At 49.5% G+C, this 288,358-nt stretch overlaps 1 protein-coding gene and 1 long non-coding RNA gene across 8 annotated transcripts; one reads left to right on the top strand and one right to left on the bottom strand.

Annotated features, from left to right (window-relative positions):
* Nucleotides 1-101,687: 101,687 nt before the first annotated feature.
* On the bottom strand, nucleotides 101,688-234,435 carry PAX2 (paired box 2). Of its 5 annotated transcripts, none has more exons than XM_084635215.1 (10): nucleotides 221,395-222,058; nucleotides 217,815-217,983; nucleotides 216,479-216,676; nucleotides 181,524-181,609; nucleotides 179,431-179,550; nucleotides 154,120-154,295; nucleotides 152,250-152,376; nucleotides 132,343-132,444; nucleotides 125,801-125,887; nucleotides 101,688-101,821 (listed from the first exon to the last, which is right to left on the bottom strand). In XM_084635215.1, the coding sequence occupies exons 1-10, from the start codon at nucleotides 221,435-221,437 to the stop codon at nucleotides 101,703-101,705; spliced, it is 1,227 nt and encodes a 408-aa protein (XP_084491341.1). In that variant the 5' UTR covers nucleotides 221,438-222,058; the 3' UTR covers nucleotides 101,688-101,702. The 5 variants fall into 5 exon arrangements, with proteins under 5 accessions (XP_084491341.1, XP_084491342.1, XP_084491343.1 ...); XM_084635216.1 differs by lacking the exons at nucleotides 101,688-101,821; nucleotides 221,395-222,058 and adding exons at nucleotides 120,602-124,286; nucleotides 234,249-234,435; XM_084635217.1 differs by lacking the exon at nucleotides 101,688-101,821 and adding an exon at nucleotides 120,602-124,305.
* LOC311524271 lies at nucleotides 228,914-250,756 on the top strand. Of its 3 annotated transcripts, XR_014712512.1 has the most exons (5): nucleotides 228,914-229,029; nucleotides 229,601-229,891; nucleotides 231,363-231,440; nucleotides 250,135-250,196; nucleotides 250,656-250,756. It is a non-coding gene; the product is annotated as an uncharacterized lncRNA (long non-coding RNA). The 3 variants fall into 3 exon arrangements; XR_014712513.1 differs by lacking the exons at nucleotides 250,135-250,196; nucleotides 250,656-250,756 and adding an exon at nucleotides 245,966-246,080; XR_014712514.1 differs by lacking the exons at nucleotides 250,135-250,196; nucleotides 250,656-250,756 and adding an exon at nucleotides 231,856-232,027.
* The last annotated feature ends 37,602 nt before the right edge of the window (nucleotides 250,757-288,358 follow it).

The following is a 288,358-nucleotide window of genomic DNA, read 5'->3' as shown; positions in this document are numbered from 1 at the left end:
ACACAGGACACCCTTGGCAAAGGCGCCTGCCCGTCGCTTTTGTGGCCGAGGGAGGAAGCCGGGCGTCTCTCGTCTCCTCTTTCAGGCTGCCTCCAGCAGGCTTGGAAGAAGCTTTTTTAAGTCCCCTTCTCCTATTGTCGGCTGGGAGACAAAAGAGGAAGGAGCTGGATTTAAGGCTAATGACGCGAGTTCCTCCATGCAGAAAAAGCCCAGCTGAGGGAACCCTCCGCTCCCCACACACAAAAAAGGGAAGAAAAGGGAGGAAAATCTTTGAAAATAACTAATTAAAGCTGTTTTAGCTTCTCTCTCTCCCCTTGGAGGGCGCCTAATCTCACGGGGGGGAGAGGGGGGGAAGGCATCAGGAACAATGAGCCCCAGCTCCCAGCCCCCCATCTCTGCACCCCACCCCTGCCTGCTGAGGTTTTAAAACAAGAGGCCACTTTAAGTTAATGAGCTATCAGCTGACAGGGAGAAGTCTCTAATGAAGCCTGATGTTCACACATTCTCTCCAGGGCTGAATAGGCCTCTGCCAAGCCCATAACTGTCAGAAAGTTTCATTCATAAAATCCACATGCTGGGGGCGGCGGGGGGAGAAGGAGCTGGGTGAGGGGCTGGGGGCGGAGGGCTCTGTTTGGAACAGTCAGACCAAGAGGCCAAACAGGAACATGCATGGGCAGCACTGGCAGGCTTGAAGATTGGAGAGCCCCGACTCCGCTCCCTATTGTCTGGCTGGTAATTAGGAAGATCCCCCGAACAGTTCTGGAGGACATTGATGTCTGCAGGGATAATTAGTGAGGATTTGGGGGATGTTCCAGCTGTTATGTCACCAGCTCTGTTAGCCCAAGGCGGTGGGGGGAGAGGAGGGGAGGGACAGGATGAGGCCTGGATGGGAACCGTTCTGGGTCTTTGCTCCAGGGGCTCCATGCTTTGCTGAGCCTCTGGCCCACTGGCAGGGGCTGGGGCAGTGTCGAAGGAGATGGGGAAAAAGGCAGACAGGGGGTGAAGATGGGGCGGGAGGGAGCAGAGGGGAGATCCTGGAGGGGAGAGGGGCAGCACAAGTAGGGGGAAGGAGAAATCACTATTGGTTTGGGGTCAGGGTGACTTTATGCTGTTGAAAAGTGAGGGCCTGATATTATTTGCTGGATCTAAGCACAATCACTGTGGGACCACTGGACAGTGGCAGAGGGTCCCCGGGCAAGATACAGAGCAATGCTTCTTCCCAGCTCAACTGTTTGCATCCCTGGACTGTGGCTGGGGGTTGCAGGGGCAGCATTGTCTGGTAGCTCTGTTTGTCCGGATCATGGTAGCCAAGGACCTGAGTTTTCATGGACAGAGTGAATTGGGACCTTTGGCACGTCATGGAAGCTCCAGGCCCTTTCCAGACCTCTGGGCAACAATGCTAGGTTGGGGCTGCTCACAAGAGAGCACTCGACTCTAGTGGGCTGAGCACAGGAGTGGGAGCCAGGAGGGCCTGGCTTCTGTCCCTCGCTCCGACACCCACTTCTCTGGAGTGTCTTGCTCCCCATCTACCAACAGAGAGATAAGAGTCTGGCGGAGGCTGTGCAGCAGTCAGTGACTAGATGCTCTGGAGGTGGATCCAATCTCCCTTAGGAGATCAGGATTTTGCAAATCAGGATTTTGCTCACTGTATACAATGGACTGTCACCTCTCTGCGAAGCCATTGTGTGCAAGAGAAAGCAGGATCAGGCCCTGAATGTTATGATTCTCATTTGTATCAGCAGCCCCTAGAGGCGGCAACCAAGCTTGAGGCCCTGTTGTGTTGGGTGCTGTACACACACAGATCAAGGGACAGGCCTTGCCCTAAGAGCTTAGGTCTAGATTCACAAAGTACAGAGGCGCCTAGATCCCACTAGATTTGCAACACCCCTGGTGAACCCAGAGGCGCCTAATATCACTTGGAGCCTAAAGTGGTGGAGTAAAACGTACCCCTGGAGCCTGCGTTTCTGCCCCTGGGCCTGTGCTGCTGCCTCTCTCTAGGCGCCTGGACACCCATCTCCCACCTGAACCCCAGTGCGCGTCACAAACAGGGGAGATGGGCACTGGGCCGCCTAAGCCATGTGCAGGGCCTGGTCTGGCAGGCATGCTCAGAGGCCGCCTATTGGGCTGGGCCTCGCCCGTGAGTTCACACAAAATGGGGGTGGGGTGGGAACTCCCCTGGGGGACCCCCAGTTCAAGTCCGCACACACTCTCCTGTTGAAGCTGTCCCACTCTGGAGTGGGGGCCTGGCCCCATGGTCTCCCACATTCTGGGTGAGGGTGCTAATCTCCAGGCTCTGGAGTCATTCTTCAACAGTCACTGCGTTTAAGGCCAGAAGGGATCACCAGATCATCTAGCCTGACCTTCTGTATCACACAGACCATCACCCCTACCCGCTCACTACACCCAACAGCCCAAATGAGACCACAGTATTACAGTGCACAGGAGATTAGACTGTTACATGCCACAGGCAGAGAACAGGAGGGACCGAAATGCTCGAGGCCCCTGCAGTGACAGGGAAATAATCTACGCCGATAATCCTGGCAAATATCCTGCACCTGCCGCTGCAGAGAAAGGTGAAACCCCTCCAAGGGTGTTGCCATTCTGACCTGGGGGAAAATTCCTTCCTGACCCCACATATGATGATCACGTAGACCTTGCGCATGTGAGTGAGAACCAGCTAGCCAAGCACCTGAGAAGGAGAATGCTCGGTGCCACCTCACAGCCTTGCCTCCCTGCCCAATGTTCCATCTCCAGCCGTGGCCATCCCTGATGCTTCAGAGGAAGAAGATAAAACAAACAAACCCAGAATGCATGGCAGGTGAGGGTGGAAGGAATCCCCTCCTGACCCTTGCAGGTGGCCCGCTGAAACCTTGCAGGAACGTAAGACAAACTGGAAGTGAGCTCCAGGGCTACTGAGCCCTGCCCCCCACAATCACAAACCGTCCTGTCACAATCGCACTCACAAATGTGTCTCTCTTAAAAATAAATTAAGTTTGTCCCCAACTCCTAGTGGGAGGCTGGTTCCAGAATGTCATCCCTCTGATGGTTAGAAATCTCCGTCGAATTTCCAGCCTGAATATGTTCATGGCCAGTTTATACCCATTTGTTCTGGGGCCAACATCATCTGATAGCTTTAGTAGTTCTCCACCCTCCCTGGTTACTATTCGCGTCCCCCCCTCCCCTCCGATGTAGTCTCATGTGTGCTCTCGCTCTCTCTCTCTTTGGCCCAAACTTCCACTGTTTATCCAGGGTTCAACAGCTTCAACAGGAGAGAGTGAAGTAGCCCCAAACTGGAGTAGCCCATTGCCCAATGGTCAGGGCAGAGCCCTTTTCAAATCTCTTCTCCTCATCAGGTGGCGGAAGGGGGGGACTTAAGATGGGGGGGGAATCCCACACCCCAGGTGTGTACCCTAACCACTCTTCCTCTTCCAAGCTTCTTGCAAAACATGCCTTGGATGCCTAACTCCACAGAGGGGCCTCAGCAGAGAATTGCTGGCAGAGACAGGTGCCTATCTCTGGGAGAGGGGCAGGGCTGGGCCCACACCCTGTGGGCTGTACCTTCAAGTGCCTACCTTAGCTGGTGCTGGCTTACGTGGATTTCACGGGAAGGTGCCTGTCACTCCCCGTTCATGGTATAGGGAGCCTGGGGCCTCACTCAGGCTCTGTGGAAGGCAGTGTGCTCCTGTGATTGTCTAGGAGCCTAACTGTTAGGCCTTGTGACGCTGAGCAGGCCTGATCTGTAATTCACTGAAGCGCATGGAAAGACTCCCATTGACATAATGGGCTTCGGATCAAGTCCCAAGGCCCACATCCTCCAAGGTTGTGGTACCTAACTCCCACCGAAGTTACTGGGAGTTTGGCACCGAAACCGAAATGCCTTTGCCCATCCGGGCCTAAGGGACTTGGCCCAGGGCAAACAGAGTCAGACCGTCCATCTCCCAAGCCCCCATCCAGCATTCTCACCACAAGACCAATCATGCTCAATTGCCTCAGAAGTATTATTAAGAGAGAGAGAGGCCTACTGCAGCCAGGAAAAAGTGCTCTAACTGTACGGAGAAGTGGCAGAATGAGAATCAGGAGCCCAAACAATCCATTGCCATGCTAAGTGGGGCAGCCTGCCTGCTCTGTGACATACCAGCAATGGTTCTGTGGGGGCTGACCTCTCTTGAGCACATGCATGGGGACACCTGCCACAGGCAGAGGTTTGTACTCAATTATATGTTCAAATAAGTTCAGGAGTCAGTCCTGAAACATCTCAACCAATAAAACCCCTGGCTAGGAAGGGCCTTCCCATTTACTTTGGGCTGTCATGGACATTTTGCAAGGGGTGAGTCTTTGGGCCTTAGGGTGAACTGTAGCTATTACCCGTGCCTGCTGGGGGCACGCAGCGTGTCTGGCAGCTGGCATTGTTACTGGGATGCAGCAACTAGCAGGGGCTTCGGGTAAGGGGACACATCTCTCTCTGTCCTCCTTTATGTTTGTTTTAACCATCCTTTCTCTAAGCTGGTGGTTTAGGTACTTAGCTGGCTCTCATGGTATCTGAGTGCCCCACAATCTCTAATGTATTTATTCTCACACCACTCCCCCATAGGTAGGTTGGTGCTATTATCCCCACATTACAGCAGCGGAACTGAGGCCCAGAGAGACTAAGTGACTTGCTCAAGGTCACACAGGGCATCTGTGGAGGAGCGAAGATTTGAACTCAGGTCCCAGGCTAGTGCCTTAACCACTGGGCCATTTCCTGGCTGGCGGGTTGTTGGGTTTGATGCTGGCTGGATTTGTGGCTCTGGGTTTTTTTTAGCTTTGGCACGTTCTGTCTTTGCAGGTACTGGTTGCCAGATTTGGCACTGTCTGTATCAGCACTACTGATTCTTTGCTGATGGTGGCACTCTGCCTCTTTGGTGTTGCCCTGCCCTCAGCGATACTGGCTCTCCCCTCTGACGGGGAGAGGTTTTGCTGACTAATTCCCACTGGTTACTACAATTGGTGGCGAGCTGGCCCCCGGGGCCCAGCACACTGTTTGTTTAGCAACTGGAGAACAGCTGGGCTCTCTCCGGGGTGAAGGGCCCTTTTTAATGCATCTTGCTCGGATGCTCTCAGTCTGAGCTAAGGGCTCTCCAACACCGGAGCCACCCCCATACCTCTTGGAAAGTTTGAGACGTCTGCCAAAGGGCTTGGTCCAATCAGAGTGGAGATTTGCTCACCTACCGGCACGGGAAGAGGGGAGCACCATGTGAATGGGTACAGGGAGTGAGAAGGGGTGAGATGGCCTCAAAGCCCTGTCCTGTGTCAGAACCTGTGTTTCTTCTGTCCAGGGGCCAGTTAGTTTAGCAGCCCCTCTTGTGGGAGGGCTGGACGGACACAAGAGGGTCTGCTCCTTTCCCCTTGTGGGACTCTGCAGGTGAGAGCTCTCCAGGGCTCCGAGGAAACAAAGCAGTGTTTGCTTAACTGGAGAGCAGAGTGTGCTCTGAGCAGACCACGGCCAGGGCCTGGGCGTGCTTCAGAAGTCAAGTGCCTCTGAAATGGACTGTGGTTTATCTAACCCCATGGAGGATCCATGCAAGGCAAGACTGTGCTGTCTCTCTGCTGATGGAGTGGCCCATTGATTTGATTACTGCTCCCCTTGCTTCCAGGCAGTTTCAGGAGGAACGAGACAGCGTGAGGGGCACTGGGCACTCCCCAGGAAGAGGAGTTGCCTTGCTGGCACAGATGGCATTGCAGCCTGCAGACAGAGAAGGCAGGAGGCTCCTACTCATGGGGGGGGGGGGTCTCACTCATGTGCAGGTAGGGAAGATAAAGGAAAGAACGGCCTCAATGGAACATAGGGAGCTGCCCGTTTTCTAGCCAGCCCCATTTGCTGCTGCTCTGGGCAATGCAAACATAGCAACCCAAGAGCAGGAGGGACAGGAAAAGGTCCATGATTTCCTCCTACCCACTGCAGCTCAGGCCCAGCCCAGATTCAAAGGCCTGGGGGGAGTGAGGCTGCCTTGGCCAAAGGCCCTGATGGGGATTAGATGGGGCACAGGAGTGGCTGTGCTTGCATAGCCCACTGGTGAGTATGTTATAGGTCCCCTTGGCTCTGATCCACAGAGATCTGGAGTCTCTGGGGAGCTTTAGTCAAGCTGTAGCGGTTCTGGTTGTCCCCAATTCAATCCCCAATGTGTCAGCCAAGATGGCGGCTGTCCCACTTGGCACATGGCTCCTGCCTCTGGAGGGCACTAAAGTGCGTCAGAACTCAACATCTTCAGTTTAATGGGGTCAGAGGACATCCCCGCCTTCCCGATGGGGATCTCCTAGGGCACTTGTCTTTGTGGCTAAGCCAGCGTGTTTGCTACATACAGACTCTGACGTGCCTCCTCAGGGTCAGGCAGAACTTTTCCCCATCAAGACGGCGTGTTGCCTGCTTTCTGGCTCTCCAGGTCTCTTTCTCCATAGCTCAGAGTATTTCACATGCACACCACAGACACACACCGAGTTCTCTGGCCCTAGGCTGCCATTTGTCCTCGAAGCCTGTAAAATTCCATCTCAGCGCCAGAGGCAGGAGAATGGGGTGAAGCCATTCTCTGCACACACCAACCTTCACCCATGAGGCCCAGCGCACGGCAGCCAGACACTGCAGCAGAAGCCAGCCCTACTGCACTGGAAAACAAGTTATCGCACCTCAGTGTTAAATCAATCGTCGGATGTCTCCAGCAATTCCATCAGCTGGGTGGAGGATGTCATAAAGGTGCAGGCTGGAAAAAAACCAACAACCTGTTTTTTATCCAGACCTCTTTTCTGTGCCTTTCTAGAGCTGGAGCGGATTGTCTAGGGCTCATTACACAAGTTTTTATTATGTTCTGCACCAGTGCTCTGGTGAAAAATAAAATAAACATGTGATGGGTTGGAAAGTGTCAAGTATAGAACATTTCAGCTTAGGAAAAGCAAAACAAAATCCTTGGCTCTAACAACAAAATAGCATGTGTGGCAAATGATTGCAAATTACAGTAAATCCTCAGGTGAACAGCCCACTTGACATATATGTACACATCTGACATGTAATCACATACAAAGGATGGGTTATGGGACAATGTGGCTGGTGTTCTGCATCTGATCACATCCAGCTCTCTGCAACTGGGTATTGGGCTGATGTTCTACACTTCACCTGCCTGCTTGCAGTTGCTCTTCCAAACGGCTGCTGGTTCGCTGCCCTGTAGGTGGTTACATTTCAGTGCTTGTTATCCGGATCGGATTAACCCATTACTGGGCCCTAGGCAAACACACCCTGCTGGGCCCCCATCTTCTACACAGGGTCACAGTGTCACTCGGGTTTGGCTTGGCTGGCCCTGTGTCATGATAAGGGGGTGGGGTGGCTGGGCCAAATTGGAGTGAGTGGCGTTACAACCTGGTGCACAGGGTTGCAGTGCCACTCAGGCTGCCCTCCTCCACCAGTCTGGGCCCTTGGCACATGCCTCGTTTGCCTGTGCCCTGCTTGTTATTATTACAGCAGCACACAGAGACACATCCGGGATTGAGTCCTGCACGAACACCCAGTAAAGAACAGCCCCTGCCCCCTAGAACTTCCAATCTAAACAGAAAAGGCAGACGAAGCAGGTGGGAGGAAGGGAGGATTTTTATCCCCATTTTACAAATGGGCACCGAGGTCCATAGAGATCAAGTGATCTGATCAAGGTCACACAGGAAGCCTGTGGCAAAGCCAGGAATCGAATCTGTATCTGTGGAGTCCCAGGCCAGAGCCCACTAGCCCCGCCTTCCTCCCAGATTAGCGGCTGATCCTGCTTCAGGATCATGTTGTTTAAACCGTGGCAAATGACTACTGACTAGTGGGGGGCAGCAGTTTGAGGAAGTTGCAGAGAGGCTGAGTTTTGTAGCGGTTCAGGCCTTACCATGCAGGGAAAGCACGCAGTGCTATGGCCGTGTCGTGGAGTTTAAAGCCAGAAGGGGCCACCTCATTAGAGCCCCGTAACCCAGCCTGAACCGGACAAGTGTCGGGTTTGGGTTGGGTTAGGAAACAAACTAATCCTCTGGGGCTTAGGTTAACTTCCCCCTCCTGCCCCAAGGGCTGGCATGGTCGTGTGCTCTGGTCCTGCCACCTGCTGCCACCTCACTGTGCTGGGGAGTGGATGCGCCAAGGGGTCACAGCACCTGTTGCTGCCCAGCACACGTGGCGCAGCAGGGGGCAGCAGCTGGCGAGAGTGGGGCACACAGCTGCTGCCTCGCTGACCCCATGGGCAGGCGGTGGTAGTGGGGGCACTGATTCAGGGTTGGGGGGGAAGGGTCAGGTTGGAAAACGACTCAACCCTCTCAGGCTCAGGTCAGGTGGGCATGGGTCTGGGGTAGGCTTAAAAATTAGCCCTCTACACCAAATCCTCTCTTCTGACCTGTATACCACAGGGCACCCTGCCACCTCCACCCCATGCCCAACAGCTGGCATTAGGCCAACCTATTACAGCCCTCAGCAGATTAAGTGATTGGGTGCCACAGACAGAGAACAGGAGGGAGTGAGGAGCCCTGGTGACTGAGGCCCCAGGCTGGCAGTCAAGAGACCTGGGTCTTGTTCTTGTCCTGTCCAGACTTACTGACAGGGAGTCACCTTTGGCCTCAGTTTTTCCAAAATGTCCCCTAAGGTGCCTTCATTTTGGGGTGCTTCACTTGAGACTCCAGGACCTGGTTTTGCAGAGGTGTTGAGCTCCCATGGACTCCAGCTGGCCCTGGGGGGTGCCGCCCCTCCGCTAACCAGGCCTCTCTTCTCCAAAGCTGGGCACCCACAAACGGTTAGGCCTTCACCTCCCCTGTGCCCCCATCTGTGCCCTGGGGATATTGCTAGGGCTGTTCACCTTTCGCACAAGGGGGCATGAGCACTGGGTTGGAGAGTTTCCTCCGCTGCTTGTGGACAGTTTAGAAAAGGAAAGGCAGAGTTCACCTGACACTCTGTTCTTATTCCTGTGGTACATCCCCTCAACTTCTCTCCTCGCCCGGCAACGAGAACTAGCTCCCATCTTCATCTGCAAGCTCCTCCTATCTAAACCCGACTAGGGCCGTGTCTACACTGCCACGGCCCAGCTGGCAGTCGCGCTGGCAGTGTAGCATAGGCACTTCCGACAGCTAGGCCAATGGAAGACTTCTTTCATCAACCTCGCCGCACTTACACCAGGGGTTAGGTCAACCTAACTAGGTAGGCCAGGGCACAGATTTTTTCACAGCTCTGAGTGACGTAGCTCGGTCAATCTAATTTCCAGGTGTAGCCCAGGGCTAGGTAATTGCTATCCTGCTGGTGCTGCCAAGTGGTGTACTTCCCATTGATTTAAATGGGGCTAGTCAGCGGATGCGCTCGGCCTGCTGGGAACTATGACAAGATCAAGCCCTGTTCTGGTGTCAGCTTCCTAAGGGGAAACAATCCACACACGCTGCACGCAGTGTCCCAGGAGGGGACGCACCATCACGCCCTCACAGTCTTTGGAAATGATGCCTAGCTGGGTTCTTCCAATGGGTGCTGCCCCCTAAAGAGCCCACAGTGACTCCTGGAGCCTAACCCACAGCAGGGCGGACGAGATGCCAAGAGGGGTTCACCAGCATGCACTGATTTACGCTCCTCCAAGGGAAAGCTCCCTTGCCAATTTAGGCCCAATCCCAAATAAACTTTCACCCGACTCAGCTTAACAACAATGACCGAACCTCATTGGCTCCCCTCCGCTCTGCCTGCAGGGGGCATCCTAGGAGCTGGTGGACCTGCCTGGAAGCCACAGACACCAGGATCTGCTGCTCACTCACTCTGTCACATAGGCAAGTAGGTTGTTCTGTGCCTCAGTTTCCCTATCTGCAAACGATGGGTTATAACACTGCCCTGTCTCCTGGGAAAAGGTTAGGGGGATAAATTAGTTCCTGGCTGGGGAGGAGTCCTGCAGAGGTGCTTGGATGGGGAGGGGATGAGCACTTTCTTTATTACAAATATGAGTTATCAGCTGAGGTTTCTCACAACCCTCCTGAGCTTTCACTGACAGCAGCAGCCTAGCGTTATCCCCAGACATCACCAACGTGCAGCCCCTTCCTCCTCCCAATCATATACAGACACAGCGACCAGCAACAGTCCCTGCACCCACTCCGGGGCCCTCTCTCCTTCCCCTCCCCTGTTTATTACAACGCGGGCTCAGGGTGAAAGTCTGGCCCTGTGGAAGTCCAGGGCAAAATGGCTATGGACCTCAATGAAGCTAGGAACTCCTCAGTTAGGTGTCCCACACCTGGGCTGGGGCTTGCTCTGGGGTTATATCCTCAACCCCTGCCTAGGGGGCCCCCCCTTCTCAAAAAACCTGAGAGGATCCTGGAGGCAGCTGGATAAGGAAGGCAGTCCCAGGACAATTTGCCTCTTCCCGAGAGGGTTAAGCATTAAGCTTAGTGGGTCATTCAACGAAGGGGGGAGGAGGGGTGGTTAACAAGAAGAGGTGGGGGGTGGGGGAGAGCTGACTTCCAGCCCCGCATCACTAAACCGTTCATTAGCAAAAACACACACAATGGAAACCGGCAGAGGGGCTCAAGTGTCCAATTTCTCTCTTGAACTCTCTGAACAGGAGGCTCCAGTCAGGGAGATCCTTGCCTCCCCCTTTCTCTGGCAGTTTCTTTATTAATTAATGGAGTTGGCTGGGGACGGAAAGAGAGGACAATAATCGGCATAGATGGGCCCACAGACCTATTTTTAATAACGTGCTTTGCATCTGTCCTAATTGGTAGGGAAACAGTGACCTGATTGGAGTAGCCGGAGCCTCTTGGGGCCTTCCTTTCTTCCTTTCTCTCCCGCAGCTTGCTTTTTCCTTTGGGTGAAGTTTGACTTGGTGTGAGTGGAGGGGCTGAAACATAAAACCTACCCTTAGGGAGCGCTGGCAGCCGGGGAGCCGAGAGAGGGGGACACAGCGGGGAGGGCCTGGCGTGAATGCCTGCGGTGGCTGCCTGGGGGAGCAGTCACTGGAGGTGGAGCAGGAGAGAAGGGACAGCAGCCCAGCCAGTTGGGGTTTAGTTACTGCTGTTTGTGGGCACAAGAGGCAAGGGCTTGCCTACGAGAGCCCCAGGTCAGCGTCGCTGTCACCTACTCAGCCCATTTGGCGGAGCTATTAGAGGAGAACCCACAGGCCTCAACTGAACCTGGGCCCTGCTGTGGTGGGCGCTGTACAAACACAGCGAGAGATGGTCCCTGCCCCAATGCACTTATAAGCTAAACCAAGAAGAGGGTGAGAGTGTCAGACCCGCAGCCTCCCCCCTGGGCCATGGGCAGGGCTCCACCAGTCTGTAGAGAGCACGGCCTCAGCAGTGCCTGTGAACACTGAGACATACAGGCGGTAGGCTCCTCTGGGCAGTGGCAGGCAGACTTTGGGGCATAGTCCCATTCTCACTTGTCCACCTGCACATGCGGAGATATGGCCCTCCATGGTGGTGGTGTGTGTACACACGTTCACTTCTGGTGGGGATCACTCCGTGGATGTATAAAGGACTAGGGATCACATGTGGCAATGCATCCATGGGCACTCAATATGTGAAGGCCGTTTGCTCCCTTTGATGCACAAAGGAAGTGCTTGAAGCACAGATTTCTTCTCTTGCCCCGTTTAAGCAGCTAGCACTAGGCTCTTGTAAACCTGGGGCTATTGCCCAAGTAGGATCCCCACCACTTCTCCTCCACATTTCTTTGGGAAAGCCATCTATGGGATTATCCCTTTGGTACCTGAGAGATCACCTCTCTCTGTACAGCCACAGCCTCCCACAACAGCTACGTTCTAGTGGAACCATTAAACTTGACCAGGATGGGGCGTCTGAGAGTGTGGGAGATGGAATTTTCCCAGGAACTGAGCCTAGACTGTGGAATTCACTGCCACAAGAAATGAAGATGGATCTTAGTGAATTCAGATCTAAAAACCAATCTCATTGTTCTGGCTTAGCATTCTCTCAATAGGTTATGCATACACAGCCACACCCAGCCACTGATCAGTTGAAAAAGTAAATCTGTAACCTTCCTCTCCCCCAAACCTATAAAGGAATGCAGGTATTTTCTCTTCAGGCTGGGATGAAAAATGGGCTAGAAGGATGGCCAGATGGATTGAAATTGCTCCTGGTCACAGAAATTCCATAGGAGACCCAGTAGTGCCAACTCTGGCAATTTATCATGAGACTCTGGATATTTCTTTTTTTTGTAAAGCCCCATCTCCTGGAATCATGGGGTTACCTAAAACTCTCAGCCTTCATTTTACAAAAAGAGTTTCTAGCTGCGATGGTAGCAGAGAAAAGCTTGAAAAGGTGACCTCAGGGCACCCGAAAGGCTCAAAAACCAGCAGGCAAAGAAAGAACCCTACATGTATTTTTTTTTAATCTCATTCTTTTTAAGCCAATTTTGTTTTTTTGGTAGACCTGATTCATGATTTTTGGATATTTGGGGTTGGCTATACCAGACACTCTGCCACTGCTCACTCAGGTCCTGTCTGTCTGAGATTGCAAGCCGTGTTCTTGGTGGTATGCTTTACACATTGTTGCTTGGAAAGGAAAGCAGGCTGATTGGAAAGGCAGGGAGAGCAGGCATTAAGGCACTGCCTCTCTGGTCTGTGGGAAGTTGGCAGGGCCCCATGTAAATCAAGGACAGAGTTGACTAATTTCCTGGGTCGGTCATGGTGAAAATATCACATTTCATGGTTTGTTGCCGATTCATAGAAAAATCCTATTAAAACTGGGCAGATTACTTATACAATTTAAACAAATGATGATCAAAGATTATAACGTGTTCCGTGAAGAATGAAAAGGAATAGAAATGAATGTGCATCTGGCCAAGCGTTGGCAGGGTGGGGTCTGTATCCTAATCCCCAACCCCCACGCTGAGGGCAGCGGGTGGGGAGGAGGAGGAGTGGCCTGGTCCTGTCAAAGGAGGTGAAACTGCCCAACAGGGCAATGGCCCCAGGAGAAATGGGGAATCTAAGGAAATTGAGGCCACTGAGCTACAGATCAGGGAGGGTCTGGAACAAAGAGAAACAGATTTCTTAGTGGATGGTGGGAGTGAATGAGATGAAATTCGAGGTGGCTTTAGAACATCTGCCTTTCTCATGCCCAGCAAAGCTTTGCCAGAGATGCCCAGACGAAGGAAGTGACTGCTTTCAGGGGAGCGAGGCGCAGGCATCCACCTGCTCTGAAGCCACCCAGGGAGGTGGCGTGACCCTCCCCATGACCAGAGATGGCCAGGCACTTGGAAAGGCACACCAACTGGGTTTGAACAGGGTAACTCTGTGCAGCAGGGGGCGCCATAGCCCTTGTTTTGCCAAGCTGGGCTCTGTGCTCAGTCAGGAAAGGCAGGTACTGCAAATGGGTGTGCATGAAATGCTCTGCTCCTGGGCTGGCTGGCGAGTTGAACTACCGCATGGGAAGAAGCCTCACGATGAACACAGTCCCCCTCCCCCATACCACAGCTGTGACGGAATAAGTCCCGTGGGAGGGAAGTCTGGGGCCCAACTTAAGTACTCCACCGTGCCATTGAAGGCACCACCCCAACGGGTGCACTGTGCAGCTACAGATCTGCCAGCCCTCTGCTCACTGCAGTGCTTCCCGGAGGGTAGAATCAGGGCAAGTCTCCATCCACATCAAGGCACTCTGCTTCTGGAACTGCCTCAGCCAAAGCAGCACACGCTATCTCCACTGCGCAGCACTAGTAGGCCAGAACCTCCAACAAAACCATCATCCCTTCTCAGGTAACATCAACCCCTCGGGGCCGTGCCATACCAACCTGCAGGGAAAGAAACAGCCTCGTCCCAAACCAATCAATGCTCAGCACGCCAGGCCAAAACCCAAACCACTAATAGGTATGTCGCTAGGAAGAAAAGATCTAGCCCAGCAACCCGCCGGACTGTCCTGGCTCCCTGCAGAGAACACTGGTAGCTGCCTCACCACAGTGGAACGTACAACATGCAGGCAGAGCGACGCCAAACCCCAAAGGCAGTGACCAAAACCTAGAGAAGGGAGCTAGCAGGTGGCAGAGCATAGTGCAAACTGCAAGAGGGGTGATGGCGTAACTCCCGTGCCAGAGCAGAGATGGGCGCATGGGAATACTTTCTACTCCAGCATCCAGAGTGTGAGCAAGAAACTGCCTCAGAACGATTAAAATGATTGGTCTTTCCAGGGAAGAAGCAGCAGCCGAGCTGCATGACCCTGGGAGTGAGGAAGGAGGCACAGACCTGGCACAGGGCTAGGAAGGGTGGGCTAGCTAGTGGCCTCAACAGATGTGGGTTCAATGCTTGGTTCAGACGCAGGCTTCCTGAGGAGCCTCAGGCAAGTTCCTTCCACTGCTCCCTAAAGTGGAGAGGATACTTACCTTTCCAGGACACTCAGAGGATAAAATTCATGCAGGACTGTAAGGTACTCAGGTGACCAAAGCTATAGAGGTGCCTAGATAGAGCACATCAAGCTATATAGCAACCAAATCAGGAAGGAACAATAATGACAAATCTCCCTGGGGAGGAGATAATATTTTGGAGGAAAATAATAAGCAGACATTTCAGAACTCCAGTTCGACCCCTCATAGGACCCAGAGTGAGGCCAGGTCTACACTACAGGCAGGGGGTGTGTGAAGACATGTGATCCTTGACCAACACAGCTGTGCTGGCAGAAGCCTTTAGTGCAGGGGTTCTCAACTTTCTTCTTTCTGAGGCCCCCACAACATGCTATAAAAACTCCACAGCCCGCCTATTACGCAACAACTGTTCTTCTGCATAGAAAAGCCTGGGCCGGCATTAGGGGATAGCAAGCAGGGCAATTGCCTGGGGCCCCATGCCACAGAGGGCCCCGCAAAGCTAAGTTGCTCAGGCTTCAGCCCCTGGTGGTGGGAGCTCAGGACCTTAGACTTCAGCCCCATGCAGTGGGGCTTCAGCTTTCTGCACCGGGGCCCCAGCAAGTCCAATGCCGGCCCTGCTTTGGCGGTCCCCTTGAAACCTGCTCACGGCTCCCCAGAGGGCCCCAGAGCCCTGGTTGAGAACCACTCCTTAGTGCATACCTATACTTTTACTGGTATAGCTTGATCACTCTGCTGGGTGGTTTTACTATCCCCATTCGGAGCACAGCTATATGGGTATGAGCTGCGTCCACACTAGGAGCACTTTGCTGGGACAGTATACAGTGTAGACATGACCTGATTCTATTATGTTAGGGGTCAAAAGGAAGGAGAAGGATCACTGATAACACAACTACTACGAGCAGCCCGACGTGTGCTAGCTCATTTTCAGGAAAGGACGGCTTTTCTTACATTAGTAGCATGGAGAAATCAAGTATGGGACATCCTTCCATTGGGATCCTTCTGTCAGGCTCAAGTTGATCTTTTAATGGATGGTTGGCAATAAATGCACAGAGACTGCTAAGGGGGGCTGGCCCAACCCAAATGGGGCTTTTAAAGGAGATAAATAAGGCTTGTTCAGACTTGTTAGTTGATCATTAACATAACATGAACTTCCCGTAGAAGTTCACCCCAAGCAGCAAAACGGAGCCCTATGCTGGGTACGTGCTTGGTGTATTTTGTCTCCTGTTGGCAAGCACCCGAGGTCTTGATCTCTTTCCTGTGCTGGCATCGCTTGTGCAGCTGGTCATGCCAACAACGTATTATTGCATTGGACTGCATTGATTTGGGTGAGCCGCCTATCTAATCTGAGTCGGGAGCGGCTGTTATGCATTTGGCTACAGATGTACTCAAGAATGTAAGTGCTCTTGTATAGGGTAGATCCTCAGCTGGTGGGAACTGACGGAACTCCAGGGACTTCAGTTGGAACGATGTGATTAATGCCAGGCGGAGGATCTGGCCCCATATGCCTAGATCTGTGTCAGCAAGGCTGTGTGTGTCATTACGTATCTGTGAACTCGCTATCAGGGACCTATGTGTGTGAGGAGCTATAGGGCAGGGTGTGTATATCTGTGTTCATATGCCTGTGCGGGTCTTGAGGGATATGTATCTCTGCCTGTGGGATGTAGGTGTGTAACACTGTGTGTGAGAGGGATGTAGGGGTGCACCATGTTGTAGGTGTGTAAGGCTCAAGGTCTCTGCTGGCGCTCTCCATTAGCTGCACCAATCCCAGGTGCTGTGGCTGTACCTGGCTCCAAGCCAGAGCCCCCTTTCCTGGGAGCTAGGGGAGGAAGAGAGGGAGGCCTGGGACCTACTCTCCCTGCTCTGTAACTGAGGAGAAACTATAGCTAATTAACAGAGGGTGACACTAACCCCGAGGCAGTCACATGACTGATCTGCATCTTCTGAACTCTTACCCCTTTTGGCTCTGTGATGCATACCCAGCTCTCTGGGCCTGCAGCTAGGCTGGCTTCAACCCTGGTGTGCTGAGAACATCCGGGTCTCCTTCCGCCCAATCAGAAATAGTAACCACCCCCAAATGAATCCTTTGGCATTTTATATTTTTCACCCCCCCCAAAAATGTTCCTGTCCCCATTAGAACTCTTCATTGAGCTGGATCCCCTCGTGCCCTCCAATTATTTGCTCCAGTGCCAAGTGGGGGTAAACTGTTACCAAATGTTTTACCCTCACTTTGTACTGGGCCAAATCACAGCGCTGGCGCATCAAGCCATTTGTATTCACTGCTTGGCAACATTTATCCCTTAGAGTTAATGGATGATGCATCTTGGCGTGATGGGCAGCTTCAACGGGAACGGTTGCCTGCGGTCCATTTTACACGTTCGGAGAGCTACAATTCACAGCCGTGACGCTGTTAGGGACCTGCAGTGTAGCAGGGAGCTTGTGACACAGTCGTTAAGTCAGGGAAGTAGATTTTATACAGGACTCCTAGTCTCAATTTTGGCAATAAAAAAACTGTCTTTCCAGGCTGAAATATCATGATGTGAGTGATCTGTTTTTAAACACTTTGCTCAGCTACCCCTGAGGTATCCACCTGCTGAACCAAGACCCTGAGTTGGACGCTTATGTATTTAGGCACTCAGCAAAAGCCTCTATTGGTTTTCAAATGTGGGACTTGGCTCTAATATGCATCCTGATTGGGGGCTACCATGTGTTTGGTATAGGGCCACCTAGTGGCCATTTGGTGTTATTGCAAAGCAAGCTGAAGGAAAATTCAGGGCAAAGTTGGAGAGCGAGCAAGTGAGAGCAGTTCATGGGCAGTTCAATCGTCCCATATCCAATGAATCCTTTCCTTCCACTAGCTCAGCTAATGGTGCTGTGGTTTAACAAAGCAGCCTGCAAAGACTACAGCGTACACAGTACATAAACAACTCTCTGAGGACCCATCACTTGATTTAGCCAAGTCACCATGGTGGCCATTTTGCTCTACCATGTCGCACACACTCTTTGAAGCATGTTCATTTCACGTTAATGGGCAAAAGGGCTGATTAGCTGCTGTTTTAACTGCAGGTAACTTGTTGTTATTGGCAGGAAACATGTTTCATCTGCATAACAGTCTCACGTGAGCAGCGGGGAACATTTTTCATTAGCATTTGTTGATGTGAAACGTATTTCTTGGCGGCATTATGTTCAGGCATGGGACACAATCTTGACTCTTTGATGTGGGGCACTTCTCTCCTTCCCCAGATGGGAAGGCTGAAGCTTCGTGAGCACTGCTCAGCACCTGTCCAGCCAGGATATTTTCACGATTGTTTATATTATAGCAGCATCGGGCGGCATGACACTTTCTTCCTCACAGTCACTGGAGATTTGAGCTGCGAGACTGCTAACATGGGGATGGACAGGGTCCCATGCCATTGTCTGGCCCTGGCTGTGGGGTTTTTCACAGATCACTCTGCATTGAGAGCTTGATCCTGTGGTGGGCTGGGCACCCTCAATTCTTTCAGATTTCAAGGGGAGTTGAGGGGGGCACGTCCCAGGATTGAGCCCAGAGTGGGGTATATAGTTATATTTTACATGGTGTCCTCCCCATAGCCTTCAATGGGGGTGGAGAGAGCACAGCATCTCAGGGGATTGGATCTGAGCATGGTGAGTTGCTGGATCTGACTGGCTTCCTATCCCCATTTCAGCTGGCACCAGTATCCTTTAGTCCCACGAAGCAGAGGGGCAAATGTGGCCTGTTTTACTGATGCCAGCAGCCCCTCAGTTCACCCTCCTCTGAGGGCACCAGTTATCTCCTGCTCTCAGCCCCACTCCGCATTTCGCTGCCCCCTCAGGGGGTCTCTGGGGATCCCATACCTGTTTCACCTTCTGCCTTCATGTTAGGGTATTGCTAAGGGGATCTAAAGGCTTCAGCTGGGAGAGATTCCTGCTCATCCTCTGTTGGGTTTTCACTAATAGTGAGACACACCCCCAGCAGGTGAGCAGGGCCTGGAAAGCAGCAGACTGGCTCCACCACACCGGCGTAGGGGACAGAGATGGGTCGAAGGAAGGGACGGATCAGTCATAGACGACGGGGCAAAGACTGATCATGAGGCCCTGGGCAGAGAGGCCGTGCAGGCAGGGCTTTCTATCCCCTCTGAACAGATGAGGGGGGCTCCCTGGCAACATCTAGCATAGCAATAGGTAGTGGGGTTTGATGGCAGGGAGTGGGGGACCCTGTTGTTACCAGGGGGTTCTTTCCCCCCCTTTCCCTGCCCTCCCTCTGAGACCCAGGGGGCTATGGATGTCCCATCAGCAAGGCTCACTGAAACAAGGAAACACTTGATTTAGAAACACTGACACAGGCTTTGCTTTCAGTTTCAGGTGAGGACGCCCTGTAGGATGGCACGAGCATGGCTGGAAGCAGAATCTGGGTCCATCTCTGCTGGAATAAACGCTGACAACATATTAACATTACACAGAACCCTTCATCCTGAAGGTACCCCCACCACTCACTCAACCTGGATCACAAGGGCATGTGCACGTCTACCACTGTATCCATAATAAACAATCCCTATGCAAATCACCACTCATGTGCAGCCTGCTCTGGGGTGGAAGGTGGAAGCGCTTTAAGAGTGCACAGTAACACTAAAGAGAGTTTAGGATAGGAAGTGGAGAAGTATTCGGTAAGTAGTAGATATTGGAGGAGGAATTTCAGAATACAGTACGTTAATCTGGGCTGGAATTTAGCTGCTCTTCTTAAAAGTGCAACAGCATCTTTGATCACCACAAAGACCTTGGGTTTACGTCTCACCTGACAGAAAACACAATGCTCCTCGGGCATTACCTCAGTACTAGCTTAGAGGAAAGAGAACCACCTCCTGCCTCACTAAAACCACCTCCTTCTAATCACCCTTGGAATTTCTTCCTATGCCTCCCCTCCAAGTACGGGCCAGGCCTGACCCTGCTGAGCTTATGGAATACAACAAGAGCATAACCTCCGCTGGTAAAACTACAGAATTGTGCCCACGGACTTTGCTTAAGCAAAAAATATCTGTTTTCCTGCATTCATCTGCTCCTGATACTTGAGGACACAGGGCCTGCCACTCCGCCTGCTTATTATGATTTAATTGTCCTAGAGTAGCACCCAGGTGCTAGGTGCTGTACAAAGAGGTTGACCCTATCTGGAAGAACATGCAGTCTACCTTAGATATAAATTATCTGTGTCTGCTTTCGTTGGTTGAATTCAGGAGTAACTCTGCTGAATTCCCAGCTGCAAGTTATACTTGTTAGCACCCACTATTTGTTTGCAGTAGCACTAAGCAGCCCAAGTCAAGGTGCCCCGAAGAGCTGACAATATAAGTAAAAAGACAAGAGATAGACTGACTTCACGTGCATCAGTGTGACTTCAGTGGTGTCATTTAAGAGGTTATTGCTGATTTACACCAGCAAAACCAGAATCCAGGCTCAACACTCCTTGCATGAGATGTCACAATTGACTGGCGAGGTGGTGTCCAGGAGGGGGTGGAGATATGTAGTGGGATCAAATGCAGAACTCCAAGATCCTGGTCTATTCACATGGGCCTAAAAATATTCTTTAAAAGAGGGGAAAAAGCTGCCGCCAGAGGCAGAATTGTTTCTCAGAGTATGGCGACACTGCAAGGGAAGCAAACCTGTGCTAGCTTGTACTCTAGGAAGCACAACTGACACCAGTACCATAGACATGGTGGCATGGGCTAGCCACCAGTGTACAACCTGCCAGAGAACTTTGGTACATTCTCAGGTTGCTAGCTCATGCTGCTTCAGCTACACTACTCTTCTTACTCGTGCTAGCAACATTCAGGCTAGTGTGGCTGTGCCTACCCATGCTAAAACACCAAGAGCAAGACCACACCTTCCCTTCAGTGGAGACAGGCCCTCGGTGGTTTTCCAGGAGGCATCAGTGACTTTTTCCTGCATTAACGCAGTGTTTGGAAATGAACATTTGCTCAGTCAGATATAGCTCTCCCATGGCAGTGCGGTGAAATATAGCTCTTTTTTTGCTTGTTGGCAGCGGATTTCTGGCTATATCAATTTTTATTAGTGCAGGTTTTACTATATACATATAGCTATTTATCAGCAAGTGGTGCCAGCAGCAAGAAGAAGAGAAAGATCTTAGGGTACACTGGACGAGCCAAGGCTCTAGGCACAAATGGCTGCTGGATGGGGCTGTGCGCCCAGGAGAGTGGGAATTTTATTAGATTCTGCCAGTGACTTTAACGTCCCAGCATTCTCCCACCTCTGCAAGCCCGGTTTAAAAACACTGCCAGTGTAATGCCCTACTCCTGGGTGGGCCATCAGCAGCGGGGATCACAGCTGGGATCTTTGTATCTTAACGCACACATCTTTGCTGCGCGAGCTCAGAAAAGCCACCTCTCTTTACCAAGGTTGCTGTGTGTGGCCCCATCACCACCAGAGGGGGACAGAGTGCCACTCCACTGGGGTGTGGGTTTCATGGGTGCTCAGGTTCCACAGAGGAGGTCTAAGAACTCCAGTAGAGGCCCTCAGGTGATCAGCTTTTTGACAGAGGAGTAAAACTTCAGGGAAAGATTTGGGCCTGGGCCAATACTGGCAGTGCTCCCTTTTGTGAATGGGGGTTTCGCCTGTAAGAGCTGCTCTCTAATTCACAGCACTTTACATTTAGGGCCCTGGCTCTCTGAGCTAGGTGCACAGCATTACCCCTGTTTTACAGACAGGGAAACTGAGGCAGGGAGGAGACATGACTTGCCTATAGCAGCAAAGTCAGGAACAGAATGTAAGCCTCCCTATTACCAAGCCAATGCCCTGCCCACTAGAGAGCACTGCCTCTCCCCAGGGCTAAGGCACTAGGAGACAGACTGGAAGAAAAGGTTCTCCTTTCCCTTCCCCAAAAAGCTGACACTCAAAGGGCTAGATTGTTGCAAGGATGCAGGCCATCAGAAGGGGCAGCTCACAGCTGCTCTCACCCCGGAAGCCACAGACCCCTCTTCCCCCCCGCACTCAGAGCCAAGGGAATCATTGCAGGGGTTGGAAGCCTTTGCCTCAGGTTCTACATGAAGCTAGCCCCCTTGGAGCCCCATGTTCCTGGGACCGGCTCCTAGGCCCCAAGCCTGAAACACTCATGTGTGGGAGTTCAGGGGAACAACTTACGTGGGTAGAGTGAAGCACATGCACCGAGCTTCGCAGGCCTGGTGCTCCGCTAGCGAGAGCTCTTGAGGGGCCACTGGCTCCCTCCATTTTGGAAGCTATAAATCTGGGGTGTTCTGGGGGCAAATGTTGTAAAAACTGATTGGATTTTTGCTCTAGTGGGGGTCTCAACTTAAAGCCAGAAAGCATAATAGGCACGCTCTTCAGTGGCCCTTTCCAGCCAGATCCAAAGCACTAGTCAGCTCTCTCACTCCCCTCCCCCGCACTGAAATGCAGCTTCCTCTGGGGTGGGATGCAACAGCTATTTAATAACACAGAGCATGGTGTTTCAGGGGTTGAGTGCTCACTGCCTACATGGCAGATCTGGGTTTGATTCCTGGCCAATGCAGAGCGGAGTTTGCAGGATGTCTGACTGGACGATCGTTGTGGTCCTGTTTGGCCTCAGAATCTATGAACACTCCACAAGTTTAGAGGCAGGAAAGTTAAAAATACTGCAGCTAATACAACTGCAGGAGTAGTCTAGGTAGCAGGCTAATAGGATCGGACTTGGAACGTTGGCCATACACTGAGGCTAATACCCCAGTTCTGACGCTGAATGGCAGGAGGGCTGCACAGCCGACAATCGGCCATAGTGGCTATTGCAGAACAGATCATTATTGGGCTTTGTGGGATGGGGTCTTGCGTAGGATGAAGGTTGGGCTTGTGCATAAGACACCGGCTTGCGCCTCTGGTGGGCTAGCTCTAATTGCCAGCTCTGCCCCAGATTCTCTCTGTGAGCTTGGGCAAATAATTGCCTCTGTTGTCCAACCAACGTGGAGACTATGATGCTGACCTACCTTGCGGGGCCCCCATTCAGGAAAGGAGCGGCTTGAATCCCATTGAAATCAGCGTCCTGTTCAAGTTAAGCCTGGGTTCGACCCCTTTTCTGAATAGGGACCACATTGAACAGGGGGTGAAGAGCTTTTCTGAGCAAGGGCCACACGGGAGGCTTATTGCATGGCTGTCTCTTCAGAGATAGAGTGTGATCCTTCTGCAAAGTCAGGGGAAAGATTCCCATTGACTCAGACGGGATCAGAGCAGGCCCTGCCTCTGGATCCCTGCCATGATTATCCCTGCAAGCTCATTTCCAAGTGGATCCTCAGATCTTGATGGGGTTTCAGGCAAGATACTCCCTTGGCCTCCTCTTCTGTTCCTGGCCCAGCTTCCTCCACCTGCCCTTTGCTTTGCTCTATTCCCAGCAGGTATGCAGGGCCCTGCTCTCCCATTTCCTTGTTGCACCTGCAGATGGCTGGCCCAGAAGGAGCTCCTAAATTGCAGCCCAGCAGTGCTGGTGCCAGGGCTTTTGGTTCCCAGGTCTGGGGTGGAGTATACATGGCGAACCATTGCCAGAAAAAAAAGAAAAGAACACGGTGCACTGCAAGGTCATTTCAGCCCTGCATGAGACTGGGGATTGTGATCTCAGCTACACCAGTGCCAATCCACTGAAGTTAGAGGAATTGCTCTGAATTCACACAGATCAGAATCTGGCTCAGACTCTAAGATCAGCCTGAGACACGGTCCGGGTCCCTGCAGTCACGCTATGACTTCACCCAGAACTAGGCACGAGTTTTCCCAAGGCAGCCATTGGGAGCGTGTGCGCGCAAAGGCGAGGCCGGGCAAGTGCGCGGGGGAAGCGATTAGGAGAACAGGTGTGTGGGTGAGTATGAGCGCGAGCACGACCATGATAAGGTGGACGCGTGAATGGGCGCGTGTGATCTCGGAGGAGAGCCCCTTTGCCAGACCTGGCCGCCTCGCTCTGTCACAGGTCTGCCTTGCTCCGTGGATTATCTTGAAGGATTCCAAGCGCCCCTGCTCGTCTTTAGCCTGGGCATCACCCCTGAGTGCACATTGGCTATGCCAGCTCAGTGTGTTTGTGTGCTCTTGTGAGAGAGCTGGTAATTGTGAGCGCTCCCTCGGAGAAGCTGTGGGGCCAGGGGATACAATAGGCAAGGTTCTAGGGTCTGAAACTGTAGACTTTAATAAAGCCACTGACAGCAAATAAGAGGCTGACATGTGAGTCACATTACCGACAACAAGGGCTGCTTTGTGTCCCCGATGGGGTCCCGTACAGTAACTGAAAGGACAGAACAAACTGCTGCTGCCTTCAATAAATACCACAGTGCCACAAAGGCAGCCAAACAGACCAACTCTGTGTGGCTTTGCTGCAGCTGAGCTGCCCTCCCACCTCCCTTCCCCACGGCTTCCCCACACCCCTCCGCCTCAGCGGGAATAACTGACAGTACCCAGACACGGCAGCTCCAGGCCGTCGGACTGGACCCCGGGGTCCCGCTCGCTGACACCTGTTCAAACCACGTCTGTTAGCAGCCGCCCTGGGACGTCTCGCACCCCAGCGCTCCCACCCGTCATGCCCCCAGGCTATGGGAGCCCTCCACTGATGGCAGGGGTGCCCACCTCCTAGCTGGGAGAGCCCCAAGATCTGTGGGACTTTGGTTTTCCCCCTCAGCGTTGGAGCCCTGGGTCTCCCCCCAGAGCTGCATAGACCATCTGTGCCTAGACGCCTGTTTGGGTTGTGTTGGTGGGAGCGCGTGGCACAGGGGCAGGTCTCTGAAGCCCATCCAGATGCAGGGCAGCAGGTCCCTCCAGCCTGAGGTACAGGGTGCTGGGAGCGTTCCCTCTTTATCCAGATGTCACCTGGAGTAGCCGAAAGGGTTTCCCCCAAGCTGTCCTCAGGGCCTCCTGCTCTTCCCTTCCTCTGGGCCTCTCCTCTGCGGCTTGGAGACTTTCCCAGAGAGGCACTTTCACATGGGAAAAAGAGCTCTCAGATCCATCCCACTTCAATGGGAATTCATGCCACTGTTGCCTCTTTCTCAGAGCTTTTGTGGCCACTCTTTTCTAGCTTGCCCCTGCAGCCCCAGGGAGAGTGACCTGCTGGAACCCGTGAGCATGGGTGCAGCACCAGGGAAAGCACCCTGCATCATACATCAGCACATAAAACCTACGTGCATCCAAGGGCTGCATTATTCATCAGGACCCACAGCCAGTGCCCAGTGATGCGCACGCATCATCCCTCTGACCTGCAGTGTTCCCACGTGCCCAGCAAAGGCACCTCGGTGGAGAGAGGGAGCGTGTGGAATACGGAGCAATGTGGCGGCTGCCCAGCGGACATATACTGCACATCGGGACCCACAGCACAAACCCTGCTTCCTTCTATGGGCATTTAGTGCCCGCGGGGACATTCACGGGACATCAGGGTCTGTCCCCTACGTCCAGTGCGTCTGCAGCCTGCCCAGGGATCCGGAGCATGACCTGTGGCAGTGCAGTGCACATCTGACCAAGGAAGGCTCTGCTTAGGTTCAGTTCTTAGGGCACATGGGGAAGGGATCAGTCCCAGCTATGCCGAAGGCTGAATTTTCATGTAGGATCTGCCATGGCTGCTGCATTGCTCTGGGGCGATACAGAGTGCAAAGGTCAGGCCAAAATACGCCAAGGACTGGGGACGTAGAATTCTCAGCCCAGGGCATCAGGCCTCCGGAGACTGGGTGAGCTCAGAGTCTGATCTTCTCTAGGAAATGCCACCAATCCCCCTTTGACAAGGCCTGTTTCCCACAAGATCATAAGATGCCCCCTTGTACCCAAACACCCCCTCCCCCCCAGCTGCCATGTTCCATAAGAGCAAAATACCACGCGACGCTTTGGAGGAGAGCCAGAGACACCACAAAGCCCACTGGGGACCCTGCGAGTGCTGTTGCTGTTACCGGGCAGGAGCTGCGGTGTCAGCCAGCGGCAAGCCCTCAGAGTGATCGGTTCCAGGGTGGGCACATTGGCAAAGAGATTCTGTTACACTGACACGGTTTGCATTCCTGGCATGGATCCCACATGGGAGGCTCCCCCCCACTCCACTCCTAGAGAGGGGAGTTGGAGGGGTGGTGTACCGCTGTCAGGAGATCCCCAGGAGCAGCATCCGACCCACACGGCTCCACCAACAAATGTCAGACACATCTTGCCTGGAAACATTCGGTTCAGGGTTACAGAGTATTTGGCACAGCTAGGAACCACACCCAGATCTCCCAGTCCCAGTGCAGCGTCTTTACCACTCAGCCACCCTTTCTCTCCCCAGGGGAGTAACATGGGCAGAGGGGATACAAGGTTTCCCTGTGCTGCTCCTCCAATGGGCAGTAGCCTTCATCTAGAGACACACTCAGGCAAGAGGGAGTTCATTCTGCTGGGCCCTAGTGGGGCCATCCCCTGACCTTTCAGCCCAGAGACGGGGGCTCAGGAAATAGCAGACACAGAGGCCAGGCTGGGGGACCTGATCCCCAGCCTGAGACAGACAGCCACCCGCAGTGCTGTTAGCAGCCCTTACCCCAGGTGCTGTTAATGCAGAGCTATGAGTGACAGGCTTGTTCCCAGCCTGGATTCTGGGGGTCCTCAAGCTTCTATCAGTTTAATGGTCAGCCCCTTCCTAGTCTAGGGGCCCACAGAGCCTTCTGCTGCAGCCAGCCCACTCCTGGTCCCTGGCTCCCCCTGGCTGTTGCAGCCCTCCTTTATATCCTCTACCTGCATCGCCTCAGACCCATCATGGCTGCTGCCCAGGTGGGGCGGATGGTTCCCAGCACCTGCCTGCTGGGCCCCTCTCCAGACCAGGACTGGCTGCTGCCCAGCCCCTGGCCCTTAAAGGGGCAGGCCACCCTGCTACACAGTCTCCCGAAGGTCAACAAGCCAGTGCTCCCTTCTGAGCGCGTGACTGTGTTGCAGCAACATCATGTGTGTGTGTTTCTAATGCAGCCTTCCCTAAATCAGAGCGAGTGGCTGCCACTCCCCAGCTCCTACGGCTGAGCCAAACTGGAGCCATTGGCCTTGCAGCCAATAATCACTGCCGTTCAGAGAGTGTGTTCCCCCCCACTTCATAGTGCTGGCCCCAGCACATGAGCCCTCGAACCCTAGAGTGGCAAACAGCGCCCCATTGCAGAGTCTAGTGCAGGGAGCCATCTGTGCTGTCCCCAGGGCATGTCCATCTCTGACACCGAGAGGTATGGTACCTCGTGGGTGCCATGCCCACTGGCTGCTGTAGCCCAAAATGCAGGGGCAAGGCAGAGAAGGTGAGTGCAGGCAAAGCCCCAGGAAAGGAAACACTACTGAGAGGGGGTGGGATGGCTATTCCACTCTCCACTGTGCTGCATGAGCCCAGGCATGCCCCAGGAGGTGGCAGAGAGAGATCCCTTCAGCACCACTAGAGACCCCATGCACCCCCCCGCGCCACCTCTTTGTGCCATTGGCATCAGAGATGGAAGGGGCTAGTCAGGCCACCTCGTCCCTGGCCTGGGATTGACCCGCGAAACCCAAGGGTTTGGTCCACTCTGACTTGAAATGACTCAAGCCCCCTGCGACAGATCAGTGCTGTGGGGGGTTCACTCTGGACCCAGAGGCCCTAGAGCCAACAGTGCCTGGGCGTGTTTCGTGGCTCGAGCTGGAGGTGAGTCTGCAGGGGCTGGTACTTGAGGACAGGCTCAGCGGGAAGGGCTCCTGGGTAGGCGAATGAGACCCTTCTTTGACCCAGGCATCTCCCAGCCCCTGCTCCTGTGACATGGGGAGAGCAGCCTTTGCAGCCAGATGATTGTGTAAGAGGAGAAGCTGGGAACTGGGACCCATGGTGGAAGGGAGGGGAATGTGGGGAAGGGTTATTGATCCAGACTGTGAGGAGGTGGAGAGGGCTGTTAAGGGCGTAGGGATGAGCTTGTGGGACAGTCAACCCCATGTTATTGACCAGGGAGATGGACCCATTGCTCTCACTAGCCTTTCATTTCTGGGGCACAGCCTGATTCCTCTCTGTCCAACATAGACCTGGGCTCATCCCTCCCTGCAAGTTATTGACGTCAGAAGTAGCGAGGCCAGGATTTAAAAGTGGCCCTCGCAGAGTTAGATGCCCAGTCCCCATTGACTTCACCCCCTTAGGCATCTTTGAAAGGCCCAGCTTCACGGCTCTAGAGTACACCTTCAAGCCAAGATCTTCATCTCGTTCCCAGCTGCCACCTCCTCTGCTGTCCTTGTTCTGGGGTCTCCCCCCACCACTGCTTTGTTCCTTCAAAGGCCTGTGATCTCCGGCCAAGGAAGGTGAAGGCCTGGGGTGAGCGGGGTCCAGAGAACCTCAGCTCCTTGGTGGCCATGACCCCTTAGACTGAGGTTCCGATCCCTGCAGAGGGTGACAGGGCATGGGAGTCGGGGTCACCGGCAGGGAGTGGGGTTGAGATCACTGGGGAGAGGGCTGGGCCCTGAATGAAAGGCAGTTAGCATCCATCAGGCACTAAGCGCAGGAGGCTTTTTGCCTGCCTGAGAGGAGAAGCTGCCCCTGACAAAGCCAATCGAAAGCAATTTCCCTGCTGAAAGGTGGCCTACCTGAGCCGGCGCAGCCAGCCCCAGCTGCGCGCCATTGCTGTCAGACTTGGCCGGGTCTGTCAATTAAGGGAACACAGAGCAATCTGTGAGCGCTGAAAGGGATCCCTTCAGCGTGCTCGGCGGCTGAGAGACAGGCCCATTGTCTGCATGCATGGCTCACATAGTTTGGGCCCTGATAAGCAGGCACACCATGAAAACCCGCATTATATGTGAGCCCGGGAATACCTCGGCCGGGGGTCGGGGCGACGGGGGGAGGAGGTAACAGTGCACCTTGGCGTGGTGGGAGGTGGGGCAATGAAAGACGCCAATTTTGGTGGTCCACCCAAAAGCCCTCCTCTCTCACAAACTCTTGTTGAAAGATGGGGTCCCGCACCTCACCCCTTGTCTTTTCTTTCTGGATGCTTTCTAAAAGATCTGCTGTAGGAATGAGTGTGGGGACGTTCTCTGGTCCGTGTTATACCGGAGGTCAGATTAGGTGATCCCAATGGTCCCTTAGAACCTATGAGTTCAGAAATCAGCTGGGAGATTATTGCAGCATTAAGGAGAGAGCCGGATTAACCACCTTCCACATGTGGCAATCCCAGAAAACCAGGACCACCAGGGATTTACGGGTCGATAGTCCTTGGGAAGTGGGGAGGACAGGGACCGGGGGAGGGGAGGAGAAGGAGAGAGGGACTGGCAGACCAGTGGGGTCAGGGAATGAGCTGAGAGAGACAGGCACTAAGAACTAGCCAAAGGCAAACCTCTAAAGGGTCCGAGTTCATCCAAGCACTAGAAAGGCTGGTGCTCTGGGATCTGCAAAACTGGGCTTGAAAGCCTCATATCACAGGAGTGAGGTATTGTCTGAGATTCCCTGTGCTCCTGGCTTCCCCTCAGATTGAGAATATGGTGGAACAGATTGAAATGGGAACATGTTATAGTGAATGGAACCAAACTGGGTGTCCTTTTTAGGTTTGCTCCTGTAATTATTTTGCACAGAAATGGAAGATCTAACAAAAGTATATAAAAAATGAATGAAGTGTCTAGAGTTGACCAATCATGTGCTCTGATTTAGTCTGTTCCATGAAACCAGAGGGAAGGGAACGCTCAACGGAACTAAAGAGACAGCCAGTGCAGAACAGTTCAAAGGCAGCATTTTTTAAAATTGTACCATATCGGTAATCTGTGGGACTCTCTGCTGCAGGATAGAGGTATGTAGTTTAGCAGTTTCAGATAGGATGTAGTACATCAAACGACACCTGCAGCTACACTAGCTAGGGGAGCAGTAATGGTGGTCAGTCCTCATGCTTTAAATCTCTGAGCTATGTTCCCCCAACCCTGATTTCTGGGGGTGGGAAAAGAAGCTGTCCATTGTGGACTGGGAAGCAATGGAGTGTGTATATAGAAGCAAGGCATCATTATTAACATGAATCCTCATTTCCTCTTCCCCCTGTGAGTCAGAACCTGAATGGAGCTAGACAGGTTACTGATGAGGTCGCATATGGGTGGGTTGGCATGGGACCACAAGAGACCCATGCCAGCATCCTGCCAGTGAAAGAGAAGGGTCCACCACTGAGGTTTCCTAACACTTATCCATTCTCATTCTGATGTGACCTCTGGATACTTTCTGTAGCCACTGCAAGCTGGTATATCCACACATGTGGCCACAAAGCCCCTGCAAGGCACTACAGAGCCAGAGACCACTGGAGTCAAGGGGAGTCCTTCCATGCATTTGCTGGATCCGGCCCAGCGACACTTGAAGACTTTGCTGCCAGATTTGGTACCAGTGCCCTAGTGATGCAGCTTTTTATAGGGCACCAGCCATCACTATGTGTAGGTGCTTTCCCTGGCCAGCCTATAGGAGGTGACCTCAAGGGGCCAATTCTTTTACTTCTTGCCCTTCGCAGAGCAGTGCGAGGAGCTAGGAGGCAACATTGGATGCATCAGGGGGTGCCAAGATGGTGCAATGGTTCCTGCGCTGTGTGTATCAGGCAGAACCGACAATCCAGCTCCTGCAGAACCTGGATTCTAGGGTGACACCAGACCTGCCTAAATTACTTAGCTTGTAAGTTTTGGGACAGAGCCCGTCTCTGTGCTGTGTGTGTGGCACCTGGCACAGTGGGGTCCCGAGCCACGACAGGGGCTCCTGTGTCACTCATGGGGCTGTACTGTTGGTGCCAACACTGGTATTATCACCGTAGCATGGGCTGTGTCACCTGATGGCCTGATCCAGCAGCCCCGATCCGAACGCCACTGAACACTGGGGAAGTTGACATCCCTGCTTTGCAGCCCCTCCTCTCCCCCTCTGGCTTCTACAATGGGCCAGCCTGAGGTCCTGGGTCCAGCCTCGGGCTGTGAGAGCTGCTGGCGGCTCAGGCCTATCTCTGGGCTGGTCGTACTGCTGCTCGCGACTCTCCAGACAACCCACTCATCCGCCATTGGGTGCGCCCAACGTGCTCCCATGCCTCTCTGATGAGATGATTCTTTATAGCCTGGTGGGCTGGAGTCTTTATTTGCACTTGCAGCTGGGGTGGACAAGAGCAGATGCAGCTTGTGCTCTGACTGCGATTCTGTCTGATTCAGTGGGGTAGAAAGGCGAGTGCTGGGAGTCATGTGAGCAAGCTGGCATTATCACTGCCCTTAAAGGAGGGGTGGAGAGCCGTAAACACCGCAGCATGGCTGCCTCCATGGGGCAGTCCTGAGAAACAGGGCCCTTCAATCTGGGCAGGGGAAGAGCGGTTTCTATTGTGTGGATTCAAAAGGGTTGGGGCTTGGGGTTGGGGCATGGGCTTACTTCGGGTGTCTCCTGGTCAGCAGTGCAGTGAGGCTAAGGCAGGCTCCCTGCCAGTTCTGGCTCTGTGCTGCGCTCTGAAAGCAGCCAACAGCAGGTCCGGCTCCCCGGCGGTGGGACCAGGAGGCTCGGTGCACTGCTCTTGCCCGCAGGCACAGTCCTCCACTAGCCCCCGTTGCCCGCAGATCCTGGCCAATGGGAGTGTGGAGTCGGTGCTCAGGGCGAGGGCAGTGCGCGGAGCCTCCTGGCCCTGCCACCTAGGAGCCAGACTGTTGGCCTCTTCTGGAGTGCAGCACAGTGCCAGGACAGAAAGGGACTAGCCTGCCTTAGCTCTGCAGCATCGCTGACTGGACCTTTAACAGCCCGGTCGGTGGTGCTGATCGGAGCCGCCAGAGTCCCTTTTCTACAGGGTGTTTCGGTCAAAAACCGAACATCTGGCAATCCTACTGGGCCTGGCAGTTCATAGCCCCGGCACCTCCAGGCCTGGCAGTTCAGAGCCCCAGCACCCCTGGGCGTGGCAGTTCAGAGCCCCGGCACCTCCAGGCCTGGCAATTCAGAGCCCCGGCACCTCTGGGCCTGGCAGTTCGTAGCCCCGGCTCCTCTGGGCCTGGCAGTTCAGAGCCCCGGCACCTCTGGGCCTGGCAGTTCAGGGCCTCAGCACCTTTGGGCCTGGCAATTCAGAGCCCTGGCACCTCTGGGCTTGCTGCATCAGTTATGGATGCAAAAAAATTGCTTGAGCCTCAGCACCTCTTTAAGTACTACCTCAGACCCCACATACTGTTCAGATCTCCCTTAGTAGCCCCGGCCAACGCTTGTTTCCCCCATCTCTAGGAGAGGAGACAAGGCCTCTTAAAGGGGCCACAAAACCCTTCAGCTGGTGAAGACCAGCCGTCCTGTCTCCTCAAGGACTAATCGGCCTTTCCTGGCTCCTGCCCCATTAAGATGCCTCCTGCTTGGGTTTATGAAGCTCTTGGAAACCCTTGCATGGAAGGTGCTCCATCAATCCATCAGTCCCAAGTATACTGTGCCTCCTCCCATACTCACCCATGCCCTTTGCTGTGCCAGCCCAGGTCTCCTCCACCCTCTCCTCTCTGCTCAGTGGGAGGGCAATCCATTGCCACAGCACCAGCTATCTGGGCTGGGCTGCCACCCTCCCTCTGACTCATTGAATCCCCACCCCTCTTCAACGGAGGTCAAATGGAGGGGGAAAGAGATCACTGATCCTCTTACAAGGTCTGCCCACAAAATAAGCCTCCCCTGCCTGCCATGTCAGAGTGAGATGCTGCACTCTGTAGATGGTTCAGAATACGGTCATGCTGCTCTCTGGGCTCCACTGGGGCACCTGGGGCTTGGCTCCCCCTTGGTGGGACCCTGATACCCAAGGCCTGCCTTAAGGGTGAGTGACATGGGCGACTGCCCAGGGTGCTGTAATTGGCGGGGGCGGGGGGAGAGGGAGGTGTTCAAGAGGTAAGAAGTGGGGCAGACTTGGGGTGTGAGGTCGTGGAAGGGAGCTCGGCACAATGGGGGAGGCAGCAGGGCCTGGAGGTGATGGAGGTGTGGGGGGCCAGGGGAGGCAGCAGGGCCAGGGGTGCCAAAATACAAGTTCACCCAGGGTGCCATTTTCCCCAAGGCCAGCCCTGTTGATACCCTGCTAGGCTCACTAGACTTGACTGGAGGCCCAAAAATCTGCGGTGGAGTCTCCCAATCCCACCCACGCTCTCACACCACAGTGAGCTGTTCCTTGGAGCACTCGGCGCAGGGGTTCATCTTGCGGTCCTCTCCCTCCGGTCTTATTTGCTTCGGTGAGCAGTGAAATAGTCATCAGTGTTGGCATTTATTGTATTGCCATTGGCATCGGAGTTAACAGCCTCCTGGGAGGAGTGGGGCAAGTCACCCCACTCCAGGCTATTGTTTCAGGCTCTCTGCAGACCCAGGCAGACATTGCTGCATCAGTTACACTTAGGATGTGTTTTGGGAGTTTTCTTCGCAGCCGTGAGGGCTAGAGACTTGTTTTTAAAAAACAAATGCAACCTGGGATTGTGGAGCACAGCAGGACAGCTGGGGGGAGAGACTAGTGTGGATCGCCCTGCTTTTCCCGATGCACAAAGAAGAAGCTCGCGTCTTTTCTGCTGCCTCCAATGCATCCCCTAGGAGCCAGCGCCTCACGTAGACGTCGCACCTCTGCTGGCCTCTTCTCCTCTCGTGCCACCCAGCTGGAATGGTGCCCTGCCTGGTGGGCCCGGCCATGACGAGGCGGGTGTGTGGCTGACCTATGCAGGGCTGCGTGGCAGGGAAGAGGCGCCCTCTCCCAGAGGCGGCACAGTCCAGCACGTTCGTGCCATGTGGACTGAGAAGCCGCTTCTCTCCCTGGGGACTCTCTGTGGTTTGGAATGAGGAGGCCTGTGGTCTGCGGTTTGTTGGGGGGAGTCAAACGATGTTGTGGTTTGTGAACAGCCGCCGGCGCCCCGCTCCTTTCGCAGTGCAGGGATGATACGGAGCTGTGGTAACCAGGGCATTGCGGGTGATGGGGGAGCAGGCTGGATGTGTGGTTTGCTCTGCAGGTTGTAAACAGCTTGTCTCAAAGTTTATATTTGGGGAGCCGTGGTGGGCTCGGGGTGGGGGCAGAGTGGGCAGCATGGCCCTAGCAGGAGCTCTGGGTGGCACAAACGGCTACATCAACCCTATAGACCGTCGGAATGTGCTCCCCCATCTCTGAGCCAGCTCCACTGGCTGGTCTGGGGAGGGGGGTCTGACCTTCTCCCCACCCCTTTGGGTGGCTAATGGTGCTGGCAGGTCGAGCCCTAGGGCTCAGAGCTGTGAAGCACAGTAATTGTGCCTGGCTCCTGTGCAGCCCGGTCCTTGAGCTGCCCCAGAGCCAGACACGAGCGAGGCGTGCGTCTGGGGTTGTGCCGGAGAGGGAGCCTGCCCAGCAGCATGGCAGTGGGGATAGGTGGGGCAGGAGCTGTGGAGAGGGGGCAGGTGAAGAGGGAGGTGAGGGCTGGGATGTTTTGCAGGGCGTGGGCCCAGCGACCCGCTCCGTCACGCCTGGCTAATGCCACAGACTTGGCCATCGCTGCTCCTGCAGGCAGCGGTGTGTGTGCTTGGCGAGCGTGATTGTTGGAATGGAGAGAGCGGAGGGTTCCCTGGCGAGGTGGGAGTGGGCGGAGGGGAGGCATGTGGACAGCTTGCGTAAAGCAGTGCTGGGCCTGTACTTGCTTGGGGCCTGGCTAGCTGGGGGTGGGGTGAAGGTATGGGCCACTCCGCCACTGCGGAGTCATCAGCATTAGGTATGCCCTGGCCACAGACCCTCCCACCCCAGGCCTGCTCCAAGCATGCCCCTACGCTGGATCCCAGCCTCCCATTCACGTCAATGGGCATTGGATCAGGCCTCATGCAGGCGTGCATGTCGCCCTCCAGTGGCCACTCTCTGCAACATGAATAGGCTGCAACATACAAGAGGCTTGGTGTTGTGGGGGGTAGGTTTGATCCCTGCTAATGAGCATCTGTCTGCATGTGGCCACGGTCTGTCACCTGACCTAATGCTGCTTCTACTGAAGTCAATGGCAAACCTCCAAAGCAGAGTTAGGCCGACAGAGTTTGCCATGGAAAATACCTCCCAGGGCTTGTGGGATTCGGGGTTGGAGGGATCAAGCTGCCCAGTTCCTGCAGGTCTTTTTGTGGGCGCCTGTCAAACATGTAGGTAGCTCCTAGACAGCACCGTTCTGTTACATTCCCAAGGAACTCCAACAGGTCAGGGAGCCACCGCACAGAAACCCAGCTACTTCGGCTTTCCACTCACCTCACCTGGTGCTTCATAATTGTCTTTAATGATTTTCTCAGCTATTTTTCCTGGTACCTGCGCAACGCTCATGGAGTCTATCATTCCTGTGTTTGCCCTCAGCACTGCTTTTCAAAGAAGCATACAGCATTGGCACCCCTCCAGCCCTGGGGGCAGGGAGCTGGTTTTAATGATCAATTACATACTTTTGTTAGTAGCTCCTTTATAAATCAGTTTCTTCAGAGCATTTGCATAAAGGCCATCTGGTCGTGAGGAGCTGCTACAATTTCACTTTTGTAAGTTGTGCCATCATTTTGTTTTCCTTTTTGACGGCTCTATATCTGGCAAGGCCGCGTTAGCTGGCTTGCTGGCTTTGTGTATACTCCTCCTTATTGATTACGATTCATATCCTGATTGTACCTAGAAGGCCTGATCCGAGACTGGGGCCCCCTTGTGCTAAGCATTGTACATACACATATAACGGAAAGATGGTCCCTGCCCCAAATAATTTATGCATGGGATTTCCAGAAGTGCTCAGTGTTGGCCTAGCTCTGCTCCCACTGGAGTTACTGGTAAAAGTTCCATGCTCAAAGGGGAAACTCAAATTGACTTCAATGGGAGCAGAGTTGGGCACAGTGAGTGCTTTGGAAAATCTCTCTCTCTTTATCTAGCCATTCCCATATTGCCAGTAATCCATCCATCCATCCATCCATCCATTCATCCATCCATCCATTAGCCAGTAATCTAATCTAAACTCATATTATCCAATAATCTATTTATCCATCCCTATACTACCCAGTAATCTCTTAATCTCATCTAACATGTCTATCCCCATATTACCCAGCAGTCTAATCTCTCAATATAGAAAGAGTGCAACAGCATTGTCTAATGGAAGACAAGAGTGAGGAATTGGGAATCAGGAAGCTGGGTTCGATTGCTGTTTCTGCCACTCTCACATTGTGTGGCCTGGGACTAGTCACGTGGGATTAGACCTCTCTGTGCCTTCTTTTCTCCATTTGTAAAAGGAGTTTACAAGCTGCTTACCCATCTTTGCAAAGGGCTTTGGTGTATCATCAGCTGGAAGGTGCTGACATATAAACAATAATTAAATGAGGAGTACTTGTGGCACCTTAGAGATTTGGGCAAAGTTTATTTGGACATAAGCTTTCGTGGGCTAAAACCCACTTATCCCAAAATACATTTGTTAGTCTCTAAGGTGCCACAAGGACTCCTCGTTTTTTTTTTGCTGATACAGACTAACATGGCTACCACTCTGAAACAATAATTAGTAGTTGCTGAAGGAGCATGAGTTATGTCTCTAGAACGGCCACCTCATCATGGATTGAACCGGGGACCTCCAGATCTGACTGGTTGAGCTAAAAAGCCACCTTCTGGAGCACACTCATCCTCCCTGGGTCAGGCACAGGGTGGGACACATAACACCCAGTGGATCACTACTTCCTGTGGACAGAGGCTGATCTCCGTGAGCACCAGAGGCCACGGCCAGAGGATCCTCCACTTCTGTGATAGCTGAGCCACCTTGGACCTGGAGCCCTCCAGAGGGAAATATCCGAGTCTGTACAGGCAGGCTCTGTAGCTGCTGCAGTTACAAACTCACACCCTTTGTGGACTGGATACAACTAGGGACTCATCTGGGTAGGGTGACCAGGTATTCGCTTTTCCACTGGAACACCTGAAAAGTGACTTGGCGGCTCCAGTCAGCACCACTTAAAAGTCTGGTTGGCGGTGCTGAGGCGCTAAGTCACACCCTGGAAGCGGCCAGCAGGTCCGGCTCCTAGGCAGGGGGGCCATGGGGCTCCGCGTGCTGCCGCCCCCACCCTGAGCACCGGCTCTGCACTCCCATTGGCCGGGAGGTGCCTGTGGGCAAGAGAAGCACATGGAGCCTCATGGCTCCCCCACCTAGGAGCTGGACCTGCTGCTGGCCTGCCTTAGCCCCCCCACTGCGCTGCTGACTGGGAGCCACCTGAGGTAAGCCCATGCCCCAACCCCCTGCCCCAGCCCAGAGCTCCCTCCCACACCCTGAACCCCTCATTCCTGGCCCACCCCAGAACCTGCACCCCTAGCCCAGAGCCCTCACCCCCTCCTGCACCCCAACCCCCTGCCTCAACCCGCAGCCTCCTCCCGCACTCCGAATCCTTGTCCCCATCCCCCAGCCTGGAGCTCCTTCCTGCAACTCAAACCCCTCATCCCCAGCCCCACCCAGAACCCGCACCCACAGCTGAAGCCCTCACCCCGGCCTGCACCCCAACCCCCTGCCCCAGCCCAATGAAAGTGAGTGAGGGTGGGGGAGAGTGAGCCACCGAGGGAGGGGGAATGTAGTGAGTGGGGGCTGGGGCCTCGGGGAAGGGGCGGGGCAGGGGCAGGGACTTGGGGAAGGGGCGGGGCTAGGGTGTTCAGTTTTGTGAGACTAGAAAGTTGGCAACCCTACATCTGGGTCTGTGCATACACCTCTGGGCCTGAGAACACACACCCCTGGGCCTCTGCATCTGGGGCTGTAGGCGCAATCCTGAGTCTTTGCACACGCTTCTGAGACTGCTCCTGCAGACCTGGGCTGCTGCACGAATGTACGGGGCTGCCCACATGCGGCTGGATGGCTGTGTGTCTCTGCCTCTGGGCTTGCAGTTTGTGCCGGCACACGCCAGTGCAGAGTGGGGCTGAAGCCTGCACAGATTTGTCTAGTGGCAGCCCGAGGGAATCTTTGCCAGCGGTTTGAGTGCGGTGCCCAGGGACGGGGGCACTTCGAGGCAGTAGATTCCCTTTTCTCTTCCCACCAGAGCAGAGGTTTTCTGCACTCCCTAGTGGTTGGGAGGGAGATGGTGAACGCCTTCTGCACAGCCGGGGGAGAGGCTGGAGTCACGGAGGCTGCAACAGATCATCCATCCAATTCCCCCCCGGTACTGAGCGCTTCCTGCAGGGCTGGGCAAGGAGGCAACAAGCTGAATCTCCCCCATATTGTGCTTGGCATGGGGGTGTTTGTGTCAGGAGGTGCTGGGTCTAATGGCATCTTACACGGAGTCACGGGAGGACAATGGGCATATCGCTTGGGATGCAGTGACATCAACAATTCTTCCCCACACCTGGGGTTCCCATTTCATAACACCATCCCCCTCTGAGATGGCTCTCTTCAGCTGGCGAGCTCAACGTGCTTTATAAAGGAGGTCAGTAGCATTATCCCCATTGCCCAGGTGGGGAAACTGAGGCAGAGGACTGGTCTTCTGAGTCCTGCTCCAGTGCGCTTTCCACGCCTTGGGCAGCCTTTTCTGCAACATGAAGAGCCCCAGAGCCGAAAGCGAGTGCTCCCAGTGCCCTCTGGAGACTGGCACGCCCCACGCTTGTGACCAGGCCCTGTGCACTGCAACACCTCGGCAGTGTGCTCCCCACAGCGCTGGGGTTGGGTGCTCACGCTGCTGCTCACATTGGTACCAACCCACTGCCAGTGTGTCGGACGAAACCCCGCACTCTTTCCCCCTGCTCAGCCCCGGCCTCCCAGCCTCACCTCGTCCCTGCTGCTTCCTGCCGTCAGCATCTTTCTGAATGGAGTTTGTAAGAGAGAATGAACCGGCTCGCCCCTCCCCACTCCCAGCAGGCAAGCAATATGGCACAGCGCGGTCTCCAGCGGCCCTTTAGTCACTTTGCCGCCGTCGGTGTCATAGGGCTAGTGTTTAAGCATTTTCACGCTGGATTTGAAATGAGATTATAGACTGGTCCACTCAATTGACTTAATGGATTTTAAGAGACTGGATCCTATTAATGCAGTCGGTGCCCCAGGGTGCCTCTCCTACTGCAGACAAGATAATCTGCCATGCAAATTAAATCCTGCCTCAAGATGCAGGGCCTGCTTAATGTGATCCATTACACAGTTTACTTGTTTATATCTAATATTGGAACAGGAATAGGCTTACGAGCAGCAGGACTCAACTGAATAGAAGAGTAAATTACCGGGAAAATGAGGTTTTAGAACCTCTCTCCCTTTCTCACAATTTCTCCTCTTCTCTTCTCTCTTTCTCCCTGCCTCTGTTTCTTTCTCTCTTTTGAGTGAAATCAGGCTCCTTGCATACAAGTAGGCACCCAGGAGAAATAACACAGCCCCCGCATGGCTGGATTCTGTTCTCCAGGACAGAGCTGTGAAGAGGGAGTAATTCCATCCACTCACACGGAGCTCAGCCCAAAGAGACGGGGAGGGCAGAATCAGGGCTGAGGACTTCCCGGAGCAGTGATTCTTTCTTCACCCTCTTCTTCAGCGGGTACAGGCTTTGGGGGTGCGATTCTCTGATCCCCCCTCCCCTCGGACACACAACGCCCTAGATTGCGTTTTCTTCTCCTTTCTATGAACTTCTGGAGGGAGGAGAGGCTGCTCTGCTCTCATAACTGGTGAGAGGCTGCTGGTGACAACAGAGGTGGATCTGGTGAGGAGTTTCTGTCCGGCTGTAAGTGAGGCCTCGACCCAGATCTTAGTGTTTCATTCAGAGGGTTTGATGAGGCCTGGGCTGCAACCTGGCAGCGGCATTGGCAGCTTTCCTGGGAAAGGGGAGGCAGCGGCAAAGGCAGGTGGACTGTCCCTGGCACTTGGGGAGTGAGCCCTGAGCACAGTCACTGCGGGTCTGGCTACACTGCACACTAAGCCGGGCTCTGACTCAGGTTTAAGCCCAAGCCCCACTCCCGTCCACACACAAATCAGTCTGACTTGGGTCAGCAAGCACTCAGGCCGGGGACCCTAGGACTCAGCACCGGAGGATATGGCTACACTGCAATGAAAGACCCAGGGCACAGCTAATGTTGGAGCTCGGGTTTGGAGACCCTGCAAGGGGGGAGGGTCTTGGAACCTGGGCGTCAGCCTAAGCCCAAATGTCTATGCTGCAATTTTTAGCCTTGCAGTGTGAGCCCAAGTCAGCCAACCTGAGCTCTGAAACTTGGTGCTGTGCTATCACATTGTAGACATTCCTTCGGTCCCACTGGGACTCAGGGCCAAGCCCTGTCGTTGTGCAGTGTGGACGCAGCTCAAGCGTCCAGTTCTGACTCAGACCTGAGTCAGAAGGCGGGTGTAGAGCAGTGTGGACATGTTAACATGACGGGAGATCTGGGTCCTCCACATGTAAGCCCAGATTTACAAGGCAGTGGGGATGCTCCCGTGCGGGCTGGGAAACACCACGTCCACAAGCAGCGCAGACATACCCACAGGGACTTGTTCCTTTAGGGGGCTCAGGTTGCTCACGGAACAGGAAGAAGGGTCTCTGTGCTGGAGCTGGCTCACGCTGGGCTGGGCAGCCTACTTCATTGTCACAGGGTTTCACTGTAACCACTCAGTCTGCGAGTGGGGAGGGATGGCTTGTGTCGGTGGCACTGGGCTAGGCCTCAGGAGAGCTGGCTATGATTCCTGGCGCTAGCCCAGCTTGCCTGTGTTACCTCAGCATGCCTCAGTTTCCACTCTGCACACTGGAGATGCTGCATTTGGACTGTGAGCTCTTTGGAGCAGAGAGTGCATCTTCATTTGTACAGCACCTAGCACCATGGGGCCTGATCCCCAGTGAGGCTGGTGGCTGCTGGTATAACAATAATGGCCAGCTAATTCCACTGCACATAGGAGTGTGTCACCGGCCAAGATGCTAGTTCATATGGAGGAGAAAGACAGACGAATCCCCCCTCTATCAAACCAGCTGGAGCTGAGAGCAACAGTACAGACTTATCCCAACTCTCTCACAACCTCTTGATGCCCATCTCAGGCAGGGAGAGAAGTGGGGGAGGAGGGGAGAGAAGGGGACTGTTTTTTTAACTTAATTTGAAGCTTTTTACGAGATTTCCACAGCTGTGATTGTATCAGGGTTTGGCTATAGAAATTAAAGCTGTAATTATATTTTCCCCTTCCTGGAATGTAAAATAAAGTCTAGTGTAAAATGCATTAAGAACTGAAATGTAAGAGTGTAATTAATGTGGAGCAAAAAGTACATTGCGTCATTAACTTTTTTATTAATATTCTCACGCAGGGCAATTTCAAAGCTCGGTGCCACTCCATTTCCTCAAGTGAAATATCTCCCACTCTTTCATCACCACTACCTTTCACCTCCTCTTTAATGGGATGACAGCAGCTTCCCCCTGGAATGACATCTCTGCTTATCCATCTGTCCTGCTGGATCCTTGCTCCTTCCATGGAAGAGTCCTGCAGAGCTTGGCTGCTGCTCTGTTCTCCCCGCAGAGGGAGAAGGGGTGCTAATGTCCGTTTGTCCAGCTGTGGTGGAGTGGCTTCCTCATCTGGATTCTGTCTTCCACCAGGATGGGAAACAGCTCTTCATCTGTGGGAGGCGGTTTGCACCCTGAGGTGTCTAGCTGTCATTCTGGCTGTCCATCTATGCAAGCAACACTTGTTCTGGGATCACTTTAGTCTTGCCCCACCCTGGAACATCCTGAATTCAATGTTTGTATGTCTCTGTCTCTGCATGCTGGACTTATCCTTCCAGTTGCTGCTGTGCAAACAAAGGGCCCTTGCTTCCTAAGAGATGGGAAGCTAGTCAATTTCCATGCCAAATCCCAGCAATATATTGTCCTTACCAACACGGTTCATCTTCCCAGTGTCATCCACTACCCCCGAAGAGGGAGGAGAGGGATAGATCGTGCTGCTGTTGAAGTCAATGTGAGTTTTCTTATTGACTTCATGGGACAGCATCAGGCCAGTAAAAAGGAGCTGGGTGACGGGTGACTGCTGGGGAGATCAGCACTCTGCAATCCCGGGCTGAGTGATGCTATGGATTATCATATGATGAAGGTTTAAGGTTGAAGGCAGAAGACTGGGGAGCTCTGTTTAATCTTTCCATTTGTTTTTATTCCCAAGGGTTTAAAGGTTTCCCTTGGTTCTCTGTCTCACTCCCTGTACAGCCCTAGACTGAGAAGGCCCCAATCGAGCCCCTACTAGAGAATAACAATGTGCACCCAAACTTTGGCTTCCAAGATCTTATGTGCATGAGGGTGGGGCAGTGCTGTGAGAGCCCATGATCCAGTACCCAGTGGCTCAGGCCCAGAGCCTCAAAGGTATTTAGTACTTCTGATGATTTTAGCAGACCCAGGATTGGGTGGCTACAATGGGGGGGTCCCCTTCAATCAGCCCAATATCTGAGATACTCTGAGCTGCATTTTATGTGGGTTGAGTTGCAGCTGAACGTACTTGCACCGAGTCCAGCTAAGCATTTATGATTCTCTCAGGAGCCACTGACATTTCTTCTTTCCCTAGCAGATCTACCCTAATGTCAGCTCCAGTGAGTCCTTCTGTCCCCTTGTAGAGCCCGCTGGAATCTGTCGTGAGCGGATGTTCTCCTGAACGGCGCTCAGGTGCATTGCCAGTTTGGGAAAAGCATCTGGAAAGGGGTGGGATCTCCTAGATGCTGTCGGGGGGTTTGCAGCCTGTGAATATGGCTGCTCTTCCCAGCACACCCTGTTCTCCATGGGATGCTCAGGATCTAAGTCAACGAGCAAAATATTTCTTGGGTTCTGTGTCGTTTCACCTTCGTGGACATCAGTGCTGTGCTAGGTGCTGGGAAACCATTTGAGCCCCAGTTTGGGTTCAGTTGGAGCAGCACTTCTCCACTGTCTCCAGCAGCGTGCCATGGGCAGAGGAAATCTCACCATTAAATAGACTTTCAGAGCCGGCCCTGCCCGTCTGAGTGACAGACACACAGCACTGTGGCCAGAATTCCAGAGTGGGAGACTAGAACAGTGGAGGGGGAAGGCAGCAGGGGATGGGGGAGGAGGGAGTTTGGGGGGGGTGGTAGGAAGAAAGGGTCCCCTCTTCCCCCTCCCACATTCCAGGTCTAGGGCTGAGTGGGAGAAGACAGTATTTATCTCCCAGGGTCCCCCTTTACACTGTGTCCTCCCAGTCATGGCCCAGCACCTGCCCTCCTCTATCCCCAGCTACCCTCATCCCCGACCCTCACTCATGCTCCCCACCTCTTCACCCACACTCAGCAATTCCCTCCCTCACCCTGATCCTTCCATGCACCCTCTGCTACCACACTGACTTGCTTCCCCGCCATTCGCACACTCACCCATCCCACCCCGCTCTGCATGCTGCTCCTCTGAGTGCTTCTGGTGTCCCCAGGGAGGAGGGGTAGTATTGCCTCTATGTTTAGCTAGATGAAGGGGGTTGCCCTTCCCTGCCCCCCAGTACTCTAATCCCTGGATGGAAGATGCTTGGGTGCTCAGAGTAGTGGTGCTGGTGACCTCCATGGGGCTGTACAGGGGTGCTTGGGGGCTCTGTCCTATGGCTGAAGCCCTCCCCAGCTCCTGGGCTTTGAGAGCCCTGCCTCGGCCGGCAGCAGCCAGGGGTAGTCCCTTAGGCAGGCCATGAAAGACAACCCTTCAGACCCCTTGGGAGCAGATGGGAAACTGGTGCAGGCCCCTGGGCCTTCTCCGGTCTGCGCTGGCTCAGGCCCCTGAGGGATCTTTCTGGGTTGCGTTTGGACAGCACACCATCTCTCTGCCAGTGAAAGGAGGCACAGTCATCCACACAAACGCTGCAAGGCTTTATCAGCCACTCAGCAGGCAGCCCTTCAGCACAGGCTGGATCAGAGAAGTCTGAGGTGTGACCTGCATGGGAGGTGGGCTCAGAGGGCCTGATCCTGGTGGAGGCTGAGTGCCCCCTGGATAATGCTGCACATCCCTGAGGATGAAGGGAGACAGGCAAACGCGACAGGAGGTGCTCTGCTCCTCCTGCACAGCCTAACCATTTGTTCACTGCACAGTGTTTGGGGTCAGAGCCAAACCCACTGAAATCAATTGAAAAATTCCCATTGGCTCCCCTGGGCGCTGCCTTGCACTCAGCACAGTGAGTGAGATGTGGACAACCATGCTGAGGAGAAAAGGGTGCTGCTACCTGCTGGCCAATCGCTTGTAGCTACTGTTGCTCTCTGGGGACCTGGGGGCAGCAGGGCTCCAAAAGAACCCCTAGATCAGTGGTTTTAACTTCCCCCAGAAGGCCCCTTGTAGCCTCCCATTCAGCAACATGGGAAATGCAGGACGGTCGAGATCCTTGACCGCTTTTTGTGAATCCCTGTGGAGGGGTCCCTACCCTCCAGTGGAGAGCCCCTGCTCTAGACTGAGTAGTGACTGCTCTGACAGAAGTCGGGCACAAGCACTCCCCAGAGGGAGTTGATACAGCCCTCTGCGATCGCTTTCTCAAGATACTTTACTCTGCCCACAGGAGCTATCTCTACTATGACCAGGGAAATGAGCGTAGATCCTGGGTGTGAGTATTGCTATGGCAGAGTATGGTACAGTCGGCTGCTGTTACAATCAGAAAACACTTGCAATTCTAAGCCACAAGCTTGATTAACCAGAACATTCAGGGAGGGTGTGGGGTTTGAGCTTTTCCATGTCTCGGCTCTGCCTGAAGGTGAATTTTGTGTGTAAATGTTTGAGCAAAATCCCCTCTTTCAGCACTCAAAAGTTGCTGTGGAGGGTGGAGGTGGCGAAAGATACCTTAGCCCCATGGTAAAAGAACCACCACACTTGGTTTTAAAAGGGCTACAGCTAAAAGGCCTGAAGTTTGAATGTAACCCTCAGCCAGGACCCTGCTTGCAATGAGGGTTCTCACAGATTCTCTTGGAGGGGAGAGAGAAATTAAAATTGTACTGTTGCTCCCTATTGAAAAGTCGTTTCTGCTCTTGCTCAGTGGGCATCGGCTAGAACTTCAGCGGCCTACTGAAGCCCTACCCTTTTCGTGACAAGAGAAACAAGCACCCCCAAGAGAAGAAAGGTGGGTTTGCAGCTAAGGCACCGGGCTGGCTTCCTGGAGATCTAGGCTTTAATTCTTAGCTCTACCACAGCTTTTCCATGTCACCTTCAGCGAGTCACCTAGACCTTGACCCTCACACGCCCACTTAACATTAGACATGTGACTAGTTCTGCTGAAGCTAATGGCACTATTAACGCATGGAAAACTAAGCGTGTGTGTTTGGGGCACTGGTAATTAGCTTTGAGGGGTAGTTCACCCACCTTTAAAATAGGGATAATAATTACAGCCATGATAAATTCAGAATTTCCATCCTAGTAACTGGTTTGTCCTGAATCAGGCCATAAAATCCAAGTCTCGGAATTTTTCTCAAGTCGAAATACTCCAAAAATATTTTATCTCAACCCTTCTCCAAACATTTCCTTCCAATAGGGTGGAAACATTTCATTTTGACTTTATCATTTTTACTTTTATATTATATTTTATTGATATAGCAGAACATTCAAAATGTAATATTTGACCTTATCAAGTCAAAATGTTTTGATAAAATCAAAATATTTCAATAATTTCCAGTGAAAATGCTGACAAAATCCATACATTCCCGCAAAATATTTCCAATTCATGGAACCAGCGTTTGGTTCAAGGGAAAACTGTTCCACTGGACAATTTCTGACCCACTCTAATAATAGTACTTACTTTCCCCGTCTATTTAGATGGCAAACTCCTCAAGGCCAGCTCTGTCTCTATGTTTGCCTAGCACCATGGAGCCCCAATATCAGAAGGGGTTTGTAATCAAGTGATCAATCAATGGCCTGAACCTTTTTTGCAACAGTGAATATTTGATAGATGATAGGTGGACTCACTGCTCATGTGCCCCCTTGTGGCGGGGCATGGTGCAGCAAGCTCGCCTCATCTAGCGCCCCCTGCTGAGAGCCACTCTGGCCCTTCAGCAGGTTGCTTCTTCTCATGACTCAGTCCTCCAGCCAGCTGTTTTATAGTCCCCCTGCCTTCCAGTGGGACAGAGAGTCCAACGAACCAAAGCCCAATGGCCTCACGTCCAGTCTCTGAGCCAAGCCTGGACTCACTATTCCCTGCACCCCTGGGCTCCAGGGTCTTTGCACCACCTTTTTTGGTGGACCGGTAGGGGAACCAGGTCCTTCCTTTCCTCTGGGTTCCAGCCTAGGGACACAGTAGCGAGCAGGCAATAGCTGTCACTTCAGACCTGGCCCCTGCTTGCTCCTTGGGTTTCTTTCTACCTCATCCTGTGTATAGGCCTTCCCCACAGCTCCTTCCTGGTCCCACAGCATCCCTGTGTTCTTCCCAGGCTCCACACCCTCTCTGTCTTCCCAGGCCCCATGGCCTCTCTAGGTTCACCCTCCTTCCAGGGGAGGAGCTCAGAGGCCTCCACCAGGAACCTCCCAACTTGAACCTTCATCCCTCTTATGTTTCCCCAGCTCCATTCCTCAGCTGAACACCTCCCATCTTCCAAAGCTCCCCACTGGAGCCTGCTCCACCCCACTGCTTCCGTATCTCTCTCCTGGGCTCTTGCTAGAGTTCTCCACTCTGGAGAGGAGACCAGGGTCAGCTCTCCCTCTGGGCTACCTCTTGAATCCTGCAGGGCTTCTCCCCGCTCTACTGCCAAGAGATGGACTGCATCTCCCTCCCAACAGCCCTCCTTCTGCTCTGGGCTTCCTCTCTTTATAGTAACCACCCTGTAGCTCCTTCAGCTGCAACTCATCTTTCATTAGGCCTGGCCCACCCTCCAGGTTCAACTAACTGAGCTCGCCAGCTCCAATGAACTCTTTTAGAGCCAATGTGGGGTATACATGCCACCACAGAAGAAGGGATTGGAACACACAGGTCTTGTGGTATCGCTTCTGTTCGCTGATTGGATGAGCCTCACTCTTCAACCCATCTGTTCCAGTAGGCATGTTTGTATTAAGAAATTCAGAATTTGCTTCCTGCAAATACAGGGCCTTCCTTGCTTAAAAGGCACCGTTTTCTTGAATGTTCCGGCTGGTGCAGCAGCTTGTTAGAACATTTGCAGAAATTAAACACAGTCAACAGTGAATTTGCTGTGAATTAATATTGGAAGATAATAGTCTGGAGCACTTGCCCTGATCAAAAATAATCTATTGGAGGAACCAGTTCTGTGAAGCTGCAACTGCAGGAGTATCTGATAATCAGACAGCGGATTAGACAGGAGAGATAGTCCACTGGTTGGGACACTAGGCCAGGACTTGAGAAACCTGAGATGGATTCCTTCTTTACCACAGACTTCCTGTGTGACCTGGCAAATTACTTACTCTTTCCGTACCTCAGTTTCCCCATTTCTAAAATGGGGATAATAGTTTTTCAGCACAGGAAACCAGTTAACAAAAGACATAGGGTAACGCAGGAGAAGGTGTAAGTAGGGGAACAGCCATCTTTGTTGCCAAACTGGTATAGACGTAGATAGAAGAGAGCATCAGCACTCTAAGTATAGTGAGTTTATTCTGGGAATGTCTAACAGACAACCAGGACTGCACACAGACCAGACCTGGTAATATAGCAACACATGATATGCTTTAGCACTAGCTATGTATTTCCATCCACATCCCAGGGCTAACACCAGGATCAAGAAAGTTAGAGGATGCCCTATAGAGCTAGGCTTGCCATGTCACAACTGCTTCTCACTCACCAGATGTGAAGGTTCAAGGGCAGGTAGTACATGGGAAAACTGCTGAGGTCAAGTAATGGCTTCCTGAGCAAAGCTACCCACAAGTCACTTGAGAGAGGCTGGGATCTTGCTCTCCATCAGTAAGTGAAACATAACCCCGCATGTCCCCGACTTTCACTTACCTACGGGGCATGTGTTCATGTCCCAGCTCTTAGCCTACAAACCCCCATCACCTTCAAAACTCCTCCTAAGCCTGGCTGGTGGGAACGGTTGCGTCCTCTTCCAACACTGCTCCCATAGGAGCATTCAACCCGGCCAGGGTCCTGTGAGGCAGATGGTGAAATCCACGGTCAGTTCTATTTACGAGCCTCAATTCACTAGGTTGCTCTCCACCTGCAAACAGGCTGCTCTGGTACCGACTTTGTGGATGTTGTGATAGGAGAAAGGAGAACTCAGGGCATCCTCACCAATCAGGCTCACAGCAGTATAACCGCTGCTGGCATGCTGGTCTTCTCCCAGAATGCTCGATCTGTCATGGGTCCTGGCTACACTAGGGCTACCTGTGAGGGGAGCATGCAGGGAGGAGACAGCTAGGAAACACTCCATTAATGCTCAAGGACAAAAGACCATCATAATGTCCTACTAGGCCATCAGCCAAGGTGGGGCAGGTATGTGGTTGGACAGTATTTTCCCCTCATAGGATGCTGAGGCCCTACTGGTCCCAAGGGTACGCCCTGACCTCAGCCCAGCAGCAATGATCTGCCCATGGTTCAAGGGTGGTTAATACCCCACAATCTCCAGCCCCAGTTCCTGTATGTGCCAAGCCAAAACCCATGCGGCCTAGTCCTATGGCTGTCTTGGAGGCCCAATGTATCACCAGCAGGGATGCTGACATCAGCCAAGCTGAGGGGCCTGGGTGAGGGGGTTTGACTGCAGCTGCGATGTGAAGTGGGGAGGAACGAGCCCTCTCCTGCCAGGGCCGAGCAGAAATCACAGCACTACATCTCCTCCTGGTGAACAAAGCAATACTGGAGGCTGGATGGCTGATGAGCTCTGCCCCCTCCACGAGCAAGGCCCAATCTCTGGCTGTGCAACAGCTTTTTGGGTCCCCACAGCACTCCCTAAAGCCAGCCCTATAGCTGAGAAACTGATCCAGTCCATAGGCCAGAGAGACTGTGCCAGCCCCCTCTTTGCTCACACCTCCCGACCCTGGCTAGAGAATGGGACCTTAACTGAAGCCCTGAAATGATCCATTAAAGCAGGACAGGAGGAGACCCAAGGAACCACCAGGCCAATGCAAGGTAAGGTTTTAAACAAGCCTTCATGTGGTCCCTTAGCATCTCGCTCCCTTCGTGTCCCGGCCTTTAACGAGCACTTGACCCACTTGGGAGATGAAGTGAAAGTGAGATGAAATAAGGGAGGAAGGTCAACAGAGCAAAGAATGAGCCCAGCCTCCCTCCAACCCTGTCCGGCTCAGCAACAGCCAAGGCCAAAGCCCCTCTGCAGATGCTCTCCTGACCAGCTCTCCCAGCCCCCGCTCCTCTGACACACCTGTCTCCCTGCTAGGGAAATGAACCCCAACAGAGGTTGCAGGCAAGCGAACACCCCCTGTTCTTCTGGGGAACATTGACTATTATGGGATGGTTCCCTTTAAATCCGTACTGGTGTGGAGCGGAGGATCTAGCCATGGCCCGACTCCAAGCCTGACTCCCTGGTGGATGCGGCCAGAGAGAACGGGAGGCCAGACTGAGCGAGAGAGGCGCTGTGACCCTTGTGCCGAGAGCCCTGTGAGCATGGCAGAGGCGTCTGTGTGTTTGTGTGGAATGGGGGCTGTTTAGCTAAACAGATGGCAACAAATGGCGTAAAATTATATACCCATAATGTCAGTTCATAACATTTTGTTCGACATACTTGATTTAATCGCTTAGCTGACGATTTTGCTTTTGGGCCCATATGGTGGCAAATGGCAAATGAACCCTCTTTACACAGCAACTCCAATCTGGCACTTTTATCACTGCGACTCAGGGAAGAATCCGGGAGGAGAGATGCAGATGGAAAATGAATGAGCAAGCAGGGTGGGGTGCATGTGTACAGAAGGGTGGGGGGGAGGGAGATCAGGGGGTGCTGGGAGAGACAGAGACGGAGAGGAGGAGGGCTCCTGGGAGAGAGGTGTGAAGAGTGGATTTGGGGGGTGGATGAAATGGGGAAGGGAGGGGTGGTACACGCAGAACAGGGGAAGCTGCTCCTTTGGGAAGAGGCTGAGAGGGGAATCAGGGCAAGTCTCAGCAGTGGGAGGCTGCACAGGAAATCGGGGGAGCAGCTTTGGGGGGAAGGGGTGAGAGGAGAAAAGGGGTGCAGCTTGTGGATGGGGAGGAGTGAGGGATGAGGAGCTGGGAAACATGGGAACAAAGGAGACAGTTAGAAAGAAACCAGAGAGGACATTTGGCCAGCTGGGAAAGGCCCAGGAACAGAACAGTAGGGGGACCCTGCAGGTGAAATGCGAGGGGCTAGTGTGCTACTGCTGGTGTGGCCCCACCTGAGGAACGGGTATGCTGGCGATGGTGACATGCAACTCCTGGTGCCAGACTGCTTTACCTTCGCTAATGGTCCCCGGTCCAGGGTCATCCCTGCAGCTGCTGATGCCTGGGAACAGCATCTGGTAGGCAGCTCAGTCAGTGAGGTGGTCCCACCCTCCGTCTCCACTCAGATCTGCATGATGAGCCAAGGGATTGGCCCTTTGGCTTGGACCTGTTCAGATAACCCATCACTTAGGGCCCGATCCTGCACCTGCTACTCTCAGAGCCGTCAACGGGAGGGGCAGTTCCTTCGTGCAATGGGGCTAGAGGCTGGGCAGTGTCCATGCTAAGGATTGTACATTACCTTTTCAAAGGCAGTGCCATGCAGAAGGTCTCCTGAGCGATGTCAGCTCGGTGCCGGAGCCAGCCTCACCAGTGGTGGAATGGAGCAGTGGGACTGCAGTGCCATTCTGTAGGGTGTGTGTCTTAGATGGTAGCTGGGCTGAGGAAGGCAGGGAGTTTAGGTGAGATGGAATGAGAGGATTTCTAGTAGGGCTGCCCTGCTAATGGGACATCAAACCCAGCCCAAGATATGACATTAGACTGGACAAAAACTCTGAGGAAAATCATATAGGGAGCATCCCCGGGGGATGGGGACTTGTCATGGTTTGGAGATCTTTGGGGCCAGTACAGCATCATTACGACTTAACACATAGTGCTGCTAAGCAAAAGTCACAGCATCATGAAAGAACTGGTGGCCAAGCTCTGGGTAAGCCATGCTTTCTCCCACATCTCTAAACTTGTCCCCTTTCAGGCCTTGTTCTTCAGGATCCTTTCCACCTTCTTCTCTAGCCATTGAGGACCCTGCTCTCCCTGATCACCCTCAGGCTCTGGTCACCCCAGTGGTTAGTGTGAACCCCATTAGCACCAGACCCATGGGCCTGAAGACTGGCATGCAGGAGAGATAGACTTTCAGGGCTCTCCTTGCTCATAAGCTGATGGTTGTTTGATGGGAAATGCTACATCTTCAAATGGAACCTCCCCAGCGACCGGAATTTCCACCCCGTAGTCTGAACCAGGTGCTAGATCTGGCTGGGATCCCTGCTGGGCAGCACTGAGCCTTCTGCCTTTCCACTTGATGCAGCCAGGGATATGACTCAACCACCTCTCTAGCAGCTGGCTTGGCCTTGCTTCTGATGTCCCTGGCTGAAGATCACTGATTGGGTGGGGTATGCTGGGATAAATTAAGGCTGAAAAAGGCCCAAATCCACCAAAATATTTGGATCCCTCTAAAATCTCTCTGGTCCCCACAGACAGATCCCTCAGGATGGAATCCCTCCCATCCCCTTGGACTTGCCTTCCCAGATTCCCCAACGCATCCTCCTGCCACTGCCCAGTTCTTGATCTTCCTCCCAAATGATTCCTAGTTTCCAAGGCCAGAAGGGACCAACATGACCCAGTCTAGTGTGACCTCCTGGCTAGCCCGGGCCAGAGACTGGCCCCACAATAACTCCTAGAGCAGAGCTTTTAGGGAAATGTGCCGTAGCCCGGCCCTCCCAGTGCAGGTAGTCAGCTGCGGCCTGAGCTGCTCCTCCACCTTAGTGTTTGGGTCCCATAGATCTTGCCTGTATCCACTCTGGAGGGTTGGTTCACACCCCCACCCCCCACCCCATAGCTTTTATGAGTTCAATTTCAAAGTCTCTGCTCTGAGAAGCTGGTTTAACACAGCTCCCTCCTCCCCTGTTCACACCCCCCCGGGCTCTTTACAAGGAAACAGTTTGTCCTTTTCCCGCCATTTGGGAGGATCTGGGACCATAAGTGCTCCCATAACTCATGTCTGTGCTCTCATTTACCCCCCGCTGGCACGGGAATGCTGCTCGCCAGCCTCGCGGAATGCCAAATGAATCGTGGCTGGCACGCAGCCCCCAGGCCCACCCAGGCCAGCGAGGGGGACCCCGAGTCTCACCTACTGCTGCTCAGAGGACGAAGCTGAGCCTCTCACTCCAGTCCTGGAGAGGGGAGAAGCTGGGAGGCTTTCGGAGCTGGTTAAGCCCAGGGTTTGCAGCTCCCAGAGTAACTGGGCCCCCGGCTCTGAGTACTGAAGGTGGGGTGTCTTGGATCCCTGGCAGCTTGGCCGTTGTGAAGGAGAGTTTGGGGCCTTGGGCAACGAGTGGCACAAGCCTGGGAGACTTGAGTTCAAATCTCAAGTCTGTCTTTGACTTGGCTCATTCACCTAGCTTCTGCGTGCCTCAGTTTCTCACCCCGACACAGGCGCTAACAGCGACTGTCCCTCTCCTTGGGGAGGCTGTGCGGAGTTCCTTGGGGGGCTTGCAATGTGCTTTGAGTTGCTGGGATGGCACTAGGCGCCTGCAAAGTGTGATGAGATGAAGCTGAATCTGACCCTATTCCCCATGGCTTTGGGCACCCTTGGGAGTGGGGCATGGGCCCCTCTCAGTGAGGGTCTGGAAAGCTCCAACCAGCCACTGGCACAATAACTTTGGGGAAGCTCCAGTCAGGCCTGGATTTGCCCATCTCTGGCTATTCGTGGGAGGGAGCTGGGCTGCTTCTCTCTGTGTCCACTCTCTTCTCTTGCTCTGTGTGCATGTTGCTCCCTCACTCCGGGCTCTTACCCTTCCCCCGCCTCTGCCCTCTGTCTCCGCAGTGGGGCTGTCCCCCTTACTCAGACAACAGATATTCTCCACGTGCTCCAGTCAACCCCAAAGTGCTCTGCAAACATGGATGGAGCCGGTTCCCCAGCCCTCCCTCCCCATCATGAGAGGGCAGTGTGGTGTTGCCCCACGTACAGAAGGGGAAACTGGGGTTCAAAGTGACTTTCCCAGGGTCCTGGATCAATCAGCGCTGGAAACAGGGATGAGGTTTCTTCTTCCCAACGCTAACTGCTGCATAGCTCTCCCTCTGCAGCAGAACTGGGGCCTCCTTGTGGAACAGATGGGAGAGGTCACCAGGCATCCTGCACCCTGGGTCCCAGACTCTCCTCTGCCTCCTTGCTCAGTTCTGCTAAGCCAGATACCACGCCCTGAGCAGGGGAGGAGGAGGATGCTGTAGGTACTAACCATAGGAGCATCTTGTTGGTCTAGCTTTCTTGTTCCCATACAGTGTAAGGGCTGCTGATCTCCACCCTCCTTTGCTGAATCAGAGCAAGCAGCCAGCTGGCTGCAGCCCTGGAACTGCTGACTCAGCCACTCTTGGGTCCACCGTAGCAGGCAAGGAGGGCAGCAATGTTTAGCCAGCAAATGAGTGGCTCAAAGAAACCTGGCTTAGCAAAGAGCAGCTCAGAGCCCACCCCCAAAGACCCTCACTCCCACTTCTTCTCTGCCCTCCTCCACTATCTACCAGCCCCATGGCTGGGGATCATTGATAGGGCGACTAAGAGGAATTACCACAAAGGGGCATCAGCCGGTGTTCTGGCTGGGAGCTCCAGGCTGCAACCCCTGGGCCCTGTGTGACTGTGGGCAGCCCGCCTCCCTCCCCCTCTCGTTCCCCATCTCTCTCCCCACGCCCCTGGCAGGCAGCGGGAAGTGCTGAGGCTGAGAGCGGCTCCCTGGTGCCTCCTTTAACTGCCATTTCAGTTAAATGAGAACGAAGACCTGCAAATAAAGCGCCCCCACTCCCCGTGCCTCCCCCCCCCCAGCCCCACTGCCAGAAGCTCTGCATTTCACTCAAGTGCCCACTGGGGAATTTGCCCATTTACTCTTGTTATTTGCATGATAAAGGCTGTTCTGCTGCCTTCTCTGCCGCCTGCCTGCAAAAGGCAGGGAAGTTCGAGCAGCCAGGCACGCGAGAGAGCCGAGGGCGCGGGGGCACCCAACAAACAGCCCTCCCCACCCCTCAGCAAGCTGACAAAGCTGCTGCAGCCAAAGGTGCTGGCATCTCTGCGCCAGTCTCTGATCACAGCGGAAGTCTCTTCCCGAGGTTTCGCTCTCCAGTTTTGTTCTTATTAGCAGCTCTGTGCATTCCCTTCGCGCCGCACAAAGAGGCGTATTCTGTCATGGAAATGTGCCCCCCCACCCGGGATTTCCAGAGAGAGAGCGAGGGATGGGGAGAGATGCGAGAGAAAGATGGGCCCTGATCCTGGGTTGCGTCCAGGCAACGTTCAGTGCTGCTTGGGAGTGGGGGCGAAAAGGTAGCTTTACGCCACCTTTTTTGCTCTACCCACCTCAATCCTGGATCTGCCCTGGGACTGGATCAATCCCAGTGTAATCTAGAGCAGCCTCAGGGTTGCTCCAGCCAATGCTTGGCGGGCTATGGCTAGAACTGGGCGCAGCTGTTTAGAGAAAATGAAATTTCTTCAGACTTGTTTCAAGGAGACGTGCTGGTTTCAGCCAAGTTTTCGGTGGGAAGGTGTCTTAGGCTCATGGCTCGCTGTTCAGAGAGAGAGAGACCAGAGAGAGAGACCAGAACCGAGCACAACCCTGAATCTTTCTATGCAGAAAATGGACGTTCGGACACAGTTCCGTTTTGGAAAAACAGCTGAAAGGTTTTTGGTTGTGTTCCAACGTGGAATGAAAACAAATCTCAAAACCTCAGGAGTTGTCCTGAATCGGGACTGTTGTGCTCTGCCTACAGCCCCCAGAGGTTATTGTGTCACCCAGGGATAGCCAGCCCTGAGTCATGCCCTGGCCACATTCTCCTTCCTCTGGCCAACCACAGCAGTGATTGGTCTTTTAAACACTGTGTTGTCTACAGCTGCTTGTGATAGGGCCAGGCAAACCCCACCGTGAAAAGGGGTGGGAGCCTTGCCGTAGGAGGATCTGAAACTTTGGGAAGAATAGTGGGAAATTTTAGAGGAGAAAGGCGAGTATAGACGCAGCCGGAGAGAGGAAGGGAGAGAGGTGGAAAGGCCTGGGGAAGACTCCCCACCTAGCCTGGACCACTAGCTATGTCACGCAGCCATCTTCAAAACAGCGTCTAACACCCGCTGCCTCAGAGCTAGCGGGACAGAGCAAAGCGCTGGGGGAAACAACAGGAGGGGAAGGTGACAGCGTCTGTCAGAGCCGAGGTGCCACGCTGGCGTGCCGAGTGGGCGTGGCGATTGCTGTCTCTCGCTCTAGCCCCACAGAGTGCCAGCAGCACCGGCTCAGGAGCAGCCCTTCCAGCATTTCTCTTCTCCCCAGCTGGAGGTGTGGGCCTGGTCTGCATGCCATATGATGGGAGAAAGAGGATGCAGGCAGCGGGTATAGGGCCAGGAGGACTGGGATTTGGGATCAGTGGGGTGGGGGTGGGGGGGAGGCAACTCCATGTTTGGGGCTGGAGGGATGGGCATAGCAGGATCCCCACAAAGGAACTGAGTGGGAAACCTTTCTTTCTTATAATCAGCATGACCCACACCCCCAACCGCAGTGCACATATCAGAGTGAAATTAACCACCCCAGAGTGACAGGCCACTGGCCCCTGAGGAGTTCAGATCTGTGCACAAACTCTTTTTTAATAGACTTACACCTCATTTGGCCTCTAAAGCCTATTGAAGAGGCCCCCAAGGACTGACCGGCCCAGTCTGTCCCAGGCCACTGCTGTCTGCTGCTCTCTTTCCACAGCAGCTGGGCTGAGCAGGAGTTGATTAGAGCCTGCCCAGGAAAGCCGATGGGATTTAAAGAGGCAGATGCAGATAACTATGTGGTGAGCAGGGGGCCTCGCCTCTGGACCTCAGCTGGCCGAAGGAACAATCTCTGGGCTTTGCAACTTCGTTTTAATGATAAATAACATATAAATAAATGGCAGTGAGGAGGAGTCCTTAAAGACTAACAGATTTATTTGGGCATAAGCTTTTGTGGGTAAAAAACCCCACTTTGTGGGTAAAAAACCCAAATAAATGACAGTGTGGCTGTGCATTGCAACCTCATGGTGATTCTTGGGAGTGTCTGGGAAAGGGTTCCAGAACTGGAATCCTGCCAAGCTATGGGGTCATGGCTAGAGCCCAGAGGGAACGAAGGGAACCGAATTTCACAAGCTCCCAGAAGTTCTGGTGTGGATTTCAGATCCAGAATTCTGTGAGTCCCTGGCTGTTCCTGGCTAGTGTGCCCAACGAGTCCCAGAAATGAGTCTGTGAGTCCATGGCGGGCTCTGGAGCAGGATTCTGTGAGCCCAAAGGGGTTTTGGATTAGGGTTCTACAGATGTGTAGCAGACTGGGCTCTGACCACTGCCCAGACTGGGTTCTAGAAGCAGGATTCCATCAGCTTGTGGCCGCTCCCAAACACGGGATGGATAATCTCCTGGACACCCTGCACCTGTGGTTCGGTGAATCTGCACCAGTTGCTGGCTAGTGCCCAGAATGAGTTCCTGAAACAAAACTCGACAAGCTTGCAACAAATTAGGGCAGCAGGTTTCTGTGAGCATGTGGCAGGTTGTCTGGCCAGGATTCTGGCATCCCAGCGTGGGGTTTGGAGCCAGCATTCTGGGAGCCCGTGGCAGCTCCCACCTACTGCTTGGGCCTGGAGCCAGCATTCTGGCAGACTGTGGCATCCCCTTTTCCAAAGACTTTGGTGACAAGAGCAGACCGCCCAGTTCCAATCCCAGAATCCTCTCTGCTCTCCTGTCATTGCAGCCCTTTCTTTTAAACCATTCGTATTAGTGATTACACCCATGCCCACAGGGCACTGCCCATCATGAAGGAGTTGAATGCAAGAAGCATCTGTATTTTCTGCTCTGTTGCTTCCCCAGTACCGAGCTGTGAAGAAAGTGGATTCCTCTAAGTTTGTTGCTCTCATCTGGGTCTAGTTTGCTGATTTTTGTTGGGGTTTGTAATTTGCTGTTTGACGGGACTCCCCTCAAAGTCTTGGCTAGTGGGCAGACACCAGCACTGGGGAGCTGTCCGGGGAGGAGGGGCTGTGCCTTTGTGCCTCCATTGTGCTAGTAGAAAGCATTCCTTCTTCCAAGCCTCTCCTGCCCTTGGTTCCCAGCTAACCCTTGGGGCTAGCTGGAGATGTACTCGGTGTGTCGCATTGAGGATAGAGAAGGCAGGATGCACATAGGCAGAGTGTAGAACTCATGGCCCCTGGAGGGAACTGTGCCAAAGGCTGAAGATGTGGATGGTGGGCTGGTTCTGAGTTCCCTCAGGCTGGCTCAGGTGTCCGGGTTCCAGCACCCAGCTTGGGCGACAAGGAGACAGATTTTCAAAAATACTCCACGCCCGGCAGCTCCTGTTGGGACACTTGCGGGCCAGCAGAGGCAGGATGGCTCAGTGGTTAGGGCACTAGCCTCAGGCATGGGAGAACAGGGCTCAGTTTCCCTGCTCAGCCACAGACAGCTTGTGTGGCCCTGGGAAAGTTCGCCGGATCTCTCCACGCCTCAGTTCTCCACTTGTAGAATGGGGCTGATAACACGGCCCTGCCTCCCAGGGTTGTTGGGATGGTGAATGCAGTGAAGACCCTGCTTCGATGCTCCAGTAATGGAGATCACCTAAGAGCCATAGCTTTTCCAAAGTAGCTGTGCACCCAGGGGGCTGAGTTCTTCCAAAAATCCAGCCCTAAAACCCAAACGGGGGTTTTCAGATTTAGGCAGAAATCTCTATTTTCCTAATAGGTTTCACCCATCTTTTCACCAACCCAAGCCTGATGCAAGCCAGCAGCACCTCTCTGAATGGAGCAGGGTCCATGCCTAGCAGAGGAGAGAGGAGACTTTCCATCACCTCTGGGCAAAATTGGAGCTCCTGGAGATGTGGGGCTGGATCCTGCATTCTTCACACAGCTAGTTCTCCCCCAAAATCAATGGGAGTTTTTGACCCACAGTTATTACAGACCTGGGCCTCTGCTTTCCTCCCTGTGGAGAGAGATGAAAAGGGGAGCAAAATGGAATGAAAGGGGAAAAAACCCCATTGCCAAGGGTCTGTCCCTCACCCACTACATTCAGAGGTCGTAGGTCAGGCAGGAGAAGTTACACTGAGGAGACCCCACGGAGTGCTGGGTTTTATTATTGAGTTGAATTAAGATTGATTTCCCTAGGATTCTCGGCCTCTTCCCTAGCTAGGAGCAGGCTCCAAAGACCCCGCGGCAGAAAGTGAAGAGGGAGGTGCTAATTAAAAGCATCGTTTATCGCTCTTTGAAAATAGCCCCCCAGGAGTATGTGGGGTTTGGCGCTCCTGAAAATGAGCTGTACTCCTGGTTGGGGCTGCTGGCTTTCAGTGCTGCTAAGTTGTCTCCCCCAGAGAGCTCCAGCTCACCCATAGAGCCCTGCAAAATATTCAGCACTGGCTTAGCTGCAGCTCAGCCTCAGTTTGGGGCCTGGAGCAGGCATGACCCTCTTCCCCTGGTGGGAACACTCAGCCAAGCTGGACGCAGGGTGTGTGTGTAACCTGCTGGTGTGTGTGTGTTACGGGTCCTCATCTAGGCCTGATCCACAGAAGCTAAGAGGCTGTTAGAACGCTAGAGCAGCTCTCGCTTTTAGCTGTGGTGGTCCCCAGTTCAGTCCCTGGTGCGTCGGCCAAGATGGCAGCCATCACTCTTGTAAACCCTAGGATGATTGAGAACCTCCTCTGTTCTCCCTGTCACTCACTCCCTTTCCCCCACCAACAAACCCTGGAGCATCTAAGGTCAGGAGGGGGCCTTGGAGCATGAGGGTGCGCCAGCCAAGGGTCGGAGGCGGGGAGATTCCCCTGGAATTTCAAGTCAGTTGAATGCAAACCAAGTGAAATTGCAAGAACTGGTCCACTTCCACCCTCAACCAAACTGCTGGGTGTGCCAGCAGCTGGGGTGGAGCTGCAGCCACTGCATAAGCCACGGGAGAGCCAGTGCATTGCCCCATGGCTGTAGTGGCTCTGCAGTGCTAGCGGGAGTGAGAGCTTGCTTTGCAGCCAGCAGACTAAGCGGCTGTGAGTGGGAGGTGCATGGGGAGCTGATATAGGCAGGGGCGAGATCAGGTGCCACTGACCATAGGTAGCGGTGGGTTAACAGGACCAGGAAAAATAAGGCCCATTTCTAGAAACTAAAGCTGGGACTTTCAAAGCAGCTTAAGGGAGTAGGTCTCTAATTCCCTTAGGCTCCTTAGCCAGCCTCAGCCCAACTTCTGGGAAGGTTGGGGATTGTTTGGATAAGACCTTCAATTGCTCAGCAATACCCCAGGCTGAAACCACCAGTGCAGAAATTCCAGATGTGAGGCTGCCCTGTGGGGTCAAATTCACCCCGCTGTAGTACACCTAGGATTGATTTGGCCCATGCTTGTGGCCAGGGGGTGGAGGGAGAAATCTCACAATGAAGCCTGGGCAGGTCAGCTTCCCAGACCGACTGAGAGAATCCAGGAAAACAGCTGTCCTTTGGGGAGTAACCAGCCATCCTGCATCTCCAGGCCTGCAGGGGTTCGTTCATGGCTCACTGTGGGACCCCTGGAACTCATGGGGGAGATGGAGCCTTCAACCCCTAGGTCACCAGACGGACTGCAAACATCCTCCCCTCTCTGATGGCTGTGCAGGGGCCTCCGCTCGGTTCCTACAAAATCAGCACCTCTGTTGGCACCCTGGACAGGGAGGCTAGGGCCTGGGTGGCCCACGGAGACACAGGTCACGTGGGAGTTCCTGGACAGACGGTGCTCTCCATTCCCAAGCTGGGGGGTGTTTCAGTGAACACACAGCTCTCTGCGGCTGGGAGGGGCTGGTTTCTCTGCATTCCCGCCAGCCTGGGAAATCAAAGCCATAGAGACGCTGGCATGGGTTTGGTTTTCCTGGCATGGCGTGGTGCTTTCTCCTCCGGCCTTTGCTCTGAAAACTTGGGCAGGAAGTGACACAACCCCCCAGGTGCCAGTGTCATGTGATTAGTGACAACAGCTTCTTCCATACAATCACATGCTACATGTGAAAATGAGACCCTGCCACTGATCACCGATCTACAGTCACCACTCTGCCACATCAACGCCTTTATCTCCCGGGGCCTAGCTGGCAGTGCCCCAGTGCTACCTCCACGACTGCTCAACGGACATACGTTTGCAAAGGGAGGAAGCAGTTAGGTATCCAGCAGTTAGGACCAGGCTAGGCCTGGCTCTGCTGCTGACCCCCAGTCAGATCTCGGGTTGGTCACGTGGCTTCATGTGCCTCAGTTTCCCCAGCTGTAAAACAGGGCTTGTCCTATCCCCTTTGTTCTCTGCTGGGGGAAGTGCTTTCTAGGTGCTTGCTATTGTTAATCCAGCTCTGGGAGAGACAGGCAGGAAATGAAGCAAACACCCTCCCCTGGTCATCGACAACTCAAATGACATACGGCCCCGGCCAGGAGACCCACTGGCACGTTCCACCTTGGGGGCACAAGTGGCACCGCAGTACCTCCTGCTGCTGCATTAACCATCTCGTGGCAGGTTGGCATAGGGCGAGCCAGGCTGGCACTGGGCTGGGATAAGACACCCACTGCGTGGCTGATCCTGTCATACATCATCTTGGGCTGCTGGGAGAAAGATGAGGCAGCTCCAAGCAGCCAGCCAGGAGGTGTCGGTGGCAGGAGGGGGTGGGCACACGTGAGGTGTGTGCCCGGGGGGCAGCCAGGCGCTTCTCATTAGGATGCATTTGTTCCAGGATATTACAGCCGGCTGGTTCATCTCTCTCAGGCTCTCTGTCTATGCAAGGCTGTTGCTTACAGAAGGTAGAGGCAGGGACTTGGGCTGGCTCCAAACTCTGGCGCAGCTCTGCCTCTCCTCGCCTCGGTCTCTTGCTGTGCGCAGAGCCGAGCCCCCCGCTGTGCCCTCGCCAGCTTTTACAGCCGCCCTGCCTGTCAGAACAAATGGTACAGCACAGAAAATAAACTCATCTCATTTGTATGACAACACGGCCCCTCTGGTTACAATGCTGCACCATTGCTTTTAACAAGGCTTAAAGCTCTTCAGTTCAGAGTGTGTAAGAGGTCCTGGGTTATTGAAACACACTCCTTCCCCCTGCCCCAGCCGCTTAGCCTCATTCCCTGATCCCAAACCACCCAGAGGTGCCCTGGATAAGACAGTCTTAGCTGTAGGATGCCCTGCTACAGTCAGTCTTCTTCCTCCTTCACATCATCAGCAAGAGTCCAGTGTCTAACGCTGCTCCTGATAACGGAGGAAGAGAGAATGGCCTTTAGTCCTGAACTGTGTGTGTGTATGAGGCTGATGAGAGAGATTGAAGTGGTGGGGGGGATTGTAGCAGGACCCTGAGCTCAGGGGTGTCCCAAACCGTCTGTACCAGCTGTGTAAATAAAGTGAAACGGGAGGGAGTGGGGCCTCAGCAAACATGATGCCCCTAACCCCATAGTGCTCTCAAGGTGTGTCCGAGTGCCTGTACGGGTCTGTATGCACACGTGTGTGTCTCTGTGCTCCCAGTTCAGAGTGTGAATATATGTGGTTTTGTTTCTGAGCACGTGTCTCCGATTGTGTTGTGTGCATGCGTGTGTCCACATGTGCCTGTGTCTCCAGCTGTGGGGGGGGGTGTGTGTGCACAGAGGCAGATTCAGGTTTCCTGGGGCCCTGGACCAGAGCAAGTGGGGGGGCCTCTCCAACCCCCTTTTTGCCAGCAGCCCCGCTCACAGCCCCACCCCTTTCTGCCCCTTCCCCAAGGCCTTCTGCCCCTGTTTTACCCAGGATCCCACCCCCCCATTCCACCCCCACTGCAGCCCCACCACCCTTTTTGCTCCTTTATGACCCTCCCTCGCAGCCACAAGACTGGAGAAGCTCGGTCCCCGCGACACGGCCCCGGGGCGCAGCAGAGAGTTAGAGTTCCTCCAGTCCCAGGGCTGCAGCGGGGGTCCAGGTGCTGGGGCTTCCCCCCACCCGCCCGCTGCTTCTGCTGAAGAGTGGGGTCGGGTGCAGGAGCTTCCCCTGCCATCTCACGGCTTCTACCAGGGACAGGTTCAGGGGCTGCTGGGGTGGCTTCCCCTGTCCCACAGCTTCTGACGGGGTTGGGGACCACCGGGGGGCTCCCCCTCCTTGCCCGCCTGGAGGCTGGGACTCTGGGCTTCTGCTGCCTGGCGGTGGATTTTTTTCAGGGCGCCCCCCTGCCCCCCACAGTTGGCCGGGGCTAATCCACCACTGCATATGCATGAGTCTCTGATTGTGTGCCTATGTGCATATGCATAAGGCTCCCATTCTGTTCAGGACCATGTATGTTTCTGTTGTGTATGAATCCATGTGTCTCCAGCTTTGTGTGTTTCTGTGTCTCTTACTGCATGTGTGTGCATTGATATGCCTGTCTGTGTGTGCGTGTAAATCTGTGCGTCTCCAATGGGTGTGTGTATTTGTATAGCTCTGTTTCTGTGTTCGTGTGTGGGTCTATGTATCCGCCAAAGGATGTATGCAAGCATGTATCTCTGCCTGTGTCTCTTTCAACGGGCGTGTGTGAGCATTTGTGTATCTCTGGTTGTGAGTCTGTGAGTGCATGTGCATGGTGTGTGTGTCTCCCAGTGACTGCAAGTGAATGTCTGTGTGTCTCTACTTGTGTCTGTATTCATGTGTCTGCACAGGTGTCCATGCATGCTAGTCTCATTGTGCTGGGTATTTCCCCCTCTTTATGATGGGACCTTACAAATCAACAACTGAGGCCTGCCTTTGTTCATTTCGCCTGCACTGCCCAGAACAGAGGGGCACAGGAAGGAACCAGGGGGCTTTTGGGTGAAGATCAAGAATGACTCAGAAGGAATTAAGGGGGAAAAAAATACAGGGGAAGGTAACGTAGAAGTGCAACCCTCCAAAACACAACACACACTGGTTTAGTATGACATATGGAGGTCCTGCCCCTTCGCTATCAAAGCCAGTGGAAGCTTTCCCATTGAGTTCAATAGGAGAAGGAACAGGCAGTACTGGTGAGTCTGATTGATTGTACAGCAGGCCCAGATGCTGCAAGTGGGGTGCACTTAGACGGCTCTAGCTGTTCTCCATCCTCAATGACCTCTGCCTTGGCTACATATGTAAAACTCTTGTCCCCTGTCAGTGTGTGGCTTATCTTATGGGCTGGTCTTAAATGGGGATTCAGTTCATCTTCTCGGTAGAGCAGGGGATGGGGAAATGTTCCGTAGGTTAACAAAAGTGTCACCGGGGTGATGTTTGGACTAGACCCAAAGGGTCTGTTCTTGCGGGAGGGCAATAGGACAGCTGCTGCTGGTTTGCTTGGTGATTTGGGTTCTAATCCTCTAAGAAGTCCCATCTCCTCCCCATTTACAGATGAGGTAGGGGTCAGTGTCCTAGCTCCCCTGCCTGCCCACCCTTGGGGCCAGGAGTTCGTTCGGCAGGTCCCCTAATGCATGGGAGCAGGGGTCTTCCCAATAAAGAGAGTGCAAGCATTAATGAGTGCTCAGCCATTTGTTAGGTCAGGGTTTGCGGAGCCATGTACGTCCCTGCTGACGAGTGCACAGATAGAAGGGTAAACAATGGCAGCCAGATTTCCTGCTACAGCGAAAATATACCATTTGTCATAGAGAGGAGGAAGAAGGGATGCAAACAACTTGAGGTTGGGCCAACCTGGGTGGTGATCTGCTTAGATCTCATGAGCTGGGCAAGGTGTGACTCAGTCAGGACTTGGCTAGCCAGGACTTGATGAGGAATCCTACGTCTAGAGCTGGAGGAAGCAGTGCTAGTGACTTGGTAGGGGGAGGTCTGCCCTCTGGGACAGGACTGACCCAATGTCTTTCCCTGGTGCTGGTGGAGCCTGGCAGGGATCAAACTGGAATAATGGTACTTGCCCAAGTGTTGGCCACAAAAACTCCACCCACAAAAGGCGGCGCCGCCCACTTGCAGTGCCAAGACAAGACACAGAATACATGGTGCAGATATCCAAAATACGATTGTGGGGGCTTTGCTGGGCATGCTGCCCTATTTAAAGGGAGCTGTTCTTTGGATAAATATAAGAGCACAGGTCGGATAATTTGTGGTAATTAAAGATCTCCTGGCAAGTTTAATCAGTCAGGAGACCCGCTCAGTTAATTATTTTTAGCTGACTTAAAATTCCCCCTTCAGTTCCAACCAGATTGAATATACGTTTGCCTTTCCAGAGGCACTACAGAGGGAGAAAAAGAACGCTGATGGCTCCCTCCTCCCAGCGGCCACATGGTAATTGCCATTAGAATTAAGGGGGTTCATCCCCATTCCATGTAGGGGACAAATTCCAATGGACGGTAAAGGACAGAATACACAAAATACAAGTTTACGTGAAGTAACAAAGAGAGACTTACCCTGGAAAACTACAGCTGATCCTGATGCACAGGGGGAATATTCATAGATTCCAAGGCCAGAAGGGACCATTGTGAACATCTAATCTGACCTCCTGTACAGCACAGGCCAGAGACCTGCCCCCGAATAATTCCTAGAGCAGAGCTTTTAGACAAATATCCAATTTTGATCTGAAAATTGTCATTGAATGACAGGGTTAGAAGGGACCGCAATGGTCATCTAGTCTAACTGCCAGTCCGTGAAGGAGAATCCACCACAATCCTTGGTAAATTGTTGTGATGGTTAACTGGTCTCTCTGTACACCTTATTTCCAGTCTGCACTTGTCTAGCTTCAACATCCAGCCATTGGATCGTGCTGTGCCTTTCTCTGCTAGACTGAAGAGTCCATTATTAAATAGTTCTTCCCCATGTAGGTACTTCTAGACTGTAATCAAGTAACCCCTTACTGCCTCTTTGTTAAGCTACACAGATTGAGCTTCTTGAGTTTCTCACTATAAGGCATGCTTTCTAATCCTTTAATTTATGGCTCTTCTCTGACCCCTCTTCAATGTATCAACATTCTTCCTGAAAGCATAAATATTCATTGAGAGGAATAAGCCTGGAAAGCAATAATGCTGAAAGAGAGCTAGTTGTGAGAGTGAGCAGTAACTTAGACATGAGTTTACCCTGGGATATGCCAGGAACTATAAAGCCGTGGGACGGGTTCTCCCTTCCCCAACACTTTTTAAGCCATTTACACCTGTGCAAAGCAAGAGTGAAGTGGATCTGCTTTAGCAGCATTGTACACCTGCACTGCACGGGTGTTTTTAACTGCTGAGGTGCAAGGCAATAGCGAATCAGTCCCAGTGTGAGTTTAGGAGAGGCACCTCACCATGGAACAGAGACATGGCTGTCCCTCTGCATACAGCTCTAGTGAGACCCCCTTGGAGTACTGCATTTGCTTTGGACCCGTCTTAGGGTGACCAGACAGCAAGTGTGAAAAATCAGGACAGGGGATGGGGGGTAATAGGGGCTTATATAAGACAAAGCCACGAATATTGGGACTGTCTCTATAAAGTCGGAACATCTGGTCACCCTAACCCCTCTGTCTGAGGCATCACATCATGGAACAGGAAGGGGATGGGTTCGCTCTTTACATGACTCCGGTGTGCTTGCACCTAGAATATCGTGTTCCGTTCTGGGTATCTCACTGCCAGAGATTCCTTGACGAAGTGGAGGGAGTTCAGAGAACAGCAAAGAGCAGGATGGGTGCAGAGGGAGTGACTCAGGAGGAATGATTAAGAGACCTGGAAGGCATCTCCTCACCCAAGGGGGAAGCACCTCACTCCCACTGAACGTTAAGTAGAGGAGAATAAACGTCTAAGCAAGTCCAGCTTGACCTAGCAATGATCAAGATATATCCTACAAGATATTGAGGTGTTGGCCATCATCTTGCCTACCCCACTGGGGATTGAACCAGGGACCTCCAGAGCTAAAAGTACAAGCTTCTACAGCTTGGGATAAAGCACCACAGCTATAGCTAGCACCAAGTCCAACCTTTGGTGGATTGGATACAGCTTGGGACCTGTAGCCTACACTCACCAGAAGGTAACACTGAACACTCTCAACTCCTGTTAGCTTTGGCAGGAGTTGAGGACACCCGTCCCCCACCAGAATGCATTCAGCACCTCCCAGGACTGGGCCCCAAAAGTGGATATGATCATCTGCAAATACCTACGGGTGCAGGCACCATGGAGCAAGGGGTGTGATTTAGCATCTATCACATTGACACTACTGATTCAGAGACGGGTCGCAGAGCTGTGGCATGTGAAAGGGGATGCCACTGCAGCTGCCCTCAGAGGTGAGGCTGTTGGAGGTTGCTGGTCTCTACATGTGGTGCTCCTCATCTTGATCCAAGAGGTCTTCTGATTGGAGCAAGATGGAGCTGTGTGTGCTGGGACAGGTAGTCTCTGTGGACAATCTTTCTGCATTAAAGATGGGGAAAGGGCTGCACTTCATTCTGTTTGATACAAACAAGTTGGATTACTTTGATTTTCTAATGTGGACCTTGGATGGGTACAATTTGGGGGTGCCCTTACTGTAGCCTGTTATGAGGGCTGCGGGTTGCCAGAGAGGGACAAGAATTGGCATCCTTCGAGTGTGTGGTTCCCAGGTTGGTGGGATGCAGGAGTTCTTCCAGGCATATTCATTGGCACACCAGGATGGGGGATGTAATGCTATCGGTGAATCAGACACCTCCATGTGTCCCATCCCCTCCTGTGTTGAAGGAAGCCATGTTAACCATTACGGCGAACCCTCACTCCTCAGGCAACCCAACACCTCTACCAAAAACCAGGAGGAAAGAAAGCCTAAAAGGATGGAGAAGGATTTTCATTATGAAGTTAATTAGCTTCTGCGCCAAGCTGCACCTTTTCAAGAGGAGGAATTAGAGGGATTTAATTGCTTTATCAGCCTTCTCTTTGATTCTCAGCAATCAGGCTGATTCCATTTAATTTAACTGCCACAGATGAGAAGAGAATTGATGCACTCACCTGCCTCGGAGCAGAAAGAGAGAGGGAGCAAGAAAAGTCGGAGAAATTGGCAAATATAGTGTCTGCAGATTAATGAAAACCAACAGCATTTGCTCACAATTGGAAATGATATGCCTGCCCCGAGGTGTTTGGAGCGGTGCGTGTGCTGCTGTGCACCGCAACGTGAGACCCACCTCAATGGGAGGGAAGGGGGGAAAGGGGGTGGACCTGCCCTGGGGAAACAAGGAAATGTATTTCCGAGATGATCGGGGATCAATTAATGGGTGGCTATGAAGGGGGGGCTGGGGAAAGAACAGCAATGTCGCAGGCTGGCCTATCAGCAGGTCACTGTGCCAGTGAGATTGGTATAATATTTGTTATGACTTCTGCCATTGGACTGCGGTCTCCCTTTGCGGGATGAAGGGCTTGGTAACATCATGGGTGACGCTGATGAGCTGTGTGTTCTTTTGTGGGGGTGCAGAAAACTGCAGTTGTGTGAATCCTTACCCTCTTATTTCCACCCCACATCGGAACAGGGCTCCCCCTTCCCTTTCCTTGAACATAGTCGATGGAGGGCGGGACAAGAGACAGAAACAACAGGAGGAAGAGAAGAGGAGAAATGGAAGGGAGAGAAGGAGGAAGGACAACCAAGTGTTAAGGAAGGTAGAGGGGAAGTTGAGGGGGGCAGAACCGGGGATCTATCAAGGCAGGGGTGTGTTGGAAAGCATGTCTCAGGCAGATCCAAATAGGATTCCAGCATCACACTTCTCTCTTAGTGCTTCCGAATGGTAACGCCTTCAGCATTGCTGGCTCCCAGTGGGGTGCTGAAAGGAGGTTACTCCCTCACTTTACAGTTAAAGGCCTTTGTTTTGCTAAACGTAGAAGTTCTGCTTTGTTCTTAGTCTCAGCAAAGGTGAGATTCCAGCCCAGATCTTCAGGGAGGGACCCTGCCCCAGGGAAGCTGATGAGACTTGGTTGGGTAGGACCAGCCGTTCAGTGAGTAAGCACATTCTCTTTCCTGGTGGGACATTAGACTAAAAGAATCAATGGAGCTGGTGGACAGTTTTTGGATGGAATGCTTTCCCCTCAGAAAACGTTGTTTCGTCAAATCTGAAACTTCCCAAGGGAACATGTCAATTTTGATGAAATTTTGTTTCTGAATTCCTTGCCCCCCTTGGCTCCCACTGAAAAAAAGCCTTTCCATGAGGTGGAAACATTCTCTTTTGACATTTTCGGAATGGAATGTTGTGATTTTCCTTTTCAAAACAGGTTTTCGTTCAGCAATGGTTTTTATTTTACCATATGAAATTTACAAACAAATTGGAACATCTGTGTCCAAACTAAACATTTTGATTTTATCAGAATGATTTTTTCTTCAATTTACCCCCTGACAAAACATCTTCTGAAATGTCGTTTCATGGGAAATTTTGAAGTGTGTGGTTTCCAATCCAATTTGGAATTAAACAAATTTAGAAATCACAAGGATTTCCCATGAAATGGAAATTCTGGCTCCTGCACAGCTCCGATATTCAGGGCTCTTGAATGAACCCCTGAGAGCATCAGGGCATAATCCCATCACTGGTTTATAGGGCTGGTGCCATTGAAAGTAGTTGATAGTCCAAGTTTTAGATGTTTAACTCTCACATGTCTCTCATTTGTACTGGGCTTTTGCTTGTCATTTACACTGGATCAGTCTTTTGGGTAGAATCTGAAGTTGAGGAGGATTATTAGTTATTCCACAAAAAGCCAGGCTGAGATGAGGTTAAATCAGCTCCCTGTTCATCGGCCCTGGTACAAGCACACAAAAAGAAAAACAGTCCTTGACCCCAAAGGGCTGACAATCTAAATAGACAGAGCATGGAAGGGGAATCTAAGGCATAGAAGGGTGAAGTGTCCCAGAGCAGCAAGGGACTCTCAGTAACCAGCAAGCGTGCAGGTCACGTAGTAGGATCATCTGGGCACATCTCAATCAATCGCCTGCTATCACAAGAGCATCAGTGGCAGCTCAAGCCCTCCTGTTCTCTGCCTGTGGTACACCAGAGTGTAGCCTCCTGAGGACTGTAATACTTCAGTCTCATTCCAGTCATTGGGTTTAGCATGCAGGCAGGGGCCTGTGACATATGGGAGTCAGACTAGTGGATCTGGAAGTCCCTTCTGGCCTTAAACTAAGGCACAGGCTGAGCTGTGCAGCTGGTTGGTAGCAGAGCCTGGAACAGAACTCAGGTCTCCTGACTCCTACTCTACTGAGCTAAGCACTAGACCACATTGTCTCTCTAACAGCACCTCCCTCAGCTGGAAGGCAGAGATCAGTGTAGATAAGAAACTGGGGTGGTTAGAAGCTTAGCTAGAACCCAGAATTCAGTCTTAGAAGACAGAGCTAGCTCATGGCTAGAGCCCAACACCCTTGGGTGGAGATTTAGAAAGCAGCAGCCTGGTGGTCTATAATTAAAGTCCCGGGAGGGAAATCTTGCCTGGCAATCCAGCTCGGCTCAGCCCTGGTGGTTAGATGAAGGGGTTAATAAGGTATTATTTCCCAGCAAAAGCCCTGACGCTGCATTTCCTTGCGCCTGGCTTGGCCTAGCTCTGTGGATCAGAGGCTGGTTATCACTAATATTGAGCTGTTGTAACCTCTGTCCCCTTTGATTAAAGCGGCGCTGCTGTGAATTTCTCACTTAATCACGCCTTGGCTGGCGGGGTCAGCCTGCAACTCGGCAAGTTCAGAAAACTACAGTAGAGGAGATAAAGGTAAAATGTATTATGCAAATGTGATTATGATTGAGTCAGACTCCACATGGCCCAGACCTCCTGCCACGGGCAAAGCTGAAGAGATATTAATAAAGAATCCGTCCTTCGAAGAGCTGATCTGTCCAGACGGGAAGTGGATAAGAAAAGCAACTCTCACTCCCCGCAACCTGCTATATTGTTGGGGGGTGCAGGGTCGACAATGTTCCTGGAGCGTGCGGTGTGGTCAGGATGCTGGGGGCAGAGAGCCTGACCTCCCAGGGGTTTTCCTTTACAGCTGTTCCGCGGAGCACCTAGAAACGAGATCCTGGCCAAAAGGCCCCGAAGCAACAGCACTTCTTTCTGCTCCTGTCCTTGGTGTGAGGGGGTCAGTGGGAGGTGGCAGGTGACCGAGCAACTTTTGGCTGATTCCAGGTTCCCGAGGAGAGTCAAAGCAGCTCGTTGGTCTCAGTGGGACTAGGGGCCTGGGTACAAATCCTCAGGGAAAAACAAGGGTGCTGGTAAATTTCTCAGACTGGGTGATCATAGCGGTCCCTTTGGGTCTTAAAGTTTCTGAGAATGCACAAGCAGGAGGCAGGCACAGAACCAGGAATCAAGAGATCTGGGTTCTGGCACAGGCTTGCTGTGGGCATCACCTTTCCTGGTGCCTCGTTTTCCCTGCCTGTACAATGCTACTACTGTGCAGAGGGGGTGTGAACATTGGCAACGTGCTTTGAGGTGCTTTGGAAGGGCACACTATTGCCGTAATACCTGGAAGGCACGGCCCAGACACACAGTGTGGGAAAGGCCCAGCCTACCTCCAACAGTTTATAAACTAAGCAGAGAAGACAGGCAAACAGTGGGAGGAGAGCGAGAGGCAAAGGGTCTTGCCCAAGGTCACCCAGTAGCAGAGTCAGGAATAGACTCCAGAGTCCGGAGCCAATAGTGTTCCCTCTGGATCACACTACAGATCTGTCTCTTTCCTGCCCCCACCAGGAGTCGGCTTTCTGTCTTGCTGGGGATTGCTTTGTTAAGCTGAGCCTGGGACACTGCTGGGGAGATGGGGATGTGGGGGTGGTGCTGGGATGAGACCAGGTGAGGGGAGAGGGGAGAGACCAAGCAGGAGAACTCCTGACATGGAGCAAAGTAGGGCTGACCTGGGGAGTAGGGCCCAGGGAATGGCTAGGGAAACAGGCCCACTTCTGTGGTTCTGCAGTGCTGGTCTGAGCCAGGGAGCACAGCACAGGGGGTGGGAGTGGGGGGGGCGCTGGAAGAGGAGTGAGCACGGTGGGGCATTTCTGATCAGACCCGCTAATTAACTGCTCGCTCTTGTTTTATTTCCTCCAATCTTTCCATTTTTGCATCATTTGTTTCCCCGTTCGAGCGAAACAGCGAGAAACTTTTTAAAATTTAAATTCCGGAGTGCTGGAGCTGGGCTCCCGCTGGGGAGAAAGTCCTGGAGCTCTGCTCCTGATGGCTTTGGGAACGGATGGCGATGTTTCATTGATTCCCGCTCCCTTCCAAAGGCAGGTACCATTCTGCTCGCTCGGATCACATGCTCCTCATTATGTGCTCAAACCTCAGAAGCAGGGGCCTGGAACCGCAATGCCTGCTGCTATCTGAAAGGCCCCTAAGCTTGAATTTTCGTAGGTAACACAGGCAGATATCGTCCCATCATGGGTTCTTCCTCTATTTATGCCTGCCTTTCCCTTGGCTGCTGCTCGCTGCGCTGCTATAGACACCACAGATATTTATTCTGTATTTATTAGAGGTGTCAAATGCTCCTGCACATGTGGCTCAGGGAACATGGACTAGTGCGTGATCTAATTAAAATCACATGCAATCCCCTCTTTAACAAGGGAACACTAATGCTTAGCACTCTTTGTCCAAGTGCTCTAGGAAAGTAACAGCATTATGGGCCCCGTTGTGCAGATGGAAGCACTGAGGGACCGAGAGGAAAGTGACTCATCCAAGGGCACGTAGTGAGGCAGTGGCAGGACTGGGAATAGACCCCAAGGCTCCTGATAGGCCAGTAACCTATCCCCTGCACTACACTGCCATCCTAGAAAAATGGATTGTCTCCTCATCTAGCTGTTCCCACACCCACTGCAGACCTCTGAGCGAAGAGATTGGCCATGCACCATGCGCTAAAGGTAATAAACTAAGCTTCTGGCTGGGGAAGCAGATGCCACAGTCAAAGATTCTCCACTGAGAGCTCCTAGCAGTCAGCCCCATGATGTTTCAATCCAAGGACTGTTAACTTGAGCAGCCAGCTGGTCTCCATCAGCAGAGCAAAGGCAGATAGCACTGAACAGGGCTCTGTAAACCAGAATCAGTGCCTTGCACTGCCCCAGTGAATTGTAAACCAGTGTGGTGACTGAAGAATGGGTATGATGGGCCAAGGCCTCAGCTAGGGTGGATCTGGCCCGTGGCGCAGGATGTTCCCAGTGGCAGCGGCATGCTGCACAAACTGGACTTCCAAAGTGCCCTTCAACTATAGTGTCGTTTCCAGTAGCAACTCTAGATCAGTATTTTGGACGGGCCACTCCAACTTCGGACTGTGCCTCCCCACCCTGGGCTGGGGTTGATAATTTGTTCATGGAAGTGGAGACATCTGCCTTATTCCTCCCCTGGGGCAGTCCTGCTGTTACAGCACTCCTGACCGGCATGGGCGTGGCACACCACGCCTGCATTCCCCCTATAGAAACTGGACATGTCACAACAAGCAGCCAGGGGTGGTGCATGGAGACAGGGATGAGGCTGGGTTAGGGCAAGAGTTTGAGCCAACTCTGCCCTCACATGGAGATCAACAGGCTCTTCAGCCTTTACCCTAGGCCAGTGCTGGGTGCGCCTGACGATCCTGCCCACAGTTTGCGCCCTGTCATAGTCATAGCTCAGGCATGTCAAATGCAAAAGCGCCCCCCACAGGCCTAGAACACCAGCATTTCTTCAGCCCGGGCGGAGGGGTGGGGAGGGGAGGTATTTGGGTTCAGGAAGTAGAACAGCTGATAGGTGAGGACAAGGCTGACGATTTTCTGTCACCACACAGGACTAGTCACCCCTGCATCCCCCCACCCAGTGCTGGAGAGGTTTGCTCCTCCTGGGAAGAGGGGGTGAACTCTGTCTGCATGTTCATCCAATCCTAAGCCTCCTCCCCCACCCCCAGTGGACCCCAAGTGCCCACCCAACCCAGGCCTAGACCCCACCATCATATTTATTCATGGGGGCTGGGATTCCCAAAGGAGCGGAATGAAGTTGGCACCCAATTCCTACTGACAGCCAATGGGAGTTGGGCACCTCCCTCCCATGCTTAAGGTGCTTGGGAGCGCTCTGCTGTATTCTGGGTCCAGCTGTGCACAACAAGAGACTCACAGCGCCCTGCCTCCATACTCTGGGAAGCCCTGACACATTACCTCCCTTAGGCTGCTTTGGAAATCCAGCCTCCGGGGTTTTCCCATCCTCACTGCTCTCCTGGAACCACAGAATCAAAGAACGATAGGGTCAGAAGGGACCACAGAGGTCATCTAGTCTAACCCCCTGCCAAGATGCAGGAGTTGTTGGGTCTAAACCATCCAAGACAGATGGCTACCCAATCTCCAGTGAAGGAGCTTCCACAACCACCCTAGGCATCTGTTCCACTATCCTACTGGTCTTACAGTTAGGAAGCTTTTCCTGAGATTCAACCTAAATCTGATCTGTTGTAGTTTGAACCCATTGCCTCTTGTCCTGCCATCTGTGGCAAGACAGAACAATTTTTCTCCATGTTTTTTATGGCAGCCTTTCAAGTATTTGAAGACCATTATATATCCCCCCTGTTAATCTCCTCTTTTCCAAACTAACCATACCCAGTTCCTTCAGCCTTTGCTCACGTGGCTTGCTCTCCATCCCTTTGATCATCCTTGTCACTTGCCTCTGGATCCTTTCCAGTTTCTCTACATCCTTTCTATATGGTGGTAACCAAAAATTGGACACAGTACTCCAGCGGAGGCCTAGCCAGTGCCAAGCAGAGCGGTGCTGTCACCTCCTGTGACTTGCGTGCTCTGCCTCTGTTAATGCAACCCAAAGCTGCATTTGCTTTTTTTCACACCAGCATTGTATTGCTGGCTCATGTTGAGGCTGTGATCCTAATGGACTGTGGGGGGGATTTTCTAAAGTGCCTAAGTGCCTAAGGAGCACATGCCCCAATAGGACTGGAGCGCCTCAATTACCTAGGCACCCTGAAGTCCAGCCTTGCTCTCCAGTGATCATGCAATTGGCCAGACTGACCTGCACGGTCACGCTGGAGAAGGGGAGCCAGGCTGGTCATTGCCAAGCCTGGCAACATACACTAGCAAGGCCTTGGGGAAGCTGTCTGTGGGAGTCATTGATCCCCATCTGCAAAGCACTACGCTAGGTTACCTGAAGGCATGGGAGGGGCTACCCCACCCTACCTGAGCCTCACTTGTCAGGGAGAGTCCTTTGGATCAGCTGTCTGCGGTGCTCTTCTCTCCTCATCACCCAGCCTCCTGCAGGCGATTCCATTGTGGAGCCTTGGGGCCAATCCCAGTCCTCCCCTCCAGCCGTTCTATGCTGCCCCGGCAGGATATTTGGGAGCCAGGGGAGTCACAGCAGTCCTATACTGACTGCCATGGTACAAAGCCCAGCACAGGCAGGGTGGCAGGAGCAGGACCAGAGGTGGGAGGCCATGGTGGGATGGGTCTGTTACTCACACTGCTACAGAGATTGAGCTGCTGTGGACTGTAGATAATCTTTAAGGGGCTGCCATGAATTAGAGCATTCCTGGGGCTGCTCTGATTTACACTGGGGACCCATTTCATCCCTGGCATAGCCCAGCATCCCAAGGGTGCCAAAAATGGCTTAAAGCTACCTCCTTCTGTTTGGAGGTGCAACGTAGAACCTCAGCCTTATTTTTGTCACAGCTGAAGCTTTTAGAGTGTGCCCATCACCCTAATATCCTGCCTTCCCCCCTCCTCTTCTTCCTCCACTCTTCCTTTCCCTTCTCTCTTCCCCCTCTGCCTTCCACTCCCCTGCCTGAATTTGCTGCTTCTTGATTAAAATGTTGACTTTAACTTGGAATTAACCTGATTAAAGTAATTGAAAGTAAAAGTCCACTACTCAGCACTTTGGATGATGAGTGGAGATGGATTGAGAAAGAAAGCTTTCAGATTGAATACACTTCTCTCCTCTGGCTGTTAATTGCACCGTTTACTGGTACCTGACTCACTGACCGTCAGTGTTTAGGCCAGTTAATGATGATACACAGTCCATACTTTCCAGAGATAATTAAAAAAAACATTTCAGCAGCCTCTGTGCTGCAGGGAGCTTTCCTGCCTGTCGCAGTCAGCAGGCCCCAGGGCTTGCAGCGTTTGAAGATGGAAACGACTGCTCCTTGGGTGCACCAAGTTGAGCTGGCCTTTGTTCTGCTGTTGGGGAGGGAGGAGCAATGGTAGCAGTTCTAAACTCCTGCTCTAATGTCCTGGACTCCAGAGTGTAAGATAGTCAGTGCCCAGTTAGCTCACTGGGGCAGGAAACTTGTCACCATGCTTCCTACAAGGAAGGTTGGTCTTGTGGGTAAGGCCCAGGGCTGAGACTTAGCAGCCCTGGGTTTGATTCCTTACTCAAGGCCAGATTCTTAAGTATTTAGGAACCTAAGTAGGCAGATAAGCACCTAGCTGCCTAACTCTCATTGAATCCCACCGACTGAGGTGTTGATGTGCATTTAGAAGTCCCCTTATCTACAGCTTTAAACATCTAAAGGCTTGTTAAAATCTTACCCTCTGTGCTTCAATTCATGATCATGAAACATTCGCTGAGAGAAGGGGCAGATGGGGAGTTTCAAAGTCCGTATGGAAGCAGGAAGGCAATGGAGGCAGGGAACCCAAGCATGATATGGTTAATGGCCCAGTGGCTCAAGAAGCTATTCAGATCAAATCTGGTCACAGCCACACCATGAGAAAGGAACATCAATTATACTGGGAGAAACATAAGATGCAGGTTGCGGTGATGAAGAACTTTGTCTCGCAAAATAACCAACCACATTCAACAAATAGCCAGACATCCTTTACATAGCCCAGAAACATAACACCTGGCAAAGAATCAGCAGGAGCTATGAGAGGGATCAGAACCTTGCAGAGAAACTAAAACCATCTCGCTGTGGCAATCTTCACCGCAGATGATGTTGTGGAGATCCCTTCCCTGAACCTAGTCTGTTCGGGCAAGAAAGGTGAGGCACTGTCAGAGACTGAGGTGTTAGAAAAGTATATTAGAACAAGCCCCCAGGTGTAGATGGTTTCACACAAGAGTTCTGAAGGAGCTTTAGAATGAAGTGGCTGAGCTCTTGATACAAAAATGGACTCTCTCATTGAAATCAGCTACTATATCAGAGGGGGGCAAATGTTACACGTTTAAATAGCGCTAGAGGTGATGTGGAGAAGTCCTGAAAACCTTTACTTCAGTACTAGGTAAATTGGTTGAAACAAGAATTAAAGGCAAATGCGATTGAAATATCAACAGTATCTAATGGAAGGAGGTGAGACCACATGGTTTAACAATCCCACCAGCTTTAATGTGGCCAGGGCCCTCACACAGCAGCGCCTGCATCCCCACTCACCAGAGATCTATCTAATGGAGGAAGTGGAAGCCCAGGACAGCAAGATAAAGAGAAACCAGGCTGGTGTCTGTGAAAGAAAATCCTTCCTCTCCAGTCTACTAAAACTCTGAGAGTATCAAGAAAATCAGAGATAAAGGAGAATTGATTGAGATCATTTTACTTGGGCTATGTCTACATTACGAAATTAGGTTGAATTTATAGAAGTTGATTTTTTAGAAATTGATTTTATACAGTTGATTGTGTGTGTCCCCACTTAAGACCATTAAGACCATTACGTCGGCGGAGTGCGTCCTCAGTACCAAGGCTAGCGTCGACTTCCGGAGTGCTGCACTGTGGGTAGCTATCCCACAGTTCCCGCAGTCTCTGCCATCCATTGGAATTCTGGGTTGAGATCCCAATGCCTGATGGGGCAAAAAACATTGTCGTGGGTGGTTCTGGGTACATGTCGTCAGGCCCCCATCTCCCTCTGTGAAAGCAATGGCAGACAATCGTTTTGCGCCTTTTTTCCTGGGTTAGCCGTGCAGACACCATACCACGGCAAGCATGGAGCCCGCTCAGCTCTCCATCACCGTACGTCTCCTGGGTGCTGGCAGATGTGGGACTGCACTGCTACACAGCAGCAGCAACCCATTGCCTTGTGGCAGCAGATGGTGCATTACGACTGGTAGCCATCCTTGTCGTCTCCTGGGTGCTCTTGGCTGGCCTCAGTGAGGTCGGTCGGGGTGCCTGGGCAGACATGGGTGCTCCTGGCAGATCCAGGTGAGGTCTGTCAGGGGCGCATGGACATAAATGGGAGTGACTCAGGTCATTCTCTTCTTTAAGTTTTGTCTAATGGAGATTCAGTCCTGCCTGGAATATTGGCAGAGGGATAGCTCAGTGGTTTGAGCAGTGGCCTGCTAAACCTAGGGTTGTGAGTTCAGTCCTTGAGGGGGCCATTCTGCCTCCCCAGAGGGGGGGCCCCCACGTTCTTGGATGTCTGGGTGAGGAGGCTATGGAACTTGCGGAGGAGGGCGGTTGGTTACACAGGGGCTGTAGCGGCGGTCTGTGCTCATGCTGCTTTTCCTGCACCTCCACCAAATGCCGGAGCATATCAGTTTGATCCTCCAGTAGCCTCAGCATTGAGTCCTGCCTTCTGTCAGCAAGCTGATGCCACCTATCATCTTCAACCCGCCACTTATTATCTTCAACCCGCCACCTGTCCTCGCGTTCATATTGTGCTTTCCTGGACTCTAACATTGTCTGCCTCCATACATTCTGCTGGGCTCTTTCAGTGTGGGAGGACTGCATGAGCTCAGAGAACATTTCATCGCGAGTGCATTTTTTCGCCTTCTAATCTTCGCTAGCCTCTGGGATGGAGATGATAGTGTGAGCGTTGAAACATTTGCAGCTGCGGGAGGGGAAAAAAAGGGAGAGTAGTAGTTAAAAGACACATTTTAGAGAACAATGGGTAGACTCTTTCAGGGTGAACCTTGCTGTTAACATTACATAGCACATGTGCATTCGGTACAAGGTCGCATTTTGCCTCTTATATTGAGGGTCTGCCAGTTTGGTGTGAGAGATCACACATGCAGGGCCGGGCAACAGAATTTGGCTTTCAGGCAGCCATGGTAAGCCACAGTCTTTTAGCTTCTTTAACCTTCATAACATGTGGGAATGGTTTCAAACAGCAGTGCCCTCATTTCCCATACCAAACAGCCATTGGGTTGGCCATTTCAAATGGGTTGGCAATTTAAAAGGAGGGGCTGCGGTTTTTGGATTAACGTGCAGCACAAACCCAACTAACGCCCCCCCCCCCCACAATTTTCTGGGATGATCACTTCACCCCTCCCCCCACTGCATGGCTAACAGCAGGGAAGATTTCTGTTCAGCCACAGGCAAACAGCCCAGCAGGAACGGCTACCTCTGAATGTCCCCTTAATAAAATTATCCTATTTCAACCAGGTGACCATGAATGATATCACTCTCCTGAGGATAACACAGAGAGATAAAGAACGGATGTTGCTTGAATGCCAGCAAACACCAGGACCATACGCTGCCATGCCTTGTTATGCAGTGACTCCAAACTCCGTGCTACTGGCCTGGTGTGGTAAAGTGTTCAACCATGGAGGATGGAATAAGGCTGCCCTCCCCAGAAACCTTTTGCAAAGGCTTTGGGAGTACATCCAGGAGAGCTTTATGGAGATGTCCCGCTCCATCCCCAGACACGTTAACAGATTTTTCCAGTAGCTGTACTGGCCATAAATTAATCATTAAACATGCTTGCTTTTAAACCATGTATTATATTTACAACGGTACACTATACAGAGGTCCCTTCTCCACCTGGCGGGTCCGGGAGCCCGCCTTGGGTGGGTTCAGCAGGTCCTGGCTCCAGGTCCAGGGTGAGAAACAGTTCCTGGCTCTCAGTTTCTCCACTTGCTTGCTGTGCACTATCTTCAACCTTCTCCTCCTCCTCCTCATCTTCCTCATCCCCAAAATGCACATCCCTGTTGTATGATAATCCATTGATGGAGTCAAAGCACAGGGGTGGGGTAGTGGTGGCTACACCCCCTAGAATGGCATGCAGCTCATCATAGAAGCGGCATGGTTGGGGCTCTGACCCCGAGTGGCCATTTGCCTCTGTTTTTTTGGTAGGCTTGCCTGAGCTCCTTAAGTTTCATGCTGCAGGTCCCTGTTATAGCCTCTGTCCTTCATGCCTTTGGAGATTTTTTCAAATGTTTGGGCATTTCGTCTTTTGGAATGGAGTTCTGATAGCACGGATTCGTCTCCCCATACAGCGATCAGATCGCATACCTCCCGTTCGGTCCATGCTGGAGCTCTTTTGCGATTCTGAGACTCCATCATGGTCACCTCTGCTGATGAGATCTGCACTCACCTGCAGCTTGCCACACTTGCCAAACAGAAAATAAGATTCAAAAGTTCGCAGGCCTTTTCCTGTCTACCTGGGCAGTGCATCTGAGTTGAGATTGCTGTCCAGAGCGGTCACAATGGAGCACTTTGGGATAGCTCCCGGAGGCCAATACCATCGAATTGCAACCACACTACCCCAAATTCGACCAGGCAAGGTCGATTGCAGCGCTAATCCCCTCGTCGGGGGAGGAGTACAGAAATAGAGTTTAAGAGCCCTTTAAGTCGAAGTAAATGGCTTCGTCATGTGGCCATTTACCCTTCGTCGTACACAGGGTTAAATTGATCTAACGCTGCTAAATTCAACCTAAACTCGTAGTGTAGACCAGGGCTTGAACTTGTAAAAAGCCTTTGACAAAGTCCCCTACAGGAGATGTTAAGGAAAGAAAGTAGCCATGCGGTGAGAGGCAAAGTACTGTCCTGGATCAGAAATGGGCTAAGGAGTCGAAACCCAAGAGTAACTAGTCAATGTTCAATGTGGTGAAAGAGTAGCACGGGTGATCCATGGCTTTGTAATAGTGCCCAAGTTGTTTAGCACAGAATCATAGAAATGTCAGGCTGGCAGTGTCCTCAGAAAGGTCATCTACTCCACCCCCCACACTGAGGGAGGCTTACATAACCCTAGATAATCCCTGGCAGGTGCCTGTGTAACCTATTCTCCAGTGATGGGGATTCCACAACCTCCCTTGGTAACCTGTTCCAGTGCTCAGCTAACCTTAGAGTTAGAAAGTTTTTCCTAATATCCAACCTAAATCTTCCATGTTGTAAACTGAGCTGATTCCTTCTTGCCCTGCCCTCTGTGGACACAAAGAAAAAATGATCACCATTCTCTTTATAAGAACATTTGACATATTTGAAGACTGTTATTAGGTCCCCCCTCAGCCTTCTCTTCTTGAGACTAAACATGCCCAGTTCTTTCAACCTTTCCTCACAGGTTGTGTTTTCTAAATCTGGTTATAATTTTTGTTGCTGTCCTCCGGACTTTCTCCAATTTGTCCACATCGTTTTTAAAGTGTGGCACCCAGAACTGGACATAATACTGCAACTGATGCTTCAGCAATACTGAGTAGAGTGGGACAATTACCTCAGGTTTCTTACATATGACACTCCTGTTAACATACCCCAGAATGATATGAGCCTTTTCTGTAACTGAATCACACCGTTGGCTCATATTCAGTTTGTGATCCACTATAATCCACAGATCCTTTTTGGCAGCAGTACCACCTACCCAGTTATTCCACATTCTGTAGTTGTGCATTTGATTTTTCCTTTCTAAGTAGAAACCTTTGCACCTCTCTTTTTTGAATTTCATCTTGTTGATTTCAGACCAATTCTCCAAGATCATTTCGAATTCTAATCCTGTCCTCCAAAGTGCTTGCAACCCCTCCCAGCTTGGTATGATCTGCAAATGTTGTAAGTGTACTCTCCAGTCCATCAAAGTTGTTAGTGAAAATAATGACTAGTACCAGACCCAGGACAGGCCCCTGTGGGACCTTGATATGTCCTCCCAGTTTGACAGCTGAGTATGGTTTTGCAACCTGTTGTGCACCCACCTTATAATGATTTCATCTGGACCCCATTTCCCTAGTTTGCTCATGAGAATGTCATGTAGAACTGTGTCAAAAGCCTTGTTTGAATTAATTCACTAACAACCCATGTGAAGAGCAATCTGGCCCAGAGACTCAGCAGCCACGTTTAGATCCCAAACAAACAAAACTAGCCCAGAGTTCGACCATCCTTCGCAGCAAGTTTCCAAGCACTGAGGTTGCCCTGCACGCCCCATTCTCCCCCACCAGCACAATGTTTCCAGAGAAGTTCAGTGTTTCAGTTTAAAGGGCCACAGTATGGAATTAAGACTAATGCACCGACCGTCCCACTGAACAGTGGTGATAGCTTCACCTGTCGCATTCCTCCAGCGGAAGCTAATTCAGTGCCATTTGAAGTAAAATACATGCACGGGAAACTCATTGTGGACACAACCGTTAATTCGGGCATGAGTAGAAGGCGCATTTTCACTTGTTTCTCAGGAAAGTGCCAAGTAAGTGGCTGGGTGGGTGCCAGTGAGCAGGGAAACCGGGGTCAGGGAGGACACTGGCAGGGACAGGAACTGTGGAGTGTCTCCAGTTATTGTCCCTTTGCTCAGGCCTGGGAGGAGTTGTGTGCAGTGCAGGAACTGCATGGCATTTAATGAGGAGCGGCTCAGGGCGATCTGCTTCTGGGAGTGAAAAGAATGGGAAGACTTGTTAGGGATAGTCCAGGGCTTGAACTAGGAGAGGGGGATTCAACAGGGTTGGGGATCCAGTTGCCACTGGGAGCTGGCACCTAACTGCTTTCGGTGTCTTTGAAAGTCTCCCCCCAGGACAATGGGGAGATCTGGCTGGCCATCAGGGGAAGGTTTCCTGGCTGTGGGCTAGATCCTGCCCATGACTCTGGTGGGGTGGCACAGAGGGAATGGAGCACCCAATATGGTCTCCCACAGGAAGCAGTGGGACCCTGAGTGCTGGAGTTACAGAGAACTGGGCCCTTCCAGGGATGGAGTAGGGGCTCTAATAGGTCTCTAGTAGAGTTGGTTCCCTGAGCCCTGTGTGAGGGGGTGGCACTGCCCAGACCCCTTAGGGGCAGGAGGCCCCGCTATGGAGGAAGAAGAGCAGCAGAAGGGGTTGCTGTGGAAGCATGGAGGCCAGCCAGGCTCTCCTTTGCTATTCCACACACACACAGCCCCCTGCACTAAGTGACATCAAGCCTCATTATTTTCATCACAGGCCACATTTGTAACCTGTTACCAAGTAAATTGTGATAAAATAGACTGCAGCAGCCCAGGCTCTGACTTTCTTCGCTGAGAGCCTATGGGGAGCCTAGCAGCCAGGCAGAGAGCCTGGCACAGCTAATTTCTTAAAGGGGCAGGGCACCTTTCCGTACAACAGCAGGGCTTAAAGCATGGCAACATACACCATTAACAACATTCCCCTCGCACTTTCCATGCAGGAATCACAAACATGAATTGGTTCATCCTCATGTCAGCCCCAGGAGCTAGGTCAGTATCATTATCGTCATCTTACATCTGGGGAAACTGAGGCACAGGGCGATTCAACTTGCCCAATGTCACCCTGCGTCTGGGCTGGGAACAGACTCGCAGCCTCCTGACTCCCAGTCCTGTCCCTGAAGCACAAGACGGGCTCCTCACGGTCTAGGATTAAAGTAGCAGCGTGAGCAACTGTGAAACATTTCTCTGCCTCCTCCACGCCAGGTGAGTCCTACTGAGCCTGGACAGTGCTGGGGGTCAGCTGCCTGCTGGGTTCTCTCTCTTTGGAGAGTCTGAAGGCAGCTCAGGGATTCCCAGTTACTAAAAGGGATCTGCTTGTAGAAACAAGTTCTATCTTAGCTCCTTTGTAGCCCATTACCACGGCATCTGAGCACCTCACATGGATGAATGTATTTACCCATGTCACGGTGCTGGCAGGTAGGGCAGTGCTATCATCACCCACTTTACAGAGGGGAAACTGAGGCACAGAGCAACTAAGGCTCAGATCCTCAAAGGTATTTAGATTCCTATATGCCATTAAATCAATGTAAGTTAGAAACATAAGTACCTTTGTGGACCTGGGCCTAAGTGACTTGCCCAAGATCACATGGGAAATCTGTGGCAGAGCAGGGAATTGAATCTAGGTCTCAAGCCAGTGCCCCAACTCCATGGCCATCCTTATGCCATACTCTGGTACACAGAGAAGTGGCCATCACAGTCACTGTATTCACAGCAAGGAATTATGGTCATTCTTTGTATTCTGGTGGCACCTGGGTTCTCAGCTGAGATCAGAGCCCCCTGGGTGCTAGGTACTGTGCATGCACACAGTTAAAGACCATCCCGGGATACACTTCATAAGATGATACCCTCTATACATGGTTTATAGAGGGTTAATACAGGATTACTAGCTGTTATAGGCATGTTACAGGCATGAGGAGCATGTGTTTTCGATGGCCACAAGCACAGCAGTAAAAGGTGTTTGGGATGGTCAGAAGCAACCACTGTTGGACTCTAACAACCGGTAACAGCAGATTGGCCATTTATTAAGACGTCTGTTCATCAGGCGTTATCCGGGTTTACTCATACCTTAAGAGAACGTGTGACCCATTTTCTGTCTGCGTCTTGTCCAGCAGGCAAAAGGAGCACTGGGCTCTGCCAGGTGACACAAGGAGTCTACGGCAAAGACAGATCTCCAGAGTCCCTCCTTCCACTCACACCATGACCGGGGTGAACATAATTTTAAGCCAGTCTGGTTTATTGCTAAACCTACGCCACTGCAATAGGTGGCTGTGCTGGCTGGGGCAGAACTCCATTGCCACCCGCCTCTACTGTCCAGGGCACCTGCTCTTCTGGTGCTCATTAATGTCGTTTCATTAGTGATATTCTTCTCCCTCTCTTTCCTTCCTTTCTTCCCTGCCTCTCCCCTTACCTTCCCCAGATGTGTTCTGGTCCAGCCCTGCAATCCTCACTCGGACAGCACTCCAGTGGAAGTGCTGCCCATGCAAGGGCTGAATAAGGCCTCCAGCGTTTGGGCCTCTGTTTATTCCTCTGGGGTTAAAAGACTTGCCCAGTCACAGAGCTAGGAATAGAACCAACGTCTCCTGGCTCCCAGTCCAAGTTCCAAGCTTGTTTTGTATATTCCAATCTAACCTTGCCCTCTCTCATTGTGTTCACTCTTTAGACTGTACCTTTCTACTAACGGATTTCCACACTTCTATTTTCCCCATGTGCTGTTAGCACTCATTCAGATTTCTCATAGAATCATAGAATATCAGGGTTGGAAGGGACCCCAGAAGGTCATCTAGTCCAACCCCCTGCTCAAAGCAGGACCAATCCCCAATTAAATCATCCCAGCCAGGGCTTTGTCAAGCCTGACCTTAAAAACTTCTAAGGAAGGAGATTCTACCACCTCCCTAGGTAACGCATTCCAGTGTTTCACCACCCTCTTAGTGAAAAAGTTTTTCCTAATATCCAATCTAAACCTCCCCCACTGCAACTTGAGACCATTACTCCTCGTTCTGTCATCTGCTACCATTGAGAACAGTCTAGAGCCATCCTCTTTGGAACCCCCTTTCAGGTAGTTGAAAGCAGCTATCAAATCCCCTCTCATTCTTCTCTTCTGCAGACTAAACAATCCCAGCTCCCTCAGCCTCTCCTCATAAGTCATGTGTTCCAGACCCCTAATAATTTTTGTTGCCCTTCGCTGGACTCTCTCCAATTTATCCACATCCTTCTTGTAGTGTGGGGCCCAAAAGTGGACACAGTACTCCAGATGAGGCCTCACCAATGTCGAATAGAGGGGAACGATCACGTCCCTCGATCTGCTCGCTATGCCCCTACTTATACATCCCAAAATGCCATTGGCCTTCTTGGCAACAAGGGCACACTGCTGACTCATATCCAGCTTCTCATCCACTGTCACCCCTAGGTCCTTTTCCGCAGAACTGCTGCCTAGCCATTCGGTCCCTAGTCTGTAGCGGTGCATTGGATTCTTCCGTCCTAAGTGCAGGACCCTGCACTTATCCTTATTGAACCTCATCAGATTTCTTTTGGCCCAATCCTCCAATTTGTCTAGGTCCTTCTGTATCCTATCCCTCCCCTCCAGCGTATCTACCACTCCTCCCAGTTTAGTATCATCCGCAAATTTGCTGAGAGTGCAATCCACACCATCCTCCAGATCATTTATGAAGATATTGAACAAAACCGGCCCCAGGACCGACCCCTGGGGCACTCCACTTGACACCGGCTGCCAACTAGACATGGAGCCATTGATCACTACCCGTTGAGCCCGACTATCTAGCCAGCTTTCTACCCACCTTATAGTGCATTCATCCAGCCCATACTTCCTTAACTTGCTGACAAGAATACTGTGGGAGACGGTGTCAAAAGCTTTGCTAAAGTCAAGAAACAATACATCCACTGCTTTCCCTTCATCCACAGAACCAGTAATCTCATCATAAAAGGCGATTAGATTAGTCAGGCATGACCTTCCCTTGGTGAATCCATGCTGGCTGTTCCTGATCACTTTCCTCTCATGCAAGTGCTTCAGGATTGATTCTTTGAGGACCTGCTCCATGATTTTTCCAGGGACTGAGGTGAGGCTGACTGTCTCCTGTCTTGTTGTAAAGAAACACACCTCTTGTTATGGGTTGGCACCTCCACGATTTAGACTTAGATTCCATGAATAAGACATTTCCAGACAAATCAACACTGACCCCAGCACCCAAGGTGAAGTTCCTTCCACCCCACATAGGCTACCAGCCCTGGGTCATCAACAAATACAAGAGCCCCCTGTATGATGGGAAGTTCCATCATTCCAGCAGATGGGTTCGTGGAGAGGACAGCGTTGCAGCCCTAGACGCAGCACTGCAGGCAGCCCCCTGGGTGGTGGTGGTTTCCCGAAGGGTCAGGACTGCGAGTTCTGCTGTACGTGAAATTCTCTATTCTTTCATGAATTAAGGGTTGTCTGGTATGGAGAAAGTGACTGGAATAGCTCCCTATTTGGACACTGTTCTGGAATGAAAGTGACTTGATTCCAGAACAATGTTGTGGAAGTGCATTAATATTCCGGAATAAAGAATTATTAATCTAGAATTATTCTGGAATGGCGTGTCCATGTGGAGACATGTTCTGGTCAATTTCCACACGTAGACCAGATATATCCATACACACTTCTACTTTGGCCAGGTGGCAGCTTCGTCCTCACAGCCTAGCAGTCTGGGGCACACTTGGCAGGCTGGCTTCTCTGGGAAGGGACAGCCCTGTGCTTATGGCAGCCACTGCTTCCCTTCGGAGAGCATTCCATAGTTGACTAGATCTCACTGGAGGACGGACCCTCGGGCTGAACAGCAAACACAAACTACTCCTCTGAATAGCCTCATTGACTCAGATGGGCCTACACATGGGAGCAATGTTAGTTACATGCATAAGTGTTTGTAGCATCAGGCACTGAATTTCTCCTCCTTTAATTCCACCCCATTACTCCTCTTTATACCCCCGACTCACTGCCAGTAATTCCTCTCCTGCCTTGGAGACAGACCCTAAATCATGCTGAGTAGCACCTGACTCCGTGATTGGTCCATTGACTTCAGTGGCATAAGATGCTCTTCAAGGTGCTAGTTGCCCAGACACAAAGATGTGGGTGTGGTACAAGCACCCAATTATTGATCTGTATTACCGTAGCACCTAAGACCCCTAGTCATGGACCAGGAGCCCATTGTGCTAGGTGCTAACCAAACACAGACCAAGCAGACAGTGATTGCCCCACAAAGCTGCCTTAGGTCACCATTTATAAAGTCACAGGATATGGTCTGCTTTTACAGTGGGATGCAGAATACAGACACTGAGCATGCCCTTAGCCCAGGTATAAATAGCAATGTACACAGTGAGGCACTTCCTAGGCGAGTGGAGGGCAGACAGGCCTGAACCCACAGGCTGTATACCCTACACAGCTCTCTACATGCCCAAGTAGTGCCTTGCCCATCTACGCTGCTAGGCTATGCTTCTGTGCTGCCGAAGCCTTTCACTGCTGCCTGTAGCTACACATTCCCTACATTGCAAGGGTAGACCAGGCCTAAGAAGACAGGCGTTACCCAGGATGGGCCAGATTCTGCTCTCAGCTGCACTGGTGTAAGTCATGGATGATCCCACTGACATCAGTGGGGTTCCTCTGCATTTTCACCAGCATAAGGATGGGGGACTCTAGCTGTAGACATTCCTAGATAGTAGGGTTGCCAACCCTCCGGGATTGGCCGGGAGTCTCCCAGAACCAGCCTCAATCTCCCGGTGACTATTAACGGCAACCCGGGAGATTTTAATAGGCCAAAGTCCAGTGGGCGGCGCAGTGTGGCTCCCGGAAGCAGCCAGCATGTTCAGCTCCTAAGTGCAGGGGTGGCCAGGGGGTCTCTACGTGCTGCCCCTGCCTCGAGAGCTGACTCCACAGCTCCCATTGGCTGGGAATCACAGCCAATGGGAGCTGGGGGGGCAGTGCCTGCAGGCAGGGACAGCTCACAGAGCCATCTGGCTGCCCTGAGCCTCGGAGTCAGACATGCCGGCCGCTTCCGGGAGCCGCCCGAGGCAAGTGCCGCCCAGCTGGAGCCTGTACCCTGCAACCCCTCCCGCACCCCAACCCCCAGCCATGAGCCCCTTCCCACACCCAGACTCCCTCCTGGAGCCCACACCTGGCACCCCAACCCCCAGCCCTGAGCCACCTCCTGCACCCAAACTCCCTCCTGGAGCCCACACCCCAAACTCCCTTCCACACCCCAACCTTGGCCTTCAGAGATCGCCCTCACTGGGGGGGTCAAAGGCGAATCAAGTCTCCATGTGCATTAAGTGCTGGGGTTTCCACATCCCAACTGGCATGGAGAGGTGGCCTGTGGAATGGTCCAAGGCCTCCACCAGGTCTCTCTAGTGCTGAGTAATTCAGGTGGCTCAGAAAGCTGGGCGCCAGCAGCTATTCAGGGCTCTATGGAGAGCCAGGGATCATGTCACTGAGCTGCTTACAATGGGAGCCAAGAGAGCCACCAGCCTGGGATCGGGTGTCAGGAGGTGCCAAGGCACAGTGCCGGGAAGCGGCTTCCCAGCTGCCTTGGGCACCAGCTCCTGCTTGCAGCCACCTGCACCTCGATCAAAGGCATCTTGGATTATTCAGGTGCCCCTGAAAAGCTCTCCTACGGCGGCAAGGAAAAGCTGTTTGGCTAGGAACGAAGTGCTCATCGTAGGTGGCAGGGCAAAGTCTCACTCCTCCTTTGCACACACAACAGCAGTGGCAGGAGAGCTCTCCCCCTTCATCACACCAGGCCTCATAATTAGGCTAGGGCCCTGTGACGTGCAGTGCTCCTTCCACTTTCATTAGCTTCCAAGGGAGAACAGCATAAAATCAGGCCCATTTCACAGCCCATCCCTGCTTTGCAGATCCAGAGACAACTTGGGGCCTGCTGAGAGGGTGGGAGGGGGGCAGAGTGCGGGTAGCCGGCTTCACCAGCCTTACTGAGCATGCTCAGTACAAGCGAAGCAGCAAGTCTTGGGGTGGGGCACCTGACCCCGCATGCCCCCATCTACCTGTCACCTCTGATATGTTTCCCAGCATCCTTTGTGCTGCCTCCATAGTGCTTCAGTCCTGTGGAAATCGGCGCCTTTTGTTTAAGGGAGCTTCTGGCACACCCCCTTTCATGGCATTCTGTTTCTCCGGTCATTTTGGTCCGGAGGGCTTTTATTTTACATTGAAGGTGAGCAAACAAGATGGCACCAAAGTGCAGCCTACATGAGAGCGAGTGCTCTGTGCTCTCTCCACCAGCACCACGCTGCATTTGCCCTGCTCCATGCCCGGGCAGCTGCCTCCGGTGACAGCAGCCTCCCAGGCATAGAAAATGAAATCCTAACAGTTGCACCACTTAGGCACCACAGATTAAAAGCCTAGAAAAAGGAACTGGAGTGGGGTCAGGTCTCTCCCCACCCATGAACAACTGCTGGCGATTCCCGTTTGTGAGGTGTGAGGACAGCAACCCACAGGCTACGCTCAAGCAGAGACATCTCAATGTTGGCAGATGCAGCTGTCCTGCAAGGAGGGACCACGTTCTGTCCCCACAACACATGTACCCTGTGTTTGAGCCTTGTGTGTGCAGCCAAGCCTGGAACTGTCCACATAAAATGGAAACACCACAAAATGAAGAAAAAGGAAGCAAAATTTCATGACATCTACTTCCTGAGCAAATGCAAGAAACAAAACATTGCCAGAGGTCTCACCATCTATAACCTTCTGACCGCTACACACAACTCCAAATGTGCTGAACAGCTCTGCAGACGGACTTCAGAAAAACTGAGGAACCACTTACTGCATCTCACATACTTCAGAAGGGGCCACCTCAAACAAGAAATCACCACATGCTCCCACACATTGCAAGTGGGGGGGGGGGGGAGGGGATCAGGAAATTTACCTGGAAATCATGTGAGAAGTCCAAAACAGCTACCAAAAAACCTGATGACAGCCATCCAACACAAAAAGAAAGTGGAACCAACTACAACTACTTCACAAGCCACAGAACACCATATCTGGGAGAAGCCATGGCACCCGTATCTACCCCATGGACACTACACAACACCTGAACATCAGTTTATCAAGACTACCCCGAACTGGAGCTGAATTAGCTGTACTCTAAGGGAAATGAACTTCTGCCTCACTACAAAACCTTTTACTGTACTAACGTGGAGAATTCTTCTGCCGACTCCACCTAAAAAATTCTTTCACAACTATTTCACAGTTACCATGTCCCCACAAACAATCATAAGAAATAAGAATCTTCTGACTGGACAGAGTGCATGAAGTCACACACTTGATCATTACATTGATTGTCTCAGAAAAAATACTGACTGTGAAATCCTTAACAAACATCACATCCACCACAGTCTCTCCGCTGCCAAGAGGACAGTTATGCAGTCCCTGAAATCTAACCACCAGACAGATAAAGGTTGTAGTCCTCAACCGCAATGACTATATTAATGAGGCCAATCGTTGACTCTCCGACACCACCTACCAAAAAGTACTCAAAGAAGTACTCCACACCACAGTTTACCCAGGAATTTAAGTTTATCATCAAATCTTTTCCCAAACAACTTCAAGAGAAACTTTACAAGCTCATCTGCCAAGAAGCCACCCCCCAGGGACCTTCTGCATGCTTCCCAAGATACACAAGCAAGGGAACCCAGACAGACCATATCTGGCCACAGCGATCTTACTGAAAGAATGTCAGGACTCACAGAAACAATCCTCAAGGCCACTCACCACAAAAAGAGCCAGCTTCTTCCAGGACACTACTGGCTTCCTCCATAAACACCACAACATTAACAACCTCCCTCAGAACACTATCTTTGCCACCATGGTTGTCATCTCCCTATACACCAACATCTCTCACAAGGACAACATTGCTGACTGCCTAGCACATATAATAAAATTGCGACGATACAGAGAAGATTTGCATTGCCCCTGCGCAAGGATGACATGCAAATTCAAATATTTACAAGACAATGGACAAGTCTCATCTCTCCACCCCAAAAACACATCGTCAAACTCACCCCTTTCATCCTCACCCATAACAATTTTATATTCAACAAACACTTTTTCCAAACCCTGGCAACAGCCCTGGGTACTAGGATGGCTCCCCAGTATACCAACCTCTTCCTGGGTCACTTTGAAGAAGAATTTCTGGACAAATGTGCCACAGAACCAATGATATATCTGTGATATATGATGATATTTTCATCCTCTGGACAGACAGCAAACTCCTTCAGATTTCCATCACAACTTCAATAAACTCTTTCTGGAACACTCTCACACTAGCATCAACTTTTTGCACACCAGGATCAGTTTCAACAATGGACCCCTACAGACAACTACATACAAGAAACCCACAGATCACCACACCTACCTTCACAGATCTAGTAAACGGCCCCAAACACAACAAGAAATTGGTCTTCTACAGCCAGGTACTCAGATACCACAAAATATGCTCCAAAGAGAAAGTCTGGGATATACACCTTAACACATTCAAAACCGCCTTCACCAGATAAGGACACTCCACCAGAAAATTATATTGCATCATGGAATGGGTCACCCAAATAACCCAAGAGAACCTGCTTCAATTAAGAAATAAAACCCGCTACGATTGCACACCCTTAGCTGTCACCTACCACTCCACACTGGAACCCATAAAGGGTATCAAACTACTACAACCCGTACTCAGGGGGGACCCCATCCTGAAAGAAATATTTCCTAAACTTCCTCGTCTGGCCTTCAAACAACCCCACAACCTCTCCAAACTCATCATCACAAGCAAGCTCCCCACAGCCCAGGGCACTCCAACTCAAAGCAGCACCAGACCCTGCCAGAACAACAGATGCAAAACCTGAAGACACATCTCCACTGCTACAATGATCAACATCCCCCATAACACACCTTTCAAGATCCATGGGTCCTACACATGCCTATCACAGCATGTGGTGTACCTCATCCAGTGCACTAAATGCCCCAATAGCAACTATATGGGTGAAAGCAGACAATCACTATGCTCTCAGACGAACTCACACAGCAAAGCTGAGACAAAAACACCACACCACCTGGGGGTGCAGACTTTTCACAAAGCAATCACTCTGTATCTGAGCTCTCAGTCCTCATCCTCAAAGGAAACCTGCGCAATACCTTCAAAAGATGAGCCTGGGAGCTTAAATTCATAACTTTGCTAGATACTAAAAATCATGGTCTTAATAAAGACACTGGATTTATGGCTTATTACGACAATCTGTAACCCACTTAACCCCTCTTTTTGTCCTGTGACTATAGGGCTCTTAACAGGTCACTTCACCTTGAATGGTTCCTTAGAATATGTGCTAACTACTAACGCTAAATTATCTGTTCGATCTTGTATTTAGCTGTGAAACTCTCAGTATCTTTCCCAGACCTCTCTGTGTAAGAAGAGTGCTGTGTAAGTTTGAAAGCTTGTCTCTCTCACCAACAGAATAGGTCCAATGAAAGATATCACCTCACCCACCTTGTCTGACAATCTCAGGCATTTATGCTGCTAACTCTCCCGATGTTATCACTCGTCTCACAACAGTTGGTGTTTTTCTTAAAGGCCCAGCTCCCAGAGTCAGGTGATTGCATGAGCACCTCAGCTTTTGTTTCTTTAAGACAGATACATTTCTAGCTCTGGTTGCTGAGGGAAAGGCTTGCAAATGTGTCCTAAGGGTTCAGAAATCAGAAGGCAAAGAACCTCCCTGCACAACATTTATTGAAAATGTCATGATGCTAAAATAATCTTATAAATGTGGATGATGCTTGTGTGTGAAAACATGGATTTCTACAATACTCACTGGTCAAATGTCTCATCACCATGGTCTGCTGCCGCAGCTGAGCAGCTTATGCTATCAGCCTATAGATGTGAGCGACTGGTCTTCCTGGGGGGATCTGGGCTATAGAAGTCACTTTCCCCACTGGTCTGCTAGAATGAGAAGATGTACTGCAGCATTCTGCCCTGCTGCGTATCAGGGTCATCTGCATCCCAGTGCACTGTGTCCCTGGGTTGTAATCTGTGCTGCCTGACAGCTTGTCAGCACCACTTGCATCCCAGTGCAGTATCCTTGCAATATACTGCTGCAAATCAATATCATCTGCATCCACTGCAAACCCCAAAGGACGCTGCAGCGTTACTGCAAATAACTATAAACTACACTACAAAGTAACTCTCCAGTGGCTGTTAAAGTGACTTGATGCAGTACCATGAAGCATCTCACATGGACTGGGAACCAATTGATCACCTACACACCAACCCAGGGAAGGAGGCTGCCATGCACTGCAAGGGGACAGTGCTCTGAGAAACACACCACAAGAAGACAGTGCTGGTATGCTGTGATGGCCCCTGTATAAGTTCACAGCAGCAGTGCAGGGCTATTCGGACTGACAAGGAGAGACCAAACACTGCACGGGATTGGGAGATGGAACCACTGTCTTTCCCATAGAGGCAGTTTTCCTAGAAATGGGCTAAGGTGCATTAGTAGGCCAATGCAGGGAACTTTACATTGACATTACTGCTGTTGGGTCAGTTGTGTTGAGGAATAGATAACTCACGTCTCCAGTACTATCAATCTTACATCTCTGACATATAATATGGCAAACCCCAAGCATTCAAAAATTGAGAGTCAGGCTCCCCAAAATCGTGACCTAATTTATGTTGGCATACAGCAGCTGCAGTAACTACATTGCTTGTGTGTGTCTACACTTTGCTCCTGGTGTTGGTGGTGCGTGTATCTATTGCACTGTCAGTGTGGGGCATTGTGGGACGGCTCCTGAAAGCCAGTAACTCAGCAACGTAGTGTCTACACTCTCACTGCGCTGACCTAACTACATCGACCTTGACTCTATGCTGCTCATGGAGGTGGAGTTAAGTTGGCATAGCCAGACAGTTACATTGGCAGGAGCGAAATATAAGTGTAGACACTACCCGACTCCATGTAACTGGTTTCTAATTCAGTGGGGAGCCAACCTGCAAGACCCTGCTTCTGATACCGTTTGCTGGTGGGGCGAGGCTGGTGCCCAAAGCAATAGACTAGATGAGATTTTTCCCAGTACACTCCAAGGGTGCTGCAGAGAAGTGTCTTGAATGAATTTGGTCCCTGAAAAAGTGCAGCTCTGGTGTGCTATAGAGAGGGGAGGAGCCCAAGTTCTTGGATGGGCTGAAGACTTGTTTACCCTGTTTCTCCATGTCGGTACTTGCACAATAGCATCACCATGACACCTCTCTTTCCACAGCCAGACACTTTTTAATAACAAACAGGTCACTTTTTTTTTTAAATTTTAGATCTAATTATTTGTCATGAGGAAAAATGGCTTCTTTCCCTGGCCCAAAGGCTCTCTGAAGTGACCCAACAAGGAGAGGTGAGGTGATGCCCTTTCCTTCTGTACTCTAAGCCTTGCACCACAGGTAAGTGCTGATGAGGCTATGCACTCACCCGTGCTGCCTGGCTTCAAGTACCAGTACTAGGGATGACTCCCTGCAGCCAGCCACAGATCGTCTCTATCCGGTGGAGCTGGCTGGAAAATGTGGCCTTTTTCCTGGAAGTTTTTGATGAAGAAAAATCTTTTCCCTCTAAATCAGGGGTCAGCAACCTTTCAGAAGTGGTGCGCCGAGTCTTCATTTGTTCACTCTAATTTGAGGTTTCGCGTTCCAGTAATACATTTTAACGTTTTTAGAAGGTCTCTTTCTCTAAGTCCATAATCTATAACTAAACTATTGTTGTATGTAAAGTAAACAAGGTTTTTAAAATGTTTCAGAAGCTTCATTTAAAATTAAATTAAAATGCAGAGCCCCCCGGACCGGTGGCCAGGACCCGGGCAGCGTGAGTGCCACTGAAAATCAGCTCGTGGGCTGCCTTTGGCACGCGGGCCACAGGTTGCCGACCCCTGCTCTAAATCTTCCACAGAAAATTGATTTTTTTTTTCAAATGAAAATTTAAATAGTGAAAAGTTTCAGCCAAACCCTGAAATACTTCAGTCCAGAAATTGTGCCATGGAGCTGTAGGTTGGGGTGCCTCATGAGCTTCTTGGTTAATTACACCTCTCTTGATGCACCGCACTTTCCCCTCTTGGAGAAGGGCGGCAGTGCATCAGAGAACTCCCTGGCCATGGTGCACCATGGGAGATGTAGGCTACAGCTGGGAAGCTTAGACCAAACTTCCTCTCCTATGAAGCACTATGACAGCATTTCCAAATCGAAATATTTCAGGTTTCTGGTGTTCGGGGGTTTTTTTGGAAGGGAGGGTGTCAAAATTTCCTGTGGAAGGCAAACTTCTCACAAAAATATTTGTTTAATTAAAAACCACCATTTTCTGTTGAAAAACATGGTCATTAGAAAATTTTCAACCAGATCAACTCCTCACACACTAACAGAGGCCATGCCACGTTGGGCAGCGCTCAGGTCACAGCTGAAGTGCTAAGCGGCGTTGCATTTGGCAAGCACTTGGGTGGATAACTTTCAAGGAAAATTTGGGTTCTGGAGGAAGAGAGATTTGGATTGTTTGCCTGAGAAAGGGGATGAATAAAATGGGATAAGATAAAAGTATATAAACTAATGAATGGTCTAGTGAAGGTGGACAGGTAGAACATAGGCCCCCCAGTCTTGTAATACAAGAACAAGGGGATAGCCAAGGAAAATGAAAGGCAGCAAACTCACAACTGAAAGGACACCTTGTAGTTTTTCACTCAGCTGTGGAACTCACTGTCACAGGAAGTCATTGAGGCAAAGAATTTAGCACGATTCAAAAAGAGATTGGACATTTATATGGATAAGAATAGCCAGAATTATCATCAAAATTAATTATAAACATACTGGAAGGGATATTAAACCTCCTGCTTGAGGACTTAAGCCAGTCTCTGACTATTAGGGCTAGTCTACACTCCTGTGCTACATCAGCACAGCTGCATTGCTGTTGCACAAAGGTGAAGATGTGCTACGCTGATGGGAGAGTGCTTTCCCGTTGGCAGTGATCCCTCTAATTTGTCTCACCCATGTGCAGAATGAATTTTGTTATGTGCGCCAATATGGAGGGGATGTGTGACACATCCCCTTCATATTGAGGCACATAAAATTCATGTGTTGGGGTGGGGCTGGGGGGTTTGGAGTGTGGGAGGGGGCTCAGGGCAGAGGGTTGGGGTTCTGGAGGGGTGAGAGCTCTGGCTGGGGGTGCAGGCTCTGGGGTGGGGCCGGGGATGAGGGGTTTGGAGTGCAGTGGGGCTCTCTGGGGCTACAGTGGGGAGAGGACTCCCTCCCAGCTTTCTGTCCCTGCAGCAGCACCTGGGCTGTGGGGGGAAGGCACCTCTTCCCGCTGTGGCAGGTCCAGGCCGGGCAGGGCAGGGGGAAGGGTGCCTGTCCCTCAGCCGCAGCAGGTCGGGGGCCAGGCTGGTTTCGGGCTGAGGGAGGGGCGCCTGTCCCCCAGCCGCAGCAGCTCCAGGCCAGGCTGGGCCAGGGAGGGGTGCCTGTCCCCCGGCCACAGCAGGTTCCGCATTGGGCTGGGTCGGGGCTTGGGGAGAAGCATCTCTCCCTGCCTCAGCCCTGAGCGCCTGTGTGGCACTTAATAGGCAGCTGCGCAGCTGCACAGCTTAGAGGGAACTTAGCCCATCGGCATAATTACTCCACTTCAAATGAGAGGCAGAACCTATGTCAGTGATGGAGCATCTCCCGCTGACATAAAGTGGTGTCCACATCGGCGCTAAATTAATGTAAATTACATGGCTCCAGGGGATGGCTTTTTCATAGCAGTAGTGTAGACAAGCCTTTAGAGACCAGGGTGAGACCTAATGGGGGACAGATTATTTCATGTGTGCTTCTGTTGGTTCTTACACCTTCCTCTGAAGCAGCTGGTGCTGATTAGTGTTAGTGATACTGGACTACATGGGCATCAGGTCTGATCCGGTCTGGCAATACCTATGTTCCTAGAAGTGTTAGCCTTACTATCCTGATCAGTCTGAGCAATTACATCCTGGCTCCCTCAAGTCCACCTATTGTTTCAGCTCCACGGGCTTTTGTCCTTCCCTGTCTGCTGTGTAGTACTGCTAAACAGCTGCCACTTTTCACTCAGAGGTGGCTGCAGCTCAGTGGTGGTTGAGGCACTCTCCATATATGGTTATAAGGCTGGGGGTTCCGCCGAAAGGCAAGGTGCTTTATAAAGGACAGCTACTATGTCAGAATTGAGGATTACTCCAAACCATGCGCTGAGTGGGGATCAATTCTGACTGCAGGCCTCAAGGCTTTAAACAGGGCTGGGGATGTCATGGAGTGGTGTGATAGAGACCTGGCTCTGTCTAGAGCTCACTTACACAACAGGTGGGTGTACATCTGACAGCGAAGGGGAAGTGGTGCAGAGGGGCATGTGAAGGGAGATGGCTATGGTAGGGGCTGCTGACCCAGTGTCTTCTGGCTCCTTCAGCTGCTAGGACTTGATATGTTCTTCTGCTTCCCCTTCAGGTAGGTCCTGTGCGGGCAGGAAGCAAGGCGAGCACATCAGGGTCTTCTCTCCCTTCACCTGCTGAGTCCTGGAAATGGATGGGAGCACTGAGAGCTTTCTTGCAGGGGATCTGCTAACTCCCATCCCCGTGTTTGGCTGGTGGGAAGGAGCAGGCTCTAGGGGCAGGCAGAGAGCAAGGCATAGTTGCTTCTGCTCCCAGCTCGTGGGTTAGGCGACTGTTCATCAGCTGAGAACAACATGAAGATCATTCATGTACTTGGGCAAATCTAATTTTCGGTACACTCACCCTTATGCACTGCATGTCAGACAAGCCAGGCGGGTTCAGTTTGGAGAACCACATTTTAAAGAGACAAATCTGGAAAAAGTGAAGGGGAGAGCAAATGAAAAAAGTGATCCCAGGGTAGAGTAAGAGCTGGGTGTGGGCACAGGGGGGCCAGAAGAGAGGGGGAAAGATCCAGTAGTTAGGACAGTAACTGAGGACTTGGCAGACCTGGGTTTAGGTCACTGTTCTGCCACAGACTTCCTGCATGAGCTTGGTCATGTCACTTACTCTGTGCCTCAGTTCCCCATTTCTGAAACGGGGGATAATAACATGTCCCTAGCTCCCAGGGGTGCTGTGAGAATAACCACATTAAAGATAGCGAGGTGCTCAGTTACCATGGCAATGGGGCCTTACAAGTACCATAGCTAAATAGGATAGGCAGCATAATGGTCTTGTGATCCAAGCAGTGCTGCTGTTTGCTGTTAAACACGTTACATTCCCCTCCAGAAGTGGCCGTGTTTCAGGGGTGACTAAAGTGACCCTTGCACACACTGATGTTTGTGAAATGCTTTGGGATCCTTGGGGATGAAAGAAGCTAAATCAATGTAGAGTGTCATTCTAAAGTGGTTAGGGGTTATTCCTGTTGCTTGCTAAGCACAGGTGACCTGCTCCCGAGGCACACTGGTGGACCAGGAGGACAGAACAAGGCAAAAGGGACTTTAGGTGCAGCAATATGAATTCACAAATCTCTAGGGGCCACAGTCCTAGCTGGTGTAAATCGGCATTGCTCCATGGAAGCTACACCAGTTTATGCCAGCTGAGGACCTGGCCTGCGACTCTACAGACAGGTTGAGAATGGGGCAAGGTGCCAACCAAGGGAGGTAGTGCAATAGATGGCACTAGAGAGATTCTGGACAATGGCTCTCTGAGGGCTGGTCAATGTGGTGAGGGAGGGACTAGACTACTCCAAGATTCTAACAAGGGAGGCTTCCCCCAGAGTTTTCCACCCAGAGATGGGAGATAAGGGGTTGCACATGGCTGATGTGTAAACCCCTGGCAGGCACCAGTACATGACAAATGTCAAACAGGGTTGCAAGTCAGTTGCATGCTCCTGTCTAGGACTGTAGTCAGGAGACTCTTCCAGTTCCTGTGCAGATTCTTTAAAGGGGAAGCATCAAGCATGTCCTTCCTAGCCTTAAAGGCACAGTGAAGGGACAAATCGCCAAACTCTCGTTCCAGCCACTTTGCCTCCCACCCCCATGGCTTTTAACTCTTCCCTGCCTGGGAAGGGCACTTCTACCCAGAGCACCGGCACTGGTCTTGCTGGCTGGCCCCCTTGGTTGATCACGCTGGGGCAGTGGAAGGGGCTGGGTGCAGAAACGACCCCTTCTGCCCACATGCTGTGGGATCGCTTCCCAGTGACAAGAAGGAAAGTTGATGAGTCCGTACTGAGACAGCGAAGTGGCCGCCGTGCTGCTCCACATAATTAATAAATAAAGCACTGGGGGAGTTTTTGCCATGGCGGCTGCTATGACAGGGCTGTCTACGGTGCACTTAAGCATTAAATGACCAATTTCTGTCAGACTAACTTCCCAAGCCTCTCTCTCTCTCTCTCACTCACAGAGCTAGCTTCCTCGCTCCCTGCACTTGGAGTTTTTCAGCAACTGATGGCTCCTGGTTCATTTCTGTGGAATTAATTGGTCCCTGAATGAATTCTGTTGACAGGGCAATTTATCATGTGTTTGGGTTGACAGTGCTGGAGAGTGGCGGTGGGGGGTGGGGTGAGTGGGATGAGGGGAGATGGACAGGGTGGGGGTGGAGGACAGGAAGATGAGGAGGAGGAGGAGGAGGAGTGGAAGAAAGAGGAGGAGGGGAAAGGAGGAGATTGTTTTGGGGGGGAAAATAAAATTCTATTTATCTTTTGCTCCCTCCGCCGCCCCAGCCTGGTGCTGTGAATACGAGAATGGGGTGGCTGTTTGCCTTCTGATGGCTCCTTGCCAAAAGTCACACCACTGGCCGGACAAATAACAAAGACAAAATAACTTTCCTGGTAGCTCCAGGCTTAGCCCCAGACTTCTGCACCACCAGCAGGATCACAGGGCAAATCAGATTAACCCTTATAATGCCATCATGTCCCAGACAGCTTCTCCAGTGGCATCCCTCTAATAAGGCACAACCTGAGTTACCCTCATGGCGTGGTTAGCCACAGTACTCCCCTGCTGGCCACGGTTATCAAAGCCAGCAAGGGGATTTGGGTGCCACTAGTTTTAATGGAAATTGGCCTTTGACAATCTCAACCTTGGCATTATGTCAGGTCATCCAGGTTTTGGACAATAAGGGAATTGTCACTGTACTTAACATGGGGGGGGGGGGGCATCTTCCTGTAGCTCAGGGACATACATATATATAGGTCTCGCTACAGGAATCTCCAGGTGACAGTCTGATCTGTGCTATGCAGGTCAGGCTAGGTGACCACAAGTATCTTTTCTGGCCGCGGGTTCTAGGACACTTACATGGGGAGAGATATGGGCTCAGCATGCAAAGAGTTAAAACCAACCTCAGCAATGAGGGAATGAACTGGGACCTAGAGAGAGAACGAGTTGGGTAAATAATCTAGATCAAGTCGCTGGTCTCTCTTCCAGACAGCTGGGAGGCCTTTGCGTAACTTAAGGACACAGCCTGGAAACCCCCGTGCTGAAGCCAGGTCTCTGGGGTGTCAGTAGCAGCCCCAAACATTATCTTCACCTTTGTCCGCATGCTACCTCCCTGCCACAGCCCTAGCTCTCCCCTCCACAATGGAGCTCGGACTTTCCAGAGCACTCATTGTTGGCCTTACTCTGCTCCTGCTGAAGTCAGTTTGAGGGTGGGAGTTTTACTGTTGACGCAATTGGAGCAGAGTTAGGCCAATGCTGTTTGCTTCTGAAAGTCTGGACTCTGCTGGGACCTGCATTTGGCCAGTGGAGCCAGGAGAGGCACTGAATTTCCAGTGGCCAGGGCCAACTGAGGATGGTGAACCATTGAAGTTACACAGGAAGTGCACCAGCCAGGATTCATCTGCAATGGGCTAACAAAGCTCTCCTGGGATGAAATACAGGTACATTTCTACTAATGCTAGAAGGTCCAAGATGCAGTGGAAGACTTGGGGCTCTTGTCTTACAAAGGGGACAGATCAACAATTATTGCTGATGGGACTTAGATTGTAAACTCTTCAGGGCCCGGCATTTGTTTGTGCAGAACCTCACAATGGGGCCTAGGTACTAACAATAATAATAAATAGCAAATGGGGCACTAGGTTTTCCTGTTACAAGTTATACAGGAAGGATAAGTTAAGCACACTGAGCTTGGGAAATGAGAGAGATATAGAAAGGGGATCATTCCAGGCTGGGGTGTCTGAAGGTGGAATCTAGCTGGTTACAAATTTCATGTAACAGAAATACCTGCCTAATGGTTTTCTATAATACACAGCCATTTGTACAGAAGCTGAGATCCAATGTGGTCAAATAGGTTTGATCTCAGAATACAGATCAATACTGTTCTCAATGGTAGCAGATGACAGAACGAGGAGTAATGGTCTCAAGTTGCAGTGGGGGAGGTTTAGATTGGATATTAGGAAAAACTTTTTCACTATGAGGGTGGTGAAACACTGGAATGCATTACCTAGGGAGGTGGTAGAATCTCCTTCCTTAGAGGTTTTTAAGGTCAGGCTTGACAAAGCCCTGGCTGGGATGATTTAACTGGGAATTGGTCCTACTTCGAGCAGGGGGTTGGACTAGATGACCTTCTGGGGTCCCTTCCAACCCTGATATTCTATGATTCTATGATTCTATGATATTTATCTTAAAGAAGGTTAAGGGGTGACTTGATCATTGCCTATAGGTACTTATGTGGGGAACAGAAATTTGATAGTTGAGGGCTCTTCAGTCTAGCAGACAAAGGTATAACAAGATCCAATGGCTGGAAGTTGAACCTAGACAGGTTCAGACTGGAAATAAGGCCCAAGTGGTTAACAGTGGGGATAACTAAGCACCAGAACACCTTACCAAGAGATGGAGGTGTTACGCTCTGTACCTCGGGGGAACACCCAGCACCCCCATGTTCATCCTTGTAAAATGATTGTATGGTATCCAATGCAAAGTTTGACATCTCGGGCGTCTTCGGAAGGCTCATGATGCACTGAGCATTTTTGTTATAGTGATGTTATCGGTTATAATTTCATGTATATAGTTTGAGGCTGAAAATGTGTCTTCATGGCTTAAAATAAGCCCAGGCAAAAACTCTCCAAGAGCAGAGAGGCAGTTCACACGTCATCAGGGCAGGCACAGGACAAATCCAGCCCAGCCTTACAGGAACAAAGGACGCTGGCATAGGCAGCAACAAATGGATCTGTTGGACTCTTGAGTGAGTCACTCCCCTTCTGTTGGTCCGTTTGGAACTGCAATGAGGTAATGCTCACCTGACTCTGAAGGGGGTAGGGGGGACGCGGGGGGGGGGGGGGGGGGCGCAAAGCCAAGAGGGAAGAAAGGACATGATAAAAGGGAGAGACATTTGCCATGCTCTTCCTCTCTTCCATCTACATCTATAGACACCACACCAAGTGACTGAAGTGCTGATCAAAGGGGAGAGCCTGGCTGAAGGGCAACCAGCCAGCCTGTGGTGAGAAGCATCTAAGTTTGTAAGGGCACTGGAAGTGTTAAGATCAGCTTAGAATGGGTTTTGCTTTTATTTCATTTGATTAAATCTGACTTGTTATGCTTTGATTTATAATCACTTAAAATTTATCTTTGTATTAATAAATCTGTTTATTCTACCTGAAGCAGTGTGTTTGGTTTGAAGCGTGTCAGAGACTCCCCTTGGGATAACAAGCCTGGTACATATCAATTTCTTTGTTAAATTGACGAACTCATAAGCTTGCAGCATCCAGCGGGCATAACTGGACACTGCAAGACAGAGGTTCCTAGGGTTGTGTTTGGGACCGGAGATATTGGCTTGTGTCATTCCATTGTACAATCCAAGGAACAGCTTACATGCCAGGGGCTGGGCGTGAATAACCCAGGAGTGGGGGTTCTCACAGCAGAGCAGGGTAAGGCTGGCTCCCAGAGTCAAGGATTGGAGTGACCTAGCAGATCACCCGTCTGGATAACACCAGAGGGGAACATCACAAGTGGATTCTCCATCACTCGAGATTTTTACAATCAAGATTGGCTGTGGTTGAACTAGAACATCTCAGAAAAACAGCCATTGAAACAGGAATTAATGCAGGGAAATCCTGTGGCATGTGTTAGACTAAAGGATCTCAGTGGTTCCTTCTGGCCTTAAGAAGTGATTATGAATCTGCCCTGGGATAACAGTGGCAATGAATTTGAAAAGTTTAAGCTAGATTCCAATCTCATGTAGCCCCCTTTTACATGAGTATAACTCCACTGACTTCAGATACCTGATTTACATGGTGGAAGTTGAAAGAGAATCAGGCCTTCTGAGGAAGAGGACTTTATGGAACCAGCCAGGAGAACATTGGGTGTAAAAGGACATTGTTTCACTGAAGTCAATGGAAATACAGCTATTTAAGCCACATGAGAATTTGGTCCATTGGGTCATAAACATCTATTTTTTATGAGATACATAATAAAAGTCCCTTTAAGAAATCAATGGCTATTAGCCAAGATGGGCAGGGATGGTGCCGTTTGCCAGAGGCTGGGAGTGGGCGGCAGGGAATGGATCACTTGGTGATTGCCTCTTTCTGTTAATTCCCTCTGGGGCACCTGGAATTGGCTGCTTTTACAAGACAGAATACTGGGCTAGATGTATCTTCGGTCTCATCCAGTATGGCCGTTCTCATGTTCTTAAAGTCGTGAGTAAAACCTATAATTTGAAATGGAGATGAATGTCAGTTTTAGGGTTGAAAAAAAACATCCATTAAAATCTGTGCTTTAATAGCACAGATACCAAGTAAGCTGCACATTGAAACTAGAGTATGAGGGACAAATAGCCAAAGATAATAGGACAGAAGATTAACAAATTATTCAACACAATCTGCATGGGCTGGAGAACTGATTGTTGTTAGCATTTAATGAAAGAGGGCTGGTGAGATCTCCACCCATTCCCTCACACTGTGGATTTAGGAACATAGGAATTGCCAGGTGGGATGAGACCTGAGGCCCATCTAGCCCACTATTCTGTCTCCAACAGTAGCCAGCACCAGATGCTTCAGAGGAAGGTGCAAGAACCCCCAGAGTAGGCTGATGTGGAATAACCTGCCTTCTGCATTAGGACACTTCCTCATTGCTAATAGCTAGAGATTGATTGCTAATAGCTACAGACTAGGGACCGAATGGCTAGGCAGCAGTTCTGCGGAAAAGGACCTAGGGGTGACAGTGGACGAGAAGCTGGATATGAGTCAGCAGTGTGCCCTTGTTGCCAAGAAGGCCAATGGCATTTTGGGATGTATAAGTAGGGGCATAGCGAGCAGATCGAGGGACGTGATCGTTCCCCTCTATTCGACATTGGTGAGGCCTCATCTGGAGTACTGTGTCCAGTTTTGGGCCCCACACTTCAAGAAGGATGTGGATAAATTGGAGAGAGTCCAGCGAAGGGCAACAAAAATGATTAGGGGACTGGAACACATGAGTTATGAGGAGAGGCTGAGGGAGCTGGGATTGTTTAGCCTGCAGAAGAGAAGAATGAGGGGGGATTTGATAGCAGCTTTCAACTACCTGAAAGGGGGTTCCAAAGAGGATGGCTCTAGACTGTTCTCAATGGTAGCAGATGACAGAACGAGGAGTAATGGTCTCAAGTTGCAGTGGGGGAGGTTTAGATTGGATATTAGGAAAAACTTTTTCACTAAGAGGGTGGTGAAACACTGGAATGCGTTACCTAGGGAGGTGGTAGAATCTCCTTCCTTAGAGGTTTTTAAGGTCAGGCTTGACAAAGCCCTGGCTGGGATGATTTAACTGGGAATTGGTCCTGCTTTGAGCAGGGGGTTGGACTAGATGACCTTCTGGGGTCCCTTCCAACCCTGATATTCTATGATTCTATGACCTAAGCCCTAAAGCATAAGATTTAAGATCCTGCCAAAGTTTGTTGGCATTAATTCTGGCAATTCTGGATATTCTTGTTATCCATATTCAATCCCTTTTTAGTCCTGGTAACTTCTTGTCCTCAAGGGCATCCTGTGGCAGTGAGTTTCACAGTCTAGTTGTGTTATATGAAAAAGTTTGATCAGTTTTGAATTTTGCTACCCTTTAAATTCATTGAATGTCTCCTTGTGTTCTGGTGACTTGCCAGGCCTAGGAATGCTAAGGAGGCTGCAGGCTCAGCCTCTAGAGAATAAGGCACCATGTACTGCTTGTCAAATAAGTCCTCCTTGGCCAAGGAATGTCCCTGAGACTTTGGGCTATGCAGATAGCTTAACCAGTTCAATGGCTGATGAAATGTGGCACGGCTAGAGGTAAGGGAATGGCTCTGAGGCAAAACTGAGCTGAAGTCCTTGTAGACACTGATGGCCCCTGAACTTTCAGGATACTTTGAAAAGGGACCCCCTGGAGTCATTGTGGATGGTTCAGATATCCTTTCTGCCCAGGGTGCAGTGGCAGCTAAAGTAAATGGGATGCTTGGTGGAGGAGATAATACACAGATTATCCTGACCTTACACCGATGGATGGTTGCCCACAACTGGAGGACTGTACCCTGTTTTGGTTAGCTCACTTTAAGCTTAGCACAACAGAGATTGAAAAGGTCCAGGGAAGGGCAATGAAACAGGCAGCAATACAGCAGGACACATGAATAGATTAAGACCCAAAGGGCCCATTCTGATCATCAAGCCTGACCTCCTGCATAACATAGGGCAGAGAACCTCCCCCAGTAACTTCTACATCAAACCAGGACTTCTGCTTGAGCTAGAGCTCCCTATCATTAACCTAGGTAACTGTAGGAGAAAATGCAGGCAGAAGCCCAGCAGCAGAGTGGGGGCTATCCTGTTTATTGCACTCAATGCAGCATGTATGATTACCTGCCCTGTGAGCGGGTGGCGTGTGTGTGCATTTGGTGCAAGGGGCTCCTGGTCTTTAGAGACTGTATATGGGCTTTGGAGGCCAGGGTGGCAGAACTGGAGGAGCTAAGGGAGGCAGAGAGGTATGCTGATGAGGCTTTCTGGGACACTGTAGATTTGTCCCACCTCCGGTCAGACAGCCCCTGCACTGTTAAGGAGGATGAAAGGCCCAGAGAAGGAGAGCAGTCAACAGGAACAGAGGGAAACCTTCCCATAGTTGGGACCCTCCTTCCAGATGATGTTGGGGTATCCTCTCGCACTGAGGTTACCTCTCCAGGGGAGGGAACTCCAGTCATTAGGAAAAGGCAGGTGTTAGTAATGGGAGATTGGATCATTAGAAACATAGATAGCTGGGTTTGTGATGACTGGGAGAACCATGGTGACTTGCCTGCCTGGTGAGAAGGTTGCAGATCTCTCGAGGCATCTAGATAGACTTGTGTGTAGTGCTGGGGAGGAGCCAGTGATCATGGTACATGTAGGTACCAATGACATAGGGAAGGGTAGGGGAGACGTCCTGGAGGCCAAATGTAGGCGGCTAGGAAAAAGACTGAAATCCGGGACCCCTACGGTGGCATTCTCAGAAATGCTACCAGTTCCACGTACAGGGCCAGGTTGGCCGGCAGAGCCTGGATGAGACGTGGATGAGATGATGGTGTAGAGAGGAGGGGTTTAGATTTATTATGAACTGGGGAAACTTTTGGGTGGGGGAGCCTATACAGGAAGGATGGGCTCCATCTAAACCAAAGTGGATCCAGACGGCTGGCACTTAGTTTAAAAACTGCTCTGCAACCTTTTTAATGTTAAGAGATGGGGGAAAGCCGATTGCTGCAGAGGCGCACGTGGATCGGACAGAGACTTATCTTAGAGGACAGTCTATTGATAGAGATTCACTAGATTTTAGTCAGGAGGAGAGGATGGAAGAGGATAAAGTATGGGCCAGATCAGATGAGAAACATTCACATAAAGAATCTGACACATCAGAAAAAGGCAGACAAATAAACAGAAGTTTTTAAAGGTGCTTGTACACAAATGCTAGAAGTCTAAATAATAAGATGGGTGAACTAGAGTGCCTCGTGTTAAAGGAGGATATTGATATAATAGGCATCACAGAAACCTGGTGGAGTGAGGACAATCAATGGGCCACAATCATTCCGAGGTACAAAATATATTGGAAGGACAGAACAGGTCGTGCGGGAGGAGTGGCACTATATGTGAAAGAAAATGTAGAATCAAATGAAATAAAAATCTTAAATGAATCCACATGTTCCATAGAATCTCTATGGATAGTAATTCCATGCTCTAATAAGAATATAACAGTAGGGATCTGTTATCGACCACCTGACCAGGACAGTAATAGTGACGATGAAATGCTAAGGGAGATTACAGAGGCTATCAAAATAAAAAACTCAATAATAGTGGGGGATTTCAATTACCCCCATACTGACTGGGTACATGTCACCTGAGGACGAAATGCAGAGACAAAATTTCTCGATACTTTAAATGGCTGTTTCTTGGAGCAGCTGGTACACGAACCCACAGGGGACAGGCAACTCCTCGATCTACTCCTGAGTGGAGCGCAGGATCTGGTCCAAGACGTAACTATAACAGGACCGCTTGGAAATAGTGACCATAATATAAAAACATTTAACATTCCTGTGGTGGGAAGAACACCTCAACAGACCAACACTGTGGCATTTAATTTCAGAAAGGGGAACTATGCAAAAATTGAGGAGGTTAAACAGAAATTAAAAGGTACAGTGACTAGAGTGAAATCCCTGCAAGCTGCATGGACACATTTCGAAGACACAATAATAGAGGCTCAACTTAAATGTATACCCCAAATTAAAAAACACAGTAAAAACTAAAAAAGAGCCACTGTGGCTTAACAACCATGTAAAAGAAGCAGTGAGAGATAAAAAGGCATCTTTTAAAAAGTGGAAGTCAAATCCTAGTGAGGTAAATAGAAAGGAGCATAAACACTGCCAAATTAAATGTAAAAATGTAATAAGAAAAGCCAAAAAGGAGTTTGAAGAACAGCTAGCCAAAACTCAAAAGGTGATAAAATGTTTTTTACATACATCAGAAGCAGGAAGCCTGATAAACAACCAGTGGGCCCCCTGGACAATTGAGATACAAAAGGAGCACTTAAAGACGATAAAGTTATTGCAGAGAAACTAAATGAATTCTTTGCTTCAGTCTTCCCACCTGAGGATGTTAGGGAGATTCCCAAACCTGAGCTGTTTTTTGTAGGTGACAAATCTGAGGAATTGCCACTGATTGAAGTGTCACTAGAGGAGGTTTTGGAATTGAGAAACTGAACAGTAACAAGTCACCGGGACTAGATGGCATTCACCCAAGAGTTCTGAAAGAACTCAAATGTGAAACTGCGGAACTATTAACTATGGTTTGTAACCGTCCTTTAAATCAGCTACTGTACCCAGTGACTGGAAGATAGCTAATGTAACACCAATATTTAAGAAGGGCTCTAGAGGTGATCCTGGCAATTACAGACCGGTAAGTCTAATGTCAGTATCGGGCAAGTTAGTTGAGGCAATAGTAAAGAATAGAATTGTCAGACACCTAGAAGAACATAAACTGTTGCGCAAAGTCAACATGGTTTCTGTAAAGGGAGATCGTGTCTTACTAATCTATTAGAGTTCTTTGAAAGGGTCAACAAGCATGTGGACAAGGGGGATCCAGTGGACATAATGTACTTAGATTTCCAGAAAGCCTTTGACAAGGTCTCTCACCAAAGGCTCTTATGTAAATTAAGTTGTCATGGGATAAGAAGGAAGATCCTTTCATGGATTGAGAACCGGTTAAAAGACAGGGAACAAAGGGTAGGAATAAATGGTAAATTTTCAGAATGGAGAGGGGTAACTAGTGGCGTTCCCCAAGGGTCAGTCCTAGGACCAATCCTATTCAACTTATTCATAAATGATCCGGAGAAAGGGGTAAACAGTGAGGTGGCAAAGTTTGCAGACGATACTAAACTGCTCAAGATAGTTAAGACCAAAGCAGATTGTGAAGAACTTCAAAAGGATCTCACAAAACTAAGCGATTGGGCAACAAAATGGCAAATGAAATTTAATGTGGATAAATGTAAAGTAATGCACATTGGAAAAAATAACCCCAACTATACATACGATATGATGGGGCTAATTTAGCTACAACTAATCAGGAGAAAGATCTTGGAGCCATTGTGGATAGTTCTCTGAAGACGTCCATGCAGTGTGCAGTGGCAGTCAAAAAAGGAAACGGGATGTTAGGAATCATTAAAAAAGGGGATAGAGAATAAGACTGAGAATATCTTATTGCCCTTATATAAATCCATGGTACGCCCACATCTTGAATACTGCGTACAGATGTGGTCCCCTCCACTCAAAAAAGATAAGCTGGCATTAGAAAAGGTTCAGAAAAGGGCAACTAAAATGATTAGGAGTTTGGAACAGGTCCCATATGAGGAGAGATTAAAGAGGCTAGGACTTTTCAGCTTGGAAAAGAGGAGACTAAGGGGGGATATGATAGAGGTCTATAAAATCATGAGTGGTGTGGAGAAAGCGAATAAGGAAAAGTTATTTACTTGTTCCCATAACGTAAGAACTAGGGGCCACCAAATGAAATTAATGGGCAGCAGGTTTAAAACAATAAAAGGAAGTAGTTCTTCACTTCGTGCACAGTCAACCTGTGGAACTCCTTGCCTGAGGAGGTTGTGAAGGCTAGGACTATAACAGGGTTTAAAAGAGAACTGGATAAATTCATGGAGGTTAAGTCCATTAATGGCTATTAGCCAGGATGGGTAAGGAATGGTGTCCCTAGCCTCTGTTTGTCAGAGGGTGGAGCTGGATGGCAGGAGAGAGATCACTTGATCATTACCTGTTAGGTTCACTCCCTCTGGGGCCACTGTCGGTAGACAGGATACTGGGTTGGATGGACCTTTGGTCTGACCCAGAATGGCCGTTCTTATATTCTTGTGTAGAGCTTGTCTTTTAGAAAGACACCCAATTGTACATCAATACTGCAAGTAACGGAGAATCCACCCTGATGGGAGCTGGCAAAGGCTGGGGCTAGCATCAGGGGATAACTCCAGTTTGCGTTTTGTACTCAGTAGCTCACACGCTACTATAGATGAGGGGTCATTGTGGATCTTTTCCAGCCCCTTCCCACTGCAGCTCATCCTAACTCCAACTCCATCCAATACCTTTACCTCTCTTTCTTTGAATTATTTACTTATTTAAAAGCCAGAAGCCACATCTCTGGCCTTTATGGAGTCTGACACAGGGCATGCTTCATGGGCAAGGGAAGAGAATATTGATGGGAGTGGAAGGAGAGGGGGACACTTGGCCACCTGTAATTTTTCCTCAAAACACCATGCACCTCCCTCCCACACAGAGCAAAGCAGACAGTCAGAAGGGCTTCATGGAAGTAGCCTCCTCCTTTCCCCAAGGAAGGCTCCACCATTACATGGTAATCCCCTGAGCTTCTTCTGACCTCCAAATAAAGACCTAATGAACAAATGTATGCTTCCATATGCCTGCACCCACACCTCAGACCAATATAGCCCCTGGCATAAGCAGGCACAAGTCTCTAGGAGCTATGCCCACTTAAAGCTGGGCCCAAATTCCTGGCTGTCATCTTCATCTCAAACCAGTCATGTGACCTTGCGCAAGTCCCTTCACTTCTGTGCTACAGTTCCCATCTGTAACATGGGGGCAACAACATTCTTCTCCATCATGACAGTGCTTTGTACAACACCAGATGAAGAGCACCAGAAAACCTGCTAAATCTGGCCATTTGAGTTCAGCCATTTGTGAGTTATTAGCACAGGGGGAAATCCGTGGAATTTCCCCCAACCTCAAAGGTCTATCCTCCCCTGGCTCAGATATCACAGAAGGGCCACCAGGGACTTTTGTCAACAATAGGAATCACATGGGGTGGGGAGAGCATGACTCTAGCGGGACAACATTTGGGAAAATTATGAGTGCGTGAAATTTTTCACAACCCTCTGGCGTGATCCAAAGCCCCATGGAAAGACTTCAATTAGTTTTGGAGCAGGCCTTGTAGAGCTGATACAAATATACTCCCAACTTGATTGCACTTTGTTCTGGGTGGCTGGGCAAGCTGGCACAAGGAGCTCTTTCTTCTCTATCCTCTTAGCTCAAGGGCTACACAAATCCAGCTCCTTGGGTGATGTTTGACACCTCCACAGGGGTAGCTGGTTCTACATTGGTCAAAACATACTCTGCCACCCCATTCACTTTTGGCTTGAGCAGAAAGCTGAGAAATTCCAGACCTGTCATTTAACCATGCAAGCCGCCTCCTCCTCCTCCCCCTGCAACCCCCGCCCCCAAATGCCCTGCATCTCCCTCTCCTCCAACACAGGAGGTGACATCTATTATTGGCCTTGGGGGCAAAGAGGTCTCAAATCAAATCACAACAGCATTGATTTTTGGCTTTTGCTATATCAGCCAAGCAAAATACGTAAGAAATAGTAAAACACATGAACCACCAACAGGTCCAAACTTGCAATCCAAACCCAGAGATAAAAACCAGAAAGACACCCTGGATGATTATGGAGACCCTAGTGGCAGCTGCATAGTTAAGGGTCTGCCTTTCTGCCAGTAATACCCGCAACCCCGGGGTGTCCCTAGCCCCCACCTCTTTTGGCTCAAAAGCGTCTCATGTGGATTCTCAGGCCAGGAAAGCCTTATTTTGAAAGGGACTAAAATCAGAAAAGTTGTTCTCAAGCAATAAAAGTGTAGGACTTCACTAGGGCTCTATCCAGCCACAGGATCAGGACTTTTGGTTTGGAGCTTCTCCACCAAGTGAAAAGTGGTTATTTCTACTATGGTATTGCCCAGAGCCCCAGTCATAGACCAGGCCACATGGTGCTCGGCCCTGTACAGGCTGAACAAAGAGATGGTCCCTGGCCCCAAACAATTTACAAGCTTAGTGAGAGACAAGGCAGGTGAGGTGATATCTTTTACAGGACCAACTTTTGCTGGAGAGAAACAAGCTTTCAAGCTACACAGAGCTTGAGACCTGAAGAAGAGCTGTGGGGAGCTCCAAAGAATGTCTCACTCCCAAAGTTGATCCAATCACAGATATTACTTCACCCACCTTGGCTCTCTAATATCCTGGGACCACCACTCACTGCTAGCTACCATCTTAGTAAGACAAGGGATCGCAGGCAGATGGGAGCACAAGGAAACAGATAGTATTGTATAGCACTGTACCCAATGTTGTACAAGCTTAAGTGTTTTAGGAACAACAGAAAGGTGACACCATTGGCACTCCCTCTCATGGCCAGGCATGGCAAGTTCTCCTCATTCACCACCCCCAGCTGACAACCTCTTCAGCCATGCAGTGGTCTGCCCCTTCTTCTGACTCAGCCCTCCAGCTGGACACTTTTAGACCCACCCCTTCTGGGGTAACAAAGAAGGCAATAAACTGAACTCAGATCAGCTGAACTCTTCACCCCTTTCCAGGCTCTGTAGGGCTTGCCTCCCACTCCTGTGTGGGGTTACAGCTCCAGGGCCTAGCTCCAAACACAATAGTCCATCTTCCCCTTGTGTCAGGGTATTTCTGCACCAGCTTTTCTAGGGGAGCAGCCCAGGGACCTCATGGCAAGCAGCTAAGCCCTGCTCCCTCAGACTTTTCACTGTGTCCCTGAACTCCTTCCTATCTTGACCTGCCTCTGAGTCTAGATTCTTTCCCACAGCTCCTCTATGGGCCTGCTGTACATTCACCTCTCTCTAGGTCCTTCCTTCACATCCTAGCAGCTAGCAGGACTGTAGCATCCTTGCCAATCCCCTCCCTTTATACTCACCACCAGCTCCTCCCCCAGCTGGGCTTCCTCTCCAGTTGGGCCAGGCCTTCTCTCCAGGTGCAACCAGGTGCACTAATTGCCTGTGACCTCCAGTTAACTCTTGCATTACCTGTGTGGGATACACAACCCATCCCAGGAACTTACAGAACCAAAAAAGAGCTTGGGTGGAGCATCAGAAATGTCCCGTATACCCCAGCTGGCTGGAGAACTAGGGGCAGATTTTTCATAAGGATTCAAGGACAGAGTTTTGGGGGGAGCCAAATGCCCAGCTCTCATTTAGGCACCAAAAGAAGGGCCAGATTTTCCAAAGCACCCCGCAACTCCCATGTTGACACCTATGGCTGGGTTGTCAAAAGGGCTCAGTACCCAACGTGCACCCAATGTCCTGACCTCTTATGAAAATCGGATCACTTCTTTATATGCTTAAGAGGGAGCTGCCCCAGACTGTGCTCCTTTCCAAATGTCCACCAGGCTGGAGGTGTGACCCTCTGGACTTTCTGCGAGTGGTCAGAGATCTAGTCTTTCTTCTGGAGACTTGTGTGGCTTTATAAAGGGGCAGCATTACCTAGTGGCTAGGGCACCACTGTGGGAGTCTGGAGAGCTATGTTCTAGTCCTGGAACTGCCACTGACCTGCTGAATAACCTTGGTTGAGTCACTTCCCCTCTCCATCATGTTGATTTAGTGTATAAAATCTCTGGGGCAGGGACTATCTCTCATGCTGTGTTTGTACAGCACCTAGCACATGGAGCCCTGATCTCAGCTGGTGTCTCCAGGTGCTACTGTAATATGAATAGGTGCTACTGTAATATGAATATGTAATATGAATAAATAAATTGGTTAGCCTCTAAGGTGCCACAAGTACTCCTTTTCTTTTTGCGAATACAGACTAACATGGCTGTTACTCTGAAACCTGTAATATGAATAAGAATCCACATAGATTGCACGTTGTTTTCCATGCCTGGCACCTGTAACTTCACCACTTTCTAGGCTCATCCAGTACCCCAGTGCTGGTTGCTAAAAGGGCTGACTTTCTCCAAGCTCTTTTCCAGAGCTTGACCAATGAACCATGATGCACAGTTTGCAGCTTGATTTCACGAGCCACGCCAGCAAGCTTCCATGTGAGTGTTAGCTGGCGCAATCTAGCATAGAAACTAGCCAGTGTCTCAGCTGGTGCATGTCTCACTTGCCTGAAGTCATATGTTCTAGAAGCGTTATATTGCCAAGTCCAAGCATCCAAACATCAAGAGTCAGACTCCCCAAATCCTGAGAGCAGCTTAAAAATTATGAGCTTTTTTTTAATGTTTTTTTTCCCTTTGCCTTGCGGGTTTTGTGCTTGTAGGTCACATTTACATTCTCAAGCTTTTCTCTACAACCTGGAGGGCTAAAAGATGAGATTCTCCCCTAATCCCAGGATTCCAGGAACTAGGTTTAAAGTGCCAGATATTACAAGTCCTGTGATCAAAGCGTACGAGTTAGCAACGCTTCCACACAATCAATTTCTGAGAGAAGTGGCTAGCTGCAGCTGTGCTAAGCAAATTGCAGCAGCACCCACTAGACAGTACAAGAGACAAAGGGGGGATGGAAACATAACAGAAGGAAAGAGAAAATAGAAAGTGAGCGGGGCTGGGTTTGTGGGGTGGCTTGAGAGGCAGATCTGCAGTCAGATGGCAGCATGGCGGGGGGAACAAGCTGCCTGGGAAGGCAAGGAGTTAGTGTGAGGAGAACATTCCAGTTCGGACACTCTCAGAACTTTCACCCAAACTGTGCTAGAGGCTCCAGAGCAGGGGCTGCCGTTGCCATCTTTGCTGAGGGCTAAAGAAGCTTCCAGGAACCGTGTGCCAGACATCTTTGTTGTGGGCAGCAGAGAAAAGTACAGAATCTTATAGCAGAAACTGGTGGGAGCAGTTCAAAGGGGCTGGCTGCTGAGAATCTGCAATAGCAGACTAAACAGGAAGGAAGCAGAGATGAGTTAGTTACAGGTTTGAAAGCAAACAACAACAAGGTGCAATCAGTGGCATGATTGTTGCACTGCCTAAGATCCCAGCACGGAAGGGATGGGCTTTGTCTACACGAGCACTTTTGTCAATCAGTGATGGGAAAAAACACACCCCTGACCGACAAAAGTGCCAGTGTGGACAGCGCTACGTCGGTGGGAGACACTGTCCTGCCAACGTAGCTACTGCCGCTTGTTGGGGGTGGTTTAATTACACCGGCCGGAGAGCTCTCTCCCACTGGCATCGAGCGGCTGTCCGGGAGACCTTACAGCGGTACAGCTGTGCTGCTGTAAGGTCTGTGTAGTAAACTTAGCCTTACCCAGTGATGGCAGAAAGGGATCAGCAGCATCAGACATCTGTTGGGTGCCCTTGATACTGAAAGCCCTCAACTGCCTATTGCCCTTCTGCCACGCTATGGCCCAGACTGTGACAGCGCAGCCAACTCCGCCTGTCCAAAGATCAGGATGCAGGCATGCAAACAAACTCTGAGATTAGATTCAAACTAACAAATGTGGGGATCTTTTTATTTGCCATCTAGTTTTGAAACCTTTAAGGAGAGCTACAAACTTTTTGTCTAAATACTTGAGATTCCCACGTAACTACCAGACTCCGGGAGCTGGGGCTCTAAGAGAAATATCAGACATCACTAGACTCACCATCAGAACTGGCAACACAGCTGCGAGTGGCCCATCTGCAGCTGCATGGGGGGTGATGTAGGGATCAAGAAGGCTTCCCCTGCTCCTGCAGCTGCCTGGGGACTGCCCCACACCAGCAGGCCCTGAACTCTGCGGAGTGCTCATGTTTGCTCTTCTCCTGGAAGCATAATGCCAAAAGAACAGTGGGGAAGAGGTGGGGCCATAGTGGAGAGAAAGCAGGACCATAAGTGGAGAGGAGGCTGGGTCATGGCTCCCCATTTTGCTGTCGTAGAGTGTGAGTTTCACACGAACCATGACTAAGTCCTATGGCCATACCAGGCCACTCATTGCTGGCAGACCCAAGCACTGCCCAGCCTCACGGTGCCTGTTTGGATGTCATTTGAAATCCCCTCTAAACAGGTGATAGCTTCAGTGGGCAGGGTGTGAAGTTCCCTGGACTCCAGCCTCCATGAGGAACAACCTCCGCCCCACTGCTCTAACTTCCACGGAGAGCGTGGAGTAGATTATTGCTGCTTGCTACCCAACCTCTCCTTCCTGTGTCGTCTTAAAACACTCCTTCCCTCTCACATCCGGGGTCTTGCACAGTTCCTTTCTCCAGGGTCCTGGCTGGCAGGACCCTGTGTCTTCCATTGGATGGGCAATTGGACCTTGGTGGGGTGCTCAGAAAAGTGTAGGGAAGGACTTTGGTGGTGTCACCTCCCTGCTCATCTCCCAGAATCCCGATGGCATAATCTGCCAGATCAAACAGTCTTGCAACGCCTTTCTAGTCATCGGGATATCTGCCTGCGCCGAGGGGTCGCGGCTTTAATTCACTACATGAGAAATGATGTACAGAACAAAACCGAAGGGGGTCCCAGGCCTTTCCCAGGGCCAGGAGGAAAGAGACGAGCTGCGGATTTTATTGAAACTGAAAAAGGCAAACTCCCCGCTCCCTCTTCCCAAGCCCCAGCCGCCAATAAGGATTCAAGGCTCCATGAAGAGAGTCCCTCTGAGCACAGGGCTGAACCGGAGGAGTGACAGGTGCCTCCTGATATGCCTAAATGAGAAGAGCCAATAGGAAGAGCCTGCTCAGCTTTTGTTGTCATCTGGCTTTGCTCGCAAAAGATGCGTTTGATTGACAGATGCATCAAGGTTCACAGTTTATTGGTTTTTGCAAAAGAGCCAGATCTGCCAGTTTAGACAGGGGAGTGACACAAAACTTTCCATCTAAATGGACTAATTTTACCACAGGGAATTCCCAGGCAGAGCGCGCCAAGGCAGGCGCAGTCCTGTTTTATTTTTTAACAAGGACTGAATGACAAATATAAACGACAGTTCGAGGCTGATGGAACATCAGCATTTGACACTTCACAGGGGAGCGGTGAAATAAACAATAGGCAGAGAAATTGAATTAGAATCAGCTGAGCATCAGGGGTGCTAGAGGGAGAGAGATGGCCTGATCCTTCACAGTCATTTACATCAGGGCAAAGTGACTGCTAAGTCGGTGTAACACAGCTTTGTTAGCCGTTTGCATCCATTTGCATTGATGTACATGACTGCACAAAGATGCATGGCAGTGGAGACCCAAGCCTGAGGGCAGCTAATCCCTTTCTCCCTGCTAATTCAGGTAATCCAGAGCTGCATTATTGACAGAATCATTGAAGTTAAAGATGGCAAAGAACTACAGAGTGGTTTAATTGATCTCCCTGCCAATGCTGGACTGTTCTTTACAGGATATTGTCTAGGTTTCTATCCACTCTTGTTCATTCTGCCATCTGCTTACTTTTGAGTGCTTGGTTTTACAGCCTAATTTTAATTTCATTTTTTGTATGGAACTTCATAGACCACAAAAATAAATAAAAAATCGCCATCATGTGCAAGTTTAATGGTCCTGCCCCTAGGGCATCAGTCTAGGCCTTTCAGCTTAACAACAGAGCCATTACCACTTGAACTACAGGAATAACGCTGTTAGCTGATAGCAGTAGTAGGCTGTTATCCTCTTTGTGCACAAGCCACTTAGGGAGATGTGATTTACACACTTAGCCAGGGGTGTGACTTACACACAACTATTTGCTACTCTAGCATGCTGGGAATCTGGATTTCTAGGTTTTATTCCTTGTTCAGGGGTTGAGAGTGTGGGCTAGTCATCAGAACCCAGCCAGGGGACTGGAGGGATACTGTGACGTAGGACTCTTAGTTAGAGCTGGGCGAATCATTGATTTTTTTTTTTTTTTGGTTTCATGGTCAAACCAAAATATCTAAAAACAATTTTTTTTATTTGACACGAAACAGCAATTTTTCCTTTATTTCTCACCAAAATAATAATAACTCTTTCCCCAAAAGGTATCGTTTCAGGCTGAAGAAACATTTTGTTTCACATGAAACCAAATGTTTTGTTTTCAATATTTTTAACCATTTTTGTTTGTCGTTAAATCTGGCTAAATTGAGAGGTGAAAAGTCACACCATCTCATTCAGAAAATGTCGAAACAAAATATTGTGACTTTTTCAGAATTTTCCCCCATTTTTTTCTACAGCTGAAGCTATTTGCCAAATTCAACCCGAATTCATGAACAATTTTGGTCAACCCCAAACTGCATTTTTTTGTAGTGAAAAAAAACCCTCAGGAACCCATGGTGGATGCAGGGGGAACTCTGAGTGGACAGGAGAGTGGGAGAGGAAAGGGGCAGAAACATGGGGACCATGTGCATGGCAAAATCACGTAGAATGTGGATGGACAATGTGAGTGGGACAGAAGACTGGGTGGGGGAAAGAAGGGGCCCACGGTGGGGAGAGGCAGAGCTGCTGAGGAGTCTGTCCCCCTCCATCCTCCGCTCCTCTCACTATGCTGTGGCCCTCCTCAGCAGCTCTTCCTCTTGGGCTTGGCAATCCAGGGTTTGACAAACTTCCCATGATGCATCACAGGGGGCAGGGGCAGCTCCTCTGTGCTGAATCATGGGAAGTTATTTGGCCAGACACTGCCCCCAGCTGCCATGCCAATTCAGTCTAGTTTTTGTTCTTTACAAATCTGTGCAGTTTATTGTCCATGTCTCCATTAGCCTCTAGCTGTTCCATGAGTCTTCCCCTCACCCCCATATTTCCCCAGTATTTTACTCCGGATAGAAGGACTAATATGTAGACACGTGAGCTGTTAATTAGCAGGATCATTCTTCTTTTCTTTAGAAGATGGGTACCATATTTGTTTTTCTTCCATCCTCCCCAGTCGCCATGGTTTTTCAGAACTGATTGCCAGAGGGACAGAATTCATTAGCTAACTCAATATCTTTAGATACATACATCAGGACAGGTTGGCTGGGACCATACACGCTCATGGTTTCCAAGAGTTCTGTTACCTGCTTCTTATTCAAATCTCTTTTTATAGGGCCTTCGTCATGTCAGAATACTTCCAATGCCTCTTTTTCTTATCCCAGTAGCTATAAAAAGGAGTACATTGTTTCGGCCATTGTTGTGCAATCCCTTATTTCATCCCTTTCCTTGTTGAGGCTCACATTCTGATGCCCTTACTCATATTGCATAGTACCTTGCCCTTGAGAATGGCTGTGGGCTGCAGTAGGATTAGTAGGGGATGGCAGAATCTGGTGCTTTCTACTATTTCTTTTTTCCAGGCTATAACAGCTCCTGAGACTGGATGTCTTTCTCAAACTATGTTGTAGTTCACAAATTACAGGCCTAAAGGCCGGAATTAGAGTGAAATTTTCTGGCCTGTGCTACGCAGGAGATTAGACTAGACGAACAGATTGGCCTTAAAATTCTATGTAGCTGTTATTAAAACAGAATGAAATTTGAAAATCCATTTTCCTTTCCACCAGTGACACTGGTTGTTGATTCTTAGTCAGATACTCATCTCTGACAGTGAATGTAGGTTGGTCAATTTCCTTTGTTTGTAATCCGGTTCACTTCCCAGTTCTCACACATCAGCCCATTGCTGTCCTGGGTGCAAGGGTGCTGGAACAATTTGTATAGTGGGGGTGCTGAGAGCCACTGAACCAAACTGTAAAACCTGCATGTGATGGAAGCCACTTCAAGCCGGGGGATGCAGCAGCACCCCCCGCGCCCCTAGTTCCTTCACCTATGCCTGGGCAGATTCCTAACACCTGCAGCTGTGCAGAGAAAGGTAGTTTCGTTTTATAGAAGATATTGATATTTCAAAATTTGGTCTCATTCTCATTTGGAACAAACCCCAACATTTCAACATTCTTTGTGAAAGGGACTGGTGGCTCTGGGCCTGCCTGCCTTGGGGAGCTGCCATGAATGCTGGCTGGAGGCACTGGGGTCTCTGGCTCTGAAGCAGTCCACCAAGTGGTTCTGTTGCAACTTCGTCAATTTTGACAAATCGGCATTCTCCGAAAGAAAAAATGTTCTGGAGAAAGCAAAATTTAATTTGAACCGTTTTGATTACAAAAACCAAATCCAAAACAATTTCATGGAAGCATTTCTGTCCAGACTTCAGAGGAGCTATGCTGCTTTACATAAACTGGGGATCTGGTCTCTTGATGTCAATGGAACTATGCAAATTTACATCTGCTGAGGATCTGGCCCATTGATTTTGTGTAAAAATAATTTAAAGAAGCATGAAAAATGTGGATACAAACTTAGTTTGGCCAAATTGCGAGCACCTTGCTAGGGTTTCACTGGGCCCATACTAAGTTAAACTTCCTTGGACTTCATGTTGAGCTGATGCTTGAGGAAACATTGAGTAAATAGGTCAGGATCTGGCCTGTTTATGGTGCTCCTTAAAATAACATACGGCTATTTCTTATGCAGAGGATGAATACTAAGGCTGGTAACTGGGCTATTAATGATGTTGCATAAGGTTTTGCCCCTCAGCTGACCAGGATGATTCAGAATAGAGAGGAGGGTGCGATAAAGCACCTGGTTACAGGGATTCCACTCATGGAAAGAAAGCATATGTCTGTTAGTGTAGCAGAGTGGCAGGCGTCAGCTCTGACAGCTGTCAATCACCCTGCTTTCTGTTGAGGCTTTGCAAAGTACACCCACTCTGTCCAATCACTTTGGTTGAGAATTGGGACTAACTCTGGAAGGTTAAAATACGCCCGGAAGACACCTTGAGCAAGTGATGCTAACCCCCAAATGAGATTACAAGGAGGTGGGAGAGGGGTGAAATGGGACCGCTGCCCTAGGTCACTGTAACGCAATGGCTAACCCAATAACATCTGGACTGCTTGGGAGACACCAAATGTAAGTGTATCATTGGGAGTCCATTGAGAGAGATCAGTGGAAGAGGGAGTTCTGCTGGCACTTCACAGGGCTGGGAAGCTAGGTTAGTGGAAGCTCACAGAGGCAGGACACATTGCTAGAATGCATATGGTGCCTTCTATCAGGCAGTGTGACAGTTAGAAGTAGTGGTGTTTATTGTTTACAGGGTGCCCAAAGGTGTAGGTGCGGGGAGTGTGACAACCCAGAAATCCCGGGGTGAATCTACTGGAGAGAGAGAAAGAGAAAAAAGCCAGGAGCCACCAGGGTGACATACAAAAAAAAATTGTTTTTATTTCTCATGTGCGCGCACACACACACACACACACACACAAAAGAGAAGAGGAGGAAGAAGAAAGAAGAAAAGATTCAAACAGAATTGAAGCAATGAGGAAAAGCCAAGAATGGCTGCAACAGCCTAGAACAGGTATGACCCTACGCCTGACGATGCCCTCCTCTCCCACCCAGCATCCTCCCAGTGGCCGCTGCTAGTTCTGGTTCTGGTTTGATTGTGTTGTCAGTTCTAGAATTGTTATTTGATCCCTTTTTCCTGCCTTTCAAATCTTGTCACCTTCCCAGACCTGAGCGAGGATCACATTGCAGTAGCATGGGTGGGTCCTACAGAAACTCTCATCCAGTCGATCCCGAGCAGGACGGGTCTGGCTGTTGTTTCTTTCCCTAGGGGACTGCATATCCTTTGGGTGAAAAAAGTCTTTTTTTTTTTCCAACAGTTCAGTAAAACAAGATTCCTTTGCGGGGGGGTGGGGGTGGGGAATGTATCCAGAATAACACTCGCAAGGAGAGATGGATGCAGGGTTGTTTGGGTTTTGTTTGTGTAATATCCTCACATTCATGTTGGGATTAGTTCTGAAGCTTTGCTCTGTATTTGACTCAGCACTATTGATGGGTCAGAAAGCATGCAGACATGGCCCCTTTCAGCACCCCGAGGTAAAAAAACCCCACATTTACAGGTCATAAAAGGTGTCGCTTTAATGGAATTGTCTCTCCCCCCCTTCCCTCCCCCATTACCCCCACATCCCAGCAAGGCCGCTAAACAAGAGGTCAGTTAATGAGAGGACACAGGAATTCAGAGAACAGGCCTCAAGTGCCACCTGGTTCCAAATGCCACACTTCCTGTTCCTTCCAGCAAAGCACGTCATTTGCGACAGCTTGTGGGATTCTTTCCCCCGAAAGAGAAAAAAAAGGGGTTGTGCCACCTTTCTGCTCGGTCCGTTAGAAAAAGAAAACGTGGCGATGGAGCAAAGAATGAATGGAAAAGACAAGGAGAGCAAGCAAGAAGAGTAAAGAAAAGAACGACAATAAAGAGGAGTGAGAGAGCGAAAGGGGAAAGGAAAAGGAGAGGGAAGTGCAGTGGAAATCATTGCTGTTGCTAATAATACTTTACACTTCTGTTGAGCTATCTATCCAAGGACCTCAAAGCAGTTGGCGAATGTAACAAATTCAGCCTCACCCCACCTCTGTAAAGTAGGGAAGTATTATCATACTCATTTGACAGGCAGGGGACTGAGGTGCAGAGAGATGATGTGGCTTGACAATGTTTACCCAGAGCCAAGAAGAAAACTCAGGAGTCCTATCTCTGTCATCTTCTCTGACCACTGGAAACACCAATCCCCCCTCCAGAAGTGATGGTGGGCTAGAAATGAAGGCGTAATGGAGAAAGAAATAAAGAGTGTTGAGGAGGGAGATAAAGAGAAGAAATGAAAGGAGGGAAAGGAAAATAAAGGAGAGCGAGGGAAGGAAAGAAAGCAGAATGGAGGAGAGACGTGAAACACAGCGACAGATTTAGCTGGATTTTGCATAGTGATTTTTTTCCTTCCAAACTTTATTTTTTGTTTGTTTTTTGTTGTAATTTTTTTTTAAGAAAAATGAAAAAAAATCCACCTAAAATAAACCAACTCCCAGGCTCCTGGGGAAGGAGCCCTTCCACAATTTGGCTGTTCCCTCAGGTTCTGGGTTTGTGCTGTGCTTTATTGAACAGATAGTTTTGTTTTCAGTGAGCACAACAAGACTTGCACAGTACAGACAGCGCGTTCCTTATGTACAGGATGAGACGAGGCTGTTTTAATAACTACCATGATGAAGATGGAGATGAACTTATATACAAGAGGAATTGCCTTCACATTACACACATTATCTTCCTACAAAGCAGCAATTGTTTTTGCAAATAACATAATTTTAAATAATTGGTAGAATTTCTGTGTTTCCTGCATAGTCCAATCTAATGGAATCTATATGAATATTGATGGTTTTCTTCTGCATAATATCACCACATAAATCCCCGTGTCAGCTACTAGACTTTAGCTATAATACTGCTTTACAATGCATCCATCGACTGTAACTCAAAACAACCAACACAAGAAACTCTTTGGCAAATGTAATTCAGTACATTCGCATGGGGCTTTACGGGGGGAGGTGATGGAAGAGGATAAGACTGCCTGGTCCTCTGCATATTACTTTGTCCTTCTGTTTTCCTGATCAAACCCACTTGCTGTTCTTCTAAACTTTCCAGGCCAAATCAATGAGTGGGGGAAATCCCCTTGCATCAGTGGAGTTAAACCAACTATGAATTTGGCTCTCTGAGCATCAAATTAAGCCAGCCATGACTGAGCCAACCAAATCCTGCCTTCTCAGCCTATCTTGTCTCTCTGTGACATGTCATCATAAGAGTGGACTTTTCTCAGCAGCTAGCTGCTTTGGAACAGTCTTCCTGAACTGCAGGTTGTCCAGTTTGAGGTGTGTCAGTCTCATGTTTTCAAGCCCCTTGGGTTATTCTAGTTGTCATGGTTGGCATTAGATACCTCTGGCCTTGACTGCATGCTGAGTGAAGCTGGATTTTGGACAAGGAGAACAAAGGTACTGTTGAGAGAATCAAATGGGGACATCATGGCTTATGGCCCAGCATTTATCTAGTATGTGGGGGACAAACCGAGGGGATGATGAGGGTGAGTTTTTAAACATGATTAACCGTTGTCTCTTTTTTCATTTGAGATAGAATGAGACAATAGGCAAAATTCTCAACCCAGTCACATTGACATAAATCTGGATAAATTCCAATAACGATTGACTTCAGTGGGTTCACAGTAATGAATCTGGAGCAACGCCATTGACTTAGTGGAGTGGAGTAACTCTGTTGACTTCACTGGAGTTACTCAAGATTTACCAGAACAGATTTTAGGCCCTTCTGTGTAAACAAAAACACTCCCTCTTAGCATTCTGGGCCATCCCATTGCAGAAAACGCATCCATATAGTCAGCCTGAGATGTGCAAGTGCTGAAAAGAGCTCTGGGTGAGTGGGGTCTTTGGGACCATTACAGCCAGTTGCTGATGATGGACTTTTCTTGCCTTCAGGCTAACCCTGGAGACAAAGCTGAGTCCATGCGCACATTTCATTCAGGGGCTGGGAACCCTGGGCTTTATACAAATGCTAGTTTCAGAAATTGCTCCATGGTTCACATTTCCACCCTCAGTGGGTTGACACTATCCGGCCTTTATTCATGGACAGTGGTGCACTCATCTTATCCCAATCCTCTCTAAACCAGCAATGAGAATCTACCTCTTGCTGCCCATGAAACCAGCTCTAGCCTTCATGTTTTCTTTGACTAGCTTTTTGGGAGTGTCAGTCCAAAGAACAGGAGCAGCTGAAGTTGTCAGCAATACAGGAGTAATAAGCATTTCCGCTGACAATCAGCCTTTCGAAAAACAGTGCTTGGGAATCACTGGGGAACCAAAGAGAGCAGAGAATCACTACAGAATCATTACAAGAGCATTCAGGAATCAGGGAGTGAATATTACGGTGTGAAATATAGGATTGAGGGTGCAAGGATGAGGGTATAGGGGATAGATGTTAGGGTGCACAACATAGATAACTAAGTGTAGGGATTAGGGTAAAGGGACCGTGGGAGTGGGATAGGGCATAGATAGCAAGGCTGTAGGGGCTTGGGAATTGAGAGTAGAACATGTAATGGGGCTATAGAGATTAAGGTGTAGGTTTTTGGGGACCGGTGTAGGGCACAGGCATTAAGGTGTAGGAGTCAAGGCTGACTGAGGCAGGTATGGGTGAAGGGAGTAGGTGCAAGGTTAAGCACATGGGAACCAAGTGACAGGGAACCAAGCAACAATCCCAGCCAATTCTGAATTTGTCTGTCTCAGAACTGCTGGCTGAAGGGAGATCTAATGGACCTGCATGAAACCCCACACGTTCCTTTCTACCACAAGCGCAGTTAGAGCAAGAGACTGGGTTTGTTTTCTTTGTTTGATGACAATGGACACAGAAAAAGCTGACTTCCCATGGGGTGCGTTTAGTTGGCTGTTTTGTTTGGTAATTTTCTTTTTTGCCAGATGTGAATTGTCCACACTGCTCCCCAAAGAATGGGATTGGGATTAGGAAAAGAGGAGGTGATGGGGCAGAGCTGGCTTCCAATCCTCTCCACCATCACATTCTAGTGCAAAACAGAAAGGAAATGAAACCCAAGAGTGAATGGGGAGCATCAAACATCAGAGGAACTTGTGTGCCATTCGGGCGAGGGGATTTGGGTTTATTTTTGTAGGGTTTTTTTTATTTTGTTTTTTTGTTGATTTTTTTTTTTTTTAGAAAATTGGGGATTTGTTCATTTTTTTCCTTTTTACAGACCTTCATGACAAAGCATAAAAACACAGTTATATTTATATATCTATTTATATATTTCTTCATTTCATCGGTCGGTTGGTTGATGTCGCTCCATCCTCCTGTCTGAGCTGATTGTGTGTCACAGAAATCGTGTTTGTGTGTGTTTCAACCCAACTCCGCCCTGTGAGGTCACAGCATGCCGGGTGTGTCCTTCAAATGGAACGTTGAAGGAAGCCAGGGCATGAAGGGAAGAGTGGGGATGGAGCACACAGAGAGACCCGGGAGGTGGGGGGGGAATGGAGAGTGTTGCACTTGGGCCTTTCCTTCACTGCCAGATGGGTTGCCTCTCTGTGCTGCCATCCCCATGCTAGCCAGACCATTCCCTCAGGCCTCTGAAACAGGCTTGTCGGTTAGCATTTTGAAGCTTCTACCACGGAAGAAAGTTTCTCGAGGGAACACTTTGTTGCAGGTGGCTTCCTCCCCGCTTCACCCTGCCTCTACCACTCCCTGGAGAACAGGGTCCTGTATAAACGAGGGTGGCAGGTTGCATTGCTGGAATTCCCCTCAGTCTTCAAAGTCAGGGAGGCCTTGCGTGGCTGAACTGTGCCTGGGATTGTTTGACGGACTGCAGCAGCAGGTGAGCTGGCCACAGGCCTTTCCGGCTGCCCATGGAAGTAGTTAGGTTGGGGCGAGGGACAGAGTGCAGGGGACGCGTATTTCTCAGTCCGATGTCGTGAGCGCTTCAATCCAACACGTTCTGCGGGGAAGGGAAAGGATAGCTGGGTGTGGAGGGGGACGGAGAAGTTCTCTTCACTCTTCCCAGGGATGGAGAAAGTTGATCAGACAGGTACAATATGAAGGCCTAAGCTGTCGCCCTGCAGTTTCATGTGGTTTCCATGGTAACTAGTGGCGGTCATAGGCAGCGGCAGCAGTGGGAGGTGCAGCGCCTCGGGATGTGGCACTATAATAATAAGGGGAACCTGAAAGTTAACACAGGAGAAGAATGGACTGGTTGAAAGGACAAACAGTAAAAAAATAAAAATAAAAAAAAGAAGAAAAGAAAATGAAACAAAAGTAAAGAACAAAAGGAGAAGGACCAAAGGGAAGACCTGTGGCCAGGAGCAGGTGGGCCAACACTTCCACCCAACTGCTGTATTTCTCTGAAGATACATTGCCACACATCATGCTCCCAGCAGAGCTGGTCTCTCCAGGGCTGGGAAATCCTCGTTCCTGTAGACCAGCGGTTCCCATGCTCTGGGCCCCGCCCCCACTTGGGTTTGTGCCATCAGCAGATGAGACTGCGATCCCAGTTGAATATGATGACGCCTCTGCCAAATGGCGCCCTCTGCTTGATCTTGCATGCACCTTGCATGCACACCTATTTCTGCTGGGGCCCTGTGGAGGCCCTGCAGAATGAGCACCTGGCCCTGGATTCTTTGGTTGCTTTGCTGCTGTCTGGCATTGCAGGAATCAATAAGTCTCCAAATGGGGGCGTGCAGGCAAAACATTTGGGACCTGTTGCTGTTGCCCTTCTGCACAGGGGCTGAGAGGTCAGTGTGTGAGTATCACTCTGGCAGCACCCCGTACCTGAGCTGCAGCAATTCATCTGCAGTAGGCCTCTAGGGGTTGGATTGACTGAACAGATGTGATATGGAGCTGCGAGCCATCTCCAAATGCAGCTGGGGGAGAAACAAAACAATTGTCCTTTGTTTCATTGCTTGGGATTTTGGTCACACTTGGAACAGAAGCCTTCCGGGCGGTTATTGGATGGGAGTTAAACAGTGATTGATTATTAAGACCACATTTGCTGAGGTTTAACAACACTGGAATAAAATGTGTATCTATTACCCAGTTGTTAAACCTTAGTGAATATGTAGTTAATAATCACAGCTTATTTATTTTACATACAATAAATCTCCAGTTCCCATACAAGGAAATGCTGTGTGAGAGGTCAGAGTTTTAGGGCTTTTCTCCCCCCCCCCACCCGGGACAAATTTTAGTTTTTCTGTGAACATTAGGTTCAGTGGGGCTCCAGCCCTGCTGGACAGACTACACCAGCCACCGACAAACTCAGCCAAACTGACCCAGGCATTGTGGGCATTGCTCCTGGGTGGAGAACTTGCTGACCACCCTTGGAATGGTGCAGCCCATGGGGAAAGAAGAACCTGAAGTGGATTTCTGACCTAATCTGGAATGGACTGTGGGTGCAACCCATGGAGAAAGGAGAACCTGAAATGGATTTCTGACCCCATCTGAAGTAGAGTTTTGGAGCAGCCTCAGGCTGGAGAAAAAATAGATGTCATGAAAATACCCACTGAGAGGCCAGACTGGAAAGTGAGGGAAAGACCTTTAGCCTGGCCAGATACTTGCAGACCATTTCAGAAAACAAACGAACAAACAAAGAAAAGAAAACAAAGAGACGCACAGAAGGAGCGCGAGGCGGGTGTGTGTGTGTGTGGGCAGGCAGGTACTCACTTAGTAACGCTGGGTTGCTGAATCGCCAGGCCTCGTTGTAGGTCGTGTACTGAGGGTGACTGTAAGGGTTCCCCGAGAACTCGCTCCCTGCAAGGAACAAAGTGGGAAGTGAAACACAGTGGGAAAGAGATGTCTCTACCCTTCCCCCAAGCTGGTCCTTAGGTCCGTCTGACCCAGGCCATACCAGTTTATGTAGTTTCTTTACCCACCTGGAAGTACAATTTAAGGATATACAATTCTTTAATGTTCAGTGCAATGCTGCTGACCCTGGACAGTCAAAAAGTATGAGTCATGCCCTCAAAATCACAAGATCTTTCTAAAATGTTTAAAATATTGGTTTCTTTTTCTTTGTCACCTGGTTTCCAGATCTGCAGGTGCACAGGGGGGTCATATTTTCAAGCTTCGCTCTGCAACCATGAGGGATAGGAACTTGCTGGGTTTTTTTTAAATGAAAGCCAAGAGCCACACCTAATCCCATGGCTCCAGGAGCTGGGCCTTTAAAAGAAACACCAAATATTGCAAGACTCATGATAAAACCACAGGAATTGCAACACTGCCAATAGCAACTCGCGTTGGTCAGTTTTGTTCTTAGTAGGATGCTGGGGGTTGTGAAATGGGGAAGTTTATTAAGGAGGAAATCATGGGTGGTGGTCATCAGAAGCACTTCACAGGGAGGTGAGGGGAAATGCTATATATGAACTGCAGAGTGGAATATGCATGCACAGCCCTTTCTTTCCTCCCCCCTCCATAGCATCATCCAAGCCACAAGAGTGGCTCGGATGTGATGGGCGCCCCATTGACATTCTCTCAATGACTCTCTCAAGTACATAAAAAGTTGTAACAAGGAGGAGGGAGAAAAGTTGTTCTTCTTAACCTCTGAGGATAGAACAAGAAGCAATGGGCTTAAATTGCAGCAAGGGAGGTTTAGGTTGGACATTAGGAAAAAATTCCTAACTGTCAGGGTGCTTAAGCACTGGAATAAATTGTCTAGGAATCTTCATCATTGGAGATTTTTAAGAGTAGGTTAGACAAACGCCTGTCAGGAATGGTCTAGATAATACTTAGTCCTGCCATGAGTGCAGGGCACTGGACTAGATGACCTCTCAAGGTCCATTCCAGTCCTATGATTCTATGACTTCCATACAAAACTTGCTCAGGTTACAAATCAAAAGGTGCTTTTTCCAATTGCTAGTGCAATGGATGCTGCTTGGGTTTGAAAGGTGAACTGGGTTCTCTTTGTCTCTTCATCTTTGCCTAAGATGGGCCCAAACCAACATGACTATGAACTCTGTGAAATGCTGGAAATCTGGACCAGGATCCAAATTTTACAGCTTTGCCTCAGAAGAGCACCCAGTGCACCTCCCGTAGCTATATGGGCTCTTCAGGGCTCATGAATTTGCAACTGAGAAGATATGACTGGAAGACATATGTTGAAGTCAGACTGGGTGATCATAATGGTCCCTTCTGATCTTAAAATCTATGAATCTGTTGAGTAAGGAGATGGCATTTTAAAATAGATACTTGTCTGATCATCACCTCTCTTTAATGAAACTGCAGGCAGGCTGGGAAAGAGCAATGCCAGCCGAGAGCCTATGTAATGCACTCAAATGACACTAAACATAGGTCTGAACTTTGACAGTGGGAAAAGAACAAAGTGGCCATGGTGCCTGGTCTGTAGAGTCTGATAATAACTTGCCAGCTATTCTCTGTAGGGACCAGAGTCCTTGGTAGAGAAACAATCAGTGTAGAAAGCATCCAGACCTTCTAATAGAGATCCATAGCATGGAGGTTAAAGGCAATAAAGCAAAGTACATGGAATGCCTCGGACACAATTATCAAAGAGATTTCAATTCATTATTCTCTAATCTCTGCCAGTGCTTCCTTCTCGGGAGCATTAGAGCCAATGGGCCATATTCTCTGCTGGTGGAAACTGAGTCCATGGAGTCAACACAGCTACAATGATTTACCCTTGATAAGGTTCTATTGGGTTTTCTAAGCAATTCAGAATAATAGCATAAAGTAGTCACCATAAAAAGGTCAACTTTTGTCAAGAGCTATACCCCTCTTCCATCCTCCCATCTCTGGGATCTGAAGTACTGCAGTTACAGTAGTTCTTACTCTGAGGGCTTGTCTGCACTTGAAATGTAACAGCTGTACTGTTGTAGCTCTTCAGTGTAGACACTACCTACGCCGATGGGAGGGGCTTTTCCGTCAATATTGGTAATCCACCTCCTTGAGATGTGGTAGCTAAGTCAATGGAAGAATTCTTCCATCAACCTAGTGCTGTCTACACGGGGACTTAGGTCGGCTTAACAGTGCTGCTCAGGGAGGTGGATTTTTCACACTCTTGACTGATGTAGTTAAAATGCCCTAATTTTCTAGTGTAGACCAGATCCTAAATATAGGGGAATAGTTCAGATTCTCAGATTCTACCAAGTGGGAGCTGTTGGCAAATGTTGACTTTATAATGGCAACCACTGAATGTGCTTCCAACCCAGAAACATCCAGCCCTGGAAACCCTGATGGATAGATGGGGGATAGTCACAACATCCCTGCTAGAGAGAACACGGGATGCCATGGGGGGCAGGCAGAGGGAGACTACACAGAGGGAGAGCATGGCCCTGCTGTAACACCACTGAAGTGAGCTGCTCAGCAGAGTTGTACCAGGGAGAAACCTAGCTCAGAGAGAAGGAAAAGGCCAACCAGACAGGCATTTCTGCTCTGAGCTGGCTAGCCCATGTCTCACTATGGCTGCAGGGGAGAGCAAAATTCTGATATTTCAAGGCTTCTCTCTCTGTCTCTCCTCTGTTGTCATCCTAAACTGTTACTGTGATCCTGAACCACAGGTTAAGTAGTGGAGAAAGAGCCCCACCTTGGTGCAGCCATGGGGAGCTGGGGAGGATGGAGGGCAGCCACTGGAAATGGTGTTTATTGACGAGGAGTGAAAGCATGCATGCAGCAGGATAATGAGCTTTTGAGCTCAACTGTGACCAAGAAGAACTGAGCTATTGCCTTTCCCGATTGCTAATGAAACAAGTGTAATTTCCTCATCAGCATTGGATTCTGTTTAATGCTCCCCCCGTTGCTGCTACCAGCCCTCTGCAGGCTCCATGCTGCTCTCTCTGAACCCCTTCTCCTTTTGGAGAGTCCTCTAGAGGGTTTGCAGAGTGACTCCAGCAGGCAAAGGGATTGAGGTTGGGGCTGACAGCTTCTCTAAGAAAGAGGGGGAAGGGAGACAGGGATCGAAGGTGTCCTGTCACTTGAGCACAAGCCTCCCAAGCCTGGAACATGCTCAGATCCAGCATAACATTAAAGTAATGTCTGATTAATCCTCCTTTGACTGACCAATTCCTGCCCTTTGCAGGAAGATGCACTCAGTGACCTAGTAGCTTCCATACATCTCTAGAGCCAGTGAGCCTAAGTTGCAGCTGTGAAATGTGTGCAAACAGGTGACTGTGAATGCAGGACATCATGAGCCAAAGGGATACGTGCACCCCAGATTACCCATTTTGCACATGCCTCTGTGTCTTTAAGGGGGACAAACTCCCTTCTGTTATACCAGTGCAAATGATGTCAGCAGGGTTTTACTGATGTAACAGAGATACATTTGGCTAGAGCTGGTCAAAAATTTTTAGATGGAATAGTTTTCCTTCTCAAAATGCTGCTTCAACTAATTTGAAATATTTCACAGGAATGTGTAGATTTCAATGAAATTTTCAACAGACAAGTTTCACAATGATTCAAAATTGAGTATTTCGTTTAGACTTCCTTGTTTTGTTTCAACTTTCTCATTTCATTTTAACTTTCTTCTTTCGTTTAACTTTCTTCTTTTGTTTTATTTTGCTTTGACATATATTATTGAAACTAAGAATTTGGTATTATCAAAATGCTTTGTTTCAATGTTACTGCATCAAAATATTTTGGAATATTTTGTTCCACCAAATATTTCAATATTTTGATTTTTTGTCCCAATTTGAGATAAAAACAAATTTTAAAATGTTGGAATTTCCTACAGGACAGAAATTCCATGTGTGTCCCTTTGGATCCTGAATGAAATCCACTGAATCTGAACCTTTCTTCGCAGAAGTCTATGTTGTCTCTTATGATTCATTTCTAAGTTTAGGCCATACATCTGCACTTCATGTCCAACCACAGAGTCACATCTGTGCTCTGACATCTGCATCATGGCAGCTTAACAAGGAACCAGTAAATCAGGGAGGACCCAAAGAGGCTCCAGTGGTGAGGACCTAGCCTCAAGATCCCTGCAGTGGAGTGGATGTTCAAAGCACCTGAACGATGCAGCTCTCTGGCATTTCGGCACATTTGATTACATACCACAAAGATGTTCTCTGATTGGTCAGCAGGGAACCTTCTCTTACACACTGCCTGTTTCTGATACACTTAAAGAGTTCCTGCTATTTATTTAAGTCTCTGGATGTTTTCACTTCACATTCCCCATTAGGCCTATCAACATCTATCTTATGTTCTATGGAACACAGTTATGTTGGCTCCAGTTGGACTGGAATACAGGAATTGCCAGACCAGTGGTCCATCCATCCAGTCCAGTATCCTGTGACTGCAAGTGGCCAGCACCTGGCACTTCATAGAGAGGCATGTCCAAGTAGGTCCCAGGAAAAATTTCTTCCTAACCCTCAGATTGGCTTAAGCCCCAACATGGTTGGATTTTCATTTTCAGAAGGACACCTATTTGGCTTGAATAATTTCTGATGAAGTGAGTTGTAGCTCATGAAAGCTTATGCTCAAATAAATTTGTTAGTCTCTAAGGTGCCACAAGTCCTCCTTTTCTTTTTGCGGATACAGATTAACATGGCTGCTACTCTGAAACCTGTCTTACACATTGTAATTTAACTAGCCTGTTTTTTTCCCCTTACCTTCCTGCTTCCATTCTTTGTTTGGGTGTCTGCATGCTCTGGGTCAACTCTGTTGTCATATGAATGAGCTGAATTCCCTTACCCTTGACTTAAGGGTCTCTCTGACTAGCTTCCTCATTGTTGTCAAATGCACATTTTCTAAAGCGGACTGTCCCAGAGCTAGTTTTTGGTATGATCTCTGCAATGGAGATGATGAACTTCATTATACAGTAGTCACTAGTATCGAGTGCCTCAAGGAGAATTACTTCTTAAATAAACTCCTGTGGGTTACTAAGCGTATGTCTACACTGCAGAAAGAGGTGTGTTCTTAATTTGGATTAAAATAGCAGAGAAGGCACGGCAACACTGCTTTAAGCATAAACTGGTTATAAGCTTTAAATATGTGGTTACCTGAATTCACCCATTATGACTGATTTTTGACTGCTATACATCACCTTTGTGTTCCCCTCGCTCTCGAACCAGCTGGGGGCCAAGCCAGCCCTTGGCACAACTTAGAGCAGGTTTGGGGCTGTTCTGAATGATGCTGGCTCTGAACTACTTGGAGATTTCAACACACAGATAGCTGGCAGGGCAAACTTTGCAGCCCCCCTGCGCTGCTGGAGTGGTGCAAAGGGGCTGGAGTGGGAGCCAGAATCTGACCCTATCACTTTTCCTGATCCTATAATCTTACAAGTATATCCCCAGTTATCTTAGAGCAGTGGGTAGTTTGTTAGCCCTAGGCAGAGAAGACTACTACTACTAGCCAGTACCTCTAGGGATATAATCAGGGATTAGTCAATTAAGGGTATTAGAGCTCAGACCTGCACACATTTATTGTCAGTGATAGTGCTCAATGTTGTGAGTAGCCCCAATGACTAGCAGTATGCTCAATAACGTTTACCAGATCAGCCCCTTAGCTAGCTATTCCTGGGGTCTGGGCAGTGGCTAGTTGGCCTTTCTGTGAGCAGCAGGCAGTACAAGTTAGGCATGCATGTGCTGAGTGAAGATATTTATCCCTAGCCAATGGGTAGCAGAGAGCCATTTGTCTCTCGGATGCATGGAGCAGGTAGCTAGATATCCTTATTCTGTGGTTAGTGGCTGTGGATAAGAGCAGTCAGACTGGGGGTGGCTGGTTAGCCCTTGGGTTGTTATAATAAGTAGTTTTCCTTGAACTGTGCTACTTATTCCTGGTATGTGGGCAACGGGTTCTTAGTGAGTCTAGGTTGTAGCACTGTAGCCACCCATGGCTGTAGATATTAAGTTACCATTGGCATCTGGTCCTTAGCTGTCCTGGGCTTGGAAAAAAGATAGCTCGTTACCCTAGGCAGGTGGGTAGTTAATTATTATGAGCCATGAATAGTGGATAATAATTTACATTTAATTTAACAGTTGTAAGTTAACTATGATTGTTAATGAATATTAAGATTAATTAATTACCATAGGTTATAGATAGCTAGTTGCCCTTAGCTGTGATGAATCAGTTTTCATGGGCAGTGGGTAGTGCATTATGTTTGACTGTGAGCCATGGGTAGCAGGCAGGGCTTTAAGGGCAGCAGAGACACTGATGGGAAGGGATTTAGAGCGTTAGCAGAACACTCCAGTGCCTGAGCAGAATGATCAAGGCCTATACACTGGCTAAGCACAACACAAATGCTTTTGTCATTGACTTACCAGGTACCATTCCTGCGAGAGTTGAGGTTGGGTAGCTGCCCTGTCCAGTCGGTGGGACATGGGGTGGGTAACCGGGCAAGGTGGTGCTCGCCATGTCACGACCTGGAGAGAGAAGGAAGTGCGGACAGAGGATGAGCAGTGTCTTGAACTGAGATCCTTCAGCACAGAACTGGTGTCTCCTTTGTCCACACCAAGTGGCCAGGAGCCTCTTGGGCAAACCACTCTGCCTGGAACCTCTGACTTTCCTTTTCATTCGAAGATTTTGTTTTGGAGACCTTGATGCTTTTGAGTCCAAGCTGCAAAGAGGGCAATGAAAAGGAGCCTCTTCAAGGCTCAGTTATTCATTTCGTCCCATAGTAGACACCGAAGCCTCTTGGGCAGCTTGGATCTATTTAACCTAATCGAAGCAAATCTAAGCTGCATAGGAAGTTCTACCACATTCATCACTGGAGTAGCTGAGCTCCTGCACGTGATGCAGGCAGAGAGAGGTGGCATGGTCCAGTGCCTAGAGCTGTCAGGAGACCTATCTTCCATTCCTAGCTCTGCCACTGTGCATCCTTGGGCAAGTCACTTCACTGCTCTGTGTCTCTGTTTCCCCTCCCACTATTTGTCCGTCTAGGCTATAAGCTCTTTGGGGCAGGGACTATCTCTTCCCACACGTGCACAATACCTAGCACAATGGGGCCCCTCTAGGTGCTGCTGTCATACAAATAAAAAATAGGACCTGGGGTTTTAATTTGATTCCCTCTTTACTTCTGTCACAGATACAAGTTTCACTGTTTCTTTTGCAAGCCCCAGAGTCAGGACGCCTTCCCCTCCAGGGGATGGGCATGGGGATGGGTGCAGGAGGAGAGGGGCATAGGCCAGTAGATGATAGGGGTTTATTTTTCACCACTGAGTAGGTGCAGTTGTGGGGTCCTTGCTTGCTGCCAGAGGCATGTCCTCATTGGTTCGCCTGAAAGCGGGCCAGCAAGAAGGGAATTTTGCTGTGAGTGCTCATTGCATTTAAATGAAGTAAAATCATCTCAGAAGCTGCTGGGAGTTTCAAGCCAAAACCAAAATAAAAATCCCTCTAAATAAATTAAGACAATCCTTTCCCCACAGCTGCTGGGATCTTACCAGCTCAACCTCCTCTGCTACCTACTGAGCCCACAGCCCACACCAGCCCTCCAGATTCCTCTGCTGAGCTGTAGCTTGCCATGGAGCTTGTGCCGTTGGCTGCTGCCTTGTTAAATCCATTCTCTATTCTGTTTGGAGATCTGGGTCCCAATTCTCCTTCATCTGTGCCCATGTGAATCAGGACCAGCAACCTCCCCGGAAGTCAACACAGTAGCACTGGTGTATGTAAATGTAAGGAAAACCAGGCCCACTGTTTCAGCTCAGCTTATGGGAGAAGTGAAATCTGTGGACTGGGTCCTGGAACCAGCCTTACACCCGGCACTCAGAGGAAATGAACCCTACTTCCCAGCAGAGGGTGAGTTCTCTCTAGGGTGTGGTGGGTAGAATCAGTGTCACAGCTTTTGGGCTTTGATTAGTGATTGGTGAACCAGACTGGTTAAAATAAGAAGAAATGCAAACCTTGGTCTGTCCCTTGAGAGGGTCCTCACCCATTGCCGTCTCGCCTCACCCTTGATGGTGGGAATTGGTGTGTTGGTTCTGCTGCACTCTGTCCATCCCCCAGAGGTGATGCCTAAGAGTGCATCATGCCATTCTATTCTCTTCTATTCTATAGGTTCTTATCCCACCCTCATCACGGTGGTACCCTAGTGGTACCCTAGTGATTTCCAGTCATGCATTATGACGAGATAACTGGCTCTGTGGATGAGGGGAAAGCAGTGGACATGTTATTCCTTGACTTTAGCAAAGCTTTTGACATGGTCTCCCACAGTATTCTTGCCAGCAAGTTAAAGAAGTATGGGCTGGATGAATGGACTTTAAGGTGGATAGAAAGTTGGCTAGATTGTCAGGCTCAACGGGTAGTGATCAATGGCTGCATGTCTAGTTGGCAGCCGGTATCAAGTGGAGTGCCCCAAGGGTTGGTCCTCGGGCCGGTTTTGTTCAATATCTTCATAAATGATCTGGAGGATGGTGTGGATTGCACCCTCAGCAACTTTGCAGATGACACTAAACTGGGAGGAGAGGTAGATACACTGGAGGGTAGGAATAGGATACAGAGGGACCTAGACAAATTAGAGGATTGGGCCAAAAGAAATCTGATGAGGTTCAACAAGGACAAGTGCAGAGTCCTGCACTTAGGACAGAAGAATCCAATGCACCGCTACAGACTAGGGACCAAATGGCTCGGCAGCAGTTCGGCAGAAAAGTACCTAGGGGTCACAGTGGACGAGAAGCTGGATATGAGTCAACAGTGTGCCCTTGTTGCCAAGAAGGCCAATGGCATTTTGGGATATATAAGTAGGGGCATTGCCAGCAGATCGAGGGACATGATTGTTCCCCTCTATTCGATATTGGTGAGGCCTCATCTGGAGTACTGTGTCCACTTTTGGGCCCAACACTACAAGAAGGATGTGGAAAAATTGGAAAACGTCCAGCCGAGGGCAACAAAAATGATTAGGGGACTGGAACACATGACTTATCAGGATAGGCTGAGGGAACTGGGATTGTTTAGTCTGCGGAAGAGAAGACTGATGGGGGATTTGATAGCTGCTTTCAACTACCTGAAAGAGGGTTCCAAAGAGGATGGATCTAGACTGTTCTCAGTGGTAGCTGATGACAGAACGAGGAGTAATGGTCTCAAGTTGCAGTGGGGGAGGTTTAGGTTGGATATTAGGAAAAACTTTTTCACTAGGAGGGTGGTGAAACACTGGAATGTGTTACCTAGGGAGGTGGTGGAATCTCCTTCCTTAGAAGTTTTTAAGGTCAGGCTTGACAAAGCCCTGGCTGGGATGATTTAGTTGGGGATTGGTCCTGCTTTGAGCACGGGGTTGGACTAGATGACCTCCTGAGGTCCCTTCCAACCCGATATTCTATGATTAAGCAACATAACTAACATCTGTCATGTGTGGGTTGTTCATTTTTTCATCCTCTCCCTCGGGGGAGAATTGTGTGTACACTGGAGCGTCCAGGCTTCGGACTCACTGGGCTTTCCCAGGCTGAGCAGCCTGGCACATTATAGCAGGTGTCAAGTGGGGAAAAATGTCACTGAAAAATGGTGGAGAACTCTAGGCTTGACATCCCTGTACTAAAATGCTGCCGTGGCAGGTGAAGGACATACACGCTGACATTCCTACTCAGATGTGGGCACACAGGCACATGCACACAAATCACACCAGATCTAGGCACACCCAGATCTAGGTACACCCCCTTCAGATTCACACCCAGATCTAGGCACACTCAGATCTAGGTACACCCCCTTCAGATTCACACCCAGATCTAGACACACCCAGATCTAGGTACACCCCCTTCAGATTCACACCCAGATCTAGGCACACCCAGATCTAGGTACACCCCCTTCAGATTCACACCCAGATCTAGGTACACCCCCTTCAGATATTCACACCCAGATCTAGGCACACCCAGATCTAGGTACACCCCCTTCAGATTCACACCCAGATCTATGCAAACCCAGATCTAGGTACACCCCCTTCAGATTCACACCCAGATCTAGGCACACTCAGATCTAGGTACACCCCCTTCAGATTCACACCCAGATCTAGGCACACCCAGATCTAGGTACACCCCCTTCAGATTCACACCCAGATCTAGGCACACCCAGATCTAGGTACACCCCCTTCAGATTCACACCCAGATCTAGGCACACTCAGATCTAGGTACACCCCCTTCAGATTCACACCCAGATCTAGGCACACCCAGATCTAGGTACACCCCCTTCAGATTCACACCCAGATCTAGGCACACCCAGATCTAGGTACACCCCCTTCAGATTCACACCCAGATCTAGGTACACCCCCTTCAGATTCACACCCAGATCTAGGCACACCCAGATCTAGGTACACCCCCTTCAGATTCACATCCAAGTATAGGCATCCCCACCCTCACATTCATACCCAGATGTAAGCACAGCCCCCAGCCTACATTCACACCCAGATGAGGAAAATACAGTGGGAGTTGGACACCTAATTCCCTAAGACTCCTTCAACAGTGCCAACCTGGAAAAAGAAGGTGACAGCTCTCCTCCATCTCGGTCAGTGTGGTGATGCAGACGGTGCCACCATCTTGGCTGTGGTGGAATCAGACCAGATTACACATCAGCATTTCTCCGTGGGTTTCTCTGCTGACATCACATAGGGGCCCTGCTTTACTTTGCTGGGGTTTCACTTGGTTGTAGATTGGTAGAACCTGTGACACTCTGGGGTCACGGGGGATAAAGCTGCCTAGTTCTTTAGATGGTGTTTTGGTTGCCTCTCAAAAAACATCAATGGCCCCATTGAGGAACCTTTTTTCAGGGTGGTGAACACTCACTGACATCAGTGGGACTACTCAAATAAAGAGAACGGCAAGGGGAATAAGGGTTCTGCAGTGGAGCCCTGAGCATGCCCTGCATACAAACTGCTTCCAGTGTCAGTGCGCAAACAGGCTCATCACCTAAGTTCCCTGTAAGCTGCACGGCCGCTATGCAGGCAGGGAGAGGCACCCCTCATCCAGCCCAGCCCAGGCTCGCCAGAGCTGCCAGGGAGAGGAGCCCCTCCCTCAGCTTGACCCAGCGCAAGCCTGCAGGAGCTGCCGGGGGCAGGAGCCCATCCACCGGCCCGGCCCAGCCCAGCGCAACCCAGCGCCGCTGGAGCTTCCGGGGAGAGGAGCCCGTCTGCCAACCCGGCCCGGCCCGGCCCAGCCCAATGCCATCAGAGCTGCGGGAGCCTGTTGCCTGGCCCAGCCCAGCCCAGCCCAGCCCAGGCCCGCTGGAGCTGCCAGGGAGAGGAGCCCCTTCTCTCCCCCGGCCCGGCCCAGCCCAGGCCCGCCAGACCTGCTGGGGAGAGGAGCCCCTCTCCTGGTCTGGCCCAGCCCAGGCCTGCCAGAGCTGCCATGGCTGGGGAGAGGCACCTCTTACCTGGCCCCGAGCTGCTGTGGCGAGAGAAGGCTGGGGGGAGTCCTCTCTCACTGCCACAGCCTCGGGGCAGCCTGCATCCCAAACCCCTCATCCCTGGCCTCACCACAGAGCCCACACCCCCAGCCGGAGCCCGCACCCTCTCCCACACCCCAAACCTCTTCCCCAGCCCTGAACCCCTCACTCCCAGCTGCACCACAGAGCCCGCACGCCCACACACACACCCTAACCCTCTGTCCCAGACCTGAGCCGCCTCCAGCACCCCAATCACCTCATCCCCAGCCCCACTCCAGAGCCTGCACCCCGAGCCAGAGCCCTCACGTCCACACACCCCAATCTTCTGCCCCAACCCTGAGCCCCCTCCCACACTCTGAACCCCTCAGCCCCACCCCCACCACACATCATCTCCAGACTGGTGCACAGAACAAAATTCATTCTGCACATGGATGTAAAAAAATAGAGGGAACACTGCTCATCACCCACCTGAGCTCACAGGTCAATGACAAAGTCAGATTGCTGTCTGATTTCTGACAAGCCCACATTGCCAGGCCATTCCCGCAACCCAGGAACCTCCTGAGTGATCAAAACGGAGCCCTCGACTCAACTGTGGCTCTGAGCTAGAGAGCGGAACCTTGAGCTTTCTCCCATCTACAGTTCCCTGCCTGGCCTGAAGGCAGAGAGATACTGAAGGAACCTGCATCTCCTGAAACATTTCACCGTGCTCTGCTCCAGAGGCTGCTTGTCCAATGTGCAACTAGAGGAGCATTGCTGGAGATAGCTTGGGCTTGGAGAGACACAGAACTCAGAAGCACCACGAGGCTGCATTAAAGCTTGGACCAAGAGAGCTCACAATACTGTTTTGCTCTCTGGTCTCCTACTGGGAGGTCTTCAAAAGAGCCAGAAAATGAGGAATAGAGATTTTAACAATGCAAACCTTGATGAAAAGGGAGACATTAGAGCAGGGGTGAGCAAACTTTTTGGCCCAAGGGCCACATCGCGGTATGAAACTGTATGGAGGGCTGGGTAGGGAAGGCTGTCCGTCCCCAATCAGCCTGGCCCCCACCCCCTATCTGCCCCCCTCAATCCTCCAACCCATCCAACCCCCCCACTCCTTATCCTCTGACTGCCCCCTCCCGGGACCCCCCCGCCCCTAACTGCCTCCCTGGAACCCCACCCCCTATCCAACCACCCCTGCTCCCTGTCCTGTGACTGCCCTGACCCTTATACACACCCCCGCCCCCTAACCATCCCCCGGGACCCCACCCCCTATCCAACCCCTCCTGTTCCCTGTCCCCTGACTGCCCCCTGGGACCTCCTGCCCCTTATCCAACCCCCGCGCTCCCCACCCCCTTACCATGCAGCTCAGAGCAGCAGGAGCTCGCAGCCCCGCCGCCCGGCCGGAGCCAGCCGCACTGCTGGTGTGGCTGCAGGGTAGCGGGGACAGCAGGGGAGGGGCCGGAGGCTAGCCTCCCTGGCCAGGAGCTCAAGGGCCAGGCAGGACGGGCCCGTGGGCTGGATGTGGCCCGCGGTCCGTACTTTGCCCACCTGCGCGTTAGAGGGAATAACAACAACATAGGAAGTAGAAGGTAGAGGTGGCACTGTTTGCACTGGGCACTTTCCAAATGCGAGAGGGATGCATAGGAGGGTGCGGGGAGTGGGATGCAAGAAGAGGCAATCAGGAGAGGATGGGGTGTGGGGGGAAGCAGTGCAGGAGGCAGGGATGGGAGAAGGATGCTCTGAAGCTTCTGGACTGTCCTTCCTGCTCCTCCATCCTCTCTGTGGGGTCAGGGTGCATGGCGATGTGGTGCCAAAACCCTTTTCCCTAGGAGAAGTCACTGCTGTGTCATCTCAGACCCAAGCTAGGGTTCCTTGGTGGAGTATGGTATATCTCCATTGAGAAACTTCTGAATGGGAAACCCAGATGTGGCAGAAATGGGCCAGGTCAAATTGACCAACAGAGTACTCAGTGAAAACCCAGGTAGAACCTAGTTCTCAGGGAGGTAGGTTACCAGACAGATACCCTGGGCTCCCAACCTAGGTGTCTCTGTCAGGGACTCACCCAGCTCAAAGATCTAAAATGTGGCTATAGCCTAGCACCCATGGTCGTTTGTGCCCTCAAGAATGAGGCAAGTGTCAGAAAATCTGGAAGAGAAGACTGTATGATGGGCTCAGGCCCAATCCAAGTTTGACATGGCAAACCATCTACCCTCATGTCAATGAATGGAATCACTCTGCCATCATGGCAGGTATTGCCAGGGGCATATAGGTGAGTCAGCTTGGGTGACCTTGGTTTGTACAGTTAGGCATGTGATAGATGGCAAAGTCTTTCAGACTCTCTCATCACCTGGATGGGCCTCATCAACTTCAGGTGCCCGAATCGATGCTAGGTTATAGCGCCTAAGTGGTGAGAGAGGGGAGAGTTTCTATCTCTGAGTGCTGCTTATTCTGAGTGCACCATACGATCCCCAACATGTCTGCCTCCAGCACATCTGTCTCAAATAGGTTTGCTGGTAGTCAAAAAGGCAAATTTGCTATGTATGGTCTCCTCCAGGGCTCTGGAACCTTTATGGACAGCAAGGAACCCTGAGCACTGGGACCTCTTTGCAATAAGTTTGTCTGCAGTGAGGACACAAGTATATGACACATTTCAGTGCAAAATGACAAATGTGGTGAATTAGTGCCCAGGTACCTGTACCAAGTGCACTGTGGTCAAGCGTGATCACTCCCTACCTTTGTAGCCTGGAGATTTGCATGACAACCCAGCAGCATAGAAGCTGAGCATCTCTCACATAACTGGAGAGAAGCTGCCCTTCCAAACTGGGGTTCAATAACCAACCCAGGACAGATTAGCGTCAGGCATTTGCAGGTCTCTATATCCCAGCGTAGCACAGCAGGCATGGCTGGCACCCAGAAGGAGAGGGGGGCAGAGAGCAGGGCTGGTGGAGGGAATCGTGGGTGGGCAGGAGTGAGGGGTGGTATGGGCAGAGGTTAATCCTGTTTGCACAGCCCCCAGGCACATGGAGTTTTTCCAGTCCCCCCTCTGCTTTATTTCTCTTTTAAAGCATTGAATTTTCAGCTCTAATCCCTTCTAAACCGCAACATTTTTCAGGCGCTCTGTGTAAGTGAAACCATAATCTCTGGTAAAACAGACTGCTTAAGCTGCTGCAGCATTAGGCCAATCTGATCCAGCCCCTGGATTTCCTCTCTGCCCAGCCACCACAGAGAGGATTTCAGCTTGAAAGGCTGACTAAAGCCCTCGCAATGGGAACAACAGCACCAGGCCTTGCCTTGCAAAGCTGGGTAGGGTTAAGGGACCAGAAGCTATTTGTCCCAGTGTTTTGAGGTGGTTAAAGCCCCTGCCAGACTTGCAGTGGAGATGATCCCAGACCCCACTTGCACACATCAGGGCTTAGGAAGAAAAATTCCTCACACCTTTCAAAGGCAGCACCTCGTACTCAATGGAGGGGGATATAGGGGTGGAGAGCAACACGGCATGGGCAACAGGGATGCAGATATACCAAAGACCTTCCTCTGGTGGGCAAAGAGTGAATCATCAGAGGGCCAAAGATGAGCATCTGTCTGTCACTCTACACTAGGAAACTGCATAGTTGTAACTCACTTGCAACACAACTCCACTGGTGGACAACACATACACACGTCTACCACCATGTTATCTAACCATGTCCTGAGTAAAAGCACCTATGTTTGTCTGCAACATAGCTTTCCCCATTTCTACCACTGGTAGAGCTACCCAGGTAGTGAAGTACAGCTACTCAGTGTGCCATGTAGACAAGATTGATCAATCGATCTCATCCTCCTAAGAATCTCTCTCTCTCTCTCTCTCTCTCTCACACACACCTAAGCACCTAGAAGAGACACCCATTTTTCATTTTAACCCATCCCAAATTTCAGTTGCAGATTCAGTCTGGATCGTCGGCCCTTTCCATTGATTTTCACTGTAGCTCTTTAATGTTGTGGTATTTCAGGTAAAGGAAGGCAGACCTCTCCCCACATCTCCCCCCACGCACACACATCCTGGCAGTGGCATCAGTCTGACGCCGTGGTGCTGCAACACGCTGGCTTGTCTCTTTCTCACTGGGAGGGGTGTCCCTCGATAAGATTGCATTAGGGAACCCTGGCGGTATCTGTCAATGTCTTATTACTATGGAAATTGACCAGCAATTGAATCAGAAATGGAACAGCTTGTGACCCCTCCGAAGAAGTGGAGAGCTTCATCCTAGGCTCCCTACACATTGTAAAGGGCACTCAGTGTCCTGATGCTGCCCAGAGTCATGTTGGGGAAAGTTTTGGGGGGCCAGGGTGTGAGGGGGTGTAGCTACTTGGACACTCATCTGTGACAGAACAGCAGAGAACTAAATATCTTCCCCACTTTCAGTGCTTCTCTCCCCCCTGCACTGGCTGAGTTATGGCTGTTTTCCTTCCCTCCTAACACTCTCCTCTGTTATCCTGGCGGGCAGGCGGAATTGGTGATCTCTGGCCTAAATTCCCCCCGCGATTTTGGCCAGACAGCGAGAGGAAGATTCACAGCTTTGGGTTCCTTCGGAGACTCATCTCGGCATTTATTGCCCTCTCTGTGGCTGATGGGGGAGTGGGGGAAGCGGGTTGGTTTTCAGGAGGGATAAGCTGCTTGTTTTTCAGTGCTGATTTCTTGGAGGACAAACTAGCTGCATTCAGGGTTTCTTTTCTTTACACAAAACAAGGAAGGGAATTCCTGGATGGCATGTCCCCACTCAAGGGGTCACTAGGCACACCCTTTTAATGCACTCCTGTACACTGTCTTACCAATATTTATGAGTCCCTCAGCATTTCCCTGGTCTATCTAACGTCCTTATCTGGCCCCCATTCCTATTGTATTTGAGCACTTCCTGATCTTTAGTGCATTTATCCTCATACTGCCCCTGTGAGGTAGGGAGCACTATTATCAGCTATTATGATAGCTGTTGACTGACTCTGATGTAAAATAGATTGGTGGGTCCATGTCACAGAACTGAGGCACAGAGAGGCTAAGTAACTCACCCAAGGTCACACAGGAAATCTGTAGCAGTGCAGATCTTGAACCCAGCTCTCACAAGTCCTATGCTAATGCCCTAACCATCGAACCAGACTTCTTCCCCATGGCAACTCCCCCTCACTTAGAACAGATTGTCCAGTGCAAACTGGCAGGGCCAGATCCTGAGTTGCTGTAAATTGGTGAAATTCCACCAAAGTCAACAGAGCTGTGCCAATTTCCATAGTCAGGATCTGGCTCCAGAGGTCTTATGAGTCCTGCAGGTGTGACATACTGTATCTCGCACTGTGGCTGTTTCCACTCCTCATTCCTTGACCTTCCTTTTGTTATGCTCCAGCTAAAAATCATACTGTATTTAAAACTCTCTCTCCCTTTCCCTGTGTTGCTAACATTCCCTTGGTTATAACAATGGAAAGGATGCGAAGACCCTAATCTGCTTTTCAGGGCCACTGCTCTTGCTTTCTGTTTGCACTGCACTCTGGGTGGACAGCGGACCGTGCAAAGCTAGTTTCTGTTTCTGCTCCGATTCATTCACCATTTTCCAAGCCTTAGCCCAATGCTGTCATTTGAGTTCTCAGCAGTGCAGGGAATTGCTGAAATACATATGCAAAGGAACAACCCCAAACCTGGTTTTTCTTGAAAGTCAAAGCTGTTGTGATTTTATTGATGTTTATATCAGGTTTTGTAATGCCCTTGCACCTTCCTTTTTAAAACTGTATTTTATAAAATCTACATTTTTGGGGTCGAAAATAGCTCTATAAATAAACTGACATGTTATCTCCACCTCCTCACCTGCTGGAAAAATTGAGGCTCTGTAGTCCTCAAATACAGTACAGCATGAAGCTTCCAGTATATTGGGTGGATGCATGCATTCTGTCAGAACACGCTTAACGTTAATCAACTGGTGTAGCCCCATTGAAGTCAAGTCTACATGGCTCTAGGAACATTTATCTGCAGATATAACTGTTAAAACCTGGACAACGAATGATGTGCCTGGTAAATTTGGCAAACGCATTAATTCAGTGCAGCCTCATTTGTTGACTCCTAGTTCATTGGGATGTTGCATTCACATGAGAATATTCACATGCTTAAAGTGAAGCATGTGTTTAAGTGCTCTGCTGCACTGGGGCTTAAATGTGGCCAACTAAATGAAGGTGCCTTCAAAGTATGCTCAGAAATACTGTCAGAGCAGGAGACATGTCAGTTTCCAGTATACTCCAGGGCCATCCTAGGCATGTGCAGTCTTTCCTCTGTAGAGATATTCTTCTATTGATACTGAGGCACAATGAATTTTCCTGGAGAGTCCCTCCCCAATTCTACACTGATGAGAGAAGGCCAGAGCCTTCCACACACTATCCAGCTCTCTGAAAGCATGCAGGAGTAGCTCCCACTCTACTGGCAGATGGCCTGCCTGAATATAGCCCAGGTTGGTGGAGCTGAAAACTCACTGCCATTTAATGATAGCTGTTGACTGACTTTGATGTAAAATAGATTGGTGGGTCCATGTCACAGAAATCGCCATCACAAGAGGCGCTCATTGGCAGCCTCTTAAGAAAAGCCTAGGACTGAGGACCATCTTCTTTCCTAGAGGTGGCCCCTTGTGTTCAGGGTTGAGGCACAATTGCAAGGTCGTACCTGCACTGAGGCCAAACAGATCTAGGAATGTCAATTCACTCTATCTCTAGCACCAAACTAACTTAAATATTAATTTAAATGTGGCATCATTTCTTGCAGGTGCAGCCACATCCAGCTTTTCATGCCCATCTGCCTTTCACGCTCATTCAAGCCTGAGATTCACTAAGTCCTTCCTCTTCAAAATCCTTGTCTATTCCCTCCTCTGTGCCTTCACAATTATCCTCAATAAACCTTCCCCTGAAAGCTTGGAACTAGCTCCTCTGATTCCTGTCCTCTCCCTGCTATTGCTAAGCTGTCTGGCCAACCATCACCTTGGGCCATTTGGTCCTGGAAGTCATTGAGCGGAGTGATGCCTTTTGCTTTCCCACCTCTTCTGATAAGATAAGGAGATAACATCTCTCCTGGTGCTGGAAAGTCACTCCTTGTCTGCAGACGTGCCGTGAGATCTATTGCTATCGTCTGATCCCAAATAGAGAAGGAGCTTACGCTACATCTTGGCTCTCCAAAATCTAAACAGGTATCTTGGAAGGATACAGTTGCGGATATTCATCCTCAATGCAGTTTTCCCTTTCCTTCTTAATCTGCACTGGCTCTTTGCACTTGACCTAATTTGACATATTTCCATGCTGCAGTCTGTCCTTTCTAACAGAAAGTATCTCCATTCTGCTGGAAGAGCAGAATCATTCCCAGTAACAAGTGATCTTCTTAGGGCTTGCAGCAGCACCATGTGTATTTGTCATTTGCCTCTTGGTGACTGCCATTCAGTGGAGGCACTGGGTATGCAGGACTGAGCGTTTGGTGTAAGAAGTTCCAGCCAAGAGAGTGACCTGTAAAAGCTCAAAGGTCTGTCTTTCTCCAGCCTTTGCCATCTATGAAGCAAATTCCTAACTACCAGCAGTTAACTGCAGAGGAACTCAATCCCTGAGCAGAATTGTTCCCTAGAGTCAGTGGTTACAGTAGATTGGAGCAAGAGGGGAATTCTCACCAACCCAAGCAAGGAGCAGGGGAGGTTGCTTCTATCCCAAGCCAGGGAGAGGAGGGGGAGTGTTCTGCCTCATTTTAATCCCTGTCTCAAGTTCTTTGTTCAGTCCACCAAAGCACTGGGGCTCTCACCGTGCCACTGGAGAGATTATTTCTAACTGGAGTTCACTGTTAAACTGTTTCACTGCAGCTTGCTTGAGTGGCAAAGACAGCAGCTGAAGGTGTTTGCTATAGAGGAGGTCACCATTGCAACAGGTGGTGAATTCTATTTTCTTAAATGTGGACCATCACAAGCACATTGCTGTGCTTCCAGGAACTAGTTCAAATGCATGTGGTTTTGCTCCAGAAAGGAACAGGATCAGGTTCTTTATTACACTCATTCCATCCTTTCTCCATGAGGAAATCCTCTTTCCCTTTCCTCTGATGCACAAGGTCTTGAGGAAGGTGAGACTTTAGGGCACTTGCACATTTCTGGTAGCCTCTGCTTGGGCACATCATGGGTTAGTTCTCAGGCCTTGACACTCTGGATGCTATTTGTTCCTCTAAGGTCAGGCCTTCTTTCTCAGGGAGAGAGAAGGGTTTTCCATGAGAGCCCTGGCACTTGGTGGCTTTGCTGGTGAGAACCATGATGTGAAGACTATCCTGCTTCTGTCCATACATGCTAACCAGATCACTGCAGTATCTCGGAATCCTCCATGTCAGAAGACAAATGGAGGTGCTTTTCCATTTCAGTTGATCACAACGTGTTTTAAAGTACCTGTTTGCCCCTTTGCTTGGATCATAGCTTAGTCTGGACTGCAGGTGGCTGCAGTTAAGGTTCATTTAGCTGATACTGCACCTTTCTAGGAGCGAACTGAGGGAAATTTTTTCTTTTCCTTGCCTACAGACAAACTTTTCTCAAAGGGCCATCTTCAGATACAACCTCCTGCGAAATAGAATGTTCTCAAATAAGCTTGCAAGCCAATTGTGAGTGTTCACTGGGTTTTATTTTCCTCAAGATTGGCCTTCTCACACCTCCTGATGGCTATCCTGTTGGTTAACCCTCCTTGATTGAACTGAAGGACCTCCATCCTGATACAAGCTATTACTGAAAGCCACTTGAGAATTCCATCTCACTATTCTCTTCTGTTCTCAGGTGCATATTCCAAAAGGGGAGACTTTCCTCCATATGGTGGATGTAAAGGAGGGCCCTTAATTTTTGTTTTGGTAGAACTAGAGCCTTTTTAAGCCTCCTTATTTCATTGAAAAGTTCCACATCCCATTACCAGCACTCCTGGAAACATGCAGCTTTCCTCTGCTCCCTTCTGTGTGATAACTACTTGTCAGTTTCCAAGAATGGGGATCTGTGAAGCCCCTGATGATGGATGAGAACAACCTGCTGAAGTTTTTTGGGTTTACATTCCCCCTCCAGGTGCACACTCATCTCTTCTCCCTGCCTACTGGCTTTTAGAATTGTTGCTTCTGGGTTGGTAGTTACAAAGAAGGGAGACAGGCTGTCCTTGCACCCATGGTCTCAACTCCTCCATCCACATGCATTGAGACCCAAAACTTGGGTTAGGCTCCAACTATGTTATCAATCCCATGAATAGTGTACAACCCCATGGAGGACAATATTCTTATTGGTTGTCACCCACAGGTAAAGAACTTTCTGTACCATTTCACTTTGGCTGCTCCTGAGTTATTATTTCTCAGATTTTTGGGGTGCTGCACTCCTATAGAAGTCTATGGGAACTGCAAGCCCTGAGCACCTCTGAAAATCAGCTCACACTGTATATATTGTCGCATTAGTGTTGCTCTTTGCTTTCCCAGTACTACATACCCTCCCCACTCACATGTCTATGGGGACTATCAAAACACACAGAAGGGCCAAAATGACCAAGGGACGTGATGGATTCTCCATCACTTGAAGTCTTTAAATCAAGATGGGAATTCTTGCTAAAATAAATGCTCTAGCTCAGTCACAAGATATGGGCTGGATGCAGGGATCACTGGGAAACATTCTCTGGCCTATGTTATGCAGGAGGTCAGACTAAATGATCAAAAATGTCCCTTCTGGCCTTGAAATCTAAAGAAATTGGCACATGTGGGTGGCTCAACATTAGGCACCTTACTTCCTAGTTAGGTCAGGGGCCCAATTTTCAGAGGTGCTGAGCACCTGCAGCTCCTACTGGCTTCAGTGTAAAACACCTCTAAAAATCAGTCCTCGCTCTTTCTTAGGTTCTCAGATATGGCTGCAGCTGCCTAACTTGAGGCCCCCAAGCTTGGTCTTGGTTTCTGAGAAAGCAGTTCGGTTCCCAAGGATCTGGGATTTGCCCCAAGTTTCGTCTCCCGAGCACTCAGCTCGCTGGCATGAAGGAGCCTGCCCTATCCCCCTACGCACGCAGGAGATGAGCTGAAGGAAATGTGGCTGCTAGCGGTTCTGAGGCCATCCTCTGGCACCTGGGGGACAGCAGCAGCACACTACACAACTGCACGGCATCAGCTTGGGAAGGAAACGGCCAGCCGATGTTCCAGAGGAAGCGTAAGGGTGGTCCGCCCACTCCACTGTGAACCAATGACATCAGGTGGTGACTCTTCAGGAGGTGACGGGGCAAACAGATCATCAAAGGTGTTCCAGATTCACTGTTTGGAGGTTAGTCCTCAATGTTGGCCGTGCTAAGCAAGGTTCTGCCTTTTGTAACCACACCACTGCAGCTGCTCTTGGAATATGCACTGGGATATGCTGCTAGTGCTCTTGGCAGATTCTTCCCTTCATGGTGGGGAGGTCCCTGTCTTCTTTGCTTCCAATAACATCATGTAGTGTCGGTGACCAGTGGCCCTGACTTTCAGCACCACACACTTCCCTTTGCTCTCAGTATTTCCCTAGAGCACTCTGTGGATCAAGGAGCCCACTGGTGAACCTGCCCTTGCATGGGACACCAGAGGAACACAAGCCATGCTCTGCAATCCCTCTGGGGTTACAGGCTGCAATATTTAATTTACACACCTCCCAATCCGATTTCACAGACAGAAAAGACACTATCAACCCCTGCCAAAGTAAAGCCACTCACCATATTATTCTTTCTGGAGACTTCAGAGAGAGCCCTTCCTTCTGGCCCGAGCTGGCTGGAGCCCCTGGAGAGCCTCTCCCCCCATCCAGCCCCCTCCTAAACTGGCCAGAGCTTGGACAATAGGCAGGACTCTACAGTCTCAGAGTGTAGCATGTCCAGTGTTCAGAGGCATCGTCCTTTCCACAAGCTGAGATGGCGTGCTTCTGGGAGTCACAAAGACCCCCAACAGTACAGAAGAAAAGGGTCCCTTAGGTATGGGTGACCTCAAAGCCCCTTTATCTCATCTCCCAGCCTTATAAGACTTGGCCCTCATCCTAGCGCTCAGTTGTGATGGTCATCCCCACGCAACACACTGGTAAACTGAGACACTGAAACGTCACATGACTTGCCCAATGATACACACCAAGAGTGAAATTCTGGCTCCACTGAAGTCAATGGCAAAACTGCAGCGGGGCCAGAATTTCAGTCCAAGTTAGAAACAGCCAGGACCAGAACCCAGTTTTCCTAAGTCCCAGTCCAGTGCTGCATCCACTATGTCACACTGCCTCCTCCAAGCACCCTGAGCAGCCAAAGCCCTGAACTTCAGGCAGGCACATCCAGTGTCCCTTTACTGGAGGGGAACCTGCTTTGCCACAGAGTACCCCTCATGGTCCTGCCCCCCCATAGCTCTTGGCCAGTGGATGATCAGGAAGTGATGCGCCGCTCCTCACCTTGACAGCCCCTCCAGAAAACTCTGCCTGTCCCCATAAAAAACACATTGTGAACCATTCATCTTTAATGGCTTATGCAAATCAGGGGGGACATCAAATCAATGAAGATCAATAACTGCAGCCGTTTAATTGCCAGGAAAAACATTTTAAGAATGAGCATTATCTGCAGCCTTTTCTCGGGTAATGGCGCCATTAATCCAAACGTTGGATCCCGGCCCAAGTACAGAGGAATAATCCCCCACCCCTTGTTCTCTGCCCCTCCCCGCGCCTCCTGGGTTGGGTTTTATCCTCTTTTCATTTCCAGTATCTGAATTTCCCCGTCATTACTGCTGGCAAACAGCTCCCAACGTTAATGGTTCTGCTTTTGTTACTCTGTGCCTGATTGAAATGTCGCATACAGATTGAGATGTTAGTGCTAAGTTGCCACCTGGGAATGTCAAGCTGGGCCTGAAATGAACTTTTTCTCACTCTCAGATCCAGATGGATCAGGCGGGGATGTTCCCAAGCTGAGCTGGGAGTGTTCCACGGTGCAGGGTGGGTGGATGGCTGGGGGAGGCACTGAGCTCAGTTTCTGCAGCAGCTCAGGGCCTCTTTTACAGCCCCCTCTCCTCCAATCCATTCCTGAGGGTCAGATCCAAAACGTGTGCAGAGTCTCAGGCCTACTGGGATTCTGCTCAAGTCCCACAGTGGATGACTTTCTCTGGCCTGTGCTGTGCAGGAGGTCAGACTAGATCATCTGATGGTTCCTTCTGGCCTTAACAGCCATGAATCTTTGTTCCCCTCCCTCATCACAGGCCAGTGGAAGGAAGAAGAGGGGATGTGCTGTGTCTGATCCTGCCCCCCGGGTCAGAGAGGTGCCTCTTGTGAGAGAGATAAGGGTGCCCTATTCCTCTGGCGCTGCCCCATAGGTGAGCAAGGTCAGGTCCCCCAGATCCTGTGCTCTTTGTCAGGGAAGCACCCTCTGTTAGAGGTGTGTCCAGCCCCCTCAGCTGGTCTGTGCCCAGAGGTGCATCTCCAGCCATATATATCTGAGAAGGAAGGAGGAGAGGCACAGTTGTCCCACAAATTCCAGCTGTCTAAGTAGCTCTGTAGTGCTGGGCTGGGTCAGCCTCCTACATACCCCAGGTCAGGCTCCGATATCAGCCAAACCAAAACCTATTCCCCAGGAAGTCTCAGGACTCACATTGCTTGGCTCCCTCAAACCGAGACCCTGACCTTGCCCCAGTGCCCAGTAAACCTTTCCAGGCCTCTGGCCAAATAGCCCATGTATCTATGGGTGACGCTCACTTATGCTGCTGGATCCCACCTGGCGGTCAGAGGTCTCCAGATCCTAACATGGCATCCTACAAAATCCCTGTGGTCAGTGACTACTCTGGGGGAAGCTGAGTGATGCTGGGGCCAGCCATGCCGGCTGCCTAGGAGCCATACCCAATTCAGCCACCAGCCACACTGACCCAGTGGGCTACTAGGCAAGACTGCTGCAAGGAAATGTGGGAGTCTCCTACAAAGGATGAGTGAGGGCATATGGTTCCCCTGGAACTGTCCCCTGACTGGCCACAGAGCTTTTTCCATTTCAGGGGACTACTCCCCAAACAAATCACCTAGGCAAATGTAATCTTGGAGATTTGGGGTACTAGAGCCATCCACCCACTGGCTCAGCTGCCTCTGAAGGCTGGAGAGCAGTGCCCTGGCCCTTAAAGACAGGCTATGTCCCATGGCTCACTGGAGCATTTCCTCTGAATGATCAGCAAGAGTGTCTGGGCCCAGCCTGAGATCCCAGCCAGCTGCTTCCCTAGTGAGGAAGGTGGCTCAGCTCCACCTTACTTCCTTTGTCATTACCACCAGTCCTTAGTGCCATTGTGCTTGAGGTCATTGTATCTCCCTGTACTTCCCCTATTCCTCACTCAGTCATGAGATACCTCCGCATCTTCCGCCATTCTCAGTCTTCCTGTCTCCTGGGGAGCTGCCCCTTTCTCTTAGAGCCTCAAATGCTTCACCTACCGGAGTTTTCTCTAGCACATAGCCTTTCCCCCATGGTAGACTTCCCCAGGTCTATCTGCAAGCAGCTGCACCAGGCTACAGGCCTCCAGGAGAAGTTGGGGCCAGCCCCCTTTCCTGTTGGATGATTTGAGGCCAGTTCTATGGCCGTGAGTCAGCTACTTCTCTTGCTGATAGGACCTGAGACCCTGGCTTGTTCTATTCATAGATACGTGGGCGATTGGGAGCTCCTGTATAGCACAGGCCAGAGAACTGCCCCAAAAATAATACCTAGAGCAGATCTGTTAGAAAAACATCCCACCATGACTTAAAAATGGCTAGCGATGGGGAATCCAACATGCCCCTTGGTATATCGTTCCTATGATTAGTTACCCTCACTATCAAACATTTACGCCTTATTGCTAGCCTGAGTTTGTCTAGCTTCATCTTCCAGCCATTGGATGGTGTTAGATCTCTCTCTGTTAGACTGAAGAGCCCTTAATTGAGTACTTGTTTCCCATGTAGATACGTATAGACTAATCAAGCCATCCCTTAGCCGTTCCTCATCTTACATTGCTCTGGATCTAGACAGTCTAACTCCGGCACAAGGGTGCCACCCCCAGCACTAGCATCTTCTGAGCCATCCACAGCATGAGGATGCAACAATGAAAGAGCTCAGAAATTGTCCGTTGCTCCTTTGTGCCCTGGTCCCCCAGCTGTCTCACATTTGGTTTCATTTCCTCCCTCTGGCTTCCCACTAACACCTGATTTTAATGTGCCTGCTATAAGGGAGAGGGGAAGCTGGGAGCTGAGCTATTTTGACAGATGCTGTAGGAGGCACATGTGCTGAGGGGTGGGGGAACTTAGCCAGGATAGTTTAGCAGCCCTCGCTTGCAAAGGAGAGTCCTAGCTTGCAAGTATCCCTTCCAAATGTTAGGGCCAAATACAAACCTAAATAGCTAGTTCTCCCCGAGAAGTCCAGGTGTGAGCAATGAGTCTGTTGTTCCAAACATGAAGGAGAAATCTAGGACATAGCAACACAGGTTCTCTTCTCTGTCTGCCTGTCCTATCCCAATTCACAGCTGGGCAGACCTGTCCCTGAGACACACCTGGGCACACCTGTATGTATGGGGGGAGGGATAGCTCAGTGGTTTGAGAATTGGCCTGCTAAACCCAGGGTTGTGAGTTCAATCCTTGAAGGGGCCATTTGGGATCAGGGCAAAAATTGGGGATTGGTCCTGCCCTGAGCAGGGGGTTGGACTAGATGATCTCCTGAGGTCCCTTCCAACCCTGGTATTCTATGATACCCCTGGTTGCCAATGCTGTGAATTTTAACCTTGTCTTTACCTCTTATATTCCCCAGGCCCCCTTGCTCTCTCTGTCTATTCTGGTGTTAGCCACAGAGCTGCATCTTGCATCGGGAGAAAAAGCAGAAGCTAATGGTGATGACTTGGGAATAAACGAAAGTCTTAGGAGTGCCATTTGGGCAGGAAGCTTACCGGTCACCACAGGGTACGTCTGGGGTCCTGAGACGTTGGTCCCCAGGTCTGGGTTAGCAGAGGCAGATAGACTTGACTTGACTTCATCAAGACCAGGGGTCAGAGCTGGGAGGGAGTACTCATTACCCTGGGGAAGAGAGGAGAGAGACAGCTCACTACTGATGCACCGAGAGGAAGGGAACAGCATACAGATGGGGGGCGGAAGAGGAGCGACGCCAAACCCTGCACAGATGGGAAAGGAGGAAACAGAGCAGATGAAGGAAAAAGGTGGCAGGGGGCAGGGAGCTGTGGACGAGACCCTCACTTCTGCTGTGAGCAGTGGCTCCTTCCCCATCTGGGTAGCAGTGATGGAGAGGGACCAACAATGGGAGTTATTCTGCTGTGGCCGAGCACAGAATGTGGCCCATTCCCTCTGGTGTGGCCAAGCTTTCAGGCCTGTGGGCGAGGGGGAAAGTTTGTGGATAGAAGCTCAAGGGGGAGCAAGAAGGGATGTGGCAGCCTCTCTGGTGAAGGAGACGTAGGGGCATGGCTAACACATACGTCCCCATGGTTGGGGCAGGATGTTAGAGTGAAATAACAGGGATGCCGGGACATTTCTGCTGCAAATAGGGCCTTGTAGGCCGGTGGCCATTGTATCTGAGCTCAGTTTGCTCGGAGATTCCCCCCACCTCTTTCCTGGCTCTTGAGAAACAAAGAAGCCTCATCCCCCACCTCTGTCACTTTGTGCATCGGGGTATGAAATTGGGGAGGGGGGAGAGCCACATGGCTAACAGAAGGGTAGGAGGGGAGAGCCACTGAATCTGAAAGGGTGTCCTGTCCGAAAGGCTCTGGTAATTGCCTTTTTATTGTGGCAGCCTCCAGACCAGACGCAGAGCCAGAGAAACCAGAGGGATTACAAAAACACAAGAAAAGTTGCTCTGATTAATATTACGTTAAATTAAAACTGATTTTCTGCTCTTTCTGCTCTGTTTTTTTCCATCCGCTTCCCCAACCCATCTACCCGCTCATATGCTGCCTGCAAGTTGCCCTCTCTCTGCCCCCTCCTGTCCCCGTCCGGCCACGATTGCCTAGTCATTTCCAATTCCTTCTCGTATTGATCTTCCTGTAGAAATCAGTTTTGTAATTAGCTGCAAATTAGGCCTTCTACTGGGGGTGAGCCTGCCCCCTGATTTATCACCAGAGTAATTCACTGTGATCGGAGAGAAATTAAAATGAACTCAATTAGGCTTTGGATTTGCTTTATGGGCCCTGCTCAGAGTTTCAGGGGGAAAAATGACTGTGTCGGTGTTTAATAGTCTAATGAAAGTAAATAAAGGTTATTCATTGTAATAAAGCCAGGGACTCGGGGATGAAGGGAGTCTACAGCCAGCTTCTCCTTCCCTTCCTTTGTTGGTTTATGGCTTGGGGCGGTTTAAAAAGACTTTTGATTTTCATTTTATTAAGACAAACAGCTTTCAGGATAAAAGGCGGAGTGTGGGGCAGGCGCTGCTGAAGCACAAAGCAGAGCTGGGCCGTGAGAGAGAAGCCCATGGGTTTTGGAACAAGCTCGTAGCTCCCTGGTTACTGGTACATTCTGAAGTTGCACATGTTTCCATACAATGACGTGTGCATGTGGAGATGCAGAGGGGTGCATGTACGTGTCCATGTGGAGAGAGCTGTACATGTGTGTCCAAGCAGAGAGAGATGCATAAGCATGCATTTGTCCATGAAGTGGTATGTGTACACATACATAAGTGCCAAGATAGGCATACATGCAGCTGGTGTGGATGTCAATGGTGCATGGGTGAGTGAAGGAGCTCACTCCCTGCCATGTCCCCCGCGTGCCTGATTAGAACTCATTTGCACCCATGTTGCCAGGCAAAGCCCCCACCTGCTCAGATTTGATGTGCTCCGATGTTTGAAAGACATCAGGGTAAGAAGGACGTTCAAAGACTCGATCTAAAGCTTCCAGCTGTTGCTGGGTGAAAGTGTCGGCACGAAGGTGCTTCCGCAAACTGTCCACGCTGCTCTGGGAGTCTCCGTTGGGAACCGAGCCCTCAGACACATCTGTGGGACACAGACAGAGAGAACAGGGAGTTAGCTCCACCCAGTCCCTCAGGAGAGGTGTTTGTTGGCTCAGATCAGCACGTGATGCAGTGCAAGGCCCAAACGGGCTAGGAAAGAAGCACTCCTGCTGCCCCCCCCCCACTCCAAGGGAGCTGCGCCTGTGGGAAGGGAAGGCTGAGAGGCCTTGGGGGTGAGCTCCTGTGCCCTGCCCTCACCCCTGGCTTCCATGGGGAACATTACTGTACTCCCACCCAGCACGCTTGGGGCCATGGAGAATGGCACTCAGCTCGGAGATGAGTTTCAGTTCCACTGATTTGCAGTGTTAAAAATTGCCAAATCTCCATTGCGGAGCGTAAAATGGGAGCAAAGCGCAGGGATTAGCATTGCTAGGGACCACCAGAGATGCAACTCATGCCAAAATGATGGGCCTGAGGGGTGGAGACATGTAGCCAAATCACAGCATGCCAAAAACATCTGGAATTTAGGGAGTGCTGTGGTGCGGCATCAAAAGATGTGGCAAGTTTGTCTGTATTATAACAGCCTGTTCCATCCAAAAAGAGTCCGTCCCTGTTCTAACCACCCTTCCCGCCAGAGGCGAGTCCATCCGCGTTCTAATCCCTGTTCCCGCTAGAAGCGAGTCCATCTGCGTTCTAACCCCACATCCCGCCTGAGGCGAGTCCGTCCGTGTTCTAATCTCTGTTCCCGCTAGAAGCAACTCCGTCTGCGTTCTAACCCCACTTCCCGCCTGAGGCGAGTCCATCTGCGTTCTTAGCCCACATCGCGCCCGAAGGGAGGCGAGTCCGTCGGCGTTCTAACCCCCCTTCCCGCCTGAGGCGAGTCCGTCCGCGTTCTAAGCCCACATCCCGCCCGAAGGGAGGTGAGTCCGTCCACGTACTAACCCCACATCCCGCTAGAAGCGAGTCCATCTGCGTTCTAACCCCACATCCCACCTGAGGCGAGTCCGTCCGTGTTCTAATCTCTGTTCCCGCTAGAAGCAACTCCGTCTGCGTTCTAACCCCACTTCCCGCCTGAGGCGAGTCCATCTGCGTTCTTAGCCCACATCGCGCCCGAAGGGAGGCGAGTCTGTCGGCGTTCTAACCCCCCTTCCCGCCAGAGGCGAGTCCGTCCGCGTTCTAAGCTCACATCCTGCCCGAAGGGAGGTGAGTCCGTCCGCGTACTAACCCCACATCCCGCCAGAGGCGAGTCCGTCTGCGTTCTAAGCCCACATCCCGTCCGAAGGGAGGCGAGTCCATCCGCGTTCTAACCCCCCTTCCCGCCAGAGACGAGACTGTCCGCGTTCTAACCCCACATCCTGCTAGAGGCGAGACCGTTGGCGTTCTAACCCCACATCCCGCCAGAGGCGAGTCCGTCTGCGTTCTAAGCCCACATCCCACCCGAAGGGAGGCGAGTCCGTCGGCGTTCTAACCCCACATCCCGCCAGAGGCGAGTCCGTCTGCGTTCTAAGCCCACATCCCGTCCGAAGGGAGGCGAGTCCATCCGCGTTCTAACCCCACATCCCGCCAGAGACGAGACTGTCCGCGTTCTAACCCCACATCCTGCTAGAGGCGAGACCGTTGGTGTTCTAACCCCACTTCCCGCCAGAGGCGAGACCGTCCGCGTTCTAAGCTCACATCCTGCCCGAAGGGAGGTGAGTCCGTCCACGTACTAACCCCACATCCCGCCAGAGGCGAGTCCGTCTGCGTTCTAAGCCCACATCCCGTCCGAAGGGAGGCGAGTCCATCTGCGTTCTAACCCCCCTTCCCGCCAGAGACGAGACTGTCCGCGTTCTAACCCCACATCCTGCTAGAGGCGAGACCGTTGGCGTTCTAACCCCACTTCCCGCCAGAGGCGAGTCCGTCTGCGTTCTAAGCCCACATCCCACCCGAAGGGAGGCGAGTCTGTCCGTGTTCTAACCCCACATCCCGCCTGAGGCGAGTCCGTCCGCGTTCTAAGCCCCTTACCACTTGAGGCCAGTCTATGTTCTAACCCCCGTCCGCCCAAGGTCAGGATCTCCCTCTTTCACTTCCCCTTCCCCCCCTCTGTCTGCGTTCAGCTCTGTTTGTTAACCCCTCTCTGGCAGGCCTCTCTGTTACACCCCCATTCCAGAGATTGTGCCATCTCCCCGGATGCCAGGCTCTCTCTGAGCCGCCCAATCTGTGAGGCTCCCAAGTGAAACTCATCCCTCAGGACATGGTGCAGGGTGCAAGCACCCACTTTGGCCTCCCCCTGCTGCGTGTCATGGTGGCCTGCTTGTGGCAGGGACGGTGCCCCAATGGGCACCTTGCCCCCTAGAGCCCTGCTGTCTCTTGTCTGACCCTCCCGCCCTAGAGCGATTGCCTCCCTGGCATAGTTCCTACCCCAACCTGAGACCAGACTGCAGTGGCCCAGAGGAATAGCCCAGCCTGTTCCCTCCTGGCTGTAAGATATATCCCTTTATAGGTGATTATACGATATGATATAATCAATAGTACATTATATACAGTAACCTAGTACAGTGCCACTTGCACGACCATAGAAAATATTACATATTGATTTGTCCCAGCTGGCAGTCTTCCCCTGCAACAGCCCTTTCCTTCTCTCCCTCCTCAGCCTGGGAGGGGGGCAGCATTTCCTGGCACTAAGCCCTTTTCCCCTCTCTCTGATCTTATTCCGTGGGGCTATGTCCTGAAGTCTTTATTCAGGCAAAGCAAGGATTTCAGTGTGCAAGACTTGACTGTTGAAGAGCTAGGCGTGCTGGGTGCAGTGAGCTTTGGGTGAACTGGCTGTTATGTCAGGGGGCGATGTTCAAAAGTACCTCAGGTATTAAGGAGCACAAGTCTCAGTGGCTTTCAATGGGCTTGAAAATCATCTCTCCAGTTGCCGAAGCAGCAGTTAGGCTCTTTTGAAAATGCAGGCTGCCAGTTCAGATCCCAAGGAAAGCCAGTGTGGAGCTCTTTGGAAAATCTGGATCCACACTGAGAAAGAGGAGCATGTGTGTGTTGATGTATGTGTGTGCCTCAACCTGTCTGCATCTCTAGAGACCCCCATCTCTCTGGAGAGAAGGATGTGTATCTCTTGGGGTGTGTCTGAGTCAGTGGGCATGTCTGCACGAGTGTGGTACCTCGTATGTCACTGTGTGTGTCTCTCCACCTGGGTGCTGTGTGTACTGGTACAAATGTGTGATTCTAGGCCTATGAGGGCTTGCATCAATATGTGTACCTGTTATTTCAGTTATTTGTGTGTTTGCATGCCAGTGTGTCTGCATATCCGTGGCGTATCTAGGTGGCAAAGCTCTCACTGACTTCTGTGGGGCCAGATTTCACCCTCTCTGTTTCTCTACTTGGCAGTTTACATGCTTTTGTGTACATGTGCTTTTTGCAATTTATGCGTGTACATCTGTGTATCTGCTATGGTTCTGCGCTTGTGTTTTTCCAACGTCTCTGTGTGTATGTGCACGGGCACTGGCCAGGCTTGTGTGTATAGGAGCTTTCTTAAGTTGCTGCAGGAGTCTCTTTTCCTTCATTTATTCAGGGGCCCTTCAGATCTTGACAAATCTGTCACTCTAAATTTGCGAGAGATTATGGTGCTCTCTCCCCAGCACGGAGAGAGGTGATATATGATATCTGCTGCCTCTATTGATTGCCTGATCTGGTGGCAGAGGGCTGGCGAAATGAACTTGAAATGAACATCATGCCTCAACTCATTGTGCGTATAATACACTACTTAATCCCACATTTTTCAGCCGCTATGGAATTCAATTGATCAATCATGTCCCACTGATAGTACTGTTTTTAGGGGTTATTGCTGCTCTGCTCACTGACCTTTTTATTTATTTAATTTATTTATTTATTATTTTTGTTGGTAAACTCAAGACCTGGTGATAAGACAGGGCCTGCACAGTCCCTGAGAGACGGGGCAAAGGATGAGAATGGGGGGAGGGAGGAAGGGAGGGAAGGGCCAAAGCAAGAGAGAGGAGGAGGGACTAGATGGGAAATGGATTTGTGCCAGGGACATAAGGAAAGTTATAAAGAGAAAGAGACACAGGGAATGCTCTAGCTCAAAGAGGAGTTATGGACTTGATGCAACAATCGCTGGGTGAGGATCTCTGACCTGGGCTAAACCGGAGGTCAGAGTAGGCAATCAGAATGGCCCATGCTAACCTTAAAATGTACGAAAGATGAGGAATACAGCACAGGAGGGAGGCGCGAAGGCTGGTCTGGCCTAGGGTCATCTCCTAAACTCTCTCTCGGAGTAAGAAGGATGGTTCTGTAGCCTAGGGCTTGGGAGAACCGGGTTTAATTCCCTGCTCTGTATGACCTGGGGTAAGTTATCAAGCCTTGCTTTGTCTCAGTTTCCATCTGTAAAATGGAGATCATACCACCTCCCTGCTTCACAGGACAAATACATTCAAAAACTTGCCACATGCTTTGAGATCTACCACTGCCAGGAGGTAGGTGTTTTTATTATACACACAAGGAAGCAGGGCTACAGTGCAGTGCTTTGAGCTCCCTACACTGCCCCTGAGAGGTGCTTATGAGCAGGGAAGGTCAAAGGTTTGGGGGTTTCCAGGTGGAGTGTCGCCAGCTCACAGAGTTCCACCATTATGAGTTTGGCCTTCAAAAATAAAGTGAACATAAAGGAGGTTCTATAATTATTTGTGTTTGCCTGCTGCCGTCAGACCCTGTCAGGTTTCCTTTTCAATTGCAACCACAAGGGCTAGAAACTTACTTCTGTTTTTTAAAAAAGGGAGCTGAGATTCTCACCTAATCACATGACTCCAGGAGCTGGGGCCATAGGGAAAACACCAAATTTCATGAGAATTGTTATAAAATCCCCAGGGTTAACAGCATCATGGGTGGGAGAGAAACAGAGGAGAGAGACACTATGAAGAAGGGATGGACGATGACAGAGGACCCTGGGTCAGAGTGAAGGGAGGATTTGGGGGAAAGAGTATGGGGTGGGAAAGGGGAGGAGATACTGTGGAGAATGGGCATCGTGATGGGTCAGGGGAGACTGTAGAGAGTGAGAGGTAAGAGGGAGGTCCGAGGGATGGCTCAGGAGTAGAGGATGCTGGAGAAAGAGCCTGGGGCTGTTCAGAATGAGGAAGGGCAAAGAGAAGAGCTCACAGGACGAGAGGAGCTTCTGTGGGTGGGAGGGCTCATGGAGGAGGGCGAGGGTCATGGGGAAGGCTCACGGGAAGCCGGGAGATTCTGAGAGGAGACAGGGTTCAGCTATGGAGGGACCACTGTTAGGTTTGGTAGAAAGGAAGGAATGACAGAGCAGGGCGTTATTATGGTGAAGTGAGGCTGCAGGCAGGCTTACTGGACAGGTGACAGGCAAGAAAGTGCCCAGACAGGTAACTTGGCAACACTTTTGGGATTGGCAAGAGAACCCCCCATTCGTGCCTGGCCCAGGGACCCCACCAGCCCAGTGACACAGGGCCCCCATGTTGGATTAGGAAGGCCTGCACGAACAGCTTGAGAGGTGGACCACAGACCACAGTCACAATCTTTCTTACAACAGTGTGTGAATGGTGTAAGTACAATCAGAATCAATCCTACACACATAATGGGAACCACATCTGCTCCCAACGGGCTGCCAGGAGAACCCGAAAACCATTGCACAACTGGCATAGCCGCCTGACAAGAGACACATCAACACCCCTGTGTGTGTGACAGAAACACCCCAACTGGTAACACGGAAACACACTGCCAAGTGACACAGAAACACACCCATGGGTATCGCAGAAACAGCCATACAGGTAACATGGAAACGTGTTGACAGGTGACACAGGGACATCCCCAGGATGTCACAGAAACAGCCATACAGGTAACATGGAAACGTGTTGACAGGTGACACAGGGACATCCCCAGGATGTCACAGAAACAGCCCTACAGTTCAATGTGTTTCCATGTTACAGGTGACACAGGGACACCCCTGTATCATAGAAACAGCCCTGCAGGTGACACAGAAACACTTACGTCTCTCACGAGAACATCCATACAAATGACATAGCACTCACACTGTGCTCTCTCTCTTTGGAGCAGGGACTCTCTCACTGTGTGTTTGTGTAGCGCTTAGCATGGTGGCATTACCAATAATATTCACACTCGTAACAAAAATGGATGTATCTGACCTGCGGACACCTGCCTGGTGACACAGCAACACTCATCAGAAGTGCAGGGGGAATGCATCTGGGTAAGCGAAGCTGCGACAGAAACGCTGTCCCTCTTCCCCAGCTTTGTCAGCCTCGGGGTGGTCCCCTCCCATCTGTCTGTCCCAGTGCTACCCTGCCTAGGGTGACCAGATGTCCTGATTTTATAGGGACAGTCCCAATATTTGGGACTTTGTCTTATCCAGGCACCTATTACCCTCCACCCTGTCCCAATTTTTCACACTTGCTGTCCGGTCTCCCTGTCCTGGCCCTCTGTCTGACGGCTGCCTCAGCTCTGTTCTAACCACACACACACACACATCTCTCCCCTTACAGCAACACTGCTCTTTCCCTTCCTCCTTTTCCCCTTCTCTTTTCTCCCCTCTGATGTGTTGCCAGGTCCCAGTGCAGCCAGGGCCTGTCAGGTATCTTTCCTGGACATCCCCTGAGGGGGCTTTCACAGCAGTGCCAGTTGTTGCAGTTTCAAACTCAATTGTTCTCCTCGGTACTGAGGCAAATGGAGTCATTAATTACCTTCCATCGGCTGGGCCGAGTTCAGAACGCGATCAATACGCAACGCTTGTCATTCACGGCAGCCAGCCCTGCACACCCCCTTGCTCTCACTGCATTCAGCACAGGCCCACGGAGCTTTGCTCCAAAGCCCTAGGGCAGCTCTCCTGGAGAGGAACCAAAGCCCCAGCTCTGGAAGGGAGATTAAACCTCCTGCTCAGGGTTCAAGCTAGTCTTTGATATGGGACGCCAGGAAGAAACACAGCAGGGCATATCACTCCACCTCTGCTCACTGCAGGGTTCTTCCACTTCCCTCTGATGCATCTGGTGCTGGCCACTGACAGGATATTGGATGAGGTGGGCCTGGAGCCTGATCCAGTCTGACAGCTCCTGCATTTCCAGACACCTCAGTTTGGCCCCTCTATGCTTATATCAATACTAAGCTTTTGTGGCACCGAGGAGGCCTTTACCCGTGGCAGGGGGCAGAAAGCATATTATCTGTGCCGTTCTCTGGGCCCATCCAGCAGGGGAGGCTGAAATATGGGGGTCATAGCTCCCCCCAGAGGGCTCTGCCCTACATTTAGGGTATCACCGTCTCTGGGTGAATCAATTCCATGTCGAGCAGGGCTGCCAGAACACACAGGGCTTTGACTGAGGATATTGGTGCAGACGGGGTGGAAGGGAAGGGCAGGGATTCAGGTATGCTGACAATTCAGCTGGGAAGGAGCTCACGGGGATGGGAGCAATGTTTGAAGGGTGCCAGGAAGCTGGGGAGGGTAATGAGGTGGAGAAGGGGTGTGTTAAGAATATTGCAGTAGTGGGAGGTTTCGCAGGGAAGCAGGGATAGTGGTGGGGGGGGGGGTTGGTATCCTTTTACCTATCCTTGGTAAAAGGATATTAGCCTTCAAAAGAACCAAATATGTGTTCAAACCCCCATGTCCATATGCATCGGGTAAACCTATGTGTCTGAACCTCTTTATGCAAACGCCAGGTCAACAAACCTATGTCAGTTTGTAACCAGGGATCTCTGTCACCAATCAGCATACAAATTAAGCACATTTGCTGTGTATCTGGACAGGTGGAGGGATGAAGGGCAGCAAGGTTGTGTGTTCTGGCATCAATATACAGCTAGGATTATGAATCTATGAGTGAGGAAGATTGCATATACACAAATGTGCATGGGTACAGAATGGATAATATGGTATGTGCATTGGGCATTTAATACAGGAGGTGCAAAAATACTCTTAATTGTGGGGGCTAAGGTGCATTTAATATTGTGTGAGTGTGCAAATGTGCATTGGATGAAGTCTGAGCATGCAAAGAGCATGCAGTTAACGCTGTGTTTACGTGTGCAAATGCATATGTATTAAGGTCTGTGTGCAAATGTGCATTGGATTCCTGTGGAGCATGCAAATGTGCATTTAATGAAGTGGGTGTGTGCATACACAAATAAAATGCATTCAATGCAATTTGCAAATGTACAAATTCAAATTCAGCACAGGGTTTGCGGGACACCACAGGTATTGAGCACGGTCTCTGTGTCTGGTTGTATGCCTGAGGCTGTGAGAGAGCATGCTCATCTGCACTGAATACAGCTGCAGTGTGCATGAGTAAAGGCACTTTTGTGTCAGCGTGCACACAACTGCCGTATGCACATGTGCCACATGTATAACCATGCTACATGGCTGTGTTTGAACGAGCATGCACGTGCTGGTGTGTAGTGTTGGTGGTTGTGGCTGTGCTATTTCAGTGTAGGGAGTACTGGTGGCTGGCTTATGTGTATCCAGTGCAGCTCGATGGCTCTCTGTGCCGTTTTGGAGCCCCCGGGGCAAATTCTGCTCTCAATTCTGCTGTAGTAAACCTGCAATGACTCCAGTTACCTCAGTGGAGTCACTCTGGGTTTATACCAGTGTAACAGAAAACAGAATGAGGGTCCAGTAACTCCTGCTAACTGTGTTCGGTTTGACCCTTTAGAAGATAGAAATGCAGTGGTCCTCGGTGTGCGTACTTCCCTTGTTTATATCAATGGAGCAGTAGCAATGGTACTACACGATGGGCCAGACCCCTGACTGGTATCAGTCAGTGTAGCTCCATTCATTTCAATGGAGCGATGCTGATTTATGCCAGCTGAGGATCTGGCCCTCCAGTCCTCTCCCCAGGTGGTGCATAATTTCCTCTAGCATGGAGCCGGCAGGGAGAATGCTGCTGCCCAGCTAATGCAGAGCAAACAGGGCTACTGCAGCTCTGTCTCTCAGGACACAAGACCTACTTGGCTTTGTCATGGGGTACAGCTCTTTCCCTTCAGATCTTGAGCCTGTGTGTCGTGGTGCTGGACCTGCTGCGGATCCCTTGGTGAGTTTATTAAAAATGGTGGCTTTTGTTAGCTCAAAAGGACACAAGCAAGGCAAAAAATTACACTGCATGCAGCCCTAACTATGCTTGTTTAGAGAAACTGCTTGCATTTATGAAGCCTTTGGTGCGGAAAGCAGGGTTGCAAATGACTGCATCAGATCGACAGTAAAGGCCATTAATTTCCTGTTATGTTTTCCTGTGTTGGGGGCTTTATTAATTTAATTTTACACTGTCGAACAACAGCGAGTGCTGACACCGCCACGCTCAGAGGGGATTTTTTTTCCCCAAGCAGTGCTTTGCCTGACATGCAAATCAACACCATTACCGGAACCAATAAAGATGAGGAGGGGACGGTGGTACCCTTGCCACCCCATCTCCCTGCTTCTTGAGAGGCTCGGGTTCCCAGTCAGGGCGCTGGTGCCTGATTTAGCTATTGGCTGCCTGAGCTCAATTGACCTGACTCAAGCCCCAGGCAGCTCTATGCACTCCCCAGATTTTATTGGTCTCACCCATCCTCTCCTCCCAATAAAATACTCCTTACTTCATCTCCCCTTTCTGTTCCGTTCTGTTCTCTCTCAATCCCAAACCCCATTCCCCCTACATAACCCACACGTCCCCGTCCTTTTGCCCCATTCCCATTATTCTCCCCTTCCCCCACGTACACACCAGCAGGGGCAAACGCACACTCCAGTCCTGAGTCAGGTGCCAGTGAATCATTTTATTGGACACTCTGCTGAGTCAGCAGTGAACCAGTGCCCCAGAGGGGGTGTTGTTAGAGGCTGCCATCTTTTTGATGTGCCATAAAACAAAGGCTCTGATCACTCTGAGTTGTTAAAATTCCCATGGCACTTTTTGCAAGAGTGCAGACATTAACCTGGCTGGCCTGACAAATTCCAACCTGAGTGATTACACACTGCCTAGCTAAATCCCCTGTGCAGTTTCAATTGGACACAGCAGTCTCCTTCCTAAACTGCTGTGTCATTGCTCTGCACTGTTCAGTAACATCTGTGCTCCACCCCAGACTTAGCTGCATTTCAGCGAGGACTAAAGTGGTTCCTATACAGTGAAACTTTCCAAAACAGCCTGTTTTTTTCTCTCACTAAGCAACTGAACTGTGACAGAAAGGTCACTGAAAAGTGCAACACACTGAAATACTGCATGCATGCAATGCTATAAAACACTGCAACTATCTGGGATGTGCACTCTACTTCAGCACCATGTAAACAGAGTGTCACTGTACCCTAGTTCCCTATAACTCCTGTAACTAGCTGGGAAAGCACTTTGGGATCCTCCTAAATGAAAGGTGCCATATCAATGTAAAATGAAAGTGATGAAAAACAGTCCCTTAAAGCAATATGGGGCCTGCTCATCATTAGCAAAACAGTTCCAGATACACAAAAGGGAGCAGGGCAGAAAAGAACCCGAAAGACCTTTAAGGCCCTACAGGATATTTATTTCTCCCACTGGGAGGCTAAGATGCACCCAGTGTCATAGTGGTGAAAGCAGATGGGACTCAACCAAATCCTTCCAAAATTTGGGAAAGTTCAGATCTGAATGCAGGGTCAAACTCTGTGCTTGGGGCCCATCTCTCTAGAACTTCCTGCCTTCTCCCCCCCAGCCCAGTGTTCCCCCCAGCCACAAAAGCCTTCACCCCTCTGGGAGCCCGGTTATGGAAATGTTGCACTACCTCCTGCAATGGCATTGATTGTGGAGAAGCGTCTCCGGGAGGGTTAGCAGGTCCTCCAGAGCCTGGTGCTTGTTTCATGTGCAATTGGTGTCACGTTAAAGTTTAATTAAGTGCCTAGTGAAGACACTTCATTAGGAGCCTGTCCCAGGGAGACATGCAGACCCCCTTGCTCGGCCCACCAGCTGCGCCCATGGAAATTCTCTGCCTCAGCAGCTGTATGACACCTGTGAGCTGCTGAGAAACACAGCACGAGGGGGAGAAGGGAAGCTCCTCAGCCCGGCCTGGCTGCCTCCCTGAACCAAACAACACCCTCCGCACTCTCAGCCCCCGCAGGCTCTTTCCTTCCCGCCCGGCTTGGGGGAAGGGGAAGAACTAACCCATACAGCCCATGGAGCTGGCCACGACAGATCTCGGCAGAGAGCTATGGAGGGAGAGCGAGAGAGATCAATAGGAAGGTGGACAGAGGCAATTACTGAGGCCTTTATTCTCCTTGACACTAAGACCCCTCCCTTTACACCACTATGGCAGCCTTAAAGTGGGCAAAAATTACATTGGGACCCACTTGAAGCTGCCAGAGCAGTGCCAAGGAGCTTTCCTAGAGATGAGAATGAGGTTCAAAGAATTATAGGCAGATTAGACAGGCAGGTAATTCATCCCCAGGGTCCTACAACTACTGGAGACGTCCTCGATGCACAGGATCATAACCTCGCTCCAGCCTCGGCAGGCTGACCCAGCCAGCGGGCGCGTCTGTTCTAGGAGCCATTTGGCAGCAATGCCGGAGTTTGGAGGGGATCCAATGTTCCCTGAGAGGTGAATTAAAACTTCATAAACTGTGTTTTCTTGAACGCAAGTTCCTGTGGCACAATTCAGCCAGAGCGCCTTCTCTCTCTCCCCATCTCCAATCACCTTCCCCCTCTGCTTCACTCATAGTGGACTAATCGCTAGGTGAGATCTCCCCACCTTCCCCTGGGATCAAGTGGAAATGCGGCTGGAGGATCTTATGCCGTCCCCAGACAAGCAAAGAGCTCCTGCTCTTCTTTCAAATAAGGACAACCTTTCTAAAATCCCCAACTTCGGGGGATTTCCCCTGGCTCAGACCAAGAACAAGGTGCTCAGTGTGTTCCCTTAGCAGACGAAGACTTGCCTCTGGAGGGGTGGTTTCCATCTGCGGGCAACAAACAACGCTTAATGTTACGTCATCTCCACCGTTGGCTTGGGAGCACAGAGACGGCCAAATTAGGAGCGAATCGGCACACAGGGGATTGACTGTCAGGCCCCAGAGCCGCTTGGATGTGGTCGAGGAGAGAGAACACGAGCCATCCTCCACCGACGCCTCCATAAAGGTTGGGATTTCTGAGGCCGCCGTTGTCTACTGCTGTCAAGGTCAGCAGGTTCGGGTTCACTGAACGGTCAGGACGGTTTGAATTACCGGCGCTGCCTGCCGATTCCCTCGCTGATTGCGATCCGTCTTCCAGCGCCTGGCCGTGGGATGCCGTTCCCCGCCTATGTGCCATGCACAGTGAGGGGGGGAACGGGGGACGCACAGGGATGTGGGAGAGGCAGGAGCTCTCCAGAAAGGAGATGAGTTTTCAGCCACATTTCAAGAGCGAAGTCAAAGAGAGTGGGGGACCCGCAGCACACTCTCCGCACACAGGGAGAAGGCGGAGAGAGATGCATATCCCATGACTCTGAGGACACCCCAGCTGGAGATTATGCTTTCAATATTCACCTCCCTCTGGGGACTGAACATCCCTGGTCCCCTTTCCCCAGCTTGGAGATCTCTGAACTCCCCCCACCCCCCATCTCCACCCTCTACAGAAATGATGGGAACTAAAATTTACCAAGCCCTACGAGGGTGCAGAGGGGGACTGTTGGCCATGAGCTCCATCCAGTTCTGTGTACATGACTTTAGAGGTTGGAGAGCATGGAAAGATATGCAGGCCTCTACAGAAACCATATTGCAGGGCGGTCCTCTGCCCCAAACGCAGCTATATGTGTGAACAGGAGAATAAAGGGCTGAGCTAACTCAGTGCGCTCCTAGATTCATCGCCCCCAAGGGGACATGACTGCTGGGCTAGGGTGCAAAGTTTCTGTAGGGAGGAGTGACATGACTTGAAAATGTAACGGTCACCCCAGCATTTGTGCGAGAGAAGCAGCATGGGTGCCGGCGTGAGTGGGCGCATGTGTGTGTGCATTGCATGCACAACAGGTGTGAAAGTGTGCGGGCAAGGGTGACAATGTGCACACGAATGAGTGTGGCCTGCAGGGACGAGAGAGTGATAGTGGACTCACGTAAATAGCCTTTGCCATTGTATGTTACATATAGGCTTGGAAGGGCTCCATTTTCACTGGTGAAGGTCTATGGACATTAACGTCACTGTACACGCGCAAACTGATGAAACATTATTTCCACTGATAACTGAAATCTACAGCTAGGCAAAGTAAGCGAAATGCTGCTTGCGAACTTCTTAGAGGTCAAGGCTATTTCCTTTGTATACTTTGACGTGATGTTGATGGTCATTAAATAATTATTATCTGCCCCCCTCCCCGATTTTCTGCAACTGTGGAAATTTAAATAGATCAAAATGGAAAAAAATGCTTAAAAAGAAACATTGAAGTTATCCACTGAAATTATAAAAAAAATAAAAGTTGACTTCTGCCAAGCCCAGTCTCTTGTGTGGTCGGACTGTCCAAGTCAGAGACTGAGGCTGTGATAGGCTGACCATAGCTGTTCACATACACTCCCAAGACTCAGCCTTCTCCAGGCCGGCAAAGTCAGAGGCCCAGACCCTACCCGCTGCCAGATACATCCTACCTGCCCCTCACTCCCCATCCTACCCCCTCCAGCTGCAAAGAATGAAGGGGGCAGTACCCACTGTCTTGCTGGTTTACATTAATGAGATACACAGAGCGTAATCCGGCAAAGGATTCAGCTCTACAAAGGGAAGTAATAGCAGGCTGCCATGCACAGAGCAGCTCAGGTAATTGGTTTATCTGTCTAGAAGCAGTGGTAGCAATCTCTGCACAGACAGACTAGCAGTAAAGTCTCTTCCTTAAGGCTATTTCCTTTGTCTTTTCAATTGCTTGCACATCCATGTGAGATAGAGAGAGGGGGGGGGGAGAGAGAGAGCTAGAGAGAGAGGGAGAAATGTTAATTTGTGAATTAATGGCTTTTCTCAGCAGAATTGTAAATTCAAATGTCACCTCGCCCGGTGACACTGCGGCTGGGCTGCTGAAGAAGCAGCGATCACATACCACCACCCCCCAACACACACACACTGCCGTGCACCTCCCCTCCCCAAAAGATAGCTGCAGAGTGGAACATGGTACTTTTAATTCGCAATCCCACCACAACAAAGGTGTGCCACCAGGCTTGCGCGCTCCAACCATCCTGGCCAGAACCCGGACAGCTTGCCCGCTGCACCTCACGCTCCATTTCAAACATGTACAGCTCTAGTCCAAGACAACACATTATCTCACCCCACCCCCGACTAATCAAAGGATGATTGTTTTTAAGGGAGGGCTTTAGAACGGATGCTGCTGCAGCCCTCTCGTCTCCTGCAATAATCAGGTGAATTAATGACCCTGAAGTTAAAGTGAGCGCGGGTACTTGGGCGCTGCATGGCGTAGGGGAGAAAGCCTTCATTGTTTTCGAGCAGGAGGCGGGCAGCAGTGAGGGAGATTCATGGATGGAGATTGAATATGCAATTTTCTTTCACCTTGCCAAGAGCTGCCCCTGGGCTGTGCCTGGCCTAAATTTTTTTTTCCCTTTTGCCATCTCTGCCTTATCCGGCCCTCCCACCTCCCTTCCATTCTTTCCAGAAAATTACCTTCAAAATTGATTTCCACTTTTACAAACAAATATAATGGGAACATGAAAAAAAAAAAAACTTGGGCTGTGATGAATTGGCGCTGTCAGGTGCTTCCAAGTTGCCTTTGTTTTTGTTTTATTGCCCGGTAGGTTGTTTGTTTTGCCAGCAGCTGGTACTAGTGCCCCTACCTGCCCCATCATCAAGGTACATGACCTCCATCATGGTGATACCCCCGGTGTTATCACGGTGTTAACCCCATTACTCCTGATTCCCCACCTCGCCCATAGTATTGCTGCTCCCCATCACTGAGAAACTACCAGTCCCCATTACAATGCTACCGCGATGATACAACTGAACCCCCATCACTGTGATAACAGCCAATCCGAGTCACTCGGCTACCCCGATTCTCTAACACCACCAATCCGAGTCACTCGGCTACCCCGATTCTCTAACACAGAATCTCACCCCGGTCCCTCCCCCGCTGTCCCCCACCCCACAGCCTCACCTCACTGCGCTGCCAGCGCTCTGGCCTGCCGCTCCTGCCAGGCAGCATGGCAACATGGCTGTCTCCGTCCTGCCGCTCTGAGTGGCATGGTAAAGGGGCGGGGAGGGGGTTGGATAAGGGGCAGGGGGTTCCGGGGGGCAGTCAGGGGATGGGGAACAGGGAGGGTTGGATAGGAGGTGGGATCCCGGGGGGTGGGGGTCTGAATAGGGGTCAGGGCAGTCAGGGGACAGGAGACGGGGGGGTTAGATAGATGTGGGAGTCCCAGGGGGCCTGTCAGAGGGTGGGGATGTGGATAGGGTTTGGGACAGTCAGGGGACAGGGAGCAGGAGGGGTTGGATAGGGGGTGGAGTCCTGGGGGGGTGTTTAGGGGTGGGGGGTCCCAGGAGGGGGCGGTCAGGGGACAAGGAGCAGAGGGGGTTGGATGGGTCAGGAGTTCTGAGGGGGGCAGTCGGGGGTAGGAAGTGGGAGGGAGCGAATGGGGGTGGGGGCCAGGCTGTTTGGGGAGACACAGCCTTCCCTACCAGGCCCTCCATACAGTTTTGCAATTGCGATGTGGCCCTCGGGCCAAAAAGTTTGCCCAGCCTTGCTCTAACACCATGGATCCGAGTCATTAGGCTACCCTGATTCTATAATCCCACGCTACAACAGATCCCCATCACTGTGACTTGGGCCTGTCACTACATAGACTTGGCTCCTATTGGCATGTTACACAAATCCAGTTTTGCTACCTAGGAGCTTCATCACTGTGTTACTCCTGTTCTCCTTTGCCACGTCAAACTGACCTTCCGTGCTGTTACCCCGACTGTACTGTAATGTTACATCAAACTGGGGCATCGCCATGTTACCCCATGTTCTCATTTGCCTCATTGCAACATAACCTCTGATTCCCATTGCCATATCATCCCGATCCCCACTGCCATGTTCCCCTGATCCCATCACAACTTCACCCCTGTGCCGCATTGCCATGTTACAACATCACCCCTGCACCCCATTGCCATGTTAGCCCTGTGCCCCATTGCCATGTTACAACATCACCCATGCCGATCATTATGTTAGCCCTGTGCCCCATCGCAGCCTCCCCCTTGCACCCTATTGCCATGTTACCACTAATCCTTGTCACATCACCACCCAGCGCCCCATTGCCATGTTACCCCGGTCCCCCATTGCCATGTTACTCCTGATCTCATTGCATCATCCTGCCACGTATTACCATATAACCCCTGATCCCCAATACAACATCACCCCTGCATTGCACTGCCTTGTTACTGCTGATCCTTGTCACAATATCGCCTGGCGTCCCATTGCCCTGTTACCCCATTGCCATGCTACCACCCATTTCCACCACTGTGCTCCCCCATCCCTCCTCACCTTCTTAGCCCTGACTCTAACCACCGTGTTACCCCTGACCCCCATCCCACTTAAAGTGCAGAACAGATTCAAACATCCACCTCTTTGCATGCAGACAGCACCAGTGAATACCTGGACTGCAACAGGCAGAAAGACCCTGAGACCCCAAGAGATGGATGTCCACCAAGAGATCTGGGATGAAACACACAGAGAGGACACACACGGTGGACGCGGGAAGGTGCTTTTCTGAAGCATTGCGAGGAGTTTTAGCTGCGTAATTCCCATTGGACATGTCAATGGGAACTGGGTAGCTAAAGTAACTCACCTTCAGAGACACAGACAGAGGGGATCTCCAGAGTTCTTCCACCATGGACACGTGCAATCCCCTGTGTCCAGGTCTCCTGGGTTCTACCCAACACAACTCCACAACAGCCAGTTGCTACCCCCAGCTCCAGCTTTCTGTATACAAAGGGCTGGAAGTGGTCTGAAAAATGGGGGGTCTGTTAGAATCCGGGAGCTGCAGCTGTGATAAGATTGAGCTAAAGCCCATCAGCAAGCTGGCTTGATTGTTAAATTTCTCTTTTTGCTAGGGTTGCAACCCCTTGCAGCCCCCTCGCCCCTTCAAGCACTGTGTATACCTTGCAGCTCACAGCAACAAAGAATGCCTGCTCTCTTTAGGGTAATACCTTAACGTGCGCAAGGCTCTGACAGCAACTTGTCAACCTGAACGCACATCCACTGATGTTAACACACAAATACACAACACTCACACAAACTATGCACACAAATGCCCAACTCTTGCACAAGTACACCTATAGCTAATATACATACAAATACATACACGTACACAGCACCTACCCACATACATAAAAATATACACACAAGCACACCCCATTCACAAAATATATATTCATATACAACACTAACGTAAATCCAGCTACACACAACAATGCACAATAGTCACACAAATCTACAAAACTTCAAACTGTTCACACAAATACACTCAAAATATGCACACAGATGCAGTGTTCACAGAAATACACAGCATTCACAGAGATGTACAACATGCCATTTCTCACAATGCACAAATGAATATGCACACTGCTCGCACAACATGCTCAAAAATCCAAATACACACGTTCCACTCTGCCAAGGACAGATGTACAGACAAGTGGAAACCAGTCACACTAACACACACAAACATAACAAACAAATACACATATGTTCTTGGAGCCACAAATACAAATGCAGAGAGGTACACACACACACACAAACACACTCCAGGACAGATCCGCTTGTCCTCAGTATTACTGATCCATGGCAAACTAAACAGCAACTCCAGCTTTGCATGTGTTCTGCCTAACCAGCCTTCTTTTAACTCTGTCTTACCTACAATTCTGCTCAGCAGAGGCACATCCATCACACACCTCCCCACCATCCCTAGCGCGCACGCACGCACGCACACACACACTCAGGCTGGCTTCAGAGCTGTCTCTTTTGCTTACAGACAGATCTCATGCAATCACAACCCATATTTCTGGCACAGTCACGCTGGCACCTGCTAATTCTGCCCTTTTTCATCAGTGCTGTGCTGCTTATGCCTTGTTCTGCCATCACCTCTTCCTCCTCTCTTCTTCCACGCACGCTCTGCCCTCTCTGGCCATCCTTCCGCAGTTCGCTCAGAGAGGTGCGGGGCAACTGGCAGGTGTCGCTCATTTCTACATTCTAATCTTTTGCTGTTGGGAGTCTCACCGGCGTCAGGACTATGGGGGCTTCACAGACAATAAACTGCCTCTTGGAGCTACAACTTCATCTGGTGCATGAGGGAGCTGTTAACTACACCTGCCTGCATTGACACAGCCATGCTGTAGGTTCAGCACAGACGCTGCTGCTTACAGGGATACAACACGGCCATGGTCAGGCACAACCACGCTGCCTGAAACAGCACAATTGTAGGGCAAGGGGGATAAAATCACAGCACGAAACAACGCAACCACACCTCACACACAACCAGATTTGCCAAAAGTGACGCATCCAACACCCACCTACGACAATAAGAACACATGGCTATCGCATGGGGCAACACAACTACACCCATCTGCAGTGCCACAAACACAATCATTCACCTGCAACAGGGCAATCGTACAGAATAATGTGAACACCCCTCTGGGGTGACACTGAAGCACAGCATGAAACAACACAACAACACCACAGACAATGTTGCCAGGCTTTACCTGCAGTGACCCCGCACACTCAGGTGTCTTTTACACAACCACACGGAATGACACAAACTCATCCAACTGCACTCACACCAACACACATCAGATGCAGCGATACACTCCCATGGCGTAATACAAGCACCTTCTTTGCAGCACTGCATTTAAAAGCACAAAGGCATATCCCTGTAATGACACAAACACTCCTCTTCTTGCTGCTACAACCAGCAAAAAGCAACCACACTACCGATAATGGGATAATCCCACTACAGACAACATAAATACGCTACCTGTAATGCCATAATCATGGAAGATGGAGCAACACAACTACACTCCCCAAAATAAACATGGTACAACATGATAACACTGCCTGAAATGACGACATCCCAGCACTGCAATAACACAACCAGATGGTACAACCCTACCACCTGCAATCAATGACAACATCTGTTGCAATGACACAACATCCTCAATGGAAATGACCCAACAATACTGCCCGCAATGATGTACTGATGATGCCTACAATGGAACAACCTCACTGCCTGCAGTGACACAAACACACCATTAGGAATGATTCAATCATGCCTCCTTGAACAACACAATTGCTTCAGCTGCAATACTGCAAAATTGCAAGCAATGATGCAGCTATACCGTCCCACCAGCAGTAATGGTAGAGCCCCCCAACATGAGCACCACGGCCATGCTGCCAGCAATGACACAAGCAAATCACCTGTAGTGACAATCATACCACTGCTAGTGAGATAACCATGTGGCCTCGAACAATACAATTGTACCACAACGTCAATGACACAACCAGCTGCAGCAAGTCTGCTCAAGCACATCACAAGCACAGGCTTCTGCACTCACATCACACCTGTCCTTGTGCAAAAGTCTCCATCCTGATCTTCACGGCATGGGCCTGGGGTATGTAAGAGTCCAGAGCTCCTGGATGGAGATGGTGGTCGACAATTCCACTCCTTTGACCCCGAGGAATTCAACAATAAGGGTAAAGCCCATCTGTGCAGCAATTGCCAGTTCTGGACTGTGGACTGAACTCCCCTAGGAGCTAAGGGCCAGCCCAAACCTCCCTGCTTTCCACTCTAAGAGCGAGGCGCATATCTTCAAGAGGCCTTTGCTCACATAAACACGGAGCCATGTTAATGGGAAAAAAAACAGTCACCAAACTAACCAACCCAACTGAACAAAACAAATCCTTTTCCAAAACCAAACCACTCCGCCACACCGACGATTCTCCCCCTGGGGAGAGGAAGAACCACATGTGATGGATGTTAGTCACATCCTGAAATGACAGGACGCACCTTGAACACCACAATCATACCACATGCAATGACAGGACGCACCTTGAATATCAGAATCACACACACCCCCCACCGCAATGACAGGACGCACCTTGAATATCACAATCACACCCCCCCTGCCGCAATGACAGGACGCACCTTGAACACCACAATCACACCCTCCCTCCCGCCGCAATGACAGGACACACCTTGAACAACATAATCACACCACCTGCAATGACAGGGCGCACCTTGAACAACACAATCACACCACCTGCAATGACACAACCCACCCTGAACAACAAAATTGCACCGCCTGCAATGACGTAGCCGTTCCACTTTGAACCACACAATTGCACCCCCTGCAATGACAGAACCGCCCCACCTGGATCAGCACAATTGCACCCCCTGTGATGACACAGCCCTGTGCCCCACACTTAGATGTATATCATTCCAATCATCCAAACGTCAGACTACAAAAGAGAAGGAAAACACTGAACTGCATTCAGCCTCTCTCCTCCTGGGGATATCACACTGGAAGCACTCTGGGTATTATTGCCACTTATACTAACAACCACCCGTCCACCTCCTCTCCCACAAAACCACTGCTGATAGTAGTGCTGATAACGCTAACAGCCCTGTGGGTTTTATTACTGCTGATAATAATAATACTAGACACATTACGGCTGCTCCTGCCAATAACATGCCGCCGATATGATCCCTGCTAATGCTGACAGTACTTGTGGATAATATCGCTGCCATTGTCAGCACCGCAGATCTGATTGCCAGTAACACCAGCAAATACTGCTGTGATTGTCGCGGGCCACTACGAATAAACGCTGCCGTTGTTACAGTGGAGGAATTATCAACACCGGAACGGGAATCCAAAATGAGAATTTGGATCTAAAAAAGAAATCTGCCCACGTCCTGCTCTTGAGAGAAAGAGCTGCCTTTAATCATGATGGTTTTCTAACAATCACAGTGGTCTCGCCTATCGTATGGAGCAAAAGTCCTCCTGGGAGCCTGAAGAGGCCAAGGGGTACAAGAGGGCACTGGGAATGGTGCTTTGATTATTCATTCATCCATCTCCCCCATATGAACCTATCCATCCATCCCCGTACGTGTCCACCTAGCTATCTAGTTTGTATATAATCCCCCTCACCATCGCAGCTGAGTGGAACTCATTTCTTTATTAGAATCGGTGGGTCTGAACAGGGTCTCCCCATTCTCTCACCCTGTTGAAAGGAGGGAGAGAGGAGGAGGGGAATAGCCAATCGCTCTCACCACCGTGTCACTGGGGGCCTTCGTGTCTTCCCTCCCACGGCCATAGTGCTGCCATACCCGGCTGGACCTGCTGCGCGCAGCAGGGAGAGGGGCTCAGCCTAAGGCAGGGACCACAGGAGTAAGGGCCAGGGATCCTACTGTGGCTGTGATATGGGGACAAGGCTCTCTGTGGCCTTGAGCAGGTCCATTCCCCTCTCTGTGCCCGGTTCCTTGGGGACGGCTGGGTGGTAACAATGGATACATCTGCCCTACGGCATGGCCATGGCTGGCCTGGGTCAGCTGACTGCCTGGCCTCTGGGACCCTGCAAGAGGGGTGGGTTTCAGAGCCCAGGATCTAACCCAAGACCGAACGTCTACACTGCAATTTTATAATCCCGCAGCCTGAGGCCAAGTCAGCGGGCCTGGGCTCTGAGTCTCAGGTTTTTTATTGCAGTGTAGACACACACACCCCGCACCCCCAAAAAGTCTTAGGATTCACCTGTGAATGTCTACAAGAGGCTGGAATGACAAGAAGTGCTAAGTACTCATAGGGGGACAGACCCTGCAATCCCTACACAGCCTTTAGGGACTGTCCCCTTCCTGACTCTGATTAGTGGGCACACAGCATCCCTTCCCACAGCCCGAAGCGATCCCCTCCACCTAGCCCCCCATCAGCCCCCTGAAAGTCCTCCCCTACAGGGACACCTGGCTGTCAGTGTCCCTCACATAGCCCAATGCATGCAGCCGTCTGGCTACCTCTGCCTGACTCGGGAGTTTGGCTACATCATCCTGACACATAATTATCTCCCCTATTCTTAATCATCTGCACCGCTGTCTAATGCAGGCACCAGCTGCCGCAAGGATGAGCGGGAGGGGAGCAGGGGACAAGGGCGGAGGCTCCTCTCTGCTCTCTTTCCCCTCCAAGCCACCCCGCATGCTGCTAACGACATTTTCAGAACCAGGGGCAGCCTGGCTTGTCCCCTCTGCTCTGACTGGGACTTCCCGAGAGAGCACTCCCACTTACCCCATAGATGGGAGGAGGAATTGGCAGGGCTGTTCCCTGCCCCCTAGCATGGCTGGGACTGCAGATCTGCCTTCAAAAGCAAACTCTTGCTCTTTAAATGCAAGAAGCAAGCCCCAGCCGGGAACAGATGCAAGTAGATCACGGGTATGGACATCATTCAGCACCCACGGAACACACCGGGAAGATGATTCCTTACAGTACAAAATACCAGCGGCTTGCCAACAATCACCCCCTCCAGTCTCCCATGCCTCCCACCCCGCTCCACCTTGCAGCTAAGACAAACTGGAGCCTGTCAGACTAGGAGAGCGCTGCTGGAGAACAAGAGAAAGGTGCTGGATGCAGACACACCACCTTGGGAGAGCTCCTGCCAGGAAAAGAGATCTGAAGCAGAGGGACCTCCAGTTAGTACTGTTGGTCGGTGGGGCATGATGCCGGGGTATCCTTGGGAGGGCAGGATGGAGACATATAAGGGCAGATTCCTCGAAGGCACGGAACACACGCTACAAGATGCAGCAGCCACTGGCTGGTCTGAAAGCTGAGGGTGCTCAGCACCACACAGGGAACGTCCGACGACTCACCCGGCTTCTGGCTGGAAGCAGGGACTGCAGAGAATCTCCTTTCCTTAATAAATCAAATCTGGGAGGAATCAGAACAACCAGTAAAAGCTGCCCTGTATGTCTGGGTTTCAGATCCTTTTTTTTTTTTTTTTTGGTACTTTCATTGTACTGCGCCAAACAGCTCAGATTCTTGTACTGAAATCTAGGGAGTGGATCAGTCTGTCATGGGTAATGTTTGGGATGTTTGGGAAGAGCAAAGTACTGATGCCAGATGATCTGCTTGGCATTATACCGAGTACTAAGGGATCCTGCCAAGAGCCAGATCACTGCAAAACTCCACTGCAGGTGAAACTTATCAAATCTGGGTTTTCCTGACAATGCCAAACACAGCCGTGGTGTACCTAGAGGTTTGCAAATCTATAGGGGAACCTGGTCCCTCAATTTCAAGTGAATCCAGCTCAATTTATGCTTTAGGTGTAACCATGAAAACTACTGGAGGGTTTGCATTCCAGTAGCGACAGGTCAAAACCAAAACCCTGGATCCTAGCACTCCCAAACTTTGAGACAGTAGTTCTTAACCTCTCCCTTAATGTCCACCCCTTTCCATAGTGAGACTGTCCCAGGACCTCACTGCCATCAGTCTGGGGACTGGATCTGCACCTGGGTCCTGATCCAACTCCCAGTGGAGTCAGCGGGAGTTTTCCCATTTGCTTTAATGGCGTCTGAATCTCTGCATTCCAAATGACGCGGTCCCTGGTTTTCACCAGTAACCTGACAGGATGAGGCTGCCGGAGCAAAGTTTTGCTAGGGGTTACCGGGTTCATTTGAACCTGACACTCAAAGTGAAACTCAGGAGTGCGTGAACCCTATGAGAACCGAAGCCATGGAAGTAGCTGGCACAACCCCCCATACAGCTCTTCTTCTTCAACTGAGATATAGCCTCCACCTCCCCCCAGCCCACCAGATAACACGGGCTCCCTCCCATTAACTTACCCCCATTTGGCCTGGGGGTTGTAGGCAAGTCAGTCTCCTACTGCTAGGAGGCACCATCCACACAACAGACAAGAGTGGGAAGTGACAGATTAAGGCAGTGGTTCTCAATCAGGGATACACATATCCCTGGGGTCTGCAGAGGTCTTCCAGGGGGTACATCAACTCATCTAGATATTCGCCTAGTTTTACAACAGTCTACATAGAAAGCACTAGCAAAGTCAGTACAAACTGAAATTTCATTCAGACAACTTGTTTATACTGCTCTATCTACTATGCCAGCATTTCTCCACCTGGTGTGTCAACAGAGAGTCATGGGATGGGTTTAGAGGAGTCTCAAGTGCAGGGCTGGCATTAGGAGTGGCAAGCAGGGGCCCTACAAAGCTAAGATACATACCAAAGCCTGAGCCCTCCGCCCAGGGCTGAAATCAGACTCCTGACGGGGTACAGTAGTCTGGAAAGGTTGATAACCACTCAATTAAGGCACAATTGAACGGGTCAAACAACTCAGGCCTCACACTTTGAACAGTCCCTCCCCAATTTTGAGTGCATCCAAATACAAGAGCAGATTTAAGGCAACAAGTATGCAAGCCTTCCCCCCTCCTTCCCCCCCGAATGCTGAGACTCCACTCCCACTCCTTACACTGCCCACCTGGAAACACACCAGCGGGTGGGCTTGGCTTTCCAGCTTTTTGCTCATTCCAAGATCTATTTAGCCATTAATCCACCCCGGTGTGGGAAGGGGAGAAGAGAAGGAGCAATCTTAACCCCTAATTTCTGTGGGTTTGAGGGTGGGGGTCATATACTTGGTAGGTCTCCTGTACTGTGGCCTAATAGTAGGGCCAAATACTTGGTAGGTCTCCTGTACTGTGGCCAACCCCAGGGCCAAATACTTAGTAGGTCTCCTGTACTGTGCAAGTAAGTCTGTTTGACGCAATGAAGGAGGCCAGCTGAAACTGGGGCCCTTAATGTCACTGTAAATATGTGGCTGATGGCACGTTGTAGAGAAAGGGCTGCTTGCACGGAGAATCTGAGAGTCACATTTCCTCCCACCCCACTGCAGGTGCTGAGCCGAGATGGCGTCAGGTTAGGAAGCAAGTGAGTCAGAATGACCTGGTTTCCCTGCAGTTCAAAGCGCGGGCACCTGCTGGCACCTGGGGAGTTGGGTTCCAGCCCTTTCCAGCGGAGAATGGGCTTGGGATCAGCTCCAGGAATGGAAGCGGCTGCTCAGCCAGCCGAGCAGATGTCTGGAGAATGTAGCCTGTCACGAAAGGCCTCGGAAGAAGAACATTCCAAGCCAGCAGGGCGGTGCGGGGAATCGGCCGCTGCTGCTAAAACTGATCTAGCCCTGGAGCAGCTGCAAGGCCTGGTTTGAAATCGGAGCCTGTGCATGGGGACAAAGAATATAAAAGGGGAGGATGAGCCTCTCCCCTCCCCCTACCTTCATCACGTTTCCTCTTCTCGCCATTCGACCGAGGAATGCCCAGGATCCCGTTAATGGAGTAAGAACCCACTGGATCATTGGAGGCACTGGAGACGGGAGGGGATGCTGTATTGGGAACTGGACAAAAGGAAAAGGGAAAAGGGCCATGAGGAGAGCAGCACAGCACTCAGGGAGCACCCAGACGAAAGCTACCCCTCCCCGCGCTCTCCTAGGAAAGCCCCTGGCACCAAACAGACCCCAGTTTATGTCAACAAAGGAGCCATAGACTGATATTCCATAGACTGACACGGCCTCTTGCTGCCTCTCAGTCTTGCCACATATCTCACCATACAGTAGCTCCACAGACCCCAGTGCATACCATCAAGCTGCTACAACCTGCCAGTAGATCCCAGTCTAGAGCAACAGAAGCTCCCCAAATGCCTTCCAGTGGAAGGCAAGGTCTGCATGTGCCACACAAGCTAATGGCCACCCAGTCTGTCCAGGTTCAGCCAAGTGCCTCCCAGGAAAGCCCAGTGTACAGCGTACTCTCCCAGTATGCCCCGTTCAAGAGCTACCTGTCGCATCACATCCCAGACATCCTCCCAGTGCAGCCTCCCCTCCAGGATACAGCCGAGCACTGGTGCACAGCATTTCAGTGCATCTCAGTACAACCCAACACCTTCTACAATCTCCCAGTGCAGATCAAGAGCTCACAGTACGTATCCCAGTACAGATTAACACCATTGTGGTGCATCCCAGTACAGACCATCTTCCAGTATAGGCTAGAAGTCTCCCACTGCAACCCAATCATGGCCATCATCTCTCAACAGTTTCCAGTATAGCCCAGTATCCACTCAGAAAACTCATTCAGAAGAAAGAGGGCAGGTGTGCAGGGTAGTACACTGCGTTCCAGGAGGCATGCCACCACTTTCTGTATGCGTCCTAGCAATTAGCAGCCCAGCCCAGATATACATCGGTGCTCCCTTGTGCAACCTCCCCTGCACACCTCTGCCCCCACCCCCACAAACATTGTACTGGTGTGATCAACACCCCTCTGTGCAATAGGAGTCTTTCGGAGCCTTTCAGTACAGTACAGACTCTGCCAGCCCTATCTAGTATAGACCAGTACAGCCCAATATGGCATCACACTTCCAGTGACAGTACCCACAACACCATTCCATACAGGCCAAGGCATTCTATCACATTGCAGGACACAGCACTTTTCTTCCAGTACAGAACAGAACCCACCAGCCCCGTCCAGTATAGACCCCAGCACTTCCCAAGAGATCCCCGTACAGTGCTTGATTTCCAGGAACAAACACCCACCAACCCCTCTCTAGACAGGCCATCACATTTCACAACTTCCCCAGCATACAGCACTGTTCTTCCAGCACAGATTAGCAACCCCACCCTGTACCCGCAGGAGCAGAACATACAGACAAGACCACAGAGCCAACAGTAAAAAATGCCTTTGACGCCCTTAGCACAGACTCGGTAACACTATAGACTAGCAAACTCTCTGCAGACGTTATTACAGGCTCAGAATCCTGCACACATCATAGTCAAACCATCTCCCATTAACGTCTCAGTGAAATATCGGCACTGCTGGACTCAGTGGCCAGCTCTCGGGAATGTCTTTTCCTGCTACATGCGTATCCTTGTCTCTGAGAAATGGGCTCATTCCAGGGATGGGAGAGATGGATAAACAGAGAGGTGAAAGAAGAGGAAGAGTGTGAAGGAGGCAGGAAAATGGAAGGACAGGGAGAAATGTGCTTGGACACTTTATATACAGGGAGGGAAAGGAGAGAGAGGACAGACAAAGGGAGGTAGAAGGATAAAGAGTGACTCAATACTGTATGAGATTCCAACCCCGTCTACCTGCTGAGTCGCATTCTGAGTTGGACATAACCCACTGACCCCACTGGAGTGAGGCCGGTGGAGAATTCGTCCCTCTGCCTTTAGCTGTGCTGGCTGTTTGGTGCCTCTCTCACGCTAGTCTGCCCTAGTATCTGTCTTTCTTCCCTTCTCCCCCCCCCCACATCCTTATTCCCTTATGTCTAGATCCACCTGCCCCATCCCTGACTGTGTCGGCCCCTCCGCGGCCTTCTTACCGATCGTGTGTCCAGGTGCAGTCACTCCAGTCCCAGTCCCATCTGGTGTCGGGTGGAAAGGCTGCTGAACTTTGGTTCTGATAATCCTGTAAAAGAGTGAAACTGGGTCAGAACTCAGTTCCTTCCACAGCTCCTCCAGCCCCTCAGAGCCCATCAAATGCTGGCACGGCCCTCACCAACCCCAACTGCCAAACAGGAGGCCCAATCTACTGTCAATGCGCAGCCCGGAGCAGGAAATAACCCTGTGCAATGGCTTCTTCTGACTCAGCATGGCCACAACATGATCATGGGGGTTTCGCCAGCCATGTCAATGAGAGTCCCTCTGAGTCCTTCTCAGATGGGAGTTTTCACTGCAGAGCTAACACAGCTCAGAACGAGCACCAGGAGTAGCAGCCTGTCTTGTGTGTCAGCAACTAGGTTATCATTGAAGTACTGACTGTTCAGGACCATTATTCCCGGTGATGCTGTGAGAGGCTGGACGAACCCAGCTCAGTTGCCAGACTCCGGCAGCCTTAGCAACTCGCAGGATCACTGTTTAATGTGTGAGTGGTGCAGATCTGATCTATAGTGTGAATGAGAGGGAAATACGTGTGAAGGGCCCAAGGACATAGATTCATAGAGTTAAAGGGCAGAAGGAACCATTAATTCATCTAGTCTGACCTCCTGTATGTCACAGATCATAGAATTTCACCCACTTTCCCCTGTGTTGAACCCAATAATGTGTAATTATGACCCATCTGGGTGTCAACATCATACTACATGATCAAGAAGCTCTGACCCAAGAGAGCAAGAGACTAGAAATACAAAGCACTTTGTTTTTTTTTAATAAAGTAAAGCACTTATTAACCAATTAAGTATTACCAGGGGCGTTTCCCTGGATAAGTGAGTGACTGGAGGCACAGTGCAGCCGAAGGAACTGGCAGTGGGATATAGATCATAAGCAAAGACAAAGCTCCCACAAGTATGTGGCTTCGGCATTTATCGGGCAGTGAATGAACATAACTCAGAAGCATAGAGAAGTTGTGTTGGGGAATGTGACAGAGCAGAGGAGACATCCCAGAATGAAGATGGAAAGTTAAAGCTCAGTTTATGTTCCGGTCCTTGTTACATGAAGTTTTTCGCCACTAGATCACTGGTTCAAATCCAGCTGAGGTCAGTGATGAAAGAAAATCGTTACCTCCTGATGGCTGCTGGTGAAAAGGGCTGGAGAGGTTCCTAGCCTGTGCTATTAGCCCTCTTGCTGGCAAGCTCAGCAAAGCCACCAAGAATTGGAGAGGCCATGAAGGCTGAATCCCCCTCAGACCCTAAATGGGGGTCTTTCCAGGTCAGGGCTGACCCATGGGGTAGGGGGTGGGGGGCTGCGCGAGGGCTGCCCATGCTGTTCAGGGATTGGTTTCCAGGACTGTCAATCCTGTATTAAATTCACTTTAAATCGTGCCCTAAAGTCCCTCCTAAAAGTGAGAGCAAACAACTGAAGGTGCCTGGCATCCTCCCCTGCTCCACCTAAGGTGGGAGGTGCATACGTGGCAGAGCTCTTCTACAGAACAAGCTGGCCACACTTCAAAGAGAAAAGGCATGTTGCACGGCCCAGTGTGGGCTAGGGGGAGGCCGGGCCAGGGCCAGGATAGTGTAGGTAAGGCCGAGATTATGGGGGCTGTTCCCAGGCCAGAGAATGGTATTGTGGGGCTGAGCACCTGAGAAACATCAGGATGTTTAGGCGTTGCAGGTGATGGAGCCTGAAGTGTACTGGAAGGGGCAGGTGTTGCAGAGGATGTATGTGGAGGCAGGTAATGTAAAGGTTTGTATCTGAAGAGGCCCAGCTGGTATAGCTCCACTTATGTCAATGGATCTGTGCTGATTTACACCAATTGAGGATCTGGTCAGGAGGTATTTGAGGACCTTGTACATATGGGGCCAGATCCTGAAGCTATGCTGATTTACACCAGCTGAGGAGCTCACCTCATGAAGGGGCAGGTATTGTAATTTCTTTCTTTCTCCCCTCTCCCCCATTCCCTCGAAGCACCCTGAAGTGCCACTGTGCTTGTGTGAGTTTATTGATTCCGTCCAGCCCAGAGAGAGCAGAAAGTGGGGCTGGGGTGCAGGCACAGGGCTGGAAATAGAAAGCTATAAATTATTTGTGACAGGAAAGCAATAGTGCCAGAGAGCTGAGCACAAGTCCCGTGTCACTATTAGATTCCTTTTAGCCTGATGACACTGTAAAAGAGGTTAAGTGTCTGATGGAATCGTACACCTAGGGGGCAGGGGCAGGCTGGGAGCAGAACAAGCCACACAGAGCGGGTATATCAATTCTCCAGGCCAATAATATTCCTCTCATTGATCGCAACACAAAGTTCAAAAAATCTCATTACAGCCAGGCAGACCTGGAACTTTTTAAAAATCAATAGAGTGATATAATGTATGTATGCTTAGTATAAATGTGTATCTGTTCATCTATCCATCCATTCAAATTCTGCCACGGGTGGGTGGTGGGGGGGGACGCGGGTGGGGTCTGAGTTAACTTACACATTATACTGTGTTACATTGTATTGTACTATATTGAAATGAGCGAGTTAGAAGAATTCCCCTGCAGCCTTAGATGACATACCGTAAAAAGTCCTATTAGCAGGGAGATGACATCAGACATCCCCATTCATATTTTGAGATGACCTCATACTATACAAAGTTATTCTGTACAGGTGAAAACAATTTCTTTTGAGTCTTACCCTAAATACAGTTAGAAGAGCATTGGAGTGACATCAGAGGCCCTCATTCATACTAAGGTGACTTGAAATGCTTCCATTCACAGGGATGCCAGCAGGACTTTTTTGAAGTGAGAAATATAAACAAATTAAATTTAAAACGGAAATATCCTGGCCTGCTGTTACAAGACATAGCCCCTCTGATTTGAGGGCAGCCTCTCTCATAAGCTCTGTTCACCAACTCTTGGTATTACATGGTTGGTTTTCTATTCAGTTTGATTCCCAAGATTTTCACCTTGCTCCAGAGAGTCTTGATGAAAGCTGGGCAGAGTTAAAGAGCGGATGAGGCATTTAACATACCAGTGAAGTAACTCTGATCTCACAGGGTGGGAAGCTGTCCTACAGGGAAACTTATCTCCCTCCCTCACCACCATATTACCTGGGTACCTCACAACATTAGCATATTTAACCTCACAGCACCCCTGGAAGGCAGGGAAGCTATAGCCCCATTCTCAGAGGGGAAACTGAGCCACAAACAGACAAAGTGATTTACCCAAAATCACACTGGAAGCCAATGGCAGAGCTGAGAATTGAACTCAGGCCTCCAGAGAACTACACCCTTCCCTCCCTACCACACCATCCTTCATAGCTTGGTTGGACATGTAGTATTCATGTCACTCTCTGGGAGGTTTTAGTGAATTCAGCACGGTGAAAGATTTTGGACTGACAGTCCAGGGGCCAAAAGGCCTCCTTATCCACAAAACAGGAACAATAGCCATGCAAGATTCCCCCGCGATGTCCCACCAACCCATGCAGGGGTGAGAAGGGAAGCTCAGTCTCCATATCCACCCACACCTTGGACTTTCCACTGGAAATGCCATTACAAGGTTGCCAGGTAGGCCCAGTTGGGATGGAGGTTGCTGAGATGTGTCCATTAGGAACTGGATCTAGACTCACCAGCAGCTGATCATTTTTGGTCACTACCAACCAGGACCAGAGTTCAGTCAGTGACCTGGAGGTGACCGGCTCTGTAGAAAACATTCCTATCTCAAGAATGAAGCTGGTTTTGTGTCACAGGTTCACGAGGAAGTGGGTAGAAGCACTGAGGTTGTGTTTTTGCAACCCACCAATAAATCTGATCCAAGTAGTTCTTAGAGAGACAAGGTGGTATTGGTAAGAGAGACAAACTTTCAAGCTGACACAGTGCTGAAGGACCTGGAGAAGAGCTCTGTGTCCGCTCCAAAGCTTGTCTCTCTCACTAACAGAAGTTGGTCCACTAAAAGATATGACCTCATCCACCTTGTCTGTCTAATATCCTGGGACCAACATGGCTATAACAACGCTACATACGTAGTAATTATTGGCATACCAGGGATAAACCCAGTAGAGGTGTCAGAATGGAAGACATTTCCTATGGCTAAAAACAGCCTGGAACCCTGAAAGAACCCTCATATTGCAGTACGACGCTGTTGGAAAAGAAAGAATGGAGCTTTTGGATGGGATTGACTAGAACTCTGAATTGGAATATAGGATGTGGCCATTCCATTACCTTGCAGTCTATCTGTGGATGGAGCTAAATAGTCACCCTAACAACTAGTGCTGGGTGAAGAACTCATTTTTTTCCAGTTTTCTGCCAATTCTGGAAAATCAGGAGGAAAATATCATCTCGGGTTGAACGATTTTTTCCATAATTTTCAGTGCATTTGAAAAGTGTAAAAAAAAATATGGCTCAAACAAAATGTTTTGTTTTGATTTGGAGCATTTTTTAACATTTTTGATTGTTCCTTTAATAAAATTGAAATACATTTGAAAGCAAAAAGTTGTCTTGAACCAAAACACTGACACCTTCCACTTAGAAAATGACATAAAGAAATGTATCCTTTTTTCACTTTTTTGTGGGGGGGACGGGACACAAATTCACAAAATGGCTTGGTGTTGTCAAATCAGCATTTTTCTATGAAGAAATTTTGCCCAGCCCTACTAACTACTACTTCTGTCACTTTAAGAGGTAAAGTAAGCCCGGTGTGAACAAGAACACCTGAAGCATGGTCCCCAGGGAAACAGCCGATGAAAGCTGAACAGAGTTGACCCAATCCTGGCCATAGCAGCAACCCACACAGCATAACAATGCAACCCTCACACACCAGGGTTTTTCTGAACTTTGAAACTTCTTCCACATGTGATCCCTAGGTGTCCCTGAAACCTGAGCCTTCTGGCTTACTGCTACGGGAGAGCAGAAGTCCAGTTCACCTCTTGCTGCTGCTGCTGACACATTGACATTCCCTAGCCAAGAAGCTGGAAACAGCCACGCTTTTGACCTTCTTGCACAACTACTCCCTGAGTCCTTCCAAAATGGGGAGAAGCCACAATTCTCAATGACTCAAATCAGTGGTTATCACCCAGCCAATGCAGTTAACTTCCTTGCAGTACATGTGAATCCTTTCAAAGTTCTTTTATTGAGACAGTGTCTCATTGGGCTAGAGCCATCCCTGGTTTCACCCCCTCATAGTCAATGACTGATGTAGTAACGTCATTTGTGTTTAACTGAGGGCAAACTGGCTACCAGTACATGGGCAAATTGGTAGTTATTGTAAATTCCCATTTTCATTTTCCAATGGGAGACTTTTGCACAAGCAGTGAGTGTGCAAATTGCACAGGTGCAACTCTGACACTGGTCTTTGAAAACACGGCTCCTTCAAGTTTAGTAGAATATGGACAAGATTTAATATATAAGCTTCTGAAGCTTTAAATTTTGGGACATTTAAAAACATTTGATGGCAATAAAGAAACTGAAATTCATTTTGCCAACTGAGTTTAAGATGCAATATTATGTTAAGTGATGGTATATTACATCATTATAGGACATGACATCACACTGTGAAATAGTGTCTCTTTCAGGAACCTGTGAGTTATTGTAGTTGATTCCTGGTATCACCCTCTATAGTTTATATTGCAAAATAGTTTCCACTGAAACCAACCCCGTTTTCAAATGCTCATAACTTCCTGAAACATTCATCGTTTGGACTGAAATTTTCCATGCGTGGCCTCTGCCCAGAGGTGATTATTTTTTTTGGAAAGTTTAAGTTTAAAGTTGAGGTTAAATTTATTTTTGGAATGTCCCTTCGGCTAATTTTTTAGTTCAGAGAGTTACAAAAATTCACCTCTCCTGTTATTAAGCATAAATCGGCTAAGCTGGTTTATCTGATTGGGGCTACACAACAAAAACGATTGATAAAATGTGAAGTTCAGCCGCATGGCCATAATCCTCACTCAAGTGTAGCACTTATGCTTTGTCTGCAGAGCATTTCCCGTCCCCCCTTCCCCCCGATAAACAAGTGATTGAAAAATTCCTCCTGTTCAGTGAGAATCCAAGATTGTGATCGACTGTAAGAAAGGCCCTACCCCCTTTTGTGACATCATTACATGTTCTCACTTCCCAGCCTGATAGGCCCTAGGACTTCTATCTTACTGCTGCTTGGGATGGTTTGTGAAAGGAAATGGGTAAGTGCCTCGGTGGAAAACACACACACAGTCAAATCTTGCCAGAAACTGACACAGCGTTGGCCACAGGAGAAAACTGTGGAGTCCAGAATTTCAGGGTTTCTGCAGCTTGTGCCGCATTCTACAGTATGCTTCAGAGTCTTTTTCTTTACAAAACTGAAGGTCAATGTTTTCAAAGTTGGATGCCAAAAGCTAGGCACCTACATTCATGTAGGCATTTACATAAATAGCCTGAGTTACTGCAGCAGTGAGCACCCACCGTTCCCATTTACTTGCATGGGAAGTAAAGACGCTCAGCGGCTTATTAATTTACTTATTTAGGTGCTCAACTATGGATTATTAGTATTATTTATTTTAAACAAGGGCTTGAGAGGCCAGTGCTCTGCACCTTGCATGAACTGAGGCCTAAATAAGTAATTTACTAGGCTATTTATATTCTAAAATCCGCACGCCATGCAGTGTGGCCATGTTATGTCACCGTAGCTCTCGCCCGTCCTTCCTTCAGGTGATTTAAAATGGATGAACCAAACACATTCTCCCTCCCCCATTTATTACCAGGGTGGGCGTAACAGTGTGGTGCGTGTACAACACAATGCACAGCAGACTAAGCCATCGCCATCACTCAGAGACCCTCCTCTATGGAAGTAGACCGTAAGGACTTTTCCTTCACGGAAGAACTCAGAAATGCTTTGCACTTTTACACAGACAATGAAAACATCCACAGTTATGTTAGTCAGGGTAAGATGACAGAAAAGATAGATCCTTGTGCTTCTATGCATAAAGCAACCACTAGACAATTGGGCTTAGGAGAGAAATTTCCCTATGGACAAATTTTCTGGTCCTGGCCACTGTAATAGACAGGATACTGTATTAGATGGATCCCTGTTCTGATCCAGTTTGGCAATTCCTGTGGTCCTACCAGAACCAAGTAGCATCCCCTGGGGCAGCAGAGGAGTAGAGTGCCCGTCCACCCAAAGAAAGGTCTCTACAGAGCTGCTGACTCGAATAAGTCCCCCCACATTTCATCAGACCCTTCCGCCATGCTCTATTTTTCAGGCCAGAAGGATACATTCAACAGAGCGCACAAAGTATTTTTGATTTTTTAAAGTATGTATGTAAAATATTATTAAGGCTTCCTATTAGCAGCCCATTAGAAGCCCTCAAGGTGTGGGTTACTGGGCATTTATAGCACTTCTCGGGAGGTTAAAGTTGCGATGCCTTCGGCCTCATTCTCCACAACACACCCCAGGAAGGAGTTAATGGCTGAGGAACATGCACCCTACCTCGTCTCAGTGCTTAATTAGCATGTGTCTGCACCACTGCATCATGGGCAATACAGAAGAGGGCCCAGATGGCAGCATGGCCAAGTACTATAGCCATAGTGTATTTTCCACCATGGTGTGACATGGCTAATAGTCTCTCCCATTGCTGCTAAGATGTACCGTGACACCCATGATCCAAGGAACAGTGGTTGATGCTGATAGGAGCAGCAGACACAGTTGGTAGCTGGCCTGAGGCTATGGCACGCCCTGCCCTGGGTTCAGATTGTGGAGGAAACACAAGACCCGTGTATTCACCCAAACTTTCCCTGACAATGAAAAACAAATACACCTCTTCCTACTGCTGAGGTGGGGAGAGACAAGAAGGGAGCTCAGATACTGTGGTGGTAAGCATGGAATGGGTAACTACTAGATCTGGGAGGACAGGCAGAGGGGATGTATTTTTCTGAAGCTTTGAGGTGATTGAGGGTGGGGAAGGAATTCAGTAGTGGTCTCTGATCAACACACTCAAGTTTCATACCTTCTCCTTGTCCACATCAGTCAAACTGTGCTGCCTGTCCGGCTTTGCACACTAGGGGCACGTCTACACAGTGAGTTACTGTGCGGCAAGCCAAGGTGTGAATCTACACCCACCAGCTTGCTGTGCAGCATTCCACATGGACAGCGAAAGTCCTGCCATGCAGCATGTCCTACTTCACTTGCAAGTAGTCATGCACTGAACTGCACTCTGAGATGCTGCACTGTGGCGGTGTCCACACAGAACGTTGCTACATGGCAAGCTGGTGTGCTGAAGAGTCACAACCTGGCTTGGCAAACAATAATGTGTAGATAAGCTCTGGGTGCCAGATCCCTGACTGGTGTAATTCACTGTCACCCCACCGACTTCAATGGAACTATGCTGATTTACACCAACTGAAGATCTGGGAAAAAGGAACCAGTCTCTCCCAACTTAGCCTCAACCCAACCCATGTGCAAGAGAGAAGCCCAATCCCTTCCCTTCCCTTCCCCCGCAAGTCTCTGACGAGATTTTCCCCAGACTGAGAAGGCTCCTGGCATGCCGGAGACAGGCAGAATCCTCGGCAGTTTTACCATCTGAAGGGCTTAGAGGGGCTGGAGTTTTGTTGTTTTAAATTGGTGACCCGTGATGACACCATCCGGTTTTATTTCATTTCATTTGAGCAGAGCATTAACCTCAGCTTGTAGCAGCTCCTTGGCCATCCCGGCTCTGCTATGTGGTCCCCAAGTAGAGAAGACAGGTGGAGGAAAGGAAGAGCAGCAGCCAGATCGGGGGGTGGGGGGGAGCAATTCTGTAGGGCTGGATTGTGAGGGCTCTAACTCATGTGGGCGAACAGTGATCCAAGTGCATCCCATTGGCTTTAGTGGGTCTAGTTAGCATAAGACTTGGGCAACACTTCACATTTAGATCAATTTAGCTACATTGCTCAGGGGTGGGGGAAAATTCACCCCCCTGAGCCGCATAGTGAAGATGATCTAACCCCTGATTTAGATGCAACTTGGTCAATGGAAAAATTATTCTATCAACCTAGCTACAACCACTTGGAGAGGTGTATTAACCACATTCATAGAATCATAGAATCATAGAATATCAGGGTTGGAAGGGACCTCAGGAGGTCATCTAGTCCAACCCCCTGCTCAAAGCAGGACCGATCCCCGACTAAATCATCCCAGCCAGGGCTTTGTCAAGCCTGTCCACATTGATGGAGAACCCCCTTCCATCCACACAGGAAGCCTCTGCGCTACAGCACCCGTAGTGGAGACATGGCATAAGCCATGTAAAGGTTGCACCATGTAGCCGCTAGTCTGGCTGAATAGACAGCTGTGTTATATTATGGGAAACAGGCTCTCGCTACCATAACTGCCATCAACTTTTTTTTTATTTTTTTTTTATTTTATCTGACAGGTCACGGTATGTTTGTATTTATACACTCAATAGGCCAGATGCTTAGCTGTAAACACAGGCATAACTCCACTAACTGAAGTCAATGGATCTATGCTGATTTACACCAGCAAGGATCTGGTCCTATCTGGCCATACCCCTGGCTCTACTTGGCCCTACAGAGTAGTTTTGCTTTGGGTTAATTTTCTGTGACTTCTGTGCCAGGAGCTGGGAAAGGGACCCACCCTACACCAAGCCCTTGGAATCACTAGCCCAGCAGCCCCTCTATTTGCATTGGGGTATTATAAAGCATCCAGGACTTGGCACACCGAATAGCTAGAGAATCCAGGCAATGCGGGGGGATACTACTGGGAAAGACAGATGACAAAGCAGGGTGTCAAAATCACTCTGGGGAGAAGGATGGGTTAATTATTTTAGGTATGGGCTGGGACGTACATTTAGGACCACCCCTGTCCATCAACCCACCCCAGAATTCCCACTGGGGTCAATCAGTAGTTTACACAAAGACCCAGGATAGAATATTTTGTTTTTGTACAGGAACTTAATTTTTAATTACTCTCGTTACTTATTATTGGCTTGGTTGGTACCTTTAGTATTGCTCAGTGGGAAAGTATGCTCTCCTTTCAATCCCTCTGTTTCTGCCCTCTGTTCCTTTTGCTGGTTTTCTCTCTCTCCCATCTCTCTACATTTTCCCTGCTCTTTGGTCTACATTTCCTTCTCTTCAGCTCACGACTGCCTGGTGAGCAGTACCAGCAGTGAAATAGTAAACGGTTAAATTTTTTTTAAATGTTGTGTTTAATTTAGTGTTGTGATTAGGTTTGAGGTGATACACTCCAGAGATCAATAGAGGGCAGGGGAGTTCACACATCTCAAAGTGATTATTTCAGGCTGGCTGCAGACTCAGGCAGTCAGTGCTTTGATTACATTCAGTTTCCATTTGAGAAGTTTTCTTTGCAAACATGAATGCTGAAAACTTCTATTAAACAAAAGTAAATGGCCATATTCACAACATACAGAATGCTGTGCAAGCCACAAAAGTATGGGAAGCAAGCTGCATTCAGCCATGAGGCTGAGTGGTTGGCATCCCTACTAGAAAGGAAACTGAGGAAATATTTAAAAATGACATGGGCTTTGCTGGCTCCTGATTTGTCTTTGAGGAATGACGAGTCAATCCTTTTGGGAGAGTCTGACAGCCTGGAAGTGTCAGACAGTAGCTGTGCCAGCAGGTGAGTTTAGAAGACTTGCAGATGTTCTGAGGCATTCCAAAATCAAATGCCTTGGTATGGAGCCTTGGAACATTACCTGAATATTTTTGCTTTCAACCCATTTCCAGTTAATAAGTTCACATTTAAAGTGCTGAATTCCTCATGGACATTTCATTTTGATTAACAATAGACAGGTGCATGCTACGAAGGGAGTCCTGAACGAGGAAGAAGCAGGTAAGTGCTACCGACTCTTGCAATTCTATTCGGAGTCTCACGCGATTCGGTGTTTTATATAAAGCCCCAGCCCCTGGAAGCGACTGATTGTGTGAATCTGAGGTGTTTTTTTTATTATTATTAAAGGAAAAGACACGTCCAGCCCTCATGGTTGTAAAGAAAAACTTGAAAATGTGACATAATTGTACCCTACTGGCTCAAACCAGACAGCAAAGATAGAGAACCCCAAATTAATTTTTATTATTCAAAATCTCATGATTTCTAAGCCAATTTTGTGACTTTTGAATGCTTATGGTTTGGAACACTGCAGGTAATAAATAGATGGCAGTGGATATATTATAAATGTTGATGTATTTTTGCACGTTGGATCATGTGCTGGTTTTGTAACCTCCATCTCTGTATTTGGTTGGATCTCTGTGTGTATGTAAAGGAGCGTGTCTGAGTATTGATCGATTTGGTCAAAGATTTTCTGATGAAATGTTTTTCTGTGAGAAAATGCCATTGTCAAAATCAAAATAGAAGTTTGATGCAGAATGTGTTGCTTTCAACCTAAGGCTTTTTGGGGAACAAAAACAAACTGAGATGAAGCATCTAGATAAGATCTCAACCTTGTTGTCAGAACAGAACATTTCAATTCTTCATTTCAAAACCAAGTCAGTTCAAATTTTTATATTATACTTAAAAAGTCAAAAACAGAAGGAAACATTTTGATAGTCTTAAAACAGAATATCTTGATTGAACCAAAAATTTTAAAATTTCATTTGGCAGGAAACTTAAAAAAATTCAGATTCAGAATGAAAAAAACAAATTTTGAAATGTCAGAATTTCCCACAGAACAGAAATTCTGAGTTCTAACCAGCACTAGTTTGGGTTTTTTTTAAACTGTGGGAGAGATCCTGAGCTGATGGAAATCTGCCTCACTCCATTGAAATCATCGGTAGGAATGAAGGTTGAGAAGTATGCACTGTGTTTGTGTATGGAAATACATAGGGAGAAAAACCAGTGTATGTTTTATGTAGTGTATATGGGTGCGTGTGTATCTGTGCATACATGTTTACAAAAGAATGGCACAAGCCTGTAGGAACAAAGTCAGAAAGGCTAAGGCACAAAATAAGTTATACCTAGCAAGGGACATAAAGGCAATAAGAAGAGGTTCTTACTATATTAGGAACAAAAGAACAATGAAGAAAGTGTAGGCCCTCTACTTAGCAGGGAAGGAGAGCTAATAAACTGATGGCATCAAGAAGGCTGTGTTGTTTAATGCCTATTTTGCTTCAGTCTTCACTAAAAAGGTTAGTGATGACTAGATATGCAACAATTAATATTAACAACTGGGGGGGAGGGGAGACACAAACTAAAATAGGGGAAGAGCAGGTTAAAGAATATTTAGATAAGTGAAATGTATCCAAGTCAGCAGGGCCTGATGAAATTCATCCTAGGGTAATTAAGGAATTAGCTTGAGCCAGCTTGGAATCATTAACAATTATCCTTGAGAGCTCATGGTGGATGGGTGAGGTCCTAGGGACTGAGACAGGGCACACCATACCTATCTTTAAAAAAGGGGAATAAAGAGGACCTGGGGAATTATAGACCAGCCAGCCTAACTTCAACAACTGGAAAGATACTGCAACAAATTAATAAACAATTTGTAGCACCTAGAGCAGTGGTTCCCAAACTTGTTCCGCCGCTTGTGCAGGGCCAGGCCGGTCTGTTTACCTGCCGCGTCTGCGCCAGTTTGTTTACCTGCCACGTCCGCAGGTTCGGCCGATCGCGACTCCCAGTGGCCGCGGTTCGCTGCTCCAGGCCAATGGGAGCTGCTAGAAGTGGCAGCCAGTACGTCCCTCGGCCTGAGCCGCTTCCAGCAGCTCCCATTGGCCTGGAGCAGCGACCCACGGCCACTGGGAGCTGCGATCGGCCGAACCTGCGGACGTGGCAGGTAAACAAACTGGTGCAGACGCGGCAGGTAAACAGACCGGCCTGGCCTTTATAAAGGGTTAAACAGAGAAGGTGGGTGAGATAATCTCTCTTATTGGATCAACTTCTGTTGTTAGAAGACAAGCTTTTGAACTACACAGAACTCTTCTTCAGGTCTGAGTCCAACTCGTCTCCCTCACCAACAGAAGTCGGTCCAATAAGAAGCCCACCTTGCCTCTAATATCCTGGGACCAACACTGCAGATAATAGATGCTTTACTAAATGCTCAGTTGTCAGAGTCCAAGAGGCCCATAGGTTGTTTCTAACAGGATGTCTTATAATCATCAAGAGCAGTTTATACATATGTCCTTATAACCCTCTAGAATACTTGAAATTCAAGTCTGTAACATGGTGATAAAAGGCTAATAAATGACTTGGATGTTATGTGCTAGCTCTAAATGGAATCTTAATATAGAAGGTCTGATATTTGTGCACGTTTGTGAGCATACATTTCTGTATTTTTTTTAAAAGCCCATATAACGCATCCTTCTGCTAATTTGCAGAACCATATAACAACTTGCACCTTGGACAACTGTGCTATTGTTTATAACACATCTTGTTCCAGTTGCAGTAGAAGCTAGAGGGCCCAATTTGGATCTGGGCCCTTTTGTGCTAGCCATTGTACAAATATAGTCCCTGCCCTAGGAGTTTGCAGTCCAAGACTGCATTCTGCCAACACAGCCATTTTACCAAAAACTACTTCTAAAATGCCAAACTTCTGAACACCTTTCAAACAGTTGCCATACTTAAATAAAAATAACCCGCCTTGTGACAGGGCTGGCCAACTCCCTGAGCACCCCCTTATGGCCTCACAATACAGCAGTCCTGCCTCAGTTTCCCTTCTTCAAGGTTCTCTCTCTCTCTCCTTGTTCAGCAATACTCCTCCTTAGGGCTGGATTTATTAAAACAAACTCACTCCTAAAAATAAAGTTCTGGGAGCTACATCAAGTCTGTGCTTCTACTGGTAGTCTCCCAGGCCCTCCCAGCCTTGAGCCTTTTCCAGGAAGGCTCAGGATTCTCGCCTCATAGAGCCATAGGATTAGAAGGGATCACAAGAGTCATTGAGGCCTACCCCCCTGCCAAGATGCAGGATTTGTTGGGTCTAAACCAGGGATGGGCAAAGTACTGCCCAGGGGGCTTCATCCGGCCCTTCAGACGTTTTAATCCAGCCCTCGAGCTCCTGCCAGGGAGTGGGGTTGGGGGCTTTCTCTGCATGGCTCCTGGAAGCAGCAGCACGTCCCCCCCTCTGGCTCCTATGCATAGGGGCAGCCAGGGGGCTCCGCACGCTGCCCCCACCCCAAGCACTACCCCCACAACTCTCATTGGCCAGCAAACAGCACCTGCAGATGGGGCAGCACACAGAGCCATCTGGCCATGCCTCTGCATAGGAACCAGAGGGGGGACATGCTGCTGCTTGAGGTAAGCGCTGCCCAGAGCCTGCACCCCTGACCCCCTCCCACAGCCCAACCCCTTGCCCCAGCCCTGATCCACTTCCAACCCTCCAAACCCCTCAGTCCCCCCTCCAAACCCTAGAGCCCACACCCCCAGCCAGAGCCCTCACCCTCCCACCCACATCCCTGCCCCAGCCCAGAGCCCCATCCCACACCTTGAACTCTTCATTTCTGGCCCCACCCCAGAGCCTGTCCCCCCAGCCAGAGCCCTCACCCCCTCCCACACCCCAACTTCAAGAGCATTCATGGCCCACCATACAATTTCCATACCCAGATGTGGCCCTCGGGCCAAAGAGTTTGCCTGCCCCTGGTCTAAACCATCCAAGACAGATGACTGCCCAGCCTCCTTTTGAAAACCTCCAGGGAAGGAGCTTCCACAGCCTCCCTGGGCAGCTTGGTCCATTGTCCTACTGTTCTTACAGCTAGGAAGTTTTTCCTGAGGTATAGTCTAAATCTGCTGTGCTGTAGAATCATAGACTCATAGAATATTAGGGTTGGAAGAAACCTCAGGAGGTCATCTAGTCCAATCCCCTACTCAAAGCAGGACCAACACCAGCTAAATCATCCCAGCCAGGGCTTTGTCAAGCAGGGCCTTAAAAAACCTCTAAGGATGGAGATTCTGCCACCTCCCTTGGTAACCCATTCTAGTGCTTAGTTTGGACCCATTTTCTGTTGTCCTGCCCTCTGTGGCAAGAGAGCACAACTTTTCTCCATCTTTTTTATGGCAGCCTTTCAAGTATTTGAAGACTGCTATCATGTTCCTCCTTAATCTCATCTTTTCCAAACTAAACATACCCAGTTCCTTCAGCCTTTGCTCATATGGCTTGCACTCCATCCCTTTGATTATCCTTGTTGCTCACCTCTGGATCCCTCCTACATCCTACTCACTCCCAGCAAAGCCTTTCTTATTTCCCCCCAGTACCACAGGCTTCCTTATTAGGATTTACACACTTCTAGCAGCTACTCTGGTTTGCACCTTCCTGCTGCTCTTTATAGGGAAATCATTTCCCCAGCACCCAGCTGGAATAGGGGAGTTCCTATTAATTAAGCCCCACACTTCCCCCAAGATATGGGGGCAGGGCTAATTAGACTGGGCTGGTCAGCTCCAGGCCACCCCATTACATACTCCAAAATGTTTCCTTCCCCCCCTTCTTCCTCCAAAATGTGGCATTTCTCCCCCAACATGACGTTGGTCTGAGACGCATGACAAAGGCAATACTCAATGCTGGACTTGTAACAGGTATCAGGTCTGATATGTCACAAGCCACCAGGGCTAGAAATAATGGGCCGGCTGCTCAGTGGGTCTAAGTCTTCACAGGTGTAAATCTTGACTGCAGTGGCTCCCTGATGAAGATCTGACTTGTAAACTTTTTACTACTAAAGAGCTGAAAATGTCCCCATTGCCTGTGGGATACAGCACTTGTTTCTGAGTCCCGACAGGTCACAAGAAGTTGCTTCTTAAAATCATGACATTGTAGAGGACCTGGGTTAGGTCATTTTTACCTAATGCAGTTATTTCCAAATGGGGTGCTCTTATTCTGAAATGAGTGTTTGCTCACAGAATTGAACTGAAATAACTACGGGTGTGAATGAGAACTGATTTAGTTATTTTGTTAGTTAGTCCATTTAGCATGTAGACAGGCCTTGAGAAGATAGATTTGTAGGTAAAGACATATAAAAGAACAGGGGCAAAGACATCTGTAAAACCACCCTAAGCTATTTCTACATTTGTTTTTTTCTGCAAAATATGTGGTTTCAAGAGAATACTTGAAGGTCTGGGGTGGCATGAAGATTTTACCTGCACTTTTAAAAGAGGAATTGCAAAATCAACCATGAGCAGAGCGGGTTGGGAAATACAAAGAAAACTTCTTTTTTTTTTTTGCCAAAATTTTCACTTTTTAATATATTTTTCCATCAAACTCTTGAAATTTTTCATGAGATTTTTGAAATTAAAAAAAAACAACACCTTTGCATCTGGTCAAAACCCACCAAATCGTGAAAAAAACTGTCAAACTGGTAGAGGGATTTTGGAGGGAATTCATCAAAAATTCAAAACTGTAGTGAAAAATTTCATTAAAAATCAAAAAATCTAGAAAATTTCAACCGGTTTCATTCATGAGCAATGCACCCATCCTGAACTCTGGCTGAAAAGATTACCCTTTGTATCATCCACACCATCATGTGCTCTCTATTTACAGGGCTATGAAACTTCGTGCATATCTGTTGTTGTGTTTATACATGCTTATGTTTCTATAGGGGTATGTGCTTATGGATTTATATCACTGTGTGTTTTGCAGGCTCAGTATAATGGCCACATCCTGAGTAGTGTAAACTGAAACCAACAGAACTCCTCCAATTTATACCAGCTGAGGATCTGGTCCATCGTGTTCATATATGTATATACAATATATCTATAGCTACACGTGCATCTAGAGGAACAGAAATAGCAATAAATAAAATATGTATTTGAATCATTTCATGTGTTTGCATGAACATCTGGGTGTAGTTGTGTGTATATACATCTGTATGTACAGAGATTTAATTTGTATCTGTATATGCATTTGTATACACATCCATTTGTGTTTGTGTGTCAATCTGTATGTATGTTTCTACCTCTGCATTGAATCTGCCTCTGTGTTTTATGAATAGGGATAATGGCAGTGTATGCGTTTATATATTTGTGTACATCTCTCTCTGTGTGCATATATAGCTGTATATGTGTGCGCTTGTGTGATGCATCTGGATGTGCTTATATTTACTGGTTTATAGATGGTGTGTGTTTGTGTCTCTGTTGTGAGGGGGGATCTTCTGCATTAATCTCTGTGTTTGTATGTACCCTTCACAGCTCTGAGAGGCAGCATGGCCTAGTGGACAGGGCTCGGAACTGGGAATCAGGAGGTGCAGCTCTGCCGGTGATCCATTGTGTGACCTTGAGCAAATCACTTCACCTCTGGTTCCCCTCCCACCTTTTGTCTATTTAGACAAATATCTTTGGGGCATGGTCTGAATCTCCCTGCACGTGTGCAGCACCTTGCACAATGGAGCCCTGATCTTGACTGGGGCCTCTAGGTGCTAATGTAATTGCATTATAATAATCATCATCTCTGTGTGCATATGCACTCACAAACCAGTGAATGTGTGTATGTGTTCACTTGTGTGTGTGTGTGTGTGTGTGTTCCTAGCTTTGTACGGGTGTTTATCTCCCTATGCGTATGTGCAGGGCAAGGGGAGATGGCAATCAAAGAGTTATTAAATGCCAAACGGATAGGCAATAAATCCCATTGATTTTACAAACTGCAACTTGTCTTCAGTCTCCTTCTATTCTTTATCCAGGGGGCATTGCACCACAGCCCTATTTTAAATACCTTTGCTTTCCCTCCCCCCATGCCTCCCCAGCGCCCCAAAAAAGTGTCAATATTTTATTTGGATTTTTAACTTCACTCCATAACAGTTGTTTGACCTCCTGACTCAGGCGAGTCACATAAATTCTGGGACTTTATTCAGGAGCCATGTTCCCGCTATTGAATAAGCAATTTGGGAGGGTGAATTAATGACTTGTGCTGCTGCTGGAAAGTCCCTGAAGAAATATTAAAATTGCTTGCAGACTGAATCAATACCCACTGAACACCCAGCATTGGGAGCTGGGCTTTTTAATGGCTATGAACAGAAGCGTTTGGTAGAGGAAGGGGAATTCCTACACACACGCACACAGCCGACAGCATCCGCTCCTCCCCTGTCCTTGTTGTCATCTCCAATAACAGCAAAATCATTTTATGCACAAAAACTGGTTACAGCTGATGTGTCCAGTGCCTGAAAAGTGACTCAGAGGCTGGTTCCCTTCTCTCACTCTCACTAAGATCACGTAGGACTTGCAAAGACTGGATGTGCTGACTCTGTGTTACGTGGTGTGCGCTGGCCAGGGCACCCGTGCGGTTGTGTTAGCGTTGGGGAGCACTGATGAGCTTGAGGGAGGTCTGCTGTTGTGTTGGAGTGTAGGCTTGTGTCATTGTGACCGTGTTTTGTGGGGGTGCCCCGTTGCATTCCGATGTGGTGCATGGGGGAGACAGCGGCATGGGGATGTCTGTGTTACTGTGTTGTGAGGGATGGTTTTTGTGTCATGTAGCGGTGTAGCTGTGATATGTTTATGTTGTGTGTGCTCAACACCTTTCTGGCTCAGGCTCTCTGTCACTGTTTGTATTTCTTTTGCAAGGGCACTAATTTTCACCCACAGGCCCCTGTGCTTACGTCGGCTTTTGTGGTCACACTTCAGGATTCCCTTTAAAATGTAGCCCACACGGTTTGGAACTGTGTGTTTGAATGGCTGTGCTCCGCGTTAGGCAGCTGGGCGGCCATTATTGTGTATTAATCCCCAGGTGTGCGCTTTGTATGACTGCATGTCTGTTTCATTGATTTGATCGGGATGATTTTGTAATTGTGTGTCTCCGTGATTGAGTTAGTGTGCATCTCAGCACTCCTGTGTATTGAATAATGATGACAGGGCTTGTGTTGTTGTTTGACTGACTAATGGCCTCGTTTCAGTGCTGTGAGTGAATGTGTCCTTCTCCTGTTTCCATGTCTCTGCTGGGGTTGGCTAATTTACACTAGATGATTCTTTAAGGTGCTCACATGAAGTATAAATGTCTCCTCAGCACCCAACTTGTCCTCTTTATTGGGCTGTGCTCAGACTACAGAGCTTGCATATGTGTGTACAAATAGGATTGTGTGTGAGAAAGGACATGGCTTGCAGCTGCTTGCTTCACTGAATATTGTGAAGTCACTTAACTGTGTGCATCTGCATGATTGTGTGTATGTCTTGTGTATATGTGGGTCCGTATGGCTGCCTGTACATGTCTCTAGGCCCAGTGTGTGCATGTACATATGTATTTCTCTGTGTGTACATGTATGAATGCATATGTGTTCATGCGTGTGTTACATGGCATGAGTGATTGTGTGATTGTTGCACACATATACAACTATATGTATGAATTTGTGTACAGGACTATAGGTATATGCAAGAATGCATGTGTCTGTCTCTGAGTCAGCAAGCCTGTGCTTTATGTGTATATATACTAGTATGTTTTAAAAGACGCAATATATGTGAATGTAGATATATGTGTGTGTGTGTGCGTGCAATGTGTTTTCGCTTTTGTAGACATATTATGATCCATTGTCCCATGACAACTTGGCCTCAGACAGGGCTGAAATCCGGGTCCCATGGAAATCAGTGAGTGATCTCCATGGTTTATTTTTATGTCGATGATGAGGGTTTTTATTTTGTTTGTCTATTTGCTACATACTGCTAGTGCGTTTGACACTGAGGTTTCCCATTCATTTTGGTGCCATCAGGGTTTGGCCTAGAAGCAAAGTCATCACAGGGGCATTAGAGGGCTGGAAACTGTTTGAGGGAGCTCTCGGATTTCTTCCTTCACCGAGGTAGCCCACCGGAAGATGGCCTATACCCTGCTCTGGAGCCATCTGCAGTGTACGGACTCAGCAGGCCAGTAAGTCTGGCTGATATTTCCCTACGAAGTTTTTCACAGGGCAACTCCTCCTTGCATTAGCTAAGTCCTTGTGACTGTCTCTGCTACCTCCCTCTCTCCTCTTCATTCTCTCCCACTCTCTCTTTCCCTTCCGCCTCTACTCTCCCTGCCTCCCTTCTGCATTTGACCTTGAACATGCAACTCTATCCTTAGTCCTCCCTCCTATTAAACACAAACACACACACCCCTCACCCCACTCAGGAGGAGCAGCATCGGGGTGGGTGGGCAGGGGGAAGAGACCTGGTTGAAAATAATGTTGAGGCTGTTTAACACGCAGAATATCACTCGGGTAATGGAAATAAATTCCATTATATTTGCATTTTAATTTTCCACATAAACAAAGGCCCAGTGTGTGCCGGCTTCACCAGAATCACCGGCCGGAATTTAATTAGAAATGAAAAGTTTATAGGGCCCTCTTTAATGCGATTAATGCACGGTTAACATTTATCACATACATATGCTGGAGTCGCCTTTTTTAAGCAACCACCGTCCATGAAATGAATTTCTTTTCAACTTTTTTAGCGTGTGTGAGGAAGGCTGTCTCTGGTGAGGCGGTCCAGTGAGCACACTCCTGACAGCTTGGTAAACTGCAGCCCTCAGAGGCTCAGCAGCCCCTAGATACCAAGACAAGTTCAAGGTGGCTTGGAAGGAGCATGGTCTAGTGGTTAAAGCACAGTGCTGGTTGTCAGGGGATCAGGGTTATATTCCCAGTTCTGCCGCACACTAGCTGTGTGACTGAGTTGCTCTCTGAGTCCATTTCCCCAGGTGCTTTTTTAAAAGAGAAATGAGCCAAAACAAGGACTCTCATATCCAAAGCCCTTTGCATTTCAGGGGATCTTGGATCCAGATCTCTGGATCTGAGCCTGGCTCAGTGGTTTGGGTTCTAGATATTTCTAGAGCAGCTTCCATCGTGAGATTTCTGAGATTTTGGATCAGAACAGCTTGTGAGATTTCAGCACACTAAATCTATTCCCAACCCCATAGGGCTGATTCAGCCTCTTGCCTGAAACTCAAACCCTAACCTAAATCTAATCCAGATTGGAGTCCAGTTACTGCCTCCATTTCTAGTAAATGGAATAATTGCACTTCCCTAATTCAGAGGGGCACTGTGAGGTGAAATTCATCAATGTTTGTAAAGTGCTTTGAAATCCTCTGATGGAAGGCATTCTAGAAGAATGATCCTAAAAACCACGGTGATGGGCCCGTTAGAAATGTAGAGAAACAGCCAGATAGCTGATTTTTTGCTCTTGCTTAGTACCTTCCCCTGACAGAGTAAGACACAGAGGTAAAGGGTCAAGGATTTCCACCTGTCCTAAGTACTGTGTGAACCTATGCTCCCTGCCCCACTCCAGCATCAGGAGAGAATCACACTTGTCGCATCCCTGCCTCCTCCTGGAGCCAGGAGTACTACACCTGTCCAATCGCCTTTTATCACCTGCCACAGATATTCTTGACTGTTCCCTCCCGCTTCCTCTTTTCCTGCCCCAATTCTGTGATGGATGGGGCTTTGCAGCCACCCCACCACCCCACACACAGACACGTCCATGTCTTTCTCTCTGACTTGCAGACACGCAGAGTGATTAAACTGGGCCTGTGGACAGACAGAGAGTGTTAGGGACGCAGCAGAGAAAGGGGGAATATGAAACCTCTATTGGTCCCTTGAGGAATGATGTCCTTTCCTTATCTTATCAGCTTCTCTTCGCTCTTCAATTATAGTCTATTGAGACTGGCCTCTTAACCCAAACAAGATAACCTGGGTAATGAGGAGGAAAGTGTGAGAGGAGAGGGGAGAGTGGGGGCTGAGTCTGATATATCTTGTACCACCCCTACCCCCATTCGTACCCTCCCTGCAAACACCAAGACACTCCCCCTCATACACAAATAATCCACCAACACAAGAATTCCTTACCACACATATACACTCTTCCGAACATAATGCCTTAACACGCCCACTCTGTCCTAGGCCCTACCACTCACGCACACTCCCTCATGCACAATATCCCACAAATACATAGCGGCTGGGCTATACACACTTATCCATCCACTTCATCTCAATATGCACACACTCGACCATGCTCACGGCTGCATACATACCCGCTCACCCATACAATCTCAGCACATGCACACCCATACAGTCTCTCTCACATACACACACTACCATGCCCAGTAGCATGCGCAGATTCACCCAGGCAATGTCACCACGTACACACACTGCAATGCACACACTACTACACATACACACTTGCATTATACCCACTACCCCCCTCACACATATATGTGATGTGATTTCCATATTACAACACACACTGTCCCCGAACGCACACAGAGGCTACCTCGAACACCGCCAGCACTAACTGTACACTGCTATGCATGTGCTGTCCCCAAACACACAATTGTGGCACAACAGACACTAACAAACTCCTCAAGTACATTCACACTGCTGCCCAAGTGACAGGATATCACACACATACTCAGACAGAAACACAAGCAGATCCCCACAAAACCATCCTCCTAGCACGTATCTATGCCCACGCCACATGAACACAGACTCCTAGCATATGCCCACAGACGCATGATACAGTCTCACAGATACGACCCTCCCCATTCCTCATATAGACCCCTCATACATACAGTCACATTCTAGTTACAAACATAACACGCCCAGACAGACACATTTCCTCGTAGACCCACACGCACCCTTTCTCTTACACGTCGTGGTGTAGAGGTCATGCCTCACCTAAATATCCATTACAGGGAAGAACATCTGATCAAACACTAAAGGCCCCAGGGTGAGCCCTCAAAAATGCATGTGTCTGTTGTGTTCCCACGCCACAGGTCAGCCTGACACAGATCACACAGACACACTGACACAGATCAGTCGGCGTGCATCTAAGTACGCAGTGGCATGTATGAGTGGTGCAGTCAGCGCTTTCTCTTTGGCAAAGGTGGTCTTTTGAGTTATACAGATGATTAGCCTGAATGCCCCCGCCTCTTCCTTCCACTCTTGCTCTCCAGGGCTTCTTTACCCTTTGCATTCCCAAGGATCACTTTGGCCCCTGCCTACCTGGCTCAGGGGTCGTTTCCCTGCACACACACCCTGTGAGCTGCAGGGTCACTGTCCCCACCAGCCCTGCCACTTACAGCTGCCTGGGAACCCTCAGGCACCAACATGCCATCTGCCAATACTGCACATTCCCTCTCCGCATCTCACGCATCCCTGAGAGGAACTGGATGGTGGCCACAGCAATGCTATGTACAAACACCCCAGATTTATGTTCAGTGATAATAATCTGGCCAAATCTTGCTCAGTCTTTCACTCTGTTCCTACCCCCTTGACTTCATGAGATGCTTCTTTCTTCTCCCACCCAGCAGCCACCTTTGCTTTCTCCCACCTGCTACAGAACCGTCAGACCCCCAACGTTCAATTTAGCGGCTCTTAAAGGGACAGAACCCCACATGCTTTGTCTATTTCAAACTTTTGATTTGCTGTTTCATCAGTGGGAGGAGGGCCTACATCACATTGTTCCTATTCCAGTCTCCCTCCACTGCCACAGGCGTGGTCCCTGTGTATACACAGTGCATACACAAACACACTCTCTCCTCCCCCGACAAATCCTTCTTCACGCAAAAATAATCCCCTCCACATCCCCCCTATATCATTTTCCTCCCCAGTCGTTTTATAAATAAAGGTCAACACTTTCAGTCGTGTAGAATTAAAGCTGGGCTTCTATAGCTGTATTCAGGCAACTAAATGTGAATTTGAGAGCCTAGCTTCAGGCACCATGCTTCGGAAATATTAGCCATAAACAGTATTATGCAGCTGCATTGGGCTGCAGTGTTTTCTAAAGGCAGACTGGCCAGAAACAATCCTTTAAAAATCTGTTAGAAGAGCAATGGCTCTTTATAAGGTGATGGTCCCTTTAAAAGGCATCCAAATGTTAATGTCTGAAGGTTCCATGGCAATTGAAAGAAAGAGCTTGGAAATGGACATCAGTTTAGAGTATAAGGCCAGGAGGGCCCACCAGATGATCTAAACTCTAATCTGACTTCCCATATCTCACAGGCCACTACCACCACCCATCGCCCTCAAGCTAAACCCCACAACTAAAATTAGACCGAAATATTACAGCCCACAGGAGACTAGACTATTATGTGCCACAGAGAGACAATAGGAGGGACGGAGGTGCAGTGGGGCTTGAGGCCCTACTATGGCAGAGAAATGGAGACATACCCAGATAATCCTGGCAAGTGATCCGCACTCCATGTGGCAGAGGAAGGCAAACACCCCACCCCAAGGTCTCTGCCAGTCTGACCTGGGGGAAAATTCTTTCCCGCCCCACATAGGAGAATCAGTTAGACCCTGCGTGAGGTCACCCTGCATTGTATCTCAGCCCCAGCCAAAGGAAACAGTAGGTCTGTTAATTGTTCATCACAAAAATTACAGCTCTTTGTAGCAAACGAAGGACTGGGATGTTAATGGAACCAGTCAGAAAATGGGTTTTCTATTCTACAAAAAATGGTGACATTTTGAAGGGTTTTTCCATCGGAGTTTGGGACAAAAAGCCAAAATTTTGAATTTTTTTACAAAACAAAATTCTGAAAAATTGTTGGTTTGGGTCAATCAGAACGTTTCGTTTTGAGTTCAGTCCTTTTTTATTTTTTCCCAATATAAAAGGAAGTACATTGCCAATGGAAAAATGTTTTCAAAACAAAAACAAACAAATGGAACTTTTCATTCTGAAAATGCTAAAATGTTTTGAAAAAATTGGAAGTAAACAAAATTTCACCCAAATCAATACAAGTTTGGAAAAAAATCAATCGCATAGCAATGGCATTTCTGACGGAGAACTGTTTCAGTAATTTTTTCTGAGCAGTTCTAGCTGCTAATCCTTCTAATTAAAGGGGGTGGGATTTTGTTGTTGACAGACTAAGCTAAACAACTGAAATCAGAGAGTCAGGATTTTGTGTCGCGCAAACTTGCTACGGAATAAGTTAACACATTTTGTGCCTCGCTTGTTTATTTTGTCCCTTCTTCCCCTTTTTCTGTTGCATTATTCACTTTTCCTTCTATAGCTTGATCAGAGGTGAGCCTGATCAACAAAGTTTGGACACCTTCCCCCTCAGCCAAAGCTGGAGGCTGTTTGGCTCTGGGGTTTTGGCCTGGGCCCACATCGAACCTTGGTGGGATTTGCTTCCCCGCCAGAGATGAAAGTTTAACCCTGTGCCCTGCAGTCTACAGAGAGGGAAGGGAATTTAGCCTTAGAAATTAAGAAAAGCTGCTCAGGTGGGGGCCAGGAACAAGGCAGGGAGAGTGCAAGGTAAAGACTATGATTGACTCCAGAGAGAGCACAACTAATGGAGGCAAACCCCAGTGTGTTTGTGTGTTGGGGGGCTTGCTAAGGGCCCTGAAGAGAAGGTGCTGCCCACAGCCAGTGAGATTATGGGAAGGGCATTGCTATTGGATGAGAGGAGCAGGCAATGTTAAATTTCTGGTCTTTGGACAGGGGGATTACATGAGATGAGAACCTACTTTCTCTGGTTTTCCCCAGTTTCACTCGGAGCTTTGGGTAGATTTCATTGGCGATGTTTCTGAATGGCATGTTCTGTGTAACAGCCTGCGAGCTCAGGGTTATACCTGCAAGCATGTTATACTTCCCTCTTGCTTTGCACACACATACACTACCTACAACATCAGTCATACGTTCTCCACCCTCAGACACACACATACACTGAAAGCCCCAAGGAATACACGCATCCAGCCACATATACACTCCCCACAAGCATACATAGCCAAGGTATTTACTTCTGTCAATTTACTTGCACTCCCTCTCCCCATACGTATGTATATATACCTCCCAATGACTATATGTTCCCTGCGTACAGACACTTAGATACACACATATAATCCAATCAACACAAACACACTCCACATGCAGTCCCTATACACACGTCCACTATACTCACAATGCCGCTCACAGAACAGACATACACCCCCAAAAACTCACCCACAGTTTACATATACCTATACACTAATGTACCCATCTGCATGCACACACACACACACACACACTCATTCACTCTTCCTCACACATATCTATAGGGACACACGCACATGTGCTGTCCACACATCACACACGATCTTTTTCTTTTTTCTCCCTCACCCACAACAACAGCTAATCTCCTCCATGGCCCCGATATTGAACTATCATGTTGTCCATTTCCCAGTGAAAAGGGGTCTAGTTACAGGGTTATTGATTGGTTTTCATGCAGACAGATGGATCCGTCCTGGTCGCCCATTGAAACCCACCTCTCTGTGGGCTGATTGTTGCAGCTCCGGGGATAGGATTGCACAAAGAGACCACCCTCCACGCCAGCATCCTTCACCCAGACCGCGGATAGTAATAAATGGAGCCAGGCTGAGCCATAATAAAAGCAATTGAGTGGGTTACCTGTGCAGACGTGGATTTATACCGCCTCGTATTTGATGTGATTGTTTTATTGAGTTCTCAGCACAGTTAGGACCCCATTTATTTATTTATTTTGTAGCACTAGCCAATGTCCACCTTTGATCTTTTTCTAAGATGTGCCCTAGGGGAACAGGAATGGACGGGACCCCTCCAATTTTGCTCTTCCTTATAGGCCGATGCTGATGATGCTTTCGTGGGAGAGCCCTAGCCACAAACAGCTCCCTTATTCTGCAAATCTGACCGGAAGCTAGCCATGTATATTTGTTTAACCCTTAAAATGCTAGACTTTTTCTGGACTGCCAGCGAGAGGAATGTTGAGGTCCACTTGCTGATTTTCCAGAACAGCCTCAACTCAGACCCACGCAAATGCAGAGTTTGCACAGTGCCTAGCACAATGGGGTCTTGATCTGTGAATGGGATGCAATTCAAATGATAAATAACAACAGTAACTCAGCCTCTGAGTTGGTACCCACATTTGGGAGCCCACAAATAATTGCAAGCATAAATTTCCTGGGTGCGAATGTTTCCAGGCATATTCTGAAGCACTTGGGTGCCCTGTGATCTGATTTGCAGGTTGCAATCAGGAAGATGGCTGTCTACATGGTATGAAATGTGCTCCCAGATATTTGCACTGTGAAAATGGGAGGTTGCCTCTGAAAAATCGCTCCCTGTAGTGTTTTATCAGAGGTGCCATGGTATTTGCTGTTCTTCTTAAAGCCCCAGCTCCTGGGGTCAGTTGATTACATGAGATGCTCAGCTCTCAGTTTTTAAAAAATAGTGAGTTGCTAGCCCTTGTGGTTGCACAGGCCAGGTCTACGCTATAAACGTACATCGGCAAAACTAAATAGCTCAGGAAACCCCCACACCCTTTAGTGATACAGTTACATCAAGCTAACCCCTGGTGTACACAGCGCTATGCAGAGGGGAGGGCTTCCCCTGCCGACATAGCTAGCATCTTCACTGGCGCGTTACAGCAGGGCAACTGCAGTGTTTTAAGTGTAGACCTGCCCTGAGAGAAGCTGGAAAAAGTGACCCAAGTGTGACCCAACGGCTCTGAAACCAGAAGGCAAATAAAAACACCCCCTAAATGGATTATTATTATTTTTAAACTCAGGATTTTTAAGCCACTCTCATGACTTTTGGGCCCTGACTCATGATTTCTGAGCACCTGGGCTTGACAAATCTGCCTGTAGATTGATAGCATATGACAAAGGAATTGGGGATGGGTGAGATCCCCTCTCCCGCCCCCGCATTCTAATCAGCTTTTTCAGTTTCAACAATGATGGATTGACAAAGCCAAGCAGAACCTTTCTGAGTAGCCCTAATCATCCATACTCTGGGTGGGGTCTTCTACAGCATTCATCCTTGGCCTAACTCAGCTCCTATTGATGTCAACTCCCATTGACCTCAGTGAGGGCACAGTTAGGCCGATGCTGAGCACTTATGTTTAAGTGGCCCCTCGCATCAAGAAGGATGCCCATGTACTTTGCTGACTGAACCCTGCCTGCCAGACCCTCAGATTGAGCACTGCCACACCTCTCTTGGAGTCAATGCCAATTTAATTCAGGCCAAGATCTGGCCTAGTTTAAATGTTTTCAAAGTCAAGTCCTGGATTTTTTTTTTTTTGCTATAACATGAAAGTCATTTGATTAGATGGGGTTATGGAGAAGCAGGGGCTTTTCCATGTGTTTGCTACATGACTTCCTTTTGAATCAATCATATTATCCTATTGTAAAGGTTACAGATGGACTATTAAATCATCCAGTCCATTTCTCTAGCCAAGGCAGGAGTGTCCCCTACATTTTCTCTTGTTTTTATCCCATCTAGTTTTAAATATTCCTAAACAGTGAAGAATTCCTGTGAGAGACAATTCCACAGCCTAATAGATCTCACTACCAGGAAATTCCTTCTGCTACTAATTTAAATGTTTCCTTTCTTAATTTAATCCCTTTACTCCTAGTATACCACTTTGTACAAGCCTGAATACCTCCTTTTCTCCCTCAGAGGGTCTGAACCCTTCAGATATTTGCAGATCATTATCTTGTCCCCCTATTTATTTGTCTCTTAGCCAAGCTACTTATTACTTTACTCATTCCCCCAAAGTCAAATGAGTTTTTCGGATAACAGAGGTTCTGATAAATGAGGTTTGACGGCATAGGACTCATTCACCCAACACTGAAATGCAGCTGCCTCTAGGGTGTAGTACAGCAGCCATTCACCATACACAAAAACTTGCACAAGCTTAACTCACAACGACCATGCATTGTTGTTGCGAGTTAAGCTTGTGCAAGTTTTTGCGTATAGCAAATGGCTGCTGTACTACACCCTAGTCCATCCTAGACTGAAAGGGTGGACTTTTAAAAGGCAAAAGGTACATGCAGTCTCTGAACATACAGCATTGCAGAGCAGGAAAGATAAATGCCAGGAGCTAAGATCTCTCCTTTCCAGCCCTTCATTGGGCCAGATAGGAAAATCAGAGGGAATATGATTAACTCAGTCCATGCATCACGATACAAACTGCCAATGGCCAGATGTGAGGAATACGACAAGTAATGGTGCCACAAGCAAAAATATACTCCTTTAACTGAAGCAACATTGTGTATGACCTCAGTTTTATGGGCCTGTCCTTTATTTGGAATGATGGAAAGGAGGTAACACTGGGTTTGTGTGTGACTAGGGGAATCTGGGTTTAAAAGGAGGATGTAATGAAGTCCTACATGACCCAATCACATTCTCTGCTCAGTTGAAAGCAATTGGGAATAGGAGCTGCTCTCCCTGGGGTGGGAAATTGAATGGAAACCTGGTATCCAGCATTAGGTCAATGGGGAGATCATAAAAGGTGCCGGCCCCTTGCTGGGATCCAGAAAGAGTTACTTTTGTGTGTGAGGAGAGGTGCCAGATTAAGAGACCTGAGAGCCACGGCCCCTATTTATCCAGACAGCAGATACAGCATTAGGGCAAGCATTCCCCACCCCTGCCCTCCGTCACTGGATTACAAGAACCCACCTCGAGTCAGAGGCTTGTTCGTTGTACCTGGGCGGGTTAATCCCCGGCCGCTCTGCTAAAACAACCAAGAAAGTGGCAGATTAGCACCAGCTATGGCACTATGTTTATGTGATGTGGACTGCTGACTAGGAACTGGACTGAGAGGCACCAACTCGTTTAATATAGACCATCCAGTAGTTGTTACTTTTGGTCGTTATTGACCTCGCTCACATTACTGATGCTCTCAGCAATCCAGAGTCCTCAGAAAAATCATTATCCATCCTCCAGATTTCACATCTACTTAGCGGGATGAGGAAGGTGGCAGAGACTCCAGGACTCAGCCACAAGTGACAAAGATGGGTACGGGATTTTTTTGGGAAAACTCACAGATTGAATTACAAAAGTTGTGTCCTATAGAGGAAGAGAGAGATGGGTGTGTATAGAGATTAGACAGATAGATAAAATGATGGATGGATGGATGGATCAATCCTTGACTGATGTAAATCGGCAGTGCTCCAGGATTGGATCTGTAATAATTCTACTTTGAGGTATATGGGATCTTTTAGGCAAAGACTGCTCAACAGTGGCTTACAAAGGAAACTAAGTATCTCATTTCCATTTTACAGAGGGTGAAACTAATGCACAGAGAGATGAAGTGAATTCCCCAAGATTACATATTGAGTCAGTGGCAGCTTCGGCAAGAGAATCAAAGTCTCCAGACATGAAATCCCCTGCTCTGATTGCTAGACAAGGCTGCCTGTGGACACTGATGGTTTATAGCCACATGCTCAATATTTCACAATACAACAAACACAATTCCAGGGATGATATCACCTGAATCAGTGTCTGTCTTTCCATTTGTATTTATAAAAGAACCTCATAAAAGGAGGCAGTGTGAAGATCTACACTAACTAGGAATCATTGGCCAATTATTAAATAATGTAACAGAAAACATTTTCCAAAACCAATCACATAATTCTAGAAGTGAACATATACTAGGGACACAGATTCTTGGGAGGGACTGAAAAAGCTTTATCCTGCCACCTAGCATGTGACAACCCAGCTGAGGTTTATCATGTCCAGCAAACTGCACACCCTGCTATACGAATCAGAGAAACACACAGTCCAAAGAGTAACCATAAGCATGCAAACTGACTATAATATTATTCCACAAGCCTATGACTCCTGCATTCCTCAGATAGGGATCATGCCTGTTTCTCCCAAACTGCAAATCTAACAGTACTGAAAGCTACCTCAGTACTGGAATGGAGGGGCACTTTGTCTGTGGGCCGGGTCCACACTTGGGAGACTGTACAATATATTGAGTGTTAGAGGTAGGTAAAAAAATAATGCTTAGAATAGATTGGGGGTTGAATCCTTAACTACGGAACTCTGAACATGGTTCCATGATGTGCTGTTCCTACTAAAGCACACAGCATAACTCGTACAGATCTCAGTGGGTTATCATAACATGCACAACCTGGGTTCTTAAGGTTCTCCAAGAGCAGCAAAACAAAGCCAACACCCCTATTGACATCAGATAGCCTCGTCCCAGTGGGAAGTGATATCTGACACCCCAATTCATACTAGAAACGCCACTGTTCTGCTAACAGCAATGCGGACGCAAACCCAATTTAAATAGTCCATATTTAAGTGATCAGAGATAACCAGCCTGCTTCCATGTGATAATGGAAAATCTCTCTAGTCATTTGAGATCAACATTCATTGTTTGCTATGTTGCTGGAATTAGAACTTTATGCCACTTAATTGCTTCTCAATGATAGATATACAATATCTGACTTATAGGTATATAATACATTAAACCTGCACTAATTTATATTATTTAATATATGAAATGTGTACTGGAAATCTCCCATATTAGACAACCACCCATCTTGAGACTACCAATTGAAGTCTATTTTGTCCATTGACTAATGCATTGTGTATATTTATTCGCCACCGTTAACAGAAGACCACCAACTGGTAGGCAAATGATTTTTGCTGATGTCTTGAGGGTTACGATAGGTTTTTCAATATACTCTGTATGAAGAGCTAAAATACAGTGTTGCAGCATAGGGGTTACATCGGCACAAGTTTGGGATGATCGTGTTAGTCACAAGTGGCCCAGCCGAGAGTGAGTTACAAGTGTTGTCCCAAATGCATGCTGATCAAACTTTTACAGTCCAACATGTATTCTGTAGGTGCCACAAATTTAACAGAAAATCGATTTAAAACGGTTTTAGGAAGATTTTAAAAATTTCACGTTGACTATTTTTTGTATCCTTGCACCTAGAAACTCATGTGCCTTTGTTAGTCTTAGTCCAGCTGTACAGAATTCAGAAAGAGCAAAATCAAAATGTAATTAGTACATTTTCAGAACCTCTTAAAATGCCCTAGAAGAGCTTTTTTTTAATACATACAAATGTCACACATGGCTTTAAAGTCTAATATATTTGGTCTTTCCAGAGACAAACGCTATTCTCATTTCCTGCTAGAAAACCGGGCTTCTGCCATTTCTGCAAAGATCTAATTTCTAGAGCCCCTAGACACTGGACTTTAAACTTGTCATTAGTGCACGTCTGAAAACTGCCCGCGGTGGACTTTGGGCCAATACAGTTTTGGGGGTAAATTCCACATTGCAGGGGAAATGAAATGTTTTTTGTGTCAGGCTGGTTTTAAGAAATGGCGTCTGTCTGAAGCCGCTCAGGGAGTTGGAATGTTAGAGTAAATCCAGGGAGGGCCAAATTGGTGATCAGAGAGCAGGTGAGGTGGACACAGGTGCATGATAAATGCAGTTTGTCACATGACTCGGCAATTTATCACACATATGCGATGTCTACATGATCTGGTTATTTCAAAATGTTTGTTTCGACAATGGAAGAGAATGAGAATTTGCATTTTAATTGTAAACGCAGTCCTGTCTCTTTCTACTATCTTCTCAGTGTTGTTCCCACTGAGTGAATGGTGAAACTTGCATTGTTAATGGCAGCAGGATTGGGCCCTTGTATTCTTTCTATTTCCTGTTCTGCTGTGGTTCTCTCACAACACACTGCTGTGTTCCTCCCCAGCACACATCCTAAAATGGTGCTTTTTGTATCATTGTCCGCAGCCATTAAAGGAATCATTTCCTTGCAAGTCTGGGATTCTGGGAGCCCCACACAAAGTTAATAGGTGAACAAGAAGGAGGTTGGGCCTGCATTATGAAAGAGATTGAAGAGAGTCTTAATCAGCAGAAACTGAAAAGATCCCATTCTTCCTTGGCAATCTCACACTGAAATATCACAGTGGTGAGAATTGGGGCATCACAGTTGGGTCTATCTGATATAATAATATTTACCATTTATAAATCAATATACATCCCCAAAGAGTTGTAGTTAGCTAACGAACAATGTCCCCGACCCCTCTGAGATATGTCAGTATTATTATCTTCATTTTAGAAGCGAGGAAACTAAGGCACAGTAACATCAAGGCAGCACAATAAATCAGCAGCAAAGGTATGATTAGACCTGGAAAGCATGTGGCTCTGGTCTTGTGCATGAATACGACACCGTGCGGCCCGCTGCAATGTGTTACTCTTCCCAAATAGGTTACAAGTCCCTGCCTTCAGTGGCTATTGGATGTCAATTTGCTTTTGGCTAGTTAACCCAGCATGCATGTTCCAGCTAAGCAGACTGCATCTTTGCTCCTCTCTGAAAGAATGTGCTGTTCCTTCAAAGAACCTAAAACCCTTCCTCTGGACTTCTGGGGCATTGGCTTAATTCCTTTCAGGGATATCTGGCTGTCCTTCCACAGCTGCCTTGTAAGGTGTCTGAATGTCAAACTCTTATTATTTCAATACCTGACTGAGAGAGTAACAGGGACCTGGAGGTTTTTTAGGAGGGTGTATAATTACTCGATCAGTATTATGTTACCCTGTTCATAACTTAATAACCATTTTAATACAGATGGCACACACAGGGATAATTTCCTGGGGTAGCCTAGCAGTATATTACAGAGACTGTGTGTCTGAGGGAATCTTCTTTAGCCAAGGTACATTCTACCAGCTAATTCTACCTGCTGTTTTCAAGATGATGTGGAATAATTCCATATCATTTGCAAAATATGTAAAGCTGTTTATATAGGATGTGAATTTGGGATATATATGCTGCCTGGGTTATCAGACTTATTTTGATAAATCTCCCATGGATAGCACAAGACAAAAAATACTGTAGTGTTTCCCCAGTGTTTATTTTTCCTGATGTTGGTGTGAACATACAGGGTTTTTCAACATCCTGGCTACACCTAAGTGTAAATATACAGGCATATGCATGTATGCACTCACCAGATACTACCATGCTGGTCAGTGTGCATGTGTCTCTAAGGTATGTGTATATATACTCCATGTAGTGTGTGTATTTTTGTGAGTGTGTAGACTGTATATATATATATATATATATATTATTCTATTGGAGTGGTATTTGTATCTGAGTGCATAAATGTGTATGTTTTTGTAAGTGCCTGACTATATGTGTTCCAATATTTCTAATAGTGTGGCATATGTGTGGGTAAGTACCTACAGTCTTGTGTGTGTTTGTATCTTTGTGTTATTCTACCTGGGTCGGTGTGATATTTGTATATGCGCCTGTAAGTGTCTACCTGTGTGATGCCAATGTGTGACTCTCATGCATGTGTGTGTTGTTTATACATGATTATATGCATCACAACATCTTGCAGCATTCCCCATTTTGTCACCTGGAATATATCCTTTTTGCCACCAAAGAAGGGATTCTTTCCCTAAGGGGTGGGGAGGGGTGGGTGGTTTGTTTTACATCCATCCCGCTGCAATCAAAACTTCTGCAAGGGGCTGTGATCTGTGCAGGTTCGAAACAGCAGCTAGACGCCTCGTGGAGCTCTTCCCTGCCTTCGGAAGAGGCGTCCTTGCTGGCTTAGCAGCTGCCCCTGGGGGTGGGGGGAAGGAGCCTCGCATTTGGGAAGCTAAGTCTGTTTGTTTAAGATAAACAAACATTTGGTGGTTTAATGGCTCAGGAGTGCGGGCTGTGATTGTCTTTAGATATGGGGGCTTTTAATCTCACAGTCTTAATTACTGAAAACACTGGCATCCATTGACACGAGGCAAAGAGCGCTGGAGAAGCAGGACGGAAGGAAGGAAGGAAGGAAGTCTCCTGCCAGGTGCCTACCCTCGCACTCCCAGCCCTGCCATGCAACACCCCGCGACGCGCACTTTCACCCAGTCATTTCACCCAGCTCCCTGCCCAGCCGGTCCCCTCCGGCGGCCGCCCCCGCGCGCCGTCTCCGAGCAGGCTTCCAGCCACCAGCAGGCCCCAGGAGCGGAAAGCCCCGGGCTGGGGGTTCGCCGCGGGGGCAGGGGCACGGATGGGGCGCGCTGCCTCCAGGGACTAGCCCGGTCACCCCGGGCCTGGGGGAGCGGGGAACTCCAGGGCCGCAGAGGCGGCGGGTGCCTTGGAGGGGGGAATGTTAGAGCCCCCCGGCCCGGGTAACCCGTAGGCGAAAGGAACTGGCTGGCTGCCGGCTGGGAGAGCTTTATGGGGGCCATAAAAGGGAAGTGGCCGTGGGGGGAGGGGAGCTGTGGGAAAGGTGGGTCGGGCTGGGCGCAGGGGAGCGGGGACTGGCCCGGGGGCAGCGAGCGCCTGGCCGGCCCCTGGGGCAGGGCGCTGGGTGCCGGGCCGAGGGGCGCCCTTACCTGTTGATGGAGGAGACGCTGGGCACCGTGTCGTTGTCGCAGATGCCCTCGGCCAGGAGCCGGTCCCGGATCTCCCAGGCGAACATGGTCGGGTTTTGTCTCTTGTACTCGGCGATTTTATCCACTACTTTGGGGGTCGCCACTTTGGGCTTGGAGCCGCCGATCACGCCGGGCTTGATGCTGCCCGTCTCGTAATACCTGCTCCAGAGCAGAGCGCGGTCAGTGCCCGGGGCCTGCGCTCCCCTGCCCGAGCTCACCCGCACCTGGCCACCGGCTGCCATGCCCTGTCCTCCCGCGGCCCCGCGCCGCCCCCGCGCCCCGCAACTCTATCTGCCCTTGCTGCCGAGCGGAGCCTCCCCCGCCTGGGGCCTGGGGCGCCATTGCCTGCCTCCTGGGCGGCTGCCCTGGGGCGGGGGGACCTGGACAGTGGAGGTGGGGCTGTGCCCTTGTGCGGCAGCGGGGTGTGCTGGGGAGCCCGGGGGCAGGGGAGGTGGGGCTGTGCCCTTGGGCAGCGGGGTGTGTTGTGGGGGGGGGGGGTGGAGGGAGGCGGCTCCTTTTTCCACCCGAACTCCAGGCCCAGCCAGCGATGGGGAAACAAAACGGAAACCGCCCCCCGGATAAAATGCAGAGGGATGGGGGCCAGTGAGGGGCCCAGGGACACAGCCGATCGCTGAGCTCACCCCCCCCTTTTTCGCTGATGTTTTCTCCTCCTTCCCTGGCCCCCCCATTCTCACCCCAGCCCTCATATTTTCTCTCCCCCGCTGGAAGGGCCTGGCTGTGCCGCAGGAGGCGGAGAGCGGTTTGCTTGGCCTGGGTGCGCAGCGGGGATTTCGGGGCTCCCCGCCCTCTCGGCTCATCTCTGGCCCTGGCACCCCCACGTCCCCGCATGGCCACTAGCTCGGCACGGTTTGGACACCGCTTGTGCAAAGGGCAGGTCGGAGGATGGCCGGGAGGTTCCGGCACAGGCAGCCTGTTTCCTGAACCCCAAGGCCGGGCTGAGGCAGGTTCCCCCACCCGAGCTGCCTCCCGGGAGATTTCACACCAAATTTGGTTGCGACCGTTTTTTTAAGGCTGCTCGGCAGAGTGGGGGTGGGGTGGGGATTTTTTCCCTTTTCTTTCCTACTCACAAAATGTTCCTGCTTCAGGTTATTTCCCAGGCAAAGGGGAGGGAGAGGTGGCTGGGGGTGGGGAGGGGGGCTGTTTGTCCTGCAAATTGCTCTTCTCCCCTTTCGGGCTGCGTGACAACCTGGGGGCGCAGAGGGGGACCCAAGGGGACGGGAGAGGAGGCAGTTTGGAGGAGGGGAGGGGATGCACCCGCTGCTCGCCCGAGCCTTACCTGCCCAAGATCTTGCTGACACAACCGTGGCTGACCCGCAGCTGCCTGGAGATGTCACAGGGTCGCACTCCCTGGTGAGCCAGCTCGACTATCCTTTGTCTCACCACGTCAGGTAGGGGCCTGCCGTTCACAAACACCCCCCCGAGCTGGTTCACTCCCCCATGCCCTGCTGGGGAGAGAGAATAAAAAACACAACAACCCACGCACCCCAGAAACAGACCGTTAGTCGGGGATAGTTAGCGACCCGCGGGCAACATCTCCAGTGACTAGCTATGAATGGAGGCGATGGAGGGGGAGAAGGGTGTGGGGAAGGACAAGAAAGAAAGAAAGAAAGAAAGCAAGCAAGAAAGAAAGACTCTTAAACACACCCTAACCCAGAGGAGTGAATTTCCTACGAATGTCACTTTCCTCTCTCCACACACCCAGCTACTTTCCTGCGGCGATTGTGCCCCTTTATTCCCAGGATCTCTGATGGAGCAGCAGAATGTCAGGGTCATTATTCTGGGGACGAGCATAGATCCCCAGGCTCGTGCCGGTTCGGCGAGTTGGGAAGAGATTTTCTCCCAAACGCTTGAGTTTCCCTTCTAGAGGCTCCAGGCAGAGCCCTCTTCCTGCAGCTGCTCCTTCCCCTCTCACTTCATTCCCGTGCCATGATTTTCTATCACATTGCCTGCTGCTTTTATTTCCGCACCCCTCACCCCGGAGAATTTTTACCTGGTATAGCTCGTTTTCTCCATTTATTTTCGGATAGCTCTGAATTAAAGGTGAAAGGGAAAGAAAGAAAGAAAGAAAGAAAGAAAGAAAGAAAGAAAGAAAGAAAGAAAGAAAGAAAGAAAGAAAGAAAGAAAGAAAGAAAGAAGTCTTTGTGTCCCGCAAACGATTACAGTTTATATAAACAAAACCTCTCTCTCTCTCTCTCTCTCTCATAAGCTTTCGGTCTTTTAGGGGGGGAAAATCCGCCAGAAAAAAAAACTCGCCTTGATTTTTTTTTTAAACAAGGATTCTGTTCAAGGGGAAATAAAAATTCCCCATTCGCCCCTCTTCAGAAAAAAACCCAGCTCGGTCTTCCATGGGGTGCCCGAGTTGCCTTTTTTCAGTAATCATTTGGATGAATACGGGAAGGATGGGGCTTTGCACCTGCTAAATGTTTCAGGCAGGAAGCGGCTGCCAGGAATGAGGAAATCTCTTCATTCGGATATTAGCAAAATACGAGCTGTCTTTGTGACGCTCGCACCTAAGTGTGTGCGCGAGAGGTCCAAATGCGCATTCGTGGATATGTGTGTGTGCCCATAAATATTTAGAGAAGGTATATCTTCATTTGCCGCGATCCCTGGGTGTCTGTAGCGATAGAACTGGGGAGTGTGTGTCTACTGTGTTTAGAGCCTTCCTTTCACCCAGAGCTAACCTGCTGCAGAGATCTTCAGCTGGTTTTGCAGTTGGCTGAAAAATGATCTGTTTGTATTTTTGCTGGGGTTTTTTTCTCTCCTGCTTTTGACACTGACTCATTGGCTCTGAACTTAGTGGGAACTCTCATTGCCCTGCGATCGATCCAAGTCCTTCTTCACAAACAGAGTTTTTTCATCTCTCACAACCGCCCCCCGTGCCCCCCATCAACACCCAAGAAACACCCTCCAAAATGCCATGAGCCTAACCCCGGGATGGTTTCTTTAGACCGCTCTTTTCGGCCCGATTAGATTTTTTTAAAACCCCTTTGTGAAAAAAAAATACTTGGGATTATTGGGTGGTGGTAGTGGGGCATTTCTTCCTGCCCTCCACCTCCGGGATCCTTTGGGTCTTTCAGGAATGGTGCGGGTGGGTTTTGTCTCCATGCGTCCAGACCACCTTTTGCACATGTTGCCTCTAAAGTTACAAGCCAGCCGTTTCTTCCACACCTCGCTGATAAATAATTCAAGGCACCTTGGATAACTCGCATTACAGAATATTAAAAGGCAGCAGATGCAAAAAAGATTAAAAAATTAATAATTCAAATTATTGCACCCAGTGGTTCCCCCCATCCCCGGGCTTGTTTTAGTTTAGATCGGTCCCTTTCAAACCTTATTTTCTCTCTATATATACACACACATCTGTCCCTTTGAACAGAACACAGTCTGGAGTCTGTATACATGTGTGAGCGCGTGAGGAAATCAGCGCTTATGTGTGTTATAATTGCCCGCTCATATACGGATTATATATAGGGCCCAAACTGAATCACGCTTTCTTTTCAAAATTCGGCAGCAAAAATAAAACGTTCCCAGATCTGCCTGGGTTTTCTTTAAATCATCCGCTGGGTTGTGAAATATTTTTATCGATTAAATACATTTTCCAAATTAAATTAAATGCAAAGGTATTGCAATCAATTAAAAAGAAAGCCGCCGCCGTGCAAACAAAATATTTCCAAACGCTGGGCGTATTTTCAGTGAATATACTTGGGAAACAATATTTTTTCCCCTAACAAAATCGCTCAGAAAGAAGCAATTTTGAAAAAGAAATAAAGGTGCATCCAACCCTCTTCGTGGGCTTTATATGTTTGCTCTTTTTCTTCTTGCAAATCATTTTTAAAACCCCAGATATTGTACTGTGTATCCTTTAAATATTGGGTTATTTTTAACAGCTGGCAGGGCAGCGTCTTGAAAAGTTTCGCCGTGGAAAGTTACAAATTGTTCTTAATTATTCATTTCCTGACTCAGTATGGTCTCTAGCTCAGATTTTTATTTTTACTTCTGTCTTTTTAAATCCCTGAATTATTTTCCCTGCCTGCGGTTAGCTCAAATGAATTGCAATTTCATTATTACAATAATTGTCATGGGTTGTTGTTTTTTCCTTTCCCCCCTCCTTTGATTGAAATGAGATTCTAGACTGAAAACATATCAGAAATCCACTTTCTTGTATGTCAATAATGCATTTAAAATGCACCCGAGGGATCTGGTAAATAAATAAATTAAAAAGAAAAAGAGGGGGATTGTGACTTCTTAATAACCCTCGAAAATGCCGGATTTCCAAACAATATAATTGTCCTCTTTCTTCCTCTAATTCATCCTTAAAACAAACAATCACCTTCCCAGTCATTTAAAAATGACATTTACCCCCTCTTCAGTTTAAAGAACAAAAAATGGCAGGGAGAACTGTGGTTCCACACATATATATGTATTAAAATTTTAAAAAATAAAGCTTTGACCCACGTCGCAGAATAAAATATAAACGATCGAAAATAAAAGTGGACACACGCGTCGGAATCAACTACTCCCCCTCGGAGGCACAAATTTGCAAAGTGGATTTGGAGCAAGACCTGATTTTGTTGTTGTTGTTGTTCCCGTTCACACACACACTAATTCCCTCCAGTAAGTTTGGGGGGTTCCCAGGCTCCGGGATCCCCTTTGGTGGGGATCTTAGCCCCGAAGGAGATAGGGAGCATCTGTGGCCGGTGATGGCAAAGCAAGGCAGGGGTTTCGGAGCCCACCTTGGCTGGGGGAGGCGGCAGACGGCTGGGAGGATGGCCTGGAAAGAGGATCAGGTGAGGAAGAAGGGTTGGGGAAGGAGGCATGGAGGGATGCAGGAGAAGGAGCTGGGCTCCGGTACTCACGGTGCATTGCTGAGAAGGGGTCTGCCTTGCAGTGCATATCCATGGGGAGGCAAAGGAAGGGGAAGAAGTCGGCTGAAGCCGCCGTGTCGCCTCTAAAACTCAACTTCAAGACTTAGGGGAGAAAACAAAAAAGCAGCCAGCAGGGCGAGGGGAGGCGGGGGGCGGGCGCTCGGCCCTGCCCGGGGAGCGGAGAACTTTCCGGGGGCCGTGGACGGGGAGCTGGCTCGAGCTGGGGCAGAGCAAGCGGAGCCTGATGGTTCTGGTCAGCAGGGTCCCAGCGGGCAGCGAGAGGCAGCGGCCGGGGGGCAGGTGGATGTCATGGCTGGAGCGCTGGGGTCAGATCATCCCTGGCAGCCGGGTCAGCAAGGGGCTGGAGGCTTGGGCGCGTCTGAAGCAAGGTGAGGATGATGATGGTGGTGGTGAAGCAGCAGCGGCAGAGGATGATGCGGCTTCCTTCCTCTTCCTCCGCCAAGTCTGGGGCTAGTTCATTTAAGTTCAAAGTGGAGTAGAAATCCCCGGGATCTCTGAGCACCGGCAGCCCCCTCCCTGCGTCCCCTCGCCTCCTTCTGCTCCCCAGGCAGAGGGTCCCGCTCCTGGCAGACTTTCTGGCAAGGTGGGATGTGTTTGCGAGGAGCTTTGGCTGGAGAATGGAGCCTCCTCTCCCCGCGTGTGTCTCTCTAAAAGCTGCAAAGCCCCCTCCAGATCTCTCCCCCCCCACCCCCCACCCCCACCCCTCCTCGCCCTCCCCCTTTGCCGGGAGATGGATGACTTGTCAGACAAAGGCAATAGATTCCAACACTCTCTGATTCGCCAGCGCGCGGAGACGGAGCCCGGGCGAGGAGGTCCGTGCTTCTGTCACTCGGGCAGAGGAGAGGGGGAGGGGGGAGTGCCGGGGCGCTGGGGGGCGGGGAGGGGGGGACAAAACTACAGAGAAAAACGAAACTAGCGGATAAGACAAACTCCAGATAAGGGCTGCAGCGGGGACGGGGATCAGAAATTGAGGGGACACGGGAGGGTGCGCTGAGCTTAAACTGCCTGATTCCCTGCTTTGTTTCCGGCGCCTCCAACTCCCCTATTTAAGCACATTCTCTCCCCCACGCATACACGGCGCTTGTCAGTTTCATCGGCCTTTTTTCTTTTTCTTTTTTCTTTCTTTCTTTCTTTCTTTTTCTTTTTTCTTTTCTTTTCTTTTTTTTTTGCACCCTCACCCGCCGATGAAAGTGCTTTCCGCCTTCCGGATCCAGGAGATCTCTCGAGCTGAAGCGGCTGGGATTTGATCCACATCAAAGCTTTCTCGGTGTTTAACTTCAAAAAAACCACACACACACACACAAACCCACAAAAAAAACCTGCTGTAGTATCGCTTTGAAGTGGCATATTTGGGACTGGGAGATGACAAATCCGGGGGTTACAAAGTTTCTCTGGTTTTGCGCGCGCGCGTCTCAAAATAAGGAAAATAAAACAATCCCGGGTCTCCCCCCACCCCACTATTTGTTTATTTTTTTTTCCTTTCAGGCAGAGGATTTACAAAGTATTTCGGAAACGGGTCGAGAAGTAAAAGAGACGGCTTTGACCTAACAAGAGAGCAGAAGAGAAACGCCTACCTCGGGATAAATAAATTCACACACGTGAAAATGGGGCAATTTGCAGTGAGCTCAATGTTTGTTTCCATATGTGTTTATTATCATCATATGAAACGCTGTTCGTTTCCCCTCTTCCTTTCTTGGTCCCTCCTTCCCCACCCCTTTGCTTATCTGTCACAAAATACCCCCTTTGTTTTCTAACTGGTTAAGTAAAGAATCTCCCAGAGATCTTTATGAAATATTTTCCACCATCTCATAAATCATGTTGGCACTTCAGCTGATGTTTTATCTCTCTCTTTCCCCTGAGTTTGCAAAGCCTGATTTAAAAATCTTTCCGACACTATATATGGTTAAATGCAGAGAAAGACAACAATACCTCTTTCCAGTGTGTACATTTAAAAAAAAAAGAAAGAAAAAGGTTAAACCAGCGGAATCCAAAATATCCAAACACCCCCTCCGAAGGCTACTTTTTTCTTCTGTTTTAATGGGGGGTTTGGAGTATTTGTAGTCGGATCGGTAATAATAATTATTATTGCTGCTACAATTAATGCTAATTTTTATGAATGCTCATTATTATTGTTATCAAGCGCGGCATGACTGTGATTTCCCTCCCTGATTTTTGGAGAAAAATCCCAGGACTGAATTTCCACCAGGTGCAAAGTTTGGAAGAGGCTTGTGAGAGGTTCTGGTTCAGAGCCCCTGTGTGTGCGTAGGGAAATGCTCCGTACTGAGCATTATTGCTTCTGGTTTGGGGGAGGGGGGCATCTGTGCCCCTTTCTGGAGAATTCATTTCTCCCCTCTGCAGCTCACATAGCCCTAGTCTGCCACCGGCAAACTCACTCCTCCCCATGCTGAACCCCCACCCCTGCCATCCATCCTAAACCTCCCCTCTTTTCATTGCCTCCTACTTTGCTAGCTGCCTTTCTCCACTCGCCCTGCTGAGGTGGTAGATCAAAGAGGAATCCTTTCCCCGCTCACGCACGGAGCATGTGGGGGAGGCGGGCAGGGAGGAGGAAGGGGGCAGCGTTCAGGACTGGACGGCTGCAGGTGAAGCGGGCCTCGCTGCCCAGAATCAACCCGCGTGTAAGGTGTGCGGGAAGGGGGAGGGCGTTCCTTTCCCTCCCACTGCCTGTAGATGGCGCTCTCCGGTTTGCTTTTTCTCTACGGCTCCAAATTGATACACATCAACTTCTATCGCAGGGGAAAAGTTTCAGACTAACCGGATTTGAACTTAATCTGCCACCCAGTAGCCGCAGCAAATATTAGCAAATGGCTGACAAACCTCTGACACTCACCGGCCAGCGCTGGGCAGAAGGAAAGGGAAAGGGGTGGAGGGAGGGAGACTGATAAACACACAATTACAAAGACATTTGCCATGAACTCTTCCCCCCTCCAATAACTTCGGTTTGCATTGGGGACTGGGAGACCCAGTAACTGTCCTAGTTTTAGCCCGCTGCCTCCCTGTCTGATAGCTCCTTTCCTTGATCACCGCGCCCCAAAGGCCTCCGCTGCTGTGGGACATTAGCGCTTCGGAGAGTCCTTTGTGGGAGCTTCCGCGACGCAGATGCTCTTGGGGCGTTATCACTCCTGGCTGTGTGTTAAGGACACAGCAACTTTCCTCGGGTGGGGCCGGGGCGGGGAGCAGACGAATTTCCCCCCGAGCCTGCGGGAGTTGTCACTTTGACCTTGTTCCCCTACTACAGTCCCCGCATTAAGAAAGGGGTCCAGGAACCAGCAATGACTCCGGAGCCGCGTCGGCGCCAGCGGCTCGCCCAGTTTAACGAAACCAGTGTTTGATCCAGTTAAATCGGGTCAATTTTCCCATCTGGACAAGGAAGTCTTTTGCTTCCCCAAGAGGGGAGGAGATAATCTCAGAGAGCTCTCCCCCCCCCCCCACACACCCCTGCCCATATCGCATCGTCACCTGGTGCCCCTTCCCTCCCCCGGCTTCCTGGAAGAATTGCTTTGTCAACATTCAAATCCACAGAACAATTTCTATTTGCGGGGGGAGGGGGGAATATCCACGAGGATCTATGAGAATATTCCCCGCGCACGTTTAATAATTCGAGATCAGGAACAATGCAGAACTGTAGGGTCTGTTGAGAGCTCCCACTCTTCTTTTTAGGTGACCCCCCCCCCAAACCGGGCTCCCATTCAGTCAGGGTTGGGTGCTTTTCCCCGTCCGACTTTAAATGAACCTTTCTGTCTCTTTCTTTCTTTTTTTTTATTCCAAAGAGAGTCTCTCCCCTTCCCCTAACCCAACCCCCCCCCCCAGCTAGAAACATTTACACTTCAAAAGAGGCGACCGCCTCTCTGCGGAAATTTCAAGAAAAATAAACTTTTGGAGGAGTTGAAGTGATACCGATCTTTGGATTTGCTTCATTAGCTGCTTTTCGCCGACTGATCAAGCCCAAATCTTTCCCATTGATCCCACTCATCCCCCCCCTTCCCGCACACCCCCCAATGCCCTGCTCAGCTCCCCTAAAATTCTCGCTGAATGCTCTGGGGCTGTTCCTCAAGGGTGGCAGGTTTGTAGTCTCTCTTGGAAGGGAGTTAATGAAACGTTAGTTTGGACAACCGCTTCTTCCCCGTCCCGCAAAAGTGGGGAGCGGAAGCGATTTGCGAATCTGAAAGCGAGGAGGGTGGGACTCATGACCCGAGCCTTTTTGTCCAGTTCTCTTGAGGATTCGGGCCTATTTTAAAAAATAGTTTTGACTGGGATCCTTACATCCAAACCCATAGCCCGCACCCATGTTGTCTCGTCGTTGTATATACGGCTCTAGGGTTGGAAAGGCGCCGAATCTACTGCTACGGAATCGGCTTGTTGTGGGGACAATTCTCATATTTATGTTATCGAAAAATGTTGCGAACTCCCGAGCGCCACAAAATCAACTTTTGTTTTTGCAGGCTTGTGAAATGAGTCATTGTAAATACCCTTCGTTGTTAGATGGTTTATTTCGGGGGGCCTACGCACACACACACACACGCTTTATGATTTTACATTAAAATCCACCCTGACTACCCTCCCTCCCTTCCCAAACTCTGCAAACTCCTTTCACCCCAAGTGGGAAAAGGAGGGTCAAGAACCTTATTCCCAAGGAAGAAGAAAACCCGATCCTGTAGGTTTCTTCTGGGGAGAGAGTCAATTTGGAGGAAGGGGGTTGCCTCAAGGTGAAGTGTTTGAGGGTTTATGGAACCATTGTGTGGCTACTTGGATTTGATCCCCCGAGTTAGAGTCTGATTTGAGAGGGGTAGGGATGGGGATACACCTTGGATCTGTCCTTGATACCCCCCACGCCGGCCCGTATCCCCCTCACACACGCTGGGGAGGGGTGTGTGAGAACTCCCAAACCCAAAACTTTTCGTTTATCTGCTTTCTCCTCTTTCTTTGCAACAACGCAACTATGGAGCTGCCCTCGGGGGGTTTTTTGGGGGGGGGAGTGGGGGTAGGGAGAGGATTGCATTCAAGAAATTCCGAAATTTAAGGGCGGCTCAAAGGGAGGACTCCGGACTTCAGGGGAGCTGGAGCAGAGAAGGGGCCCTGGGAAAGGAATGGGGGGGGGTGCTGGTTAAAGTCCCTGGCGCTCTCTCATTCAGACCCCGAAATCGATGCATCGGGGAGACAAGAGGCCACTGCTTTTTCCCCTTCCCTTTTGAAATAATGTTAGCTTCAAACGAACAATTAAAAACGCCCAATATTTGTCTCGGCCCTTCCCCCGTGTGTCTCCGAGCCCCCCTCTCTCTAAGCACCTCTGGTCACGTTGGAGGATGAGTTTTTTGGAGAGCTTCTGGTACAATATGGAGCACCATGGGCTGCAATTTCACACTCCACAGCACATTCCCCCTAAAGCTACTTTCTTTCTTTTTCTTCCCCCCTCCCATCTAAGACCCCCTCTCTCTTTCTCTCTTTTGTGACTCATGGGTGGGTTCCATGTCTGGGGGACAGGCTCCTTGGGCATCCTGGCACTGGGCAGAAAAGGAAGGAAGGGGCTTTGCTCTGCTCCTTTGCTCTGCCTGCCGCTGCTACCGTTGGCTTTCCCCTCTCTGCATTTGTTTGCCCTGAATGGTAATAGCCCACGTGTGCTGCTTTTTATTCAGTAACCGACACTTTAACCTCTCCTCTTTACAAGAGAGCGTTTGCCACAAAAACGAGACAAGCCGGAGACCTTTTACAGCCTCATTGGGCGGGGGTGGGGGGAGCCAACATTGTGGAGAGACACTTCTGCAACAAAGCCACCTCTTAACGCACTGGGCCGGCCAGAGCTGGAGGCAGACCCTGGCCAGGGCTGAAAAAACACAGCAAGTAGCCTCCCAGGCCATGGACATACGGACAGCCTTAGTGCAAACTTGCGTGCATGGATATAACCCCCTACTGAGCGTGCATCTAGAGAGCAGAGATACATGCATGCAGGCACACCGCCAACGCGCAGACAGACACACAGGCTGCAAACGTCCATCAACATAGAGTCTGCAGACAATAGCACCATGCACATACACCACCAAACATACGTGTGCACAGACGGACTGTAAATATTCATGCATGTGTGCACTTCGTCACGGTGCATGCACGCAGATGGACTGCAAACTTTCATGCAAACACACCACCAATACACCCGCACACGAACAGATGGCAAACATGCATGCAGACACCACATGCATGTGAGGGGGTGCTGACTGTGATCTTGTGTGTACTTATCATGACTACGGTGAAATGTTTACAGATACCAGACATACCTGCAAACAGATTGCAAACTTGCATGCATCTAGACAGACCCCTTGCTGCACATACATACAGCAAACATGCATGCAGAGGCAGACAGCATACCCACAGTCCCAAAGCTGTGGCATCTGGAGATGTAGGGATAAAACCCTGCCGGATCTCTTATATTTCCCCTGAATATCAAAATATTTGAAATCCTAGTTCATTTCTCCTTCCCCTGGGGATATAGGGAGGACGGAGGGTGCTTCTTATAAGTATGTGCGGGGAGAGAGAGAGGTGGACGCTGCTCGGCTGTCCCAGACAAACTGGGTCCAAATGTATCTTGATTTTGGTATGGAGCTCTGGGAGCCATAAAGCCAGCCTGTGCTGGGTTTCCCTTTGCTCCGGGCAGGAGGTAGGGGTAGGGCCTGGGATTTTTTTCCCCCGCTGGAGGTATTTTTTGTCCTCCTCTAATTTCTCCATAAAACTCCAGATGACTGAATTAGACGCTTTTTAAAGTCTCCTTCTAATCAGCGTTAAGGGGAGACCCTCCCTCTCTCCCCTTCGTCTCTGGTTCTCTCTCTGCCTGTCCAAGGCTAGTTTGCCTTAGGGGCATTTGCAAATGCTCGGATTTACAGTTCTCTCACACACAAACCCATTTCTATAACCCCACTATAATGCACCCATAAAACGGGGAGAGAGCGAAAAGTGCTGCGGATCAGCGAAAACCCCTTCGCTCTCCCATTAAAGTCCCTGGAAAGGGTAATTCCAGCAGTCCCAGGGGCCGAGGTGGGTAATGACTGCCTGGAATTCATTTCCAAAAATCATCGCACAAAGAGACCTGAGGACAGAAAGGCAGCGACTGCGTCCGGCGCCACAGTCGGCTCCCCATGTTACAGGGCCAGGCGAGCAAGTTTGGTGGAGACTTCTTCACACTCGTAAGAAAGTAACATATTTCCCAGTAACTGCTCTTTCTTTCTTTCTTTCTTTCTTTCTTTCTTTCTTTCTTTCTTTCTTTCTTTCTTTCTTTCTTTCTTTCTTTCTTTCTTTCTTTCTTAGCTACGTAAAGGCCAATTCTTTAGGTAAATGAATCCATCAGAAAGAAAGAAAGTTTCAAAATGTGGCATTTCTAGCAGCTCTTTCCAGTCTCTTTGTAACCCTGCCGCTCCCCCACCCCCCCTCCACACTTTTTCTCCCCCGCCCCCCCGGTCCCGTTTCGGAACTGGCTGGGTTTATAACCAGAGGGGATCTGAGGGCGAGTTTCTTTGGGGAAGGAAGGCCCAGTTTCGCCACTGAACAAAGAATGAAAACGAACCAACAAAGGGATCCCCCTCCCCAGTGAGGGAGACGCAGGTGAGGAGAGGGCTTGGGGAAATTTGCCAGGAGCAGTCAGGGGCTCCGGTCTAGGGAGTGTATTTGCATATGGGGGCATTTTCAGGGTCCGGGCACAAACGGGCCGTAAGTTTCTGGGGGAGCCCCCACTTTCCTTCTGGGAAAGCAGCGAGAAATGGCGATTTTCGATCGTCTTTATTTTTTTGAAGGTGACGATTCCCACCACCGGTCAGAGCGAAAGCCCGAGTCTGACGCCTAATTAAAAAGAGTGGCAGCGAGAGTCATTCATCTTTAGCATCAGCTGCTAACGGGCTCGCAGTTCTAGTGACTCCGAGGACAGGACTGTGAGAGAGGGGAGTCGAGAGAAGCAGGCGAGAACGGATTTAATCAGAGCCACTGGGAAAGGGAAGGAGAATTTACAGAGCGGGGGGGGGGGGAAGGGGAAAGAGAGAGAGGAAAGAGAAACGAACCCCCCCCAAAGGAGTGACTGGATGAAAGCAGGCAGGGAAGGATGAGGGGGGCAGACTCCGGCTCCCCAGATCTAAACTGTAAGCAGGTACCAACCCTTTCCATCCCCCCTTTGCCTCTGCAGGATCAGAGAAGCGAGAGAGACATCGGGGGAAAAACCACCCGGGCTAGAGAGAGCCAGGCAAAGGAAGAAAGGATCTCCACTGAGCTGCGGAAGGTTTTGCCCACCTCGCCTGCCGCTCCTCTCCTTTGCCACCCTGCTCCCTTCCCTCCGTCCTCCTCTCTCTGAGGTTTACAAACAAAACGTCACCAATTGATAAGCCTCTCGCTGTGTGTGTTTGTGTGTGTGTGTGTGTGTGTGTGATCCTCACCGGCCGGACTCCCAAATCTGCCGCTCCCGACTCGTTCACTACCTGTAAGTTCAGAATTACAACCTTCTACTTCTATGCAAACTTTTCTTTGTAAGCGTATCCTTTCTCTGGGAGGGAGGGAGGGAGGGAGGGAGGGAGAGAAACAACCAGCAGGGGATCAGTTAATTTCTGACACGCAGGTTTGCCGCCCCAAAGTGGGCAAACAAAACAGCCCCTGTGGATTTTGTTAACAATATACAGAATCAATAATTTAAAAAATTATATGAATTGTGATTAACCGAAAGAAATCTTTAATTGACCAGGCTGAGGGGGAAGACTGTGGCATTCATTCTTTGGGGGAGAATACACATGTATGCCAAGGTTTGGTTTCTAATTAAATTAGCACTAATTTAGAGTGTGTGTTGGTGTGTTTAAAATGTATCTACTCGGTGACATTGAGGTCGGGGCCACTTTAAATGAAAATCTACCTTTCGCCTCCAGGGCTCCTTTATTAAGGGATAGCCGGGAGCGCAGCGTCCGGCAGAAAACTAGGCTGTACTTTCCATTAGGAAATGCCAATCAATCCTTTTCAATACACCAATTAATAAATCCGATTGGTGACAGCGCTTCCAAGGTACCTCTCTGGGGGGGTGGGTAAGTGAGTGGGGACGGCGAAGTTAGAAGGAAACTGTCCTCAAATAGCAGCCAGACCCCTTTCCCCCCTCCTCGAGGCATGTCCTGAGAAGCATTCAGATCCTGAGCTTAAAAATAAGTACAAGGATCTCCCAGCCAAAACCAGAATGAGATCTCAGGCGAGGCAAAGGTTTGGGGAGCCAGTATAAAGCCCTGGCCGGTGGGAAACAAGCCGGGTGTTAGAAAGGGGGACACAGAAGAACGGAAGGGAAAGAAAGAAAACGGGGGGGGGGGGTGATGAAAAGGAGAGAGAATTCCCGAAGTGGAGCCTTCAGGATGAGTCTCTAAGCCTCCCGTGTAGTTAAATTAGTACACTTTAGTGAGATAGCTCAGTGGCGAATATTTTGTGAGTGTGTGTGTATACACACGCGATTAGAACAGGGCCTGTAAATTCCCCTCGTTATTTTATTTATATTTAGCCTGCACTTATTTAAACTACACCCCCTCTCCTTCCCCACGCCACGCAACTCTAACCCGGGGAATAAACATCATCGGTTTTGTTCGGTTAATTTCAAAGTGAACGGCAGCCCCAAGGTTTCATTTTTCATAATTAAAAGGAGGCCAGGAAGCTACCAAACTCCTCCAAGCTGGCAATCCATCCTAGGTGGGTTGGTTGCTCTCTCTCCTGGTGCTACGCTCTCCACATATACAAATCGGAGGGGAAATGGGGGGGGGATAGTGGCTTTATTATTTTTTAAAAGAAACGGGTAAACGTAGAGCATACGGGATTGTGTCGTAGGACTTTGATGCTCGCTCTGTAATGTAGCCGTGACATCGGGTCTCCTTTCTTTGAAATGACGCTGCTAATGCGAAACAAAACAAATGTTGTGAATATTTGTGTAGCTGTAGGAAGCCACAAGAAGTTCCCAGCCAGGCGAGCGGCCCCTTTGGCGGAGGATGGCGGAGCTGGGACAGGTGCAGGTATGTGGTGGAGGTGGGAGAGGGTGGGTGACGGGGCAGTTATGGGTGGTGAAGCCCCCTAACTGGCTACATTTCCAGGTTACTCCATATGGCCAGAACAAAATCAGACAACAACTATCTGCGTAGTCCCTTCCTGCCAGCCTCGCCTCCCTCCAGGGAAGCACTCACATGCCATTTCAGACTAATAGTGCTAAAGGAACTGATCACTTTTCTCAAAGCTGAGCCAGTCAAAAGGACCCTTAAAACAGAGCGCGAGGTTCCCGAGAAACCTGCTACTAATAGCTAAATAAAGAAATAATACACAATAATAACAAAAACCCGGCCGCCTGTCTTAAGAAAGGGGAGCGAACGAGAAAATTCATATTATTGCACGTGCTTTCACCCTGAAAATCGAGATTTATTTTTTTACACTCAGGGACGGTGGCCGTTGGTCCTGGTTTTGGTGGTGGGGCAAAAGCCACTTTTGCGAGTCTCTAATGTGCGGTGTCAACACAGAGCAGAGGGGCAAGCGCAGCGGAGGCTGATTTTACAGGTTTGCACTTCAGAAAGGAGAGAAGTAAAAAAGAAGAGAGAGATTGAGATTGAAAGAGAGAGAGAGAGAAAGTCTCCCAGGCAGCCTGATCCCATTAGCTCCGTCCTTGGGTTGCATATTTATACGGTCTAGGAGGTGAACAGATGGACTATCAATTTAATTCCATCTTCAACACCATCAGAGATTGATTTTCTACTCGCTTTTAATTTTGCCATAATTAATTAGATCATTACAACTGTTTGCTATTGATCTCCCTACTTAAACCTCAGATGCAAAGGGACTTCGGCAGACCCTTTAAAAACACAGAAGGGAAAAGGAACACAGGGTATATATTCACAATCAAATCCACTATATATGCACAATGAACGTACCTATATTATGGATATATATAATCCTACTCATATATCTGTACTAGACCTGCCAGAGGGGTGTGTGCATATGTATGTATATATGTATATGTATCTCTCTATCTCTCTGCCTAGATCTGTATACATGCGCGTCCGCATTCCCAGGTTCCTAGCTCCTGGATATTGCATTTTATGACTCGATCAGAAATGGCAAAAGAAAATCATAGCAACAAACATTAGTTACCAAACGTAACATGGAATCCTCCCCCCCCCCCCAAGCCCTCCCAACCCCCCCCCCCAAATCCTGGCTCTTAGCAGCAGCTAGACGCTAAGACAGCAAACGAGTCAGCTCTGGCGCACAGCAAGGTTTGTCACATAAACCTCAACTCGGGTTCTGTTTTTCACAATGAAATTAAAACCCCCAGCTCTAGATGTAGTTTGAAAGAATCAAACTGCACAATTGTGCGCCTAGCCCGTGATCAGCCGGTCAGGAGCCCCGAGGAAATTCTCCTGCACAGAAGGGGTTGTTTGAAGCTTTGTTTGCAAATCAGTAAAAAATAAAAAATAAACAAACAAACAAACAAAAAACAAAAACAAAAAAACCGTCAATGGGAAAAGAAGATTTCCCTGTCACGGCATGGTTTGGGGGCAGGAGGTGGATGTGAAGTAGCTAAATGAAGCCAAATCATTAGCTCCCAGTGTAAACCTCTCAATCCCTGTTCCGAGCTCCAGATCCCAGCGCTGAGACCTGGACTCTCCAATGCCGCTCCCCCAAACCAATGCACTGACTCACAAGAAGCTCAGCACACTCAGAGCTCACAACACACACACGCGAGAACTGCTCGCTCCTCACACTCCCACTGGCAAGGCGCAAACAACCTGCAACACACGTGGGAAACCCAACACACGCACCAAGCAGCCCACGGGAAAAGCGTCCGAGAGGAGATGGATACAATGACTTTAACCTTCTCCAGAGGGGACAAAACTCGTGCTAGGAAAAGTAGAAGTTTCAGAAGTAAAATTATTTACTGGGTAGGGCGGGGGTTCAGTTTGCTACAGACGCAGCCAGCTAGACTGGGAAGGGGAGAGCGAGCGAGGGTAAATACCAGGAGTCCAGACAGTGTGCTGAGCACACACACACACAAGCACACACACACTGCATGTCACAGACTCACAAACACAGAGTGCATGTTCCACAAACAGTGCATGCATGTCACACACACACAGAGTGAATGCATGCCAGCCACACACAATCCATACATTTTGCACGCACAGTCACACACACACAATGCATGTCACAGACATACACAGCGTGCATGCATCACACACACACACAGTACATACATGTCACACACACGGAGTGCATGTGTGCCAGCCACACACAATGCATGCATCTCTCTCTCCCTCTCTCTCTCTCTCTCTCTCTCTCTCTCTCACACACACATACACGCACTGCATGTCACAGACTCACACACACAGAGTGCATGTCACACAAACAGTGCATGCATGTCACACACACGGAGTGCATGTGTGCCAGCCACACACAATGCATGCATCTCTCTCTCTCTCTCTCACACACACACACAAAGTGCATGCATGTCACACACACAGACACAGTGGAGGCGTGTATGTCTCTCACACCCATCTGGACGTTCTCTTGGGGGTTGCCTGCAAAGCACCCACTCTAAACAAGGTGAGAAACCAAGCCTGACGTGGTCTGAAGCGCGGAGGCTGTAGGAAGTGTGCGGGGGGAGGGGTATTTAGCAGGTGGGATGGAAGTGTTGGGGACCTGGTGGAGGAGAGGAGGCCCAGGCGGTGAGGCGGCTGCCTCCTGCCAAGGGAGGGAGTTGGGGTGACTGGCTCATCCCCTCCCTCCTGAATATTCAGGGCTCGCCCCCTCACTGCACCCTCTCGCCCCCGCCCCCTTACCTGCTCTCCCTGAGCTCTGAGCCATGGATCCTTTGCCTAATGGTCCGTCTCCCCGGGACGGCTGCAGCCCAGGAGATCCGCCGCGGCCTTGGCTTGCTGCGCCTCCTCCCCGCTTGGGTGTCCCGCTTTCCCCCGCGGACTCGCAGGATCTAGGCGCAACCACCCACAACTAAACGGTTTCGATAAGAGCGCGCACCCAGCCGCCCCGCGCACACACAGAAAGAGCCAGCCCCGGAGAGAGAGCCGCCGCTCCACTGAGCCGGGGCAGGCGCGGGGGGGGGGGGGGACAAATAACAACCGACGCCAATGCAGCGCTGCCGCTTCTCAAAGTGCAGCGGGACTCACCTGACCCCGGCAGCGGGGCTGGGCAGGGACAGGGGCGCGAGGTGAGGCAGGGCTGCGGAGGAACTTCCTGGAAGTTTACAGGGAGGTGCTGGGCCAGCGGGGGAGGGGAGAGAACTGGGTGCAAGCGAAGGGAAGGCGGCGTGGTGCCAGGCAGGTTTCCCGGCCGGAGAGAAAGGGGGTGGGGAGGCTGGGAAGTGGACAAGGAGGACGGGGTTCAATGCAGCTCATCTAAACAGATGGCCAACTCTGGAGGCTGGCCTGAGGGGCTACCCTGCCCCTTCAGTCTCCAGACATCCCGGGGCTCGCTCGTTTAGCGGGAGAAGCTCACTTTGGGTACATATGCAGGCAGTTTTGTAAAGTCTCTGTGTGATATGATGGAGTTTTGGCTGTGTGTTTCAGCGAGAGGTTTTAAATCACCCGTCTACCTATCTATCTATATCCGATTGTCCCATGTTGGAAGCCCTGCTAAAGACCTCACGGTTTCAAAGCCTAAGCGCGGTGAAGAAAAATCCCCAGGGGTAAATACACCCCCGAGCGAATGTTTTTCTTTCTCTCTTTCGCTTCCCCCCCTCCATCCTTGCATTGATTGAAAATCTCTCTCAGCTCCAACAAGGAGTCCCAGGGAAAATGAACCATTCTCCTATCGATTCTTCATTAAAATTGCATTTCTGCATTTGCTAAATTGGTTTTAAAAAGCTTCCCCTGTTATTATTGTCTTGTCAGGGCCGACAGTACTGGGCAAACAGTATTTAAAAGCTTGGGATTGTTTTCCCCCACAATGAGGCTGAGTTGTTGTTTTTTCCCTAAAGTCTTTAGGAAAATGTTAACACCAGATACAGGGGGACCAATTGCAGCGAAGTAGATGATTGTATAAAATACAGGGGTGGAATGAGACGCTGGTTTCATCACAGTTAAAAATAATCGATTGTAGCTTCAAGCAAAGAAAAAAGTTGCCCTTTAAATATTAAAATAGGAGACAATAAGAAGTCAATGATGGCAGGAATGATTATTTTCCGAAGTCATCATCACAAAGGCTACTTTGTGTTATTGTCTAGTGAAATTCACCAGCTCCCTCACCCGGGCAGAATCCTGCTCCGAGCAAAGCAGAATCGCTGCTTTGAAACATGCCTCCACGGGGAGATAGTTAAATAATTCCAAATACCTCCCCCCAACACACACGCGCACCCCGGATTCCTCCAATCCCGTCCCCAACAGCCGCCGAAGGATACCCCTCCCCAGCTAGTGTGGGGGGAAAACACAGCAAAAGGGACCCTGGGAGATTTACTTTGAGTTCTGCAAACCTCTCTCAAAAGAGCAGGGAAGCAGAAATGTCTTCCTGATGTGTTTATCCCCTAATCAGTTCATTAGTTATAAACAACATGACATTAGAAGTTTGGAGGCAGTTGATATTAATTTTTATTTAACTAGTTGATGTTTAATCCGTCACGCCAGGCTACATCGGAGTGAGAAAGAACTGCCTGACACAAACCAGTTAGAACTTCGCTCACCGCGGGCATTGCCCGGGCCCCCCGACAAACAAACGGGGAGGGGGGGTGTGGTGTGTGTTGGGGTACTTGGGGGGAGATGGGGAAACAGCAATAACGCAGGGGAAGGGAAAGGGAGCCTGTGGGGAATGAGAGAGAGAAAGGGGGAGAGAAAGAGAGGCTAACAGGGGCAGGGGGAGATCCCAGGGCGAGGGCAGAGAGAAAGAGAAAATCAGGGCGATGAAAGAGAAAAATAGCGGGAGTAAAGAAAATAAAAGGGCGAGGGAGAGACACAGCGAACGGGGGCAGGAGAAGAGCGAGGGGTGGGACAGGAGGGAGAGGGAACCAGAGAGTGAGCAATGGAGAAAGGTAGGCAGAGTGGGACGACAAGCGCGGGGGGCGGGGGGGGAGTCCTTGTGCCAACCCTGGCTGGGGGAGAGAGGGGCTCCAAGTATCGCAGGGAGACCCGTGCGGTGTCTCCGCACGCCCGGGGCTGTGGGGCTGTGCTGTATACCGGGCAGTCCCAGCTCGCTGCTGGGCAAGGACCGGGGAGCAGAGCCCCGCGCGTGTCTCAGGTGCAGCGTGGGGCTGGGCGCTTCTCTGCAAAGAACCCTTCTTCCTCTTCATTCAAATAGGCACCATTTAATTAGAGCGGGATTGGCGGAGGGATAAAAGCAACACATGGAAGGATCCGGATTGATGTTGATCGCTCTCTTCCCAGATTTCCGGGATGTAACATTTCCTATCGGGGTCAGGCAAGGGGGCACGGATCCTTTGTTCTTAAACAAAAAGCAAAAGTGCTTACCGAAATAATTTCCGTAAATCCCTGAGTGCCAGACACGTATGTGTACGTGTGTGTACCTATGTATGTACACACACAGAAATATCAGCTATATTTGCTAAACGGATATACCAGTAATTGGAATCTAGAAATATAGACACACCTGCTGTATCATTTATTTTCTTCCTGTATGGACAAACAGGGTACACACGTATATATTTATGCATAGTACGTGTAAGTAAAAGTATATGCATGTGTATATACAATCTAACTAGATATTTACACTATATATATATTTACACGCTGTGCACATTCACATCTATATGTGTGTAAATATCTAGTTAGATTGACTATACACATGCATATACTTCTACATAGTGTATGTGTGTGTGTATATATCTATATATATATGCATATCGATTTGAATGTATATATCTATATCTACATATCTACATTCAAATCGATATACGTGTAAATATATAGTTAGATGCTAGAAAAAGACACACGAACTATATATATTCTCTATATTTTATCCCTTTATAGGCAACAAACAGTACACACACATATATTCTGTATACGTTTATACAGTCTTTTTCTTTAAAATGTATTATAAACATCTATTTATCTATCTAAATGTATATTGTTTTAAATATAAAGCTAATGTTAAAATGATCTAATACACAGGTTAAGGAAAGAGTGTTTGTACATCTGGGTCTAATGCTTAAATTACCCCAAAGTACAAAGTTTAGTTTAAAAGTCATAACATGCATGCAGTACATAATCTCCTATAGTACATAATTACATTAGTAAGTGCACATATTAAACAATTAAAATACCGCCCTGCAAACACAAATAAAAGAGAGAATCACTTTGAATGCATGAATTAATTTCTTTTCCTGTGGTCTGCATAGATCTATATTTGTATTTCTCTGGGCGAGGTATATCTAAAATGAACACACGTATTAGCCAGATTTAATTTTAATATCTATTTTCAGATTAATCAATCACTCCGTCTATCTCCCGTATAAAGGAAATAGTTTACATTCCGAAGAAAATTGCTAGCTTTCCAGCAGTTAATAGTTAACTCTAGAAGAGAAAGTTCCCAGGGAAGTGCAGCGAGAGAGAAGCGACTCTCCCCTGCAAAGTGTGAGCACCTGGCACTCATTCCTATAACTGCGATAATTCAGTTCATAAAACCCCCTCTTGGAGAAATCTGCTCCTTAGTTCCGGGCTCAGATCACCAGCTGACTCTGGTCGTTTTAGGAAATAAATCACGGAGCCAACATTTAAAGAAATAGAGGAGACGGGGGGTGATGGCACAAATCACCTTCTCCATAGGTCAAGAAAGATTTCACTGCAACGGGCAACACTGTCACAAGCAACTGGCTTCCTTGGGGTGGGGCTGGTACATTTTGGTGTAGAATGAAAATGCAGGCTTCTCGCCTGCTTTCCTGTAGAGAATCGCCAGGAAGCCGAGACCGTTCCGTTTTCCTGCCATTGCCTACTGATTAGTCCAATGTCTTTTAGCAACCAGGCTCCACAAACCAGGGCTCACTCTCCCCACCTCCTCCGGGTACTTTCCCCGGACACTGAGCAGGGAGTGTCGGAGGAGGAAGGTAGCTGGGGGTGAGCGCTGGCTTGGGACAGGCGCCTTTGAGCTGGCCTGGTCGAGGGGACTAGAGTGGATGGGCTCCGGGTTTAGAAGTGGGGTGAGCTGGTACAGGGGTGCAGGGAGGTTAGCTGGGTGTTGGGGTTGCCATTGATCCTTTAAGGTGGGTTGGGCACTGACTGCCCAGGCTAAGGGGTAGATTGAGAGGAGCCTGCATCTGGAATAAGGCTTGCTGGAGCAGAGTGGTTTGGAATTCGCTCTGGTTCAGGGGCTGTGTGTGAACCTGCCGCTGGGGTGGTGTTTGGTGTGATGGGGGTAGCAAGGAAGAAGGGGGTGCTCTTGGGCACTGTCAGACTAGAACTGCGGGATTTTGTCTTGGATCCCGGGATTCACTGCAGAGGGAACGGGTGGGAACGGGGTCCACGTTTGCAGTAGGTCCCACCTAGAGCAGGAGTGGGATGGGGGGGGGGGTTGGATGAGGAGTCCGTTGAGGGTGAAACTGTGCTGGGATCCAACTATAGCTGGTTTGCTGTGAGATTAGCGCTGGGCCGGCTTCATGCATGGGCTGGGTTGGCCGGGACTGGGCTGGGTTGGAATTAGCTGCGGGGCTGGGACTGAGCCAGAGGTTTGGGCTGAAGTGGGGCGGGGAACGCTAGGGTTCAGGGATGCTTGGGGCTGTAGAGAGTCGGCAAGAGGATGGCTCTTGGGTTTAGGAGTGGGGTAGATGAGGATACTCATCTGATGCTATAGGGAGATGCAGAGATGGTGCACGTGGTTTGCAATGTGGGTTGGGGTAGGCCAGGGAATAGGGACCCACAGGACCTGGGCGATTAGGGAACAGGTAGAGGTGCTGCCATGGGGCAGAACCAGGATGTGGGCAAGGCAGGCCAGGTTACTGGGTGAACTGGGCCGGGCCTGGCCTGGCCTGGCCTGTGGGGATTTCAGTGCGTTGTTCCTTGAGGGATTAGTGACTAGACCCCCTGGGGCCAGGACCTGGGCTGAGCCGAGCGTCTGGGAGTTCTGAGGGGCGTCATTCTAGGATTTGCATGGGACACACGTGAAGTGACATGGCTGGGTGCAAGGCAGGGACCCAGCGGAGCGAAAAAGCGAACGGGCTGGGCCGGGGGTTAAAGTTGCAGTCGGAGTAAATGGGCGTGTGGGGCAGGGCCATTTGGAAGCCACAGCAGAGCGGATTCAGCCCAGGCTGCAGTACTGGGCTGAGGGGTATCTTTAGCATCATCGTTTGGAGCTCCAGGAAATGATTAACCAAACTGTTCAGAACATTTGCAATTCAAACACCTGCCCTCGCAAAGGGAATTTTAACCATCCATCTCTCTCTCTCTCTCTCTCTCTCTCTCTCACACACACACACACACACAAAGTTGGAGCGGCTCTATCCATCCTTGCTAAAGGGAGACTTTTCTCCCTTCTGAAACGTCCGCGGGTTAAACTTCCTCCCGAAAGCAATACCCGATGCCTGTCGATTCTGACCCAGGCACTGGGAGGAGGACGCTTGCCCTAGCCGGTTGCTATTTCAGGCTAAAGCCCCCGCAGTAACTCCGCTCGGACATTGCACTGGGAGCAGATCCGTTCACCAGAGGGGGCAGTGCAGCCGGCCGGGGCGGGGAGCTACTCCCCACCCAGAAACTCCTGCAGGCTGCAGCTCTCTTCTGCGGTGTCTCCCCCAGGCCAGGTCCTCTGGAGCACTGACGAGTGGGCGATATTTTTGGACACCCCCTGCAGCTCGGCGATAAATCAAGATCCATTCCCAGCCGCTCCCCACACAGAGCCCCCACCCAGCCGAGAACAAAACCCAGCGAAGTGGCTCTGAGATGCAATCAAACTCCCCTAGGTGGCTGCTCAGAGCACGAAAGTGTGGAGGAGTTGCTGGAAGCGGGCAGGGTGCAAGCACATGGCTTGGTGAACTATTATTACTTTTCTTCGGGGTGGGTTCTGAATAGTTTCTCGCTAGAGATCGGGTTTGCCAGGTGAGGAGCTGTCAGCTGGGGTGGGCTGGGTTTGCCCTCTGTAAGGGACAGCCTGGGATGGGTGGAGGGAAACACCTACTATAAAGTTAATAGCCTGGATTTGTCCGTGTGAATTTGTTGGGGCTAAGGTCCTTAGCAGAAACGGAAGGGGAAACAGAGAGAAAATCAAAAGGAGGAGGGAGAGATATAAAGAGAGTGAGGAAATTTTAGTAGCATGAAAAAGAAAGGAAAAGGAGAACATAAGAGCAGGATAAAAGTGAATGATAGGATAAAAACCAGGATGTAGATATATCTATATATTACTAACAAAAGACAAAGGGAGAGAATAAAATGGGGGCAAACTGAATGAGAAAATGAAAAAGAGGGTGAATAGATAGATTATAGTATTTTATTAGTAAGAAAAAATTAGACAAACCAAGAGAATGAGGGGAAAGAGGGGAGAGAGAAAGGAAGGAGGGAAGCAGAGACATGATGAGATTTTTTAAGGGCAAGTCAAACTCTTGGTGGATATTAGCATGAGACAGAAAAAGCGGCAACATTTATCACACATCGTGACGAGGTGGTTTTTACACTGGGATTTTATGAAGCCCCTAAATCGCTGTTTTAAATTGTTTTTCAAGTTTAAGATTTTTTTTGCCACACTTTTTTTTAGCTTGAATTTTTATTCTTCGGTTTAGGATTCTTTCAGTTTGTGTGTGTGTGTGCACACGCCCGCCTGGGACACACACACACACACACACACAGAGAGAGAGAGACAGAGTGTTTAACGCTCCCTTTTTCCCAGAAAGTGACCCCCTGACAGTTCTTAGAGGAGCTGGGGATTTGATTAGGGAATCGGGCCTTGCTCCTGTCCTTCTGCGGCGCTGGAGATCCCATTTATATCTATGCCAGTTCATTTCCCTTCTTCCACCCTCCACAACGAAACAATAATACAAGATACTAATCAATAATCGAACTTCCCAGAAAACTTTGCCAGGAAGTTTGGTCTGAGCTGATTACAGCCTTCGGCTTTTGAATATAACCCCCAGAGGACATAGCGGGGCACAGTCTGGTATTTCTCAGTGGCTTGCCTCTCTCCGGAGCCAGAACTGGGTGGCTAACACAGAGATCCCCGCATCTGATACCGTTCCTACTACAAGTTCAGTTGCCCAAGGGGACTCACACCCAAGGAGGAAAAATAAGCTTGGTAGCGGTAGCAGTTTGAAAACCAATAGAGAGCTGAATAAACAGCCACCTTCCACAGGGAACTGATTTCTAAAAGAGCAGGGATGAAATCCGGGCCCGCTGCTGGTTTGAATGGAGCCGGGATTGCACCCTCGGTGGTTTATGTGACCACACTTGCAGGTTCAATAGCCTGGAATCCATTCTCCCCTCCCAGCGGGGGAAAAGAAGATTTGGAGGTGTGGAGATTTGGAGGTGTGGAGAACTGTAGAAGTTCCAAATACAGTGTACTCTCCCCTGACAGTCTGCTTTGAATGGAGGAGGATTAGACATGCTCTAGGAAAACAAATGATTATAAGTAGAAATAATTGTAATAGTACCCCCACTCGTCGCTCCGGACTGGCTGAGCTCTGCTGTGTGAAGCCTCTCTCTGCATATTCGGAGAGCGACAAAGATTTTTGTGTTTAGGGGGAGGCTAAGAACGTCACTAGAGACTGGAAGAGGCAGGGGGGGATTTAACTCCTGGGCCTGCCACCTTATCCCAGGACCAGCACCGTGTGTCCCTGCTATGGTCTGGGAGCTGCAGAGAAAAGGAAAGTTGCAGGTCTGTCTCCTAACCCTGTTACGGCCGGCTCTCAACCAGTTGCTATAAAGGGGGGGGTTCCAATCTCCCCCAGGGAGGGAAAAGGCTGCAGGGGAAGGAACAAGCTAATTTCAAGCCGATTTCTCATTAGTCTCCTTAACGTCTATAAGGGAGAGAAAATTAGGCACCCAGCACACGTTTTGGCCACTTCATACAAAATGCAGATTTGAGAGATGATGTGAAATGTGCCCTCGAGTCAATGATCACAGATAGCTGACTGCCATTTTTTTCTCTCCTATTTGGAGCTGAGATGAGAAATGCCCCTGAGCTCTCCAGGTCCAGGCAGGGTCCTTTAATAACTGACAAATTGGCTCAAGATCTCCACCCACTCCCATGCAGCAGGAAGGGAAAAAAATCCTTGCTTTTCTCCAGCCAATCAGTAGGAAAGCTCCCTTGTTTCCGAAGCGATCCCTGTGCAAGCAAGGACAGAATTTAGCAACTGCGAGACAGGACTCGGCTCTTGGGCATGTGTCCCTTTCCAAGATCTCTTTTGCTGCACCCCCAGCACAGCCAAGTGAGGGGGGCAGCTTCTGAGCGCGGTCCCGCACAAACAACCAGCTGCATTAGCAAAAGAAAGCAACCCGCCCATCGGCTACCAGCCCTGGAAGCACATTTCAGCAGAGAAAGTTGCTAAGGGCGGTGTGTGATGGGCACCGCTGGCTGCAGGGATAATTTGTCGCCAGGCCAGGCGTTCAATCTGCTGGCAAGCCCTGAGACTAAAGTTTTGCAGAGTCGTGGAGGGATTCCCCACCACCCCGACACAGAGACATTGCCCGAGCCTTTAGAGAGAGAGAGAGAGAGAGAGAGAGAGAGAGAAGTTTAAGGAAACTTAAAAGGAAGCTGACATGCTTAGCCCAAAGTGTGCCACCTTCATCTCTCTGGCACCCATTGGCATGGAGGGGCCAAGCAGAGAGTTGGGCTTCTAAATCGAAACCAGCACAAGGAATGCTGGAGCGGGAGGCTAGAATCAGGAACAAGTATCAGTTAGGACATGAACATCCAGTCCACTCTTTGGCATTCTCAAATGCATCCCCCCCCCTCACCCCCACCTCCCAAACAGGGAAGAAGGGGGAGGCAGGGGAATAGAAAAGGAAGGAAAGGCAAGAAGAGGGGGAATATAAATAAAAGCTTTCCAGTCCGCTGGAAGAAGAAATGTGTATTTCTTTTTTCTAAACACTCCTAATTTTTCAACCCAATTGAAAATAATAAAATGTATAAAGAAAGCAGGGATGCAGTTTTCCAGAGCTCAGCTGCGGAATAACTCCTCATCATATGCACCGATTTCTTTGATTAATCCCGAGGTCTAAAGCAGAAGCAGCTCCAGTATGAAACCTTGCACGCCAAGCTGCTTCTGCTTCCCTACTTTGTTGGGATCGTTTATGTGCATTTTTTTTTTTACAATAATTTGAACTCCTTTCCCCCTTACCATACCCATTTTTCTGAAGCGGTATCTGCTCCCTAATTGCCCTGAATACAGAGCTGGGGGTGACCAGACAACTGAACCCTGCTGGTAATTGCCTCGATGGCGCAGTGGTCAGAAACCTACAACTGCTCTAATTCCGAGTGGAAACCTGTCTACATAGTTCTACATAGTCATATAAAGACTCGAGAATCTATATAAAGACATATGTTTCTATACACGTGTGTTTATATATCATACCGGCATACACACATATACAAATGTTCATCGCTGTGGATATTATTTTAGTCATATAAAGAATTGAGAATATATATATATATATATATATATATATATATACACATACACTATAATATATATTACCAATTCTTTGTATATGACTATCTATGACAGTTCTTTATATTATCAATTCTAACTCGTTGTATACCAGTTCTCTGATTCTCTGGATAGACCTGTATATATGTGTCCAGTGAAATATATAAGTAACCAATTCTCTATAAAATATAAAACATTTAATATGTAAATGTATTATCGGAGATAACCAATTATTTTTAAGACACCAAGTTAATATTTCACACACACACATACAGAAAGGTACACAAGTATATAGACATAAGTGTATATAGCTCCGTGTGTTTATATGGATATCGCTTTCTCTGGGCATGTGTATATAAAATATTAACCTGATGTCGTCGTATAAAGAATTGATACGATCTGCACAATTCTTTACTCTTTCGCAAGATGATTTTGTTGTTGCTAAAACAACACTCCTATTTCTCAAAGAAACTCCTGTTTCAGGGGTTTGTCACCCTAAATACTAATACACAATATTGAATAATTTCTCCAGCTCTTGTCCTGTATCATCCGACTTTGAATTAACCACAAGCGTCACATTTCAGCCTCTGATGAATGTAACATTTGTCTGTGCATTTCGGCGGGGTGGGGGGAATAGCCCTGCAAAGGACACGACAATCGTGGTCTATTTGATGGCTACCTCGCAGGGATCGGAGTGGGTTTGATTCTTGCTTTGCTGGTTTAAACGGATTCATTTTCAATCCACAGCCCCAAATATGATAGCGCTGAATACTGTCTCTCTGTGTGTTTGTGTGTGTGCAAATACATTTTTTGCCCGCAAACTTATTTGAAAGGAACCCAAAGAGTTTCTGGCTGTGTCTGGGCTGCCCAGACAGGGGGCTGGACCCTTTGAAGAATGTCAGTTCTGTGTTGTGTTTGATTTTCTTGCACTGGCTCAGGGCTGCTTCGCAGGAGGCGCTAATTGGAGTGTAACTGCCAGGTCATTGATTTCATGTTACCGGAGCTGTGGTGGGTTTTTTGTTTTTTTTTCCTGTTTGTTTGGTTGGCTTTTGGACGTGAAATTTCAGCCCAGATCAGAGGCCCTTGGAGGCGGGTGCAAAGCGGCATCCCTGGCCCAACTACCCCTGTCTAGGCGATCCCACAGAACCCAATTAACGCAATCCACACGCTGCTTGGGAGAAAAACCTACACACGCAGCGATCTTCATACCGTATTTCCCCTTTGGTGGAAATCTGAGTGCAGGAGAATTATCAGTGGCTTTTAAATAACAACAAACGCTGGGGGGGGGGGATAAAAATAATTAGCCCCACCCTCTTTGGGTTTCAAGGGCTCTAATTAAAAACCCGAAAGGCAATTCCTTGGCAATATCTAATAATAGAATTAGCAATCGGTTCCATCATTTCACAGAGGGATTTACTTCGAGGGGTAGTGTGTGAGCTCTATTAATAATAATAAAAAACCCTGCTAACCCTCTTTTTAAAATTAATAACTCTGTAATTATAATAATTTTATGTGCCTTTTTATAAGAAGAGGTTAATGTTGCCACAGTCTGGGGATAGGAAGGATGAAGTGAAGCGAGATACTGCTGCTTAAACTGACACCTTCCTGTTTTAGTAGGAGACATTATTATTAGCAGACATCTGCAGGTAGAGAATTAAAATTAAAATCGCTTTCAACAATTCAATACACTTTTTATCAGCCATCTATCTGAAAATCATGAACATTCATCATCAGAGGCATTCTCCCTGAAAACAAGAACCCATTCAAATTTTATACAAATTATCATATTTATCATAGTCTGAAACTCTGGAGTAACATCTCCACAAACTGTCTGCTAACTCCCCAGGGAACTGAATTTCACTCCATAGCGGCTCATGGCAATTCTCTCTCTCCATCCTCCCCCCTCGCCCCCCTTCTTCCTCTGTCTTTCTTCTGGCCCTTTCACACTCCCTGCTTCTTGCATCTCAACAGCCTTGAGAATGGAGAGAGAGCGGAGAAGAGAGAGAGATGCAGCCACAAGCAACATTAAAACGACAGACAACAGGGAAAGCCCCCCCCCCCCCAGTTGCAAGAGAAGTAAGTTTCGCCTCATGCCGTAACAGTTCACAACTGTCAGTAACAGTTTTGGAAGCAGCCGGAGTACTTTCCCTTTAATTGGGAGTATTTACAACAGAACTGTCCCGATTAATTCTCAATTAATTATTTATTATTATTATTATTATAACGCTTAATAAAGTCAGTAATAGAATAACACAATAATAGAATAACCTGATTTTCCTCCGTGCAACCTTTACAACACCGCGACTGCTTTGGCGTGAAAAATTCAGTCGGCGCTGCAAAATATATTGGCTGCCGTTTATCTGGGCACATCGGGCTGGCGACAAATCAAACGAATCGATGCTTTGGGTTTGCTGCTCTGGATCGGACAAATCACTGCCCAAGCCGCGCGAATGACAAGAAGTTCATCGGCTCCGCATCAGTGCAGGGCCCCCACTGAACCCCCGAGGAATTGTTGGGTAAAGACCATATTCCTCGCAAAGAGGGAAACCAAATGACCCAGAGGCGCAGACTGGACTGGGGTGACCCAGGGCATTAATGCGCCTAGCTGATCAGATAATGCACAGGTGGGCTAACTCCACTCCCGCATTACTGCTTTTCATAGAATACCAGGCTTGGAAGGGATCTCAGGAGGTCATCTAGTCCAACCCCCCTGCTCAAAGCAGGACCAATCCCCAATTTCTGCCCCAGATCCTAAATGGCCCCCTCAAGGATTGAACTAGTCACCCTGGGTTTCAGAGTAACAGCCCTGTTAGTCTGTATTTCGCAAAAAGAAAAGGAGTACTTGTGGCACCTTAGAGACTAACCAATTTATTTGAGCATGAGCTTTCCTGAGCTACAGCTCACTTCATCGGATGCATACTGTGGGAAGTGGGTTTAGCAGGCCAATGCTCAAACCACTGAGCTATCCCTCCCCCTCCTCTTCCTTCGCTATACAATTTGCATTGTCTTTTTCTTTCTTTTTCTCTTTCTTTCTTTGGCTATCCATTTTATAATGGCTAGATCCCACCTTTCTGTGGATCTAACTATTCAATTAGGGCGGATACAACTGGCCTCACGGTTTAAAGTAACTTTCCAGCACATTCAGATAATAATTCCCTCTGTGGCCACCAGCAAAATAACTCAAGGCTGAGCATAGCCAGGCCTGGTGCCACTTCCGGATCCCCAGATGCTCGCCCCTCCTGCCTGCCAGACCTTGGAGCCCTGTGGCTCTGGGGCTCAAGCCCCATGGTTCCCGACTCCACGTGTGCAGTGGACACTGGCTTTGTAATCGCTGCAGTCCCATTTCCAGGGAGGAGGCTGACATATGGGTCGTGCGGGGACCCACTGCAGAGATCCCACCCTCACCTTCCTACCCCCTGGCACGTTGGTTTCCTCCCCTTCTCTGCCCCACCCGCACCCCTACTCTTCCCGCATCTCCGTCTCCTCTTCCCCCTTCCCATGACCCTTTCCAGCCGAGACCTGGCTCCCGACCCTCCTCGGGCACGCGCCCCCCTGCAACAGCTGTGCCTTGTTCTCCCTGCCCGGAGATCCGTGCACCCCGAGGGGCCTGGGGCATGGCCCTGGCGAAGCGGGCAGGCCGGGAGCGGGGGGAACAGTGGGGTTCCCCGTCCTTGAGCCGCTGCCCCCCAGCCTTCTCCTGGGTGCTGGCATCATCCCCCGAGGAAAGGGACCCTCGATAGGGGAAAAGCCCATTGCAAAGGGACGGGAGACACCCACCCCAACCCCGACCGGCCCCCCAATCCCCGCCCCCCAATCCCTGCCACCAGAAGCGAACTGGCCGCCTGGACGTTTTCTTTGGACCACTGGGTAACCTTTGGGAGGGGCGGGGGTAAATTGGGCGAGCTAGGCAAACCCTACAAATGCAATTAGCTCCGGGGAATGGCTTTAAAGAGACGGGGGGGGGGGGGTCCGCAGACGTTGCGACCGAAGGCGCTGCGCGGCGGGGTAAGGAGCCCCCTGGAGGGACTGGGGAATGGGTCCCCCTGATGTTCAATTGGGGCATCCTTAGTGCCCCTCTGCCCTCCACCGAGCACCCCGCTGCATGCCACGCCTTAGAGGTCATGCCGTGGGGCTGGAGCCCTGGCCCAAGTGGGATCCATAGATCAGGCCATTTCCCACCCCCTCGCCTTTCCCATGCACTGTTAGAAACACCGACCCCACCCCACAGCGTCCCTCCCAGGACCCCACTGGCCACCCAGCCCCAGCACCCATCCCACCAGCTGCCTCCTCTCCCTACTGGTCCCAGCACTCCAGCCTGGGCCAAGCGTATCCCTCAGCCCTGCAGAAAAGTAGTTCCAATACAATGTTTGTTAACTAGGTTAGCTAGGCTGTAGAAGATTTTAATGTTGAATTTTATGGCTTTACCACGCTCTACCGTCCTTGTGAATATTGTAATATTGCATTTTTTACAAGTTACTCTTCTGTTAATGTTCCAGCTAGTAACTTTTATAATCCTCCTCAATGAAATTTTTTTGTATTCTTCCGCACCGTTAACCTCAATGGTGGCACCTCAGCCCCTGGCAGGAGGCAGAGATGAAATGAATTCCTCTTTAATCAGAAATAATAATAATAAAAACACACACAAGGCTCCCTCTGCCTTTTATTTCAGCTTCCCTTCGAAGGGAGAAGGGGGGGGGTATTCAGAAGTCTCCATTCTCCCAGTCTCTTGTGCTGCCTCTGTTAGATCTGGTTTATTCCCCCACATGATGGGGTGTGAAATAAGGAGTCCCATTTCCTTCCCTATCCAAGCTCTATCCAGTTCACCTGACCCTGATTTGCTGGGGAAAGGGACAGAGCAGCTAATCCTCCTGCACTGCTGAGTGTCTTAAGTTGGCAGGTCTCAATAGAGCCTCTTCCAGGATTTTTTTGGGGTAGGGCCATTTTTGCACATGGCTGGGGGCTATTCTGATATGCATCTCCCATGGAAGTTGTTCTGTTTTATTTAAATAATTAACTGGTCATTGCGCCAGAGAAAGCATTAGGAGGACTCTATAACCCAGTGGTTAGGGCACTCACTGGAGACGTGGAAGATTCCTTGTCCTCATCAGGCAGAGGGGAGACTTGAACTAGGGGCCTCCTACATCTGGTTCAGTTCCCTGACCCCAGGCTAATGGTTATGAGGGAGCGAGCACCTCCTGCCCCTTCTTCCTCAGAGCTGTATTGTGTGACCTGTACGCAGGGGCCGATTGATAGGTGGCCTCTGGGCATGCCTAACAGACCTGGCTCTGCACATGAGTTAGGTGGCTGAATGCTCATCTTCCCTGGTTTGTGACTTGCTGTGAAGTACAGGTAAGAGAAAGGTGTCTGGACACCTAGAGTGAGGCAGAAACGCAGGCACCTGGGGACCTTTTACTCCAAATGTTTAGGCAACGAGCACGTTTAGACACCTGCAGGGTAGGTGGCAGCTAAGTGAGAGTTTTGTGGGTCACAGTGGCGCCTAAATATAGGACTTAGGTGTGTAAGTACCTTTGGGGAGCCCCCCAGAGGACCCCAAGCCCTAGACACCAGTAGAGCTGGATGGTACAGGATCTAGAACCATACCAGCCTAGCAGAGGTGAATTTTCAGTTAATAATGTGCTGAAACCTATTATGTTAACTGCCCCCCCATACTTCCTTAGATTTAAATAGGAATAAAACCCTACCCAGACAAAAAGCTGTTGGTGCCATGATGATGAATTAGACTTGCAATGGAAAATGGCCACCCAACAGGAAAAAGAATCCTATCCCAATAACAGACCGAATGCCCCCACCCCTGGTGAATGGGGAATTCTGAATGTATTTCTAACTTGATGAGATGGTTTGTATTTCCCTTGGTTGTTAGTCTTTCAGAACTTTGTTCTGATACTCAGCCTAGACTGTGGCTGAGATGGCAATATAGGCATTGCTTGCATATTCATGACAGCGGCATGAATAGGAGTCAGCTACTAGCTAGGGCTATATCTCAGGCTGCGGTCCCCTAGAGCAGCTAACTTGCAAATCTCACAATATTTGGTGTTTTTCTTAAAGCTCTTGGTATCAAGTGGTTATGCGAGAATCCCAGCTCTCCTGTATATTAAAAAGCGTGTTGCTTGTCATTTTAGTTAAAGGAAAAAAGCTTGAAAATGGAACCCAAAATGGAACCTAAAATCTCAAAAACCAGAAGGTAAATAAAAAGAATCCAAATTTTATTATTATTCTTTTAACATTTCATAATCAATAAGCAAATTTCATGATTTTTCAGGGGTCTGATGTGTGATTTCTGAATGCTTGGGGTTGGCTATGTTGCTATAGAGTTATTAAGACAGCTTCTACCTTCTTTGCAAATACAAAACAGGTCATTTCAGTCATCTGAATGGCAAAGATCATTTCCGTAATTTAGAATGCTATTAGTTGATGCATATGCATAATTTGTTTTAAGTTCAGAGTCTAAAGAATAACCTGAAAATGAAAACAAAACAAGCAAAAGCAGTTTAATTATATATACAATTTTCCTGATTTCTCATTTTAATTTTTGTTATTTTTATTATAACTATGTTTGGCAGATTTTGGTTTTATTATAATTTTGAGAGATAATACTGATGTCTATTTTTAAACATTTATTTATCAATTTAAATTTTCACAGTTGGGGAAATTATTGGAGGCATCAGACAATAAATATTTAAAGACAGTCGACGTTGATTTCAAAAAGTTAAAGCTTTAAAGCCGTTGGCAACATGACGTGTTAAAATGTCAAGAGTAGATAGATTTAAATTAAACCCTACTAAATTCTCAAGCAGCATTGTTCTTACTTTCTCTATCTGTAAATTTCTGCTATTATCAATGGAAATATTTTTTTGTTGGTTTGTATGTGTGCAGTAAAATCGACATTTACCAATAAAAATCTAATCTTTCCAAGTCCAATTGTAACAGTGTAGGTGTTTGTTATTTATTTCATGCTCTTAATTTAAAGCAAATGAATTGCACAGCTGCAAATTTCTCTTTAAAAAAGCAAGAGGGTTTATAATCTTTTAGTGGAACCAAATTATTATTATTATTATTTATTTGTATTACAGTAGCACCTTGATCTAAGATTAAGGCCCTGTTGCTCTAGGTACCACACAAACACCTAATAAGAGACATCCCTTTCTGTGCAGAGCTTGCAGTCCAAGACCCTTACTGAGGAAAACATCCCCATGCAGGAAAGCACGTGATTCATTTTAAGACCATTTGTTTTGCTTTACTTAACTTTAAGCACCATTGAAGTCAACAGAACTTAGCATATGCTTAAAGTTAAGCATGTGCTTAAGGGCTTTCCTGAATCAGGGTCTAAACAGAGAAGGCATAAAAAGGGAGTATTATCCCCTTTTTATTGCTGAGGAGCGGAGACATAAAGAAGATGTCAAGTGATTTGCCCAAGGTCACATAGGAAGTCAGTGGCAGAGCTGGGAATTAGCTCAGCTCTCCTGAGTCCGGGTGGACAAGTGCCTAAGTCACAAGGCCATCCTTCCTTTCTAAGGGCCTAGTCGTAGCAGTGGAATGGCTCTCATTGACTTAAATGGTCTTTGGATCAAACCCCTCTCTGGTTTCTTAGTCAGGTGCTCATGCTGGATTTCATGATTTTTGCCCTACTATTTTATAAGGGATTATAAAATGAAATGTCTTAATTGTCTGGGAAGTGCCCTGGGCAAGGTCAGGCCACTTTTCCATTGCATCAGGAGGGGAGATTTAAGGACGTCAGTGACTCAGCCAGAGGTGATGATGGGGCTGTTGCAGGAGTGGGTGGGTGAGGTTCTGTGGCCTGCAATGTGCAGGAAGTCAGACTAGATGATCATGATGGTCCCTTTTGGCCTTAAAGTCTGTTAACGAGTTAATAAATAAAACAAAGAAGAAGCTCAAGAACATGTTTGCTGGATGCACTAGTTTGCATCAGGCTTTTTGCAGCAGCTAATGCCTTTGCACAAACATACACTGGCAGTTGGCTCCTGCCAGCTCCACATTAGCGAAGGGCTCGTGTGAGCCCTGTCTACTCTGCCTCAAGAAGTGCCCAAACTAGCATGCACGATGTGGTGTGACCTTCTGCACAGAAAGCTATGCAGGAATTGGGTATTGGGTTGGCCTTGCCCCTTTTTGACGAAGCCCCTCCATGTTTATAAGATCGACTGCCAGAGGCACAGAATTGCTGCCTGCCGAGGGGCACATTTGATGCAGAAGGGCTCCCCTCCCCCAGTTTTTGATGATTTATACTGCACAAAGAAGGCCTGAAGGTGGGGAAGTCTGGTTCTGCCGGAGGACTATTTGGGATCTCACCAGTGTTTTGGTGATCTGTCGCAGCTTGACTTGGAGACACAGGGAGTGTAGAATGTTTAACAAAGATGTCCTTTCTCGCACATGTTCAATAGCCATCAGAGTTCAATAGGTGTTCACAAAACCCAAGAACTGTACATAGTCTGAGGAAAAATCCTTCTCCCTCTCAGCTTTTAGTTTCCTGTGATGTCATTGTCTCACTAATTATGTAGAAGCCATAGACTCTCCCAGGGTATTGGAGACCTGCTTTAGTAATGAATTGAAAAACAAGCCAAGCCCCAAGATGATTTATTTATTTGTGGTCAAAAGCTTTCCAGGCCATCTTTATCCATCCTAGAGAAAACAAAAGGGCTCAAGGCATTTTTTCCCCCTCCCCATTTCAGACCACCTGTAAGCACTTTAGTCAGGAATACATCTGCTATGGCTGGGTCCTTGCAGAGCATGGCAAGATGTTGCAGGGGATCCTTGTCTTTAATGGCCCTTGGTGGCCACTTCCTTGGCCCCACCCTTGCCTGTCTCTGATGGGTCTTCTGTGGCCTGGGCCTCTGGCTAGGTCACTTACAAGTTCAATCCCCTGGCGAGTAACAAAGGTCCCACTGTTAGTTCAAAATCAATCTCTAAGCTAATAATTTCTCCTGCCCCTCTCAGGCTGCTCTAAAGCCTACTGCTTTGCCCCTACCCTTGGGCCCTGCAGAATGCCTCCTAGACTGCTTCTTCCCCAGCAGGATTCCCCCACTGCCTCCCTTCCCCAGGAGGCTGCAGCACTTCACCTCCAGGGTCTCCCTGCCCCTACAGGACCCAAACCTACTGTCCATGGGTCTCTTCCAGCCTGATGTACTCAGGCATTTCCTAGACAGGGAACCCACCAAGTTCCTCTCTCCTGGGTCTCCTCCTAGCAAGTTCTCCACTGGGTTTGTATAGTCTTTTCCCTACTTTTTCACAGGTGGGTCACAAATTATCATTCAGTTGCCATATCACCATCAGCTGGGGGCTGGCTGGTAGGTCAGAGGTAAGACTGAGCCCAGCTTGCTGTAAAGGGCCAGCCAGCCTGTGACAACATCACACTGAGATTGTCAGCTCTTTAGGGCAGGGACTATCTTTTTGTTCTGTTTGTCCAGTGCCTGGCACCTGGGCATCCTGGTCTGTTAGGCTTTGCAACAATACAAATAATAAAGTCACTCCTCAGAATTAAGCAAGTGTGGATCTTACTGTGCTAATTCAACATGATGTTCACACACACACACACACACACACAGCAGGGGAAGGGGGGGAGAGGAAAGAGCCTTTCCAGAATGCCAAGTCTGAGGGTGCAGAAGGATCCCCACACCAGCATCTGGTGCCAGGGTTCACATTCCCAGCGTTACAGGTCAGAGATCTCCTCACCCCGGAATGGTAGTCCAAGGAGTTACAATCTTCGGAAGAGGCTGATGCAGGGCTGGCTCTAGGTTTTTTGCCGTCCCAAGCAAAAAATTTGCCACCCCAAGCTCCGAGAGCACAACTGCCCAAGCAAAAAAAAAAAAAAAGGGGGGGGGGGAGGCCGGAACGCCACCCCTGGAATTGTGCCGCCCCAAGCAGGGGCTTGCTTTGCTGGTGCCTAGAGCTGGTTCTGTGCTGATGGCCAAATCTCAGGGCTCTGGTGCGAGGCTGTATATTATCACACTGTTAGTGCAGTAGAGCCCATAGCCCAGCCTATTAACACAGGGGATTTTACCTCTAGTTTTAGAGCTAAGTGGAAAATAGCAGCTGTGATCCTGAATGAAGTTATAGGGGTATTGCTGGGGTTAGAGTTGGATTTGCTGCTTGGTGGTTTGGTGGTTTTGCAACCTGAATGGAAGGTGCTGAGCCCGCCTTGTCCGAATGTGATTTTAATATCGATTCACGTATTCTGAGGCCACAAGGGATCACTGTGACCATCAAGTCTGACACCTGCACAACACAGGCTAGAAACCTCCCCCACAATAATTCCTGTTTGAACTCGAACGTCGCTTTTAGAAACAATCCAATCTTGATTTACAAATGGGCAGTGATAGAGAATGGCCGGCAGCCCTGCTAAGCTGTTCCAATGGCTAATGACTCTCTCTTGGCTAATGGCTTGTAGTTATTGTTACTAGCAAGTCAAAAAAGAACTGGATAAGTTCATGAAGAGTAGGTCCATCAATGGCTATTAGTCAAGATGGTCAGGGACACAACCACGCTCAGGGCAACCTTAAACCTCTACCTACCAGAAGCTGGGAGTGAAAGATGGGGTGGACCACTTGATAATTGCCCTGCTCTGTACACTCCCCCTGAAGCTCTGTACAGGCCGCTGTCAGAGACAGGATACTGAGCAAGATGGGCCATGGTCTGACCCAATATAGGAGCTCTTATGTTCTTAAGTGAAATAAATAAAGCCCAACCAAAGCTAAATTAAACCCTGGCCAATAATTGATTGCTATTGCCCTCAAGCCCAGTGAATATATGTATTTAGAGTACAAGGCTGAGGGTTTAGCAGAGGGACATAGGGATATAGTTAACCTGGAGTTACAAAGTAGGAGGGCAAAGTAGAAGGTGACAAGAGGGCTTGGTTGCCATAAAGGGGATGCTGCTAATTCAGTTACAGTGGAAGGTTCATATTAAGGCCCCAGTCCTGCAGGTTGTCCCCGGTGGGTGCCCTGGCCTTACAGAGAAGAGCAGAAGTATCTGTTGCCGCATTATGAGTATCATTAATTATTTGTTTTGTGGTAGAACCTCGGAGCCCCGGTCATGGCCTAGGAGCCCATTGTGCCAGGTGCTATACAATTACAGAACAAAAAGACAGTTCCTGCCCCAATAACTCCTGGAAGGCATGGAGAAATAAAAGGGAGCATAGCCACAAGGCGAAGCTGAGCAATACCAGGACAGACTAGTGGGCAACAGAATGAGGGCAGGCCAGTGCAGAGGATGCACTGGGATCCTGTTCTGCTATGAAGCCAAAGAAGACTTCTGCTGCATGAAGGGATGTGACCGTGTCAGCCAAAGACAGAGCAGATGAATAGATCTATTGACAGACAGCTGCAGGAAGCACCACTGGAAGGGGCAAGACTGGCAGAGATTACGGTGATGCTGGAGAAAGAAGAAGGTGAGGAGGAGAGTGTGCAGGAATATGATCCCCAACAACTCCTGTTATCTCAGAAAGGGACTCAGTCCAGAGTCACCTCGAGGAGGAAAGAGGGGAAGGTGGACATGATGCAGGAAGGGATTGCTGATATATTCAGGAACAGTCCATTGTAGTCAGTGGGAATCTCTCCACCCATTTCAATGGGCTTTGGAGCATTGAACTCGGACTCTAATAACCAATGCACTGAACTCAGAACCTAACATGGGTTCTAGTTCTATGTGGGGTTTGTTTGGGGCACAGAGCTGATATTCAGAGTTTGCCTGCTGGCTGCTTATGATATTATTAATAATAACACAAATAAATAATAACTGTCTATTGGCATAAAACAGGAGTAACACAGTAATGAGGCAGGCACATGCTTTTCATTTATCCACAGGCAGAAACTGTGCAAAATTCCCTGTGCTATCCCTATCCATGTCCTGAAGTCTGGCTTGGAAGGACCAGCTGTAAGGGTGGCCCATTCAGTCCTTGGCCTTGCTGTAGAGACCGTGGAAGAGGAAGCCTATCAGTAGTGCTGGTTTGTGTGATGAGGACACCTGTCCAGCATGGAGGGAGACCTTTTTCACAGAGACCAGTGAAATGCAGACACGAGATGGTAACAGTTTTCACATTCTGTAGATCTGGGTTGTACTCAGAGTGGTGGCGATGAAATCATGCAAGACTCTATGTCCTGTTACTAGTTTCCTAGTTACCACGAGAACCAGCCAACCTGCTTTTTCAGCTGTTTCAAAGAAAATAAGAAGTTGGCCGGCTGCTGTTGGGTACCAAGTGAAGGTAGAAGCCATGGACAATGGGGTCAGCTGAAGGGGAAACCCTAAAAGCCTAGGCTATACTTCACTCGGATGCAATCTCTAGGGATAGCCTCAGTTTTCATTGAACAGTCAAATCACAATGAAAGTGGTAAGAACTGTTCCATTCTATACTCTACTTTTTCTTCCCAAACCCACTGCTCCTGTCCTGAAAGGGCTGGGGCTTAGTGCCAAGCCCGAGAATGATCCCTGTGGCTATTGGGAAGCAGTTGTGCCCACCTGTGTTTCGTGAAAATGAAGCCTGTTTTTGACTTCCGCTTAGCTTCTCACATATTTTTGGGGTGTCCTGATTCCAACACAGATGGGTTTAATAAATTTGAACTTTTCATGCTCTTAGATTTTCCTACTAGCCGGTGCATTGGCTACTTTTGAAGGAAATTGTTTTCCAACTCAAAAGTTATTAAAGCTTTTAATGTGAATGGAGTGGTTATGAAGCAGCCACTTTGGAGAGGAACAGCGTTTGCATCAGCGACTGAAAAACTAGATATGCAGCAGGTACCGCAGTGGCGAAGTAAACACGCATAGGAACATCTGTGGTGAACTGAGTGTGCATCAGAGAGTTTGCAGAGAACCCAATGTGCAATAGGGAGTCGGTGGAGGGGAAATGGAATCTGTAGAGGATGGCTGGATTTGTGTCACTGAGCCAACCATGGAGAACAGGCTGTGTGACAGAGAAAATTAGGTATTTGTCAGCAAAAGAACTTGAACTTGCAATCTTGGGCCTTTAGGCCTGGCAGCCTTATGCTTTTGTCTAGACGAGGAAACTATATTCATAGTTATACCAGTGCAAACAGACTTATTGCACCGGTGCAAAACAGGGCTTACACCAGTCATTTACTCTCATGCAGTGTCAGGCCCAGAAGTGCAGGGTGGCGTGCTGTGTCAGGTCCAGGGGAGAAAGGTGTCATGCTGCACTGCTCACAGAGGTGCAGGCGAGAAGCAGTGGGAAAGGGAGCATGTACCAGGAACAGGGTGGCATTTCTACCTTTTTCCAGAGGTTGGTTTGTGGGAGAGAAAACACTTTTAGACACACTCATATTAAATTCTTTGCTGCTTAATATGGTGAGAAAAACCTTCAATTAAAAAATTACTCCAGCTTCCTGCCACAATAATCTGGCTCTGAAGGGGTATGCAGCAAGGAGCAGATTCCTAGCAAGGGAAGTTCTGTTCCCTCTCTCATGAGACTGGAATCACTTCATTTCCCAGCGCATCCTCATTCGGACATGTACATGAATGTAAGTGTGCCTCTGAAAATGCCAGAGTCTCTCTAGGGGTTTGCATGCACGCTGTGAGCCTGTGCAGGCATGTCTGAATATGTACGTAGTGTGTGTGTCCCTGCATGTGCGTGTAGGTAAATATGTTCGTATGTGAGTGTGTTTGTGTGTAGATACTTATGCATCTTTGCCGGTATATATGTGTTTGTATGTCTTTAGTATGTGTGGTGTTAGTGTGCATCCATAGACATGTTTATAGGCCAGTGTGTGTGTGAGTGGGAATGTGTAGCTTTACGTTTGTGCATCTTTGCACATATGCATGTGTGTGTGTTTATCTATGTACTTGTGCATCGATGTGTGGGTGCTAGAGTGTGCAAAGATCCACAGGCCAACACACACAGAACATACAAATCCACAGGGACCTGCACATTCAAATCCACACCCCTGTACACAACCATGCACATTCACAGACATACACTGATGCGCACACATGTAGTGTGTAAGTCTGCATTTGCACACAAATGTGTGGGGGCCTCAGTCTTTGCGTGTGAATGTGTGCATATATGTTTGGTGTGGGAGGGGGACATGTTTGTGCGTTATCTGTGGGAGTACGCAGGGCTGGATGTGCGAGTGAGTGTACACATCTCTTCCTTTTGCAGTACAAGTATAATGCTGCACTGTCAGGAGGACCTTGGCTGACAGCCCAGCAGCGTGGGACATGTTTGCAGAAGATGAAGCAGAATAGATGTCACAAAAGTTATTTTTGTCTATCAACTGAAGCATTATAGAGACATCAACAAGCTCTTGTCTCATGCCAGCTTAATTCCTAGTTAATCAGCAGGCTGCTTGGGCAAAGGAAGGAACTCACATCGTGGGCTGATGAGCCAAACTTCTCGGCGAGGACTGGGGGTCCTGACAGGCATCCTAATCACTAGTTTGGCTTTCGCTTGGATGCGCTGCAATGCTCCCCTCTGTGGTAGAGCCGCACGCCTTGTAAGTTGTACCTTGTTATCTCCTAATCTGCCAATGGGATGGAAAAGACCTGGTAGGTTGTTTTATCACCCCCTTCCCCATGGGCCACCGCTGGATTGCGCTTTTCAGTATATGCTCCAGTGCTTTGTCCAGTCGAGTTGTAAATGACTCAAACCCCGAGGCTTCCTCCGCTTCCATGGGGAGGCTGTTCCACGGCCACAGAGATCTCACTTTTTGCCAAGAAGTTTCTCCTGATATTTAGCTCAAATTTCCCTTTGCTCCTTTCCGCCCCATCACTCTTAGCGTCACCCCTGTGGAAGACCCTAAATAACTCATCTGGCTCCTCACTGTGCTGGATGCCCTGCAGAGACTCTTTCCTCCCTGATACCCCCTTGGCCAGCCGACAAGTCACCCAAACTATGCTGGTTTGCACTAGCTCAGGATTGGGCCCCTTTAGTTCTTGTAACTTGCCCTCCTGAACTGCTCCTATAAGACTCTCCGGCATTATTTGTTGCTCTTGTTCATTCTGCTAGGGAAGGCCCATTCTCTTCCTGCTTCGTAACTGCCCGTGTCTATCCCAGCTCTGCAGCCCAGCTCATTTAGTTTGCTGATCACATGAATCTGGGTGACTCACCTGACACCCACTTTCTGGGAGCTGCTGGCCCGTATCTGGTTACCCGAAGGTCCATGAACAGCAAATAACAGGGATACGAACAGGCCAAACTGACAACCACTGTCTCACTTGGCAGACTCTTCATGAACAGGTTTCTAACTTCATCTGACCATCTCTTGATCATGCTTCTAACCTCCTGGCTGCTTTGGCTTACTGAGCCCATTGGAGTCAACGGTAGGGCTCCCATTGTCTTCAAGCCCATTATTTATCTGTCCTCTCTGGCTTTTGCAGCTTGTCCCCTCTTAGTATTATCCACACATTCATTCATTTCACTTTTCACTCTCTTTCCCACTCCCTCTCAATATTTGAACACCAAACCCTAAAGTTCCCGAATGGGCGTCTCCCTCAGCTCGGTGCACCAATGTGTACCAGACCCTTGCTTTCTGATCCAGCAGTCTGTTTTCAGTCCACATGATCCTGCTTCTACCCAAGTTGATCTGACATTGTTTTTCTAGTGGGATTTTGCCAGACGCTTTTCCAAGGGCCGCTACAAAGCTACAGGAACATTTGGTCTCTCTGCTGGTTGTTGAAGGTCATGCCTGTCCCAGTGTTTCCTCAGTTCTCCATGACTTTCCGCCCAAGTGACATGCAGTGGTTACTGGTGTTATTTGTTATTAGCATTACAGTAGCCCTAGAGAGCCCAACCAATATAAGGGCCCGAAGTGCTAGGCGCTGTACATACACATACCAGGAGACAGCCCCTGCCATGAAGAACTTACAATCTAAATGGATAAGACAGACAAAGGCTGGGAGTGCAAACCGGAGCACAGAATGGAGAAGGGAGTTGCCCATGGTCACATCAGTTGCTGGAGCACACCCAGATGGGAGCCACCTGCACCCACTGCTATGTTTAATATTTCCAAGTCTCCCCTTCCTCTTTTGTTTTTAAACCAACATCTGCAGCAACAAGAACCCCATTGTTCCCTTGTTGTCTGGACCAATGGCACTCAACCTGAAGCTTGGAGGTGCGAGCAGCGGGGCGCGTGGAGCACAGATCCCAGGAGCATGCCAAGTAGGGAGGGGTACTGAACAAACCGACTGTCAGTGGGGGAAGAAAGTAAGATCTGTCAGCTCTGCAGGAGGAAGGAAAGATCTGTCAGCTCTGCCTGGAAGTGGGTTCCTACTCTCTGGAGATGGCTGTCCCCGTACCCCGAGGGAAATTGTGATGCAATAGGTCTTTGCAACTTATGTTTCTCCTTTCGTTTTAAAATTAATTGAGACTTGATACGAGAGCTGAGCAGATTTCAGTGCATAGATCGGATTCCCCACTCCTTGGCATGCGTGAAGTTTTTTATACTAAGGCAAAGCAGGTGAAAAGTGTCACTATTCTGACTTAATAGTATTTGACATCCACCCTTCACTGGTTTATGTGGCTCCATAAGGAAGTGGAGAAGCAGGCCCCTGGGGCATGGGGACCAGATCACCGGCTGCTATAAACTGGTGCCATCTATTGACCTCAGTGATGCTCTGCTACCTTATACTGGGGAGGATCTGACCCTGGAGTCTGAAAGAGAGAAATCTGAATGAACTGCCCTGAAATAGAGGTGAGGGGCTGAAGCGAAGTGGTGTGAAGGTCCCTACCTTGCATCCCAGGGGAAGGAGCAGCTGGCAAAGCGAAGCGTGAAATGATGGGGTCTTCTCAGGACTTTGGGATGAGTCACCATTAGACTGCTTGGCAGGTGCCATTTCCCAAGCACATGGCGAGATAAGCTACATGCTCTCCTTCGAGTGTTTTGAGGTCACGGTGCATTCCACCTGAACGGTGTTTCCTTCACCTTGTCCTTTCTGCCTTGCAAATGTTGTTAATAAAGATTACAGGATTGGCCGCATAGAGGTTCATCTTGCAGCCTATGGTGAGCACTGAATGGACATGGTATGTGGATGTCTGGGAGAGGCGTCTATGTCAGATGCTGGCCCAATGGCCTTGAGAAAGGCTGTGCACCACCCCAGAGGACTATCCTTTGCTCCCCAAGCTAGGCTATCCCAGTCTTCTGTGAACAGCTATTCCAGCACCATCTCATTGCACAGTTGCTTGGTTCTGAGATTACAGCAGTTCTTGTTTCAAACCACCCTGTAGCATTGCCATGCAGGGTGCTTTTAACTGCCCTAGAGCTGGCTGCATCTCAGTGGCTGATGAAACTACCCTTACGTGCAAATGGTATATCAATTTGCTAAGTGCCTGGCTGATGAAAAGTGCCCATCTAAGTACAGCAATCGCCATTGAACTGTGTACGGTTACCTTGTAGTACCACCTGAGAAACCCCAGCCAATGCCTGGTAGAGTGGAGGAGGAAGCAGATGTCTCAGCTACCACACAGGAGTAATTGGTGGCACCTACTGACTTGTTAATCATAGAATCATAGAACTGGAAGGGACCTCGAGAGGTCATCTAGTCCAGGCCCCTTGCACTCAAGGCAGGACTAAGTATCTGTATTATTAATGGCTATCTGTTAATTGTTACTATGCTCTTCACCTCTCCTCCTGCTCCGTTACCCACCCCAGAACAGGGTTTGAGGTTACAGAGTTCTGTGCCCCCTCCCATCTTTTCCACTCCCTTGCCCTAGCTCACTACCTTGCTTAAAATAATTAAGTTCAGCCACCTCCCCTTGATCTCCCACTCTGCGCCCCCACCCCCCCGCCCCAGCACTTCTCCACAATGGAAATGTGCCTGGCAAACACTGTCTGTAAGGCCCTGGCCCAGAGCTCATTGGAACCCATAGGAGGGTGTCTTTTCAGTGATTGGGCTGGGTGCTGGATCAGGCCCTAAGGGAGTAACTGAAGTTGACAAGTGAGTGGGTTGCACATGACAGTGAAAGGGAAGGAGGTGGCTGGAGATCCAGGACTCCTCGGCACTTAACCCCCTGGCGTCTCTCTGTTTGTTAAGCCCTATCAGCCCTCCCATGCCATATGTTTTTTCAGTGCTCCTGAGGGAGTTCAAGGCCCAGCCCCTTCTCCCCAGCTGGCTCCCTGCCTGCTGTTCCCAAAGGAGCTGTGCTGTAAGGGAGGGCATGTCAGAGAGCAGTGCAGGCTGGGAGGGTGCTCTGCCTTTCCGGGCGGCGCCCACACCCCAGCTGCATGGTTCACAAATGGACCTGAATGGAAATGCCAGACCTCAGGCGAAGTGTGGTGAGGAGCTGTCCTGTCGCCTCCATAGGGGGGAAGGAGGCCAGTCAGAGATGAAGCAAAGACTGCTAAAGTTGGACACTTATAGACACCAATATATGAGCTGGAAATTCCCTGGAAGTCCCATCTTGCCAGCCCACCTTTGGCTCATCGCTTGCGGTATGTTCCGCATCCCCCATGCTCTGGCCAGGCTAGTTTTGGAAGGACTCCTGCGATTAAGCTTTCACTCAGGTCTGGATGAAAGTCTTCTGGGTGCCTAGGCCCACTTGTCCCACCCTGTCTCTCTGCTCTAGGATCCTAGCTTACTTTGGAGCCAGCACTCCCCCGAACAGGAACGTAGGGTTGGGGGACCCACACCCAGCTTAATCTGCTGCCCATGCTACTGGGCCATGCTTATTCTTCAACACAAAGAAAAAGAAACATAGATGTTATTACATCAAGTAACAGTCCTGTTCCCAACCAGGATTGTGGGGCCTTCTGGCCCCGTGTAGCTGACTGGTCCAGTTCTGCCCCAGTCTATGGGCCTGCTTGATCTCTCACAACCATCCCTTGCAGCCACATCTGAGTGCATGGCCAGCCTCTCCTGGCCGTAGGCTGGGGCCTCCTTTGTATCTCCGAGCTGGGAATCATCAACCCCAATCACTTGCTGCTGCCCAACTGGATCAGATGCTTCCAAGCACTAGCCTGCTGGGTTCTTCTCTAGAGCAGGATGCTCCCCGGCCCTCAAAGGAGCTAGAGCTGCAAAGCTGGAGCCCCACCTGTAATCCAAAGAAAGAAAAGGGGAAAGAGCAATTTCCTACCGGCAGGCCAAGCAGCAGGGTGGGTTAAGGCACATCCAGCTGTTCAGAGATCCATGCAGGGAAGTAGGGTAGAGAGCCAGAGGTGGGAATGCGGGTGCAGGAATCTGTGCTCTTGCCTCCCCCAATCCCTACCGGGATGAATGCGGCTCAGAAGGAAAGCATGGCTTGTTTGGGAATGGGATTATAGGAGTCAGCTGCCTGCCCTGGCAGGGGACTGGACTCGATGACCCAGGAGGTCCCTTCCAGTTCTATGTCCCTATGCAAGGACGTGGCAAGTAATTGCCCCCGGTATCAAAGTGGGGGCCACAGGAGGGTGGTGGAAGAGACTGTGAAGAAAAGGAAGGACCTCCGTGTGAAGGGCAGCTGGAGAATGGTGTCATCTAGGCGAGGCTCAAGGGAGCAGCAGCAGGCCTGTGCATCCAGGGGGCCAATGGTCAGGACACCATACTGGTGAGCAACCAGAGAAAACATCTGCTAGCGAGGAACTTATGCCATTGTGCCTCCGCAGCTGCCTCTTTGGATGGCCGGGTAACCAGCAGAGGGGTGATGGGAAACTACTTGCCCCGTCAATCCTGGCTCATACCTTCTGGCCTCTGAGTAATTTGCATGACCTGAGAGACCCTGGTGGGGTGTCTACCTCATACAGGCGGTGAAAGGGTTAGTGGAGAGGAAGAGGACACAAAACCTGCGGGGGGTGGTAAATAATGAAACAGACGAATACAGAGCAATCTGGATAGCTTGGTACAGGGGGCACAAGCAAACAATATGTGTTTTAATACAGTTACATGTAAATGTATACATCTAGGAACAAAGAATGTAGGCCATACTTCCAGGATGGGGGACTCTATCCTGGGAAGCAGTGACTCTGTGAGAGATTTGGGGGTCATGGTGGAGAATCAGCTGAACATGAGCTCCCAGTGGCCAAAAGAGCCTAATGTGATCCCAGGATGCAAGAACAGAGGAATCTCGAAGCACTGATGTGACCGCTGCTGGAATCCCATGTCCAGTTCTGATGTCCACAATTCAAGAAGGATGTTGATAAATTGGAGAGGGTTCAGAGAAGAGCTAAAAGAATGATTAAAGGATTGGAAAACATGTCTTCTAGTCATAGGCGCTGACACCATGGGTGCTCCAGGACTGGAGCCCCCACAGGGAAAAATTAGCGGGTGCTCTGCACTCACCGGCAGTCAAGCTCCCCGCTCCTTTCCTCCTTCTCTCCCCCTGCAGTGCACCACGTCCTTGCTCCTCCCACTCCCTCCCAGTGCTTCCAGCCCGCCATCTAACAGCTGTTTGGTGGTGCTTAGGACTTTCCGGGAGGGATGGGGAGGAGGCGGAGAAGAGGCAGGGCAGGGGCGGAGGCTTGGGGGAAGGAGGTGGAATGGGGGCAGGAAGGGGGCGGGGCTGGGGTGGGAAAAGTCAGGGTGGGGCGGGGACTTTGGGGAAGGGGGGAAATGGGGGTGGGGCGGGGCCAGAGGTGGTACAGGGGTGGGGGTCGGGGTGTCAAGCACCTACCAGGCAGAGAGGTGATAGACTGCAGTGATAGACTCAAGGAGATCAATCTATTTAGCTTAACAAAGAGAAGGTTAATCAGGGGTGCTGGAATAATTTGTATGGTGGGGCCACCGAACCAAACTGTAAACCCTGGATATGATGGAAACCACTTCAAGCCAGGGAGTGCAACAGCACCCCCAGCACCCCTAGTTCCAGCATCTCTGAGGTTAAGGGTTGACTTAATTACAGTCTATAAACATCTACATTGGGAACAAATATTTAACAATGGGCTCTTCAATCGACCAGAGAAAGATCGAACACGATCCAATGGCTGGAAGTCGGAGCTAGACAAATTCAGACTGGAAATAAATCATATATTTTTAATAGTGAGAGTAACTAACCATTAGAACAATTTACCCAGGGTCATGGTGGATTCTTCATCACTGAAAAAATTTCTAATCCAGATGGATGTGTTTCTAAAAGATCTGCCCTAGGAATTATTCTGGGGCAGTTCCCTGGCTTGTGTCATAGAGGAGGTTAGACTAGATGACCACAGTGGTTCCTTCTGGCCTTGAAATCCAGGAATCTGTGATGGTGATTCAGCCCTTGGACAGAGATCACCGTGGAATGCTGAAAAGAGGATGTGAGTGCCTGTCCCCGGGGCAGAGGCGACTTGTACCTGCCCATAGTGGGAGGGCAGTAACTTCAGCAGATGTTACTGAGCATGCTCAGTACAAGCCAAGCAGCAAATCTGGGGGAGGTCGGCCAGTGGCACATGACCCCGCATTCCCTCCCATGCTTTGCCTCTGCTCCAGGGCCACACACCCACGATGCAGTCCATTGCTTGTGACTGCGCATATCCAGCCACCCGCTTTGATAATCCTCTGTGCCAGAGCCTCCTTCATTTATTTAAGGGAAACAAACAAAAATTACTATGCACATATCCTTGGCATCTCTTGGCACAAAAGTCACAATGTAAGTATAAGGTTATTACTAGGTAGTGTTACCACTGGGACAGATGGACCCCTCTGCCAATGAAGTCCCTGGGAAGGGCCCCGGGGACAGGAATCTCTTCAGGGTGCACTGACAGAGGTGTCCCTAGATAGCGCTGCCCTTGGGATAGTTTTGGCTGCCCCCTGAGGAACAAATGGGATTCCTGCCCCAGAGATCTTCTAGGGAATCCTCCCTGTGCCACCTCTTGACCCTCTGCTGGAAGCTTCAGGGGTTTCTTGGGAATGCCAGAAGACCATGGAAGCTGCTGCTCGGATTGTCATCTCCTAGAAGTTTTCACATGTGAATAACAATGGTTCCACGACACAAGGAGCTTCTGGAGTCGTTCCAGTGCCTTCCTTCGACTGCATGAGGAAATCCGAGGCTGACAGCAGAATTTGTCATTGGAAGTAGCCCAGTGCCCTATCTGTGTATGGAACACCATCACAGCGTTTCCAAGACCCGCTGCCCCAGGGCCCTTCGGCATGTAAGCGGTGGTTTGTTGTCTCTGCTTCCTTCCCACTGTCAGGCAGTATTTTAAGAAAAATGGGTGCAAACCCCTAGAAAGATGTGTCCTTATTAATCACCGTTAGGGCTGACGGGGGGAGGGAGGACAGGAGTGGACGCTCTGTCTCACACATCCTGATGCAGCAGTGAAACTGGAAAGTCCACTTCCCATACTGTAAACAAGGCCCTGGAGCTGAGCCCAGAGCTACTCAGATGGAAGCAGACGAGCTCTCAGTGTGTTTACAATCTGACACGGAGATGGACAGGGCCAAAGCAGGCTCACTGGGGCATTCCACACCTGCCAACGTTATCAAGAGCGTCTCTCCCCTTGGTGAATAGCAGCTCACCGGGGTCATTTACAATCTGGCTGAGCTGCAGCTAGTGCCGTGGTGCCGGGGGAACTCGTGGAGATTTCGACTGATAGCGGCAAACGGAAGAGCAGAAACCTTTACCGGCCCTGCTGAGAGAAGGGCGATACAGAAATGGAGCCACATTTCGGGTTATGCTCAGCACTTTCTCAGCCTTTATTAACACCCGTGGCTGGCTGTGACCAAGCTGGAGCCTATGACAGTCTCTGCGGTGCAGCCCGTTTACCCCCACTGCCTCCTCTTCACGCCAGGGGCTGCAGCCAAGAGGGAGCATTGCATCCGGAAGTTGTGCTGCCCAGTAGATGGCAGGGGCCATAAGGCCAGGCCACCATGTGGATCTCAGCCCTGTGCTCACTGTGCAACTTCTTTGTGCAGTAAAAGCTGCACCTCCAAGAGATCAAACCCACCCTCTCCCCATTTTGAATAGCCTCCTTACGTATCTATCCAGGATACAAGTCCACGTTGGTTTCACCTTTAATTGAAAATCAGTTCTGCCGTCGGCAACCCATTTTGGCCGGTCCCTTGAGATGAAGTCCTGATTTGTGGATGGGATTGCACATGGTCAGGATGTGAGCTGTGAGGGCCCTAGTACTGAAAAGGCCCATAGGGCGCACGCAGATAGAAGCATGGTGTGTAATGAGAGCGAGACGCAGTGGTCAGGGAACTGTGCCGAGACCCAGATTCAATTCCTGGCTTGGCTACAGACTTTCTTGGCCAAATCATTTAATCTACCTTCTTTTGCTGCTGCCCATCTGTAAAATGGGATAATTCTTCTCAACCCCCAGGGTGCTCTGAGGATCAATTCATTAGTGATTATGAGTTGCTCAGTTACTATGGGGATGAGGACTGGGTAAATATCGTGAAGAGGATTACTCTAATACACCTCTACCCTGATATAATGTTGTCCTCAGGAGCCAGAAAATCTTACCGCGTTATAGGTGAAACTGCGTTATATTGAACTTGCTTTGATCCACCGGAGCACGCAGCCCCCCCACCCCCCAGCACTGCTTTACCGCGTTATATCCAAATTTGTGTTATATCGGGTCGCGTTATATCGGGGTAGAGGTGTATTTCCATTGGCTTTGACTGTTCATTCGACTGAATAGGTTCCAACTTCACCGCTGGCCTGTTTCCATCTGCAAAACCCAAAGTTTGTGCAGGGAAAAGAACATGGACCCTCTGATGCAAAGTGGAAGTTTCTCCTGCCCTTTCCAGGTCAGCTTTGTCTAGGACTTACCTGAGCAGAAACCTCCAGGGCTCTGTTTATCCTTGGGATAAACAAGGACAAACAGTGCTGCTGGTGGTAGAAAGCTCTGAATTTACTGGGAAGCTCTCAGAGCTCTGAGGTCCGCATGTTCTCCAGCTGATGTCAGTGTGTCTTCACTGGCTAACAGTAACACTGCTGGATCCTCTACGTTCTTCCTCTGATTTCATCAAATGCTTCAAATTGTGGGGGAACCTTGACCAGGATCCCTCAATTCTCCATCTTTCCTTGTTGTACAGACAGTTATTAAACTTGTGGGTTGCTAATTCTTACTCCAGGCTCCCCCTCTGTGAAGAATTCCCAGCATAACTGTGGGGGAGAGGATGTCAGCTAGACAGCCCTGCGCTTAGACAATCTATTGCATGCAGGTTTTGTTCCAGGAGACATTTGGTCCTGGCACCCAGAGGTGATGGGTACTGGCAGCTCCCACTGCTGATGGCTCTGAATATGGAGATCAGGCCCATACGGGGCCTAAGCCTGCCAGGTGCTGAGCACTCAGATCTCCTGTTAAAATCAATGGGAATTGAGGGCACTCAGTGTCTCTAAACAGTGCTCAGCACATAGCAGGACTGGGGCCCAAATAACTGCAACAGCCCATGGAACTGCCGAGGTTGTAACTGTATCCCAGTGCAGGGTTCCAGGAGTGACAGAGCTGCTCATTGGCCTGCAGCAGAATCCAGATCAGAGCTGGCTGGAAAGCAGAACTTCCATCTGAAGGGAAATCTGGTCATTTGGAAATTTGTTTTCTTTTCAAACTGGAACGGAGAGGTGATATTTTGAATTTTTTTGTGGCCTGGAAATTCTGAAAGATGTTGACCTAAAAACATAAAAATGTTTAATTTTGGTCATGATACATTGTAATATAATGTCTTAAATATAACATATACTCTAGGCAATACTAATGTTAGAGTGTCACGTCAAAGTTGAAATAAAACCAGATTGTCGAACTGAAACATTTTTATCGTATCAAAATGAAGCATTTCAACATTATCAAACCGAAAGGAGGCTGTCGATATGATTGGTTTTGACACTTTTCAGTCAAAAATGTTGTGGGATGGTGTCCCTAGCCTCTGTTTGCCAGAAGTTGGGAATGGGTGACAGGGGATGGGTCACTTGATGATTACCTGTTCTGTTCATTCCCTCTGGGGCATCTGGCATTGGCCACTGTCGGAAGACAGGATACTGGGCTACATGGACCTTTGGTCTGACCCAGTATGGCTGTTCTTATGTTCTTATGAAATTGACATATCTGTGTGGAACATTTAGATTTCAACAAAAAAGCATTTTTCTGTTAAAAATTTTTCGACCACTCTCCTGGAGTCCCTGACGCTTTCTGTAGGTCCTTGGGAGTCATTTCATGACCTTGCAGGGAGAATGCAGCAGATTCTGTGTCCTGGCTGTGACCAGCTCACTCCAGCACAGCCAGGGCCTTCTGCTCCCTCCCCTCTGCATGGCACAAGCTGAGCGGAGTAAGTAGGAAGGAGAAGAATTGTCACTTTGTGGCCACAGGCTTAAGCTCCCCTAGGGCGGAGGGAGAGGACAGAGAGAGGAGTACAGAGCACCACTTCCTAATCTACGAAGGGCACAAACACGGAGCTCTGATCAGCCACATGCTGGCAGCCATACCTATGCCCCACACCTGCATCCTGTTTGCATCTCTGCTTATCCGGAACTGGAATCAGTCTCCCGGCCTACTGATAGGAGGGGAAGGTGGGTGGGTGTGGCTGGAATGCACCTTCCATCTAACAAACAAACAAACAAAGGAAGGAAGGAAGGCAGGAAGGAAAGAAGGAGGCAGGTGCCCCTTGGGCAAACACTTGTTACATTGACAAACTTGTAGAAAATGATTAAGCTCTAGCTATTTGCAGGCTGGAGGGGGCCTGCGCTGATGCCCCTCAGCTAAAATAGAAAAGGTAGTTTCTTGGGAGGGGAGTGGAGAGAGGTGAAACAATTATTGTCTCTGCGGTGCCGTCTCTTGTCAGCTGTTGTTTATGTTTTCCCCAAATGTCGCAGCCTTCGTACAGGGAAACAGGCCCGCCGATCCTCTGCAAAATGGTTACTGTCCCCTCTCTCGCGCCACATGTAACTTTCTCTAAGCCAAACTCTGCTGGGAAAAGACCAGATTCATCAAGAGCAGGGCGATAATGCAAACACCCATCACGTATTCCACATCACCCTGGGATTTCCACTAGGACAGGCAGGGGTTGGCAGAGCAGTGAGCCTCCCTGAGATGTGGCCTCCTCCTGTGTCATCGTCCCGTAGCATGGAAAGGCTGGGACTGGAGTGGCTGTGAGGTCCCCCGACACAGCCAGTCCTCCTACACGCTTTCCTGAAGCAACTCCTGCTGGTAGAGTCAAGGAGCTCAGAGCCCATAACGCTCCTTCACAGTGTGCTGCAGTGACTTCTGCTGGAGTAATGTTCTGCTCCTCAGAGCCATTGCCTCCGAAACCATCACTCAGCTCCTACCGAAGGGATGGGGGTTGGAGTAGTTATGAAGTTCTCCATAGTCCGGGCTCCTATTACGTGCTTAGAATGACAGTTGCCAGGGGAGGCAAGGACTAGAATATGTGCCAGGATCTCAGCTGTGCTCAGCTCATGTGTGGTGCACCAGGGGGTGGCTCTAAGACGCCATCTCAACTGCCCTGATCCTGGGGACGCCAAGGGCAAAGCCACTGTTCTCTGGCTGCAGAGCTGCCATAAGGTGGCCCATCCCTGTTCCTGCAGCACTTGGGTTTTCCTTGGAACTCTCCCGTCTATGCAGCCATAATGCTGATCCATTTTAGCCCAGAAAAGCAGATCAGGTCACAGCTGGAGGTGGCAGCAGGGCAGCTTGTAACACCTGTAAGCTTGCCCCCCTCGAGTGTTAATGGCTGGAAGATGCCCTGTCTGCCAAGGGGAGTTAGGAACACCATTCCGGGCAGATGAACAGAAGAAGCACATCCATTTGCAGCATCTCTGGTAACATGACAGCCTGCCATTTTGGCTGATACTGGGGATTGAACCGGGGACCTCTACAGCTGACAGCAGGCATCATAAGAGCTTGAGCTGAAGAGAGAGCTGCTAGGGGGTGGGGGCTGTGTCAATCCCACAGCCTCTGTGGAGCCGGCACCGAGCAGCTGCATAAGACACATGAACCAGCAGGCTACATTAGTCCTGCACATTCCTGGAGACCTTCATCTGGGCCTTCCCACGTCTCCCAGCAGCCACTTCGGCTGTTGTCTGAGGCGCCTGTATTGGGCAGAGGTGCTACACATGCGTGAAGCCTGAGAAACAATTGGAGGCGAGTGGGCCGGGACAGCCAGGAATGAGGGCCTGCGGCTGGACCTGGGACTAGCTAGTTCAGTCACCAGGCCTACTTCGGAGCCCAGATGGGCTACAGCAGAACTGCCTGATTGGTTGCAGGGAGCCAGCCAGCCTGCTCTTGAGCCCAGCAGCGCTAGCAGGTTGCTGGCTGCTCAATGCTTCTGCCTGCCTCTGTCATCGCTCCTTGTTCCCAGCCCTGCTCAGTTCCTGACTCTGGGTTCTGACCCTCAGCACGGTTCCTGGCCACTGACACCAGCTCTGACTGCTAGGCCTGACTGCCCACATCCCCAGTCCTGACAGGCGAACAGTGACCATCAGCACCTATTTTTGCGTCTCCAGGTGTCCCAGTGCTTTCAATGAAACAAATCTAAACATGGCTGTGACTTCAACCTCTCCGTTCCCGCCCCACTCCCCGACACCAACAGGCAGGCAGAGCTCGTCAAGAAAGGGTTAAGTACCGCTCCCCTAGCCAGCTTTGCGTATTTAAAGTGAGTAAAGGTTTAATTACCAAATGATGACAGTGTCATATGGTTTTGGTGATGGCGCGTGGCATCCGATGAATGCAGAAGAGGGGAGGATGTGAGAGAGACACTGAGTGGCAGTGGGGAAGCTAAAAATGCCAAAGACAGTAAAACATCTGTAATTTGCAATTCGCTAGTGTTCGCTGATTGCTCATGGATTAAAGATTAAAATCTATTCTCTGGCAGATGGGGGAGAGAGCGAGGAAATTCTTACGAGCATGTTTTGCATCTGCATTTCATTCTGCTCCTCTTTACAATAATCACGGATGAGGAAATAAACCCAGATCTGGGCTGGCGGGGAGGCGGGGAAAGCACACAATATGGGCAGGACTCAGCATGCTTCCCATGATCAGAAAATGTAAAGCCTGGCCCTGCAAGAGGAAAAGAAATTGACATCAGAATCCCTTTTCTGATGCCCAGGTCTCTGCTCTAGCTGTTCTGGGCTGAACCTTGCTATGAGGCTCCAAGCTGCTGACAGGCTTTCTTCTGGTCACCCCGACTCTGCATTTGGGGTTTCTTTGATCCAAATGGGATGTTAGCCATCTGTCCTGTCTCCAGGGACAGCCAAGGCTGGCTACAGTGTCCGTGACATGATGCAAACACTCACAGGCAAACAATACAAGTAGAAATAATGTTTGCGGGTATAAATCATTTTTATAACTTCAGCTAATCAGAATCCATCCCTTTTATGGGCGTGATGAGCTCCCTCTCCCTCTCTTTCTCCTTCTCCCTTGTTCCCTCGCTCTTGTAGAGAGTTTCTCAAGTGTGCAGGACATTAAAAGAAAAATGGATAATAAAACTGCAAATGTGGGGCCCAATCCTGAGAGGCGTGCCGTGTCCTCAACTCCCATTGACTTGAGTGGTGACACCACTCAGGATCAGGCCCATAGTTTGAAAGGTCCAGAGCATCCCTAGCACCTGTCAAAGGTGGGCAGCAATGCTCACTCCCCAGCGGCTTGTCAGCCATAGGAGAGTGCCCCAGAGTAATAAAATAAGCCTTGCCTTCTTTCTTGCACAGGGTAGATATTGGCAGTGGATCCATTAGTTATAAGGATAATCTATCCTTTAGGAGGCTATGAGACTATTATCAAGCTGTAAGAGAAGGGACCTAGGAGTCAGGATTCCTGGGGTCTCTGCCTGGCCCCCACTAACTCCCTGGGTGATTGTGGCTAAGAAGGCAAAGCGTTCCATACCTCAATTTACCCAGGTGTAAATGTGGATATTAATACTACTTGCTGCTCAGACTGAACCCACTCCACCAAAACTAACAGGTGTGCTGGGGTGACACAGAGAGTAGAACTTAGTCCAGTGTTTATAAAGTGCCCTTGGATAGAAGGTGCCATGGAAATGCAAAGTCTTATTGACATTAAAACCCATTGGGGGAGACATGAATCCCCATCCCACACCCTATACAGCCCTCTTTCCCCCCCTGCCCCCACTCCGTCTTGGATGAATAACAATCAGCCACTGCGCACGCTGCATGGAACCTGTGCTATACCCGGGCATCTGGTCACTGTGACACTGGCAAGAGAAGGTATCCCTGGAACACCCTGAGATTGCCTTTGGGCTTACCAGATGCAGCAGGTGACATTCTCTGCCTGTCGCACTTGGATGTCCAGAGGGCTGCGGGGGTGTAACTTAGAGCAGCCTCTGGCCCATTCACCTTTACCACCGAGTCTGCTTAGAAAGCAACCCAGGCTCGTGTTACAAATGAGCCAAAGGGAGTGGGGCACCCAGCTGCCAGTGTCCTAACTCCTTTTGACCCCATTAAAATCCAAGCCTGAATGTTCAGGTCAGTGTGAAGAAGCAGCAATGAGAAAGGCTCTTGTGGCTGTCGCGTGACAAGCTGAAGTGGAGGAAGAGGGCCAGATTGCTGGGGGGACCTAGTTCAGGATGATACCGAGGACACAAGGATGGACACTGGGGCTAGGCTGCTACCACACAGACTAGAGCTTCAGCACGTAACCCCGGCCTCTCGGCCTGCTCATTAGAGATCTCTTTCCTACAACTCCGCCGGCCCCGCACCGCTCCTTGCGAGTGAAAGGGGCCTGATTGGAAGTCCACTGAAGTCAATGGGGATCTGTCATTGGCCTGTGGTACCTAGACAGATCCCTGCCCAGGAGGCAAACCCGTGGCTGCTGATGTTGTGTGTTCTGGCCAGGCTCAGAGGCGGCTGGAGTAATTTGAGGGAGGGAATCCCAGCCCTACTGCCAAGCTCCAGTGAGCTAAAGTAACCCCCCCTGCCCCCGAATACTGTTTAGCTCTTTATTGGCCATCCCCTCTGCAGCACTGCTCAGGTCTCCTGAGATCCCCAGCCTATTTGTTTCCCATCTGCTGCCCGATGGCCTGGAGTGGCACTCATCTGTCATGAGCCCCCTGCGAAAGGCTCCACTGGGATAAGCACCTGAAAAGCATCAGTGTCGCTCAGAACCGAGCGGGTGGCATGACTGGGGAGCTGGCTCCTCCATGGGGGCCTTGGGCTGCTCAGCACTGGGGAATCCTGTCCTCTGTTACATTGTCACTTGGGCTGGCTGTGGGTTCAGTGGGTGACACTGACTGGGGCTGGCAGTGGAGAGAGATTATGGGAGGTTACCAGAAAGAGAGGGTCTCATTTTTCTGTTTTCACCCCTTCCGCTCCAGTGCTGCTCTTCTGATGCCCTTTCCACCTCTATAATTAATAGTTACATCCTAAGAGCACCATTGGTCCATGGTTTTTTCCCTATGGGGCACTCCTGCCACAACCTGCTTCTCCTTTTTAACCCTTCACACACAGATCAAAGGCCCTGCTATGTTTGGCTGCTGCTAATTAACAATGTGTGTGGATGTGTGAGTCTGTGTGTGGGAGAGAGAATATGGGAGGATCTGTGAAAAGCTCTGTGTGCGTGTGTGCACGTGTGTGTGTGGTGTGTGTATGAATGTTTGTGTGGACACAAACAGGTGTATTTGCAGATGATGTATATTTGGTTATTTGTGACTGTGTGTTGTGGGTGCTACAGGGTTGGTGACTCTGAGTGTATCTGTAAATGTTTGTGTGTTGTGTGTGAAAGGTTGTTGGTGAATGTTTGTGTGTGTGTGTTGGGGTAATAGGGCATGTGTGTGCAAATGTATGTGTGTGATTACCTATGCTAATGGTGTGGTATGCGTGAGTGTGTGTTTGTGTATGCGCCAATCCCTATTTGGGAGTTGGAGTGTAGGTATTTGTGTGGGTGTGTGAATTCCTGGGTAATCATTCATGTATGTGTGCGTTTGTGCAAGTGTGTTGGTGTGAGCACACACACGTGTGTGAGCTGGGATCTCCCTGGCAGAAAGATCATCAATATTATCTTGAGCCCTTTCCTCTCCTGGTGCATTAACTCTGTTGCCATAGGAAGATCCAGTTCCACAGAAGCTTTTTGTAGCCATTTCTTGCAATGCTGGAGACTGGCTGGGACAGTGGCACATTCCACTAGGGGCTACCAATGGCTGCCCCTGCTTGAGCATTGCTTGGAACCCCATTTACTAGGAAGGGGGGCCCTTGAGGTGAATGGTGGGGGGTGCTCAGAGACAGGGCCATTGCTCTAAAAATTGCATCCTCCTGTTAAAAGTGCTGCCAGATACCTGGCCTCAGGTTTCCTGTGGAGCACTTCTGCCGTATTTGTGTTCTCCAGCTGGCAGGAGCCGAGCTGGCCCAGCAGGGCTGGAGAGGAGAGGATGGGACCGTAGGTGGTAGCTGTTGGGCTTGTCAGAGTGACATGCAGTGACAAGCTGCCTGGCCCTCTGCTGCTGCTAAATCAAACTCTTCCTGGGAAAGGCGCTGAGACCAGCTGACTGGTCGGCCCCATGGAAACATGTCAGACATACACAGCCATGGGGGCCAAGAGAACATCTCCCAAGACCTTCATGATGGGCAGGAAGGCGGCTTTCCCTGGAGCTCCTCCTGCACAGTTAGGCACGGCAGTGGGTTCGCCTCAGCGGCTCCTTGTTTCACAACAGAGCACAGAGAAACATAGGCAAATAAAGGAAGGTGTAACAAGGAGAAGCGGTTATGGGGAGCAGAGTGGGGGTAAGGGGCTCAGAGAGTGGAGAGGGGAGAGCAGGGGATAAACTGTTCTGTGGAAAGGATCTGAATTTTAAAAAGCAAGAGGCCATTCTGCGGCTATATCACTGTGACCCTAAGAGACAAATCAGCCCTTTCTATGGTGCTGTGATACAGGGGAGGTGGATGGACAGACAGACAGGAGATGAACAATGACACAAAAAAAAAAAAAAGAGAGAGAGACTAAAATTATATCTAGCTAGCTATCCAAAGAGAGTGAGCAAAACAGATAGAGAATGGAGCATATTCCACTCCCCTACACTGTGCAGAAGGCCGGCGTGCAGAAAGCAGGTGTTCTCTGTGTTCTGTAAAGCAGCTCGGAGATTTAAGGCATATGTGTATACTAAAACAAGAGTAATCAACAATAATGTGCAGTCTGGGATCCGTGCAGGGGAGACAAGTCGGTAAGTGGGTATGTTCTCCCCCTCACTGTGTAATCGCCTGCACCGGGCCTGGCCTGCTCGTGGTGAGGGATACGGAAGCAGGGATTGTGCCACGACAGGCAACCCCCCCGAAGCCTCAGTGCCTGAGCTGCAGTTTGTAGTGTAGGTTCCCGGAGCGCCACGTGGCAGCTGCCATCCCCCCGAGCCACACAAACCCCGTTGGAGAGGGTGGAGCCATGGCTGGGAGCGGAGCTGCATGGCCACAGAAGGGAGCGCGGGGTCCTGTGCAGCTTACAGGGGCTAGGTGCTATGCATGGGGAGGCCATGGAGCTCTGGGATTTGGGTTTCCTGTAGATCCCATGCCCACTGCCATGCTCCTTTTCCACCGGCCTTGCACAGGTGCTAGGAGGGGAATTAGGCAGAGAGAGAAATGGAGGGATAAGGGGTGGGGATGGGATGGATAGAAGGATGGGGGACCCAGGCCAGCCACAGAAAGCACTAAGGCAATGTTTGATTAAGAAGAGTAAAACAACCTCCTTTGAAGCAGGCCATAATTGGCAGGCTAATGGGAGCGCAGTGTCTCTTGTGTGATCTGTTTTACCAAGCGAAAAGAGATGAGGCAGCGCTGAAGAAAACTGAAGAAAGATCAATGGGAGGAGGGGGACAGCATGGCAGATATAATTAATTACTGCATATTAAAATGTTTGTTTACAGAAATGAACAGCTACAAGAGGTCTGATGTTAATTAATTTACAGCATTTTTCACCAGTCCCTGTGCCGTGCTGGCAGTCATGGAGGTAGCTCTGTGGCAGGTAAGCCAGTGTCTCTTTGGATTTGCATCAGCCTCTTTGAGGTGTGCTGGAAAGCCGGCAGAATTTCGACTGGCTGCTTCATCATGGAGATGGACTTGCAGTTTGGATTCGGGGGAATGTCTTAGAGCCAGGAAAGGGGAGGGTAATTTACGGACCTAAGGCCATACAAACCTGCGCCGTATGCCTCTCTTAGCTAAGTGGTGCTACCATGGGCCAGAACTTGGAGGGGAGATCTTCAAGAGAAAAGCAGGTGGTGCTGATGAATTGGTGTGCTAGGAGGTATTGATCCCCTCCCACAGCACCCTGCTAGGGGTACTGTGCTGCCTTTCAAGTGCAGGGTGATGCTAATGGCTGGCTCAATGGCATTGTAGACAATGTATGACTGTTAGTCTGGAGTCCTAGCTATGCTCTCTTCCGGGTAAGTCCGCTCTCTCCAAGAGCTGCAGTTGCATTAGATGTATATTTCACGTTGATTAGTGCTGTTACAAGCTGCCATGTGCTTCACCCCAGATCTGGTTGTGAATACAGTATGGTCAGTTTGCCCAACATCCTGCTGGCTGAAACGTATGTGATGCCAATGGGTAATAGTTATTTTCTGAGGGGCAGGGTGCCAGACTTTCCAGAGTCTAACCTAGGGCACTAACGAGCTATCCAAAGAGTGAGCAAAACAGATAGAGAATGGAGCATATACCACTCCTCTACACCTTCCAACAAGCTTCCTATAAAATGATCCAGAGCAGCTTAACAATTTGGGTCCTAATCCCAGGCCCATTGAAGCCAATGGAATTTTTGATGTTGACTTTAACAGAATCAAGGTTTGCCCCATTGAGAAATCTCCATCTGTGGTCACATGTGGCATTGTCTGGTACTCTAATCTCTCTTCCTCATCCACATGCTCCTCTGAATTGGCTTAGAGGGCAAAGTGTGGCAGAGGCATGCTTTGCATGCTTTCATGGGGGTAGCATTTCCCTTCCTCTGATGGCTCTCACTGCCCACCTTGCTGTGCGAGAAGCGGCCTGGCCTGGGAGGGACGGATGTCTGTCTAGCTGATGCAATCGCACAGGTTAGCTGGGAACAGGGGCGAGGTGCTAAGAACAATGTGTGAGCTGTAGAGATGGAGTGAAAACCCTGAGGTTATTCAGCAAGCTGATAAGGGCTTTCACACACTCTTCATAATGTGCCACTGTATCGACAAGTAAGACAAGTAATTAACCGTGGAAAGGGATCAGAACCAGGGCTGCTAGGCTCTCCAGTATCATCCTCCCCAAAGGCAAGGAGGCGGAAGGCTAGATTTCACATGTGAAGTGACTCCTTTGTAAGTATAGCATGCAGACCCTCCTCCCACCCCACTCCACGCAGGCATTTACAAACACAGGGCTGTTAACACCACCGTGAAGAGTAACCAAACCTTCCTTGCACCCCAGGTCCCATTCCCTGCATCCCCAGCAGCATCAAAGCCACCCCCTAAGAGAGCCATTTCGTGGACACAGTAAAGTTGCTGGGCCAGCTGATGTAAATCGTCCCTGATACTGACCCATTAACAATCTTAATATTGGCCCTCTTACTGGCCCCTGTGATTTTAATTGGCTCTTAGTACTTGCAATTGTTTCTGGCTATAGCCTCCTGCAATTAACTCCTGTAATTGGGTTAGTTCTAGTTCCTCCATACTGGCTGTTATTAAGAAGTCCTAATGTTGACCTGTTTTAACTGGCCTTTAGCTACCACCATTCGCCCTGCTGTAGCTTTGAGCAGGGGCAGTCTGCTTGGCCCTAATATTAGCCATACCACTGATCTGGACATTGCCACTAAGCTGTTGTAATTCTCCCTATTACTGACCCTGGCAGTCAACTGAGGAGCATAACGGTAATTGAGTTATAATCCACAGAAGAATGTCATACTGGCAGGACTACAATATGCTAGAAGATGAAACCCAGAAGGACTGAGTTAATGTTTCATATTTATTAAATATGCAAATAAGGTAGAAAAGTTCTCATTAATACTCCTGCCCCCCCTCGCTAGGAATGTCCAGGCCCTTGCAGGTTTATATTTCACGGTGTGATATATATATATATATATATATATATATATATATATATATATATATATATATATATATATTTTTACCTTAACTGCATTTGGGGCTAGGGAATTACAGGAGGGTTCTAGGTGCTGAGTGTGGCAGGGCCATTCACTTCTGTTGTTGGCATCATGTTAGCTCTGAGCGAAGCTGGCGAGGGGGTGAAGTCTGCGCTGAAGAATGATTTCTCAAACCATTAATGGGCTGGAAGTAGCTGAACATCTGGGAAGATACCGGAGCAGCTGTTGCTGCTCTTTAACTTTCCTTCTGCTTTTCTGTTAACCAGGAAGGAGCTGGGAGAAGGCAACGAGCGACCAGAGAAGAGGTCATTTACTCTGTGGCCAAAGCCACAGGGGATGACATCTTTGTGTGTCTTTGTACAGCACCTTGCTGGAGGCAGCATCACTCCTGCTTGGGATAGTAAATAATAATTTCATAAAAATAATACAGCTACTTCTGCAGTCAGCCTCACCCAGGCTTTGCCATATTGCAGGCATGCTGTATTTGCATAGTTGCCATTTACTTTGCTCTCCCAGAGTCACTAGAGAGTCTAATGATAATCTGCTAAAGTACAGTGTGCAAATCCCCTGAGGGTGGGCCTGTGAGAGATACTCTGAGCAGGGACACTGAGCATAGGTAGGGACTGATTCTGATCTCACGTCCACTGGGGTAAATCAGGAGGAATCCCAATGAAGTCAGTGGGCTAGCTCCTCTGCTCGTGTAAATCAGCATAGTTCCACTGACTGACGGAGTCACACTGATGTAAGATGAGAATCAGGCCTGTGCTGAGGACATATGCTGTGAATTGGTTATTTCGTATTATTATTATTTACTGTAAATTATTTATTTGTATAATAATTGTGCCTAGAGACCGCATGTAAGATCAGGGATCCATTGTGCTCTGCGCTGTACAGACATGGAATAAGAGACAATCTCTGCCCCCAGAGAGTTGACAATCTGAATAGACAAGACAGACCCAGACCAGGTGGACTCTGGGTATAAAGGGTGGCCTGCTGTCATGATTTTATTGCAAGTCTCGTGATTGTTAGTGTTTTTCTTAAAGCCCCAGTTCCTGGAGTCATGTTGCTTTGCGAAAACCTTGACTTTAATTATTTTTTTAAAAAGGAAACTTCTTGGTCTCAGAGTTGAAGGGAAAAGACCAAAACTCTTTTGCTTAAGAGCAGCTCCAAAGAGAGGTTATGCCCACTTCTGGTTTCAAATGAAACCGAGTGAAGCCTAATGAACTTGTAATCATGCACTGAGTGCAACATTACTGATTTTGCTTCATTGGCACGCCAACCTGCACCAAATCAGGCCTGAATGGACCCTAAACCCTGTAGGAACCACATGAAACAAGAGGTAGGTAAGGATGTTGTTGAGATCTCTGTGAGCTGAAACTGATGAGGAACCTCCAACTGCAGTTTCCACTGTGTCTGAACATGAGTGAGAATTACATACACATTCATTTTATTTCTTTATTATTCAGATCTGAACATGCCATTTTCTTTGTCAGGAAACAAATGGACACATTGAAGTGCACGGGGGGAGAGGAGGAAAATGAATAATACACCATCGATCGAGGTGCACCTTGGCCATGTGACAATGACTTGGGAGCTATGTACTAGCTGACAGTGGACCATCCTGTGGTTAGATGTGGCTATCGAAGCCTGGGTCCTACTCACTCACCTTGGCTTCACCAGCACCGTGCTATTATTTAATTTTATCATTTTAATCAAAGAGAAGAGATGGTGATTGCTAAAAGGCAGCTTTTGCCTGGATCATTCACCCTTATTCATGAGGGCACACGGGGTGGAAGCACTGCTGGCTCTAGGAGGCACAGCACAGAACTCATAGCCCAGCAGGAGGGAAAGCTGTGGTGGCTTTAAACCACCTTTGTACCCTAGCAATAGTGGGCAGCTCCAGGGCCTGGAGAGGCCCCCTGGGGGCCTGTCTGTTATGGCAGCCTCCCTGGGCCATGCTATTGGCTGAAGCGCTACCTGGAACCTACCAATATGCCCCTCCTGCCATTAGCACCACCACCTGCATGCATCCTACATCGGGGCTTGCCAGGGAGTCCTCGGGAGGCAGCGGTACGGTTGTCTCTCGCAGAGCCTGCTCCGGGGCAATGCTCCTCGGAGGCCGCTTTATGACCCCTTGCCCTTTTATCCAGCCTAAGAGAGCTGGAATGGCGTGAGCATCCTCCTGCTAACACTGCTTACGATTCTTCAGATGTATGCTGGAAATAGAATGGTGTAAATTCAGCATCCCTTACTATTCTGTAAAACCCACTGGGCAGGTTATTGTAGTATCATAACAACATACATATCACATTCATTTATGATTATTACAATAGAGTGCAGAGGCCCCAGCTGAGACCAGGACCCCATTGTGCTAGGCACTGTATATGTACATAGTGATGGACAGTACCGGCCCCTGTGACGTTCTGTTCAGGACACCCAGTACTGTAAGCGATCGTGTTATCCCTCTGTCAGCAAGTGAGAGCTTTGGTGGAGACTAGACTGTGTGTCAGGTCCCTGCCACCCAGTCTATCTGCTTCACTAGCAAACTCCTGGAGTCTTTGCCGGTCTAAACCTTGCCTTGCAGGTAACATACAGTGAACTCCAGTTTCCAGGATCCCCAGAGACGTCTTCCTGCCATGTCCAGTCCCTCTCACAGGGCACTCACAGGGAAATCTGCTTCCGAAGAGACAGAGCACGCACCAGTCTGTTAGTTTCTTTGAGGACTCATACTCAATTTCATCATCACAGCATGGAAATGGTTTACAGTAAAGCGAAGAATAAGTTTATTAATAAAAAACAGAGGTTTAAGTGACACTAAGCAAAATAAAAAGAAGCAGGGCTAGTTACAAATAAAACATGCTTTCTAGTGACTAAACTTAATTTTAGCAAGCTGATACAAGGACCCAGTGACTAGAACCCAGGTCAGAAGAGCCTGGGACAGCTGATAGCTCCATGATTCCACTATATAACTATGCAACTAGGGACATAGGTGCTGGAACTAGGGTGCTGTGGGTGTTACCACACCCAGGGCTTGAAGTGAACTCCATTATACAGGATTTACAGTCTTGTTCAATGGCTCTCAGCACCCTCACTATATACATTGTTCCAGCACCCCTGGCCAAGGAGCACGCTGTAGGAAGTACTGCCCAAGAGCCCCAGAGTGACAGTACCCTGGAGCCCTCTGATTGGCCAGGTGCCCTCTTTAACCCCAGGAGTTGCCCCAGGAAGTTGTCTGGGCAATCCTATGGACAGGGCCATCCTTAGGGGGGTGCAGCGCCTGGTGTGGAAGTGACGAATCCGTCACTTCCGGGAGCGACCACGCCGGCCAATGTCACTGGCCCTTGGGGCCCCGCAAAGCGCGGAGCCTGGAGCGGTCGCCCCGATTTGCTGTACCAAAGGGATGGCTCTGCCTATGGACTTTGGTCTGCTGCCATGCCAGGCTTTGCTTGATCTCCAGTCTCCAACTCCAGCCTGACTCTGACCCTGATTCCTGCCTCTCAATTCTAACCTGGTACTATCACCAGTCTCTGATCCCGGCCTGACTCTGACTCTTGGTTATAGAACCTGGCTCTTGTGATTCCTCCAACACCTGCCTGGTGATTACTGTCCCTGGTGGGCAGTCCCCAGCCCAGGTGTGATTGCTAGGTCAGACTGCCTGTGCCCCCATCCCTTACAGACACAACCTTTGCCTAAGCAGTTTTCTCTCTTACATCAAGTTCTCAGCATCTTCAACCCATGTGGGTGAAGGATCCACCTTCCACATGTTCCAAGAGCACTGGTCTCTCTTGTCCCTAAAGTGATGGATAACTAAAATGTCTGTTGCTCTGCTTATATTTCCCAAAGTCCATTGTCTCTGCCTCAAGAGCCAGGAGGGCTTGCTGGGGTGCAGACTCCATCCCCTGGCACACTTACTAGGTTGTCTCCTCTGCTGCTTGTTGGCTTTGTTTATCTTATATGTAAATGCACTTTCATTGTTCTCTGTCTGTAACCAAGCTGGTCAGGCATGTAACCCACATTCCTTTGTCTAGGGAAGACTTGGTATGTATGCTGTCTCCCAAACACATTTTAAGAGCGTACTTCCAGCACACATACAGATCTCCTTCTACACACCCGTACATACATCACACAAAAATTTTCTGGACCATCTTGTCACCAGTTTACATACAATAGCTTACATGACACCTCTGAGATACATATTCTGACAACATTGTGTTGAGGGTACTGCGTGTGTCAGGCCTGATGTGAGCTACAGTATGGGGGGGTCTCCTGCCAGCTGGAATGGAGGGGCTCCCTGGATCACAGCCCCCAAATGAGAATATTCACCAATTACTTTTGTATTATTCAATCAGCTCCATTTGCCTGACACGCCAATATCAACCCAGGGCCAAACAAGTCCAAGAGTAAATACACTGGGTCAGATCCTCAGCAGGTGTAAATCAGCAGACTGACAGGGTCTCAAGTTGCAGTGGGGGAGATTTAGGTTGGATATTAGGAAAAACTTTTTCACTAGGAGGGTGGTGAAACACTGGAATGCGTTACCTAGGGAGGTGGTGGAATCTCCTTCCCTAGAAGTTTTTAAGGTCAGGCTTGACAAAGCCCTGGCTGGGATGATTTAGTCGGGAATCAGTCCTGCTTTGAGCAGGGGGTTGGACTAGATGACCTCCTGGGGTCCCTTCCAACCCTGATATTCTATGATTCTATGATTCTATGACTTCAGTGGACCCATGCTGATTTACTCCAGTTGAGGAACAATTGAGGATCTGACTCATTGTCTCTGGACACCAGCATATAACAGTGGAATTAATGTAATTCTGATAATCACTGATCCAACAAACATAGCTATGAAAATGCTCTGGGCTAAAAACTGATAAATCCAGTTCATGAGTTCAGACTGAAATGGAGGTCTTGTGCCTGGCATGACTGGCTTGCACTAACAAATTAATATAACTGGTAAATTGTTACTCCTAATACATACGTAAAGACACTTGACTGGTTGATGTCAGAGGAAATCGTTGATGACTTTTCAGTGAGTTCTGAAAGGTCAAGTTACAGACCTGAGATATTTTCTGTAGACATCAGCCCACCCTAAATGAGGACACCAAATTTCACTGTTCTAGGTCAGTGGGAAACTTCGTCGTTAGGGACAATATTTTCAAACCTGGCTGAGTAAAATTAGGATCTTTTTGGAGCAGACCCTGAGCTGATGTAAAACAGCATTGATCCATCAAATTCAGTGGTGTTATGCTGATTTACACCAGCTGAGGATGTTAAATTAATATGTAGGCACTGAAATAAAATTGGCCTGGTTTCCAAAGGTGCTGACATCTGCTAGCTCCCATTGACTTCAGCGGGAGAGCTGGATTCAGAGAACTTCTGGAGATCAGGCCACTGTTATTTAGGTGCCAATGTGTGGATTTGGGAGCCCAGCCTTCAGCACCCAGCTTTGGAACTCTTGAGCTATCACATTGGCTAGGGAGTGTGATCTGTTACAAACCACTGTATCTTATTTCTTCTCTCTTTGTCCTATTCCATCAGTTGGGGTCAATAGCTCTTGTTCTTCATTGTCAACTGTTCTTGTCAAGTGCATCTTTCAAGCTGACACCACCCTTTGTCTTGTCTTCCTTCAGCAGCTCAAACTCGAGGTCTTCCTCATGATCTTTGTCCCCTGACTACTAGCTCTTGTACTCTCTGGCCAGTATGTCGCACATAAACTACTGTATCATTCAAATGTTTGAAACAAGGGCTCTGATCCTCCTCTCACTTAGCCAGTGTGAACTGGAAGTACCCTCACTGACGTTAAAGGAGCTGCCCGCATGCCAGGCCCTATGGTGTTTAGTTCGGTGGTGGTGTTCAGCAAAAAACAGCTATCAACCCAATGCACATCTTAGAGAAGGGCCTGAATCTAAACCTCCCATCTGGACACGCCTGACTTTGGGACTAGCTGAGATCTTTCTCCAAACTCTGGGGCTAACGCTTGTGCAGTTTGTGATGTGGAATTAGGGATAAATGGCACAACTCCTCAATTGTGGGTTGTGTGCTATGGAATAAAGACAAATCCAGAGGCTGTAAGGCTGACCCCAGCATGAAACATTGTTATATTTAACCACCGGTTGGGAAGGGGAGGAAGACCTTGACAGAGCAGCCATTCTGTCCAACTTCCTTGTTGCTCTGACTGTGTTGCAAGTATCATTTGTAGCAATGATATGGTTTTAGGTGGTGACCCCAGTGACTTCTGTGTTCCTGGATCAGGATCTTTATTTTCCATTGATTTAAAGAGGAAATCCCAGCTGTGCCACCAACTTGCTGTGCAGCCTTGGCTGAGTCACCTTGAGCCTGATTTTCAGAAGAGCTGAGCCCCTGTGGTGACAGCTGGCTGCAGTTAGAGCTGTGGGGGTACAGCCTGCTGCAAAAACAGGCTGGTTACCGTTCCATGCCTCAGTTTCCCCATGTGTAAAATAGGAAGAATGGCAGTAGTGATCATCCTCATGGGGGTGTGGTGAGGATTAATTAGCTGACGATAATAAAACCCCCCGAACCCAAACAAAAATAGGCCAGAGCCTCTGCTGGTATAAACGGTGCCGCTTGACTGGTTTCAGCAAAGCTCTGCCCATTTGTAGGAGGAAATGAGCTGCTCCAGGGCCTCAGATACTACAGTGGTGAGTGCAGTTTAAGAATCTATAGAGAATAGATGAGACTCTGGCTCACTGTGTTGAATGCTAAGGGTTAGCTGGTCATTTGGTGTAAGTTGCCCTAGCTCCACTGGCTTCAGAGATGCTTACTCTGCATTACCCCAGCTAGGATCTGGCCCTAAGTATTGCTGATCAGTACAGTATGCTTGCAATTGTGTACACCAAGTGTATACCACTGTAATAGTATATTTCATGCTTCCGCCCACCCAGGCCTCTCTCCTGCTCTCTTTCTGCTGTGTGGACACGTGCCTCTTTCCCTTCTTGCTGAGTTGATATTGCGGTGAAATGAGCGGTAGCAAAGCCACCCTGTTTAAATGTGTTTTGAAGAATCAGCGAATGCATCTGAGCGGCCCCCTTCACGTCCCGCACTAACAAATGAAGCTCCTTGTGCCGTCAAAGTAAGATTGATAACTCCGCCTGCATTTCATATTCACTATTCTGAATATTGAGGGAGGTGTGGGTTCCCCTGAGACACCGACCTGCTTCTTTCCCCGTTGTCTCGGGAGAACTGCCGAAAACGCACTCGCAGCAGCGCCGTGGAGCTCCTTCCTCTTCCAACTTCATCAACATTTAGTCTCTCATTTCAGAGCTTGGCAGCTGGAATTCTGTCTGCCATGCACGATGGATGACCCCATCCCACCTCCTCCTCCTCTCCCTCAGAAGGGGCACTGAAATTGTTCTCAAAATTAAAATCAAACCAGGCCCATTTTTATGGACACAAATCTGTGATACATTTCACTTAAGAACTTTTGAGAGGAAAAGCAGGGAAGGGGGGAGACAGAACAAACCCAAAACAGCTTCTTTTTCAATTTGCTGTCAAGTGGAGCTGTCTGCCCACAATGAACCAGGGACTGCTAAAGAACAAGACAATTTCCCATTGAGTTTCTCTCCTGCTCCTTTGCTTCCCATAATGTTAGGGAGTGGGGGGCGAAGGGAGGCAATTGTGACGAGAACTGTTTGTAGCTTGTGGATGCTGAGAAGACAGCTGGTGTAAATGGGCCTAGCTCTACTCATTTCAGTGGAGCTAGGCTGATTTATGCCATCTGAGGATCGGGCTGTAAATGTTTATCTTACAACAGCTATTTAAACCATACCAGATCCCCATGTATCTCATCTAATACCTGCTTGTGATACTGAGGGCTCACCCCATGGTAATATGTCTCATTACGTACCCCGGCATAACACTGCCATGCTCATCCAATACACCAATATAATAGCATAGCTCATCTAGGGCATGTCTACACTTACCTCTGGAGCGATCGATCCAGTAGGGGTTGATTTATCGCATCTAGTGAAGATGCGATAAATCGACCGCCGAGCGCTCTCCCGTCAACTCCGGTACTCCACTGGAGCGAGAAGCGTAGGCCGAGTCGATGGGAGCGTCAGCAGACGACGTACCACAGTGAAGACACCATGGTAAGTAGATCTAAATATGTCGACTTCAGCAAAATTATTCATGTAGCTAACGCTGCATAACTTAGATCGACCCCCCCCCCACACCCAGTGTAGACCAGGCCCTAGTAGCCTGGTACACACCAATGTACGTTACTAGAGAGCCTGACCTTTGGTGCCAACCTCCTTCCCGCAGTCCCCCCTATAGCACACCAGCACGAGAATCAGTTGGGCATTTTTCAACAAAATGGTTTTGGTTTTTTTCCAGAACAATGTAGGTTTGGCTAAACTGAAACTTTTCATGGGAAAGGTTCAATTCTGATGACTGTCTCAACTTGAAGAAATTTGGAAAAATAAAATGACTAATCTGTTGAAAGGTCTTGTTTGGATAGTTTTGAAATTAAAAATATCCGTTTTCTGGTTCGAAATTACTTGAAATTTAAGCTAATTTAAGTGTAATTAAAAATTGTTTTACATGGTTAAAATCAGAACAAAATATTTCGAAATTATTGAACTGAAAGATTTCAAATGATGTGAAACAAAAGATTTTTTTGGGCTTTTTGGTTTATGAAAAAATTTGACTTTTCGTCCCAATTCAGAATGGGGAAAACTCCTGAAATCTCATTTTTTGGTGTGTTTTCACAAAAACGTTTCCCATCCAGCTCTGTCCAACTCAGAGTAGCTTTCTAAAGAAACCCTGCATGACACTGATGTATCATACCAAATATTCCTGAGTGATATCAACCCATCCCACCAAATACTGCCCATCTCCCACAAAATCACACTAAAGCGCCCCTCTCTCGAATGCGGACAATAACACAGCCCAGTGATGGGTGAGCCTATGCCAAGGATGCAGTTACACTAGCTACTTCTGAAGCAGACTACTCTAAGAGTGGGGCTGGGTAGCCGGTTTTGGCTTACAGAGTTGCATCCCTTTTTCTAGTTCCCAGCACAGCGTATTCCAAGCACTGACTCATCCTGGAGACTGTGTCCCATCCAGAGGTTCAGACCGCAGCCCAGGCACAGAAAGGAGGTGTGTTCTAGACGGCTGGCGGTGATGTGAGGTAGACTGTGCTGTGCAGTGAGGAGGAAATGTTATTATCCAGCTAATGGGAAGGGTTATAGTTCCCTGTATAGGAAATCCAACCTGTCCTGGGTATGGGATGGGCCGAACCCTTCTAATTGGGATAATGGTACTTACCCAGCTCACATGGGGGTTGGGAAGTTTAATGAATGAAGGTAAGTAATGTGCTCTGAGAGCCTGCTATGAAGGGTCTGTTATTATCATTATTTTATTACTATTTCTTTATTTTCCAAGCTACAAAGCTGTCTCTTTCCCTCTCTAGTTCAACCTGGGGTATCGGCGTGACTCAAGAATGGGCTTTGCTAATGCCATCTATATGTCCCCATGTTAATGGAGAATA

Source organism: Lepidochelys olivacea (assembly GCF_965140295.1).
Source record: "Lepidochelys olivacea isolate rLepOli2 genome assembly, chromosome: 7".
Classification (NCBI taxonomy): Eukaryota; Metazoa; Chordata; order Testudines; family Cheloniidae; genus Lepidochelys; species Lepidochelys olivacea.
This window is presented reverse-complemented; position numbering and strand designations above follow the sequence as displayed.

Excerpts from the sequence above, each read along its gene's own strand:
- PAX2 (XM_084635213.1), bottom strand. The coding sequence starts at position 221,437 with ATGGATATGCACTGCAAGGCAGACCCCTTCTCAGCAATGCACC. Across the intron at positions 216,677-217,814 it reads GTCAGCAAGATCTTGGGCAG|GTATTACGAGACGGGCAGCA; the intron begins GTAAGGCTCGGG and ends GCTCTGGAGCAG. Across the intron at positions 181,610-216,478 it reads AGCGTCTCCTCCATCAACAG|GATTATCAGAACCAAAGTTC; the intron begins GTAAGGGCGCCC and ends ACTCTTTTACAG.